Source organism: Tachypleus tridentatus, chromosome 13 (genome assembly GCF_004210375.1).
Source record: "Tachypleus tridentatus isolate NWPU-2018 chromosome 13, ASM421037v1, whole genome shotgun sequence".
NCBI classification, from domain to species: domain Eukaryota; kingdom Metazoa; phylum Arthropoda; class Merostomata; order Xiphosura; family Limulidae; genus Tachypleus; species Tachypleus tridentatus.
The window spans coordinates 184,094,070-184,324,361 of record NC_134837.1 but is presented as its reverse complement, the minus strand read 5'-3'; the positions used below and the strand labels follow the sequence as shown (position 1 = coordinate 184,324,361).

The 230,292-nt window shown below is 34.2% G+C and overlaps 5 protein-coding genes across 8 annotated transcripts; 3 read left to right on the top strand and 2 right to left on the bottom strand.

Moving 5' to 3' along the window:
* The first annotated feature begins 12,112 nt into the window (after window positions 1-12,112).
* On the top strand, window positions 12,113-83,359 carry LOC143236012 (dual serine/threonine and tyrosine protein kinase-like). Its single transcript, XM_076474204.1, has 17 exons — window positions 12,113-12,291; window positions 52,308-52,507; window positions 55,179-55,301; window positions 58,609-58,809; window positions 61,428-61,807; window positions 65,022-65,320; window positions 65,622-65,774; window positions 68,139-68,245; window positions 70,156-70,218; window positions 71,442-71,672; window positions 72,138-72,213; window positions 75,056-75,212; window positions 76,797-76,959; window positions 77,945-78,028; window positions 78,311-78,560; window positions 79,691-79,846; window positions 81,095-83,359. The coding sequence occupies exons 1-17, from the start codon at window positions 12,168-12,170 to the stop codon at window positions 81,175-81,177; spliced, it is 2,850 nt and encodes a 949-aa protein (XP_076330319.1). The 5' UTR covers window positions 12,113-12,167; the 3' UTR covers window positions 81,178-83,359.
* A 13,565-nt stretch (window positions 83,360-96,924) lies between these two features.
* On the top strand, window positions 96,925-114,139 carry LOC143238331 (dnaJ homolog subfamily B member 9-like). The gene is made up of 4 exons (XM_076478472.1): window positions 96,925-97,238; window positions 101,801-102,033; window positions 107,148-107,522; window positions 113,104-114,139. Exons 2-4 carry the CDS (start codon window positions 101,817-101,819, stop codon window positions 113,172-113,174), a joined length of 663 nt encoding a protein of 220 aa, XP_076334587.1. The 5' UTR covers window positions 96,925-97,238; window positions 101,801-101,816; the 3' UTR covers window positions 113,175-114,139.
* A 13,188-nt stretch (window positions 114,140-127,327) lies between these two features.
* LOC143239150 (guanine nucleotide-binding protein G(i) subunit alpha-like) lies at window positions 127,328-167,494 on the top strand. 4 transcript variants are annotated; one of them, XM_076480001.1, is made up of 8 exons: window positions 127,328-127,755; window positions 136,936-136,978; window positions 137,759-137,929; window positions 161,506-161,663; window positions 162,831-162,959; window positions 163,295-163,424; window positions 164,217-164,370; window positions 164,859-167,494. In XM_076480001.1, the coding sequence occupies exons 3-8, from the start codon at window positions 137,801-137,803 to the stop codon at window positions 165,047-165,049; spliced, it is 891 nt and encodes a 296-aa protein (XP_076336116.1). In that variant the 5' UTR covers window positions 127,328-127,755; window positions 136,936-136,978; window positions 137,759-137,800; the 3' UTR covers window positions 165,050-167,494. The 4 variants fall into 4 exon arrangements, with proteins under 4 accessions (XP_076336116.1, XP_076336114.1, XP_076336113.1 ...); XM_076479999.1 differs by having other exon boundaries at window positions 164,217-164,373; window positions 164,859-165,198; XM_076479998.1 differs by having other exon boundaries at window positions 127,341-127,755; window positions 137,788-137,929.
* Window positions 167,495-174,612: 7,118 nt separating this feature from the next.
* Window positions 174,613-197,312, bottom strand: LOC143239147 (uncharacterized). Its single transcript, XM_076479995.1, has 12 exons — window positions 197,217-197,312; window positions 195,888-195,929; window positions 194,949-194,988; window positions 194,497-194,543; window positions 185,297-185,413; window positions 182,826-182,894; window positions 181,523-181,549; window positions 180,709-180,745; window positions 180,425-180,471; window positions 178,351-178,443; window positions 177,277-177,324; window positions 174,613-174,803 (listed from the first exon to the last, which is right to left on the bottom strand). The coding sequence occupies exons 1-12, from the start codon at window positions 197,295-197,297 to the stop codon at window positions 174,792-174,794; spliced, it is 660 nt and encodes a 219-aa protein (XP_076336110.1). The 5' UTR covers window positions 197,298-197,312; the 3' UTR covers window positions 174,613-174,791.
* An 8,357-nt stretch (window positions 197,313-205,669) lies between these two features.
* On the bottom strand, window positions 205,670-226,781 carry LOC143239149 (uncharacterized). Its single transcript, XM_076479996.1, has 10 exons — window positions 226,460-226,781; window positions 221,332-221,420; window positions 220,085-220,137; window positions 217,792-217,893; window positions 216,507-216,533; window positions 213,344-213,373; window positions 212,069-212,095; window positions 209,777-209,810; window positions 208,803-208,849; window positions 205,670-206,186 (listed from the first exon to the last, which is right to left on the bottom strand). Exons 2-10 carry the CDS (start codon window positions 221,411-221,413, stop codon window positions 206,163-206,165), a joined length of 426 nt encoding a protein of 141 aa, XP_076336111.1. The 5' UTR covers window positions 221,414-221,420; window positions 226,460-226,781; the 3' UTR covers window positions 205,670-206,162.
* Window positions 226,782-230,292: the final 3,511 nt, after the last annotated feature.

The following is a 230,292-nucleotide window of genomic DNA, read 5'->3' as shown; positions in this document are numbered from 1 at the left end:
ATCAAACAAGAATGAAATCCAAACTTCACCATACCGTCTACAATGGTGGATGTTCAATTATTTCTATGCACAATGTTTACTCTAACAGTCCTGAAATAGGCTGACTGTAATTTGTTACGCATACCATATATTCCTGATATCAGCGAAAAAATATTCAACATTTGGAAAAACCTTATAACAAACACAATATTCCAGTAAACACCAAATTTATTCAAAAACCAGGTACAAAACTAAAGTCCATACTATGTAAAAACTACACTGAGAAACACAACACCCACATAATTAATAAAATACAATGCAAGAACTGCCACGACTTCTATATTGGAGAAACAAGCAGAATAATGGAAACTAGATTTTGTTTGTTTGTTTTGGAATTTCGCACAAAGCTACTCGAGGGCTATCTGTGCTAGCCGTCCCTAATTTAGCAGTGTAGAGGGAAGGCAGCTAGTCATCACCACCCACCGCCAACTCTTGGGCTACTCTTTTACCAATGAATAGTGGGATTGACCGTAACATTATAACGCCCCCACGGCTGGGAGGGCGAGCATGTTTTGGCGCGACGCGGGCGCGAACTCGCGACCCTCGGATCACGAGTCAAATAAACACATCATACACAACATAACCATAGAAAATACCCAAATATTAAGTAGGGAAATAAATATAAACAAATGTAAAATCGAAGAAGCCATATGTATACAGCAACTAAAACCAAAATTAAACTAATATAAAGGAACACCTTTATACTTATACTAATTAATAACCTAACATCCAACTGCAACGCCCCCCTACAATTCCATACTCTTTTATACTCTCGTCCCTAAGACATGTGTCTGTCAACGGTCAGTAGCAAGCTCTCTCTTCGTTAACTTAAGGATGACCTAGGAAGGTCGAAGCATTGTTCTTTGCATTATTAGTAAAATTGTGAATACCAATACCAGTGGTCCTGAGATATAGAAATCCATTATAATTTTATAGTTTAGTAACTAAGCTGTATTTGAGTCTAAAAAAATATGAACTTTCGAACAAACTAAAGACTCAACTTACCAGCACGAAGTTTTGTCTCGAAAAAAAGAGAGGACGCTGTTGTATTTAAAAATGGCATAGAAACCCACTAGGGGACATTCTGAGCTTTCTATTGGTTATTCGCACGTCATAAATTGGAAAGAGGTGAGCTGGGCCACTGAATCTCATTCAGTTCATGAGTGATATTTCAGCAAATAAAAAAGATAGGAGGTTCTTATTTTATATTCTAGTTTGTCCATATCAGTAAGTCGAGTTCCTAATTCGTACAAAAATATATACTTTGTACTTTGACACCACACATATCTATTTGAACTAGTACTACATTAGCATACCACATGGCATACAAAAATTAATATTCAGGTGTTCTTTTAATATTTACTTTTAAATTAAAAATAAATAACGTATAATATGACAATTTGAATCATAATCTGCAGTTTTATATTAAACTTACTAACATACTCACCCCCCTGCTAGTACAGCGGTATGTCTCTGGTTTTATAACGCTAAAATCAGCGGTTCGATTCCCTCGATGGACTGAGAAATTGTCCTCCATATAGATTGAGAGTTGTGCAATAGGCTAACAACCTACTCACTTAAAAACCAACCTGTTCAAAAAACCGCAGTGTATGCGGTCCTATGTTCCTTCAGGAATTTAGTGGCATTATTACTGACATAATCTCATAAAATAGAACTTAATACAATTTTGAATGCGAGTCAGTAAACGTGGTGTCATATCGTCACTTATGTCTCCCTTGGTTACCCTAGAACTTCAAATAATTGTATCGTTTTCACACAGAGAAGTTTAATTACATTATAATAATATTTGAAAAGACAAATTATTCTCCTTATCTCTGTTAAACCAACTCTGGTAACCCAGGGAGTAACATAATTGAATCTATCACAGATTATACAGTAAGAAAAATCCCTTTCAAATGGGTCATGGATCAAAGACCATGTCATCGCATTTGTTGAGTCGCATTCAAAATTTTATGAATTCTGTTTTTTGAATTTAGTTTGGAATAAAGCTACAGATTATAATTAAGTTTTTCATAAGTGAATTTGTCGCAGATTGTTCATTAAAAACAAACTAGAGAAAAACAACTCGTCTTGTCAATTTGATTCCAAAATAATTGAATCAGCCAGAATGAACGTTTGACAAGAAAATAAGAATTATTTAGAGTATTAGATACAACTGTGATATCTTATCGTGTAAAGAGTTTTTTCTACATTCACTTGACTTGATTTGAATATATTATTTTAAAACAAGAGGTTTATGTGCTGTCTGGTTATTGTGCGAATTTATCGCCAACAAGCTACAGACACCTACTGTAGAAGAATCCAAGCCAATATACATAATAAATCCCCGACATACAGCAAATTACAAAGGTCACAAACAATGCGGTAGATAATTTATTTCTAATATAAAAACAATTTTTATTGTTGAGTGGTGAGACTGGTCACAAAATCGGTGACAGATTTCACAAACACGGACGACACATTTTATATATCAAAACACTTTTCTGACGACAACATGACAAGAAATTTACTTTTGACATCCTCTGACTTATCCCACTATTATCCATCATATATCGACTCTACATTTTTAGTAAAACATTTCTTCCTTGTTTTTCGTTTACTTACGTCATTTATTTACAACAATTGGCTCACCAGTATTGTTGCATCACACTTAGAACTAAGTTTCATACGATCTCCAATTATTACCTTATTCAGCAATATTCGAATGTGCTCTGTATATATGACTTTAACAGACATAACTTGAACAAGAACTTTGGCCTAAAACATTGCGTCTAATTAAAGTTTTCGGAACGTTGCGTTAAATTAAAAATTTCCTAGGTTTTATTGCTAACGCATCTAGTATTTTTTTTCATTCTTTCTTAAACTTTGTCCTAGGTCATGCGATTACATATATATTTATGTCTGATGAGGGATTAGCTTCATACAAATTATTAACGCCATCTAGGTTATAATTTTATATCCATTAAATTCTTCGTTTCTCCTCCTTTTTTTTAGTGTTTTATACAGTGGAGCGCCGTTAAGCCGCGGTATTTGGGGGTCAACCTGCTTAACCGCGGCTTAAGTGGTCCGCGGCTTAAACCTTTGTGACTGAAAAGCTGAAGTCGCCAACAGCTCCGCCGAGGAGCCTCATCCGAACCATTGCGTGATCATTATATCGGATTATCGAATTAAAAATAATACTTTAATTATTGATCACTTTTTTCACGGATTTACCGCGGATTAACTTTAATGTATGGAGATGTGTGATTCGGTAACAATGGCGGCCTCCATGAAGCTGACATAGAGAGCGGATAAGGTAGATTAACGGTCGATTTCTATTGTAATATATTTTATTTATTTCCCAAATTAAAGCAAATCCTTTTTAAATATCCCCTTGAAGTTATAAAGCCAGGATTAAATTCGTAAGCCACGTTTTTACACGTTATTAAATTAGCGGTGAGCCGCGATAATCCTCGCTCACATCGCTTACAAGACTTGCTACAGCGGCTTAAGCGATTTCGCGGTTTACTGGTCCGCGGCTTAATGGCGCTCCACTGTAGTTTGTATTTCCAATGTGAACAGAACTTCGAGTGACATATATAACCAATATTTCAAACATAGCCAACGTTAATTCAAAACCTCTCGTCAGACGATTTTAATTATGTTTAGAATTTCGAGTAAAGTTACACAAGAGCTATCATCTAAGACTAGATGAAAGGCAGCTAGCCATTATCACCCACTGCATACTCTTAGACTACTATTTTACCAACGAATTGACTGTCGTATTTAACTTCCCCACTGCTGAACGGGCGAGCATGTTTGATGGGAGGGGGATTCGAGTCCGTCTTCCTCAGGTTGCTATACCATGGTCAGAGGGAAGGCGACCATTTAGAAGTACGCATCACTTATACATTTACTTTTACCTGTACAGCAGAATTGTCTGTCCGCATTATAACTCATTATTAAGTGAAAGTGCAAAGCGTGCTTAGCAGCATTTCGCCACTCAAACCTTAGATCTTCTCATCTACATCCCGACACACTTTCTCTTTTTAGTTCCAGTTCTGTTTATAAATGTTTGAATGAGAATCTCAAACAGAAAAGCAGCCACTATCTTACTAAAAATTACCAAAGAAATATGCCACTTTAGGGATTGGGTAAAAATACAGTTCAAAGATACATGTAGAACAAAAATAATTTATTTAAACAAGTTAATAACTCACGATACCATTGCAGTCATTTGCTGATACGTCAACATCAGTTAATAGATTGAAAAAAACAACAACTAAATTATCATAAAACAATTTCTTGACAAACAGCCTCTGAAAAAGAAAGAAATATTGTTCAATGGAAATTTCAAGAATCATTGAAGGACTGGATTGAGTTTTGGCTGCAATAGGCTTATTGAGAAATACTTAATACCATGTTCTGACCGAAGACCTTAAGTCAAAATCAACTATCTACTAAGTACATTTGATATTTGTATTGCTCTTACAGTGATTGGCATTGTTTCGTACTAAAGGTTTGAATATTCAAAAATTTTCCTACTGTTTATTTCACTCACGTTGTTTGTGAATGGAACGTGAATGGTTTGTAACACAAACAACGACAATTAGAGGAGGTTAATGAAAGTGTTTTTTTTACTGACTTCACACTGAAATATCTCGTGAACAAACATTTTTTCTTCCAGCAAAATACTGTTCAAATTACAAGTGCAAAGTACATCAGTTAGGTACAAGTGATCGATAAAGGTCGCTTACTTTATATTTTGTGGATACTAGGTTTCGTGGTTCGTGCCTTGTCATCACCACTGTTTTATAAGAGTGATAGTGAAATTGTACTATTCAATAAGGGTTATTACTAGTTGACGATGAGTAGTGTTAACTAGCTGCCTTTCTTCTTGAATATAACCTCAAAATCAATAACGACTAGAGCAGCTAGCTCTCGTGGAGCTTTGCGTGAAAATCAACAAACGAGAAACAAACAATTTTTATAAGTTGATGTGACTAACCTAAACAAAAAAACCAAAAAATCTAGAAATCTAAAAGCTACAATTTTTGAAAGTAACCGTAGTAAATTAAGGAATGTGAACTAAATATATTAGCTTTAAGAACTTGAAATTATCTTTGCTTACTTTGAGGTATAAAATAAAAAGTATTATTTTTTATTACTAGATGCCAGCACACTCTCATGTTAGCTTACAAAATTGCATTGTGATTTGTTTTGCTGATTGTAGGTGTCCATGTATTACACCTTATTGAGTAATTATTTTCATAGTTTTGCTTGTCACAGTGCTTAATGTAAGGAACTAACCAAATAAATAGCTGAAATGAATAAGTGTCAGCGTAAAATGTACAGAGGACGCTGCAGTATTTACTTTAAGAACTTGCAAAACGGATGATTTTTTGTTAACGTTATGTGTACGATTCATATGTTGTTAAGGGGGGGGTATTTAATCATCAAATCGGTATGTAAAAACGTCTTTGAAACATGGGCCTACTTGATAATTTTAAAATTAGTTAGTTTATTAGAACAATTCACACATGCTAATACAGTAGCAAGCTATGGAGCCTTGGATGTTTAGCAACATAGCCTTAGATAGACAATACAATGCCACTCATGTCAGTATATGGCTGGAAAACACCGTCACAGCCTTTTTCTCAATGAGGAATATTCATATAACGAGACTATTACACGAAATTTTGGAGAAAGGATATTTCAATGCTGTCAGTGGAAGCGTAAAAATGCACACATCAGAATTTCGGAATAACATCACCTTCAAAATGAAGCCTCAACTGAAACAAGCCAGTATTTTAATACTAAATGGAATGTTTTTAACATGATGATTGATACTAGATGGCATGTTTCTAACATGATTAGTGGTATTAGGTAATGTGTTTTCAACATAATTATTGATACTAGATAGTGTGTTTTCAACGTGATTAGTGGTATTAGGTAATGTGTTTTCAACATAATTATTGATACTAATGTGTTTTTCATGATTATTGATACATCAACGTGATTAGTGGTATTAGGTAATGTGTTTTCAACATAATTATTGATACTAGATAGTGTGTTTTCAACGTGATTAGTGGTATTAGGTAATGTGTTTTCAACATAATTATTGATTGATAGTGTGTTTTCAACGTGATTAGTGGTATTAGGTAATGTGTTTTCAACATAATTATTGATACTAGATAGTGTGTTTTCAACATGATTAGTGGTATTAGGTAATGTGTTTTCAATATAATTATTGATACTAGATAGTGTGTTTTCAACGTGATTAGTGGTATTAGGTAATGTGTTTTCAACATAATTATTGATACTAGATAGTGTGTTTTCAACATGATTAGTGGTATTAGGTAATGTGTTTTCAACATAATTATTGATACTAGATAATGTGTTTTCAACGTGATCACTGGTTACACCCTCCATAAATTGACAATGTGTCTCACTTTTTCCCACCAGTAGCACAACGGTATGTCCACGGACTTACAACGCTAGAAACTGCGCTTCGATACCCGTGGTGGGCAAAGCACAGATAGCCCATTGTGTATCTTTGTGATTAACTTCAAACAACCAAACCTTCACTCTTACTGAGAATGAGTGGGTGGATAATAGGGTCTGCCAGCTAATAGCGTGTTCCCAGTGTTAACTTTTTCTTTTTCAATACTGTTATTATTCCAACATATATAAATATCTATTGAGATGGGGAAGTGGGTTATCATTGATCCCTTGTCAAAGTGTGGCCATCTTTACACAAAGTATCGGTGAGGTGACGTTGTTTACATACTTTCTGTAGTAATGTGAGCGTGTTTTTTGTTTATGACTTTTAGTTTCATTTTATAACTTTTGATAGTTTTATTGTGAGATGTACAATACTGCAAGTAGATGAATGTTTATAAACGTATTCAGGTTTTGTGTATTGGTAAGCTGCGTGTATTTGAAGAACCTGTCACTGGTATTTTTATGTATTTCGTAATGATGAAAAACACCTCAAATTTATATTTTTAATTTGTTTAGGACTTTTATTAGATCGTTGTGTTCATCCAGAATTAAACCCAAAAACTCTACAAAAATGTTCCTTAATAGCACTTTTGAAATCAATTACCTAGGTCTGCAATGGTTTTATTGTCTTTACCTAGGTCTGCAATGGTTTTATTGTCTTGAAATGTTGACGTTGAATTTCAAAATGATATTCATTTTTCTCCACAACCAGCAGATTTTTCACAAAATGTCATATGTACTCTTACATTAGTTGATCATTTTAATTGAAATTGGGTCATTTTTGTGCTTAAAACGTTGACAACCATTGGCAATAGATTTCTCTAGACCAATGTTAACGTGAGAATCTTATCGATTGTTCCTGAACCCACGAGAAACACACCACTAATATATAAACGGGTTAACAGACCACATGACTTTTCATTTCTGGATATAATTTGTTTATGCGTGCACTTTTCTTTTCAATATTACATATTCGTTACATTTGTCCTGTAAGCACATTCTCTTATATTTATTGTAAATAAACAAAGGCTGAACATTACAGAGTTCGCCAAAAAAAGCGTATTTTGGAATAAAATATAGGGTCCAAGACAAATCATGAACTCCATTCAAAGTATACATGTTTATGTCAAAAGACAATGGGCTAAAGGTAAGAAGACGTTTTATATCTTGAAATGTCAATGGTCTGGCATGAGCCTAGACACCACAAAGAAGTACTCATCTTCGTGGATTCTAGGTTCTTGCCAGACAACACTTGAATTGAAAAGGAAATTTGTTATCCGAACTTTTAATCTTCTATAAGACCACAAGTACCTGTACCCACTCCACTATGAACCTGAAGTACCTGTACCTACTCCACCATGGGCCTGACGTACGTGTACCTACTACACTATGGACCTAATGTCCATACTTCAGGTCCATGATGAAGTACTTGTACTTATTTCACCATGGACCTGATGTACCTGTACCTATTACACTATGGACCTGATGTACCTGTACCTACTCCACCATGGACCTGTTGTACCTGTACCTACTCTACCAGTGACTCTTAATACAGTTTCATTTGACTGTGAATCTGATGTCAATGGAAATGATGATAGTGATTGTTTTCAACCTGAAACACCTGGTGAATCATAACTTTTCACACAAGATTAACTCAATGATTCAGTGAGAGATTTGGACCTCCACAGGATTCTTCAGAGATTTTAGGGTCCGGACTTCGATGTAAGAATTTACTTTTTCCAGAGACATCATTTTACTGGTAGAGAAGTTGTGAGAAAGAGTTTATACCATACTTTTAGCAAGAAGGTTCACTGGTTTATCGCTAGGAACTGCAACTATGAACCAAGTGACTTAAGATTGTTCATTAATTCTTCCAAAACAAGTCTAAAAGATGTTCTGCTTCACAATGGAGACATACACGTATCTGTTTCTATTGCTCTAAAAGATGTTCTGCTTCACAATGGAGACATACACGTATCTGTTTCTATTGCTCATTTGGTTCGCTTGAAGGAAACGTACGAAATTTTATTAAGGTCAAATACAAAGAATATGGTTGGCTATTTTATGGAGACTTAAAAGTCATTTCAATGTTAGTGGGTCAATAATTCAGTTACACAAAGTTTCCATGTTTTTTGTGTGAATGAGACAGCAGAGTATGAAATCGTCACTTGATGAAGACAGAATGGTAACCCAGAATAAACATGGTACCAAGATAGATAAACACTTAACATGAATGTTTGGTTGACACAAAGTCCTATTACCTTCACTTCACATAAATTTGGTCTTGATGAAACAGTTTGTAAAGGCCTTAGACAAAGATGGCGACTGTTTCAAGTATCTATGTGGACAATTCCCAGCTCTTTTAGAAGTGAAACTTAAAGGAGGGACTTTTGTTGGGCCTCAGATTAGGAAATTGACTTCAGACGAACAGTTCGAAAGGACAATAAGGAAAGCTGAAAAAAGAAGTATGGATTGCCTTTAAATATGTTATTGACAAACTTATAGAATTTTAGGAAACAACAAGGATTCAAATTACGAAAATATTGTTAATAACATGCTCGCTAAATTTAAATAGTTGGTTTGTAATATGAGCTTGAAATTTAATTTTTTTTATACGCACATATTGACTGTTTCCCTGAAAATCTTGGGGCCGTCAGCAAAGAATAAGTTTCATCAAGACATCAGGAAAATGGACAGGACGTGTTAGAGAAAGTGGAACATCAACATGATGGCTGATTACTGATGGTTTGTTTGCTTTTCGTCTTTGAATTTCGCACAAAGCAACAAGAGGGTTATATGCGTTAGCCGTCCCTAATTTAGCAGTACAAGACTAGAGGGAAGATAGCTAGTCATCACCACCCACCGCCAACTCTTGGGCTACTCTTTTACCAAGGAATAGTAGGATTGACTGAAACATTATAACGCCTTCATGGTTGAAAGGGCGAGCATGTTTGGTGCAACGGGGATTCGAACCCGCGACCCTCAGATTGCGAGTCGAGCGTCTTAACCATCTGGCCATGCCGGGCCATTTCTGATGGTCAATGAAACAAAGTGCTCCTGACATAATACACAAAATAAAGGCCGCAACACGTAGTTTTGAGAGTGAACAACGTAGATTTCACAAACATACATAAAATCAGGATGCATATTCGTTTGACATCAATGTTCACCCTCTTTCTTCAATTTGTATTTTTGTTAAATAACTTAATAATAAAATTCATTGTAGTAGTGGAAATAATAATGTAATCTAAGTAAGAGTTTTCCGGGTACGATTTGTAAAAAAAAAACAACACAAAAACAAGCGTGATAGAAAATATATATATAGTATTTATGAAAGCTGCAAAGCTGAATTGTGGAAAAATTAGTTATTAAAACCAAAACAACCTATGAAGTTGAAGTTCGCAAGCCTGTGCTATAAACCAATATTTTTTAAACTTATATTAATAAACAAATAAAAGCGCGAGAAACTAGATTTATTGCAGACGTAAAATCCGCAAGCCTTAAGCGCAAGAACTCTCACTTAATATATCTATTCAGGATGAGTGAAATTTTAGCTTTTTACATCGGGTCAAGGTAGGAGTGCTTATCGCTTAATCTCCAGTCTAATCACTGCCCTCACATGCCATGATCTTCAAGATACATGAAATGCTACATATAACTGATTGAGCTAAACTTAGCAGTGTGTATATTAGGAATATTATGTTCGAAGGAATAGATAGACCTTTAAAGCTCTATGATAAAAAGGTATAAATAATGAATTTCAATTTAATAAAGCTCATTAGAAATGTAAGGTGCTGATAGGTCTAGAGTCCTGGCCAGGTTGTTAAGGCATTCGACTCGTAATCCTAGGGCCGTGGGTTCGAATCCCCATCACACCAAACATACTAGCCCTTTCAGCCGTGGAGGACGTTATAATGTGACGGTCAAATCCCACTATTCATTGGTAAAAGAGTAGCCCAAGAGTTGACGGTGGGTGGTGATGACTAGCTACCTTCCCTCTAATTTTGCACTGCTACATTAGGGACAGCTAACGCAGATAGCCCTCATGTAGCTTTGTGTGAAATTAAAAAAACAAACAATCCTACAGTCCTTAGCTGAATACAGTTTATCACAACTAGGGGTTGTGCTGTTTGAAGTTAAGCACAAGGCAACACAATGGTCTATCTGTGCTCTGATCACCACCAGTATCAAAAGCCGGTTTTTAGCGTTTTAAAACTACAGACATACTGTAACATGTGGGGAAGTCCCCTCGCTGGTACAGCGGTACATCTGCGGATTTACAACGCTAAAATAAAGGGTTTGATAGGTCTACAGTCCGAGGGTCGCGGGTTCGGATTCCCATCACACCAAACATACTCGCCCTTTCAGCCGTGGGGGGTATTATAATGTGACGGTCAATCCCACTATTTGTTGATAAAAGAGTAGCTCAAGAGTTGGCGGTAGGTGGTGATGACTAACCCTCCTTCTAGTCTTGCACTGCTAAATTAGAAACGGCTAGTGCAGATAGCCCTCGTGTAGCTTTGCGCGAAATTAAAACAAACAAACAAACAAACAAGTTGTTATTTTGAATTTCGGATTAAGAGTCGAACGCCTTAACCCACCTGGCCATGCCTGGCCAGACAAACCTACAGTTCTTAGCTGAACACAGTTTATCATAGCTACAGGTTGTGTTGTTTGAAGATTAAGCACAAGGCTACACCAAGAGTATCGAAAGCCGGTTTTTAGCGTTTTAAGGCTACAGGTTTGTTTAGAATTAATCACAAAGCTACTCAATGGGCTATCTGTGCTCTGCCCACCACGGGTATCGAAACCCGGTTTTTAGTGTGTAAGTCCGCAGACATACCACTGTGCCACTGGGGGGCTAAGGCTACAGACATACTGCTAAAATCAGGGGTTTGAATTCCCTCGGTGGACTCAGCAGATAGCCCTATGCGGCTTTGCTATAAAAAACACACACTCCATTGCAGAAAATGGCAGGATTATTTTTAGGGGAATACACTAGTGCAACTAAGTTTTTGAATTTTTGTATTATAGTTATTTAGTAAGAGGGTTTTTTGTTGTTTTTTAATTATCTGACTAAAATTCGAAACGTGTGGCCGAAAAGGGTTGAGTGTGCAACTTAAAGAGATGAAATCAAAATCGGTGGACAAACTGGTATTAACAGTTACAGCATTAATATTTTCACAGCCAAGCCGCGTTTTTAGTTTAACTTGGGGTATAATGGTGAGTGAAACAAAATACATGGCCTTGGTTACTACGACTGCGCAACTGACCCAGGAAAACACAAACCTAGTTGTCACATTTACCACAATAATTGAATAAAGTATAGTTTGAGAGAAAAAAAAAGATAATATTATTCAAAAATTAGAAACTGGAAAGTTTTCTGGTTCATTGAGTGTGTTCCTTACTTCATAAATGATTCAGTTTTATTTTTTATTATGTTTGCCATATCACGATAATACAAAAAGCAGACACATGCGAAATATAGTCAAACCTGCTTTATCACTTCGAGGAAATTGGGAGCACGCGCATGGTGAAAGTGACGTAACGGAAATGACGTTTAAAATGATGAATACTGATAGAAAAACACAAATCGACGTAATCTTTGATTAGAATACGAAAAGATGGCAAGGAAGTTGTCTTATGAGTTTAGCAAGTTTAATACTGTTTGTAAACATTTGAAGCAATTGTTCAAAGAAACGAAGCAGTCTGTAGAAGAAATAGAAGACAGTGGCTATTTCGATAATAGTAAGTTTGTGTAATATAAATTCAAAAGTAATGTATACGCTCTTAGTCTTAGTAATTATTATAATACTAATAATTATTGTTAATTTATACTGATAATACTATATTAATAATTACCTAACGTTATTGTAGCTAAGAATATAACCTTGTAAGGAAAGTTACACCAACTGAAAAGTAAATGAGAAAAGTGCTTAATTAGCCAAAGTGATAGAATAAAGAAGAGAAAAATATAAACACATATACATTTTTTTTATTAAGTTTATAAATTATGAGTTGTAAACCTTTATAATGTTATATGATGGAAACAGCAGATTTATAAGCAGTGAAGTGGTTACGAGTATCAGCTTAAGAGCCACGGTGAAGAAAGAGGAATTGTGAAATGGATTAATTTTATTAATTTTTACATGAGATGCTCTACACGTGTATGGCTAATGGAGGGCTCAAGCCTCACTTTGGTAGAGTACGTGCCCTTAATTCCTGATTCAAAAACACTAACTTGTACATTTGAAGTTTAAACGTCTTTAGCCGCAAGTTATTATACATATAGTAGCCTGTCTCTACACTTTTTCAAGACATACTTATTTCTTTCCAGTATTAAGGGTATCAAAGCTATACACAGTGCTCTAACTGGGACCTCGCCAGTCTTGTACTGGGCTACGGTAAATGTTATTAATATCATCTTCATAATTAACGGAAACAAAAACCTTTTTTTTTGCTCTTTTTCTCAACAGTTAACTCTAAACGGATAATTACGGAATTTATCAACAATTCCATCAAAGTTTTTCTATTCTGATAACCACCATTGTATCTTTCATACAAGAAGCAAGTCTTATTTTGCAAACTTCGATACCCCCACGTGCATGACTTCATCTATCACAATATTTGAACTTATCTGCCACATTCTGGAACATTTACTATGACTGTCAAGGCCTTTTTGTCTTTCTTAACAGAATGAGTTCCTCACTATACTGTAATAGCCTTAGCAAATTACCAAACTATTCAAAACATTCACCTGAGTAATAAATAACAAAAGTTCTAAAAGAGGCTTTTGAGCAAGCCCTCTAGTTGTATTGTCCCTATTAGAAAAGTTATCAGTTATTACTTTTGTTATGTACCATAAATGTATATCCACTTCAGTACATTTTCCATTAAATCTATGATCATCCAATTAACTTGCTCTTTAAAGGTCAGCTGTACCTGACATGACATTTAGGCTAAAATCCAATTCTGTTTCCAGGTGCTTTTACAAATAAATCTATTTCAATGGTACAGTGATTTTAATTTACTTTAATTTTCCAATGGGTTGTAACTATACAAACTAAGTTATAAAATGCAACTACAATAGGATGGGAGGAATTATTATATGGGTATCTTGGTTATCATGACCACTTTATTCTTTGGTTTATAAGATTATATTTACACAGGAGGGGGTGGTATTGGAATTTATGGTGGGGAAAGAGTCACAAAAGTTTATAATAAAACTAAATGTAGCTCACTATCCAGTTGAATTTACTACACACACACACACACACACACACACACATGGCCAAAAGTATGTGGACACCTGACTGTCACACCATATGTGCTTGTTAAAATCTCATTCCAAAACTGTGGGCATTAATATGGAGTTGGTCCCTCCTTTGCTGCTTTAACAGCCTCAACTTTTTTGGAAAAGATTTTCACTAGATTTTAGAACATGACTGTGGGATTTGCTCCTATTCAGCCATAAGAGCATTAGTGAAGTCAAGTGAGAAGGCCCAGCTCGCAGTTGGTGTTTCAATTCCTCCCAGAGGTGTTTGATAGGGTTGAGGTAAGGGCTTTGTGCAGGCCAGTCAAATTCTTCCACACCAACCACGGCAAACCATGTCTTTATGAACCTCACTTTGTGCATGGGGGCATTGTTATGCTGAAACAAAAAAGAGCCTTCCCCAAACTGTTGTTACAAAGTTGGAAGCACACAATTCTCTAAAATGTCATTGTATGCTGTAGCATTAAGATTTCCCTTAACTGAAACTAAAGAGCCTAGCCCAAACCATGAAAAACAACCCCACACCATTATTCCTCCTCTTCAAACAGTTGGCACCACACATACAGACAGGAAGCATTCTCCTGGCATCCACCAAACCCAGATTTGTCCATCAGACTGTCAGATAGTGAAGCGTGATTTATCACTCCAAAGAACACATTTCCACTGCTCCAGAGTCCAATGGTGGTGTGCTTTACACCACTCCAGCTAATGCTTGGCATTGTGCATGGTGAACTTAGACTTGTGTGCAGTTGCTCGGCCCTGGAAACCCACTTCATGAAGCTCTCTCCCGAAGAACAGTTCTTGTGCTGATGTTGCTTCCAGAAGCAGTTTGGAACTCGGTAGTGAGTGTTGCAACCGTGGACAGACTATTTTTTACGTGCTATGCACTTTGTCACTTGGCCGCCCCATTCTGTGAGCTTGTGTGGCCTACCACTTTGTGGCTGAGCTGTTGCTGCTCCTATTTGATAAACTGACTTGTTGGAAAGGTGGCATCCTGTGACAGTGCCACATTGAAAGTCACTGAGCTCTTCAGTACAACCCATTTTACTGCCAGTGTTTGTCTTTGGAGCCTGCATGGCTCTAAGCTTGATTTTATGCACCTGTTAGCAATGGATATGGATGAAATAGCCAAACCCAGTAATTAGAAGGGTTCTCAACATACTTCTGGCCATGTAGTGTGTGTGTGTGTGTGTGTGTGTGTATACACTGAAAAAATGTAATTGAGTTGGCAGTGTATGAGTGACTAAGAGATATGATTCATAAATCAAGATGAAGTCTTATGCCAAATTCAGTTTTGTTTTTTAGGTCTCTGATTTTGTAACTTAATACTGTAGAAGCCCATGTAATGTGCTGAAACAAAAACAATATTTTATAGATCCACAAACTAAAATGTTTTCACACCATGGTTTTCTTTTCTTTATAAATATAAAGAGATTGGATGTTTAGAAATAGGTTTTTAACCAATTATCTCAAATGTACTTCTATCAGGTTTATGGATGCTATAATTTTTTTCTTTGTGTATTAATTTGCTTAGTGATTCATCTACTGAGACAAATATAGCACGTATGTACTGAGATAGGAAAATTTCTAAAAACAATATTTATAGAAAATGGGTAATACTTTAATTAATGAGGGAAGATAAATCATGTAAAACTGATCATGTGATGGAGTTGTAACAATGTTTTTCTCTTTAAATTAGCTGGTTAAAAAGAAAATTTTAATGTTAGTTTTTGGCTAAGGGTTTGTAGCTTTGTTACATTGGTGAGCTCTCTTTACTTCAGACATGGAGATTACTGTCATGTTTATTTATTTATTGGAAAATGTTTGTTGTAAGGAATTTTGGTGATAATGCTTTAATATTATATAACCATGAGATTCTGTTTGGAGAATGTATGTAATTTAGGGAACCAGTTATTGGTAAAATTGTGCTGTAACCTCTGTGGTTATAACCTATAATGTATTTTAAGAGTTGGGTTTCATGTGGCCTATTTTCTTTTCGGCTTGTGTGAAAAAAACCCAAAAAAACAAACTTTAAATATGTCTTCCATGGTGAACTTGTAAGAACTGATAAACTAATGTTTTTAATTAATAATATTTATTTAACTTCAATTAGATGTTGATTTACAAATGAATTTAATGTATTTATTTATTTAATCTAAATTTTAACAAAATTACATTCTTATGAGGAAACTTGAGAGTTTTTCCTTCTGGTTAATTTTTTAAGTATTTGAAAAACAAATTTCGTAACTGGAATAAATTTTATTACAAATATCCTATTTTATCTTCCATTTAGAATTCTTAGGTCAAGGTCACTTTGCTGACTTAGGATTTATTTAATACCTCTGTGAAAAGCAAGTATTCAAATGAAATGTATTTTAGTAGCAACACTTATCAGTATTTTTTTTAAATTGTAAAAGTTTTTATTTTGACTAAATGTCACAAGTAATGTTTTAAGTCCAGCTGTTAAAATTGACTTATTTTTGTAAGTTTTTTTATTGTTAGTTGTTGTGTTTTTGGACAAAATGTATTATATCAGCTGGCAGAGGATAAGGTTTTTATCTTTTTTCAATGCTGTCTAATGGCTATAACTTGTTATTCTAATTTGACCAAAGTTCAACCACCAGATGTACATTGGAATAACTCGTAACTACCTGACATTGTGTACTGTAACAATATGATGCTGTTTTATTATTTTACAATTAAAGCTGTGAAACGGTCACATTATTTAACATTTAATAATGAAATTAAAATTACCAAACAATACAGAAATAATACCACACTTCAGTTTCTGATATTACATGAGTCTAGTAAGACATTACAAAGTATAATCCAGATCTATTTTGCAGAGTAAATTACTCTTGCCAATAGTTTAGCCATTTGTAAAAAGCTTAACTAAATTCTAATATAGTGGCACTGAATGTTTAATTTGTGCTGAGTATCAATGTTCTTTATATCAATTACTTTTACATGGCTTACATTATATAGATATAGAATTCCTGCAAAGTAACATCACTCATAGTGACATCATACAGTTGTTAGTGAACTGAAACTTTATTTAACACACACACACACACACACACACACACACACACACACACACACACACACACACACACACACACAATTATGAGCATAAGAAACAAAATTTAAACTGTTATCATTAACTTCTAATCAAAGCAAGGTATCTACATTGATCAGAACTAACAATTAACCTAGAGTAATTACTATAGGTAATGTAATATATCATTCTAACTGGGTGTATGCAAAATCATAAAAAAAAACTTATAATTTTTAGAATTATATGCAGGACCCCAAATTACCACAGCCACATCAGTGTGCATATCTTGATGTGGTAATTTGTATGTTTTTTTAATGCAAATAAGTGTTTTTGTCAATATTTTTAAAGTCATAGATGCAAGATATTTAAATGATTGAACTATTTGAGAATTTTTTTTAACGGCCCTCTTTCTCCAGCATTTGATGTGACAGTATGTACATGGTATTTGCAGACGAGACAGATTTCTTATCATTAAGAAAAGCTAAAGTAGTATATGTTTCTGCTGTGAATGAGTAGATGGTCCTTTCTTAGTTGTTGTTTAGCTTTGCTACTTTCTCTCTCAGAACTGAATGACAAAATCAAAGCAGATTCTTCTTGTAGGTTGGGTAATGGAGAACTGAACTAAAAAAGCACATAGGACTTTAGAATCTTAACTCTCTTTTTCTAGTGGACAGTATCACTGTATGACCTGTGTTCCCTGCCAGCATTAGTAAGCTGTTACTTTCTGTCAATGTCATAATGAGCCACAAAAGGATATTGTAGTTATAACCAATTCAGACAGGATACTTTATCTAATGCAAAAGTATCCTTGTGGAGTATCACCTCCTAATGAGAATGAATACTTCTATCTTCTATGGCACTTCTATCTTCTCACAAGATTAGCTATTCCAGTTGTTGCTCATCCTACTATTGGAATTGGATGATTTCAACATGTTTTTTGTGCAAATCATTATGCATCACTTTTTAATCGGAAGTCATGTGGCACATGTGAAATCCCTTTGCATGCTTATACTGAACTTTCACTTCTTGTTTGGTTGCATTTTCACTTGGATATCTTTCATTTTTGTCTTTTATTAGTGCTTTATATTGATTCAGTCATTGAAACGGCTTCAGTTTAATAACCTCAGCAACTTGAAATCAGTCAGGTACACTTACCTTTATTCTGGTTTCATATACTTTTACTTTAAATGCCTTTATTGAGTGCTACAACATGAATTCCAAAGTTAATTTCATCACTTTACATGTCTCACATTCAACAGGCACTTTACCTCAGGTTTCAGGTGTTAGTGATCTGTTGAGAGATTTGTCTATGTTTATTCACAGAGATTGTATGTTTTATGGGTTGCTTTTATCTCCAGATACTCCCCACTTCTTCCTGAATATGTGGAACCTGGGTGGGCTGGTAAGGACATTAATCAACTGTTTCCTCATCCTGAATTTGTCGTGCAGCACCATACTGTCCTGAGAATTCTGTTTGGCCTTCCATGTTTTTTTTTTACTTTATTTCTCAAATATGTGATGTTTTGTCTCATGCTTCTATATTTTATGACTTGTGTTTTTCATTATTATGTGACTGTACTTCCCAATATTTGGGTTTTACTCATCCATTTCCTGACATCTGGATTCAGGCTGAACAATTTGCCTCTCAGTTGGGTGATGGTGTTAGTATGTCTCGTTCCCTGTGGGCTTCAGATAAGTATGTCCTCACATATCATATAACTAACTCTCCATATCTCAACAACTATTGGGTTTGGTTTTATCCATTTAGTCTGTTAGTCTTATCCATGCTCAATGTTTCTACTTCTGACCTCTGTTTTACCCTCACAGCACTTTTGCAGTATTTTTCCACAATCCATCTCTTGTCTGATGCTCTTTCACAGATCTTGAGGGTTTGTTTGGGGACATTCTCTCTCTCCTTACCTCCACATTTTGTCCTTTTTAGCTCCCCCTCGGTGTGGATTCCTGTACGTGGTGAGGGGACCTCCCAGGGAAGGTTCTGTTCTATCTGGTTACCTTCTCTGGGATCTAAACATCCACCCACGTATTTGCCGTGCGTGGCGACCCATGAAGAGGAGGAGAGGATCCTGGTGGTTGAGGGGTCCAATCCTAACACACCACTTTGGCCTCGAATTCCTGTAGACGGGCGGCCTTTGGGTGGCCCCCCTTGGGTCAATCGGCTGGTCCACTTGGGCTAGAGTCAACCAAGTACCAGTGTTGGAAGTTCACAATGGGTGCTGTGGACATTGTGCCTGATGCTGGTGTTTGGGTATAGTGCTCACGAAACCCTGGCATTGCTGCATTGTCCTTGCATGACTTTGTAGTGCGTCCCCTTGTAGGGCTCCATGGTGGGTGGGGTCAGTGGGTACCGAACTTTTTTCCTTTTCCTATGGATTCTCCAAAAATTTTAAATAAAATTGTAAAAAAACAGTCAATGGGTGGCGACCACGTCTTGAATACTCAGAACAGCAATCTTCAAGATCAGTAACACACGCACCTCATTTTCTTATATTACATTCTCTTTCGGAAAAACCTTTAGGGCAAATGTCCCCTTTTTTTATTCAAAAGGGACTAGAGGGACTTGCTGGCTCTCCAAAGTCAGTAAAGAAACTTTGATCTGGTAACATATTGGTTGAAACATCCACATCCCAACACAGTGAACTCCTCTTGAATTCAAAGGCAATTGGGGATATACCTATTGAGGTTACACCCCATGTTATCTTGAATTCTTCACGAGGAGTTATTGTTGAAAGGGATTTGAAGAACGTTCCTGAGTCAGAGATTCTCGCTGGTCTCTCCGCTCAAGGAGTTTCTGCAGTGAGGAGCATCTCCACTTGCAAAGATGGAGTTACACTGCCAACAAATACCCTCGTTTTAACATTTACTTCACCACGTGCACCTGCCACCATCAAGGCAGGTTATCTCATTTGCAAGGTTCGCCATACATACCAAACCCTCTTGATGTTTCCAATGTCAGAGATTCGGCCACTCAAAGACATCTTGTCATGGTTCCCTGACATGTGCTCGTTGTGGAGGCAAGGACCATGATGCCCATGACTATGACATGAACCCACATTGCATAAACTGCAATGGTTCTCACCCCTCTTACTTTCATTCTTGCCCAAAATGGTTGGAGGAAAAAGAGGTGCAGCGTTTGAAAACGACACATAACATTAGTTATCCTGAGGCTCGGAAATTGCTGTCTACAACTCCATCTCGGACATATGCTGCTGCACTTCATTCCACAACTACAGTGGGAGTGCAGACAGATCTCTCTGTGCCTCCAAGAGAATCGTTTTCAAAACAAATGAAAAGCCTTTTGATCTCCGTGGTTAAAAAGGTTGATGAATCGACTTCCACACCCATCTCTGTTCCTCCCATACCTTCCAACAAACCTCAAGATCCACGTCCTTCAGTTTTAAATACAGGCATTTCTTCTGATACATCTTTTTTCTCCCACCACAAGAGACAAAACAATTATTCGTTCGTGTCTTCAGTCACTGGATTCCCCTTCCAATAACAAAAACCTGCCCACCCGACCCAGAGCAGGATCCATGGAGGTTGATAGACCTCCTCCGACTAAAGACAGTAAAGAAAAAAGACGTGGTCGTAAACTGAAGGGTTCTCCAGCCACTTCACCTACCCGTTCTTAAAAATGGCCACCTTGATACAATGGAACTGTCGAGGTTTACGTTCTAATCTGGATGATATCAAAACGCTGATTGCTTCCTACCATCCTGTTTGTCTTTCTCTACAAGAAACATTTCTCAAAACTGCTGATACTGTCTCCATTCGGCAGTTTTCTCTGTACAGAAATGACAGGTTGTGTGATGGTTGAGTACATGGAGGGGTGGCACTGTTTGTTGATCAACATATGCCCACCCTGTCTTTGTCACTCAACACACCCTTGGAGGCTGTAGCCATCGGTGTTACCTTGGGTCATACCATCACTGTTTGTTCTTTGTACCTGTCCCCTGGAGAGACATATGATCAATCAGATCTTGATGCTCTCGTTGAACAGTTGCCGTCTCCATATCTAATCCTAGGGGATTTTAATGAACATCATCCCCTCTGGGGAAGTGCTATTATTGATGGGAGGGGCCGATCTGTAGAGCGGATGCTCTCTGATCACAATCTTTCTCTTTTCAATACTGGTTCTTCCACTTACTTTCATGCACCTAGTCAGTCCTTTACCGCTATTGATCTCTCAGTTTGCTCCCCTTCATTATTCTCCCATTTTTTCATGGAGGGTTGACAGTAATCTACTAGGCAGTGATCATTTTCCGATCCTTTTGAGAGAGACTGGCCGTGGTCGATGCCACCCTACCTGCGTGCCCCGGTGAAAGCTGGATCAGGCAGACTGGTCCACTTTCACTGCTCTCACAGAACTTGATTCTGCCATCGTAAATCAGCCATCAATAGACTGTGTAGCAGCGGTAACTGACTGTATTACGCATGCTCAGTGTATTCCTAAAACCTCGACACGTTTTCCACAATATCCTCGTCCGTGGTGGAATCCTGCTTGCCACTTAGCATGGAAGGCTCAAAAGCGGGCCTGGGATACTTTTCGTAGATATCCCACACTTTCAAACCGGGTTGCTTTCTAACAGGCCCGTGCACATGCTAGCTGGGTAAGACGTCAAAGCCAGAAGGAATCTTGGATTAAGTTCACAACCAGCATATCTTCTACCACCAGTTCCAAGATCATATGGGACAGGATTCGAAAGGTTAATGGGCACCACAATTCTGTCCCCCTCTCGATCTTACTCTCTGATGGTCAGGAGGTGACTGATGTTCGGAACATCGCTAACACTCTATGTGAAAGCTTTTGCCGGGTATCTAGCACTTCTGCTTGTTCCTCCACCTTCCTGGCCATCAAGACTCGGGCAGAGCGATCACCTCTTTCCTTTCGAACTGACTGTTTCTTTGACTATAATTGTCCCTTTACCCTGGTGGAACTGAAAATGGCCCTTCATCGGTCCTCCAGTATGTCTGTTGGACCTGATGATATTCATTATGACATGCTGCACCATCTATCTCCTGCTTCTCTTGATGTCCTTCTGATTGTTTTTAACCGGATCTGGCAGGATAATGTTTTTCCTGATGCCTGGCGCCAGGCTATTATTTTACCTTTCTCTAAGCCAGGGAAAGATCCCAAGATTCCTTCAAACTACCGTCCAATTGCTTTGACAAGCTGTCTCTGTAAGACATTAGAAAGGATGGTTAATGCTCATTTAGTTTGGTTCCTTGAATCAAACAACCTCCTCTCGCCCACCCAGTGTGGGTTCCGTCAACAGCACTCCACCACAGACCACCTAATTTGTCTTGAAACATCTATCAGAGAAGCCTTTCTCAACCGCCCACATCTTGTATCAATATTCTTTGACATAGAGAAGGCTTACGACACAACATGGAGGTATGGCGTTTTGCGAGACCTCCAAACATATGGGTTACGTGGCCATCTACCCATGTTTATTAAAAATTTTTAATGGACAGGAGATTCCAAGTTTGTGTGGGTTCGACACTTTCCCGTTCTTTTGTACAGGAACTTGGAGTCCCTCAAGGCTGTGTATTGAGTGTTACACTCTTCAGTATAAAGATAAATGCCATCACTGAACAACTCCCTCTCACTGTTGCGAATGGGCTGTATGTTGACGACTTTCACATCTCATGTCAGTTGTCAAACATGAGATATATTGAGCGGCAACTACAAACTGCCCTCAATTGTGTACGGAAGTGGACTCTGGCGAACGGCTTTAATTTCTCTCTCTCCAAAACTGTATGCATGCACTTTTGCCGTCGATGGGGAATTCACCCTGATCCTGAACTTCATATCAGTGAAGTTTTGCTGCCAGTGGTCCCGGAGACCAAGTTCTTGGGGCTTATCTTTGATCGTAAACTGACCTTTATACCACACTTACACCAGCTTCGGGTCAAATACACAAGAGCACTGAACATCCTCCGTGTTCTCTCTTCTACCAATTGGGGGGCAGATCACTGTTCAATGTTAAAGGTATATTGTGCTCTTATTAGATTGAAACTCGATTATGTATCAATGGTCTATGGCTCTGCCAGACCCTCGGCCTTAAAGATGCTGGACCCCATTCATCACCAAGGACTTCGACTCTGCACTGGGGCTTTCCGTACCTCTCCAGTTCAAAGTATATGCATTGAATCTCATGAACCTTCTCTACACCTTTGCCGTTTGCAACTAACTTTACAATATACTTCAAAACTTCATTCCTTACCAAAGCATCCCACCTGGACATGTGTTTTCCTTCCTCGGTGGGCAGTACTTTTTCAGAACAGACGATCTGTCATTGCTCCATTTGGCCTTCACATCCGGGCGCAATTGGATGAATTGGGTCTGTCCTTGGATAACCTTGCAGATTCCACAGGTTGGCCCATCCCACCATGGCTTATTACAGCCCCCAAATGTGACCTTTCTTTCAGTCACCTAAAAAAGGCAGATACTCCAGATTGGAAGTACCGTCTTTTATTCAATGAATATCTTTTAAACAATCATTCAATTCCCATTTATACAGATGGTTCCAAATCAGGTAATTCAGTGGGCTCTGCTATGGTTTGCTATGGGTCAGTAGTTGCGTGCAGAATCCCTTCTACAGCTTCTGTGTTCACTGCTGAACTGTATGCCATATCTCTTGCTCTGGATCATATTGCAGCTGAGCAGTACTCCAACTGCACTATTTATACTGATTCGCTTAGTTCTATACTTGCCTTGAAATCGATACACGTTAGCTCACATCCTATTCTCGCTGATATTCGAAACCGACTGGCCCATTTCTCATTAGCAGCTACTTCAATCCAGTTTTCTGGATACCAGGCCATGTTGGTATTGGCGGGAGCGAGCTTGCAGACATGGCAGCTAAATATGTCTGCTTCAGCACCATCACTCCTATGCCTATTCCGTTACATGGACTGTGGTGTTGTCTTCAAGGCTCGGCTCCGTGCCAGCTGGCAGTCCACTTGGAGTGAGCAACGTGACAACAAATTTTTTCAAATCAAACCCAAAATTGGACTTTGGCCATCTAGCTTCCGTAAAGTTCGGAAGGAGGAAGTTGTTCTCACTAGGCTACGCATTGGTCACAGTTTTTAACTCATCATTTTCTTTTATCTGGAACTGATGCACCAATGTGTAGTTTGTGTAACACTCAAATCACTATCAGCCACGTTTTACTTTCTTGCCATCGTTACAATTCTCAATGATGGCAATATTTTAAACATATTTTTTCCCAGGGTCAGTCTGTAACATTGGACAGAGTTATTGGTGATGGTGACTCTGTCCACCTTATGTTTTTAATTTTTTAATGGCCGTTAATCTTTTTAATCTCATTTAAGTGTTGCATATTTATTCATTACACCTTTTTAATTGTGGTTCCTTTTTTACAGTTTTAATCTCTCTCCTTCAATTTGACATTAGACAATGGCCAGAACATTAAATAACTCAACACCAGGACTGGAAAGGCCAACTTCAGGTGACTAATGCTACTGTTTGAACTACTCATTAGTCGTCCTGGCGAGTTGTTATTATACTTTTGCTGCATATCATTTCACACTTTTACTACTTTACTTTTTAGTACTGGCTATATTGACTCATAACCCGGAACCAGGACTGGAAAGACCAACTTCAGGTGACTGACGGTGGTTCTTGAACTTACCTGTTAGTCTTCCTGGCGGGTTATGATCATTACCATTTTGCTAGAGTAAATATTTTACAACTTTGAAGACTGGATGTCACCATTGGTTTTTACACCATTTTCTGTTTTAATTGCTATTTTGTTTTTACCTTCATTTACTTTTACAAATTTTACTCCATTTACTTGACTTTATCTTTTCACTGGACATTTGGCTACTCGTTGTTACAATTTTGCTATGTATCTTTTAAAACTTCTATTCTTTTACATTTTGATACTGGTTGCTATGACACATAACCCGGAACCAGGACTGGAAAGACCAACTTCAGGTGACTGACGGTGGTTCTTGAACTTACCTGTTAGTTTTCCTGGCGGGTTATGATCATTACCTTTTTGCTAGAGTAAATACCTTACAACTTCTTATACTCTGCCTTCTATCTTAACATTGTAGACTAGGTGTCAACATTGGTTTTATACTTTTTTGTTTTACCTTCATTTCCATTTATGTCTATTACTACAATTATTTTTTTATTTTTTTTATTTTTTTTTTACATTTTTATCGAATGTCTGGCGCAGATAGCCTCGCTTCTTTGTGCCATAAAACATTAAATCAATCAATCAATCAACCTTTTTAGCTCTGGCTTTGTGAATGTGGTTTATCTGTTATTGAAACCTTTTATGTTGTGATGCTATCTTATCTCCAACTCATTTACATGCTCCATATATCTGGGATTTGCATATAGCTCCACTTTTGAAGCTTCATTTTTGATACAGTACTGGAATCATTGGCATCTCGGGTGGCACCCAACTGACAACAATCTACCCTTGGAGATTTGGAATTCCATTTATCTCAGTTAGAGCCAAGTGTGATGCTGATTCTGGTTTCCTGTCATTCCTTTTCCCAGCCTTTACCTTTTTCTCATCATCATGGTATCATGGTTTGTTGTTTTTTTAATGATGCATAATTTGCTGCCAACAGTACTGGTGACTGCCTGGAGGTGCTCAACTTAGGCTAATGAGGAAAGAACTGTATCAGATATAATTTTCCTGTACTGAAATGTATTTTGGATAGATACTTCCCTTTTTCTCACACATCCCACCCTTCATCCCCACTCATTTGTGGTGCTTCTGTCCTCTATCAAAGTGATAGTTTGGTAGAGGTGCATAAAAGGAGTCATGTGAGTGTACTATGTTTCTATTGGTTGAGAAGTGATGTATCATGATTTTCATGAGAGGACACTTTGGAATTATTTAGTTCCAATAAGGGGTGTAGCATGTGTAGTATAAAAGACCATATGTAGAGGGTGGAAGCAAACTAGGCTAAGGAAAGTATAGAAAAATCAATGTGAGTAACTTTCTCAACCTCATGTTGCCATCATAACAGTGTGGAAACCAGATAATAAGAAATTCTGATAATTTCTTTATTACTATAGAAGGTATAAAACCAATGATGTGTCTGAATATCACATGGGAAACTTCAACAGAGCAACTTAGAAATTTTCCTTGTTGTTTGAAGAAAGGAAGAATTGATAAGTGATAACAACAACAAAAGGAACTTCTTTCTGATTGAATGTGATGTGGTAATTATTTTGAATTTAAGAATTTGAGCAGAAATGTAGTAACTTTTGAAACATTGAATAGAATAGTATGTGTTGTTTCAGTCCATTTTATTATGGACTGTGCAAAGCAGTGGATTGCATGTATTGGATTATCGGAAGGATTTTAAGGTACCACACTAGTGACATTTAGAAAAGTTGCAACTTTTGGAATACAGAAAATAAACTAGTTAAATGAATTGAGGTTTGGTTGGGTGATAAGAGGTTAGTTTTATTATTAATAGTGAAATTACACTAATATTATAAATGGTTCTCTGCTATTTCTCATTTTCATTAATGACATTGGTTAAGGAATAATCAGTAATTTAGTTAAATTCACAGAAGATAAAATAATAAAGTTTTGTAATTGTCTTTTAATCTCAATTAAATTTAGGTTATACATATTAATTATTCCAACTGGTGTTAACAAGAGGATAAGGAGAGGGGAGACAACTTTACTGGGGCCTTGAGTTTAGGGGTAACCTCAAAAATCTTAATAAATATTTTATTTACATTATAATTTGTTGAGTAAAATAATTGCAATAATGTCCACATAATTAAATTACTGAAGTCTCCAGAAACTGATTTCCAAACTTATAAATTTACTGAGGAAAAGAATCTTCAATATAAAGAGAACTCTATCAGACTTTGATAATAAATAATGTAGTAAAGAAAACACAGAACATTAAATAACTTCAATATGATTCTAAGTTGTGCAGAATCATAAAGAAAAGAAACAAATTACTGCTATATTTTCCTAATTCATGGCTACACTGTGTAGCAAGACAATTTTTTTTTTGTTGTTCTTGCTCATTTTATGTGCACAGTTAGCCAAGACAAAAGCTGTTATAGCATCATGCTGTCTGGCTTGTTAAGAAACATCATATGTTATAATTCTGTGGGACTTTAACTACTAGGTGACAGCCAAGGAGGGGGGTCAGAATGGGGGAAACATGGTGTGAAACTGATGAGGAAAAAGGTCTGAGCATAGCCTTTACAAACAATAAAGCCTTCTGGTCAATGTGCATTATCTAGTAATAAAGCAAACAGGATTTTAGGTTATGTACACAGAAATATTGAGTACAATTTGAAAGAGCTCATCTGTTCTTTTATCAGTTGTTGGTTAGACCTTGTTTGAAATATTCTAAGTTTTACTTACTATATATAAAAAATGCTAACTTGTTGGATGCAGTTACAGGTGATTTCAGGTTTGGGGAGTAGAAATTAAAATTTCTTGACCTGTGGGAGGGGGAAATGAATTTTTTTAGATAAAAATTAGGTAGTATTTTTACAACTTTTACAGGTCTTAAGATCATAAAACATAAATTTAAAATGTAGAAATCTTAGAGATTGCTCAATTTAAGGTAGTTACTTTTACTTTTCTCACAGAGTAGTTAATGTATGGAATAGTTTGCCTTTAAACTTGCTTGAAGCTGCAACATTGATGGAGTTCAAGAGACGGTTGGATATAAGAAAGATATTTCTTTATGTAGTTTGAAACTGTATAGTAAAGTAAAATAGGGCAACCTACACTTCATTCACTAATGACCCTTTATAAGAAAAGTAGGTAGACAAACAGTTGTTTATAAGCATAAAGAAGAGTTTATGTTCAAACATGTAGTATGTTCCACCAGCAATAAAACTTTTCCTTATATTTATAAATAGCTATTTGCTAAGCTATTATTATATTAGCATAATGTGCTTCCTCATTTAAATAAAACTATTTTTTTATCTTCATCAAAATGCATTAAATTTATCAACAACCTGGAGATGTTGCTGAAATGCTTTGTGAATATTATTGAGGCTTAAAGAATTGAACTAGCTTTCATTGGTGTTATGGTAACTTCAATGACATGTTTAAAATCTATAGGTGTTGGACAATTTCAACACTAGTGACCTATTTGAGCATTAAAATTTACAAATTTGAAAATACTGTTTTGAATATCAGAGACAATAGGTTTGTCTTAGAAGACAAGATGTGGACTTCAAAAAATTTTTTTGTTTAGAATTATAAATTTATGGGTGAATTTCTGTTTTGGTTTTGCACTGATTTGAAATGCTTAAAATTATTTTAGCATGTGTATGTGGCTGTGAAAGGCCATGTTTGATTTGGATTTTAAAATTTGTGTAATTGTTTTGTTTGTTGGACAGAAGACTTCCATTGACACTCGTGTTCTTGTCATGCCTATAACTATCTTTTGGTTTTGAATAAATATTATGTAGTTTTGTGGTTATTAGTTTATTCCATACAAAATGATACACTACTGAATTTCAACTTTTCATGGATATCAAAAACAATTCTAAACTTCTGTAAGAATTAATTTGATTTTTGAAACATTAGTTGCTAAGATCTTGTACTGATAAAACACTACACTGTTAACAGACTGACAATCATACAAGTTAGCTAATCTTTCCGATTATCCTACACATTATAGTTCGTCAACTGTCTATATCAGTCTTGAAAACATCAGAAGACTACATTTTAGCAAATGTCATTTATAAAGCAGATCATATGATTACATCAATACAGTCTCTAATATGTAACAACAAAATATAAATTATGGATACTCACAATGAAAAAAACAATAAAAAGTGCCTGAAATAATTTACAATGTGTTTTGATTATGCATTTTACACAAAATTCAGTGTTGGAGAAAATTATTTCACGGTTGAAATTACTTCATAAGATGGAACATGAAAAATGTATGTTACTACATATTACAATTTTTGTTTATGTACATACCTATACAGATATTTCTAAAATACCTAAATACCTAGTGGAACTTTATGTTGTCAAAATATTGATTTACTCTGGGAGTGATTTACAATTTTTGCTGCAGTGGAAGTGATTTTTGTGTAGTCTCTTAAAATGTAAGATCTATGTAATATGGTTCTTTGGAGAACTGTCAATAATGCATTGTGTTGCAAGATAAGTATATCTGTTTAAATCAGTAATGACTGTGTCTGTATAGTTTTTGTTTAAACTTTATTTTGGAATCTCTCATGGTTTATGAGTTGCATATTTGCTGAATAAGAAGAAAGCAACAATACAACTACAGCATGTTCTGTAGAAGCTAGTGAATAGTTTCAAATTTGTTAACTAAGAGTGTGATAATTTTTTATCAGTAAACGTTACATATCACTTTCAGCTGAAATTGAGATAAAATAAATTGTCAAATGTGGAATTCAGTTTGACTTGTGGCAAAATTGACTCATCGTAAATATCATTTATCTTGATGAAACTTTGTAGAATGGACATCAATGGGACACAGAATAAACTGGGAGAAAACTAGTATCATTGACATGCACAAATTCTGGAAGACAAGAAGAATCAAAGAATAATTTTATATTAACACTATTAAACCTTCACTAAACAGAAATTCTGGATAAGAGGTGAGTAACCTGTGGCTGCCATTGGTTGAATCTGCAGGAAATTTCTCCTCCAATCAGAAACAGTGATAATACAACCAATCATAATGCACTCTTCTCAATCAACCAGAACACTATAAAAGACCAACAACACACACACACACACACACACACACACACACACACACACACACACACACACTGGAAGACAAAAGGTGGAAGACTTTTGAAACGTCGTCCTCAACACGTCTCTTCACAACAGGCAGTTGCCATGCATTCTACAAAGTTTCACCATGAATACTTTGCCTAAATAATCTGTCAAAGAATCACTTATCTTCTCTGTACAACAAATAACTATTAACTTGCACACTGCTGTGAAGAATAGAAATGGATGATTTTCAGTGGAGGGCTCATTTTGAATAATAATTTGAGGTCTCTAATACCCTCTCCACATTTTAATTTTTTGCCCACCTTTTGCTTTGTTTGGTTCATCTACAGTTGCTTCCCCAATTCCAAGCATTTTAGAGGGCAGTCAGTATTGTGTGGTCTCTAACATGATGTAATTTCACTGGTATAAGACCAAATGATGTAGGACTGGTGAGTTCATAGAAGTTTGATACAGGTTATTCCACTATGTTTTGAACCAAACCATCCCCAGTATTTAGTCCAACCTGAAGGTTCTGTCATTCTTCTTTAGAAACAGATCTGTAATGTTTTTCACTGCACCTGGTTATTTTAATAAGTATTTTGTCTTTCTCCAATATAGAATGACCTGACTTGTTGCCCTAAACTTGTGCCAAGTTGACTGAGATAATGGCCAGTTGAATAACCTTATATTCCAATCACCCATATAACACTTATATAACCCATATAGCACCAGGAAAAAGGTTCTTACCTTTTGCTCTATCATTTTTCTTTTGTGAGGAGTACTTCTGGTTTGAACTCTATCCACTCTTACCCCTAGTGGATAACATGCTCCAAAAGCTTTCCTCTTTTATTAAGTTTTCAGAAATGGATTCATCTTTGTCATTTGTGGCTTCTCTGTCATCTTCCATGTGGAATTGTAGCTAGTTCTTGTATAGAGGTCAGTAGCTATTTCACATCCTCTTCACCTGAAAATGTGTTTCAGATGGATACTCATCTTTCTGCTCAATCTTTCCTTCCATTTTCAGTACATTTAATTTGCTGTATCAAATATTACTTCCCATGGGGATTACTGATGATAGAGGATATGCTGCCCTGTTGTTGATAGAGAGCTTTAGTCTGATGATGGTTACATCATAGGCTGCTGAATCACCTGTTAACATGTTTAGGAGTAGGTGCTTCATTTGAGGCTTGTAGCATGTGAAAACAAAACAAAACAACCTACACACTAAAGTAATAACTATTAACCATGCAGAGACATATCTATTAGGTAAGGAATATGTTAACATCCTAGGCTGTTATCTTAGTGGTTTGTTTCTTTAAGTTCAAAGCTATGTAATAGACTATTTGTGTTGTACCCATTACTGGTACCATAAGTCCAAAGACTTGCTACTAAGCTTCTTACACAAACTGCACATGAAACAAAAGAAATTGCATAGAGTGATGAAAGTAGGAAAAACAAAACCTTTTTTGCAAGAAAGTGTAAAGAAAATGGAGAGGTAAAATACTAGTGTAAGCTGGTGATTCCAGGAGATTAGCATTTGATGCTGAAAAATAATCTTTTGTTTCCTCTCAAAGTCAAATGCATTATGTTAATCAGTATCAGAAAGGTAATGTGAGAGCAGAAACCTATCAGGAAGAATATGAGAACTGGAAGAGAGCTGATGAACAATGTAGTTTGTGAAGTTACATAAACTTGTGATCAACTGTGCTGGAATGGGTGTTGTGATCTTGGAGATGTTAAGAACTTTAATATGTATAGTTGTGTATTCCTTTTGCTAATGGTGCATAAAGTGTAATTACTGTACACATTAATTGTGATGGTCATGTTTTATTACTTGAATTTTTAATTTGATATCTAGTAGCTGACACTATCCAACTGTATATGAGTGTGAATTGGACAGTTCTGAAGGAGGGGGAGCTTGAAAGGCTTAAGAAAATGTAGTTAAATGATGAAGGATACCATAATTCTTTAACATATTCCAATGATGTGGGGACTGTGTTTATATGCATGTGTTTTGGTTGGCTTAAATTAATTTAGAATTAATTATTTTGTCAGCTTAAGTTGTGTATTCATATGGAACAGTACTTAATGGATTATGTTATTCCTTCAACATTTTGCAAGAGAAAAACGATTAAACTATTGACAAATATTTTGGATAATGTGGTTTTGAATTATAAATAACTTATGATTACATGTTATATCTTGTGGGTGGGGTGTCTGCCAAAGAAGTTTGCTAATTTGGCTCCTAAATGGTTAGATTTGTTAGTAAAGAAGTGGTAACGATATTGACCAATTTACCTATAAATGAAGATGTGTGCTTTCATAAATCATGCAAGGTTCAAATCTCTTTTACACTGACCTATTAATTTGTCATCATTGATACACGTGGAAAGCACGTGCATGTAACGGATACCTTTAAATTTGGATCAGCATTCTTTTTTTTTATTTAGAGGAATGGTACAGCGATCGTATTTATGTGCTACACGTGACAACCGCTAATGTGAGAGAAGTTTTAATCAATAAGGAAAGGCAAAGTGTAAAGTAGATAAAAACTTTCGCTAGGAATTTGTGGTAGCGCGTCGTGGGCACAAAGTACTTGTCAAAAACTGTATCACCGAAGTATCAAATTATGACACGTTTTTCCCCACACGTATTTACTGGCCATGGAATATCAATATCGTTGTATCAGGTCATTTAGTCGAAACACGTTTCGTCCGACTTTAATTTGTTATCTTACAACTTTACCAGGTGTCCAAGTTTTTAGCCGTATTTTTTTGCCCCTGGACTAAGTTCTTTGTATTTTAGTGTGAGTTTGATATATATGATTTGTCATTATATACAGCACCTTTTAACTTTTGTTTGTAGAGTCACCTAACTGAGATATTGCATGGTCTAGTGTTCCTCCCTCTCTGCTGTGTTCCCCCTAGTGGTTCATCCATAATACCGAAGACTTAAAATATTAAAAACTGGTTTCGAAATTCGAGAATAGAGCCCATTGTGTTTCTGTGCGCTTAATAACAAACGTTTTCTTAACCTAGCCAGCTGAAGGACTTAAGATTGGAAGGCCTTCTTAGTCGCGAAAAAATAATACTGTGAATTTGGTTTGTTTTGGATTTCGCACAAAGCTACACGAGGGCTATTTGCGCTACTTATGTGGACAGATTGCGGATAAGTTAAGCCTGTCCGTTTATTTTCATATTTTTTTAACCAAGGAAACTTTTAGCAATTTCATCAATGAATTTTTAACTGTCGTGTAATGAACTCCATTTTTTAGCAAATGATAAATAAATCATGTCATTGTAATTTAAATTGTTTCAAAGCTGTTACAGCGTCACTGCTTATGTTAAAAGAAAAACAAAAAAGTCCCAGATTAACCCAGGAAGTCTTGAGGTCACAGTTATATTGAAACTTGCAAGCGAGGGAGGGTGGTGGTCATGACCTCAGTGGCCTGAATAACCAGTTAACTGGGCTGATTTTTACAGGATGAAAGAAAGTATGAAAAACTAAATGTGACAACATAAATTATGAAGTAAGAAACGTAAAATACAATTTTTTTTCTATATTTACTTGTGTTTTATGTTTCTTTTTACAAAAAAAAAACGTTGCATATGAGAATTACTTAAGCACCAATTTCAACTACTAAATTAGTATTTCATATAAAAGTTCAGATAATGTTTTTCTGGTGAGAACTAATTCATGAAAAAAGGCGCAATTAACGTTTTAACGTTTTTTAATCAAATTTTGTATTACGAATGATTTAATGATATAAAAAATTAACGATTAGTACAGAAGAGGTTTGGTTAGAAATGTATCAGACTCTTAAAGGAAATAAAAATATTGTTAACGGAATTCAAATAATTTTTTCGACACGTTTACCTTTCGAAGGAAACAAATTTTAGTATAAACATTACAAACGTAAGATCATAAGAAACGTTAAATAAGAGTCTAATGGAGCTTCAGTTGAACATTCTCAGCTGAATACTTGTATCAAATCGGATGTTATTATCTTAAACAGATATAAATTATGATATATGGATAATTAATGTGGTAATACTGTGTTTTCTTACAGCAAAGCCACATTGGGCTATCTGTTGAGTCTACCGATGGGAATCGGACCCCTGATTTTAGCGTTGTAAATCCAAAGACTTACCGCTGTACTACTGGGAAACAACTACAGAACTATCTTACTGTCCCCTATTATGGACTTAGAACGCTATAAACCGGGTTTCGATACCCGTAATAACCAGAGCACAGATAGCCCATTGTGTAAGTTTGTGCTTGCTTTTACACAAACAGTTCTGTAGTTCCCGACCTTTTCCTATCGAAAATATTTATTTGTTCAGAAATAACTAAATATTTTAGTTACCGTTATAATAATCCCCCCCCCATTAAATAGTTCTGTGGACCATACGGTGAAAAGGGTCCTCCCTAGACTATCCTTCTAGTTCATTCCCATCCTACATTTTGCTATCAAGAAATAAAGTGCTTCCACTACTATGTCGTGGCCAGGTGGTTAGTGCGCTTGACTCGCAATCTGAGGGTCGCGGGTTCGAATCACCATCACACCAAATATGTTTGCCATTTCAGCCGTGGAGACGTTAAAATAAGACAGTAAATTCGTTAGCAAAAGAGTAACCCAAGAGTTGGCGATAGGTGTTGGTGTCTAGCTGGATTCCTTCTAGTCTTTCACTGTTAAATTAGGGACGGCTGGCGCTGATAGCCCTCGTGTAGCTTTGAATGAAATTCAAAACAAATGAAATCAGTCCCCCTCCATATGACAACGATAAACTTATGGACTTACAACGTTAAAATCTGGGGTTCTGATCCCTTTGGTGGACAAGGCAGATAGCCAAAAGTGGCTTTACTCTGAAATAACCACCCAATTTCTTCTGCTCGACTGTTCATTTCATACAGTTTACGCATTTCGTGAATGGTTAATCTGAAGGTTAATTATAACGATATCAGTTAGGTTTCGATACCTTTTGAGTACATCAATAATATCCCATTTCTTAATAAAAATCAGATATAGCTCACATTTTCCTTGTGTTATCGCTTTTTTTCGAACCCCTCTCACACTAAATCTACTGTCCCTCTTAGCTGTGGGGGCGTTATAATGTGACGGTCAATCGCACTATTTCGTTGGTAAAAGAATAGTCCAACAGTTGGTGGATGATGATGACTGGCAGCTGCCTTTCATCTAGTCTTACACTGCTAAATTAGAAACAACTAACAGATCGAAGAATCACGTTTTAGTTTTAGCTTATAATGTTGTAGACAGTTTATAGTCTTCTTCTCGTTATTAGTCATCTTATTTTTGTGTAGGTTTAAGTCTCGAGTTTAATTGATGTTTAAGTTGATTATTTCGCAACAAAAACTATGTTATACTTTAAAATCACAGTGTTAGACTCGGGGAAAGGTTGCAGCAAACAGTCCGGAAAAAAAATTGTAAACGTCGCATGCCCTCCCTTATATGGTGCATTAAATTTTTCAATTTTTTTTTATGCGAGTATAATTAAGCATTCGCGCTCCGTTGCAGTCAGTTAGTCCTCAGTAGATCATTCAAGTTCCTCCATTACACCCATTTAGTTTTACAGTTACTTCAGGAGTCTGTACCTAAAAAAATGTTAGGTCACACGTCCATGGTACCTACCACAGTTAATCAGCTGTCGTTCGTTAATGGCTGTACAATCCTGGCTAGTTGGCACTTTGCTAATAACTAGGAATGTAAGCAAATATGTGAATAAAAAAATGTATTTAAAGTAGACGAATTCATTTTCATCTCGCGTCGATATATATAAAGGGAGTTTATATAATGTGTCATGACTTGGTGGTTAGGGCTGTCCAGGCGCAATCTGAGGATCGCGGGTTCGAACCCCCTCAACGAGCGTTCTTGAACTTTCTGCCTTGGGAGCGTTGTAATGTGACGGTGAGTCCCACTATTTATCAAGAAAAGAGTAGCTCAAGAGTTGGCGGTAGTTGGTGTTTACTAAATATCTCCAAAATTAGGAACCGTTAGAACAAACAGTGTTCGAGTACCGTTGCACGATATTCTAAACAAACTGTTTCTTTAGTAATTGTTAATGATATCACAGTGTTTTTAAGTTTAGAAGTCAAAATGTTTTAACCTTTGTATTAGAGAAGAGTGCTGGTGTAAACTATAGGATATGTCAATAACAGCTAATAGAAAATCAACTATTAAATTCAAAAGACGTCTGCGTGACGTCAATTTTTGTCCTGTAGGTTATAACATAGTGCTCTAAGCTTGAATGGCTCTGTCTGCGCACGAGCCGGCAAGTGCCGTACGTTAACTCCCTATTTACGAAGCAACTTAACCTGGGGATCACTTAACTGTTATCGTTGTATGCACGTGCAAGTCCTGTTGACCGAGAGATTAAAATTTAAGCACAATTTACTTAACTTACTTTTCTATAAAAAATATTTCAAGAAGTAGCGTTTGAACATTAACTCTCGCGATGATGAAATCGTAGCTCTGAAAACTGAGAAAGGTGACCTTCGTAGCGTAGGATATCAACACGTGCAAAGTGTAATCTGGCGTTTATTATTAATTTCATTGTAATGAGTTTTTATCGAATAGGGTTTAAAATAGCTGTTAAAATTCCAGGCATTAGAGAGGGATATAAGTTGCGTTAAAACTGGTTTTCATATTAATAGTGATGTTCGACCTGCAGTCTGAAGGTCGCAGGTTCGAATCCCGATCCCATCAAACATTTTTGCTTTTCACCTTTAGAAGCATTATTATGTGACGGTCAATGCGTGATGAACGAAACACCCACTTTAAGTATAAATATATATATCTTAAGGTTGCTGGTATGGGTTTTAAAATTTCTATTGAAATGTAGTAGAGAACAACGTTTCGACCTTCTTAGGTCATTTTAGGTTAACTTTTGTTTTCTACACTTAAAGTACGTTTTGACGGTCAGTTCATTGGTAAAAGTGTAGTCGAAGAGTTGGCGGTGGGTGGTGATGACTAGCTGCCTTCACTCTAGTTTTTTACTGCTAAATTAGGGACGGCTAACAAAATTTTAAAACAATCATTAATAATTAGTGCATATTCTCACTGTTCTGTCGAATCAACATATGTATGCACGAGGAATATAAAATGTGCCGTTGGTAGATTTCATTGGCTGGTGTAAACTTTAAAAAGAGAATGTTTAGATGCTATAAACTGATTAAATTACTGGAACTGATACAAGCCAATAAAGAAAAGAAATAAATTACGTTCTCAAGAAGTAATTGCGAAAACTAGACATTTATAGCCACAAAGTAGAGACATCTCACACTGTTCTTGTCAGCATATGTAGCTCTGTTTAATGTTTGGATGTATAATAATTACATTACTCTGATTTAGTGTATGGTAATTAGCATGTTAAACATAATAGTGATCAGTGTATTAGAGTTGATTTTATCAGAACACGTATAATGTTCCAGGTTTCTGTTAATCCTTTTAAAGGCCACTTTCTCTCGTGGAAAGTATCTCGGTTGCACAGGGGGTCCAAAAATTAGATCTTTCAAAACTTAACCTTGGTGAGTCTGTGTTTCGGTGTCCTTCGACGAAATCTTACGGGAATTAACAAATGTCTCAGTTTTAATCTTTAACCCCCTTTGTTATTATTATTATTATTATTGGGTTGTATATTACTGTAGTAACTAGAGACGAAAATAGAAAATCTAACCAGTATTAATATAAAGTTTGATTTTAATACTGAACGATAAAACATCGCACCTTTAAGCATGTTAAATCATCAGTCACGTGATCAGTAAGGAATGAGACATTCTCAGACTGTGTTTGCTTGTTGCGACTCTCAGCGGCGAGCCAATTTGGCCACTAGACATCTATGGCGACCTTGCGCTTGTCATTGTCTGTTTATATGACACCTGGCCAAAATTTGATGTCCATTATGTGTTCCATGGGTTTCCCCTTGTCCAGTATGTGTTCTATGATTATGTACTGTCCACATTTACTGTTACATTTGGTCTTAACGAATGAAAATAAAACTGGTATTAGTTAAAAAAATAAAAACAAACATGCATCGTAAGGAAAATTAACTTTTTTATTTATTAATACATCTTGAATGTTACAATGTCTCAAAGTACAAGGATTTCAAAAACTTGGTTAATTTTGTTTTAGGTAACAGTAGCACTTCGTAGCGTATTTTTGGATTTGAACTCGTCAGAATTGACACGAAACTCGGTAGTTACGATGAAGTGCTTATATAGGGATCAAGTGTCTCAAATGTTTCAACGTTGTTTTTTTTTTCTCTTTACATTTGGTTTTGCTCTTTATATGTTATCGTAATTAGAGGACACGCAGCCAATGTTCGATTTATTAACCTCTACGTATCAGTTCTGTTGCTAGGTTTAGGTAATTTAAGTCTTGTTTTCGTATACACACGCGCGCACATATATTTTTTTCGAATATTAGTGCTAAAGAATTAAGTTAGAGTAAATACAGTCAAAAAGAAGAACTACGTTGGAAACATCAAATACAAACTTCTGACTAATGTTAGTTTGTTATTACGAAAAACAAGCACTAACAAAAATAAATAAAACCAACAACGCTGCATTAATTGAAAAGATCCCAGGGTACAAGTTGTAATGTGGGATATAAAATGTACCCTAGGTTTTGAAGATATACACATGTATATATCTCTGTACATATGTTTTGGGGGCTATCATCGCAGCATACATAACAACGACATCTACGGATATTAAAAGCTAGGTGAAGTTTAAAAGGTCCAATAGTTAATTCATAAACTTAAGTTTTTGCATTATTTTCTTTCAAATTCTTACAAGTTGATTATTAGAAGTAATAAAAGTTTTGTTGTCTTCTCTGTCCGGCGATATGTATTCATGATTATTAATTGTTGACTTCCACTATGTATGTTTGTACGTAATAGTTACATGCAACATTTTAGAATTTGACAGCGGTGTTGTAAGGCATTTCCCAGAAAGGGGGGCCACCTGTTTAAACCACTTGAACCAATGTACAGTAGTGTGTTGTCTGTAATTCAGAAGCCACTAAAATGATATCGCATAAAGGATGCTTAAAGTTGTTACTTGTGCTATTGTGACGTCAGTAACCTTGCGCATGCCATAAATCAGGAGAAGAATTATGTACTCTGTAGGCTACAACACAGCAAGGCATATGAAGTTGGAAAGCAAGAAATAAAACATTATTGGTTATTCTAAATTTTAGTTTTATTTACTCTTGAAATAAACTAGAAAAAAGCTAGCACTACCTAACCATCCATAATAAGTATGTGACTGTCATTGTTGTAACGCACTCGTAGCTCAAAGTATAAGGAGTATTTAAAATATCGCTCGGATTAGAAACCGCCTTGCCAGCTCCAAAATCCAGCCTCTCCGCAGTGATACAGAGGTATTGTTGTGGACTTACAACGCTTGAAATTGTTTCGATACCCGTGGTGGACAGATTACAGATAGCCCGTTGTGAGGCTTTGTGCCTAACTTCTAAAACAAAGTGTACTTAATATAATTGCTGCTAAGGTATTGGTGGGACAGCCGTTAAGTCAACAAATTTACAACCCCCAAATCAATCAGGGCTCCATTTCCCTTGGTGGACAAAGTAGATAGCCCAATGTGGCTGTGCTATGAAGAAATAACTCAAAGCTTACAGTATTACTGAAGTTATGTAAGGACATTAGGTATAGTGATTTATTTGCTGTAATGGTTGACACATAAAATAACTGCTTATTGCTTGATTATGTTGGTCTTCGTCGAATTAAAAGTGATTGTCTTTCTTGATGACGAGAAACTCACTTGAAGTAAAATTATATCTCAGAACGGCTGGTATGGGTATTAACACTTTTACTAAAAAGCCGAGAACAATGTTTCGACCTTCCTAGGTCAAAAAGAGAGAGTTTGCAACTGACCGTTGCCGGAGATGTCTTAGGGACGAGATTATAAACGGGGACGATACAGTTGGATGTTAGGTTATTAATAAGTATAGGAAAAAGGTGTTCCTTTATATTGGTTTATTTTTGTTTTAGTTGTATAAGTAGGGCTTCTTTGATTTTGCATTTGTTTATATTTATTTCCCTACTTAGTATCTGGATGTTTTCTTTGGTTATATCGTGCTTATTTGATTTGCATCGTTTAAGAACGTGTGAAGGTGTTTTTTGAAACTGGTTTCCATTATTCTGCTTGTTTCTACGATATAGAAGTTATGACAGTTGTTGCACTGTATTTTATAAATATTGTTGGTGTTGTGTTTGTAAGGTTAGTTTTTACATAACATGGACTTTAGTTTTGTACCTGGTTTTTGAATAAATTTGGTGTTTACTGAAATGTTGTGTTTTGTTATAAGTTTCTTCCAAATGTTGGTTGTTTTGTTGCTGGTGTCAGGAACATATGTTATGCAACAGTATATGGTTTTTGTAGTTTGTTGTATCTTGGGATTTGTTGTCTGTTGTTGATTGTCTTGCTGATGTAGATATATGCATATAATTTTTTCCACTGTTTTTTGAGGAAATCTGTTGATGTTGATGAAGTGTTGTTTTATTTTGTTGATTTCATCGTTAATGTTATCGGTTGGACATAGTTTTGTGGCTGTGTTTATTTGGTTTCTTAATATGTTGAGTTTTCGTTTTGTTTAATGTGCTAAGTCCCAGGGAATGTATAATCCAGTATGGGTAATGTTTCTATGGATTTCTGTTTTGAATTGTGTATCGGTTTTTGTGATCTTGATGTTGAGAAATGCTGTTTGGTTAGTTTTTCTCCTGTTCACAGATAAACTTAATGTTGGAGTGTTCAAAGTTAACGTGGTTGAAAAAACTAAATGTGTGTTCTGTAGATGTGGATCCAGCAATTGTATCTTCAACATACCTGCACCAGTATAGTTGTGGGTGTAAGGCTGAATTGATCGCTTGAGTTTCAATCTGTTTTGAACACTGCAAATCAAATATATATAACCATAGAAAACATCCAGGATAAGTAGGGAAACAAATATAAACAAATGCAAGATCAAAGAAGCCCTACTTATACAACAACTAAAACCAAATTAAACCAACATGAAGGAACACCTTTATATTTGTACTAATTAATAACCTGACATCTAACTGCAACGCCCCTATAGTCACGTATCCGTTTATACTCTCGTCCCTAAGACATGTGCCCGGCATTGGTCAGTTGCAAACTCATTGTTAACCTGAAAATGATCTAGGAAGGTCGAAACATTCTCCGCTTTACTAGTGAAAGTATTAATATCCATACCAGCCGTTCTGAGATACATAGTAGGTCTTTACCAGATAGATTTTATTGTGTCTCATGTAATAGATTTTCAACGTTTTTAAGAATGTTTCATCTCTATCTGCCTAGTTAGCATTGGTAGACGTGTCGTTGATATAATTGCGGAAGTGCATTCCAGAAGAATCGTGGGGAAGTGCCTGCAGGACAAAGAACAAGCAACCCCATTCAGCTGTACATACATCTGGCTCGTGCCGACAACGTGAAGTAAATTAATGTATAGGGGACTCTGTGGATGAAACAAGTGAGACGAACAAACAAACTAAAGATACCATATATGGAAATTCAATTTCAAATGCTACATAAATGTATATTTGCCTATTCTGGTAATGAAATACCAGAACTTTACAGGCTTGTATGCAGAATGTTTGAAAGGGGGGGGGGAGAGTATAATGTTTGAGATTATAAGCCAAAACGTTTTGAGCGAAGTACAGTCAGTGTGCTAATGCTGCGGGGTTTTGGGTGCATGTTAGTATTTCAGGCCAAAAAATTAATCTTTCATCAGAAGAATGCAGAAAACGTTAAATACCATAAGCGGCGCAGCTATAATTAAATAAGCCCAAATTTTTTTATACATCACAAAAATAGAGGGGTTCGGGCAACACCCTTTGAATCCTCCCCCACACCCACGTACGTGCGTGACCTGTATCTAACAGGGTGAACCACGAAAAACGGATTAAAGTATGGAGCTATGGCGTTTGTGGGCTACATTTTATTGTGCTGGTGTCCTGCTAAAACGTTTCACTTGTGACCTCACCATAACGAAAACATCTCGGAGGCTATTTTTTTTATTTTTGTTTGAGTTTATTTTGAATAAAGAAAATTGATTTAGCACTGAATATTTAATGTTACTTACATTAAAGCCAAACGGAATAGCAGCGAGAGAAAACCCGAAACTCAACTTGCTATAAATTAAGCAGCAAGACAAATAATAGTGTACCAACTAAAACTAACCAACACCAAAAGTTTTAGAATCGCTTATTTTATTAATCGTCTATTTTTCAAACTGCACTCTAGTGTTAATAACTTGATTTCCAACAAACCTTGCATACCTTCTACTGTAGCTATAAACTAGTAAAAAAAAAAAAGACAATTTAAGACTCAAATTCAATAACCTTTTTCATGTGCACATTTTTAGTTTTTGAAATTTCGGACTAAGCAAGAATTTTCATGTGTCCAGCGGCATTATTTTAGCCTGAATTTTCCAACGATTTTTCAGATGATGAAGAAATGTAATGAATCATTGAACGCAGTGAAAATATATAAATTTTAGTAGAAAGGAAAGTCGATCGGAAAGCTTGTCATTTGTACAACTTGAACAAGTAATTTTAATGATCGTGAAATGTGAAAATGAGCCCTTGAACTCCAGAATTTCACTCCCAAAATTTTCATGTCCTGATGGAAATATATTCTGTGAACCTGGGTAGAAATTTAGGTAAAAAGAACGGGAAAAAATATTGTTTGCATCAGATGCCTTTTGTAAACTTTGACTGGAAAGTACACACACGAGGTATTTCTTGTGAATTTTAGCAACCATTTCGTAACAAATCCTAGCTTTAATTGTTTCCATCATCAAACTCCACCAGTTATTTTCAACTTTGTTCTTGTCTTCACGGATTGCAGGAAGTAAAATTTCTTTGTTCTTACCTACAACTCTGTAGAATAACTTATTTCAGCCCGCCATGACCAATTGGTTGGGGCGCTCGACTTATCTGAGAGTCGCGAGTTCAAATCTGTCACACCAAACATGCTCGCCCTTTCAGCCGTGGAGGCGTTATATTATGACGGTCAATCGCAGTATTCGTTGGTAAAAGTGTAACCCAAGAGTTTGCGGTGGATAGTGTTTAGTAGCTTCCTTTCTTCTAGTGTGTGACTGCGCAGATAGCCCTCTAGTAACTACGCGAAAAATTCCACAAGCAAATAATAGGATACTAAGTGAATTCCTTCAAGTTGTTATGTTACAATGTTTATATATTTTCTGTGATTTCTACATGTTTGTTCCCCGCTGATACAGCGGTAAGTCTACGGATTTACAACGCTAAAATCAGGGGCCGATTCCCCTCGATGGACTCAGTAGATAGCCCGATGTGGCTTTGCTATAAGAACACACACACACACACACACACACACACAGAGTTGTATACAAAGGTAATGGACATCGAGCTTTGTTGTTCGAACTGTGAATCTAGGGGTTAGCTGTTCGCGGTGTGTTCATGGAAAGGCCTGGGGTGTGTGGAGTAGAATGAATGTCTAATTCCACCATTCGTTCAGTAGCTCAAGAGTTAGCGGTGGGTGATTTTTCACTAGTTGCCTATCCTATATCATAATAAATATGACTATGAGCAGAAAACTTTGTGCAACCTTGCACAAAACTCTTGAAACAAAAGTAAATGAAATGCACCCAAATTTAATCCAATGATTATTAACGACCAGGCTTTGATTATGTTTGTTGAGATAAACATTTTTAGAAACGGTGACTGATAGACACGTTTTCCAAGCAAACGTTTCGAAACACGAACAAGCGTTTTTCTGTTTAGGCCAACTTTTATTGGAGCATTTATGTTATGATACCGAAGCCTTTTCAGACTCTTATCATATCTCTCTCTTCAAGGCCTATCTTGTCCTCTTCTAATGATGAAAGGTTTTAATATCTTCTGACTGGAAGTGTAGAAAACTATAAACTTCAAGAAGTTCGATCAAAATGTAATAAACGTTAATAAAGCGGAAGTTATTTGTTCATTAATTGAACGCTTAAAAGTTTTTTATTTCGCGCAAAGCTACACGAGGGCTATCTGTGATATCCGCCCCTAATTTAGCAGTGTAAGACTAGAGGGAAGGCAGCTAGTCATCACCACCCACCGCCAACTCTTGGGCTCCTCTTTTACTAACGAACAGTGAGATTGATCGTAACATTATAACGCCCCCACGGCTGAAAGGGAGAGCATGTTTTAGTGCGACGGAGATTCGAACCGTCGCACCATCAGATTGAGTCGAACGCCTTAACCCACCTGACCAATGCCGGGCCTGAACGCTTAAAAGAGATAAATTCATATTTTATTTCACCACATATGAACTATAAAAAGTAACAATCTGTTACCTACATTTAACTCTCTGTAAATAGCTTAGCTGTTGTTCTTAAACTAAAATGTTATTTTTCTTAAAAATAAAATAACGAATACTCTTATTTTATTCAATTTCTGTAGTGCATGTTTGTGTATAAAAGGCATTTTAATACTACAAATAAACGACTTTATAACACCATACTTGTTTTTATTTAATTATGTACTCAACGTTTCGCTTTACAACTTCTTTAGTAGCGTTCCGGATTGTTTGTTTTAGTGAAACGCTCCTGTAAAGTGAAACCTTGAGTGACTAACTTGAATAAAAAAGTTTGTTATAAGGTTGTTTGTATGTATTATTAAAATACGCTGCTCGTGTTGTTTTTTAATATTTATTCTCAACTGTTTGAGTCTTCCTTTAATAGAAAGTGCCATTCCGGTGACCATACACTCACGATTCCTCGATTAAAAAACAAGTCACTGATCCCCAGTTATACTCAGAACCCTAAATTGCTTATTCTGATGCTTTTTATGTTCTTTTAATATACAAGTTTTTCGCTATAAAAACTGGTTATTTTTATTTTATGAGATTGCCACTCTGTACTTATTTTCAAACTTTTAAAATCCATTTAAACGACAGAACGTGTTTCAGCCGCTGCGTTTGTCATTAGTTCCTTTAATTACTTTAATATACATCAAGGAGATGATAAAAGTGTTAAAGGACAAATTTAACATGAATTAAAAAAAACAACAAACGTTTGAACGATTCTTGCAAACTGGCCTTCAGTGAAGTACCAGGATTTGATGTTAAAATAAACATTAGGAAGTTCTCGTGAAAAGGAAAGAAAATATAGCAAGGGCGATGAATTGAGGTAAACAGTACCAGAGGTCACCTTCGTAAATATTGGACTCGGACCTAAACTTGGCTGAGAACGTCATTAATGCTTCATGATGGTTTGTAAACACGAGTTCATCGTTGGCGCTGTTAAAATTAATATCTAGGTCGAAAATATAGAAAATAAACATATTAAGTTTTAGTACCTGACATCAGCTTATGGTAGCAACTTATAATGTAGAACGAACAAATATTACGTGCGTAGAAACGTTTCGTTTTGCTGTAAACAGAAGTTGAATAACTTCAGTCTTGTGATCTTCTGTGAGATCAGAGTTTACCAACTTTAAACGCTTGTTTACCGATGTCAGTTTATACATGCAGGTGCACAACAGAACTTGGTGTATAAATTAATTGTTTAGTACCTTTTCAAATCATCCTTTGTATTATCAGTTGAATACTTTAGTGTCCTGTTAAATTAGTTCTACACATTGTCAAATTGTTTAGTACCACATGAAATTGGTTTTGTTACAAATTGACTGATTGCTTTACTATAATGTCAAATCGGTTGTTGGTTTTGCAGATTGTTGAGTGCTCGGTACGCTTTCAAATCAGTTGTGTTACAGATTTGTTCATATTTCTTTGAAAAGATAACTGCTTATATGGATGAGGGTAAAGGTGTAGATTTGGTGTATTTGAATTTTCATATAGTGTTTCACAAGATGCTACATAAAAGGCTTATAAAAGAACTATCTCTGTAGGTTTGGAAGACAAGTTAAATTGGATCAAAGAGCAGCTGGATGGAAAAAACCAGAAGGCTATTACAAATAAATATGTAAAACTGGATTAATGTCATAAGTGGGGTACCTCAGGACTCTGTGTTAGGGCCGTTAATGTTTTTCATTTACATCAGTGACATAGAAGAAATGGTCAATGAATTAAGTAAAATTACTGAGGATGTTAAAGTTGTGGATGTTTCTAGCTGTGACAAGGATTCTGGTACTTCACAAAATGATTTGAATCATTTGATGAGTTGAGTCAATTAATGAGAGATGGCTTTTGATTATAATAAATATAATTTGGATGGGTATAACTTTAATGGTGTTATGAAAGAAAGGGATCTTGGTATAGTGGTTAATTAGTTGCTTAAGCCATCCAAGCAGTGTGCTGTTGCTGGTGGTATGGAAAATAGGATTTTAGGTTATATCAATAGAAATGTTGTACAAGTCTGAAGAGGTTATAATGTCATTGTGTAGGTTGCATTTGGATTGCTGTATTCAGTTTTGGACTACTTACCTTAGAAAGAACATTGAGTTTTTAGATATGGTTCAGAGGAGGGTTCCTAGAATGGTGCCTGGCATGGAAGTGTTGTCGTTAGAAGATAGTTAAGATCTGTGAAATTGTTTTCACTTGAAAAAGAATTAAAGGGGATCTGATTAAGATGTTTAAGATTGATAGTGTTGATGTATCCTAATTTTTTTTTTTATTTAATGGTGAAAATGGTATGACTTGGGGATAGAAATATAAATTCAGGAAAGGTGGGATTGATGTTTTGTTAAAACAACTTTTTTCTTTTAAAAGGGTGGTTAGCCTCTGGAGTAAGTTACTTTTAGATGTGGTGGATGCAGTTAAATTAAGCAAGGAAGATTGAAGGGCTGGCTTTGAGTGTTTCATTGTTGAGGATTAGGACAGCTTAGATGGACTACTGGGCCCTTGTTGTCCTTGCATTATATTTAATTCACAAGCCACTATATTATTCACTGGTATGTCATGAACTCACAAAAACAACATGGAGCAATACTGAACTAAGTTTTTTTTTTTTTTAGAAGTGACACAATCTGAAAGTTATAACTTGTATTTAATTCAGATTATTAATTTCTTAAATGCCTTTGTTTTTATTTATTTTTTGCTAAATTTTTAAAATAAAAGGATGAAAGCATGTAAGTTCAATATTTGCAAAAGGCAATATTCCCAAATTGAAGTTTTTCTTGAAGCACCGTATTATATTCAATGAATTGCCTTGGTAGTTGTGAAGACAACACTTTACAGGAGTTTAAGAGGGAATTTGGTTATTTCTAGAATGTAAAGAGTGAATTGTAATTTTCTCAAGGGTGAATGAACAAGGTCAGCCTTAAAGAACCAGCTTGGACTGGGACCCCCATATTATGTTTGTTTCTGATTTTTTCTTGGGTAGTGTTATGTGCTCTTGCAATACACAGTATTTCTTATGTTCATAGTGCAGTTTAGACTCCACTGAATTATGTCAGATGTGAGCAACATGTGTAATATTTCATATGAAGTCATTAACTGTTACAAGCTAATAGAACCATTTTGTAATTGTTACATTGGTAGTTTGTTTTTTGTACCAGGATTGATACCATTGTAGTTGTGATTTTCTAACCTCTTATTATCAAGTACAGAGTGAAATGGAATTCAAATATTTTCTAGTCAAAGTCCTGTAAAGATAAGTGATGATCTTAGTATTTGGACTTAGGATAATCTAAATTAAATAAGTTAACCCAAATTTCCAGAGTTACTTTTTGAGATTATAGCTGCAAATATTGTTAGCATTGACAGAACTGAATTGATGCTTAAAATAATGTAATCATTTTAAGTTTCAGGTGTACTTATGACTTCTGATATTTTTGTTAATATTTCTTTTATGGGACAGTGGGATGTTTACAGACTTGAAACTAACATTCATGCTCCAAATACTACTATCAAACAATGTGTTCCTTAGCCAATAATAGGTGTCACTTTAGCATTTTTATTTTGTAAGCTGGCAATAAATTTACCTTCATACTAAGAATACATAAAATTAAGGGTAAAAAAACTGCAAAATATACCAGTGGATACTTCAGCTATAAAGGAATTTTTGGTTTGTGTTTCTGTATTTCATTTACTACAGTATTGTCTCTCTCAATGTGCCATCTCTGGTGAGATTGGGCATATTAAAACTGCTGTTGCAAATGTCTTAAAAGACCCTGAGGGATACGGAATGAGAATTTCAAGTGGTCGGCCCAAGAAAATTTTGACACCAGCCAATCGTCGAACCATATTAAGGCCTTTACAGACACAGAATGCAGCTCAAGAACAATAAGACTGTATCCACAAGAGAAAGGCTTTAAAAACCATGAACATCTTCAAAGGCCATGCCTCATTCCACACCACAAAACAGCTCTGTTAATCTGTGCTGAGAAGCACTAAACATGGGACGTAGAAAAGTGGAAGAAGGTTTTGTTCTCTGATGAGAAAAAACTTTAACCTGGATGGTCCAGATGGCTTCCAATGTTACTGCCATGATAAGGATATTCCACCTGAGACATTTTCTACAGGACACAGTGGAGGAGGTTCCATCATGATCTGGGGTGCTTTCTTCTTCCATGGAACAATGGAGCTTTAGGTTATATATAGGTGTCAAACAGCAGCGGGCTACATTGGCATGCTGGAGAGAGCATCCTTATTGACTGAAAGCCCTCGCTTGTGTGGAAATGACTGGATCTTTCAGCAGGACAATGCTGCAATCCACAATGCCCACAGGACAAAGAACTTTTACATGGCAAATAATGGGATTCTTTTGGACCATCCAGAGTGTTTGCCTGAAATGAACCCCATTGAAAATGTTTGGGGGTGGATGGCAAGGGAAGTCTATAGAAATGGGCATCAATTCCAAACAGTGCATGATCTTTGTGAAGCCATCTTCACCACTTGGAATAACATTTCAGCCAGCCTTCTGCAAACGCTTATTGAATGTTTGTAGTTATTCATAATGACAACTGTGCAGCTTACTGCTGAGACCTCTTGTTGGGAATTTCTTACCCTGTTTAGGACTTCTTTTTGGTATGGTCTTAAACTTTTGACCAGCTAGTATTTAGGCTAATTTCATAGTATTCACATTTTCCATATTAAATGCTAAAAACGTTTTTTATTTTTATTTTCCCTTTACTTATTTTCATCTTTTGAAGCTCTACTCAAATAAGTAGATGAGTCCAACAATGCAAAATGCATATTTATTCTTTATGTTCATTGGCCTTACGATTTTGGCCAGCAGTGTGTGTGTGTGTGTGTGTGATTACAAGATGGGTCAAATTAACCAACCTTGTACAGATTTAGGTTAGAGAAAATAACAGATACAATATAAAGTTTTACTGCAAAACATTATTAAAATGTATATATAAAGTTTTAGAGGTTGTACAAGAGAGATGAGATCTTTTAAGATGAAGATAAGTATTTTTAATATGAAAATTATTTTGCACTTGGTTTAATAAAAAAGAAACTTGATATATTCACAGACAATTTTAGTAAAAGTACTTCATTAAAAGTTTTTTTCTTTTTTGGGTGTTTACTGATAGTCTGCCATATTTAAGGATACATGTATACAAAACAAAATGGTCATATGATCAGTCCATGTGACTGAACCCACATTGAGAGAGTTTGTAACCAGCTTAGTGCTAAATGTCTGTGAATTTACTAGATATACATAATGTATTCTAGTTAGCTAGGCTGCTTGCATGACTGGGCACATTCTAAATCTCTTGAACATGCTACAATAAAATGTGTGTGTATGCAATACGTGCATGAGAAAGTGTGAAAATACTGTGTGCTGTTTCATGAGAATTTTGGAAAATAAACATTGGCTTTGACATTATCAAACTGAAACATTACAACAAGTTCACTGTTTTGTGGGAGGTGTCTGAGACAACATATAAGAGAAAGAAATTATTTGGATGTTGTGAAAAGCAAAGGTGAAAGCAACTTACAGCTGGAGTTGTTTGGATCCATTAATTGTGATGTCAGTGGACAAAATGTATCAGGTTTAGTTAATGCTTATTAAAGCTAATAGGATACAGTGCTAATTTAATATTTCATATTTTATCAATAACTTTGAATAATCATTAGATGTTTTTTTTTTTTTTTGGTGTTGGTAATCATAGAAAAGTTTTCTTTATTTTGTTTGAAACATTTCTTTACCATGTTATGTGCACCTGGAGCCATTGTTTACTGTACATTGTGCATCTGGAGTTATTCTATAGCATGCTCCATGCATCTGGAATTTTCTTTTTACCATGCTCCGTACATCAGGAGCTTTACTGTACTATAGTACATATGTTTCTAGTAAGAACATTTTTTTCATTTACATTGCTTTTTACATGTTTTTGTAGATAAGTTATCATTATTATTGTTGTTTAAGAAAAAGAATATAAAAGAGAAAACTTGACTTTATCTTTCATCTGGTGTTGACATTATTTTAATTGATTGTGAAGAATTGTTATCCCAAGTGGGATGTTTTTGAAATTTTATCAAACTAGAGTGTGTTTAGTCAAGTACTGTACTTGGACTCTTCAACCATGATTTAATAGCAGCAACTTTTTGTATAGAAATATTCTGTCACAAACAAAAGCTCATAAATTTAACATAGCTTTTATTTGGTAAACAAAATTTGTTTACCACAGAAAACAGGCCACAGAAAACAATGCTTGTATCTAAGAGTGTCTGTTAAAAAACTAAGCCCTCTTCAGAGTGATAAGTTACATTTCAGTAGAGTAGATACCCTAGATTAATGGATGTAACATTTAAAGCAGGCTAACCTAAGAATAAACAGAATGCAATAAGTTTTGTGGAAAAATGAAATAAATTAAAAAATCATATTTCAGAGGATATATGTATTATGGTGATTAATTCTTAATCAACATTGTGATTGCAAAAGTCAAATACAACTTTCAGTAAAAAGCTGAAGGTAGGAGTTAAGTTGAGCAATTCCTCATGCATGTATGTAAATAAGGAATTTTTTTTTTGAAGTATCTTAGTTATGGGTTTATTTCTGAAGTATTAGTGTTTTAAGATATTTAATAGTTGTTTTCATTGAAATCTGTCAAGGTTAAAAACTGTACCTGCAATAAACTGGCTAATAATTAAATGCTTTAATATTTCTATACTACAAACTCTAGTGTAATGTTAAAAAATTTGGTATACATGTGTGTTTGTAAGATCATTTTTTGTTTATGTATAAACATGTGGAATAAGTTTTTGATATAACTTTAGAGTAGAGTCTTTAATAACAATTGTGCTTTTTACACAAACTTTCATGACCATAGTTTTGTATGTAAATACTTCATCAGAAGGAGACTGAAAATATTTTTTTAAATATCTTTTAATGTGAATTTTGAAATGAAGCCTTGAATAATGTTTGATATTATCTTGTGGAATAAAGCTTTGAATAATCATTGAAACGACTTTGTGGTGTAAGACTTGGAATAATGTGGTACTTGTTAGGGTATATGTAGTATAATTCTGTGTAGTTCACAGAAGTTTTATCTTTATTTGTAGCTGATATTTTTGATTTATCAACAACCAGGATATTTACCAGACATCCATGATTTTCCACATTTGTATTCTTGAACTTCAGGTTTCTGGTGTCAGGTATCATTATCTGATCTTTACACTCCCCTGGGATGGGTCATTGGCCTCAAGTCAGTGTTAATGTTTGAGTAAATAAATCATTGCTTCAATGAATCTTAGATAACCTTGAACCAGAATTACTTTGTACTGTTGTTTTTCTAATGTGCAGAACCACAATAAGTATGAACACTTATCAGTAGTGTTGTGTGTCACTGTGTAAAACTACAATAAGTACAAACATGTTTGTAGGGTAGGACTGTGGATCACTGAACCTTAATATGCAAAACTATAATAAGTATGAACACTAGTTGGTGGGATTGTGGTCATTGTACCCTAATGTTCAAAATGATAAGTACAAACATGTTTATGGGGTGGGATTGTGTGTCACGTGTCTTTGTGTTATATTTTACTCTGTACAATAGGACATTATGTTTATACATTGCGATAGATTAAAAGTATACTCCTCTTCCCACAATTACTGTAATTTTTATTAAAACAGACTATCTTTAGGGTCTAGCTAGTTCTGTGTTTAATAATGATGCACTGACTTCTCGAAGTAAGTAGAACATTTGGTTTGTCAGAAGCACAAAAGCTGAAGTCGTAAGTTTTATTCTAGACTGAGAAGTTCAAAGTGAAGAAAGTCAGAAAATGGAAAAAAAATCACCAAAAGTTTAGAAATGTTAAATAAAATTCTTTAATTAATAATTGGTTCACCAGAGTCAGAGTGAATTTCTGTTAGACAATATGTTTATAATTGCCTAGATCAATATTATTATCTTACTGAGGGTAAATGACACTTTTCTTAGAGAAACCAAAGAAAAATGGAATTTTGGTTTTTGTAATCATCATGTTGTGAACTTAGAGCCCTCTATATTAATTATTTGTTCTTTTCCACTAACTGTGTATATCTTTCTGAAAGAAGAACTATTAAGATAAACACATGTGTAAATGTGTGTGTGTGTGTGTACACACGAAGCTTGAATATGTTCTGAGTAAATATCCCTCCACTGTAGATCATTTTATTATAAGTTTGAATGGATATTTGATATATTTCACATTAAAATGCTTTAATTTTTGTTGTTTGTATTTTCAGGCCAATTATTCAATGTTAAAATTCCAAGTGTAGACGAAGATTTTGTTCAGAACATCATCAACCAACCTGTAGGTATCATCATCCTTGGACAGAACTGTTGGGCTAAAGCAAGTGTTGTGAATGAACTGTTTGGACAGCCTCTTCTGCCAACATTCTCGCCAGGTCATGACGTTGAAGATGAATGTTATGGCTGGAGGATGGTAAGCAAAGTATTATATTTTGATACTGTAAAAGAAGAAAAATATTTATTTATGGGGTACAGGGTTAGTTAGATAAGTTATCTAATTAAAGAGTAGGAAAGGTTCTACACCTACAAAAACAAGTGTAACCAGCAGGAATGTATCCAGTAACTATGCAACAGTTTTCAGTGAAGGGCCATTATTTACATTCATCTGCAAGTTACGACACATACATGTATAATATTATATGATTCTAAAAGCTTCTTTTTTTTTTTCAGGCAGAGTTGGGCATATTATAGGACTTTTGGAAACAATCACCAAACTTAACAAAACTGAAATGCTATTACCCAAGTGTTTATTTTCTGCATGCTTCCTAAGAACAGAGAATTGAGTATTTGTGATGATAAAGGATGCACTATTAGAATATATGTGATGTTTACAACTTAAGATCTGTGGTGTACCAAGTAATTAGATTATAAACTGATTGCAACCCTCTTAAAGATACCTGATATGTCATTTCAAAATTCCTCTATATTGGTCATTACTACCTATAAATGTGTCCCTTAAAAGGTGAATAAAAATGAAAACATGAGTTTTATCAACAGAAATAAGATAAAATACAATGGTGACAAGAGTAATAAATTTAAGGTTAAAGAAGTTGTGAAACCATTTTTTGATGGTGGAAATAGTTACACTGTAATGTGTTGGGGATTTTCAAGCTGTGGACTTCAAGCGTACTTCTAAGAGTAAATCTGAATTTGATTAATCTAGTTCTAATAAAGGGAATATTGTGAGCAGGAAATGTCAATAATGTCTAGAATGTAACCAGTCCTAAACTCTACTTCAGTTAACTGGGAAAGTCAATGTTGGTATTCTGTCTACAGCACATACAACTGTTTTTAGGTAATACTGACAGTAATCAGAAACTTTATGAGGTTTAAGCTCATGATTGATGTCAGAAGTAAAATGATTACTTAAGAGTTTGAAGTAAAACGTTACTGAAGCTAGAACAGAAGGGATTTTATTATAGATTTTAAAATGGTTTTGGATGGTAATAAGATGAGTCTTAACATCAAGAATACTATGACATCAACATAGCAACAAGATAACTCTTGATTAGGGATGCTAAGACCTCTTCAGCTTAGCTGGAGATTAACCATTACTTCTCTGAAGACTTCAAATGTTTAGATAAATATTCATACTTTATAACAATAGTAAACTGGCAGTAGTTGTCGGAGAAATGTCATGCTTGAATTTGTTTTAAGTTTTGAGTATATAGGCTTGTATATAGGTAGAAGGTCTGATGTCATAGTATTTGAACAAGATGCCAAAATATCATAACCAGACAGTGTAATTTAAACTGTAAGGTTTGGACTCACAAAACCAAAAGGTTTGGGTTTCTTTCCAGTTTTTTACTCCCAGTAACTGTTGTACAATACTCTTCAAGTCAAGACTTTCATGCATAGCATTATCCATCATCTTTGGCCATGACTTCTTCTGCTTGTTAGAGTTACTTATAGATACAGACAACCTGATTGCATTGGCTTTAGTTAATGAGATAAAGAAGACACCTTTGTTTAGAATCACTATACACAATACAGTTGGTGTAGTTTGTTAATCTCTAACAGTATTAAATAAGTGTTTATATGGATGTTTTATTTAATTATACATTTACTTAGGATTATACTATGTAACAGAAAATTTGTTCCTGGATAGTATGTGTTATTTCTTAATTGGTTATGTTGTAAAAGTACAAAAAATGGCCACTATTCCCTTCAAACTTTGCATTTGTGACCTGGATAATGAAACTTAGAAATTAACCTATTTTCTGTGTAAAAATGGGCCAATTTGCACATTTTCATTTACATAATGTCTGAATAAAATGACGTATGAATTGAGATTTACATGTATATATGCTAACATTATACAAAAATGTTTAAAAGTGAGTAGTTTTTCGAGATTTGTGACTGTAATGTAAATCACTTTCGTGTATCAACCTCCAAATATAATCTCCCATCTTGTTTTTGTTATACGCTCCCAGGTCACAAAAGCAAGTTTGAAGAAAAAAATAGGTCTTTTCCATTTACTTTAGGCTTAAGTAATTGGGAAATAACACTTTCTGCCCAGGAACAAGAAAAAGTAAAAATCTTGTTACATAGTGTTAGTGATGTAATTACAAATCAGAAAGAAAGAGTTTGTTGGTTATGCTTGTGGAAAATATTTCTTGATTACTTAGTTTTAGAAAAAGGTTTTGAAATGTTAACATTTCTTGTATTGTAGAGAATAGTGTCTTTCTAGAGCATCATTACCACACCAGCTTTTCTATTTAGCACTCTTTAATATCACTGGTATGATCAGGTATCAAGTGACATAAATTTGATAATTTATTAACTTTGTGTTTTATTGTCTTTTAGTTTATGCAAATAGGAGAAGGAAATATAACCTGTTTTGTTTCTAAGGATAATTGTAAACATTCGGAACATGAGGTGTCTTTTGAGAGATGGCTTCACTTAATATGCAATATTATAGTGAACATATTTTATTTTTTATGTCGGAATTATGAATGTATGCATGTGCTGTTTGTTCAACAGGTGATTTTTTTTTTGTTATTACACAAAACATTGGACTATTGATAGTTGTATTGAACTGTCTCAAGTTTGGCTAAATTTTTATTTGTTTATTACACTTCTAGGTTCGATTTTCTTTTGGTAATCATACTGAAATTAGCCTTGCTTTAACAAACAGTTATGAACTTCTGGAACATCTAGTGGAACAACCTTGGCATAGTATTCCTCGAGCTGATCTTGAAGTTGGGGTGAGTGAGTTTTTCTGTACATTAAAGTAAGGTAAATAATTATGAGATACATATTTTAGTAAGATTATGTATATTTATTATAACGAGTCTAACATTGTTAAGGTTTAGTTGGTTTTTTTTAGCAGTTGTTTAACTTCCATTGTCAGGTATTATTAGCAGTTAATCCAAGAAATTAAAACATTCATGAAGTAAGTGTATTGGAAGCAATAAATTTATATATTCATCCACTCAGTATCAACACTCAGTTGACCACTGAATAAGCCACATTTGAGTTTACTGATTACATAGTATCTTTAAGAGTTTGAATCAACATGACTCAAGGAATACTCCAGCCATCTTTGGTATTGCAAGCCCTGGAGTTGTCTTCTTACAATTCAGCCTTTTACATCTATTGTCAAAGATGTCTTTTCTGCTTTGGGAGATGATGTTTTCTCTTCACCTTGTCATTTCCTTTGAGCATGTTCAATTGTGACATTGCCAATGGGACCCTTTTTCACAGTGATATCAGGTTTAGACCCATTGCCATGCAGCATAGTTATTTCACTCTCCCTTACTTTATTTTCCTATACACCTTCCTCTTTTCACAAATTCCTCCATCACAGATTGGAGAACTGTGCTGGGGAGCCAGAAATATTCTGGTTTCTGTACTTGCTAAGAAACAGCATCTCAGATCAAGCATGTTTAACTATCAGCTGTTCAACTTGCTTAGCTGCACCTTCTTTGGCTTTATTCTCAAGCATGTTTACCTTCACGTCTGGCATGTTCCCATTATGATGATTATTTTGGCAGATGGTTTTTCTTGTTATTGTTGGATTATCCTTAAATGGGCTTTCCACCCTTTTCTATTTTCTAGCAGTTGTGCAAGTGTTATCTGGTTCATCTGATGATTGGTGCCTTTGCTATATTGAACAACCATCTTCTTTCACTACTTGCCTCCAGTTCTAAATCAGAACTGTAGATGTTCTGAGTCAGTTGTGAGAGAACCTCTGCCTTTTTCTTTATATGCTTGTCAAGATTGGTTATGCAAGATGCCAGGTTTTCCTCATTCCTCTACTTTGGGCAGCTAATTTTATTTTATCTTTTATGTCAGTTTTTTTCACAGGGTGTTTGTCTTCTTTGACAAACTTAGACTGTCAGTTTGCCAGCTGATGTGTGACATTTTTAGCTTCATGACAGGCTGTCGTTAGGTTCCTTACTGAAAATTTTAGCTTTTTTTTTTTTTTTAGAGTGGCTCATATGTTAACCCACATATTTTAACTATCAATAAAAACCATACAAATCATACATAAATATGTGGTGTTACAGATTTCAAAAGGGGTGTTTGTATACTTTTTTCATCAAAGTATTTAAGACCATCAAAGTAAATTTTTTTTATAAAGTTTCACGTTTCATGCTCGGAAGAGTTCAAGAGTGCAATCAACGTGTGTACTTGCTGATTTCTTATCTGTTGCCATAAGAACTGAACTTAGCATAACTTTGAATTGTACGGATTTTGACTGAAGGCTTTTCCAGGTCGTGGATAGCATTTGATGAGGTTAGTTGCAGCTCCTCTGAGCTCATTTGTTGGTAGATTGAGCACATGTGATAGAAATTCAAACCTTCATTGAAAAATTTCATATGTTTCAAGACGTTGCTTCAATTTAGCATAAAGTTTACTGATGACAGGAAGGTAGATAGATGCTCACTCTAAACTTACTTCTAGGTGGCAGATGAATATCCTCTTGTGCCTTTTTCACTTATGAACACATTGCTTATCATTCTTATAGTTATACTCACTATGACCACACTTTTTTTACATCTCCCATTCATATTCATCAAACCAAAAGTCTTCATCAAATGTTTTTGAGATCCAAGTAATTGTATAGCTGTGTTGAGTGACTTGCCATGCAATTTGATGCAATTCCTGGCATGCTTCTGGTCATTGAAGCTAGTTGTAAAGAAATTCCCAGCATTTGACATTGGCTTGCACACAAAACTAAACTTGATCAGTAGTCTTTGAGTAATGTAGCCACATAAGATAAGTCCTTATTTCAGGTAATGAAAGTGTATGGGTATTCAATGATTTTGTGCAATGATGTGCTCTGCCCATCTCCTTCACAGATGACTCCTTGAAGTTTCCACCACAATGATGACATTCTCAGCACCATTTTCTAACCACAAGCTGTGCACTTTCTTCAATTTCTGCTTTTTCACCATGGACTTCGGTAACTTTATCTGATGCACCAATGTTAGTGTGCTGTTGATTTGTATTGGTACAGGTGCTTACCTAGTTGGCTTCATCTGATGCATCAGTGCTAATGTGCTGTTGATTCATATCAGTACTGGTGCTTTACTGGGTGACTTCATCTGATGCACTGGTGTTAGTGTGCTGTTGATTCATATTGGTATAGGTCCTTCCTCTCCAAAACCATGGCTTACAATGAGAGTGAAATTCTACAGGTACAGAAACACCTTGATCTTGTAATCATGTGATTTGTGCTATTTTTCTGATTTATCCTGGAGAATGACAGTTTCTAGTTTGTTTCCCTTCTTTTACCACAATAACAGCTTGTTCTATCCATTTCAGATTACTGACAAGTAAAAAGTACAAGTTTTAAATATTTTAAACAATTAAATTTAAATTCAGGGTTAAAAGAAATATACTGGTATCAATGATTACAACTTTTTCTGGTGGTGTTAGTACTCTGTCTTTGTTACTGCATCTATATATTATTGTTTTGTTAGTGTTGGTTAATGGTGGTCAATGTTAAACTGTCCTTCATTCTAAATAAACAAAAATTTATTTTTTATTTATTTATTTTTACCCTTAAAGAATTTTCTTTTCATTAGACCTGCAGGGATCTGTGGTATTTGGCTTTGGGCCATGACCCAGTTGACATGCCCCCCAACCCCCATGAATATGGTCCTGCTGTATATTCATTTTCAGTATTAATGACTTAATATTTAAATGTTTGTGTTAACAGGGTGTATATGGTCAGGGAAAATATGAAAAGTAAACAAAGAAATGCTTTAAGTCAGGGATTTTTTTTTTTTCAGCCAGTAATCATAAACAGAAATATGTTTACTAGCTCTTATGTCTAATATATAACATTAATAATTAATTTAAAGTAGTTAACGTAGTGATTCCTAAGCATAATTTCTCTCTCTTTCCACATATGTATGCATGTGTAAATGGACAGAGATAAGGTGGGAAAAGTCAGGACATTTATCTTTAAAGTTCTGTATACTCCCTAGTTAAGTGAATTTAAAAAAGAAAATGTGATAGATAAATAATCAATGTTACAATTGAGTTGTCTTTGTTATATAGAAAGACATTACAAATGACCCTGACTTGAGTACAGCTGTGTTAGAAATTCGTCTGAATCATTCTCTTTTACGATATGAAGTCCAAGTTGTGGTTGCTTCATCCAATCAGGACAACCAGTTCAGTCAGGTGTATAGTCGGTGCATTGAAGGACTGACTCCAATTGTGATTTACTGTTTCAAAGATGAAACATTAACAGATAAGGTAGAGTCCTAATTTTATTGTAGATGTTTTGGTAACTATTTATTAAGAGAATTTCACATGTTTACACAGATTTGCTGTCAATTGAAATATACTTTTAGAATAGTTACTACCCTTTTTGAGATCTTTCTTTTTTTGTCTGATCACCTTTGAAAGCAGGAAAAGCTTTATACATCTATGAAAGTCGATATTTAACCCTCTCACTACAGACTTGGTTCATGTGATCACCATCTTAACCCCCAGATGACCATCAGGTTTTCCATGTTATAACTTGTAATATGTTTTATGTATCTTTACATAATTTTGCAAACTATCATTGAACATTATATGTCTTTCAAATAAAAATTAAGATTTTTTATTGAGTATTTTTATTCATATTTTGTCTGTGAATATATAGTGAGAGTGTTAACTGCTCCGAGTACAAAGTGATTTTCGTGCTAAGATGAGAATTAGTTTTCTTAATTTGAAACTTATAAAATTTAATTTTTGTAATATCTGAAACTTTCAAAATAATTATCAAATTTTTTGTTCAGTAAGTATTTATTTCCTGTTATTCTCTGTACCATAACTCTGTCTGCATTCAAACAGTTTGACTAACCTAGTGACTGTCAAAAAAAATACAAAATAACTTTAAATTACTTTTTATTTATATTATAACTGCAGATTTGTAATGGAATGCTACAGTTGTTTAACAAATTTTATGCTCTTTAAGATATTGTCAACTTTGGTTTATATTTATTTTTATCTTTTTGTCATTCTTTGGACCACATCTAACTAATAATTCTGTCACACAAGATGTAAACTGCTCTGCAGAAGTGTAGCTCATGTTACCCTCACTGAACTACCTAACACATTGGCTGCTCAAGAGTGTAATTCATGAAAAATATCTGATGTGATGGGTGGATGCAATTTGCTAGATTATGGCTGTAGCAAATAAGTTTTAAGGATATAAAAATCATGTTTTATCTTACTTAATATTTAACATGATTTATTAACTAAATATCATGCCAAATGTTTTTGTATACAACAATGATAAAACAGTTTAATTAAATTTCTTTTGTAACTTAAGTTTTGACGTGAGTTTTGACCTTCTTATAGTGAGAGGGTTAATTACTTTTAAGATTATTTTGTTTAAGTACACTTTCTATATGTTTAAATCACTGCTTTTTGTTTATTAAGTTATTCTGTTCAGTTTACTAAAGAACATGTGTATTAAACCACACAAGTACACGTGCAGCGAATGTGAATAAGGTAGTTAAAAAGATTAATAAAGATAAACTGATTATTTTTGTTCTTATTTTCTTGTAGGCTAGTAGAATTTAATGGAGAACATACTAATTTTGGTGCTTTAGTATACTTGTGGATTTAGTATACTTGTATGGTAGTTGTTAGTGATGACTCCAGACATGAACTAGTGTCATCCATTATAAAAATGTTTTACTGGTACTTATTTCAATTTTAAAAGACATGAAAATTGCTCAACATTGAAATTAATTTCAAAGTAACACAATGTGTATTCCCAAAGTAATGTGTGTATACATGTATAAAATAGCCAACCTAATGTCTATCACATTGTACCTCCATGTATGATTAATCATAGAAAAATAGGAAAACATGCTTGCTTTCAAGAATACATTATAAGAAAGTTGCTAATTTTTTGTAATTTATAACATTTCATGTCAGTATCAACATTTATGTCAGTCTTTGTGTGTGCTGAATGGACAACGAGAAAACGTCAGAACAAAACTTTCTTTTTTTGAAGAAATGAAATAAACTGAACTTCCTGTGTTGACTGATTGAAAAATATTTTAAAGATAAAAACACAAACAGAAAAATGCTGAAGGAGAGTATCATGTTTGAGTATATATGTTATTGTTCAGTTTAGATTTTTTTTTTTTTTTTCTTCCCATGATTTTGTTATACCATTTAAATTGATTTGAATCTTTCTCCTTTGACATTTTATATAGAAATGACTGCTGTTAAAGTGCTCACTTCAGTAGTGGCATTTTTCTTGTGCTCAGTAAATTGACAAGGAATGGTACCATCCAGTGGAAAAATCTTTGAAATTGTTTAATGTACCTAAATGCTTTATTGTGCTGAATGTACCCATTGCATCAAAATGTGAATGTTTTTGTCAACCATGCATCACAATCAATTTTCTTTGCTTAAATACAAAAGCAATACAATTTTCTTTATTTCAGTAATACATGGAATGAAAACAGATGGTTATAATTGGCCCACTAGACAATCATGTTGCGTATATGCAATCCAAGGGATTGGGTTATCTACATACTTTTTATATTTATTTACCACTATTTTTAGGAAACTTACCATTAAACTGTTTCAGTGGACATCTTGCTAGTAGTCCATAATTGAGTGGTCCTATTTTGGCAAAAGGATAAAACATAAATTATTATCCACTTTAGTTTCACAAATTATCTTATATTTCTAAGTTCAATATTTTTTAACAAGTTACTTCATGAATCACCTTATACAAATGAAAGCCAGTGTTTGGTACAACTGGTTATTTAGGTTATGATGAAATGTGTTTATTAAACTAAACTAGTTATTGGCAGCTAAGGTGAATAATAGTTTTAAAGATTTTTTTTTTCAATTTTCAGGAACTAGGGGATCTGATAGCACTCAAAAAGATTGCTCCAACGCAACCGGTGTTTTTTGTTTGTTCTCGACCTTTGCCAACTTGTGAGTTAACTGAATCAGAGCAACATGCTCGTAGTGCTTTTGTTTCTTATGGCTCGCATGCTTTCAGGCCTCATTCTTTTCAGGAATTTTCCCCTCTGAAGAAATATCAACCATCTCGTAAGAGGAGAGAGTCTGAATCTCTGCTTACGGTTACATCATTTTCAGTGTTTCATCAGCTCTGCGGACTAGGATTTCTGAGTTTTCTGTCCAACCAATCTAAACCTAAGATTCAGAAGCAGAGAAATGAGCCTATTGAGGTTGAAAGTGAATTAATTGAAAATTTTGAAAACTTTTCAAGGTGAATTTTACTCAATTATCAATATTTTACTTTTTGGAAAAGTGTTATTTAATTGGTGAGAACACAGCAGAGAAATACGAGTGTTTTAACATTTAAAGATTTACTGAAATATCAAACTTATCTTGTAGCTAAAGTTTCTTGATAATATGTTGTATATTTAGTAGCACTTGTATGCTGGGTCATTATATTTACTGTTAATCTCCCAATCATTTCGAGAAATGTCTTCCAACTTTATGTAAGTAACAATGTAAAGTAAACAGAAATACTTAGCAAAGTATTCATAAATAATCTGTAGAAACCATGCAATTTAATTATAAAAGTGTTAATTGATTTGCAATGGATTTAAAAATTTTCAGCTAATTATTAATACATTAAATGTTCAGATGACAAAACATCTTAATTACTTTTGACTGAAACAACAAAAGCTACTTGAGAAATTTGTTTTTATTAGGGATTTTATTTCAGTCAGGTTGTTTACTTGTCCTTGCAACAATTCACAAAAAATAATTTCATAAAAAAAAAATCAATTCAATGTGGTGTTGTAACAATGTTTTAACTGATAGCAGGGTTGTAGGATAAGTAGGACAAGTTTTGTTTTAAGATGTACATTGTTGATCAAAAAGTATATAATGAACTGATTTGTTAATTTATCACTGTTTCAAAAGTTTTTTTCTAGATCCATCTGCAACTAGAGCTGGATAATTAACTCAATCAGTATAATCATTTGATATTACACTGATTAGTATTACGTATCATAAATATTTAATCAGAATTACAGTGAAATTGATCAATGCCATAATTATCAAGTGTAGTTTAAATGAATATTTACAACTATTAATGTTTTTAATTATTTCAAGTGTCTAAGTAATTCAGATATTTTATTTATGATTTCTGATTATTGTTTTTCAGTCATTAATGTGTAGTTTTTTACTTTACTCTTATCAAATTCAACCAACTAATCAATATTAGTGCTTTTGAATATTACGGACATTCAAGCCTCATGTAAACAGAATCAGTTATTGAATTCAATTAATTAACAAACCCACTGATTAATTGAATAGTAAATTCTACTAATTGTATGTAACCAGAACTAACTTGTCAGTCTCTATTGCTGCTGAAGCCTGACAAAATTGTTAGTGTCCAAAACTGATTTGAATGATCTCTATTTTTGGACTTTTTAAATTCCCCATATGGAAGATATTCACATGACATCCAAAGTAATGAAGTGTAAATATATTTAAGGTGTGTCTTAATAATTCGTAATTTCTGAGTTGTTCATACACCAAAATAGTGGACAAAAAACGCTTTAATGCACAATTTATTCAATGCCTGTCTTTAACAAAAATTTAAATCATTAATTCCCTATTAAAAGTAATTTGCATAATGAATATTTGTTTTTAAATAACTAAATTCTCAATCTAGTAATTTCAGTTACTTCATTATTATATTTGTTAAGTTTCAGGTGTTAAAGATTTCATTTATTCTTTGGCACCCATTGTCTGAACACAGAAGTTAACCATTAAATTAAAACTTTATAGAAAATCAACTTTTTGTTATTCTTTCTCACAATTTATTTATATTTAAGAGTCAAAACTTCACAAAACGTTTTATTTATTAAATGTTATACATACAGATTTTTTTTTTTTTTGAGTTGATTTTAGCATGTTCTCAATGAAAGCAGTACAAAATTTAAAATATTTTGTAGGGCTCAAAATAGCAAGTTTCTGTTGTAGTTTTGCTTGCAAAACATAGAAGGCATTAGAAACAAAAACTGCTAGTGTACATTTCTGAAAGAACATTCATATAGTGTTGTGTCAATACACCTGTTATGCATGCAGTTCAGTCATTTTTATTGCAAGATTCTAAGTATAGAAGCTAACTATAATTGTAATAACAACATTCTTTTATTGTCAAATGTCATGTTTGCAATTCCCATTTGAGTTATGGGGCATATCCAGGCTATTGGGATATGAGGCTAGTGAGAGAGGAGTGTCAACTTTTTTGACTGATTGCCAGGGCTAACTGGCTAGTCTTCTATCATCTGTGGCTTCAGCAGCTAAATATAGTTTTCCTAACAGTGTGGTTAGAAATAATGTTCAAGTAGTTTCTCATTGGATGTGAAAAGAAAACTGAAATAATGTGAAATGTAGAGGTTTTTTTTTTTCATCATTACTCTTAATTTGGCTATGATTATCGCAAATTTTAGGCTTATTGGCTTCTAATGTTTTCCCAGCTTTCAGCATTTAAAACAAAACTTGAAATGATTGTTAGTTAGATAAATATCAGGAATTGGCTTCAAACATATTGGTTCAATCCCTTCAACTTATAAGGTGACTATTTCAAGGAGTGTGTTTCCTACTTTACATTGTAATGCAAATGCAGAACATGCACTGTAATGGGGAATAGACTCTAAGTGCTGAAACACAGACATGAATACTGAAAGTTTCAGTAAAGCTAGAACTACTTCCAATTGACTTCAGATTAACTGCTCATTAACTATTAATCTGAAAACAATACTGATTTAGAAACATGTCATATAAAAGTGACGTTGAAGTATGTGAAAAATGTTTTCTCTCGTAAGGTAAAATTATTTTTTAATATACCACTACATCAAAAGGGGGAATAAAATATTGAAGAGGAAAATTATTTTTTTTATCAATCAAATTTTGGAGGAAAATATACAACTTTGTATTCTCAAGATGGCTGGTATGGATATTAAAACTTAATTGAAATGAAGGTTAACATCTTCAGGTTAGCATCTTTGTATTTTGTTTGTTTATTAAATACACATTTCTCAATCCCATAAAACATTGGTGTTTTGTTTGTTCATTATGTCCACATTTCTCTATCCCATTAAACACTGGTGTTTCGTTTGCTCATCATGTACAGATATTTCTCTATCTCATAAAACACTGGTGTTTCGTTTGCTCATCATGTACAGATATTTCTCAATCCCATAAAACATTGGTGTTTCGTTTGTTCATTATGTCCACATTTCTCTATCCCATTAAACACTGGTGTTTCGTTTGCTCATCATGTACAGATATTTCTCTATCCCATTAAACACTGGTGTTTCGTTTGCTCATCATGTACAGATATTTCTCTATCCCATTAAACACTGGTGTTTCGTTTGCTCATCATGTACAGATATTTCTCTATCCAATTAAACACTGGTTACATGATTACATAATTTTGTTTCTTCTGTTTTCTTTAGCATTTTTATGTTTGTCCAGCATGTGTTGAAGTCGCACTTAGTCAGGGCTTCTACAATTTTGAATGAGACCCACAACAGGTGTCTACGGATGTTTATCCTTACAGCATTTGACATGACGAGAGATATGATGGTAACCCCCAAACGTCTGGAATACATTAGTCAGAGAGAAACAGAACTCTACTTATCCTTGATGGCTATAGCTAACAAGAAGCAAGAAGAGATACGTCAACTAATTGTGTCTACCATTCAAGGAATGAAGGAAGATTTGGTAAAGGAAGCTGCTAACCACCAGTTTCAAGGTTTGACTGAATTACAGATTTTTGTGTTCTTTATAGAAAGTTGTGTAAGACTTGTACACATTTTAGTCTTATTGTGGTCATTTTAGGGAAGCAAGAAATGTGAAAGCCCAAAAACCAATTAGGGAAAATGGTGTGGTGGTGTTTGTTACCTTGTATATTTCTTAAATTAATAAGGAAATTGCACACATTAGTTTTATTGTTTGTTTTCAAGGTACTAAATTTTAATCTGATATTACAAAAAGAATAAGCACTGTGTAAGATGTAAGTTGAGAGTAACAATGAGCCACAATCTCTTCTATAGGCTTAAAAATGTCTAAAAATGGAGAGCCACTGTCTGTGCGGGACCTTCAGATCTGCACTGTAGAGATTCAAAACCTTATGCTCGGTAGGATCAACAGTGCTGTTGCTGAGAAGCTGATAGGATCTGTAGATTGTTTGCGGGAGAGTTTTATAGGTATATAAACTTTTTTTGATATGTTTCTTTAGTTCAGTTGAGTATTGAAAACATTTGGCCATGGACAAAAATTGTTACTGGTGTTTTTGTGACATTGTAAGTTATAACAATCATTAGGATAGTGAAAACTGTATGATATTATAAGTTGTAAACAGTCATTAAGATAGTGGAAACTGTTAATTACTCAAAATAAGTATCAAAATGGGTATCAGATTGTTTTGAATTTAATATAAAACTTACATTTTTCTGATTAAAAAAACTTTATAATACTTCTATGTATAATACTACATCATAAGTGAGATGATCCACTGGATAAAATTGTGAAAGTTGTGTAAATGAAAACAGTTGTTTTCAAAATTCTCTGCACACATCTTAGGCTTTTTTGTAACACTGACATGTCTGCACTCACGATAACTGGATTGTAACAATGTCATGGCTGTAGTTACAAGAACTTGAATTGTAACACTGACATGACTGACTTTATGGCTGCAACAAATGATGTATTTTGACTTTCAAATGCTTGAAATACATTATCAAATGAAGGTTTGGCCCTTTGATAGTAGTAGTTTGGGTAATTTACTAACTGAATCACCATAACTAGTAGTTTATATTTGACTGAAAACACTTTCATTTTATATATGTAAGTGAACTAAAACATCTACATGTTTAAATATATTTTAAATACAAATAAAATTACACATTGTTTACATACATATTTGTATGCAATACTTGTATAGATAGGTACGTACACAAAATGTGCTTTGAAAGGAAACCACATTGCAGCTAATTAAAAGAAGTACAGCTAACTTAAACAAAACTCTATTTAACAGTTATTCTTCCAAGCAGGTCAACATTCATTGTCTTTTCAGTATAAAATTGTTGTTTGATTAAACATATGTGATAAAAATAAATAACGGTTTGATTACAAAGATAAAAAATGGCCTTCAAATATAATAAAAAGAAACAATATAGAGGGTGTTATTATTTGTTGTTTTTTCTTGATTAATTAAATGTGTGCCTTGAATAAAGGCATAAGCTGAATGAATAAATAAGTTAATATTAGAGATATTTGTAAACAGTAAGTATAATAAATGTAGTAGACACATATAATACTTGTGTCTGATCTAATTAATTATAATCATACTCTGCCAGCTTATAAAAGATTGACATGCTATAACAATTGTTTTTGTAGCAAATATGTACATAATGTTCTAAACACTATTGTGTTTCAGCCAACCTGAAGAGCTGAGTGAAACTTGTTATTGGCAGTAGATATGGTGTACAGTAGTTGGAAAACTATCATTTTACACTCTTCTAATTCTTGTATCCCCAGGGGATTAGATGAAGAATGTAGTTTTAAAACATAAAAGGCTTAATACTAATGTCTTATGACAAGTAAATGTAATTATAACCATACTTTGCCAACTTGTAAAAGTCATTCACGCCATTAATAACTGTTGCCATATCAAGTTTTAAGTTGCCAGCACTTGTCACAAGGCTTGGAACAGATTTTGTTTGGTTTTCTAATGAATGTTTTACCCATTAAAAAAAACAAAAAACAACTACTTTTTCCTAGATTATTATTATTTTTTTCTAAATGTAATTTTCAACAGTATAGAACCTCTTCAATTCCCTGTAGAACTTGCCAACTTTATGACATTAATTTGTGGAAAGGTGAGCTTACACGTTAACAGTGATAGAGCAACAGAGTTGAGAACAGATGGAAGTGGATCGAGAAACAACATAAAATCACTATTTCTGAATTGATTTTCAGGTCTAGAAATTAAGTTTATTAATTGCATTTAAATGATTAAGAGATTATGAAAACTGTAACAACCACACCATTTCTTTACTGAGTTTCGAATCATATGATTAATTCAGGACATTTTCAGTGATGAAGTTGGTGAGCTGCAGAAAATTGAAGAGGATATAGATTGTTGAAAACTGCATTCAGAGAAAGATATTTACTGTAGGAGGAAAAATTTGTTTTATTCATTTAAAAACAAAATGATTGTATTATTTAATATTTTTTTGGAAATATTGTGCAATTAAAGGTCTTGATTTTGTGCTTGTGGGAATGTTAAGGAAATTAAGTTTTTGTTTAATGATGAAGATTTGTTTAATAAATATGCATGAATATGAAAATACCATTTGTATATAAGTAACTGGTAAGGACAGAATTTCCCAATAACTAGTATTAAGTCGTAGCATTGATATAAATAATGTATTAGTTGATTGCACTTAGAAAACATTTTACTAATTTGAAATAAATAATTTACTAATTGAAATAAATGTAATTAGGGCTCAAAGAAATCTTTCTTCAGTTGATGTTTTGAGACAACATTGTATGTATTTATTTGTCAGGTACCTTAGAACGATGCTTATCTAGTTTGGAGAAGGATTGCTATGAAGGAGACAAATCGGTTCCAGCCAGTAATGCTCTTAAACAAATTCTGAATTCAGCTTATCAGGTGAATGCCATTTTTAATAAATTCTGCAATGTAACTATCTACTTTCAAATAATAAAATGATTCTAAAATTGATTGTTAAATATCCAGACTAACTGCTTGGTATTATTTGCCCTTTTTTTTTTGCATTGTGTTCAGTGGTGGTAAACTCGTACCCAGATGAGCTACATATATTTAAACAGATGTTTCATGAATTACCTGATCAATAAGTAATTAATCAATGTAAGAACAAGTATGTTGTTACCTGTATGGTAAAGAGCAGAAAAATGAGATGCTAACAGTGTTTTATGATGGAGGCAACAGTAGAGAAGAGATGCTAACAATGTTTCATGATGGAGGCAGCAGTACACAAAACATGCAAGCAATGTTTCATGATGGAGGCAGCAGTACACAAGACATGCAAGCAATGTTTCATGATGGAGGCAGCAGTACACAAGACATGCAAGCAATGTTTCATGATGGAGGCAGCAGTACACAAGACATGCAAGCAAGATTTTACGATGAAGACAACAATACACAAGACATGCAAGCAATGTTTCACGATGGAGACAACAGTGGAGAGGAGACATCAGCAGTGTTTCATGATGGGAGGCAACAGTATTTCTATCAGCAGATGTAAATAAAGATCACACATGATAGAAATTAACGACTAATAAAGTAGAAATAATGGGATATACTGAGTCTTGGTCCCTAGAAGCCTGACTTTGACTTCTCACTTCATTTGTGTGAGGGATCCAGTGGGGTTTGTCTCACATTCATATAACTTTCTGATGGACTACCAAACAAAGGTCAGTTTAAAGACTTGACACAAACTGTTTTAAGGTCTGTACTTTAGACCATGTGTTGACACAAAACTGGACTAGACTCTGTACTTGACTGACTTTACTACTAAATGTTGAAAGTGATATATATTCCAAGTACACTTAAAGTGAAATGTCAGAATATACTTATTCCAGTCCAATATTGTGGTGATGATGTAAGCATCACTTTCATATTCACTGAGATCCAACATCCATGTGAGAAAACCTAAACAATCTACAATACACCGTAAATCAACAGAGAAGTGACTTACCTAAGAAATAGGTTAATAAAGGCCAAGAGTGAACTACATAGAGGAAATATATCCAGAATTCAGATTATATATTAAAGTTTTAGAATGGTATAATTCATAATAAGAATGTAATACAATCACTTTTGGAATGAAATCTTTAGTGGTTAACATGGAACCAATTCAAAGATATTATTAGTAATCGTTAGTTTTAATTTTGCAACTAATCACTGGATTTGTTTCCATTTTCCACAGTGTTTCGTATTTTAAAACAATTGTTACAGCTTTCCGTTAAAATTGTTAAATCATTGTATAGTATATTATATGACTTACATATTTATTGATGGTAGTTTATTGTGTAGTTTTAGTAGGGCATTGTTCTGTATTTCATACAGTGCTGTAGAAAGTTCTATGAATTTATTAACTTAGTAAAGAATATATTTTTAATAACCTTTACGACTACTAAGAACTTATATTTCTGGAATAAACTAATATTAAACAGCAGTAAAAGAGATTTTGCTGTATTTTTGTAGTATAATTTGACATTTTCATTCTAACTATTAATACATAAAAATTGATTAAAATGAATAGTTTGTTATCTAGTTATAAAAGTCATTAGTATTCATGTTGGTTGTTAAACATTTTGAGACAATTTGGGCATTTTGTTATCAGAGATTTCACTCATTTTCTCATGGATATGTATCAGTACCCTCATGAGTATGAGTTCATGTATGATGAGAAATCTTCAGGTTATGTTTGTTCAGCTAGAATTTTCTTTGTGCATGATGAATATTAAAGTTGATGCTTCAGATCTGAAAGTCTCATGTTGATAGTTTAAATAATATAACTTTCATTTTACCCCTAGGTTGAGCTGACAATTAAAACAAGTGCGTCTGTTCTTAGAGTTCTTCTTGAAAAAATGAAGCAGGTATTGTGTAAATTTCATTATCTACAGTTATTATAAGAGTGATTTAATTATCTTTCATTTAATCTCGGTGAACTCGGCAGGTGGCCCAATGTAGCTTTGCAATAAAAAAAACACATTTAATCTCTTGTTTTTCCTATTGTAGTTGGCATGTTTTAAATAAATACTGTTAATGTTTACAGTTTACCTTTTGGAATGGGCATCCTTTTGTGCATGTGTCACGAGATTTTAGTGAGTAACAGTGAACATTTGATTAAACTGATTTTTTATCATGTTATACAAATAACTTGGTATAAATGCATAACTAATAACCTAAGTTTTAACATTATGTAAATTTAAATTTTTAATATTGTAAAGCAATATTAAAATAAAATCCTAACTTTCCTGTAGTGTGAGAACTGTGACATTTGTTCTCTTTTCTCCACAAAGTATGAAATTTAATGTAAATTACTTTTTATAATGTTGTCGTGTCTCCCAGGCAAAGGATAATTTTTTATAGTGTTTGATTTTATTTTGATACAGAGCCATAAAATACAGAATCAGACCCATCTTGCCAGGCCTCTTTTCAAAAATTTCTAATTATTCTCTCTGGCATTTAATGATATATTATAACTAACAAAAAAAAACTATCAAATTACATACTATACTACATTGTTTTTGTGCACAGAGAATTGTCTGTTTCATTTCCAGTTCAAACTTTATTTCCATAGGAAACACATCGATTACTGCTTGTTGCAATTTTTAATGATTATCATTACATTGTTTAAATGCCATAACAATTGTGGTAGTTATGAAACATTGTGTACTTTTTGTGTGTTATTGTTCTGTGTTATTTGGTGCATTATTTAGTTTTTAAGAAATTAAATGTGAGAGTACCATTAAAGGAAAAACAACTTATGTGGAAAGTGTTTGTTTTTTATGTACAAATTAAATTAAAATATTCTTATGAATTAATGTCATGTTGAGTTTGATTATTTACAAATGGCTTTATATCTTCAATAATTACAGAAATTGTTCTTGTTATAAATGTAACATGATAGTTGTGTTTATTGATTAAAATTTATTGTGTATCAATTTTTCCCATCATTGATTAGTCAGTATCTCTCTCATCATGTGTTATTTTTTAATACTGCTTTACAATATAGATAAAATTTTACACCACAATATTTGTTTAGATTATTCATGAAGTAAAACATTCAGCTGAATATGAAAATTGTTTTTTTTAGTTGGTTCAAAGTCTTTTGTGGAAAACACCCCCTATAATAGACACAGATTGGAAGCAGAAAGTAGCAGCTGATATGTTAGTTAGTCTAAGTGAATCTCGTCTTGCTCGTTCCATCTGTGCACAGTTCCAAGATCGATTGAAGGCTTCACACGAGCAGTTTGCAGCATCCCTTCGACAGTTAGAATCTATACACTCGGGACGACTTCAACGCACAGAAGAGCTACGGCTGAAGGTTTCTTCAATTCTTTTGTTTGCAGAATTATTCTGACATTATTAAAATTACTTTAGCTTTCCTGGGAATAAAATTGAACACTTTGTTATATCAGCACTCTACTTTACACTCCATAAACATAGACCGTAGACTCTGTTTATCATTACACTATTTACACAGACTTAAAAATGTTATTAATAACTTAGTAGAAAGAATGTAAGTTCTTATGCTTATTCTGTCACAGCTGATTATTATAAGAAAGAAAAGTTTCGTTTTTTAAACTCTCTCCATTGGTTAGGAAAAGTGATGGAAATAAAAAAATAATTCTATGAAAATAATAATTTTATGCTGGTTGTCCAGAAGTCCTTATGTCATCTGTAATCTCATAATGTTATTTATATTAATCAATGATTCATCCTTCCTAATACTTAGAGTTCTTTTACAGAAAGATTGCTACTACAAATGGTTTTCTAATATTGTGTACAGGTTAGAAAACTGTATGCTCCCAAAATTGCAAAGTTTGCTTTGGAATCTACTTCACTGAGAGACTTGGTTCTTTTTGGTAAGTTTACTGCTGGTACAGACATTCTGACTTTGAAAAGAAACCTAGATGTGTAATTTATAACTACTTTATGAAACTGATACATGCTGGTTCTATGGCAATATGTATTTCATGAATAATTCTGTTTATCAGAATTTGTATGCTATTTCGGACTTTACTGTATTGTGATACTAAGGATTCCTAGAATAATTGTGTATGTGATGCTGGTGTATATTAGTTCTAATGTTACAGTAAACATTTACACATTAATATTTTGCTATAACTCAATTACGGACAGTATGGCAGGTGTGATGTATCTCATTTTGTTGTAATAAGTATAAATCTCTTAACTCAATTGCCACTGGTATCCTTTACTGCATATCACAAGGTTTGTGTCTTTCATTCAAAATGTTATTAAAGTACTTTTTGTTTACGTTATACCAATTAATATAGCATAAAGTCTTAGCTAATTATCAACATTTTAATATTACATAAGTTGTATGTAATTATTCTACAAGAAAACATTTTTTAAAATCCTGAAATTTCCCTGGTGTCACACATGAACATTTTCTCTAAGCATGTTATTTTTTTATCCACTTCCATTCCAAAAATGTGAAATTATGTGTAAATTACTCACTATAAAATCGTAATTTAAAAAAAAAAAAAACTTTTATAGCCTTCAATTTTTTAGGTCACAGAGCTATCAAAATACAGACCCAAACCATTCATGCCACACCCACCTTTCACATCCTCTCTTTCAGGATTTGTTAATAATTCTCTCTTACATTTAATTATGTATTACCTATAACCATTAGAAAGCAAAGGTTTTCATATCAAAGGATATGTTGTATAAGGTTGTATTCTGAACTAATGATTAGCTTGGATGAATTTGTTGCTTAGTTGGAAAACCACAAATTTTTAGATATGTAGGGGAAAATGTATCTTAAGGCAGCTGGTGTTGGTATTGAAACTTTTATTAAAATAAAGTACAGAACAATGGTTCGACCTTCTTTGTTAACTTGCAGATGATATGAGAAGGTTGAAATGTTGTTCTCTACTTTATTTTAATAAAAGTTTTAATACCCATACCAGTTGTCTTGAGATACATTTTTACTTTAAGTTGGTTTCTCGTCATCATAATATAGAAGATATCTACTTTTGTACAGTGTTAGTCTATTTTATTTGATACATTATTTAATTAAATAAAAATTTATTGTATTACTACCAGTAGCATAAAATGTAGGGTTAAGTCTTGTCAACAGCAGTTAAGAAGAAGATTGAATAAATATTTTATTCCTTGTCTTTTCATGTCTGTTCTTTATTTATTATTATAAAAGTAACTAAAATGTGAAAATGGGGTCTTCTTATGTTAGTTGAGATAAAATAAATAATGTATTAAAAATGTTTCATGCAACATGCAAGTGAGCAGCTTGTAGTAGCTTGAGGGTAATGTAATTTGATAACATTACGTAAACTGCATGTTCTCCAGTGATTTAGAATTTATGATGGCACAGATAGTAAGTAGTTAGACAGTTCAAAGGGCAATAAAATAGTGGCATTAAATTTTAAATGTATGTATAATATTACCAGCTTACAATTACTTAGGATAAACAAATGTTATTTCATGTTACTAATTGAAGTTATTTTAGAAAGAAAAAGGGTAATTTAGATTTATTGAGATTTTATTGGTGGTGGTTACAAGATCGGTTAAATTGACTAAATTTTATAGAGATATGGTAGAGAAAATAATAGCTAAAATATAAAGTGTTACTGAAAACAAACATTTGGAATGTATTTAAGAGGTTTTAGAGATTGCACAAAGGACACTTGATTTTTGAAATAAGAAACAGTAATTTTAATTGTAACATGAAAAATCATTTTACACATGGACTATTCAAAACAAATATTTGATATATTCGTAGACAAATCTTTATTTTGATTTTTTAAAATACTTCATTAAAAATATGATTTTTTTTGTATGTGAAAGACTGTCAAATTTAATAAAGGTATACACTGTATTGAAAGTTATGTGGTCAGTCAAACTGACCAAGCCCGTGTTTAGAGAGTTAATAATATTGATGTCTCTGGTTCTATGGTAGTAAGAATAATTTTCTTTATGATATTAATATAGGAATGTGTTGGTTGAAGGTTATTGACAGAGCATTCGTGTGCAATACTTGCTGTATATTACAAATAACTTGCATATTTTAGAAGTAATCTGCTTAAAAGGTAAATAAACTGCCACACTGGTCAGGATGACCCTCTTGTGTTCTGTAAAGTAAATGTCTTAATGATACCTGCAGTCTAGACTAATGCTAAGATTGATAGTGTACTTCAAGTAGTTAGCATTTTACTTGTTTGGAAAGACTGATATGTAAGCAGTGCTTCACTTATTGCTACTACAAGATTTCTATTGAATCCATGTGGAAGTAAAGAATCACTACATTACAAATACATTAGTGAAATGTACCAACAAAAAACTTTTAAACTGTTTTTATTAAAGAAAAAAAAGTAACATAATTGTTTTAATTTGAAGCTGTAACATCACTGTAATGCCAGTAAAAAAATTAAACAATTACTTTAATAGACATAGCTATAGTTAATGAAAAGGTGAAGGGATCTTTACCTGACATCGGAGAATAAAAAACCAAAACCTATAAAAACTTGATTCTTTTATTTTGGTCTGATTTAAAGTAGTCTTTTTGTATATCTTGCCATTATGTAGTGTAATGTGGAAAATAGGATATTTCTCTTTGAAATATCATATTCACTGAATGCTCTTGAAAATTGTAAACATATGAACTTTTTGATATTTTTAAATACAATTGAGTATGTTGACAGTGATGTCAGTCTCTTTATCCAGACATGCCTCGTCTTGGTAGAGAGATTGGTCGAGGACAATACGGAGTTGTGTACGCTTGTGAATCTTGGGCTGGGTTCTCTCCATGTGCTGTGAAGTCTGTGGTTCCTCCTGATGATAAGCACTGGAATGATCTAGCTATGGAATTCTATTACACTAGGTAAGGTTAGTGAAAAATGGTTACACTCTAGAGCAGCTGAAGAACAGATTTTCCTCCTCCTAATTGAACAGTCTATTGAGGACCATATTTATCAGTGCTAACTTCAGATAGTGTGATGCTGTCCTTAATGTCAAACCACTGACCATAGGGAAGTAACTATTTAGCAGATGTTAAAAGTTTGTTCACCAGTTGTCGATTAAAGGCTTATGTTCATAGATCTCAACAGTATAAATATATATTGTATTGTTGTTGGGCTTAGGATTCTTCTACAGGAGATACCTGTAACTTGTTGGTGGTAAATTCAAAGATAAATGATAAGCAAACTCTGTTTGCTTTGAGAATTATATATACGTGTGTGTGTGTGTGTGTGTGTGTGTGTGTGTGTAAACTAGTTAAACATATGTACAACAAATTCTTTACATTATAGAGATTGTAGGTATATCATAAACACTATACAGTTCTCTTCTTTTTGTCAAAAGTCCACTTAAACCGATCCAGTTAATTTAGAATTTCAGTTGACAAATCAAACTATCTTTCTCTGTTTCTGTGACACTAATATTCCTTGTATAATTCACTTACAATCTTTGTGCAAGTTGCTAATCCAATAATTGTTTGGCCTTGTCTGTTTTAAATATTTTCTATTCCTTTTGCCAAAGCACTTTCAGGCAAGTTTATTTGTGTTAGAACTGCATTGATGGAATAAATTATTCATCTTGCCTCCTTTCCTACTGTTAGTCTTACTCTAACATATTAATTGTTAGGCCTATTACTTCTACTGTAGTTAACTTCACATGAAATAACAAAAAAAAAACCCCAAACAATCACAAAATATTCATTCCCAAAATAAACTAATTAATACATACACAAAACAGTTTTATTAAATGAAAGTAGTAATCAACTGTATAAAAATGGTGTCAGCTGCAAACTTTTTTTTTCTGCATTTATGTTAATTTATGTTAATTTGCACATTTTGGTTTCAAATTTGGAGAGGTGTAAAAATAATACTTGAAATGTATATTTTTGTCTCCCACAAGTTACTGCTCAAACAAGCCCTTCATTGTGTTACAAGAACTTGTCGGTTGTGCTGGATGATTAGAGACAAAAAATTCTCTGGAGCACTATTTATGTGCGCAGTATAATACTTTAAAAATGCTGATCACAAAATTTTTAATGTAACAAATTACATCCTCGTTTTAAATATCATGCACTTATTAGCTAGAACAAAAACTAGTTGTGAAGAAAACTGAATAAGTTGCACAAAGATAGGAGTTAATGTAAACTAGTGTTTTTTATTAACTATTCAAATATGTTTCGGTCTTTAACTTTGACCAAATGTTTTTTATTTTTTTATATCAACTTCATTAGTTAATGACGTGAACTGAAGCATTCTAGGCTGGTTAAAGACCTTTTAAAAGCTGCCCTGCATGCGTATCGTGTTTTCTACTGTATTTTGAGATCTCGAAGTCACACAGGAAAAATATTTATGAAGCACTTCCATAATGTAAGATTAAGTAATTGATTTTTGCATTTTTTGTTCTGTGGGTGAAAAGCTTTAAGTAGTTTAAGACATCTGTACTTTTATAGGTGTATCGCAGAACACGAGCGTGTTGTCCAGATTCAAGGCTCCGTGATAGACCACTCGTACGGTGGAGGGAACACTCCGGCTGTTCTCCTTATTATGGAAAGATTAGAGCGAGATCTTCACTCTGCTTTAAAAGCAAAACTAGACATCATTGCAAGATTACAGGTAAGGAAATGAGAAACTGCTATAAAGAAAAATAAAAGTGTGAAGTACCCAAACTGTGGGTTTCAAGCCACTAGTGGGTAACTATCAGGGGTGTTGCAAAACAAAACACACACAAAAAAATGTTTAAATCACTTTTAGGAAAAAGAAAAATAGTATTATTTGCCTGTGTCAAAATATATTAAAATTGTAAATCCATCCCCTCAGTTGATCATGGTTAAATAACAAATTGCTTAGCTACTCGGGTGAGTTACAAGTTTTTGAATCTCTGTACACTCTTGCACTGTTGCTCGTTACAGATTCATAAGTTGAACTTTTGTCTTGCTAAGATAGAATAGTGAGGTAAATCAGTTTCATCTTCTACCTTTAGTTCTTGTGACTTGTTTCATATTTCTGTTGGAAGATATTTCATTTTTTATTGTAAAACTTCATTATCACAACCACAAGTTTGAATTTTCATACAAAAGTCTAGGAACAAAGTTCTTTTCTTATTGAATTTAAAATTAAACTGAAACATTGTAAGTCTTGGTACTCAAACAAAGTTTTTATAAAGTGTTCCAGTAGTCAGTTTTCCATATAAATGTTTCTAGCTTATTTTCTGGCTCTGTATTATAATTCAAGTGGTTTCAAATAAATAGTAAATTATTTTGTTGGTAGATTTTTTGTTTAAAACAAAAAGTATATAAATCAAAGTTCACTATTATGTGTGGTAAATGGTAGTAAAGAGTGTAAGGTTGTATTACAGCCCATTTGAAATACATTCATGTGAAACCTTCAGTGATCTTGTACTGAATTTGACACTGTTAACAACCTGAAGATTCAGAACTTGAAGTTGGTTATACACATTTGTTTTATATGGACTTGGGTATAATTGCATTCTGTTCACATTACCATTTCCTGTGACAAGAAAGCTTTATGAATATATTTGATTGTTACTGATTTGTTGATAAGTAGACAGCATATGTTACATATTTAGGTACTTTTTTAGATTGCACTGGATGTGATACAGGGTATTAGATTCCTTCACAGTCAAGGTCTTGTTCACCGAGATATCAAACTGAAAAACGTGTTGGTAAGTATTACCGTGGTATTACACTATACATGTTCATTGTCGAGTAGTAATTAATTCTTTGGGTATTAAGTCAATACTAAAGACAGTATGTCCAAATTTTATTAAAATAACATTTAATCATTTTCTAACATATTTTTGAACAAGTAAAATTACCTTTTATTTATTTTGTATTTTATTTGTATACTTTTATTTTATTAGTGTTTATTCTAAACAGTAGTTAAATTATGATGGAATGCTGTATTTGTTTCTCTTCAGTGACTGGGTTATAATTTTTTTCTATAGCTTGACAAGAAGAATAGAGCTAAAATCACGGATCTCGGATTTTGCAAACCTGAAGCCATGATGTCTGGAAGTATTGTTGGTACTCCGATTCACATGGCTCCAGAATTGTTTAGTGGTCACTATGACAACAGTGTTGATGTGTATGCATTTGGAATTCTCTTCTGGTATCTGTGTGCTGGTCATGTGAGACTTCCTTATGTCTTCGAGCAGTGTCAAACTAAAGATCAACTTTGGAATTGTGTGAAGAAAGGTGAGACCAAGAAACTGTTATGAGTTTATTATACCTGTTAAGTTTGATTGCAGGAAGTATTTAATTTTATTTTGGTCACTGAGTAGTTGACCACGTTTCATTTCATAAAAGCAGCTGCTAATGTGAGATTTTATCATGACTATCATAAAACATTTGTGCTCTTATGCAGGAATCAAACTCATGGTTCTAATGTACCAGTCAAACTCATCCAATATCTGTAATTACATCTATACCAACTTCAAGGGGAATTTTTTATAAAAAGCAAACCCTGTTAGGACATTATCTGAGCATGTGGAGTGTTTGGACTCCTAGGATTGTGTGGTTAGGCAGGAGAGCATAGTGTTGATGCCAGATTCAGTGATCCTAAAATCCTACTTTTAGACCCTCATCATGTCCAGATGACTTTCTAGGGATGTTTTAACCCCTCTTATTTAGGTGGCACAGTCATGAAAATACTAACCATTCGTTGGCTATTCCAGTTCAGTCTGCCAAAACTGTGGGAGATGTTCACAGACAGACAAATATACAACAAGAATAAACTTATAGTAATATCACTGATATAAACTATGAAATGATCACATTTCTTCAGCTTTAATATCAACTTAAATACTATTCTCTTGAACACTTTTTTCTACCTATTTCTCATTAGAGCATGATTAATCCTCCAGTTAAGGAAATTTGGTTCATGGTAAAGCTTGACTCATACCTTGAACTTTCTAAGTGTTCATACATTTGTTGTTTTTTTCAGTAATCATTTAAGATTAAGGTACTTTACTGAGTTAGAGAATGTCTTGACTGTTTTAACTACTTGTACAAGATTTCATTAATACTGTATTTGTAGTTTAAAATATTTATTTCATTCGTAAAATTCTTTTAAAGAAACACAAGGTTAAAGTTGCAGGTTTGAATTTCAAGTTCTATTTTGTGTAAACAGTTTAGTGAAGTAGTGATTTCTTTTTGTTGTTGTTTTGCTAATAATTTTTTGCATTTCCAACTGAAAGACTTTTGTTTTCAAGTTCCTCTTGGGGAGGATGTTATTTTAGAAATACTTTCACCACCAGTAACAGTCTGTGTGATTGAAACCGTGTGAAGTTAGAAACTGTTTCTAAAGGTCATTAGTTTTTCTGTAGGTGCTCGTCCAGAACGTTTGCCTCAGTTTGATGACGAATGTTGGCAGCTAATGGAAGAGTGCTGGGCCAGTGATTCTTTGAAACGACCTCTTCTTGGTGACGTGGAGCCGAGGTTGATGGCTATCACGGAACGCTACATCACTAGTTCTGTAAAATGTAAGTATCATGTCCAACACAGATGGTCACATTTACACAGATGTAGGCCTGTCTCATTCACTTACCCTTACTTGTATGTACATCAACTTGTAACTAGCTTATTAAGCTTGAACTTTGAAAATGACTGTTTTCTAAACATGAATTATTCTTAGATTGCATATGACACTGAGTGTGCAAAATAGCATATGGTAGGGTCATAGTCTTTGATTCTTACAAGCCAAATTGACTCTTAGCCATGTTGGTTCTTCCTGTGGACAATAGTTTACTAGATAGTTGTACACCTGGATCTGTGCCAATTTCTGTTCATTCATTCTGCAGAGATAAAGAAATAAATTGTTGTTTTCTTTTAAATCAAATTATGATCAGTTTGAAAGACCTAATATTGTGTAAAAATATTGTAAAAAAAGATTGTTACAGTTGTGTTGTGGTAAGAATAGCCATGTTGGTGTTGATGACCACAACTGTTGCACTAAAAAGAAATTTTATATTGTGCAGAACTGGGCATGTTTATATTAGTTTTTAGTGATTGTTTTAAACCAAGTTATAACAAAGAGAAAGGTAGAGTATTATGTTTTTAAAGACTTTCTATTTCATTTATTGTTATTGCATATGTACATATATATAATTATTACAGTAAAGAGAAGTGCTATTTTTATATTTTGTTTTCATAAGGAATAAACTGTCAGAAGTATAAGGGAAACAAGTTTGGGCATGTTCATACATCCTCTACAGCCTCAAGAATATGCTGAAACTGGTTTTGTTATCAGACTTCTGACGGCTTGTTCTGTTTACTGTGGTTTTTCACTAACTTTTACACACAATACTGTTTTTTTTTTTATTGTTATTTTTATAACTTCTTTCTGGTGTTGGAGTTACATCACTCATTATCAGTAAGCTTCTGGAGAAATTATATTAAAATAATGGCAATGGTAGCATACTGTTAAGTTAGTTTTAGTTGACAAAAATCAACTTTCAAAAATATGTTGTAGTAACTGATATTTATATATTCCAGAGATTTTTGTATCACTTAAAATAAGTTCTATTTAAAAATTTGGGTTTGATCTCAAAGAAATAAAAATTCAAAATCTTTATAAGAAGGATATTCTAAAAAATATTTATTTTGTAAAATGTAACTCTGTAAATATAAATTAAGAAATTTATATTATAACTATAGGAATGCATCATATTTCATTTAATGGCCACTTGTAAATTTATTGTGAATGATAGCTGTCTCTTCTACATCCAAAGGTTCTGATGTGAAACAAGAGGAAAAGGTGGTACACCAATTGCCTTCTAGTCCCTTCACCATGCTGGAATTTCATTCTGGGTAGAGATAAAAATACCATCAACATGGTTGATTCAATTGAAATTAAACAAATGGAAAACTCATCTGTAACTTGGAGGATAATAATCTGTTAACAATCAGGAAAGGGTGTGCAACACTAGGAAAAAAAAATACCCTTCATATCCATGCAGATGCTAACAAATGACCAATCAGAACAGTGACTGAATGAAGATTGTGTGTTGAAATGGAGATCATAGAATTTGGTGCAAATTATATTTTTGTTAAAATGTTAGAACATTAAAGTACTTTATCATTAAAAGATAAACAAAAACAAAGGGAAAAATTCTATATAGATTTTTTCTTTCTTATGCTACCTGTGATTTATGACTGTATTTGAGTTACAGATATCATCAAAATTAGAATGTTTTAAGTGAACTCTAGACCAGGGTGATTTTTTTTTCAGAAATTTCTTAGAATTTCTTATGACACTTTTTGGCTTCAACACAGTGTTAAGCCACAAAAAGGTTTCTTTTTCTCAAGGAACTTTCCTGCAGCCAAGTAAATTTTGTGGGAAGTTCCACTTGCCCAGTTTTTTGTCAAAACCTTGACTTCTTGTTACCAAGGTAACAGTAAAAGAATATTGCCCTACTCTAGATTGTTATAAACAATTACGTTTAAAATTACTACTGAATTTAACTTTGTCTTCCATGGTAAAAATGATGAAACATTGGTTTGATTGCTACTTCATATGATGACTTTTAGCATGAGTCTTTCACACACGTCCACTTAAGTAATTTCTCAGTAAGCTGAACATTTGAAGTGTGACTTTTCTATATACAAGTGTGTGTGCATGTTCATCTGGTTAGCTGTGTATATGTTATGTGTTTACACCTTAAACCAGTTGTTGTATGAGTATCACATCTGTAAGATTTGGGGTGAAACTTAACCTGAAACTTTTTTTTTGCTATGAATATTTTTGTCATAATATACATGAAACTGAACTATCCAACAGTCTTTAAGTTAAGAAAATGCTTATTTTCACAGTAGAAATCTATATGGATAGAATGCTTTACTGTTAACACACTGACAACATGATAGGTACAGTGTCTTGCTGTTAATACACTGTCAACATGATAGGTACAGTGTCTTGCTGTTAATACACTGTCAACATGATAGGTACAGTGTCTTGCTGTTAATACACTGTCAACACGATATGTACAGTGTCTTGCTGTTAATACACTGTCAACACAATATGTACAGTGTCTTACTGTTAACACACTGGCATAAAAGTTAGCATCTTGCTGTCAACACACTGACAACACAATAGGTACAGTGTCTTGCTTTCAACACACGGACAACACGATAGGTCACAGCATCTTGCTTTTAACACACGGACCACACGATAGGTTGCGGCATCTTGCTCTTAACACACGGACCACACGATAGGTTGCGGCATCTTACTCTTAACACACTGACCACACGATAGGTAACGGCATCTTGCTCTTAACACACGGACCACACGATAGGTAACGGCGTCTTGCTCTTAACACACGGACCACACGATAGGTAACGGCATCTTGCTCTTAACACACGGACCATACGATAGGTAACGGCTTCTTGCTCTTAACACACTGACCACACGATAGGTAACGGCGTCTTGCTCTTAACACACGGACCACACGATAGGTAACGGCGCCTTGCTCTTAACACGCGATAGGTAACGGCGCCTTGCTCTTAACACGCGATAGGTAACGGCGCCTTGCTCTTAACACGCGATAGGTAACGGCGCCTTGCTCTTAACACACGATAGGTATCGGCGTCTTACTCTTAACACACTGACAGCATTATATTTTGAAAATCTTGAACAATATTAGATATAAAATAAAAATGTGTATGAACACTAAAAACTCTGCCAAGAAGACATGAAATAAAAAAATGTTTTTATAAAAACATCTAATAATTAGACAAACTTGGTTTTACAGTTTGGATACCATGAGAGTTTGGTAGGTAAACTGAAGTTTACTAAACTACTTCGAGTTGTGGTAACTCCAAAGTAAATTAATCTAAATATTTACAAGCATTGTGAATTTCTATAACAGTTATTTTTCGTCTTATTGTACATGCAGGCATGTATTGTATTCATTGTTTTGGCTATGCAGTAGTCTAAAGAACGATTTTAATTTTTGTTACTGTATTTTTGCACTATTAAAAACATCACTGTATTGGTATTTTTTTCAATGTCTTATTATATTTAAATAAGTACACTAACCTCACTTGAAGTGTATTCAGTGTACTGAATTACTTTTTGAGTAATTAATAATCTACTAAGTGCTTTGTATTCTCAATGGCATCAGAACCCAGTAGCCCAACACGTTATTGTTACAAAATGATCAACCAATAAAAAAATTACGAAAGCATTGTATCTTTACACATAGAAATAACTGAGTAGATGCAGTAAGCTGTACTATTTTATTTCTGGACATATTTACTATGAAGGTTTGTTTTAGTTCTGTATTTTATATTTTAAGCCTATGTTCTATCTATTGCACCTTGTTTTCAATAATAGTGATAAACTGAAATGTGATTCTTTGTAAGCTCCTGTTTCTCAGTTAGCTATAAAGTAATTGTAAACAAAATCATATCCTACACTATTTAAAATTATATTTGCGTATTCTTAGATTTTTGTTGTAGTGTCAGCGTGAAAGAGAGGAAAAAACAACAGTATAATGAAAGACGACGTTTTACCTTTGTTCACCAGTGGGACAGGGATAAGTTCACGGACTTACAACACTAAAATCCAAGGTTTCATTCTCCGCAGTGGATACAGTAGCTAGCCAAGTGTGGATTTTCTCTATAGCAAACAAACCAAACGGTCATTTTATATTTTCATGAATAGATCTAATGATGGCCACATTCACCGAATCTTTCAGTGCATGTGTGTGTGCTAACAGTTTTCCAATATACATAAATATTAAAAACTTGTGCACAATTTAAAACTTAATGTTCCCATCTTAATCAATTTAGGAAGTGACGTCATTTCCGTTATCTTTTTAACTTTCTTCGGAATATTTGAGACGGATTACGGTAGTATGTAAGTTTGTAAATATCTGCTAAGAAACGACCCCTAAAGCGGATTGTATTCTAACCCTATTTAGCCAGCAGACGAACAAAACACCTTTGCCATCTAGTCCTAAATGCCGCAGTTTTTAGACAAACATTTACAACAGATTAATAAGCTAATTTTTTTCGACACAACCCCAATTACTGGTAGAATACAAAAGTGTCGAACTGGAGAAACAAATACACATTCACAAACTTCTATTCAGAATTAACATAGACGGTCAAACAAGGGGTCCTTCCTCCCATTTTGTCCCAGTAGTAACGTGTTACATTTAATGTGGATAATAAACTTGTGTAAAACTATCATGGAAAGTCATAGTTTCAGATTTGAAGTCAATGATCACAGTTAACGGAATAACGTTCCTCCAGTCGTTAATACTCCCTCACCAACAAATTCAAATATTTTGTCGCCTATGAGTATTGAAACTATAGTAAGAAGACTGGCTTACTACAGAAGCTGTAGAGACAATTCTTATAAGCGTATGGAATCATCTCCTCAAGATGATAACATAAGGACAATGTTTTACACATTATATTTTTTCCAGGGTTTAACGTCGCCTAATGGATAAAAAGTGTTTGAACTTAAAAAATGAGATTCATGGCGAATTACATGTTACTGTCAATCGGGAATGATGAAACAATACTCAGGAAGGTAATATAACAAGACACCCAATAATAACACTATGTAACACAAATTTTGTTCCTGGATAGTATGTGTTATTTCTTAATTGCTTATGTTGTAAAAGTACAGAAAATGGCAATTATCCCCTTCAAATTTTGCTTTTGTGACCTGGATAATGAAATTTAGAAATTAACCTATTTTCTGTGTAAAAACGGGCAAATTTGCACATTTTCATTTACACAAGGCCTGAATAAAACAACATAGGAATCAAGATTTACATGTATTTATACTAAAGTTTTATAAAAATGTTTAGAAGTGAGTAGTTTGTCGAGATTTGCAACTATAATGTAAATCACTTTCATGAATCAGCCACCAAATAGTCTCCTATCATGTTTTCGTTATACCTTCCTTGATAGCGGCGTTCAAAGTTATATATATCTTGGTAAAAGTGCTCGTTTTGTTCCTCTGAGTATGCTCGCATGTTCTCTTTGGATTTATCAAGATGGATGTCTAGGATATGGACTTTCAGGGACATCCTGCAGCCCATTTTCCCGTAGTTCTTCACCAGAGCCTTAATCAGTTCCAAGTAATTTTCGGCCTTGCGATTGTCCAAGAAGCCCCGAACTGCTGTGAGAAAGCTGCCCCAAGCTTTCTTTTCCTTCCGACTGAGCTTGTTGGGGAATTCTGTGTACTCCAGGATCTTCTTTATTTGTAGTCCAACAAAGACACCAGCTCTGACCTTTGCCTCAGCTTAGGTAAGAAGTATCGAAGGTACTTGAACGCTGCAGACTCCTTATCAAGAATTGTGACAAATTGTTTCATAAGACCCAGTTTTATGTGCAGTGGTGAGAACAACACCTTCTGGAGGTCCATTAGTGACTCGCTCTTGACGTTGTGCCTCCCCAGAGAGAATTCGGTCAGTTATGGCCAGTGCTTCCTGTTGTAATGCACTGCAGTGCCCCTGCTGTTCCAAAGGCAAAGATAACAGGGAAACTTGGTAAAACCTCATTGGAGACCTATCAGGAATGCCACCATTTTAAAGTCCCTAATAACCTCCCAGTCATACTCATACTTCAAGACTTCTAGCAAGGTCTTGACGCTGTTGTATTTCTCTTTGAGGGGCACTGAAAGATAATTAAATTTTAAAAGATCTAAAATGTGTATAATATAGAATCTTACGGACAAGCAAAATTGTCCGTCTTACCTTCTAGAGTTTTTTTTCAGTGCTCCCAGGTAAAACGAGGTGCCCAGGGTTTGTTTTGATCCTCGACAAGCATGCCAAAATATGCCTTATAGGCTTTACATATTTTAGCAGATGCTGTCAGAGTACGTTTTCGCTCTTGTCTTGATAAATTGACCACATGCATAGCAGAATGCGTCTGGAGAATGTTTGCAGCTTCTTGATGCCATCTCTGATAAAATCAGATAGGTTTATGTGTTCATTTAGGCAGCTAGAACTAAACTGAAGTGGTGAGCCCCTGTATATATATAATATTATGGAAAGTTCTACAAAATTCTAAAAGGATCTTGAAAATTATCGTAAGTTTTACAACATTCTAGAAAGGTCTTGAAAATTATAAGTTCGAGAAAATTCTCTATCAGCTATTTAGCACTGAATCTTCCTGTAATGTTCTGGAAAATGGGTAAATTTGAAAATTTCATTACCCAGATCACAAAAGCAAAGTTTGAAGAGAAAAATTGGTCTCTTTCCACTTACTTTAGGCATAAGCCATTGGGAAATAACACTTTCTGCTCAGGAACAAGAAAAAGTAAAAATTTTGTTACATGGTGTAATAATAATGACCAATTGTGTGTCTAGCTACCAACTTTTCCCTAATCACTGAAAATTATAACGCCAGTAGGCTATGATTAACCTTCTGTTTTCGTTTCGTCATTTTGATGTATTGATATACAAAGTTTTAAAGATACAGATAACTAGACGCTTGGTGGCACAAATCTGAATTTCAGAGATGGTGACGTAATTCGAATCTGTCCATGGACTGCAAAATATTCCTCGCACTTTAAGCTGTTGATGCGTTATAAGAATGGCAGTTATTCTCTCTGCAAGGATGACAAATTCTCCTTTGCGAGGTGTCTTTTCTGTGATTGGGTATTCAAAAGTAGAGACTGTGACAACTAGCCTTAAATTTAAGCTTTGTCATAATTGCAAGTACTCTTCATAGTAATTGATTTATAAATAATGATTGTTTCAGGTTTAGTAATTAAATTATTAATTTAAGTATTTGGCAAGATGAAAAATATTTTCATTTTTTTTTTTGTCTTATGTGATCCATGAAGTGTAACATGGATTTGATATAGAAGTTAAAAGACAGTATATCCTTGGTTAGGACACTAGAGCAATGTGTTGTAATGTGACGGTCATTCACTCTATTCGTTGGTTAAGAGTAGTCCAAACTTCAGCGGTGGGTGATATTGACCACTTGACTTCACTCTAGTCTGTCATTTCTAGATTTAATACTGAAAATAATGTAAAGATGATCTGTGTATAATCATATGTTATCGTTTCCATTCTTTCTTATGCTGCCGTCTCTACGTCATTTCACACTTAAATCTTTTTACAAAGAGATCCAACTCTTAGCACGTCCTCAAGAGCCACGTACTAACCCAACCATAAATATTAAGCCTAGTTTTGAGTGTTGCAATCCTATAATGAATTACTTTACTACAGCTAAAACTAACACACGCACAATCAATAGAAATGTATATTAACTGCTTCTGTGTTGGAATTGGGATTAAACACTTATAGTTACTGCTAAAGAAACATTTTTATTTTATAAATTTCTCCAAAACAATTAAAATTACACTTTATACTTTCTCTTATGTAGGTCAGAAAGAGAGGCTTAAAGCAGTTTTGTTTATTAATGTTAACAATTTACACAGTTAGTGTTAAACGTCAAAAGATGGTGACGCAATGGAATAATTTTATTTTTTTATTTTAGAACTTTAGCACAAAGCTATCTGAACGGACATCTATGCTTTGTTGTCCTCAGTTTTTAGTACCGTCAGTTTAAGATCTCGTTTTGTATAGCCGATTGCTAAAACAGTAGGACTTAAACAATACCATCTTTTGTAACACACACGGTCTCAAAGCTAGGATTGCGTTTTTGTGATAGTGGTCTGTGAACCACTTACCTTGGGATATACAGTCCTAGTATACGAGGGCTGTTCAAAAAATACGCGAACTGTTTGAATTGCGCGGCTCCAGTTGGTTCCAAGGGAATCCGCTTGGTGTCGCTAGGTTTGCACAGATCAGCTGATTACGACGCCATTTCCCGATTGCGATATCTTCATTTGTGTATTAGCTACGCGGTTTTAAGTGAAGTGTGATTTTTTTCGTTTGGCGGATTTCAGAATGAATGACCTGAAGGAGCAACGACTTGCTGTGAAATTTTGTGTTAAACTTGGAAAATCTGCGACTGAAACTTTTGCTATGCTTAACACGGCTTACGGTGATGTTGCTATGAAGCGTACGGCATGTTTCAAGTGGCATGAACGTTTTAAGGATGGTCGACAGTCCATTGAAGATGATGAGCGTCCTGGACGTCCTTCCACGTCAACTGACGACCCACACGTCGGCAAAATCAACATCCTGGTGCGGGCACATCGACATCTGACTGTCATGGAGCTTGCTGAAGAGTGTGGGATATCAGTTGGATCTTGTTACGAGATTTTGACCGAAAAATTGAAGATGCACCGCGTTGCTGCGAAATTCAGCCCTCAGAACTTGTGAGTTTTTGGCCAAACACTCGATCACTGTTCTTCCCCCTACTCATCTGACCTTGCTCCTTGCGATTTTTCCTTGTTCACCAAACTCAAAAGACCCTTGAAAGGAAGAAGATTTGAGACGATTCCTGAGATTAAGGCAAATGCGACGAAGGAGCTGGAGGACATTACAAAAGAAGCGTACCAGGACTGTTTCAACAAGTGGAAACACCGTTGGGATAAGTGTGTGCGTTGGGGAGGAGAGTTTTTTGAAGGGGTCCCAGACCTGTAACTTCTAAATAAAGTACATTTTGTTTTATAACGTCAGTCCGCGTATTTTTTGAACAGACCTCGTACAATCCACTAGGCCGGCTACAGTGAAATTACTAAGGTTAATAAAATTAGCAATAAAACGAATAGCATTCCGTGAAAAAAGGGGCAAGCCAGTACATAACTGCGTACATTTACAAATAAAAATGATGCTAAGTGCGAGGTATACACTGTATGCTTGTATTGTAAAGGTACCCTACTGAAAGAACTGAAACTGTGTCAAACAAAACGATCGCAGTGGTTCAGCCATAAGCCTAATAATGCTAAGAACAATTTCAATAATCGTGATGGCCACAGCACAGAGAAGTCATCGTGTAGTTTTGCGCTTAACGACAAAATAAAGACTTAAGGGAGAGGCGTAAATATTGAAACATAATTTAAAACTAAATTAGACTGATAGTTAAACAATACAGTTATAAATGGAATTAGACACAGAAAAGTTGAAAAGAAAATAATAAATTACCTTTCTTTGTTCCGAAATAAAAGATGTGCTACAGCTGAGTGAAACTGTAGTTTATAATTCCGCCTTAGGACAATTTAATTGAACTTAATTGGGTTGAACTAATTAATTGAACTTTACGTATGGATTGAAAACACAATTTAAATAGAAATTCACTTACTTTATGATACTTCACGAAAAGTATTCGAGAATAAATGAGTCAAATTTCAAGGGACTTGATTATATACAAATGGAAATCAATCATATTAGACCCTTCGTCCGTTAAAGTAAATACTGTTTCAAAGATGGCTAAAGAACGTCGAACATTAACAACAGAAGCAATTCGATGCCAGTCACACTAGCTGAAATGCCAGCCATCAGTAGACAGCTTACCATTATGACGAGATGAATTGAAAAAATCTGTATTTCACAGTGTCAGGAACTTACTATTTTGTATTATATATAGTAAGTTAAAATATGCGAGTGTCTTGAGCTAGGATAGTTCTACAGCAGGTGTTTGTGACTTGTTGGTGATAAATTCAAAAATAAAGGAACAACACGAACTCCGCTTGTTTTCTGTACCCACATATATTCATATGCGGAACAAGTTGAAAGTATGTATAGAAATTCCTTACATCATGAAGATCATAATTATAACAAAAATGCTGTGTAGTTCTCTTCTTCTTCTCAACTTCCACTTAGGCCCATTCAATTGCTTTATAATTCAGTTGAAAAGCCGAACTATTTCTCTATAGTTTTGCTCCCCAATGGCACAGTGGTATGTCTGTGGACTTGTACTGTTAAAATCAGGTTTCGATACTCGCGATAGGCAGAGCACAGACAGCCAACTTTTGTGAAGCTTTTTGCATAAAAAAGTAACAAATAAATTCAATATTTCTATCGCCAAACTATCCCCTCTTACGTTGTTGTTCAGGTATCGTGGTTGTATCCAATACTTCAAAAATCGTTTGTTCCATTTTTGTATTTCCAAGAAACGTCTACCTTTGGTCAAAGTCTACTCAGGATGATTCAATTACTTTCGAACACCTTTTGACGAGACAACTTATTCTCCTTATTTCTTCGAAATTGTTAATCTCTCTATCATATCGCCGTTAGTCCTTTTACTCCCGGACGATTAGTTTTACGTTTTACTTTTTCCTAACTGAACTCTCTTTTCCGTGAATATACTTTATTCTCTTGTGCTGTTTTTCGTCTGCTTTCTGCTATTTATTCGTCTATCATTTAGATCTTCTAGAAATCTATGTATCCTCGACATCGGTGTATTGAACGCGACGTTCGATAACCTCCATATCAATGAATTATAAACACAAGGTACGATTTTTAATGAGTTACCTAACCAAATTTTTCATAACTATCGCCTTTAAAATAATTGCTTTTAATTCTCTTATTATGAAAAAAAACACAATCACTAAATCATGAAATATTCACTCAGAAAATAAATTAATAATTACACTAAACAATCTTTTGTATCTGGCACACAGTTATAATTCGAAGCAGGTTAACTGTCATAATATTTTAAACATTTGAGAAGAGTAAATTCTCAATATACGCGGCATTTAAAATACTTTTAGGCAGGATTATAGTAAATTAATCTATAATACATTTATTTTCGTTTTTATTAGCTATATTTCTGTGCTCCAGCAATACTAAGCGTGAAGCACGCTTATATCCAATTCGATTATACTACTCATCAGGATCTTTAGAGGTCTACTCTCAAAATAAAATTCTTTTAGGAACGATGATAGTAAATTAATATATGAAATCTTGAGCGTGGTCAAATACGAGGGCTGTTCAAAAAATACGCGGACTGACGTCATAAAACAAAATGTACTTTATTTAGAAGTTACAGGTCGGGGACACACTTATCCCAACGGTGTTTCCACTTGTTGAAACAGTCCTGGTACGCTTCTTTTGTAATGTCCTCCAGCTCCTTCGTCGCATTTGCCTTAATCTCGGGAATCGTCTCAAATCGTCTTCCTTTCAAGGGTCTTTTGAGTTTGGGGAACAAGAAAAAATCGCAAGGAACAAGGTCAGATGAGTAGGGGGGGTGAGGAAGAACAGTGGTCGAGTGTTTGGCCAAAAACTCACGAGTTCTGAGGCACAAATTTCGCAGCAACGCGGTGCATCTTCATTTTTTCGGTCAAAATCTCGTAACAAGATCCAACTGATATCCCACACTCTTCAGCAAGCTTCCTGACAGTCAGACGTCGATGTGCCCGCACCAGGGTGTGATTTTGTCGACGTGTGGGTCTTCATTTGACGTGGAAGGACGTCCAGGACGCTCATCATCTTCAATGGACTGTCGACCATCCTTAAAACGTTCATGCCACTTGAAACATGCCGTACGCTTCATAGCAACATCACCGTAAGTCGTATTAAACATAGTAAAAGTTTCAGTCGCAGATTTTCCAAGTTTAACACAAAATTTCACAGCAAGTCGTTGCTCCTTCAGGTCATTCATTCTGAAATCCGCCAAATGGAAAAATCGCACTTCACTTAAAACCGAGTAGCTAATACACAAATGAAGATATCTGCAATCGGGAAATGGCGTCGTAATGAGATGATCTGTGCAAACCTAGCGACACCAAGCGGATTCCCCTGAAACCAACTGGAGCCGCGCAATTCAAACAGTCCGCGTATTTTTGAACAGACCTCGTACATCAGTGGAAAGGGTTTGATCGCGTCATCCAAAAATGTATTTAGATCTAAAGTTGGTCAAGAAATGACGGAGCTATGAGCTAAAAGTTTGTACTTGAAGAAATAAAATTTATTGTATGAGCCGCTGTTAAAATTCGTTAAAAGTATTTAATAAATATAAGAATAAATAAACAACAGAAAAAAGAAGATAAAATGAAACTAACACCCAAATTAAAAAATAAGTATAGACCTTCAACTATAAGAAAAATTTAAAAGATAAAATGTTATTATCAGTAACAACATTGTTGATTAATTAATACGCATTGGGAAGGGGGTAGGTACTTACACACTCGTATTCCATTTACAGTATTTGAATAATTAATGCTAACATATATTTTAAGCTTAACACTTACTTGTATACTACGTATTCGGCCCGGCATGGCCAGGTAGTTAGGGCGCTTGACTCGCAATCTGAGGGTCTCAGATTCAAATCCCCGTCACACCAAACATGCTCACTGTTCAACTGTAAGGGTTTTATAATGTGACAGTCAATCTCGCTATCTGTTGGTAAAAGAGTAGCTCAAGAGTTTGCGGTGAGTGGTGATGACTAGATGTCTTCCTTCTAGACTTACGCTGCTAAATTCGGGACGGCTAGCGCATATATCTCTCGTGTAGTTTTGCGCGAAATTCAAAACAAACGAGCACCAGATATTCACTACATTTTATAAAAGCAATACTGCTGTTAAACGTAACCTCGTTCTCCCCCATAATAGTATGCCCCAGTTCACAGGAGCTGTCACGTTTAGAGTTTTATGGTGTGTTTTTTTGTTTAAGTGATGGCTGTTATAAGAAACAAGACATGGAATTTTCCACCCGGATGGCAATAAATGTGATTTCTGCTAAAATACTATCAAATAGTTTCTGTTACCAAAAGTAGTACCCTTGTGGAACAGTGGGTATGTCTAAGGACTTGAAACGTTACAATCCGGAGTTCGATTCCCCTCGGTGGACATAGCAAATAACCCAATGCGGCTTTGCTTTGAAACAAGCACAGACACATCAAGATAAATCTAAAAATGCTTGAATACTGCATGATTTGAATTCTTGGCTAACAAGCAAACCTTTATCACAACTCTAATTTACAACACGGTAAGCCTAGATGAGGAATGCAGATGACAGTTAAGAGGAAAGCACTTTGTGATATTGCGCATGTGTTGAATATCTTCTCAACCAAATCTGTTTCTACTACATGATTAAGTTTCAACCTATACACATTATTACAACATAGATTATTCATTTACACACTTAGAAAATCTGGGACCTATATTCATGGCTGTGGCTAGAGTAAACATTTATTCGAGGCCCAGATACTGGCACATAGGGTCAGCCTCACTTATTGCGTACTTTTTTTTTTTTTTTTATAGGGGTATCAACTTAAATCGTAAGTTAGATTTAATTTCAAATTTTAGCCGAGATTCGGGCCTGGTGACCTCATAGACAACTAAGGTCATGGCCATATTTACCTGGGGAATAAACATTTGGCCCAGCATGGCCAAGCGTGTTAAAGCGTGCGACTCGTTATCTGAGGGTCGCGAGTTCGTATCGCCGTCGCACCAAACATGTTCGCCCTTTCAGCCGTAGGGGCGTTATAATGTCACGGTCAATCCCACTATTCGTTGGTAAAAGAGTAGCCCAAGAGTTGGCAGTGGGTGGTGATGACTAGCTGCCTTCCCTCTATCTAGTCTTACACTGCTAAATTAGGGACGGCTAGCACAGATAGCTCTCGAGTAGCTTTGTGCGAAATTCAAAAAACAAACAAACAAATTTACCATTTTACTGAAAATTACGTGTGACGTTGATGATAATCAAGATGGCGTTATCCGGTGAAAATTTTTATATGTGGGTATATCACGGGCTTTCTAATCACCTTTGCTTCTAAGTGATTTTTTCAGTGTTGCAGATATATTTTTAGTATGCAACATTGCTCAAAGAAACTACTATGTTCCTTTAGTCTTGGTTATTCATGGTGTCATTTGGATCACTAAGGCCTTCACAAGCTCATTTTCCTTTAGAAGAGATCACTGTATCATGAATCATGCTATGAATAGATGCAAGGTTCTGTTACAGCGGTGAACCACACCTTGTTGACATTAAAGTAGCCCTCAGTCACGTGAATAGCATATGAGCCAGGGAGAGAGAGAGAGCACTATGCATAATGCAGTGTTCTCATATGTTTTGTAAACATAAACATATCTTAGATGAGACAATTTCCACCAGATTTGAGACATTTCTGAAATTAATATAGATTCCATTGTGACTTTTTTTTTAAAACACATATTGTGCTAGACTTGAGTTTGATTTTAGCATGACTCAAGCAAGCTAGAATAGTTAGATTGGTAGGAAAACATCAATAATAACTTCCATCCAGAGCAAGCGAAGGACTCAGAACAAAACTCAACATAAACCTGGAAGATCAGTATGACATATTGGATATACTTTTCTTATCTGTCAACTTAAAACTATTAGAATACATTATTTTATCAGTTGTGTACCCTTGCTGTTAACGTATTCGCGGTCTTAATCCTAATAATATGTTACGAGGTTTGGGTTCCTTCACCAGTTCTAAATACATATTTTAATTAAACTATTGATGTAAAGATCGTGATTGTTTGCAAATCTGTATCAAATCACCTTTTGTGAATGATTCAGCCAAAGTAAGAGAAGACACGATCCTTATCTGTGATGTAGTATCAGAAGTATTCTTGTATCTCCTACCATTTTGAATAAAATCATGAAAATTACACAGATGCTCTTTTCAAACGAAGGTTTTTCAACTGTCTAAATGTATATTTGTTACTGTAAAATAGCTTTATTTCAAAACTAACGAATAATAATAACTTATGAAAAAAATCCATGACTAAAAGTTATCTTATTTTCTTATTACAGTGTTTTTATTTTTACACTTTTAGTATTTAACTTTTCTTTTTAAATTCTTGATTTATTTTCCTTTTTTACCATAATATATGTTCGCCGCTGGCACAGGGGTAAGTCTAAGGATTTACAACGCTAAAATCAAGGGCTCGATTCCTCTCGGTGGACTCAACAGATAACCTAATGTGGCTTTGCTATAAGGAAAACACAAAAAACATACACCATAATATATTTGTCATATTTATTTATTTATCTTGTCGTAGGAGAGACAGTTTGAGAACATAAGAAGCTAAAACCTAGGTTTCAATTTTCTATAATGAACAAAACAAATAAACCAAAGTGGCTTTGTTCTAAAACAAACAAACAAAATACTTTATTTAATATTTAATTGTGTTTTTGTTTCTTTTTCAATATTGATTATTTTCATTTATTTATACATCTGAAATTGGATTGGCTGTGTGATAGTCTGAAATTTAGGTTTGAGTCTGCTTATTGTGCTATAATCTACAGAAACCATGTGGGGAAAATATATATATTGCTCTGGTTAATAGATTGATATATTCTACATGACTATGTCAGTGTGTGTATTCTGAACACGTTTTAGCATAAAGTATAGCCTATAGTATTTTCCTTGTTAAGCAACATGACGTACAAACCATAGTTATCAAAGTGCACTGGCTTTTCTCTGCATTAAAGTTGTTATATAACGAATTACTTCTTTGTGGGTTTTTGCTAGTCTTTCTCATAGAAGTATTAACTCAGTTGCACATCTTGCAAAATTTCAGGATTTTTTAGTTCTTTTCTTTCAAAGCTCTGGTAGTTAGACACATATAAACATGGATGTGTGCAAACGCGCACGAATGTGTCTCTCGCACAATGATTCACAGACGCGCGTTTTTATTATTATAGATGGATTACTTTCCCTCAATGCTTATAAACTCAAATTCATTGAGCAAATAGATGTATTTTTAAAAATAATGAGTTATTTTTGTTCTACAATAGAAGTATTTTTAAACAAATACCAAATAAAATGAATCAATAAATGTATCTTACAATATATAACACTGTGAACATTACACAACACATTTGCCATATATATGCGAACGTAATATTATACAACATATACTGTTACTATGAAACACTGTAAAGATGTTACATGTAAGAGGAAATCCTCAGTAGCCGCGGAATTTGAAATTGGTTTAGGTAGGATTAAAATAAATTATCTACAATACCTTAATTTTTCTTTTAATTAGCCTGTTTCCTTTTTTCTTTTTACCATCAATACCACGTGATGCGTGCGTATACCCGATTCGGTCTTTTTATTTATCAGGATGTATACTAGTACCAGCCTACCCTAAAACTGAAATTCTGTTAGGCACAATTAGAGTCAGTGGCGGATTTAAGGTTGTGTGGGCCCAGGTGCTAATAATTTTTGTGGGTCCTACATCTCATGCAATTTTACATAGAATAAAATTATCAATGGGCCTCCATTAAAACCATGGGCCCTGGGGCTGAGCTCCTACCTAAATACGTCATTGATTAGAGTAAATATGAGACCTTAGGTGTGATCAAATACATCAATCAAAAGCATTTGATCTCCTGAGTAGGAAACTGTAATTAGATCTCAAATCGGTCAAGAGATGATGGAGCTATGAACTAAACGTTTATACTTGAAATAAAAAACTCAGAGTTATTGTATGAGCTTCTCTACAGCGGTTAAAAACCACAAATTTATGTAATTACGATTAACCTCCAAATACAACCTAAAACTCACGAGCTTCCATGTTTTTTGTTTTTTCTTGATCTAAGATTATCAGATGTAATAAATGTTGTCACAGTATTAGCACTATTTTTTCTGGTATTACCGAATCATAATAGTTGATTTACGATAAAAAGCTTAATCATCCAACCTACTATTAGTTTTTCGTCGTATTAAATTGGTATATGAGAAATTTATTTTCCAAGTTTTCCTTGCTTCGTCGTATGGTTTGATTTCAGGCAAAGGCAGATAGTAATGTACTTTGCACGGTGAACGCTCGGATTTTAATGTTGTAAATTAACCCTTTGAACTTGCAATTACAACCAATCTTCCGGTTGTGTGGGACGTTTGTCTTGTTGAAGAATTAGAATATTTAGTTTAATTATTATCAAAACTTCAGTTGCGGCTTATATTTTGGCCTTAAATTGTTAAAACATTGTTATATACCGCTATAGTTACACACACAGTTACAGTATAAGTGTAGTATTAGTTGATTATGAATTAAACTCGAAAGCCTGAGATAACGTAAGTATGTTTATAAAATATGTATTACCCATTCAAGAGTAATTTTAAAGCTATGCTTATACTACTAATAGTACTAGTTATACTTTGTAGGCTGAAGAAAAGGCGTTATTGGTGAGTTTTGATGAAACGATGAGAATTTAAAGAAATGGTTTAGAACATTTTTGAGGAAACCAAAACATTTTTCCCTGAAATGCTAGCAATCATAGTCTAAACAATAATGATTAATTTGTCTTATACATTTTAATTAACAACATCAGAAAGTTCTAATATTAATACGTAGGCATCTACAGGGTGGCCTGTAAGTCCCTACCATCCATATATCTTATGTATCCAGGGTGTCACCAGTATTCTTACGCTCACGTACCCACGTGCTTGTCACAATACGTTCTTCACGTGTAAATGGGCTTACATCGGCCATATTTCTCTTAAAAAACAACAACAAATTTATAATACATGTGGAATTGAATATAATATAATAACATATGGATGGGTAGGGAATTACGGGCCACCCTGTATTAGTCACTTAAAAAAATCACAACTGGTATATTTACATCTGCACGGCGTAAATTTAACTTTCAAAGAAATGCGAGATATGATTTTGCTCTTGATCATGTGGCAAAAAATTTAACATTTTAACATATTCTTTGACATGAACTTTGCCTCTATGCCTTAACATTTATGCAAATATTTATAGAATGTTGTGGATGATGCTTGCTGTTTTAGCAAACTGTATGTATAATAATATTTCTTTTCTTTTTTTGTGCACTTATTAAAGTTAATAAGTTTCTCATGATTATTCACATTGATAGCAATACTGTATTGTATATATAATAATGTGATACAGTATGCCATATATTCTTGTACAGAAATAATGAATTGTTCAAATAAATGAACTGAAGTGACTTGCTAAAATATAAGCTAAATAATAGATTAATATGTGGACAATTTAACCCTTTAAGTCTGTCCCTGTACCACACACCAACTTTAAGAAAAGTAAACTCTTAAACCCCACTTTTAATGTTTTTTTGGGGGAAGTTATCAATTTATCTATTAAATAGTTGTAAAGTGCTGACTTCTACCATTGCTGACAACAACTTATTATACAAGCCAATCACCCTTTTTAAAAATAAAACTGTCTTAATTAGAACTGCCAGCATTTCCTTTTTCAAAATCTTAGACTCGGGTCCTCTGATGCTGTTGTCTTCAGACTATAGCAAAAAAACATTGGAGGTCTTTATTCTCTTGACTCCATTGTTAATCTTATGAACTCCAATAAGATGACCTCTTACTTTTACTTTGTTAAGAGAAAATAAAATATTTTAAAATATGCCCGTAACAAACATAATTAACTGGTAGTCCTACTCAGAACCCTGTTCAATAAGTTAGAGGTTCTCCATCCTTGGTCCATGGACTCCTTTCAGGAAGTCTGGAAAGTTGTAGAATTATGGATAGGAAGTGACATCAAAGATCATGTTCTGAACCACAGAAATGAGACCTCAAAAAGTCTACTGTAGAAATAAGTAGAAGTTGTATTTATGTCTATTAACATGAAAAATATATTGGGTGGAAAACATCAACTAATTGTCATGGAGTTTTGATGTTAAAAGAAGTGTTTAGAATGAAATACATTCCTAAATTTATTAGATGGTGCAGATATGTTTAAAAAAAATAAGTGTTTTATTGGTCAAAAATGTTTCAGAACCACTGCAGTAAGTCAGTATCCTATTTAGTTAGGAAACCAAACCTGTACACAATATTTTAAGAGAGATCTAATTAGTGATTTGTATAAAAAGGTAATTACCTATTTTGACTTGTAATCAGTAAGTGTATAAATACATCAAAAAGCCTCTTAGCTTCACTACTATCAACAAAGCATTCCCATGATGGATTGAGTAACTTATTCACCACAAGGCAAATGTCTAGATTCTAGACTCATTCTGTTGAGTGGGTTCCCTTCCATATTAAACACAGTACAAGTTATGAGATTATAAATATATTACCTTCTACTTGCAACATTTAAGGAATTAAAGATTACTTGTTAAATATTTGACCAACTAATCAGAGATTCAAGTCATTTTGTGGTACTACATCCTCTTCCATAATATAGCTAGAAATACCCAATAATTTAATATGAACAACAGACTTTACTAATTTGAAATATTATTTCAACTATAAGATGAAGTAGAATAAACAATTTCTGTTGTTTATCTGAGTATTTTCATGTGGAAACAGTAATCAAAATGTTTAAAAGAAGTTGGAGTTGAGATGTTCATTAAGCTAAGTAAATGTTAAATATGTGTAGTAATGACATAAAAACAAAATTTGGGCACGAGTATTGTAAATATCTTTAGATTGAGTGTGAAAAGCATAGAGTTAATTAATCACACAATATGAGCCATTACATGATGGTTTGTGTAACTGGGTAATTAATCACACCATATGGACTATCATATGATTGTTTGTGTAACTGGGTAATTAATCACACCATATGGACCATTACATGATGGTTTGTATAACTGGGTAATTAATTAATCACACAGTATGGATCTTTACATGATACTTTATATAACTGGGTAATTAATCACACCATATGGACCATTACATGATGGTTTGTATAACTGGGTAATTAATTAATCACACAGTATGGACCTTTACATGATACTTTATATAACTGGGTAATTAATCACACCATATGGACCATTACATGATGGTTTGTATAACTGGGTAATTAATTAATCACACAGTATGGACCTTTACATGATACTTTATATAACTGGGTAATTAATCACACCATATGGACCATTACATGATGGTTTGTATAACTGGGTAATTAATTAATCACACAGTATGGACCTTTACATGATACTTTATATAACTGGGTAATTAATCACACCATATGGACCATTACATGATGGTTTGTATAACTGGGTAATTAATTAATCACACAGTATGGACCTTTACATGATACTTTATATAACTGGGTAATTAATCACACCATATGGACCATTACATGATGGTTTGTATAACTGGGTAATTAATTAATCACACAGTATGGACCTTTACATGATACTTTATATAATTGGGTAATTAATCACACCATATGGACCATTACATGATGGTTTGTATAACTGGGTAATTAATTAATCACACAGTATGGACCTTTACATGATACTTTATATAACTGGGTAATTAATCACACCATATGGACCATTACATGATGGTTTGTATAACTGGGTAATTAATTAATCACACAGTATGGACCTTTACATGATACTTTATATAACTGGGTAATTAATCACACCATATGGACCATTACATGATGGTTTGTATAACTGGGTAATTAATTAATCACACAGTATGGACCTTTACATGATACTTTATATAAGTGGGTAATTAATCACACTATATGGACCATTACATGATGGTTTGTATAACTGGGTAGTTAATTAATCACACAGTATGGACCTTTACTTGATGGTATGTAGAACGTGGTAATTAATCACACCATATGGACCATTACATGATGGTATGTATAACTTGGTAATTAATCACACCATATGGACCTTTACATGATGGTATGTATAACGTGGTAATTAATCACACCATATGGACCTTTACTTGATGGTATGTAGAACTTGATAGTTAGTTGTAGTTTCTAATTGATTACCACCTAGTTACTGTCCTTTAGTTATTAATTCAAATTTATTGTTTGTTTGTTTTTTGAATTTTGCACAAAGCTGCTCGAGGGCTATCTGTGCTAGCTGTCCCTAATTTAGCAGTGTAAGACTAGAGGGAAGGCAGCTAGTCATCACCACCCACCGCCAACTCTTGGGCTACTCTTTTACCAATGAATATTGGGATTGACCGTTACATTATAATGCCTCCAGGGCTGAAAAGGTGGGCATGTTTGGTGCAACCGGGATGCAAATTCGCGACCCTCAGATTATGAGTCACACATCTTAACACGCTTGGCCATAATTCAAATTTAATAGCAAATTATATGTGTTATTAGGTTTGTTATACTAAGAACAGATTTTGTAAGAAGGGGTTTGAATATTACAGGCTGTTAGACTGTAAAATAAAAATGGATAATTAATCATCTTGAATTTAAAGGATAAGAAAATATTTAAATTAAACCTTGAATTTTATCTGTGATAGGTTTAAGCTTCTGAAATATCATTGAACATAAAGTTATCTGAATAATAAAAAATATTATCCTATTATCTGTATGGTGAAAGTTTGAGTTCTTTCACCTTAAGTTCGTTTCTTGTCCACTTCTTTTATAATTGTCATTATTATAATGATAATTTTAGTTTCAAACTTATTTTGAAGAATCTTGTGTTCCATCAGTAATTATTATACCTTGACAAGTTTTTACTCATGAGAAACGTTATAGTATTCTTTATCGTACAATTGCTTGTTGTAAAATCACAAGAGTTGAATTGTTTTAAAGAAACAAGGAGGTTTAGGTGTTTATATTTAAGGGATAATGTAAGAATACAGTTCATGTATTTTTATATTTCTTGCTAATAATTGTGACTTCATTTCTTTTTATTTTATAGCTGAAATCTACATATCATGTATTTTGAAAAATTGCTAGTACTAACAACATTGTTTGGATTGGTTATGTTATTTGGAGGAGTGTCTGGGAAAGATTATTATGAAATTTTAGGTGTAACAAGAAAGGCTACGAATAAAGAGATTAAGCGAGCTTTTAGAAAATTAGCTGTCAAGTATCACCCGGACAAAAACAGAGAGAAAGGTGTAGAAGAAAAATTTAGAGAAATTGCTGAAGGTAAGTGTTTTACAGACACGTGTGATGTGTTTTGAACTAAATATAAAATTTTACATCCGAAGTACCAGAAATCATTAAGAAAACTATCTTCAAATGAGGGATGGTCAATGATCAGCTTAGCCAATCACTAATTAATTTTATAGTCTAGCCTTAAGTTACTTGGTAGGCTGTGTTTCTGGAGAATCAGTGACACAACTTTTGTAAAGAAAATATGATCATTTACTGTTTTTAGACATTAATATGGACTTCTATTTGTGTACTGAGTTTATTGAATTATGTATTGAACAGATTTTATCCTTCTGTAGTCCTTTTTTGCCATTATTTAACTATAACAAGGTCTCGAATGATTGAAACAAAATAACGTAGTACAGAACACTATTTCAGCAGCCAAATATTTTCTTTTACCAATCTATCTGTTAAAGAATTCAAGCCATCTAGACATTAAAATTTTCTGAGGATTATTACAATTCTGTTGTGAATTTAACACAAAGATACAATACCCTTTAATCTTTGCACTTCCAAAAGAGGCACCTTTCTTTTTCAGGGGGCAAATTGAAAAGAAATAATCACCTATGAAAGGTGCTTGGGTTGTGATTTTTTTGTGTTAAATTGATTTCTTGAACCTATGTATTTTCTTAACATCAAGAATATTTAAAATTAAAAATATCAATAAATATTTTAACTTGTAGGTTGTGAACTGGTTTAATGGATAAAGAGAGATATTTGATCCTTGAAGTTTGTTCTTACCACCCATCGCTTAATTTTCAGGAATTCTTTAATCTTTCTTTTCAAGATTTATAAGATGTCAGTTTCCACTATTTCCAGTAAAATCCATACCATAAACTAATTACCCTATGAGAACAATAAAACTATCTTAACTGGTGCCTAGTTTGTCGTTTCTAGATCGTGTGTTGTTTTGTCCTTTTGTTTTCAGATATCAGAGGCATCTTATTGACTTCTAAGGTGATCTATTAAACTTTAATAACATCATATTTTACTTTTTTTTTTATCTAAAAACAGTTAAGACATCCTAATCTATCTTTATAAATCAATTTACCATCCCTGGAAACATGTTACTTAGCCTTTCTCTCAACCCTTTCTGACTAGTCAGTAATTCTTTCTTAGACAAATAAACTGAAATTGTACACAATACTGTAGCTAAAAAAAATCCAAAAAGAAAAATTTAAAGCTTAACCATTTAGTAGCTTAAAAAACAAACTTGTTATTATGTCTAAATTATTTTCCCAAGTTTGTTCTATCAGGTTCTCTTAAACTGTCCTCACTACACAAATATAACTTGCCTATAATATCCAGATTAGAAAATAGGAATACAATTAGCAACTCTCCAATTCTCTGTTACTGATGTAAGAAAAGAGAGGCATGTATGTGTGATCTTTGACCTCTTTTTAAAACAGGAAAAACATTACATTATACTGGTGAATTATCTGTTTTTAATTTTGTAAAGCTTTTACCAACAGTAATATCTGCATTGTTTCATTAATATTATTTTTGCCTGAATTATACTTTATTAATTAATTTTAGGTTTCGTAAACATAATCAACTAATTTCTTATCTTTTGCTTTCATAGTACCATATTTTACACCTTGTAAGATGCACTTTTTTCTTTAAAAATACCTTGAAAAATCCTCATGCATCTTTCAAGACAAGAAATTCATTTTGGGTCTACTCCAAATGGCCTCTCATACAGATTGTAACATCATTACTTACTAATTAGAAGTATTTTCACTAATATAAAACATTCAATTTAACTAATATTGTCAATATACTGTGAGGAATATGATGTATTTGACTGCATTTACTCAGTAGATTGAGAAAAAGTCAAGGTTACATCAAGGTGTTGGTTGCTAAGTCAAAATATTGTTTTTTAGTATTATCTTTCCAAGATTAGGGTGCATCTTACAAGGCATAAAATACGGTAATTGGTAACAATTACTTTTTTTGGTAATATGTATTGTGGCTCATAACAGATTAGTTGCTAATTAATTGGCACAAATCTAATCCATAGCTAATAAATGATCGTAAGAGAAACAACTGTTTGGTTTGAAAAAGCAGGCTTAGATTTCCAGAACATGTACATGGCTCAAGTATACAAGTCTCGAAAAAGCCCAAAATCATTTCTAATAAGTTATCTAACAGTTTTACAAATATGAATCATATCAACTGTAGTTCTAAAGTTTTTTAGAAAAACAAAGACATCAGTGAAAAATCTCTTTTATTTCTAAATGCTAATATGTTAGATGAGAAAATTAGTTTATTTTACTTGAATATCTCTGCAGTAAGTTTTGAGAATTAGAGGCTTTTGTGACTCTAAACATCTCAAACATTGTTTGCATTTTAGTCTTAGTTAAGGTAATTGATGTACTATTTTAAAAATTTAAGTACAGTAAGAATTAAAAAAAAAAAAGAGATGGGTTACTCTTTCCATAAGGCATGTGCTAAAGTGAAGTGTTGACAGAATTGTATTTGTGTTAAGATCTGTGAAATGAAGAGATATATTTTTGTGGTATAAATAAGATTTTTGAAACTGATAGGAATGCATGTAAAGACAGATTAGTTACACTACTTATAAACACAGGTTGTTATTACCACTGGAGACTTAATTTTAGAGAAAGTGTCTTAGAATGCCCTTATTGTTTATGGATACTAACAAATATGTTGAAATTGATTTCAAAATTCCTATTAGTGAAGATAATTTTGTACACCTTCCACTTTGTGTTGAGTAAAATATGATTAGAAATGTTGACTCAAGTAATAGGCTACTAACAGTCATTATGCTCTTAATTTTTGCACTTGTATTGAAAGCTTTTGTGAATCTATTAGCAGGCATGTCTGTTACAAGGACAGGACTTAATAAAAATTACGTACATTACTAGGGCAGCTTTCAAAAGCTATTTACAATTATTGGGAGATAAATTTAAATAAGAGAAATATGAATAAAACAGATGCTCAGGTTTATATTCATAAATGAGAAAAAGGTAAGGTTAAAATAAAGCTGTGGAGATTTGTTAGCTTCAGTTTAAAATTTGATATGAAGGATTATACCTTGGCAAATTGTTAAAAAAACACCAACACAATAACAGCAAATGAAATTATTTTATGCAGGAAAAAAACAGCTGAAATTCATATAAGTTTTTGTATTTTATTGATTAACAAAGAGAAAAATATGTTTAATGTAATAAATTTTGTAAAAAGTGATAACAGTTATTGTGTCTTCATAAAAAAATACTTGATGATTTGGAATATTTTGTTTAGTTTTCATCTGTTTGCTTGCTTTGATTCAAAGCCATTAAACACTAAGTAGTTGTGGTTGACGTTTTGACTGCTAATCTGCTTTCATCTTTGATAAAATCTCGAGAAAGGCAGTGTGTGTATTTGGTGGCATGAAATGATGTTTGATACTGGATTTTCTTGTTGGAAAGGCAGGTTGCAGGTGTGCTTGTATATATTCTCAACCTATTGGAACTTAAATAAACTAACTGAATAGTTTTAGTTGACTGAGTTTATTATCAGTTAGATGGATATAGAACCCTTTATTTTATGGTCTTCTCTTGTATGATGAGCTATGGCAGATTAGGTCAGTAGTATGGAAACTTGTATGTCTGTTATTTTCATAAAACTGACATTTGTTAGTTTGTTTCTCATTTTTGTAGGATCCACACCTCATTTATTGTAAGTGATGTTTTTTGCTTTCTTTTTCATTAAATATTCCATTTTGTATGGTCCTTTTCAGGACTTAGGTGAAAATGGCAGCAGATTAGCAGTTGAAACTTAGGAGATAAACTAGTTATCAATCAGTATGTAATAATAAATAGTAATAAAATGTAGGTGGCTGATCATAAAAACTACTTGTCATTACAACAATATTAAACAGTTATTTAAAATAACTTTAAAGAAGTGTACATAACTTTAAAGAAGTGTACATACGCATACATTACCATTTTACCTCTGTATAACACCAACAGAGATAACTTTAAAGAAGTGTACATACGCAGACATTACCATTTTACCTCTGTATAACACCAACAGAGATAACTTTAAAGAAGTACATGTACATACACATACATTACCATTTTACCTCTGTATAACACCAACAGAGAAACACTTCTTTCAAATATAAAACTTTTGCTAAGTTTATTATTATAAATAAATAAGGATTTATCTTCAACCTTCTTATTCCTGCATTCAAACAGGCCACCTCACATAAGTAGTTTATCCAGGTTTTCATTCAAAGTGCCAAAGTAACTATTAACCCTAGAATGTCAGCATTGAAATTTCATTTGTTGACACCAAGTGGTATGGATTCATAGTGTCCCTGTGTTGGTATTATAGGTTTAAGGGCTAAAATGTTTTCTGTTTTTTTTTTAATTTGTTGTGTTTTACTTTAAAGACATCAAATAAACATAAAAACATATAATTAAATATATTTAATTAAACATACATTAAATATATTTTCAAAAATATATTTTTTTCCAGTCCTCTTAGATTTTGTTAATATTTGTGTAGCTGACTTGTTTTGTAACCAGTTCTTTAAGTGTGAAGTAGTTAATGAATTCATAAATAATTCTCAACTTGTCTATATTTCTATGTAAAACAATGCAGTCACCATGATCTGAAAAGTTTAAAACTATTCACCTATAAATTTTTAATTTATAATTTAAACTTACATTCTTAAATTATGACATTGAACCCTTTTTTTGATTAAGTAGGATTAGAAATAAAAATGTAACCTGCAAACAGGTTAAAAATTGTGTTGACAAGTTTGTAAAATTTTGCTATGTTTCAGTAAGTTAGACCAGTATCAACATACACTAGTTGATTTTAGTGTTATTCATCTGTTATCATTTGTTAAATGTTCCTTTCTCTTAAAGATCATGACTGGATCAGTTTGACTCTTGTTTTAAATAAAAACATTCCATACTTAAGAGATCAGCAGTCACACTGTTTTGTTTTACACAACAAAACTTACATTATACAAAATGAAAATATTTTTATTATGCAGAAGAACAAAGTAAAATTCTGTGTTAGTGACACGTGCTCTGATATACACCATTGAGTATTTTTTCTTCACGTAAAATATCATATCTCTTTTGCAGCATATGAAATGCTTTCTGATCCAGATAAAAGAAAAAAATATGACCAGTTTGGAGAGACAGCATTTGAAAATGGTGGTGGGGAAGAAGACGGTGGATCACACTTTAACTTTGACAAATTCTTTCATCATTTTGACGATGTCTTTGCATTTCATAGGGGTCATCATCAAGGACAAAATTTTGATAATCATAAAGAGCATGGGTTTAAATTTCACTTTGGTGGTCCACATGGGGCACTTTTTAACTTTGAAGACCTGTTTGAGGACGTAGAGCCAGATGAAGGGCTATTTGGAGAAGAGTTTGACTTTGGGTTTCACTTTGGTGATCATCGACATTTGTCTAATCACGAGTTCAAAGTTCAAGAAACCCACCATTCAGGTAAGAACAAGATTGAAGGAAAGTTGGAATTAATCAATTTCCATTTGGTTTTATTACTTATTGTGTGTCTTGAGTGAAGATATGTAAAATATGGAATACATTTGGATATGAATTTGTGATGTAACAGTTGATATATGTGCACATTCAGGCCTAATTGAAACTATTATTAATGTACAGAATCGATAAAGAAATTTGTAATTGATATAAGGCAGTAATAGAACAAATGTTCAATCTAAATGATAATTGTCTTTTAGTTAACTAACAAAAAATTTGATGTTTAAAGAAATATGAAATACAATGCTCAAGTTAAATGTACATAAACACCCCAAAAAGGTGGCTTTAAAACACAAACACAAAATCAAAACAAACTAAATCCAAATTCAACCATCAACTAGAATGATAAAAAGTGAAACAGTTAATAATAGTTCAAAATGTTTCTTGAAAACTTTTGGTTTGTATTGAATAGGGGTAGGGCAGTACCAAAGAACATTAATATCATAAAGTAAGTTCTCATACTGAAATTTAATTTTTCTATAATATATTTATATGGTTCAATGTGACTTAAATATTGAATGCTAATATTTCATGGTTTAATATGACTTGCATGTAGTGCTGAATGCTAATATTTCATGGTTTAATATGACTTGCATGTAGTGCTGAATGCTTATATTTCATGGTTTAATATGACTTGCATGTAGTGCTGAATGCTAATATTCCATGGTTTAATATGACTTGCATGTAGTGCTGAATGCTTATATTTCATGGTTTAATATGACTTGCATGTAGTGCTGAATGCTAATATTCCATGGTTTAATATGACTTGCATGTAGTGCTGAATGCTTATATTTCATGGTTTAATATGATTTGCATGTAGTGCTGAATGCTAATATTCCATGGTTTAATATGACTTGCATGTAGTGCTGAATGCTTATATTTCATGGTTTAATATGACTTGCATGTAGTGCTGAATGCTTATATTTCATGGTTTAATATGACTTGCATGTAGTGCTGAATGCTAATATTCCGTGGTTTAATATGACTTGCATGTAGTGCTGAATGCTTATATTTTATGGTTTAATATGACTTGCATGTAGTGCTGAATGCTAATATTCTATGGTTTAATATGACTTGCATGTAGTGCTGAATGCTTATATTTCATGGTTTAATATGACTTGCATGTAGTGCTGAATGCTAATATTCCATGGTTTAATATAACTTGCATGTAGTGCTGAATGCTTATATTTCATGGTTTAATATGACTTGCATGTAGTGCTGAATGCTAATATTCCATGGTTTAATATGACTTGCATGTAGTGCTGAATGCTAATATTCCATGGTTTAATATGACTTGCATGTAGTGCTGAATGCTTATATTTCATGGTTTAATATGACTTGCATGTAGTGCTGAATGCTAATATTCCATGGTTTAATATGACTTGCATGTAGTGCTGAATGCTTATATTTCATGGTTTAATATGACTTGCATTTAGTGCTGAATGCTAATATTTCATGGCTAAATATGACTTGCATGTAGTGCTGAATGCTTATATTTCATGGTTTAATATGACTTGCATGTAGTGCTGTATGCTTATATTTCATGGTTTAATATGACTTGCATGTAGTGCTGAATGCTTATATTTCATGGTTTAATATGACTTGCATGTAGTGCTGAATGCTTATATTTTATGGTTTAATATGACTTGCATGTAGTGCTGAATGCTTATATTTCATGGTTTAATATGACTTGCATTTAGTGCTGAATGCTTATATTTCATGGTTTAATATGACTTGCATTTAGTGCTGAATGCTAATATTCCATGGTTTAATATGACTTGCATTTAATGCTGAATGCTTATATTTCATGGTTTAATATGACTTGCATGTAGTGCTGAATGCTAATATTCCATGGTTTAATATGACTTGCATGTAGTGCTGAATGCTAATATTCCATGGTTTAATATGACTTGCATGCAGTGCTGAATGCTTATATTTCATGGTTTAATATGACTTGCATGCAGTGCTGAATGCTTATATTTCACTTGTAAAGGAGGGTTATAGTCAGTTGTCTGTGCTTTAAAGCAAATATAATTATCTCATCTTCTGACCAAGATCACACTTTGTGGCAGATAGTATCTGTCCACATATACTTTAATCACTTAGAATTATACTAAAACCTACACTGTAAAACCATGTTTACTTTAATGATTCCATGGCTACAGAATGCACACTGTTCATTATAATCACATAAACTAGATTATAAACTAACCACATAATCTTGTATTCCATAAGATTGCTTCTAGGTTATTCCGTGCAATATCTTTGCCTCATAACCATGTCTGTTCTTGATCATAGTATTCCATGGACTTCTTGAGTAAACCAGAAGGGGAGTGCTGCCCATCTCTGTCATTCTTTAGATTGAATAAATCAGGTTTGATCTGCTTTTCAAAATATGGTTTTGTGGTCATCCATTGCACTGTCTTCAGTATGATCATTCATCTGAACTCTTCACCACATCCCCATTTTAAAGTTGAGTAAGAGAACCCTTACCACTTTCCAATTCCAAGTTGCTGGGATGGTGGACCATGAAGGTTTCCTCCTGAATTAAAGGTATACAGTACAAATAGTAGACTACAATCAGTTTGAGAGTAAAGTGGTGGTTTTCTGCTGGTGCAAATGACAAAATGTCCTCCATCACTGCATGGTTTTGTCTATGGGGATATTATGACTTTGGAATGTTCTGTCATAACGATTAGGATCTCTCATCCTACTCCCCTCATGAAAGTCAGTTTGTGGCTCTAGTGGTATGGATTTAGAGCTAAAACAGTCAACATAAGTTTTCACATGTGTTAAGGTTGTTCCTGGTCTCTCACTCAGTTTGTCTCGCATGCATTACCCCCTGTTGTGGGTCACAGTGGGTGCACTTGTTAGTTACTGCACTTCTTTTCTTTTGCTTACCTCCTGACATCTTTATGCCGAGGATGTTACTGCATTTGATGTGTTTCAAGCTTATTTGATTTGAATGTGATATGTGTGTGTAATTTCATTTTTCTCACATGCACTGTTCACAAAACAGATAACTAGTGGGAACTTGAGGTGAAGATGCTACAATTCTTTTTTCCACCACTGCATGGATGTTGTTTGTTGGCAGTCAAGTGTTGAATGCTGTTCACTTACCGTGTACAGTCTGTCATGCCATAGTCACTCTACACCTTGGGGCACATCCCTTATTCTATCTATATTCTGTTCATCAAAGATATTGAAATCATAATGTATTGTGATTAGGATTACTGTCCACCTATTTTCTCTCCCACTGAGATGTGCTTCTTAAAATTTTCATCCTGGATCTGTCACATCCGGGTGAAGAATAGACCTGATACAGAAGTAGTAAGGTAGCTAACCCTTTCGTTAGAGGGTCTTCTCATCAGGGTGTCATTCAGACACTTTCAAAGGATGCATCTGTTTTCTGTCTTGTGCCAGTCCCTCCACCTAATCAATATAGGATTTTAGCTATGTATGTGAGTGCAAGTAAGTTACCTTGTTGGAAGTTATAATTCATACACTGAAGACACTTCTCTTCACACTTCCTACCCTTTCTTAACATTGCTCACTGGTGCTTATGTTTTTGTCTAAAAGTGAAATGATAGTTAGGAAGAAGATCATAAAATACAAGAAATGCAAACTACAAAACACACTGTTACATACTATATGTTACAAAATTTTACACTGTTACATACCTTGTGTTACAAAACCTTACACTGTTACATACCTTGTGTTACAAGACCGTACACTGTTATGTACCACATGTTACAAAACCTTACACTGTTACGTACCATATGTTACAAGAACTTACATTGCTACATACCATATCTTCATCCTAGAAAAATAGAAACCAGATTCAAATAACATAAAAAAAATATCTTCAAACATTTTTGAACACTGCAAATCAATTAAACACAACATAACCATAGAAAACACTCGGATATTAAGTAGGGAAACAAATATAAACAAATGTAAAATCAAAGAAGCCCTACTTATACAACTACTCAAGCCCAAAATAAACCAATATAAAGATATAAAGGAACACCTTTATACCCATACTAACTAATAACCTAAAATCTAACTGCAACACCCTCTACAATCCTGTACCCTTTTATATTCTCATCCCTAAGATGTGCCTGGCAATGGTCAGTTGCAAACTCTTTTTGTTAACCTGAAGATGACCTAAGAAGGTTGAAACATTGTTCTCTGCTTTATTTTAGTAAAAGTGTTAATATCCATACCAGCTGTTCTTAGATAAATTTTTGAGTTGAAATACATTTCAGTGTAGAGTAATTATAACTTTTGGTAGAGAGATTTAAATGATAAATTATTGGCATATATTTTGTTTAAATTGCTTTGTTTACAAATTGTTTTTGGCTGTAAAGTTATTTGTTGTAAGATTTTACCCAAAAATCTGATTTATTAAATTTATTCTGTAAAATAATGACAGGAGTAAAAGTTGCAATGTGCAGGTTAACAAGGTGACTCACACGACACTTTAACAGGCCTTATTACACTGCTTAATGATTAAATAGATAGGTCACGTTTTAAAATGTATAGATTTATTTCAGCTTTATTAATTTTTATTTTGCCTTTTTTATGTGTATAATCTTTACAGATCAGTAAAATAGGTACATTCAGATAAGTAAGAAGAGACACAGGGAGAGTTTCTTTATCTTTTATACTTGTTGCAGCAAAATTAGGTTTTATTGTTTCCATAGAATAAGTACATTAACATACATAGTTATGAAGATATATCTATCAAACATTGTTTGTTGAAGTAAACTTAGTGTAAACATACTAAGCCTAGCAACTACTTATCAAATTCTGTTGTTGTTTTTTTTTGGTATGAGTCATTTTGACCAGTAATGTCTGTTGTTTTCTGATATCTGTTATCTGTAAGTCCTTGCTTGTAGCTGTCATTGTTCAAATATCACACAGAAATTCATGCAAGTTAAATTCATGAACTGTAGCTGTTTTCGTGGTGATTGTGAAGATTTATTGGCCCTTAACAAACCATTTTGAGAGAAAACTATGGTGTAGTTTAAGAAGTATGATGAATTTAAGATGTCCATTCAGTAAAGATTGTAACATTAAACTCACTAAAACATAATTTTAATTGGTAGTTAATTTCCAGATACTCAGTTAACACCAGCTGTAAGACAAATAACCAAAGGCTTACTCAGTATTACTGTTTACTTTTTGGTGAATAACAGTTATGTCTTAGAAAAAATTAAATGATTTTCTATTAACTACATTGTAAGCCTCAATCCTTCATGGGATGTTTGTACTTATATTTCAATAAACTTTTAGTTTTTTACATTTGTATAGAGTTACCTCATTGATACATTTAATGCTGTTATTGATTCTCTTACTTTTTTTTTTTTTTTAACAAAGATTAACATTTAATCTAAACTGTATGGCTTATGGATTAAGTGTACTGTTTCCAAATCTATCTGATATTGTTTTATGAAACACATAAGGATTTAAAATATTTACTAAAAACAGAAAAATTGGTTAATACTTTTGTTTACATATGTAGGTGGATCTCAATGCAAAACTGTTACTGAGAGAAGAGGAAATATGGTCATAACCAACACACAATGCTTTTGATCTTCAAGAGCTAAATAAGAAAGATATTTAAATATTTTTGTTGGCATGCTTCAGAGCTGAAGGGCTGTATATATCAAAGAGCTTAATATAATGAAATATGTAGATAATCGCACAAGCATGTTTAAAAGCTGAAATATTGCAACAACATGAAAATTACACTTAACAGTCAAATTAATTTATAGTAGCTTTCATTCATGTACAATATGTTTAATTAATGTATGTAATTACGTATAACAACCAAATTAATTCACAGCAGCTTTCATTCATGTACAAGATGTTTAATTAATGTATGTTATTATATATAACAACCAAATTAATTTAAAGCAGTTTTCATTAATGTATAAGATGTTTAATTGATGTATGTAATTACATATAACAACCAAATTAATTTACAGCAGCTTTCATTAATATACAAGATGTTTAATTAATGTATGTAATTACATATAACAACCAAATTCATTTATAGTAAGTTTCATTAATGTACAAGATGTTTAATTAATGTGTGTAATTACATATAACAACCAAATTCATTTATAGTAAGTTTCATTAATGTACAAGATGTTTAATTAATGTGTGTAATTACATATAACAACCAAATTAATTTAAAGCAGTTTTCATTAATGTGTAAGATGTTTAATTGATGTATGTAATTACATATAACAACCAAATTAATTTACAGCAGCTTTCATTAATATACAAGATGTTTAATTGATGTATGTAATTACGTATAACAACCAAATTAATCCACAGCAGCTTTCATTCATGTACAAGATGTTTAATTAATGTATGTTATTATATATAACAACCAAATTAATTTGCAGCAGCTTTCATTAATGTACAAGATGTTTAATTAATGTGTGTAATTACATATAACAACCAAATTAATTTGCAGCAGCTTTCATTAATGTACAAGATGTTTAATTAATGTATGTAATTACATATAACAACCAAATTAATTTAAAGCAGCTTTCATTAATGCATAAGATGTTTAATTGATGTATGTAATTACATATAACAACCAAATTAATTTACAGCAGCTTTCATTAATATACAAGATGTTTAATTAATGTATGTAATTACATATAACAACCAAATTCATTTATAGTAAGTTTCATTAATGTACAAGATGTTTAATTAATGTGTAATTACATATAACAACCAAATTAATTTAAAGCAGTTTTCATTAATGTATAAGATGTTTAATTGATGTATGTAATTACATATAACAACCAAATTAATTTACAGCAGCTTTCATTAATATACAAGATGTTTAATTAATGTATGTAATTACATATAACAACCAAATTCATTTATAGTAAGTTTCATTCATGTACAAGATGTTTAATTGATGTATGCATTTTGTATTTTTGCATGTTCTTGTTCAGTTTGTATAGTTTTGGACAAGAGTGTTAGTTGAGAAATTATGGTTAAATAACAGCTAATGACAAAAGTCCATTATAATTTATCTGTCATAAAGAAGTTTTTATCAGCACATAAAAATAGAATGTGTAGATATGTTGTTGACTGAACAATATTTTAATAAGGTGTAAACTGTTAGTAACTTTGTATACTCAGCTAAGGTATATTTTATGAAAAGACCAGACATAACAATTGTAAAAAAATTTCAATTCCACTTGTAAAAAGAATTCTTAGCTTAATAAGTTCAGACTTCCCATTGTAAATAATAGGATGTATTTATCACAACTTATAATAATGGGATTCAAATTTTTAACATGGGTGTTTATAAAATGAAAAGGTAATAAGTAATATATAGTTAAAAATATTTATAAAGCCTGTACACTACAGTTTTTTTCCTTAACTAAGAATAGTCAGTGGTGAACATCTAACCGATTCTCCTATGAACCATTGGTAAGAATATTTCCACACTGAAATGTAGGTTAGTAATGTAATCTAACTCTTTGAATGAGGGCTTGGTTAATTTACCTGTTTTTTTATGTGTTATCCATTAAATATTAAATGTTTTAAGATTTTTTTTAGTGTTTCAATCTGTGATAAAGCTATAATATATTAAGAATTGTGCATAATGTGAAATAGTTCGGTGTGCCAACTGTAAGAGTGTAGTTCTTAAAAGATTATAGATTTTGTCATGAGTCAGATAGGATAAGTATCACTTTTTTTTTTTTTTTTAATTTAGATTTTGAGAAGCTTTGCATAATTTATCTTTCATATGTTTGTGTATATATAACTTTTTCAACAGAAATGCAGTTTTTGACTGTAAAGTTTTTTTTGAACCTGATTATTAAAAAAAAAAAAATTGTTAAATTACACGTAGAAACACTTACACCAGAAATAATTATCCATTTCTCTTCAACTTTGTGTCAGCTTGAATAATGGTGGAAGTTTTTTTTTTGTGTGTGAATTATTTGTACAGATGTAGACCCACACTTTATGAAACTGTGAAAAGGCTTACCTTTATATAACTGTGTTATTTACATTTATATTAAAACGTGATTTATTTAGGACTGGAAGAAGGTTCGAGCATAATGTTTAATTTTCTGATTTTTCCAATAATCGGTATCGATTTACTCTAGTATTTCCTTGAAATTTCATACAATTTTTATTGTTCTGCTGGGAAATTTTTCTTTTTGCGTAAATCTTTTAAATTTTTTTATTACATTCAGTCAAGCAGTATTGTTATAGTGGTCTAGTCATTTTGTGAGTTATTTACAGTCAAATGTGTAACCTGTGTACCATTATTGCACATGAGTAATTCGCTTTTGTAAATTTATTGAAACAGCACATTGATCTTTCAGCCATTATCTCAATCCATATTTTATTTTGTTTTTAATATCTGGAAGACCTGAGTTTGTTTTATTTATGCAATGAAAATAAAATATATTTAATATCCGACTGTTTGATCAAACTTTTGATTTATTGATGAACTGTAATCAGTTTATTTTGTGCAGTATCTTTGTTAATTGTTTCCTCTTTTATAAAACTAGTATTTTAATATATTCATCATGTTCACGACGTTTCAATGAATTACATTCAAAATTTAATTAAACTACTCAATTATTATGGCATAAGAATTAACTTGTTATCCATACATAGATAATAAATCAACTTTTAATTTATAATTTTAAATTATTTATTTCATTTTAATTTTACCTCGCGTGAGAATTGTGACATTTGTTCTATAGGCATCCTTTCTTCTCGAATCCATTTACCACCCCTCGTAGAAGTCGGAAATTTAATATAAATCACTACATACATTGCTGGCCAAAGTCTTAAGGCCAATGAACATAAAGAAAAAATATGCATTTTGCGTTGTTAGACTCAACCACTTATTTGAGTAGAGCTTCGAAAGATGAAAATAAAAAAAGGGAAAATAAAAAACATTTTCAGCATTTAATAGGGAAAATGTGAACACAATGAAATTAACCTAAATACTAGCTGATCAAACGTTTGGACCATACCAAAAAGAAGTCCTAACAGGGTAGGAAATACCCAACAAGAGGTCTCGGTAGTGTGTTGCACGACCGTCATTGCGAATAACTGCAAACATTCGCTTTGGAATGGTCGATATAAGTGTTTGCAGAAGGCTGGCTGGAATGTTATTCCAAGTGGAGAAGATGGCCTCACGAAGATCATGAACTGTTTGGAATTGACGTTCATTTCTATAGACATCCCTTGCCATCCACCCCAAACATTTTCAATGGGGTTCAGTTCGGGCGAATACGCTGGATGGTCTAAAAGAATCACGTTATTCGCCATGAAAAATTCCTTTGTCCTGTGAGAATTGTGGATTGCAGCATTCCCCTGCTGGAAGATCCAGTCATTTTCACACAAGCGAGGGCCTTCAATCAATAAGGATGCTCTCTCCAACATGTCAATGTAGCCAGTTGTTGTTTGACGTCCCTGTATAACCTGAAGCTCCATTGTTCCATGGAAGGAGAAAACACCCCAGGTCATGATACAACCTCTTCCACTCTGTCGTGTAGAAAATGGCTCTGGTTTGATATCCTTATCGTGCCAGTAACGTTGGAAGCCATCTGGACCATCCAGGCTACATTTTTTCTCATCATCAGCATTCTTCCACTTTTCTATGTCCCATGTTTGGTGCTTCTCAGCAAATTTAACCGAGCTGTTTCGTGGTGTGAAAAGAGGCGTGGCCTTTGAAGACGTTTACGGTTCTCGTAGATGCTGTCTTATTGTTCTTGAGCTGCATTTTGCGGCCATAAGGTCCTTAATCTGGTTCGACGATCGGCTGGTGTCCTGCCGGACAATTCGTCAAATCCTCCTGCTCAACGCCGGCGAAATTATCTTGGGCCGACCACTTGAAGTTCTCGTTCCGTATCCCTCAGGGTCTTTTAGGAAATTTGCAACAGCAGTTTTACTACGCCCAATCTCACCAGCGATGGCACGTTGAGAGAGACTTTGCTTTTGCAGCTCGACAATTCTGCCACGTTCAAACTCTTCAACTTTTTAGCCTTTGTCATGTTTTTACCCAATGTAACACAGGAGATGTCAGTGGGAGATGTTGACAACGCTAATGCTTGAACACAAATGACTAAATTTCGTACGTGTTTACTGATTACCCCCTCATTTCAAGTTGGTCTTAAAATTTTGACCAGCTAGTAGTTCGGCTAATTTCATAGTATTCACATTTTCCCTATTAATTACTAAAAAGGTTTTTATTTTTATTTTCATCTTTCGAAGCTCTACTCAAATAAGTGGTTGAGTCTAACAATGCAAAATGCATATTTTTTTTCTGTTCATTGGCCTTAAGATTTTGGCCAGAAGTGTATAATGTCGTCTTCGATCAGGCGAAGCCCAATTTTGATATTCTTCAATCTTATTCGTTTAATTCCAAGAAACAATAAAATAGAAAATTATTCCCCTATTGCCACGTCCTCTCTTTCACAATTTGCCAAGTTTTTCTCTGACGTTTAACGTTGCTGTGTTTAGAACCCATAGCTTTTGTTGCATACTAAGAAAGCTAGACAAACCCGTAAGAGTAACCAATGTAAGCGAGGCGTGGTGAAATATTTGAAAGATCTACCAGGGAGCAGTAGCTTTGGGAAACACTGATTTAAGCTATATCAGGAAATACATTCAAAATAACTCGGTCATGCGAATTAAGATGGATAATTTATATAAAATTTTTCTGCGGACTGTCCTCTTCACTTGATTATGATGAACATTTTATTTGTTTATTAAAGTTACTATTAGTTACCTATCCTTTAGAACTGCCAAATTACTCAAAATTTGTATTCAAATACCGAATAACGATTATTTTTGACAAAGCGTTTGTAAGTTACATTATCTCGGACTTACTAAATATAATTATTTTTGTACTAATTGTCCCGAATCCAAAACATTTTGCCTGCGGAGTGTTCAAAGTCAATAAAAAAATCCATAATGAATGTATGCAATCGTAACCCTAATTCAACTTTATCTGTGACATTTCCCAGAAAAAGTATTCGTTCCTGACGGTGGGTTTCTTTTTGAGTTTCTTGAAATTTGTTTAATGAAAGGCCATTCATGTTATTGAGATAGAAAACTTAAAGAAAGTGATTTATAATTTTAGTTTCGACTTCTTTTAAGTTACTTGCACAAAAGAAAAGTTACTAGATGAAAATGGGAAACAGACGAAGCGTTTGGAGATAAGAAAAAACGATACTAATAATAGACGGAAAGGATGTTTAAATATAAGAAAACTGAGTTCGTGGTGTAATCTTTACCAGTATTGGGTCCATAGATCACGGTTACCATAAAACAGAATATGAACCTGGGGATCTTTCCCAAGGTCATAGGTAGTAATAAAATAACAAAAAAAGTATATGTATTAAAGACGTATTTTTGGCGATACGTAAAGGTGATTGACAAATATTAATATTTAAAAAGAAAATTATTTTTTCTGTCAGGCGTATCGCATGACATCAAGTTTGAGCCAGTTCATCCACATTGACCAATAACCTGAAGATAATGTGGCTAGCTCACGCTGTTCTAAAGTGTACAATACTACTTCTTACAGATAAATATGCATATAACATTTTAAACACTGCCACAAATACAAAACTTGTTACACTGCTGCCTTCTCCTACAATACTATTAAAAATTAGTTCCACAGTTTCTTTTTAAAGTGTGAATATTAATTCAAACAATTACAGAATGTGGTATAAAAATTTGTCAACGATTATCATCAATTTTATTGTGTTGTAACAAAAATGACATGAAAATGATCTAACATGCAAAGGGCATTGACGAAAAAAGGAATATTTTTAAGCATCATAAAGCATGGCTTCTTGGTTAGGGTGTTCGACTCATAATTTTAAGACATCGAGTTCGCATCGATGTCACACTAAATATGCTCGCTGTCAGGTTTCTAGGTATGGATGTGTGTGCAGAATTTTTTACAGTAGGCGACAGTGACTTTTTGATGATAAATTTCAACAATAAACGGGCAGGATATAATTCACGTATTTTAAAATAACATATTCAAAACAAGTCTACGTGTATACAAATATTCGTTATACAGTTTATCACCACAATTATATCCACTTTTACTTTTTCTAACTTGCAATTATTTGGTCATATACAGGGGCTTAGATTTTTACACCCGATGGGAGGATGGTTTTTGCAACCACTTATGTGGACTGTTCAATTTACAAATTGGTAATCTCTGATCACGTGAACGTGAAATCTGTGAACATGCACTCACAGAGTAATCTTGTTGCCACGATACTTCAAGGTTTCCATGTAGGTTTGTATAAGTGAGGTGTTGTGAACGGTTTCCAAAATGTTAATAGAATAAAGACAAATGTGTCACAAATTAACTGCCACATGAATTTATTTCTTCACACTGCACAGTATAAAAGATGGCCATTATACTTGATAAGGTTACTAATAACTTTCATTGCATGAATTACGTTTTTAAATATTAAAAAATTAGCCCTTGATAAGTTTATACCTACTGAAAAACTGTTCATATTGTTTGATAAAAATAATTAAAATGTCTTTGCGAACTCTTGAAAATTATACATCAATACAATGTAGCACATAATTACTCATACTTTTCATTGAAGTAAAATTCATTTAGTCCTCTAGTCTACATGTTCCCAAACGTAGACCTCCTTTGTGATGATTTGTTTATGAATTCTTTCATAAGCTCTTCTATATTTATCTTGTCGACCTCATCTTTGTGAGTGTGACAAACTGCCATATGGTTGAGGCGGCACTGAGACATAGTTGGCCTTAACCACGTCTTCAACCGTCTTGATAGAGAAAAGCTGCGTTCACATTCGCAGCTAGATACTGGACATACAAGCAAATTTTTCATGAGAAGAAACACTTCACTAAACATCTGCTGGCTTGGTTTTAATGCATTTTACAGTAAGCATCCTTCGCACCTTTCAGAGATACTGCTTTTGTTGTTTCTTTGAACATGGGCAACTGAAACTCGAGCCGTTGTGCAGAGATTTCTCGATAGAAGATTATAACCGAGTTGTCAATCTTGCCAGATGTGATCATGTTCTCAAGTGCCAGAGATTGCCTCAAGTCATTATTGTCTGCATTGAATCTAGTGGTCAGATGTTCTATGACTGTGTCCACAAATTCAAAATATTGGCTTCTGTAGTAATCTCTAGCTGTTGCAGAATGGTCTGCTGAGCCATCACCTGTGATCCTTCTGGGGGGTCTGCGAATGCGTGGTAGTTCGATAGACACCAGATCTAGGGAAGTTACCTTTTTCTCAGCTTCATCAAATATCTTGTTGTAATTTTCCTCTGTTTGAAATACCCGAAATTGTTCAACTGTCATTGCAGATGCTTCAATCATGCCAGATACTGTTGATGATTTTGCTTGGAAAGCGCGGTTTAGTTCCTCTAATGCAGCTAATGGATGCTGAGTCATCAACAATCCTAAAACTGTCTTTCCTTTGTCAAATCTGTCCAGCAGACCTCGTGCTTTCACTACTACATCTGATTTTTCATTTGCTAATTCAGACAAAGAATCAACAATGTCACTGTAGTGATCATTAGCACATGTAACTGCAGATAGGCGGCACAACCAGCGTGTTGGACACAGTGGGCGGATGTATTTAATTGGACCATTGTGGCTGTCTGACGATATATTATTTTGAAAGATTGTCTTGTATTTGCCTGACCTCTGAAGCAAGACACCAAGTTCATGTACCAACTGGATAGAATCTCGAACACATTCACAAGGTTCAACCGCATGTTGCATTATTAAATTAGTCTTGTGTGCTCCGCAGTGAAAAAACAAAGCTGACGGTTGTTTCTCTTTTATTTTTGCCTGGCATCCACTGTACACACCACTCATGTTAGCGGCTCCATCATAAGTTTGTGCTCTTAATCCTGACAGTGGTAAATTGAGTCTAGTCAGTACATCAAGTATAGTCGAGGATATTGTTTCACCAGTTGTATTGGAAACACTGTAAAAACCAAGAAATGTCTCATGGACGTCAAGGTTCTAATCTACGTATCGTACACATATTGCTTCCTGTTCGGCACCTGTAACATCTTGAGTGCCATCAACCATTAATGCAAAGATTTTACTTTGCTGCACTTCGTGTGTATGTTCCTCAGTATTTGATGGCTGAACATCTCCATTATTTCATTTTGAGCCTAGGGTGATGTGAATGTGGTTTCCTTTCACAAGTAGGCCGTCAACTCAGGATCTTTCTCTTCCAGGAGCTTCATTAACAGCAGGAAGTTCCCCTTCCGTATCATTATGTCCACGTGATGCTAAACCTTGACGCAGTAAGAAACGTAAACTTCTGAATATTTTGGCTAGACTTCTTTTGCATTCCTCCTGCTGCTTCTTTTTTCCATCATGTAGCTGGACAGTCACTGGAGTTACATCAAGTGAACCTTCTGGAGATATAGCGAATCTGTGCTGAGAGGAGGATTGGTGTTCGTTAAATTTCTGGTGTGCCTTTTTCCAGTTGCAAAAACCGGTGGATATGAAGGTATACTCCACTGGCCTCTCCAATTTCCCCCTAAAAAGGCCTCAATTTTCCTCCTTGGCACAATGAAAGCATATGATTTTTTGAGTCTGATTGTCGAAGTGCAAGCATGGGAACTCATCAAACCACTTGCCCTGGAAGTTGATATTTTGAAATTTTGCTTTCTGTTGTGGTATAAGTTGTGCGTCTGGATGATATGGCTTTCCACCCTGTATCTGTGGAGTGTCAGATTTTTCATTACTGCACAAACTTGTTTCCCAACTATTTGGTGGTTCATGATGTGCAATAGTTGCACAAGCATTTTCAGGCTCGTTCTCTGATGAAAATGGTATTTCCTCTGTATGGCAAGTTTCTATTCTTTTGCTTAAGGTTGTTGGATTATCTACATTGTCACTTGTAGTACAAGTAACTGGCTTGCAGAACTGTCTAATATCGGAAAGTTTCAGACGCTTGCTTGTCATGATTGGAATATGTTTCCCAGATGACTCAACAGGCTAAAATACAGTCTTTATTGAAAAACTCTAACGTACAACGAACGGAGATAGAACAAAATGTAAGTAGGACTGAACTGTACAATGTATTTAGGTCGAACGCACGAACCTCACAGTGACTACCGAGCCGACTGACCACCTGGGCATCGCTGGGACAATAATGTGTGCGAGTTACAACACAAGTAATTGCAAGTTTCTCGAAAAATACTTAAACAATCACAAATATATTATATTCCTGTTAAATCTCATCAAAAGGCAAACATGTTGTGATATAATGTCTACAAGCACGTCTATTAAATAAAAACACCTAAACAAATACTAGCAATACAATTCGAGTAGAGGCTTCAGGCCATTGAAATAGCTCCTTTTGTGTTCTAATTATACAAGAAAATACAATATTTTTACTATCTATGATAAGAGAATATATTGTTCTTTTACCATAAAGCACCAGCACTTTATTAGAGAGCGGTGATAATCTGAACTTTCATGGATTAATGAGGGCCACAAACACAGGTCTAATTAGCCCTGTTGTAAAATCGAGGCTCAGACTAAAGGGAGCGGAGGGGGATGATGTGGAGAGCGTCTGGATCCGAGCAGCCCGAACCTGTCGTTAACTGTACACTAAACGTACACTATGGTCATCGGCTTTGGCAGCTAAGGAGAGTAAGGCGTTCGACAACAAAACCGGCTAGACATGCATATGAATAAATTGCGTAGTTTGTTTGTTTGTTTGTTTTGGAATTTCGCACAAAGCTACTCGAGGGCTATCTGTGCTAGCCGTCCCTAATCTAGCAGTGTAAGACTAGAGGGAAGGCAGCTAGTCATCACCACCCACCGCCAACTCTTGGGCTACTCTTTTATCAACGAATAGTGGGATTGACCGTCACATTATAACGCCCCCACGGCTGAAAGGGCGAGCATGTTTGGCGCGACGGGGATGCGAACCCGCGATCCTCAGATTACGACTCGCACGCCTTATCACGCTTGGCCATGTCGGGCCTCAAGAAATAACTCACTCGCGCAATACGAACTCAATTATACTCTGGTGTTACAAATATATCAACAGTCTTGTACATCTAACACTCGCTCTTTCACCTGCGAGAGCGTTATAATGTCATAATAAATCCAATTATTCATTAGTAAAAAGAGTAGCTCAAGAATTAGCGGTGGATGCTATTTACTAGCTGCTTTCTCTCTATTCTATCACCACTAAGTAAGGGATAGCTAGTGCAGATAATCATTTTGTAGTTTTCACGAACTTTAAATCAAATCGTAAGTTAAAGGTTTTATTTTGGGGGGGGGGAGGAAGGACTGTAGGAACTGTATGTTACCTCTGGTACTCGTAGAATATATCCTAGTTCATTCTTATTTAATCGGTCTTATAAAAGACTTGTGAATTCTAAAACTGAACAGTGAATTATTGGGCATTAACACTTGATGGCATATCACAATTATTATCATATATACTGTAATGATTTAGAAATCCCCGTGTGCCATTCGTTTTCAAGCACAAATTCACTAATCCACCCTAAACCAGCTGTGGAATCTGGTGTGTCTTTTAGTAGTCGTGGACATTTTTTATGACTGAGAAAAAGGGTACTTTTAGGAGTTAAAAGGAGGAAGGCAAGGGCTTCACTTCGCTTCCCACTGTGTACGTCACAGATAAATTGTTTTGTTTGTTTATTTTAAAGCAAAGCTACATTAGGGGATTTGGCCCCCAAATTTTAGCGTTGTAAGTCCGAGACTTACCGCTATACCATCGGGAGGACTTGATAGATTGTATACCATAATAATTAAATTTAGCATACTTTTAACATAAGAAGGTAGGTTATACGTCTTTCTAACCACAAACCTACTATTTAATTAGTCCTGAAAACACATTTAAAACATATTTTGAACTAAAAAATTATAAAATTTAATATAAATAAACATAGAATTAAAAACCAGTGTAACCCGGCACTTATCGACCACATTAACAAATTAAAGCTTTGAAACTCTTTCAACTATTTAAAAAAACCCATTGAGATTATATGAGAAGAACTGGAATCAGGGATAGGCATTAGAGGTTAAAAACAATAACTAGCGAAGTCGTTTGTCTACGGCCTGTATTTATAGGGCCACTGTAATACAAACGTAATGCTTGAACCACTATATTTACGTGCTACAATGTAAATCAATGCCAAATTTTCTTTGGGGTTCACTTTCGAGGATTTATCCTAAAAATGTTTTCGTAAAATATCCGGGTTCCCTGAGTAATTACACTTATGCAAATCTCTGAGCCAATACGATTCTTTTTGGCTTCACTTAGATGTTGGTGAGTCCAGCAGTTTAGAAGAAGGGGATTTCGCGAAATATTCGCGTTCCTCAAAGGGTGGAGTGAAAAATAAACACAAAACGAAATCTTTATGCAAACCTCAGAACAGAGATGATTCGTTTGGTACTATTAAGAAGCCGGTGCGACCAACAGTTTAGTAGGAGTTACACGACCCACAGACATTGAATCCTATTACATGATAGACATTTCAAGATAGTTGCCACAGTAACTACTTTGTGTGACCGATTGTTAAACTAGCAAACATGGTTCTGTATCAACTAAGAAAATAAACGCGTAAAAGCGGATTTATTAGTTAGTATTGCTACTAGAAAGCAGAACGAAAATTAGAGTAATTTCATCTAACAATTAAGTCTAGTTTGAATAAAATCTAAATTTGTAACAATAAGGCTTCCATGCACAACGCACGATCTGGCCTAACTAAATTTCCTTTTTAAAAAAGCATTTCGCAAATGTTTCCGTGCCCCCAAAAAAAAGGGTGGGTGGGTGTAGAATAAGTCCAAATTCGTAGTTGAAAAAAAGCACACTTAAAAGATTTATCAGAAATTAATCAGTATTTAATTTAATGCAGCAGATCGCACACGCAAAAAACACCAACTACAAATTACAATAACATATTCCAGGACTGTATGATTAGCATTTTACCAGCCTACAATATTCTTTATCAAACAACGAAGTACGTTTAATCCATCCCTTCATACGATGCGCCCGGCATGGCCAGGTGAGTTAAGGCGTTCGATTCCTAATCTGAGGGTCGCGGTTTTGCATCTCCGTCGTACCAAACATGCTTGCCCTTTCAGCCGTGGGGGCCTTATAATGTGACGGTCAATCCCACTATTTCCTGGTAAAAGAGTAGCCCAAGAGTTGTCGGTGGGTGGTGATGACTAGCTGCCTTCCCTCTAGTCTTACACTGCTAAATTAGGGACGACTAGCGCAAATAGCCCTCGAGTAGCTTTGCGCGAAATTCAAAAACAACCCCTTCATACCAAATAGTAAGAATTTTATATTATCAATTATAGCTAACCTTACGACTTAAAACTTTCAATACACAGCCTTATAACTTTAATCATAACAAATTTGTGTATTTTAGTGTCTTAATTATATAAAAAATAGTCATTTAGAACATTATTGTAAATATTAATATCAACATGAACCTATCACAATGAGAGTCATAGTCAGATACATACAGACTAGAATTTTAAAGAACACAAACATGTTTATGATCTCGCCTATTGGCCAGAGTGCTGGTCTATGGATTGTAAAATTATAACTGAAAATGGGCCAAGTTCTAATAACCAGTTGTCTTTATTCTGGTTTGCACTTCTATGTTACAGTGGTTATATCTAAATCTGAATAATATTCTTCTTAACCACTCAGCAGGTGTCGCTTAAGATGGTGGCTCAAAAGTGTACTTAACAAAAGAAAATAGGTATACGTCAAGTACAAGAAAATAGGTTGTCATTCTGATAAAATTAGGCTTACAAATAGGTTGTTACTATATGTACGCAATGTGTGTTTAAACAACAAATCAGCTGCGCAATCTAATATTTCTCATATCAGTCAAAGTTAAGCAGACTACTTCTACTAACATGCTGGAGATATGATTAACTTGCAGCAATCAGCAGAGAAGATTAAAACTTGTAAACGAATGAACTTTATTATTTTGTATCAATTATGTCTTGTACTACCTGTGATCGAATGAACAGGTTAATGGTATATGTTACTCTTTGCTTTTCACTGCCCATATAAAATTGTAAAATATATCTTATAAATAAAACTTTGTTACCAAGTGAAATACATAGAGAAATATTTCTTAAAATTTAATTTAAACACGAGAGATTTTATGTTCTTTTTACACTGTAGTAATAAAAAAAACCTTTAAGAGATCTTGAAACATCAATTTTATAAATTACAACAAAATACAACGGCAGAAAAATATAGTCCAATTTTAAAGTAATCCGGAATTATCTAAAGTAAGTAGATTACACATTTGGTACACTGTTTGCTTTTTTGAATCCTATTTGTAGTTCCTCGTGATAGACGCGGACTACGAGTTCGTTAATAACTTCTAATACTTTTTATTTAATTAATTACAATGTTCAGAAAGAGTTAGTTGTCTTGTTGTTTAAAAATGTACTATAATACAGCTCTAACTTGTCATTAATAGCCACAATAAAAAGCATATATTATTCTATCATGTACACATAAGTTATTATGGACTTATTTTTCAAACAAAATTTCAGAAGAGTTGGGGTAAGAGCAGTGTTGATAAATGGCAAAACTTTCGTTAGTTTACCAGTTATTAATTTGGCCACTGGAGGACGCTTTCAAATTGTTAGCATTGCACAGTTGTATTTGAATGTGATGTTACAAAGGCTTATTTTATCCGGTAGCAGCAGCATTTGGCCACTACCTTGACGTTTCTTGAAGTAGAAGCTATTCCAAAGCGCTTTCCAACTCTAATATTTTTCTTGGTTTGTCACATATTTTTTAAATGGAATACTTGACTTAACTTTAACAAATTTCATTTGGCGACAAGAAAGGACACATGTTCATGATACAAGTGGGAAACACTTGTATTTTCCCGCAAATATTTTAAGGGGCAACTTTAAGCTCCTGCCATATTTTGATATAGCACGTGTGGTTAACATCTATTGGTTTAAACTGCAAGGTTCTTGAGACACATTATGGGATGTACCGTGAGTACTGTTGCCGAAAAGGAAGCTGCTCAGAGATCGAAAAAGATCGACAAAAGCTTACAAGAAGAAGAAGAAAAGCGAGCTAAGGAAGTGAAATTACTACTTCTCGGTAAAGTTTTCTTTCTCTCTAAAGTTTCCAACATTTTTGTTGTTATTTAAGATTATTTAAACAATATTTATTTATTTTTTTGTACGTGTGTTATTTTGCTGTTTCTATTACATCACTGCTTTGGTCCTATTTCTATGGAAAAATGGTATGTTTATTCTAATGCTATTTATTTTTATAGTAAGTTATCGAGTGATTATAAGTTGATAAACTTGTGGATCAGATAATATTAATACTAATGAAAATAAATACGGATTATTGTTATTATAGTACTGTCTGTATGAATTCAAATACGCTTGTTTGTTTGTTTGAATTTCGCGCAAATCTACACAAGGGCTACCTGCGCTAACAGTCCCTCATTTAGGGAAGGCTAGTCATCACCACCCACCGCCAACTCTTTTATCAACGAATAGTGGGATTGACCGTCACATTATAACGCCCCCACAGCTAAAAGGACGAGCATGTTTGGTGCAACGGGGACCCTCAGATTACGAGTTTAACACCTTAACCCACCTGGCCATGCGAGGCCTTCCGAATATACACATCCAATCTTACATTGACGTTATAATTTATAAGTTGTCTATTAGAAACTTGTTTCAGTAAATCTAATTAATTTTAGAACAGCACAAAGTGCAACTTAGTGGTTTCACATGACTGAATTATTTTCAGTTGATTCAATTCTCAAACTTTTATAGAACGTTTTTGGTTTTTGTTATTTGCAAGTAGTATTGCATTTGTAGTCCTTTGGGTGTAATTATCAAATCTAACGTTTTGACAAAATTATATTTCTGTAACAGCAGCCCAAAAGGAAAATGTTTGGAAGCACTCTTTCAAATACCTGGATTGTGTACCATCACTTTTCTTGCATTGAAGCGTTATTTTTCCACAGTTAATATTATGTGATGACTAATATTAGGTATAAGAAGATTTAGCAAAAATGAAGAGATAACCGATATGTAACTATTAGGTAAATCCTTGTAACTCAGCAACACACTCTCACATTGTACATACACTGCTGGCCAAAATCTTAAGGCCAATGAACATAAAGAAAAAATATGCATTTTGCGTTGTTAGACTCAACCACTTATTTGAGTAGAGCTTCGAAAGATGAAAATAAGAAAAGGAAAAATAAAAAATAAAAAACTTTTTTAGCATTTAATAGGGAAAATGTGAACACTATGAAATGAGCCTAAACACTAGCTGGTCAAAAGTTTAAGACCATACCAAAAAGAAGTCCTAAACAGGGTAGAAAATGCCCAACAAGAGGTCTCAGTAGTGTGTTGCACGGCCGTCATTGTGAATAACTGCAAACATTCGCTTTGGAATGGTCGATATAAGCGTTTGCAGAAGGCTGGCTGGAATGTTATTTCAAATGGTGAAGATGGCCTCACGAAGATCAAACACTGTTTGGAATTGACGTCCATATCTATAGACTTCCATTGCCATCCACGCCCAAACATTTTCAATGGGGTTCAGTTCGGGCGAACACGCTGGATGGTCCAAAAGAATCACGTTATTCGCCATGAAAAAGTCCTTTGTCCTGCGGGAATTGTGGATTGCAGCGTTCCCCTGCTGGAAGATCCAGTTATTTCCACACAAGTGAGGGCCTTCAGTCAATAAGGATGCTCTCTCCAACATGTCAATGTAGCCAGTTGTTGTTCGTCGCCCCTGTATAACCTGAAGCTCCATTGTTCTATGGAAGGAGAAAACACCCCAGGTCATGATGGAACCTCTTCCACTCTGTCGTGTAGAATATGTCTCTGGTGTGATATCCTTATCGTGCCAGTAACATTGGAAGCCATCTGGACCATCTAGGCAAAATTTTTTCTCATCAGAGAACAAAGCATTCTTCCACTTTTCTGCGTCCCATGTTTGGTGCTTCTCAGCAAACTATAACCGAGCTGTTTCGTGGTGTGGAAGGAGGCGTGGCCTTTGAAGACGTTTATGATTTTAAAGCATTTCTTTCGTAGATGCCGTCTTATTGTTCTTGAGCTGCATTCTGCGTCCGTAAGGTCCTTAATCTGGTTCGACGATCGGCTGGTGTCTTGCCGGACAATTCGTCAAATCCTCCTGCTCAACGCCGGCGAAATTATCTTGGGCCGACCACTTGAAGTTCTCGTTCCGTATTCCTCAGGGTCTTTTAAGAAATTTGCAACAGCAGTTTTACTACGCCCAATCTCACCAGCGATAGCACGTTGAGAGAGACCTTGCTTTTGCAGCTCGACAATTCTGCCACGTTCAAACTCTGTCAACTTTTTAGCCTTTGTCATGTTTTTACCCAATGCAACACAGAAGATGTCAGTGGGAGATGTTGACAACGCTAATGCTTGAACACAAATGACTAAATTTCGTTACGTGTTTACCGATTAACGCTTCGTTTCAATTTGGTCTTAAACTTTTGACCAGCTAGTATGTAGGATAATTTCATAGTGTTCACATTTTCCCTATTAAAGGCGAATTTTCAACAAATTTAATAATTGCCCTAGAAACTGTACTTTGGTTAGGTATAATTCCTGTATGGTTGCCATATTTTTAAACACTTTAGTTTTTGAGTAAAAAATGAAACAAAATATGCGGGTTTTCGAACTCAAGTTCCTTTCGTTCGTTTGGCTGTTTCCGACACAAAACATGAGCGTCCAAAGTGATCTTGACAAAGCTTTGCATGGTGTGAAGGAGTCCAGTTCTTCCTATTGACCAACCGCATCTACTGTCGCCACCTTGCCGGTTCCTTCTCCTTGTACGGAAACGAAAAGAAGCTTTTGCCCGATGCCGAACCGTTTTACAACATAAGCAACGCAGTAAACCATGTTATCATGAAACAAACATAAAGTAGCAATATCAAGACAAAAAATAGTCTCACAAAGTATGTAATCCGAAAGAAGCATCGATAGATTTACATAAAACACCAGCACTGAAAGGAACACAATGGTCGGCGCGCAACGAAGCGTGTTTGGCAACTTTTACAACTATGACGTAATAGTTTTGTGTCGGATCCCACTGTTTTTGATTCCGTGGTTTTCAAGCTAGGCAGGTTGAGACTGAAAAAACATCGGCAGTAGACAGGCTCGTCCCCACCATTTTTCCTCGTGTAGAGCTGAAGACTGATTTCAGCCTGCAGCGTACAGGTTCCACCCCTCTGAAGCCATCCCTTGCCATCACGAAAAGAACAAACTTAAAGGTATTTGTGCAGTATAAAGCAATAAACAATAACTAATATAATATAATAATTTAAAAAGTACAAGTTTTTGAAGAATGTAACTAGACATACACATTTCACATTTGTGGCACCTGAAAGTTAGTGAAACCTTGATTTACTAGTCTAGACAGTGGACAAATCTATCCCAAATAGAGTATATTCCAAGTTTAAATGCTGGTAGATCATTCTGTAGATGTTTTTGTATCATTTTTACATGTGGAAAAGTTTGAAGAATTCCATTTTTCAAATTTAACATTTCAAGATAAAATGAAATAAGACTATGTCTTGAACATGTTGAAGTAATCAAGTACATGTTATGTATTAAAAAAACAAAAAAACATTGTAGATTTGTAAACAATCACATATAAACTCCATAACATATTTCCATAACTCATCATAATAAAATTAATCTTAATACAGTACTTTGATATTGTCATATTAAATGTAAATCTCATAAACCTCATAAAGCATGTTGTTTTAATATATAATCTTATTTATTCAGTATCACTCACAGTTCTGCTACTCTCGCTCGTGGAACTGTCCTCATCACTAGAACTTGTCTAGTGTTAAAAGTAACTGTTATAGGTTCGTTCAGAGTAGGTTCGAATTGATATGGTGCTACTCGACACTGTTCAGAACACAAAGTTAAAACAGACTCCGCCTCTGTTTCTCCGTATGCACTGGCCATGTTTATTTACATTCAACGCGCTGGCGTTGGCGGTATGTTTGGCAACTATTACGTCACAGTACTTTTCCTAGGGGGAAACGTAAAAACTAAAACGTTCGGATTGCCGCTCTGAAAGGGCTCTTTCTGCACCAAGTTCTATGTTTCTTTTATTAGCTGTTGTTGTTGTTTGAATTTCGCACAAAGCTACTCGAGGGCTATCTATGCTAGCCGTCCCTACTTTAGTAGTGTAAGACTAGAGGGAAGGCAGCTAGTCATCACCACCCACCGACAACTCTTGGGCTACTCTTTTACCAACGAATAGTGGGATTGATAGTTACATTATAACGCCTCCACGGCTGGGAGGGCGATCATGTTTGGCGCGACGGGGATGCGAACCCGCGACCCTCAGAGTAGGAGTCGCACGCCTTAACACGCTTGGCCATGCCGGGCCATTCATTTATTAGCACATATGTTTTATAAAAAATTAATGCAAAATTAATCAGCATGAGTCGTTCTTTTGACTGCAAGGTTTTCTTTTTTTTCTGTAAAATTCACCTTTAAATGCTACAAAAGTTTTTTCTTTTTTTTTCCCTTTCCTTATCTTCATCTTTAGAAGCTCTATTCAAATAAGTGGTTGAGTCCAACAACGCAAAATGCATATTTTTTATGTTTTTTGTGTGTTTAGAATTATGCACAGTGGTATGCACTTACACCCTAAAAATCGGGTTGCGATGCCCGTGGTGGGCGTTTTCTTTATGTTCATTGACCTTAAGAATTTGTCCAGCAGTGTATTTATATATAAATTCTAACATGATGTATGAACATGTAGTTTTATGTCTTTCCATATGAGTGAAACAATGACATTTCACACTTGTGCTGTTACTTGATTTATGTATCTCCCTTAGATAAACGTTTAAATGATTTATTTCTGTCATTAATGGTAAAAGTTAAGTTTTATGACTTGGCGTTTGGATAATGTTTATCTTTATTGGCTTAAAAAAATTGTTTGTTTGTTTGTTTTGGAATTTCGCACAAAGCTACTCGAGGGCTATCTGTGCTAGCCGTCCCTAATTTAGCAGTGTAAGACTAGAGGGAAGGCAGCTAGTCATCACGACCCACCGCCAACTCTTGGGCTACTCTTTTACCAACGAATAGTGTGATTGACCGTCACATTTTACACCCCCACGGCTGGGAGGGCGAGCATGTTTTAACGCGACGCGGGCGCGAACCCGCGACCCTCGGATTACGAGTCGCGCGCCTTACGCGCTTGGCCATGTCAGCCCATTAAATAAATTGAAAAAAAAAAAAGTTGCAAAAGTGCCAAGAAATTTGTTAATCAATGAAATGAATATGTTTAGTATAAACTAGTGATTTCTTTCTACCAGTGACTTTTATACAGTTGGTTTATTTATTAAATTTGTGTTTAAATAATTAATTATAACTCTGAAGCTATGTTTAATTTTCATGTTAATCAGAAATTCTAACGTAATAATCACATTGACCCCAAGTATATCTGCGAACTTATAACACTAAAATCTAAGTTTCGATACCCGTGGTGGGCAGAGCACAGATAGGTTTGTGCTTACTTGAAAACAATAACAATAATCACATTATAGACTTCTATATTGATCATTAATAACAGTCTTAAGATATAAATTTTTGAAACTGACAAATTTAAACGTAGTTTTGAAATCACTCTTTACTCGAATCTATTACATCTCCATACCTACACATGATACTCGAACCCAATATATTGTCCATATGGTTGTTTGTACATCATGGTATTTTAATATACTATATTGTCATGTAAACACAATAAGGTAGATGGCGTGATTATTATGCTGTTATCAAACATAATAACAATTAGACTGATGTTAGTTGTGAAAAACATACTGTTCATTCAGCTTCTGCAGAACTCTTTGTTCAAAGTTGGTTATAGCCAGAATGGTTATTTGGAACATTCTGTAACATACAGATGGAAAATGATTTTGCACATAAGTAACAATGGAAAGTTCATTCTTACTGTTTTGTTTAATGACTGTAAACAAACGTTATTGTTCCGCTAATAGTGGGAGGTACAGTACATTGTTAAAATTGGCACACGATGGTAGAGATGTAGTAACAAAGTGGTTGAAGTATTGAGACAAGAACTGAAATGCTGCCAACAAGTTGTTAGAAAATCCTCAGAGACAGAGAGGGTACCCAAAAGAAAATTGATTCTACAAACATTTGTAGAAGTGCTACGTCCCTTTCTGTTAGATTCATCCACGTGGAAGCACAGTGGCTTATTGTACTGGTTTACCATGGTCACTTTGAATAGAGCTTTATAACCATCTGTATTTTTTGCACGTTATCACACGTGTTCATGACTTGAAAGTCTGTCATTATGGATCTCGTAGAACTTTCGGATTGGGATTCATGCTGCACGTTGTAGTTGCTAAAAACTTGCCAAGTCTCTCCATATGGATGAGGAGGGACTCCATGATGATTGGTAACTAGACAATGTTTTCACGTGAATGTGTTCATAACATCCGGTTTATAACGTTTGGTACCATAGCTTATGTCTACAACTGACTAAAAAGTTGATACTTCCACCCTGCTCCCCTCTTCCTGACAGCTGTTTCTCTGAAGACGTAGGTCCATTGATAACCTAGCAACCGCACACCAACTTAAGGATGCTACTTCCACAGAGATTGGGCAGTTCATGATGATATGACAATATATAGAACTTTAGTATAGTTCCTTTGCACCACAAGAAGGCCCTACACACTATTAAGAAATATCATAGCGACATTATAACCACCGTGTATTTGGACGCAAGTCAAAACACATGTTCCTAATATGTTTCATGGAAAGTACAGAATCAACACTTACACGCATGCTCGAAAATTTTTACCGGGAAAGCAAAGGCGAAATTATAGACACGCGGAATTAGAGCGTCTTATCCCACAAACACACTCTTGTTACGTGTTTTTGTTCGGCATAAAATTACACCATAGATAAAATACGTTGACAGACTGCTCAGTGTTTTAGTTGAAGTACTGGTTTAAACGTTAAATGTTTTTAATATTTTAACAGTGCAAAAACAATACAGCACGCAAAGGAAATCGTTGGTGTGCATCGATTACTGATAAACACGTTATTAAATATTTTCCCATTCAATAAAAGTGATATGTGATAATGACTGATGAGGGCAACAAATATCAATGCAAAAATGTATATCAGAACGGCTGGTATGGGTATTAACACTTGATAAGCAGAGAACAACGTTTTGACCTTCCAAGGTCATCTTCAGGTTAACAAGTGGCTCTCTCGTCATCAAGAAATATCAACGCAGTACGTACATGTATGTTTGTTAAATGGGGTAATACGATAAACCAAGATAGTTTTATTGAAAATGAAAGAAGGGAACTGTAAGGTTGCTATTTCTTCTAGGAAACATTAATTACTTCTAACAGAGAGAACATTGTTAGGTTTTCTTTATTGTTTATGTAAACTCCAAGTCAGAAAATCTAATTTTAGTCCTACACTAACTATATTGACCTAAATATTTACCATATTTAGTGTTCGTGGCGGGTTTATTAACCTGTATTCTCTACCCCTTCCCTCCTTAAAATTACAATTGCGTATATGTAAACATTATTTCGGAGTGGCTTTATGAGAAAAAGGCATTTTTGTTCAGTTTATAATGTATTTGCTATTATGTATCCTATAGTTTGGCCGTCTATTCTACAATTTAGTTGATCTATTCTTCTTTAAGGGTTCGGCATGGTCAGGTGGGTAGGGGGCGCTCCACTTGTAATCTTAGGATCACGGATTCGAATCATTGCTAAGCCTCGAGTAGCTTTGAGCGAAATTTAAAAGCAAACAAACAAACCTTATGTAGCTACGCTCGAATCAATTTAAAATTGGGGACAACTCAGGCAAATAATTATTTTGTAACTCCACTCGAATAAGATAAAACTTAGAGACAACCAAGGCAGATAGCTCTTATGTAGCTTTGGTAATATCAGAAGCAAAAAAGCAAAGAGTCCGTAAACCGGGGTCACCTTACTACAGTGTATTATTAAGTGGAAACTATTCCGCAAGACTGTTGTAAAGAAACCAGGTCGTTAGATAGAGTATGACTGGACATGGGAATATGGACTTTAGTGACTCGGCAAGGCTTCAACAACATTTTAATATAACGTACTCAACGTCTGTAAGTATAAAGAACTCCACGATTGTTTGTTTGTTTGTTTTTGAATTTCGCACAAAGCTACTCGAGGGCTATCTGTGCTAGCCGTCCCTAATTTAGCAGTGTAAGACTAGAGGGAAGGCAGCTAATCATCACTACCCACCGCCAACTCTTGGGCTACTCTTTTACTAACGAATATTGGGATTGACCGTCACATTATAACGCCCCCACGGCTGAAAGGGCGAGCATGCTTGGCGCGACGGGGATGCGAACCCGCGACCCTCAGATTACGAATCGCACGCCTTAACACGCTTGGCCATGCCGGGCCAGAACTCCACGAACTGGTGGCATAATCATGCACAAATTTTTTTTGGACTTGAAGTTACGATGCACTGTAAGGAATGTACAAGCTCTTGGACACAAGTTACAGGGAGGCAAAAAATGGCGTAAGAACTCTAATTGGGTAGGCCTAAGTGCTCAGCGGACAGACCGTGGCCCAACCAGACCCATCTGTGGTCACGCTTGTGTCATGAAATCCTTGTCACAGTTTAGAGTCTTGGACAATTTCGGATTTTGTTTATTTATGAAATTAGTTTTGTTTGGTCCATGCCTCCTTAGGCTTAAACAATGCGCCATTCGTTCAGAATTCTAAGTTTAGAGAAAAATACAATCCCTAATCTGTCTTGACTATATCAGGATTCTACTTGGATTTAATTTAACTGTTCTGAGGAACCAAACTCTGGATATGAATGATGTTTTCCAGGAGGATGGAGGTCTAAACAATTAGATGTAGGCCAGCATTTGATGATATCAGCAGTATAGTCCGTAATTAATACAAACACTGTTGTAGGCGACAAAACTTATTTTTTCCTATTAGTATAGTGTCTAAATATACAATTTTGACAATACAGTGTGTGGTACAACATTATATATACTTGAACTAGTAAACATCAAAATAATTAACCTCTGAACAAAGCAGCTACTTACTTGTATCAGAAGTTAAAAACTTCCCACTCGTTAGCACGACCTACGAAAGTCAAGTAACTGGTACTCGAATTGTGGACGAAGATATCTAAGTCGCACAGCAATAGGTTTATCACTCGTTTGTTTTTTTATTCGTCATATTTTTATCTCCTTCTGTAGGAGCAGGAGAATCCGGGAAGAGTACTATCGTCAAACAGATGAAGTGAGTATCGTCCTATATGAATCATGTGCATGATGTTAGCTTAAATACAGAATGGTGTATGCTAGATACAAGTTACGTAGCTTTTTTTGGCGTACAAAATGTTTTATGTAGACATTAACAATTCAGCTCCTCAGTGAATTGTAAATCGATCTTTGAACGGTGGTTTGTATGGTAATGATGCTTTAAGATACATAAATATGGTATATTATAATATGGTTCTGTAGTTTGATTTTTTTTTTATCTGTCAATGATATAAAATTTTGATTCAGACTGGAAAAAGAAACGCGCCACCTTGTGCTACGTGTTTCTTAAACAGTTATTCATATATAATTAAAACCTGAAACCGTCGATACCCGGTAGAACTCTAAAATTACAGAATTAACTGAGACAAAGGCAATTGTACGCCCCACAAATATTTCATTTATAACGACCATGGTGTCTCTAGTGAAGGCATCATAAGGTGAAAACTGAAATACCTTGTACACACTTGTTTAACTTAAGAACCGGAAGTTAATCTTGGGGTGAGAGTAGCTCAAGCTTATTTGGTCTTCAAAACGAGGCCGTGGTTGCAATCAGTGAAATATTTGTTAAACGTGCGATTGTCTTTGTTTTCATCAGTTGTTTTGTTATTCATAGCTTATAAGCTCATTAAGTAGTCTACTTTAATGTTGATATGCACTATTAAGAATACTGTAATAATGGATTACTAGCTGTTATAAGGGAAGAATTTCCGATACCGTAAATAACAATAAAATTGTATATGTATTTTCTGACATTAAGATTTCGATCTTCAATACCTTTCCACTCAGAATCATTCATGAGATGGGTTATTCGGATGAAGAATGTCTTCAGTACAAACCAGTGGTTCACAGTAATACCATTCAAAGTCTGATGGCCATCATCAGGGCAATGGGTCAGTTAGGAATTAACTTTGGAGATAAACACAGAGCGGTAAGTGGAACTACTGGTCACTGATATGGTATCTGAAAATTTATATTTAATCACGCTATAAAAATAACGAGAGGAAATCTTCAATAGCCGCGGCATTTGAAATTATCTAAGGTAGAATTAGAGTATATTTATTAGCTATAGTTTTGTGCACTAGTATTATCAAGCGTGGAGCGCTAGTAGACCTGATTCGATTTTATTACTCATCCAGATCTCTACCAGATACCCTTAAAGTGAAATTCATTTAGGCATGATTAGAGTAAATTAATTTATGAGACTTTTGGTGTGGTAAATACAATAATCGAAAGGGTTTGACCTTGCGAATCCAGAGCTGTTATTAGATCTAAAATCGGTCAAGAGATGACGGAGCTATGAGCTAAAAGTTTGTACTTGAAGAAACAACAAAAACTAATAGCCGTTCAATGAGCTGATATGCCGCGGCTACAAATAATTAAGGATACAAGGTCAACTTTTACTGACACAAGTAGTATGGATATTTGTGTTTGTTCTAAAGTTTTGGTTGGATTGCTTGTTTTGAATTTCACGCAAATCTACACGAGGGTTATCTGCATTAGCCATCCATAATTTAGCAGTGCAGACTGAAGGGAAGACAGTTAGTCATCACCATTCACTACTAACTCTTGAGCTACTCTATTACCAACGAATAGTGGGACTGAACGTCATATTATAACACCCCCATAACTGAAAGGACGAGCATGTTTTGTGCGGCGGGGATTTAAACCCACGACCCTCAGATTACGAGTCTAACGCCTTAACCATCTGGCTAAGCCGGGTCCGTTCTGGTTCGAGAGGACCTATTGATTCATGAAAACAGGAATAGAAATTTGCGATCTTAATTGCACCTCATGTGCACGTGACTTAAACGTTTAGGTCTGAGACCCAAAGGCTTCAGGTATAGACATGCATATTTCTAAACTACTAACCAGATAGAGGGGTGTTTAAAGAGGTTTACCCATATTTATGAAACAGACAACTGGATTGGTTCTTACTTTTATAGGCCCGGCATGGCCAGGTGGTTAAAGCACTCGACTCGTAATCTGCTGGTTCGAAACCCCCTCACACCAAACATGCTTGCCTTTTCAGCCATAGGGACGTTATAATGTTAGGGTCAATCCCACTATTCGTTAGTAAAAGAGTAGCTCAAGAGTTGGCGGTGGGTGGTGATGACTAGCTGCCTTGTCTCTAGCCTTACACTGCTAAATTAGGGACGGCTAGTACAGATAGCCCTCGTGTAGCTTTGCGGGAAATTGAAAAAAAAACTTTTATAAAGCTTTCGCAACTAAAGATGCGAAACTTGTTCAGTGGCAAGAAATATCGAATATTGAACCATCCAATACGCTAATCACTAGTTCGTGCCTAGTTCTAGTCTTTGTGAGAGAAAGTAATGTCGTCATACAGTCTTTACTGTTCGTAGCTTAGCTACCTCCTTCGTGACTTTCTTTGACAAAATATATTTTTTCTTCTGTGAATCATTAAAGAAACTCTTAATTTACTATACGCTGTATGTTATATAACGAGGAACCTGATATCAGTAAACCCTTTTGTATAAAGAAATATGAGACCAGTATTGTTGTAAATAAACTTCCTATTCAAAACTGGTCCAAAAAACAAGCGCTAAACAGCAACATTAGATAATATAAATATTCAATTATACATTTTGTTGTCGTTACTAATGGTGCTTGTTACTCGACGCTGGGACAGATGGAATTCAACCATATAAGGTGGTGACGCCTCATTAAAGAAAGGATTCTTGGAAGATAAGGCTAAAAAGTGAAGTCCATATTCAAACTGAGTAACGAACGTTGTGATTCTTGCGTGTATTGAGGACAGACAGCAACTAAGTTAAACTGACGTATGTTGAAGCGTGAAAATCGACTTCTGAAGTATCTGATTTTAACTTTTAAAGAAATAATCAGTAAATAAGGACTAAATATCGTGACTACGTTTTATAAAAGCGGCTAGCTAAGCCTAAAAATATGGTGAGCTTAGACGGGTATATATAAATAATATAATTGTTACACAGATAAAGATTTATTAGAAATAATGCACAGAGAATTTTTTCCTGCTAAAGAACGGCATGAACTTCAGTTCAGTTATCAGTGTGAGGTTTTTTATGCGTTCAATAAAGACTAAACAGAAATATACAAAAGTTGTATGATCTTGAGTTATGCCTGAAATAATGTTAGTGAATATCACCACTAGGGCTTTGAAAATCTTCACGTGTGCTATTTCCATGTACTTTTTTTATATTTTAGTAAAGATTGTTTGTTTTTTGAATTTCGCGCAAAGCTACACGAGGGCTATCTGCGCTAGCCGTTCCTAATTTTACAGTGTAAGACTAGAGGGAAGGTAGCTAGTCATCACCACCCACCGCCAACTCTTGGGCTACTCTTTTACCAACAAATAGTGGGATTGATCGCCACAATATAACGTACTCACGGCTGAAAGGGCGAGCATGTTTGGTGTGACGGAAATTTAGTAAAGAACTATAACGATTATATATTACATGTTTATTGTCAAGAAACTTTTCTGTTTCGTTGTTTGTTTCTTGTTCCAATAAGTATATTTAATTTATTACCAGTGTTTATCTGGGTTTCTTGTATCTCTTAAACTAATGTTTTTGGATCATTTAAATGTTACTAGAAGGTTTATAAGCCACACAGAAACTGTAAGATTTGTTTTGTATGTTTGTTTGGTATTAAACACGCACACTTACACGACGTGCCATTTGTGCTCTGCTCACCGCGGGTATCTAAAACTGAATTTTAGATGTAAGACTCACCGATGAGCTAAAGGAGGACTAAAATGACAGTAAAAAAAAACTGTTTAACTTCCGTTTACGGAAGAACACCAGTTTCGTAAATAAAGTGATACCTTTTATTTATAATAATTTCGTAAAATATACTAGTAATTTACATAATTCAAAGGGCCCTGACATGACCAGGTGGTTAAGGCACTCGACTCGTAATCTGAGAGTCGCGGGTTTGAATTCTCGTCTTTCCAAACATGCTCGCCCTTTCAGCCGTAGGGGGCGTTATAATGTGACAGTCAATCCCACTATTTGTTGGTGAAAGAGTTGGCAGTGGGTGGTGATGACTAGCTGCTAGCCATCTCTAATTTAGTAGTGTAAGACTAGAGGGAAAGCAGAAAAATAAACCCCAACAGCTACAAAAACAAAATAATGTCTCTCAAGGTTAGTTCAACACCATACATTAATTTAAAAATTTGAGAACTTCGTGGAACACAGAATTTTAAAATTAATGTATGGTGTTGAACTAACCTTGAAAGATATTATTTTGTTTTTGTAGCTGTTGGGGTTTATTTTTTGGGTTCCATTAAACGTTTGTTTTCTTTTATACGTCTACGTAATTGAAAATTTAACACAAGTGTAGTCGCGGTACGTCTACAGACTTACAACGCTATAAACCGGGTTTCGATACCTGTGGTGGGCAGAGCATAGATAGCTCATTGTGTAGCTTTGTGCTTAACTTGAAATAAATAAACTTCACAAATATTTTAGAAAATTAATCCGTTCTCAGTCTTAAAATAACATTTTCTATTTAATAATTTATTACACACGGATAAAATACCATGAGATTTAGAACAGTTTCATACATTGAACATATTTCGACGTCTAACTGCGTCATCATCAGAAATGGGAAAGGGCGAGAGTGTTCAGTGACGGGTTTGGATCCTGCTGCTCGCAGATCGCCCTAACCACCAATCTGGCCAACAAGTGTTTCATCTTAATTTACTGTTATACCTTGCGTGACGTAATAGTTGTTTAACTCGAGAAAATTGAGGACATCAATAATAATAAAACAAAAACGAACTGAAAAGTTTTAACATAGTTGTACCAGGAAGATAAAAAGGCACTGAGAGATGGTTCAGTCCTTCCCGCAACGTTGTTTGCTTTTGAAGTAACCAATCTTAAACACACACCAAACAATTCCCCACTTTCAAAGTTATAGTTTTCTTTATATCATGTATAAAATCCTCATTTGCTACTTTATAATAAAATGAAAAAAGACCTTCAGTGTGACCTTGACCTATATTCACACACCTTGGATTAAACGTTTTCAAATTATTTAGTTTACTGTCAATGTAACCTTGACCTATGATTTTCATTGACCTTGAGGACACTCAACCTCTGTACTAGAGTTTAGAGTTACACAGTCCATGTACTGTTACTAACACAAACGGAAATGTAAGCTATAATTCTCTGCCCTTTGATAAGATTATCTTCATCGGGATTCAGACCATGTTTTCGATCAGGGATGGTCAGGTTCGGCATTGACCTTTTCCAGACTCTGGAAAAATGATATTATTATCTTTACATCATTGCTGAATCCTAAGTAATAACCATTATTACACTGTTGTATCACTTACAGTATGTTACATTTTGTTCATTGTCCGCAGTTTTAATTAACATTACCTTTTCGTGCCACGTTCAATTCATGGGGTAATATTTAACTCATGTATTTTCACTAGTTTCACTTATGTATCAACGCATTATTAGTCGATGTTCACAATACAGTTCATCCCGGCATGACCAGGTGGTCAGAACGCTCGACTCGTATTCTCAGACTCGCAGGTTGGAATCCCCGTCATACCAAACACGTTCGTCGTTTCAGCTGTGGGGTGCTATAACGGCCATACCCATTATTCATTAGTGAAAGAGTAGCCCGAGAGTTGACGGTGGGTGGTGATAACTAGCTGCCTTCCCTCTAGTCTTACAGTGCAAAATTAGGGACAGCTAGCGCAGGCAGCCCTCGTGTAACTTTGAAGGAAATTAAAAAAAAAAAAAAACAAGAGCAAAAAACACAACAAATACAGTTTCACTTCGTAGTCATATTACACACACATAATCCTATTTTTACATACAAAATCCCTTTAAAATAGAGCTACGTTTGTGTCTATGATTCAGCAAATCTAACACTATTTGGCCTGTAAGTTTCTTATTTATGATGCTTAGAGGGTTAAGGTACTTAGGACTTGGTTCATCATGTATTATGTAACTCTCTAGTTTGTTCATCTTTTCATTTTTATTAATATTTTTCTTATAATATTGAATCTAGTTATCTAGGAGTCCAGTTAACCTTATTAAAAAGGTTACATGGTATAGAAAATTGGGCCAATCTATCAACAATATCTTGCACGAAAGAATTTAGTGACGACGGAGGGAAAGACAACGTGTAACTAGCGTTACAGCAGTTCAGCCACATTCCACAGTCGGTTCTACATTAGTAAACCTATACACGCATGCCAGAACAAGTGCACGTGGGAAAATGTTTTGAAAATTCTAGGCGAAAAAGAAGCGTTCACCTATCTAAACGAAAAAGGAAAAGAAACAAAGGGTATAACTATGGACAAGTCGAAGTTGCAGTTTAGCTGATAGAAGGAGTCGTTAAGGGTTATAAATGGGAGGCTGGTGATTGCTAGAGAACTGGAGGAATACCATCCTGTCCAAAGTTGCCCCCACTTTGCTGAGAATACAATCCCAAAAAGTCGTTATGGAGTCAAAACGCTTACTGTATTAAACCTAATGTGTCTATTGTAAGAGACCATTGAGAACTACCAGACATTATAGTATCGGACAAAGACAGAAGTAAGGAAATAGTGTTATAAACAAGCAAGAGAGAAAATGTTAATGTATTATGTTCTAGTAGAAAATATAAACAACCTTTCTGTTAGTTAGGCCAGTTCTAAGTTCTAAATTTTCTCTAAGGTGCCAATGATTAAAAAAAAACACTCCAAATGAAACAACAAGATTTTACAATGCCAAATTAAAAATATTCCAAAATCAATTGAATAATTAATAACACTGCACAACAAAGTTTTTGCTTTGGATGGTCCTTATAGATTTTTGGCTGCTGATAACGAAAATCACATTCAAATTTGCCCATCACGTACCGTTTCATCGAAATCTTTAGTTTCACCAGGACATTGCTACAATGGAAAAACGATATTAGGGCAACTGGAATTCGTCAATGCTTGCTGACTACTGTTGGACACTGCAACGTGAAGCACCGGACATTGAATACAAACGAAAATCAGGAGCAAAACACTTTTAATTATGTTGAACTTAATAGCGTATTAGAAACATAAACGTTATTGCCGGTAAACAGTTAACTGTCTATTTCTTAGAGTTCCTACGTGATGAAGCAAAACCAAAATTATATTTATGCATACCCACCAGGTACCTGTCACAATCAGCAAAAACTTTTCAGAAAGCAAAACTTTTTCAAAAAATTGTTGTACAATGTAATGTGACGTGTACATAATGTACATACATGTACATAAATTCCAAACCCAATTGGTGTCACGTGCAACAACATTGATATTTTCGTGATGAGAGATGCGCCGCATGTTTTTACAGATCGGACTCCTCTTGACTATTCCCAATAGATCTGTTACAGAACAACGTTAGTTGGTTAAACATCTGGTGCTGCTCGTGTACTATGTATTCTCACGGGAATGTATTCTCACGCTGTTAAATTTTTATAGAACCCTCCAATACCACACCACTAACATGTTTGATGCATCTGATCACCTGGGATTCTGGTTATGTAATAACTAGGGGTTCCATTGCTACCAGTACCAGGACACAGCCATATCTCTTCCAACACCACCAACATGCTTGATGCATCTGATCATCTAAGATTCTGGTTCTATAGTAACTAGTGGTTCCATTGTTACCATGACAGAGCCATGTTCATTTCAAAACGATACCACCAACATGCTTGACGCATCTGATCATCTGAGATTCTGGTTCTATAGTAACTAGGGGTTCCATTGCTACCGTGAAAGAGCCATGCCCTTTCCAACGTGACACCATCAACATGCTTGATACACCTGATCACCTGAGATTCTGATTCTATAGCAACTAGGGGTTCCATTGCTACGAGGGCACAGCTATATCCTTCCAACACCTCACCACCAACAAGCTTGATGCATCTGATCATCTGAGATTCTGGCTCTATAGTAACTAGGGGTTCCATTGTTACAATGACAGAGCCATGCCCATTCCATAACGACACCATCAACACCCTTGATGCATCTGATCACCTGGGATTCTGGTTCTGTAGTAACTAGAGGATTCATTGTTACCATTACATAGCCATATCTCTTCCAACACCATACTTCCAACATGCTTGATGCATCTGAGATTCTACTGATGAGAGTAAGGCAGGTGAAGAAGTGACAGTAGTGCGTAAATAACAGAAAAAAAAGATCAGTTTCAAATGGTTATCTTATTGTGCACAAACAACAACTGCTAACACTTTATCTGCCAAGTTATTCGTTTATATGTATACAAATTATTGTTATAATTAAGCGTGATTACAAATCCCTTCATTATAAACAAAACACAAAACCTGAATTTAGATATAACCATCTTAACATAATGTTTCATTTCAAAATGTTATGCCCCCCAGTGGCTCAGCGGTATGTTTGCGGACTTACAACGCTAAAAACCGGGTTTCGATACTCGTGGTGGGCAGAGCACAGATAGCTATGTAGCTTTGTGCTTAATTCAAAACAACAACAACAACATCAAAGTGTTATAAAATAAAGGTTATTAATTATATTCAGGTCTGGGATAATTTTTAGTTCTAATCTATCAATTGCTTTGATTGGAAGTTATTCACAAAAGGCAAATGTCTCTATATGTCTGATGTACAATGTTGAACATGTAAATAAATATGGTACTTTATTTGTGACAATATCGGAAGTGATTAGGCGGAAGATATACTCTAGCCACTACATGCTAGTGGTCGCCACTTTGGAAATTATGACCTAACTTGCCTTAACCGATCTATCTATTTGTCACTATATTTGTGTGAATTGCGATCCATTTTCGACAAGAAGTACTTCAACCTCTTACATCAGGCTTAGCAATATGATCCTTGTGATCAAAATTTGAATGGGTTTTCCAAGTTGCATGTGTTCACCCTGACGCCTGTCAGATTCGACTGAAACTTAGTTAATGAATAATGAGCTGCTTTATGAAAGTTTTAAAGCGGTTATTGCTAGAATGACCTTGAACCAGTAAAGTGTGTACGTGAGTTTCTTGATATGCTTCGCATTGTATGATGTGTGAAGTATTTCTAAAAATAAATAAAAATAACGATTGTCTTGTAAAAGTTATATAACCCATTAGTGTTGGGTGGCTTTGTATTTCTTTATGACGATAAGTTAGTTGTAACCAGTTAATAATTTATTCATCTGTTTATTTCTTATATTTCTAAGTAAATAGACAACTCACCTACATCTAGAGATAACGACCACCCCTACGATCAAAATACACAGTAAGGTTTCACGTAACAAACTACCAGCAAGGGACCCCAGTGGCTCAGCGGTATGTCTGCGGACTTATAACGCTAAAAACCGGGTTTCGATACCCGTGGTGAGCAGAGCACAGATAGTCCATTGTAGCTTTGTGCTTAATTCAAAACAACAACAAAAACAACCAGCAAGGCCACTTACAGATTTAGATGTCGTCTAAAGTTTTGGATTGTTCAGAAGTGGTTTTGGTTTACAAGTTCAACATAAGATAAAGTTTTGGATTGTTCTGAAGTGGTTTTGGTTTACAAGTTCAACAATAAAATAAAATTCAGGGTTATTGGTTACAAAGACCCTTAATGATTTTGTGCGTCTATTTTGGGGCCGCGCAAGGCCAAGCGTGTTAAGGCGTGCGACTCGTAATCCGAGGGTCGCGGGTTCGCGCCCGCGTCGCGCTAAACATGCTCGCCCTCCCAGCCGTGGGGGTGTATAATGTTACGGTCAATCCCACTATTCGTTGGTAAAAGAGTAGCCCAAGAGTTGGCGGTGGGTGGTGATGACTAGCTGTCTTCCCTCTAGTCTTACACTGCTAATTTAGGGACGGCTAGCGCAGATAGCCCTCGACTAGCTTTGCGCGAAATTCAAAACAAACAAACAAATCTTCTATTCTGAATAAAAACTGTAAAACCGAAATCTTTATAATATTAAAAAGATAAATTATAATCAAAATATTTTTTTTGCGATCGAAGAATCAAACGGACGTTATGATTGCACGATCTAGATAGAACTTGAATCGATTTTCTATAGTGGAATGCTTGTAGTTTTATCGCTGCAACTGTAAATATTTAAATAGTTTGACACGATTTTTTATTGGATCTTGTTTGCCTAAAACTAGTTCTAATCTCCTCACAGTAACCATAACACTAGTTGCTCTGTAATTAGGTGACTGTCAGTGTGTAAATCAGTGAGTGAAATACAACATAACAATTAATGAAGTGAAGGAGTCACATTATGGATCCATGTCTATGACTTTTTGCTGTTTCTGTTCAACAGAGTGAATGTATATACGTAATATTACACGACTCTAGGTTCGTTAACCCTAAAGTTGCCGATGCATGTATGTGGACCTTATAGACTTTTAAAACTCATTATTAATGTAACAAAATTATTGTGTGTTCGTGGTGTTTTTTGTTACAAAGTCATTAAAACGTGAGTTATACGTAAAAGTGTAAACAAAGATACTATATATGTTGCAAACGATTAAAATAATCACTCCTGTATTACACATAACAAGGATACCGATACCGTAAACGTTGTAAACAACCCGTTAATTACTGCTTTGTCCGGGTGTGTAAATTTATACAGAAAAATATATTTTTTTGTGAGTTCTGTACATTGATTATTGTAAAAGGCAGAAACTTGAACTATTTGATATTATTCAATATGTGGGCCCCTACGGGTAGAAAACGGTATAAAAAGTTCCGTAATTCCAGAATTAATGAAGAAAAACAAAACACAAAAACATAAGTTCAGAATATCGTATACAGTTCAGTAATCTCCCGGGTTTCTACGACGATACATGTAATTCACCATGGTAACTTAGTAAGCTTGTTTATTATGTTATTAGTCGCAAAGCTACACAAAGAGCTATTTGTGCCCTGCTCATTACGGGTATCGAAATCCGGTTTTTAGTGGTATGAGTCTGCAGACACACCATTGTGCCATTTGGGGGGCAGCTTTATAATTAGATTATGTTTGTTATTGACAGCATATGACTTTCTTTCTTCACCCCGATCTCAGTTTATTCATTCTCGCTCACATTTCCTCATCCTTTTCATTGAACTACTACTGGGGTAGGTATTTAATAAGCAGTTTACAGTATTTAAACTAGAGCATCGGGTATAAACAACATAACGGAAACGTCTCAAAAGTACTTTATTTTTAGTTTTCAAGAATGATGAAACGTAATGTTGACAAAAGCACGTATTTTTACCTTTATAATCAAGTAATGACAGTAGAAAACTCGTCAGAATGTAGATGTGTTACGACTATAGGTTTGAGTGGTTTTATGTAGGAGAGTATATTTCCCTAACATAGTTATGTGTATTGTATATGTCCCTAACGTAGCTGTACATTACAGATCTTGTTTAAAGAAAGAAGGACGACTCCTATTTCATGGAAAAGTGATGGCCGTTACAAACTGACTCGTCACGACTAGTGACACAGTGATAATAAACCAGCTTGTTGAAGAAACTGTTTAAAAACTGGTATTTTCACACTATTATACAAAGTTACAATCAAGGAAAGAATAATAGTTTACGCAGTTAAAAAAAGGTGATATTCTAGAACCTTCCATCTTGTTTTATAGCTACTTTATCAGAATCAGTATCTTACATCCTTCAGAAATACAGTTATTAACTTAATAATAAAACAAATATTCACCTTTATACACTGGTGTCGTTGCTATTTGCCATAATTAAAGCTGTAAGCCTCTGCTTTTGGTTGTCCCCCACAATGGAGGATTCACACCGCTAGAAACTGGGTTTCGATACCCGTGGTGTGCAGAGCACGGATAGTCCATTGTGTAGCTTTGTGCTTAATTTCGAAACCAAACTGCTGTCGGTAAGTTGGAAATGTCGATCGAACAATAGTTACCAAATGTATTCTGTTTATGTCTTCACGCACGAGTAATGACACAACCAAACTTGTCTACTGTACGTACATACGACTTGTCACATTTCACTGGATTTATCTTGATCGGGGTCTAGATGGGTCACATATGAAGATTCCACCTCATCCTCCCTCCTGCACGTTGTACGAATCAAATGGAGAACGTGACAGAAGACAAGGTGTTGACATCGCTTAAAGGGACATGACCATTCATGTTGGACGTTCGTCATTTGCACTGGTATACACTTTGCTGTATGAATTCCTTGTACTCCAGTACTTGTTCATTTTGTAACATATCTTGTATGTATTCACACGTATACACTAAATAAATGATATATTAAATAAGTCTAGCAGTACGTTGCTGACTGCTACACTTATAACACATATTTAGCGATAAGAGGTACTTAGGCTCATTTCCATGTTGTTTTACATAGCAATCATGCTAGTTCATTTTTACGTTGGTTTTCCTGGATTTAAGTGCACGACCTTTTGTCATAAAGTGGTTGTACGTCAGCAGAGTTGTGTATGGCGTTAATCTCACTAGCAGTTTTCATCAGTTTGTTTCGAATATTCGCGCAGAGCAACGTAAAGACTTCTACGAATAGCCATCCCTAATTCCGAACTGAAAGACTAGAAAAAAGGAAGTTAGTGAACAACACCTTCCGCCTACTCGAATCTAATTATGGAATTTCGCCAGCACTCTTATAACGCTCCAAAATAGGCAGAGCTGGTCTACGACAAGTATATTATGAAGCGTTAACCCTTAAGTTATAGTAGGACATGTTAAACAGCCAGGTCACGCATGGCTTTTTTTTATCAGACTCAGAAAAGTCCATACTCAAGCCACGCGCTGACACTATTGTAACACAACCATTCTGTTCAAACATGTGTTTATCTCTGTGCACTAACATGCATTGTTTGTTTGTGCGTATGACAACGTTTTTTGGTTTTTCCCAGCTGACATCAATATTTGGTTTTGTGCTGTCAAGTGGTCAGCGTGCAGGACTGTGGATCAGAGGTTCCGTGGTTCGTGACCTGTTATTTAGAATATACCATAATTTCTTGGTTATAACCTATATAGTTTTATTTCTGTTACTAAACAGTCTCTTCTTCGGGATGTCCTGATAACTGGTCAAAATTACAAAAAATTGAAAGAAGGAACAAAGATAGTCAACGTATCTACACTTTAGTCCCCGTAATTCCAAATCGTCAAGTAGAACAGTGTGTTTGAAAGTTATTATGGTTGTGTGCTTGAGCAGAAAACCTTCGGTGTGTTTCTTCAGTGAAGTACTTCGAGACAGTGTTATGTTTATCTTTTATTCGAATCTTATTCAGTATATAAATCAGTGTATGTTTTTAGTAGGTTAGCAAATAATAAAAAACATTATCTTCTGGAGGTTTTTGTTTGGACTGTTTGTGCTGTGCCCGCTACGGGTATCGAAACCTGGTGTTTAACTCTTCTTGAAAAAAGGGGTCATATTTTAATTTGATAAACATTTTTAAGTGTCATCGTAATGGTCCAGATCAAATTCAAGCCCTCTTACGAAACTGGCTTTTAAAAATATATATATAACGTTTCAGATACATATAATTATCTAACGTACCAAGTGGTAAGCACTTAATACATTTAGTGACATTATCACTAACCCTCCCTTTTCTAATTCTAAGGCATCGCAAACACATTATTGTTTTGTATATTAACATAACATATAACATTGTGGGACAACATGGGATTTACTGGTCCATCTAGGCTGTTCCATCCTCTAAACTAAAATATTTTTAAACAGTCTTAAAGTCAGCCGTTATAAAAAAAACTATCAAGTTTTTTCTTAAATTCATTTAAATTTGCTGCCTATACAATATATGAAAGTAGCCCATTCCAAAGGCCAACAATCCTGTTAGAAAAGTAGAACTGTCTCAGCTTAATATGACTCGAACCCTGTCAAAATTTATATTTGTGTCCCCTTGTCCAACTGTTGTCACTATTAAATACAAAAAAAACGATGATGCATCAACACCATCAATTCCTTTTATGATCTTAAACACCTCAATTTCTGCCTCTTCTTTTTTCAAGTGAAAATAATTTGAGATATTTCAGCCTGTCCTCGTATAACAACCCTAACATCTCGGACACCATTCAAGCAATACTTTTCTAACGATTCAATGTCCTTCCTAAGGTAAGGAGCCCAAGGCTGAACACAATACTCCAAATGTGGCATAACAAGTGACATATGCAATGACATTATAACTTCTTTTGAGATGTATTTGATATTTCTGTTGACACCATCTAAACTCCTGTTTGTCTCCTTCACACTGTTTGGATGGATTTAAAGACTGATCAACTATAACACCAAGATCCCTTTCATTCATGAAACTGTCAAAGTTATTCCCATCCAAATTATACTTATAATTCAAATTATGATAACTTACATCATATAATATATTATAATTAATATCTATCTGTCACTTATCTGTCCAACTCACTAAATGATCTAAATCCCTTTGTAAACCTGTAGCATCCTCTTTACGATTAGCAACACCCAATACCTTAATATCATCTGTAAATTTAAGCAATTTATTAACCACTCCTCGATCTATGTCACTGATGTAAATCAAAAGGAGCAAAGGTCCTAAGACTGAGCCCTGACATATCCCACGTGTGACATTAATCCAGTTTGACTGAATTCCATTCCTTTGGTTCTGAGACTTCCAAGTACTAACTTTAACTCATAACTCTGTCATTTCTTAAAAGACTGGTGATTTAATTAAAGTTTTGGAGGTCGCAGCCTTTCAATTATATTAATTTACTCTAATTCTGCATAAACGGATTTCGAATTGTGGGTAGGCTTGTAGAAAGTTTGACGAGTAATCAAATCGAATCGGGTGTAAGTAGGCCCAACGCTTATTGCTGGCGCCCAAAAAATATAGCAAATAAAAAGTTGGGAAAAGGTCTCGTGGATTAATTTATTCCAATTCTACCTAAAGGAATTTTAAGTGCCGCGGCTGCTCAGGATTCCCTCCTGTTACAACTTGAATTTAACTTTTGGTTCCAAAAGGGGTAATTAGTCTGAGTTGTAAAGCCTGGTATAAGGATTAAGGTAGAAAATACAATTTTATTTGCCTGAAGTTTAGCACAAATCTACAGTGGGCTGGCTATCTGTGATATGCCAACCACGGGTATCGAAACTCGGTTTCTAGCGTTGTAAGTCCGCAGATATACCGTTATGCCAATAGAGGGGCACATAAAATTGTAGATCGTTTAACAAACTAATGTGAGTATCTTAATTTACGTCGTGTCATGTTCAGAGCAGTTTAAAACATTTTCTGGAGTTATATACTTCCGACCCTCCCCATGATTATCGAACTTTTGACTGTGGTGATTCTCCTTTGACTTTGACCTTTTTCAGATCTGTATTTCGAGCTTGCGGACCGTTTCTTAACTCATACGTTACTACAGAACTATTCGCGCAATTTATGCTGTGACGCCTAACAACAGTAACAGATGGTGGGCGTTAGGGTATTAGTGATTGGCTGTCTTCGCTATGGTTAGTTTGGTTTGTTTTGAATTTCGCGCAAAGCTACACGAGGGCTATCTGCGCTAGCAATCCCTAATTTAGCAGTGTAAGGCTCTTAGGCTACTCTTTTACCAACGAATAGTGGGATTGACTGTCACGATATAAAGCGAACATGTTTGGTGTGACGGGGATTCGAAACCGCGACTCTCGGATTACGAGTCCAGTGCCTTAACCACCTGGCCATGCCGCGCCTCTCTGGTTAGTAGTAATACAAAGGTAGGGTGGTGACACATAGTCACTGTAGAAATTTTTGTCCTATACACACGCGTGGTGTTTTCTACACCTAAGGAGTTCAGCCTCAGAAAAACAAACAAACTTCCATACAGTAAATCAACTCAAGACTTCTCTACATCTATTAGTGATCTAATTAATACCTTTAATTTTCTCTTTGTGATTTAAACACTGGTAGTCAAACATCCATCATGATAATTTATACGGACAGGCTAACTTGGCTGGAGTTAGAGCTAGAATACAGACTTTTGTTTCTTAATGTAACAAATTCGAAAATTTTCTACGTGAAACTTTTATATACTTCACTTTGGTACGTTACTTATTAGGAACATTTCACACTAGTCTGTTTAAAAATCGTTAACTAATGTATGTTCTTTTTCTGTTGATGCGTTGTTAGGTACATGCATACTAGTTTGATTTTATATTATCAGAATATTTGAGCTCATGCACTCATGAACCTATTAGAATTTGTTTCCATAGTGATAAGGTTATGTGAGACGTCAGAAGTGTAACTTAACCACTTAAGTTAGAGAACTATGCACCCGGTAATGTGGGAATTAAAAGAAAGGGAACATAATTGTGAGATCTATTACACTTTATGTCACAATGTTGTTACGAGTTCACTCGCACAAAAACACTTGTGATTCTCGGGTTTTGACACTACATACACACGTTTTTATTTCACTACTACTTGCGTATGATACTTAGAGTAAGAATAAAAGATGTTTTATGCTAGGGGTGGCCAAACCTGCTTAACATAAGAGCCACATACGATAAACTTCAGATGTTTGAGAGCCGCAAGACAGAAGCAAATATTACACACGTTTTTTATTGTTACATGTACATTTTGTTACATAAATTTTATATAAATATTAATAAATACATGTACGTAATAATATTTATTAATGTATGTAGTTTTTAAACTGTTAATTTGTATTAGTTTTAATAATCACAAAGTACACATATATACTAAATGTTTTCAAAATCCTGGCTGATTGTTGTTTTAACTATATTGAGAGTATTTAATACGGTAATGAACTACGGAAACATCTAAGTAAAATATCCAAATCTGCATTTTATTAGCATTAAATGAGACTGTCAAAAATAAAGATAAAAGGGGTAAAACAGATATTTTAATGATATTTATTTGTCTTAGTAAATATCTGGTCAAAACATGGAAGAAAATGTGAAAAACAATAAAATTAGAGATATTTTAATCAGATACCAACTTATAAAATTTTAGTCTTATAATATTTTTCTGACACAAACAGACATTGATACAATTATCAGGCTATTTACTGCTAGTAGATGTCTTGTGAGTTTCCTTATTGGTTGTGAGTCGTTGAAATTCCGGATGATATGCTGTCAGGGCTGTACGAATTAGTTTCGCCAGGTGTTGATTTGTAAGGATTGCAGGATGCTTCGACTTCACAAACTTCATTACAGAGTACAGCGATTCACAGCAGTATGTTGTGCTGAAAGTTGAGATGTCACACACTGGTTTTCTTCAGTTCAGGATATTTTATTTCTGGATCTTGCTTCCAGAACTCAATTGTAGAATGGGATTTATGGATCATCTTTAGACCCAGTTCTGTTAGTTCCATTTTTACAGCAAGTGATTCTGTAACCAGAAGTTCGAGAATTGGACAACTATCATTGATCACATCAACCACGAATGAATTTACAAGAAAGGCGAAGCAGGGCTTCAGCTTCTGCAAGTCCTCAAACCTGTTTAGGAAATTATAAAGCAATTCTTGTAATTTATCTTTCTATTCTTCCAGTTTGTGGTCTTTCATTTCAATATCAGGGAATGTATTTACTCTCCTCTTGAGATTGGGAAAGTAACTGAAGTTTCTTGACAATATGTCTCTTTGAAAGTAATATTTTATTCTGAAAGCTGAAAACTGTTTGAGTAAGATCATAAATAATCTTATCCTTCTCCTGGAGTGCCAAGTTGAGAATTTATAGATGACTCATTATATCAGTAAGGAACATTAGATCTTGCATCCATTCATCATTTCCCAGTTGAGGATAGAATCTTTTCTTCAAGAAAAGTAATAATGGGCTCCAACAGATCCACAAACCTATTTAAGACATTGCTGGTCGACAGCCACTTCACAATGCAGCATAAAAAGACATTACTGGGTTTATCTTTAAGCTCCAGTTCTTCAATAAAAGTTTTTAACTCTCGGCGAGTCTTTCCATTTAAGCGTATGGAATTGACAGTTTCACGAACAAGTTTCATAATATCTTCATACTTAAAGTATCTGGCAACCAAATGTTCACGATGAATAATGCAATGAACAGGAAGAAACTCTGGAAAGCTGGGATCACTTTTCATAAGTGCAATTAATCCTGGATTTTTCTTCACCATTGCAGGTGCTCCATCTGTTGCAACACTGACGAGTTTATCCAGTGGAATATCAGCATTTGTTAAGGCTCTAGGAAGAGCATTTTTAATGTCAACACCATAAGTTATTTCTTTTAGTGCCACAGTTTCATAAGAGGAAACATAACGAACAAATACCGCCAGTTGTGGGTTGTCTTGTATGTCTGTAGATTCGTCAAGGGCTAAGCTGAATGAAAGGGAATTCTTTAAATCATTTTGCCTGCAACATCAGCACTGATCTTGGAGATACGTATCTCTATAGTGTGGCGTGAAGCTGGTGTTTGTGCTATTAGTCGCTGAAATTTTGTGTTATTTGGATCTAACACTGCAACAACTTCAGCTATGTTCTTCTTAACAAATTCACCATCAGAATATAGGCGTTTGGCACGAGCAATATTCCATGATATAACAAAACTAGCTTCAGTCGTTGTATCAACTTCCTTACTGAACGTTGCCAACAGTGTCTGCTGTCTAGTTAGTGATGATTTTAACACAGTTAACTTGTTTTTTCGTAATTCTAATTTAGGTGGATAATCAGACGAAAAGTTTTTGTGATTTATTTCGTAGTGACGTTTCAAGTTACTAGCTTTATAATGACTGAGTAAGTCATTAGATACTTTTGTATCTAATTGTAGATAAGGCACAAACTTTTATCTCCTTTAACGGTGAATGTAAAATCTTTCTTCCACTCTGACTTTCATTTTCATACTTTCGCTTCTGACATTTTAATTATGTCATTTCTCTTCACAAAAATTTTACAGACACTTGTAAAAAATTAAAGTGAAAAGAAACAATAAGCTCGAATACGAGCAACGCAACCAAACTCTACAGTATCACACTAACACCCTACTAAAGTCACTGTCCGCAACGATCACGCCATCGCAAGCCACGCCCACTAAAAAATAACATTTCAGTACCGGCTTGTACGATTACCGATTCTCCAGCACAATTCCTCTGTAATCCTTGCTGATCCGAAGTTTCTTTAATCCCTAACTTAAATGTAGCATTAAAATTAGGATTAAATTTTTTCAATATATTACTCACCATGAACATTAAACTTACATTTTAATTCAGTTGACTCTTAGTTTATACCCGGTAAATAATTATCAAGCTTGAAAATTTTTATTTACCTTTTATGTAAATTGTAATGCAAGAAGGAGCTCAGCCAACATATTTCCGAGAGTCGCACATTACATGTCAAAGAGCCGCGGTTTGGCCACCCCTTTTTTTTAAGACACTGCAAAACTTGTTTCGGTGACTTTTTCCACAGCCAGAGAGCGCCACCCTTAGGCTTCAGCAATGTTCATTATTTTGAAGAAACATCTAAAAAACGAACAAGATCGTTGTTTAAATGAATAGAGAAATTATTAAGCTGCTGACATTGCTGTAAAAATAACTTTATTTTAAGTTTTATTTATTATTAATAGTTATTACGTTTGTGGCATTAATTAAAGAATTATAAATTTTGTAAGTTGAGGTTTTGAGGAATTATGAAATGATGCTGGGATTATATTTCTATATAAAAACCAAAACCGAGATGTCTTTCATGACATTCAAACCTAAAACAACAACAAAATTGTCCATTGTTAAGCGTTTTCATTATTTGTTAACTCATAATAGAAAATGTACGCAATAATAGGACTCAAAAGCGTTTGGAATATTACATCTACCACGTGAGATCCAAACGTTTTTGTTTTTTTTTTAATTTCGCACAAAGCTACACGAAGGCTATCTGTGCTAGCCGTCCCTAATTTAGCAGTGTAAGACTAGAGGGAAGGCAGCTAGTCATCACCACCCACCGCCAACTCTTGGGCTACTCTTTTACCAACGAATATTGGGATTGACCGTCACATTATAACGCTCCCAAGGCTGAAAGGGTGAGCATGTTTGGCGCGACGGGGTGCGAACCCGCGAGCCTCAGATTACGAGTCGCACGTCTTAACACGCTTGCCCATGCCGGGCCTACATCCAAACGTAAATGAAAAACTAGGTAATTGCTACTGAAGATAAAATTAAGGGTTAGAAACTAAGTACTTTGGTCTTTAAAGTCTCAACTCCTTCTGCCTTTCGCTGTGTGATTTCGAAAGACATGTATTCTTACTATTTTGACATAAATTGTCCCAATAACCTTGTACCTCTACATGAACCTCTACCCTTTAAATAACTATTACGATGTTTTATTTCTCAATTTGTATATCAGTTATTTTTAAAATTTATCTGCAATTGTTGTTACAAATATCTTTATAATTAAAGAGAATACCTATTTCACAATTAAAAAGGTATTTGGCTGTTCATAACAACAGTAATTATTGTTAATTACTGGCAAATAAATTAAAACAAATGAGAAATAAAAATACAATTTTATAATAAATATTGCAATATGTTAAAATTAGTTTTATATAACGGAAATAATTACCTTTTCTTGAGGTTACTAGTTATTCTATGTCATTCAAATGTTACAAATGACTAGCCTTAAAATGTTATTATTTAATGACTTGTTAAGTTTACCAGATAAGAATCGCCAAATTCAAGTAGGTGATTAGACTTGAAAAAGTTTTGTCAATGGGGGAAAGTAAAGGTTAGTAGTTCGAATTACCATTACTTTTTTGAATAATTATTTTAACACAAATTTACCAATATTGGGTGGTTTCTTTTTACCATTAGGCAATTTTAGCAACCATCTCTCATGTCAAAATATCACAGATATCCGCCTTTCTATTACTGGCTCCAGACAGCAAAAACGAGCAAGATTTGAAACCCTTAATTTTATCTTCTTCAGTGACTACTTAATTCGATATTTGCGTTTGGATCATGTCTGATAGACGATGTACTTAATTTGATATTTACGTTTGGATCATGTCTGATAGACGATGTACTTAATTTGATATTTACGTTTGGATCATGTCTGATAGACGATGTACTTAATTTGATATTTACGTTTGGATCATGTCTGATAGACGATGTACTTAATTTGATATTTACGTTTGGATCATGTCTGATAGACGATGTACTTAATTTGATATTTACGTTTGGATCATGTCTGATAGACGATGTACTTAATTTGATATTTACGTTTGAATCATGTCTGATAGACGATGTACTAAGTTTGGTATTTACATTTGGATTATGTCTGATAGATAATGTATCCCATACTTTTGACACTATAACCACAGATGATTTCCATCAATGATAAAGACTGATAACGGACAGTTTTTCTTTTGTTTAGAATATCATAATAGATATCTTGTATTTATTCTGACTTCCACTATACTATATATCCAATCAATGTTATATAGTGCTGAACTGATTGCCCATATGAAACTGATGTAATTTATAGTGTTATAACTAGTTACTTACACACACATACATATATATATATATATATGCAAGAGAAAAAATATCCAAAATAATTTTACAAATCCTTATCAAATATTAAGTTCAGATATCTGTACCCTGTGTATTATGAAAAAATCCCAAATTATAGTTTTGGACGAAGATTAAACATACGTATATGACGAACACGTTTCTTCTTATATTACATGTATTTAACAAATACGTTTCCTATTGTGACATGAATCTCACTAATATGTTTCTTACTATATTACATGAATTTGACTAAGAAAAATATTTCCTGGTGTTTTACGTGTACAGTCATGTGAAAAAGTTAGGACACCCTATGAAAGCCTGTGTATTTTTGTAACATTTTTGGATATATAGATATTTAATCTCAATTTCAACAATACTGAGAGATTATAGAAATATAACTAAACAATTAAAACTGAAGAAAAGACTCTTCAAGATCTTCTTAAAGTAATTCTACAAAAATGCATATTCTAACTGAGGAAAAAGTTAGAACACCCCCACATTTATTCCCACCTAAAATGGCTCAACTCACACACAGGTGTATCACACCAGATGCACATGATTAGAAGATCGTTACTCAGCGTTTTGAATGAGGCTTGCCCTATTTAAACCTCAGACATTTAGTTTGGTGTGCTCCTGACTGTTGAAGTGAGAGTGAGTACCATGGTGAGAGCAAAAGACCTGTCTGAGACCTTCAGAAAGAAAACTGTAGTAGCTTAAGCTTATGAGTCTGGTAAGGGATTTAAAAAGATCCAAAAAGATTTTGAAATCAGCTATACCACTGTCCAGAAAATAGTCAACAAGTGGAGAGCTTTCAAAACAACTGCCAACATGCCCAGGTCTGGTCGTCCAAGCATGTTCACCCCGAGAGCAGACTGCAAGATGCTAAAAGAGGTCTCCAAACAACCTAACATCTTATCACGGGACCTACAGCAGGCTCTGGCTACTGTTGATGTGAAAGTGCATGCCTCCATGGGAGGTGTGCAAGGAGGAAACCTTTGCTCTCTAAGAGAAACATCTAGGCCAGACTGAGGTTTGCCAGAAAGAATATAGACAAAGACCAGGACTTCTGGAATAATGTTCTTTGGACAGATGAGTCCAAATTATTTGGACACCAGAACAGAGGACATGTTTGGCGTAAACCAAATACAGCATTCCAGAAAAAGAACCTCATACCAACTGTGAAGCATGGAGGTAGAAGTGTCATGGTTTGGAGCTGCTTTGCTGCAGCAGGACCTGGACAGCTTACAATCATAAAATCCACCACGAATTCTACCGTGCATTGCAGGGTCCAGGTCCGCTTCAGCTTTACTTTTCTTACAGATGGTCTCACATGATCCTCAAGCACCCTCTGATACACGGTAGGTTTGAGGGGTTTCTTGCATGTACAACCCGTTTCAAGTCAACCCACAGCATCGCAATGGGATTAAGAGCTGAACTTTGACCCGACCATTCCAGGACTCTCTATTTCTTAGTTTTCAGCCAGTCCTTGGTGGATTTAGTGAGTCCTGGAATGGCCGGGTCAAAGTTCAGCTCTTAATCCCATTGCGATGCTGTGGGTTGACTTGAAACGGGTTGTACATGCAAGAAACCCCTCAAACATCTCACAGCTGAAAGGATTCTGCATTGAGGAGTGGGGCAAACTTTCTTCAGACCGATGTCAGAAACTGGTAGATGGCTACAAGAAGCATCTCACTGCAGTTATTTCAGCCAAAGGGGGTAACACTAGCTATTAGCGGTAGGGTGTCCTAACTTTTTCTCAGTTAGAATATGCATTTTTGTAGAATTACATTTACAGAAGATCTTGAAAAGTCTTTTCTTCAGTTTTAATTGTTGAGTTATATTCCTATAATCGCTCAGTATTGTTAAAATTGAGATTAAATATCTATATATCCAAAAATGTTACAAAAATACATAGGCTTTCATAGGGTGTCCTAACTTTTTCACATGACTGTATATGACGAAGACGTTTACTACTGTACTACATGTATTTCTTGTAGAAAATGTTTACTGTATTACGTGTATTTGACGAAGATAAATGTGTACTACTAAATCTCATGATGAAATGTTTTCTACTGCCTTACATGAGCTCGGTGGAGATAAATGTTTCCTGCTCTTTTTTGCTATGGATTGCCACTTTGTTACGATTGTGCTATACTAGCATTTCACTTGCCTTCTTATACCAATCAACTTTATTTGGGTTGTAACTATTCCTAACGGGTGTTGATGAATATCATATCAAATTGCTGTTTGTTACTATAATCAATAACATATAGCTTCATAATTAGGTTATGTTTGCTATTGATAACATATTTCTTTCTTCGCCTCTCTCTCAGTTTATTCATGCTCTCTCACTTTTCTTAGTCCTTTTCTCAAAACCATGTCTTGCTACAGTACAAGTATTTGATCAAAATGTTTGTTAATGACAAAACTGTATCAGCACTTATATATGTATAACGTATTTCCTTATCCTCTTTCGTTTGGTAATTTTTAAGGACTTACTGTTGATTTGTGAAATGTATGTTAACAAAACGAGTGTATCTGTTCAGTTTAGGATTAAAAGATTAAATCTCCTTACAAATTTTATTTTTCGTGATTTATCATGAAAATTTCTAAAGTTATCAGAAACAAATACGCCTTTTGATTGCATCTTATGTGCTATAAATTTACCTGCAGGTGTTTCACTTATATGTTGATGAAAACACAGGACAGTGACCTTCACCAATTCTTAATTATAAAAATAAAGCAACATAAAATTATTGAATACAATTTCTTTCAACAAACAGATTTTTCGTGTGTTTTTTTTATGGAAATGATGAATGATATTCAACATACAAGTAGTCACCATAGACAGGAAAAGTTCCAAACATTAAGTCAACCTATTTTCTAAAATGTTTTTAAAAACACGAATTTATCTCATCAGAATGATGCTAAACTATTCTTCTCAATGACTGATACAACTCGTGAGGTTCTATCTTCTTTCAGGATGATACTCAACTATTCTTCCCCATGGCTAATACAACTCATGAAGTTCTATCTTCTTACAGGATGATGCACAACAGTTCTTAGCAATAGCTGATGCGAAGTATGATGGAGAAATCACTCAAAACCTATCAGAGGTTATGAAAAAATTGTGGCAAGATTCGGGAGTACAGAAGTGTTACAATCGCTCAAGAGAATACCAGCTGAATGACTCAGCGTCTTAGTAAGATAAAATGATTATTTTGTTAAGATGTGTGTTAAACATGTATCTACTATCAGTGCTTAAGCTAACTGTACACAAAGCTCTCCAGTTCTGAAGTGTTATAAGAAGTATTTGAAGTTTTTATTATCTTGTGATTGTGTTTAGCAGTATTGTTTACAGAAAGTCACAATACTAACGAAGTTCATGGATTTGGTGCTTATTAAAGACAGGGCAAATAGGACAGCTGCCCAAGGCACCCAAGAAATAACAAATAAAATTAGATATTGTGAAACATAAAAAAAACTATCTTTTTTTTTAAATAAGCAGCTTAAAAATTTTCAAGTTCATGAATGTCATTGTTTTTTAGTCTAATATTTTTAATAATACTACATATTGATTCTTAGTGTTACTGTTTTTTATTCCACTTAGATCTCTTGAGAAAAAAATTATGAAATTTGTGCGAAGTTGATCACATGGGTGGTAGAAGGATACCATGCGAAAAATATAAAAGTACCAAAAAAGCCCCTGAAATAAACCTTTGTCCTGGATCCCGTTTTTCCCAACTTTGGCCTCGTGCTTGTAACCGTGAATAAGTAAAAACAATATAATTATACACAGAAAACCTTTAACTTAAATAATTATAATAATGATAATCTATTATACCTGTCCTAAGACATTAGTATTAAGCCTACTGTAATTTGTAACATTTTTATTCTAACAAAAAAACAAGTAGTGTTAAAAATATAACAGGCCTAATAACACGTCTTATTATATTATCATTAGGCCTATTATATATTTTTTATTCTAACTAAAGAACGTTCTGTTAAAATTATAATAAGCCTAATAATATGCCTTATGACAAGTATAATTAATTATAATAATTCTTTGACATATTAGAAAAGGCGTTCTCATAATATAATAATAATAAACTTACAAACACTAGGCGCATTGATATCAATCATTTGAGTATAAAACGTACTTTTGGTATAAAAACTATCCATGAGATATTTCGAAAACAAAAAAACCGACATTAATTGTTCTGTACTCTTGAAAGTGCATTATTATTTTATTATTATATAATAATTATTATTAGTATTATTTTATAATTGTTATTAAGACTAATTTAAAATTACTCAACAATCTAAGTATTTCTGGGTGTTAAGTCTTTTCTACCTTTTTTTATTTCAGTTATTTAAATTCCCTGGATAGGATATGTGATCCAAACTATATTCCCACTCAACAGGATGTTCTCAGAACTCGCGTAAAAACTACAGGAATCGTGGAAACTCAGTTTTATTTCAAAGGCCTGCATTTTAAGTGAGAAAAAGTTTTGTTTTGATAATAATTATATTTTTTCCACAAAACCATATTAAAACTTTTATTTTTACAGAGGTTTGCTACAAAACATAATATAGTATGAATGCATTTATGATTATTATCTGTAGCTAAGGAAGCTTAGAAGAGAGTGATATTATTTTTAATAATTTAATAAAAATGATTAATCCTTAAACAATTATCCAGATTTAATAAATTCAGAATTTGTGGTAATAAACTAATGAGGTTTGTCAAGTAGACATACATTGGTTAAACTATTTAAAAATACTTTTATGTAAATTAAAATTTAGAAATTTATTAGAGTTTTGTATACTTAGAATGTTTGATGTCGGAGGTCAGCGCTCTGAAAGAAAGAAATGGATTCACTGTTTCGAAGGAGTCACAGCCATTATATTCTGTGTGTCACTTAGTGAGTATGACCAGGTTCTGGCCGAAGATGAAGAAATGGTACACTTTCTTGTTTTTAATCATGATAAACTCAGTCACTTTTTATAATAGAAAAGCCAAGTATAGTAATATTTCTTGAAACGCAAGAATATAACGTTTGTTGGTTTAGTTGACATTATCGAAGGTTTTTCTCCTTATTGTTGTTTTTTTTTTTGTAGTGGGAACTTTGTTTTTATATTAGTAAAATCTAATAATGCGTATCCTCTTCCTCTTTAGAATTAAAACTGAGTAAAACATTATTCATTTGTGGGTTTGTGAGGAAAAAGTATTTTTTGTGCAGTTTATAATGTATTTGCTGATATTTATCCTATAGTTTGACCACCTACTCTACACCTTAGTTGATCTATTCTTTATATTGACATCTAAGTAATAACAAAAGCTTTAAGGAGCTGCAATGTTGTAAACCAACAAGTTGAACTCACAATCAAACTGTTTACTGTCTGAGAATTGGTGTGTTGTAAACCAACAACTTCAACTCACAATCAAACTGTTCACTGTCTGAGAACTGGTGTGTTGTAAACCAACAAGTTAAGTTTACAATCAAACTGTTTATTGTCTAAGAACAAGTTTAACACCACCCTGGGTTTCAATACCCATGGTGTGCTTAATTCCAAACAAACCAAACCAAATCTTCTGATTTTTGTGTAATTTTATTAACATTAGTCTTAACTAATACATACATGATGGAAAATGTAATAAAACAGTACAGAAAGTAGTTTTTGTTTACTTGTCTCATTTATTTTTTTGATGAACTTGGTTGATTTACAGATTTGTATGTTTAAAATTTTTCAGAATCGCATGGTTGAGTCTATGAAACTTTTTGTCTCCATATGTAATAACCAGTGGTTTGTAGAAACATCGATTATCTTGTTTCTCAATAAGAAGGATATATTTGAAGAGAAAATAACCAAATCTCCTTTAAGCATATGTTTTCCAGAATACCAAGGTGGTATGATTTTTTATGTTTCTAGTTTCCAATAAATCACTGTTATATGTAACTATGCAAGGCTTGCAAAACACAACTAAAGTTTCCTTTAATTACAAACACAACATATCAATATTTATTCAGTTATTTTCACCCAGATATTTTCATTCTTAAAATCTGTATTCTACCATTGATTTTTTTATGATAACATTAAACATGTATTTCTGTTGTTTTATTTCAGCTCAGTCTCTCTATTTTTCCTGTAACAGAGTCATTACAAGCCAACCCAATATAAATATTTCAAAAACTGTCCTTCTAGTTTATTTCTCATTAGTAAAAGGAATTTCTTCTGTTAGTCTGTTATTATTTTACCTTCCTAGGCAGGTCTGTGTTGTAATTTTACCTTTTCGGCACTTCCTTTGTGATTCTTAAAAGACGTTCTAAATTTTTCTTTTTGTATTTGAAATAACAATAATTAACATACTGATAAAAAAATGTTACCGTTGCAGGGGCAAACAGCTATGAAGATGCTGGATCCTACATTCAGATGAAGTTTGAAATGTTGAACAGACAGAAGGGCACAAAAGAAATCTACACTCACTTTACTTGTGCCACTGACACAGAAAATATACAGTTTGTGTTCGACGCTGTGACTGATGTCATAATTAAGATGAATCTCAAAGACTGTGGGTTATTCTAAACACGGAAACTGTCAGTGGCACACATAACTCCAGAATTACAACTGTTTCTTATTATGAAACAAAAAAATGTACATAGATAATGAGTAATATATCTTAAAGGGACAAATGCAAGGCCATGAGGCATCATGGGAGGTATCTTGAGATATTCCTGTGCGATCTCCTGCGTTATTTTAGAGTTATTACTATTTACATAAGTGAACTCAAGTGTTGGAGAATAGAGGGACACTGTTATTATTCAATCACTTCAGTGCACTTCTACCCTAGGCCTTAAAGAACTAATCCTTTTTTTACAGAAATGCATATTTTTATAGGTAGAAAAGAAGTAGAAAGTCAGATAACCCAAGTAATAAAATAAGTGGAACTCCTACCTTTCAAGCAGCGTAGTTTCCATAAACATTATAGAGCCAAACTCTCTCAGAAAACTATATGTAGGTTATTAGTTTTTATAGACTACAGTGTTTCTGGATAGTGTAGGTAAAGCTTCACTTCATTCGCGATTACCAAGTTCTATAGTTTTGTAGTTAATTTTGTTCAAAAAGGATAAAAGTTGAATTGAAACTAAGAATTTATTATACAGTTAAGAGTAACTGCCATTAAGATAGCATTTTGTTTCTCTTAGTATGTTGAATACCTATTTTATATCACAGCTATGTGTTGTTTATTTTAAAACTTTGTGTATAGTTTTATAAACGTGCCCAAGTTAGAAGGTTTTCTAAAAAGTGGTATACATTAGAATGATATATTAAAGATTTAACTTGAAGAGTGTCCTCATTGAAATCAGTACTGATTTGAAACCGTGCCACAACGTTCATGTCACTGGAGTATAACAACATTTCCTCATTGAAATCAAGAGTGATTTAAAACAATGCTACAAGATTCATTTCACTAGAGACTAACAACATTTTCTCATTTAAATCAGTACTGATTTAAGAATAATTCCAGAGTTAAGATGCATGCCTGAAAATGGTGCATTATGTTATCCTGTAACGTATTAGTGATTAGTTTCATGTATTTTTCCTGTCACTGACACCTAAAGTTGCTTGCAAAAAAATTTAAGGATTTGTGGATCAGAAAGTGCACTGTTTAGTCATTTTATTCTAGTCTTGGTTAATATGTTAAACCTGAATGACAGGATTAAAAACCCAGTAATTGGTTCCCTTCTTGTAGGGGAACTTTTAGCTCTCTCTATAAAATGATGTAAGTTACATCTTTTTATTATGAAGTACAGGATACTGTGAACATTTGTTCAAGCTTTTCTATTCATCGCTTCATCCATAGTTAGAAATAATTATCTAGAACTCTTGCTCTTATTTAAAATAGTGATCTAGAACTCTTGGCTTTTATTTTAAGCAGGTATATTTGTGGATAAATGAAAGCTTATTGTCTTAATCTAGAGAAATGTTACATTAAATATCTTTAAATATCACTTAATAGGAACAAAAATACCCGTTAATCTGTGTTTTAACAACTTTGCTTTTGGAATATCTTATCTGACAACTCACACACATGTACTAGTTTTCCACACTGATATTTCCCAACTTATGGGGAATTTAGAATTAAACTTGTTCTTCTTTCAGGTTTGCAGTTTACTTTCTGTTTAGCATTTGATGTTTTACCTTATACAGTTATCAAGGATATCGGCATTCTATATTGGCCTGGAATGGCTAGGTGGTTAGGGTGCTTGATTCATAATCTGAGGGTCGCAGCTTCGAATCCCCGTTACACCAAATATGCTCGCTCTTTCAGCTGTTGGGGCATTACAATGCAATGATCAACCCCATTATTCATCAATTAAAATGTAGCCCAAGAGTAAGCAGTAGGTGGTAATGATAAACTGTCCCCCTCTAGCTAAATTAGGGATGGCTAATGCAGATTGCCATCGTGTAGCTTTGCGTGAAATTTAAAACAAACAAGCATTCTATACGTGCCAACACATCATTATGATACATGTACCATTTTGTATTATTTACTGAGTCTAGTAAATAGTTCAGTGAAATATCATTTTGAGCATTGGTCACTTTATAACATAGTAGTTTTATCAAAACAGAGATATACCTTTGTTTAAATAAAGACGTTCCTTATCAAAACAGAGATATCACATTTAATAAAAACCACAAAATATACTGGTTCTCGCCCTCTGTGTTTCATATTAGATCAGATATATCAAGTTAGTGTTGCTTAAAACACAAAAATCGATTGATTCTCACCCACCGTGTTTCATATCAGATTAGAGTAATTAACTTTGTTTTATCGCCTGTGTTATATAAGCTGGTTTTATTAATTGTTCAACACGCTCTTTATTTCTAATGTATCTTCACTACGATTTCATAGGGTAGTAAACTAAAACTTCCAGTTCCAAAGGTTTTCTGTAACATTTATTTACTGCCGTCTGGTGTGAAGTTGAAAAAGAAAAAGAAATAAAAGTGAAATACTGTTTTGATTCATGTTGATGATGTTTGAATGCCTTAATCGATATATACATAAGTATTTTTACAGTAGCACTTCCAGGTGTCGCTACTTCAGATTCAATACATAATTTGTTAATTAGTTACAGTTTACGTAAGCGATTTAATTTGACGTGGTAAATAAGTGAAAATAGTAGTTTATCTCTCAAGAGTAACTTTTTATTGGGTTATAACACAATACAGTTGAATACAAGTTTTTGAAGTGACTTTCTATTGGCTTGTAACATAATACAGTTGAATACAAGTTTTTGGAGTAACTTTTTATTGGTTTTTAACATAATACAGTTGAATATACGTTTTTGGAGTAAGTTTTTATTGGTTTATAATACAGTTAAATACACGTGTCTGAACGTATGTGTGTATATTTAAAAGTTTAAACTATTGATTCTCTTTCATTAACCCTATTAGACTTTTACTGTATAATATTTGTCATAACAGAAATCTCTAGTGAAAACGTGAGGATGTTTGGCTGGTTAACGCCGTCATATGTTGACAGAAAGTCATCCAATCCAAACATGCTATAGGGACAGCAGCAATACTTACTTTATAGATTCAATAATAATGGGGCCCTGCATGGCCAGGTAGGCTATTAAAGCGTTCGACTCGTAATCAGAGGGTCGCGGGTTCGAATTCTCTTCGCACCAAACATGCTCGCCCTTTCAGCCGTGGTGGCGTTATTATATACGGTCGATCCCACTATTCGTTGGTAAAAGAGCAGCCCAAGAGTTGGTGGTGGGTGGTGATGACTAGCTGCCTTCCCTCTAGTCTTACACTGCTAAATTAGGGACGGCTAGCACAGATAGCCCTCGAATAGCTTTGTGCGAAATTCCAAAAACAAACAAACAATCAAAGGACAACCACCGTTTCCAACAGTCTGCGCAGCCTGGTGGTTAAGGTGTTCCACTCACAATGAGAGGGTTGCGGGTTCGAATCCCATCACCAAGCATGCTCGCCCTTTCAGTTTGGGAACATTGTAATGTGGTCGTCGATTCCATTATTTGCCAGTAAAAGAGTAGCCCAAGAGTTGGCGGTGCGTGGTGTTGACTTGCTGTATTCTCTTTAATCTATTACTGCAAAATTCGTGACAGTTAGTGCAGATAACTGTCATAACTGTTCAAAATATAAATATTTATTCATTTTTTTCACAAGTCTGTTTTACTACATGGAAAGGTCTTGGGCTAATACTTTATTTTTATTTCGTGCAAAACTAAACGACAGTTATCTGAACTAACTGTAGATTAAATCACCTATGTTATCACTTTATGTTTAGCCATGTGTTGTCAGTTATACAATTTGAAGAGTAAGTAAACATTTATGAAATAGTACGTTTTTGAAGATATTGTTTAAACATGGCGTAATTTCCCTACATCAAACACACCGGCACTATTTTATAAATAATTTTGGCGTCTACTTTGTCAGCCTTAGCAGCTTTAGTTAATGCATTTAGTGCGATTAGAAGTATTTGAAAGTAATAAAAAAACGGTTATGTTGAAACGCACGACACATTTAGAGATATGAAGTAACTGTGATATTATATCCTGAGAATAAAACTGTTTCTCTGTCAGTATGTACCACGAATAATTTTACAGTAACTGTCCACTTTGTGTATAGTTGTACCATTGGTGGGTTTGATCAGTTTCTGTATAATGTTATCAGTAACTGTCCACTTTGTGTATAGTTGTACCATTGGTGGGTTTGATCAGTTTCTGTATAATGTTATCAGTAACTGTCCACTTTGTGTATAGTTGTACCATTGGTGGGTTTGATCAGTTTCTGTATAATGTTATCAGTAACTGTCCACTTTGTGTATAGTTGTACCATTAGTGGGTTTGATCAGTTTCTGTATAATGTTATCAGTAACTGTCCACTTTGTGTATAGTTGTACCATTAGTGGGTTTGATCAGTTTCTGTATAATGTTATCAGTAACTGTCCACTTTGTGTATAGTTGTACCATTGGTGGGTTTGATCAGTTTCTGTATAATGTTATCAGTAACTGTCCACTTTGTGTATAGTTGTACCATTGGTGGGTTTGATCAGTTTCTGTATAATTCATCAGTAACTGTTCACTTTGTGTATAACTGTGCCATTGATGGGTTTGATCAAGTTCTCATATCACACACGCGGTTCCAAAGTTGGGGACCGATTTGCAGTAACGAGACACGAACCAGAGATAATCAGAACACTTGATTAATTGGAAGGTTATGACATTAACTAAATGACATAAGCATTGTGTTTTACATAAGTCTTCATGTAACGCAATTGAAATTTTACTTCCTTGTGTAAATTATCCTAGTATTAGCAACTAGAGCGGGTTGAGTATTATATATTTAAATGATCTTGAAAATCTACAAGTAACACGACAGCCGACATAATGTTTGGGAACCGACACATCAGAACTGACATTGTTTGGTATTTCATAACTAGTATGATGCAACCGAAAATTGACTGCTTTTGAAAATGCATGTAACAGTGTTTTCTGATGGAATATGTTCACACATGCACACCAAATGGATGTGTTCAGATCTGTGATTTTGAACTGTCAAAATGAGGATATACTTTCGTCTTAATGGCATTGAATATAAAATAATATGGACTAACTTGGAGTACCAAAATCATCCAGAAAGAGACCTACAATAAGTCGAGTATCTTTATGGTAAAAAAAGTGATACACCTTGCAATATGTGAGAATTCACAGACTCAAAGGTCAGTAGTAAAAGTCGTCCACTTGATCCAGGTAAGACTATGCAAAATATTGAAGTTTCCTGGAAAAGCGACGCAAGATACATGCACACAGGTTGCTTCTACAACATATCTGTTCTGACGTTGCATAAAGGCCCCCGCTAGTACAGCGGTATGTCTCCGGATTTACAACGCTAAAATCAGGGGTTCGATTCCCCTCGGTGGACTGAGCAGATAGCCCTTTGTGGCTTTGCTATATGAAAAACACACAAACACACACACACACCTTGCATAATAAAATCAACCGTAGAATAAAATGGGTATTCATTCTATTCCATTGGAACATACAGCAGTGAAATCGCTAAACTCAACGTTTATAGATTTATTTGCAATGGGGCTTTTGAAACAATAGCTGGGACCCATCCTCTTCGTACCTTAATGGATTATAGAAAGTGTCAGGGAGAAGTGGTGTGATTTGGAATTAACAACCTTATGATGGAACCTTTTGCAATGGAAATTCGAAGTGCTTACGAGTGAAATCAAGTAATAGTATGCAATTATATGTTAACCGCAATATATCTATTAATCCAGTTCCGACTAGTTTTCATCCAATAACATGGTTTATCATGCCGATGGAATACGACAGATAGAGGTCTAGACGTTAACTGTATCATCAACTGCATGAGACAACAACCATGATGGTGTGAAGTATATTAATATTGACTGATTGATTGATTCAGTGTTTTATGGCACAAAGCAGCGAGGCTATCTGCGTCAGACATTCGGTAACATTGTAAAAAAAATAAAAATAAAAAATAAATGTAGTAATAGACATAAATGGAAATGAAGGTAAAACAAAAAAGTATAAAACCAATGTTGACACCTAGTCTACAATGTTAAGATAGAAGGCAGAGTATAAGAAGTTGTAAGGTATTTACTCTAGCAAAAAGGTAATGATCATAATCCGCCAGGAAGACTAACAGGTAAGTTCAAGAACCACTGTCAATCTCCTGAAGTTGGCCTTTCCAGTCCTGGTTCCGGGTTATGTGTCATAGCAACCAGTATCAAAATGTAAAAGAATAGAAGTTTTAAAAGATACATAGCAAAATTGTAACAATGAGTAGCCAAATATCCAGTAAAAAGATAAGGTCAAGTAAATGGAGTAGAATTTGTAAAAGTAAATGAAGGTAAAAACAAAACAGCAATTAAAACAGAAAATGGTGTAAAAACCAATGGTGACATCCAGTCTTCAAAGTTGTAAAATATTTACTCTAGCAAAATGGTAATGATCATAACCCGCCAGAAAGACTAACAGGTAAGTTCAAAAACCACCGTCAATCACCTGAAGTTGGCCTTTCCAGTCCTGGTTCCGGGTTATGTGTCATAGCAGCTATTAACAAAATGTAAAAGAATAAAAGTTTTAAAAGACACATCGCAAAATTGTAACAATGAGTAGCCAAATGTCCAGTAAAAAGATAAAAGTCAAGTAAATGGAGTAAAATTTGTAAAAGTAATTGAAGACAAAAGCAAAACGGCAATTAAAACAGAAAATGGCGTAAAAACCAATGTTGACATCCAGTCAACAAAGTTGTAAAGAACTACCTGTAGCAGAATGGTAATGATCTTAACCCGTCAGGAAGACTAACAGGTAAGTATAAAAACCACCGTCAGTCACCTGAAGTTGGTCTTTCCAGTACTGGTTCCGGGTTATGAGTCAATATGGCCAGTACTAAAAAGTAAAGTAGTAAAAGTGTGAAATGATATGCAGCAAAAATATAATAACAACTCGCCAGGATGACTAACGAGTAGTTCAAACAGTAGCGTTAGTCACCTGAAGTTGGCCTTTCCAGTCCTGGTGTCGAGTTATTTAATGTTCTGGCCATTGTCCAATGTCAAATTGAAGGAGAGAGATTAAAACTGTAAAAAAGGAACCACAATTAAAAAGGTGTAATGAATAAATATGCAACACTTAAATGAGATTAAAAAGATTAACGGCCATTAAAAAATTAAAAACATAAGGTGGACAGAGTCACCATCACCAATAACTCTGTCCAATGTTACAGACTGACCCTGGGAAAAAATATGTTTAAAATATTGTCATCATTGAGAATTGTAACGATGGCAAGAAAGTAAAACGTGGCTGATAGTGATTTGAGTGTTACACAGACTACACATTGGTGCATCAGTTCCAGATAAAAGAAAATGATGAGTTAAAAAACTGTGACCAATGTGTAGCCTAGTGAGAACAACTTCCTCCTTCCGAACTTTACGGAAGCTAGATGGCCAAAGTCCAATTTGTCAGTATCTGAAACAACTAAAGAGTTCTTAAGAATTAATTTGTCAGTATCTGAAACGACAAACGAGTTCTTAAGAACTAATTTGTTAGCATCTGAAACAACTAAATAATTCTCAAGAACTAATTTGTCAGTATCTGAAACAACTTCCTTGTCCTCCTTCAAAGTTCGTTTCTGGTTTTTGATTGGTTGGTTAAACTATTATCACTTGTAACAATTACGTAGTTTTCATTAGTAAAAACTGAGTTACTTGTTACCATTTTGTATTTATCTTAGGTTAAGACTCATTGTATTTAAACCTATATACTATCTACTTAGTTTCGACACCCCGAACAACTGGGTCGTTAACATTAGTAACAATAGAGTAGTTTGTTACTATTTTGTATTTATTATTGTTTAAGACTTACTGTATTTAAACCTAGATATTATCTGCTTAGTTTAAAACTTTATTTTATATACATAACACTGAGAGTAAAATTTTTTCTTTTGTAGCACCGAATTATATCTTATTAAATTACAGTTACGAAATCGAGGGAGCGCTGCATGCACATCATGTATTTTGGTATGTTATAAAAACAAAATGTTATCTTGAAATTAATAAATTTAAGTGGCAGTATAATTATTTTTAAAAGGTTGCGAAACGTTTGAAACATTTTATTGTACTAATACATTAATATAATTGCAATATTATTAAAAAGTGAAATACACAACATGTTACAAAAATAGTGCAGTGGGGAATGGGGTCTTCTAGGTTTTTAATTAATTGGGGTGAAGAAGTGTGCTTCGCGCATGAAACAAATTTATTTGTTTTCGATATTTTGTATTTACCTAAATCTACAAGGTTTATACGAAATAAAACAGTGCTGTTTACTTGAACCTGTCAAGTACAATTCTGAATGAATCTGATACCGTTGCGGGACGTCCCAATAACTATGAGGTCAAACCTATTCAGTAACACGTGATACCCATCAAATACCTCCACTAGAAAACACATTTTGAGTCAAATGGTCTGATCAAAAATGACAAACCAATCGATTTACCTGGTAAGAGACACCAAATATAGGTACAGTTTTAAAACCAGTGTATAAGGCACAAGTATTAAACCTGAACACGATTACAGTACAGGCACTATAAATATATAAAAACAAACGAAGAAACTGACACAGAAAACCTTAACACATAAACACTGATAGGGGGATGAAAGTCTAAGATGGGGATCTGAGGAATGACAGGTCCATTTCCCAAATACCTTACCCCCTTTGTAAGGCATAGAACTATCTCTATTCACTTCTCTCTTGCACACATGGAAACACTGTACATACTTTCCTGGCCCTAATTTCAGTTTTACATAGTTTAATGAAGTTTTAAAAATGGTCCACGTTGGCACGCACACACACACGCTACAACTTTAATTATATATATTTGTATTATGTTGATAATTAGTTAAGTTCATAGTCACATATTTAAAACACAAGAACTTATTAATAAAATACTGTTAAGACATGATTCTAAAAACTAATCAGCAGAGGACACAGCAGATAGCCAAATGCATCTGTGCTCTGACACAAATAAAGAAATCTGCAGTAACTTGAACATTTGTTGTTGAAGAAATAAGTAGTCCTGAGTAAAAATCTCAAAAACAGGCCTATAAAAAACAAGAAATAAGCTGGATTTATTGATTTAGTTCGTGGGAAATCGACTCCCTAATGGAACTGTTTACCAAAAAATGTGCTTGGAAAATTGAAAATAAATTCGATTTAAAATGGTTAAGAATAATTGCAGACTTTTAACACAATATTTTAAAATTAGACTAGTGCTACTGTTAAGTGTTTATAGTTTACTCAAATGATAGATAAAAACTGTAATGATGCACTTAATACGTGATACTATATTCCAACAAAATAAGCGCATTAGTAATTTTATAGTACCGAGTCTGATCCAGGGCTTTCAATACGTCGTAAAATTTACAGTTTCTACATCAAGATATTTTACAGTCACAGCTAAAGCCACCCAATAACTTCTGTTTTAGTATGGTGGACAACACGAACAGTCAGAGCTGAGATCACCTATAATGACACTTGTTTACTTTTTACATAAAGACATATTAAGTTACTACAATATCATTATCATGATAACGTTAAAACATTTATTTCAGTAATAGTTGAACCAATTATACAAATGTGCACGTTCGTTAGTAACAGTTAAGGAAGTGATATGTGATATTATTTTGTACTATTGTACCACATGCAGTACATATCTTCTGTTGTTTTCCACAGCTTTCCATCCATCTCTTCAGGTTGTGCTACAGACAGAGCTACACAAAGAAAATACACTTTAGTAAGTAGATTAAAAAACTACACTAAAAATAAACGTAGAAGTTTTGTTACCAAGTAGTATCATCACAGTTGGTGTTTTTATCTAGTAACAAAAGTAGTAACATCGCAGTCGGTGTTTTCATGTAGTAACTAAAGTAGTAACATTGCAGTCAGTGTTTTCATGTAGTAACTAAAGTAGTAACATCACAGTCGGTGTTTTCATGTAGTAACTAAACTAGTATAATCACAGTCAGTGTTTTTATGTAGTAACTAAAGTAGTATCATCACAGTCAGTGTTTTCATGTAGTAACTAAACTAGTATAACCACAGTCAGTGTTTTCATGTAGTAACTAAACTAGTATAATCACAGTCAGTGTTTTCATGTAGTAACTAAACTAGTATAATCACAGTCAGTGTTTTCATGTAGTAACTAAACTAGTATAATCACAGTCAGTGTTTTCATGTAGTAACTAAACTAGTATAATCACAGTCAGTGTTTTCATGTAGTAACTAAAGTAGTATAATCACAGTCAGTGTTTTTATGTAGTAACATCACAGTCAGTGTTTTCATGTAGTAACTAAACTAGTATAATCACAGTCAGTGTTTTCATGTAGTAACTAAACTAGTATAATCACAGTCAGTGTTTTCATGTAGTAACTAAAGTAGTATAATCACAGTCAGTGTTTTTATGTAGTAACTAAACTAGTAACATCACAGTCAGTGTTTTCATGTAGTAACTAAACTAGTATAATCACAGTCAGTGTTTTTATGAAGTAACTAAAGTAGTATCATCACAGTCAGTGTTTTTATGTAGTAACATCACAGTCAGTGTTTTCATGTAGTAACTAAACTAGTATAATCACAGTCAGTGTTTTCATGTAGTAACTAAACTAGTATAATCACAGTCAGTGTTTTCATGTAGTAACTAAACTAGTATAATCACAGTCAGTGTTTTCATGTAGTAACTAAAGTAGTATAATCACAGTCAGTGTTTTCATGTAGTAACTAAACTAGTATAATCACAGTCAGTGTTTTCATGTAGTAACTAAACTAGTATAATCACAGTCAGTGTTTTCATGTAGTAACTAAAGTAGTATAATCACAGTCAGTGTTTTTATGAAGTAACTAAAGTAGTATAATCACAGTCAGTGTTTTTATGTAGTAACTAAACTAGTATAATCACAGTCAGTGTTCTCATGTAGTAACTAAACTAGTATAATCACAGTCAGTGTTTTCATGTAGTAACTAAACTAGTATAATCACAGTCGGTGTTTTCATGTAGTAACTAAACTAGTATAATCACAGTCAGTGTTTTCATGTAGTAACTAAACTAGTATCACATCACAGTCAGTGTTTTTATGTAGTAACTAAAGTAGTATAATCACAGTCAGTGTTTTTATGTAGTAACTAAACTAGTATAATCACAGTCAGTGTTTTTATGTAGTAACTAAACTAGTATAATCACAGTCAGTGTTTTCATGTAGTAACTAAACTAGTATAATCACAGTCAGTGTTTTCATGTAGTAACTAAACTAGTATAATCACAGTCAGTGTTTTCATGTAGTAACTAAACTAGTATAATCACAGTCAGTGTTTTCATGTAGTAACTAAACTAGTATAATCACAGTCAGTGTTTTCATGAAGTAACTAAAGTAGTATCATCACAGTCAGTGTTTTCATGTAGTAACTAAACTAGTATAATCACAGTCAGTGTTTTCATGAAGTAACTAAAGTAGTATCATCACAGTCAGTGTTTTTATGTAGTAACATCACAGTCAGTGTTTTCATGTAGTAACTAAACTAGTATAATCACAGTCAGTGTTTTCATGTAGTAACTAAAGTAGTATAATCACAGTCAGTGTTTTCATGTAGTAACTAAACTAGTATCATCACAGTCACTGTTTTCGTGTAGTAACTAAACTAGTATCATCACAGTCACTGTTTTCGTGTAGTAACTAAACTAGTATCATCACAGTCAGTGTTTTCGTGTAGTAACTAAACTAGTATCATCACAGTCACTGTTTTCGTGTAGTAACTAAACTAGTATCATCACAGTCAGTGTTTTCGTGTAGTAACTAAACTAGTATCATCACAGTCAGTGTTTTCGTGTAGTAACTAAACTAGTATCATCACAGTCAGTGTTTTCGTGTAGTAACTAAACTAGTATCATCACAGTCAGTGTTTTCGTGTAGTAACTAAACTAGTATAATCATATCCATAGTTTGTGGTAACTGGTAGTGATATTATTGTGTTTTGAATGTTAAGGTTTTATGTGGGAAATATTTTTATATTTACTGGTTTTTGTGTAGTGATGGTACAAGTGTCTTCTCTTAACTGGTCTGTATATAAATCAATTTCATGTAATTGTTAAATATATAGTTAGATGTTTGCTGATAATACCTATACAGTTAAGTTATATTCATTTTGTTACTCATGTTTATTATTACTGAAAAGAAAAGATTAACACTCACCATTTTCAAGTCAATATCTTGTGTGGCAATAGTTATACATTCAGTCCACTGAAAAACAACAACAATTGCATTGTATAAAACTAGTGACTTTACAAGTACACATGCACGTATTTAAATGTGTATTTTACACATTCACGTGTGAGTTAGGCCATTCTTAATTTTATACTGCTCATGTACACAAGTTGCAAGTGTGTAATTTATTTACATTGTAATTTACTTAAAGAAATGTAATTTGTAACATGTTTATAGCTAAACATTCCTGAGGACAAATGTAACGATTTTTATTTATCGTAAAATAATTATATCTTAAAACGTGAAAGCTGTTACTGTTTCATTGCAATTAACTACACAGTGGGCTATTCTGGTTCTGCTGAATGCAAGTATTGAAACCCAATTTTTAGTGTTATAAGCCTAAAGGCTTACCACTTCACCACCTATAGGCAAAATGTAAACGTCAAATCACTAAATATTTATAAATTACTCTGTCACTGTAAACAGCCTCTGTTTTTCAGGGGAAATACACTCGTTGCAAACAAAGTTTTATGGTACAACTCTTAACCAGGTGTTTGTTAACAATTAAATAATTCCATACAAACCAAGAGTGTTAGGGTTAGAAGTGGATGTTGCCTATTAAGAGGTTCATCACATTTAAATTACAGATAAATTTATGTGAAGGAAAAACAAGTAAAACTAGACAAAAAGATCATTAAGAAATGACCAAAATAAAATACTGATAAAACATTACTAGAATTAATCTTTGATTGTTCATATTTCTTTAAGATGTGTCTTCTTTTTTCACCAGAGATGAAATTAAAAACATAATCTATGATGTGTTGGTCTGACTCATTCTTTTTTAGCCATATCCTTTGCTGATAAAACAGAAAAGAAGTCTTTGATGCATATACACAATGAAACAGTTGGTCTGCTGTGTGATACTGAATAATGAATTTGAGAACATTTCACAACATTATTTATGCACGTAAACTAATTTACGTTTCTACTACAGGGGGAAGTAAAAGAGGTTCAAGTAGTACATATATATAATTATGTTATTTCTTGTTGTGTTTAGCATACCTTGTTCACCCATTCACTTGTTCCAGTGGAACACAGCTTTGAGAGAATCATCTCTTCCGTCAGATCACTGCATTCAGCCATTTTTATCAGGGTCTGTAGCAGAAAGAAAATGTTTAACTTGTTAATTTGTAAATAACCACAAGGGAAATACCTTGCTACCAGGACAGGCTGTGGGGATCCTACAACAAGACTCTAACAAAATACCTTGTTATCAGGACATATTGTGGGCATCCTTCAACAAGAGTTTAACAAAATACCTTGTTATCAGGACATGTTGTGGGGATCCTTCAACAAGACTTTAACAAAATACCTTGTTATCAGGACATGTTGTGGGGATCCTTCAACAAGACTTTAACAAAATACCTTGTTATCAGGACATGTTGTGGGGATCCTTCAACAAGACTTTAACAAAATATCTAGTTATCAGGACATGTTGTGGGGATCATTCAACAAGACTTTAACAAAATACCAAAGCCACATTGGGTTATTTGCTGTGTACACCAGGAAGAAATGGACCCTGTCTTTTAGAATTGTAATTGTGTAGATTTACTGCTGTCTCACCAGGGAACTCTATAATAATATTTTGTTTGTTTGCTTTTGAATTTTCGTACAAAGCTACATAAGGACAACCTGTGCTAGCCATGCCTAATTTAGCAGAGTGAAGGCAGCTATGTACGAAGTCTGTTAAAAAATACGCGGACTGACGTCATAAAACAAAATGTACTTCATTTAGAAGTTACAGGTCTGGGACCCATTCAAAGTACTCTCATCCCCAAAGGCACACACTTATCCCAACGGTGTTTCCACTTGTTGAAACAGTCCTGGTACGCTTCTTTTGTAATGTCCTCCAGCTCCTTCGTCGCATTTGCCTTAATCTCGGGAATCGTCTCAAATCTTCTTCATTTCAAGGGTCTTTTGAGTTTGGGGAACAAGAAAAAATCGCAAGGAGCAAGGTCAGATGAGTAGGGGGGGTGGGGAAGAACATTGATCGAGTGTTTGGCCAAAAACTCACGAGTTTTGAGGGCTGAATTTCGCAGCAACGCGGTGCATCTTCAATTTTTCGGTCAAAATCTTGTAACAAGATCCAACTGATATCCCACACTCTTCAGCAAGCTCCCTGACAGTCAGACGTCGATTTGCTCGCACCAGGGTGTTGATTTTGTCGACGTGTGGGTCTTCAGTTGACGTGGAAGGACGTCCAGGACGCTCATCATCTTCAATGGACTGTCGACCATCCTTAAAACGTTCATGCCACTTGAAACATGTCGTACGCTTCATAGCAACATCACCGTAAGTCGTATTAAGCATAGCAAAAGTTTCAGTCGCAGATTTTCCAAGTTTAACACAAAATTTCACAGCAAGTCGTTGCTCCTTCAGGTCATTCATTCTGAAATCCGCCAAACGAAAAAATCGCACTTCACTTAAAACCGCGTAGCTAATACACAAATGAAGATATCTGCAATCGGGAAATGGCGTCGTAGTCAGCTGATCTGTGCGAACCTAGCGACACCAAGCGGATTCCCTTGGAACCAACTGGAGCCGCGCAATTCAAACAGTCCGCGTATTTTTTGAACAGCTCTCGTATGACCACCCACTTCCAACTCTTGGGCTACTATTTTACCAATGTATACTGGGATTAACCATAACATTATAATTCCACCTGGCTGAAGGGACAAGCATGTTTGATGTCACGGGGATTCGAATCCAGAACCCTGATTCGAAAGCCTTAACAACCTAGCCATGCTGGGCCTTCTATAATAAGTCAGTGACTTCTTTTTTTCTCTCAAACTAATCGAGCTTAGCCTGAAGCATACAAATTTTTAAAACTATCTGTATATATTTTAATAAAATATAAAATTCACTTTAAGTTTTACAGTCAAATATTTTTTCTTTAAAATGATATTGTGTTTATAAACAAACACAGATATACGAGAAAAATAAAAACGTTTATACTCACTTTAATTGTTTGAAATATTTTGTATTAATATCTGTCACAAGTCACAAGTGGTCTAAAATTCTGCAAGATGCATTTTAGTTATAATTTAAATAAGGAAAAACGTAACACACTTCTTACCGCTTGAGAGACCGCCCTCTGTATACACTGATATCTGACTGGTTGTTCTGTAGAAAGAAACAGATACGTGTGACCGAAGTTTTTGTAAGTTATATACCATTACTGTGAAACAATATTGAAATTGTAAACACAAGTAAAGACGATTCTTATTACATTATTACAGAAAACAGCAACAACAATTCATTACATTATTGTAGATCGAACTTGCAATATTAATATTAACGAATACAAATAAATCACAGCACTACAGGGAAACAGAAATAAGTAAAAGTGAATAAACTTACCACAGAAAAAGTCTTTAACTGCTTGAGATACTGGTGTCTATAAGAATAACAAAAATCACAATATGTACAACACTCAATATAACAACACGTAACCTTATATCATAAACACTGGAATACGTAAATACTACATACATGAGAAATGTGTATACCATTCTACTAAAAATAACATTAACATAAAAGCAAAATTTATCAAATCTTGTTTAATTTTTCTTACGCTTGATTATAAACCAAATAGTCTTTTGCCGGGAATTTATAAAATCTTTTGTCGCCAGGTTACGCTGTAATGATTTTAATATTATTTTTTAAATCGTACAATATTGACAAAAAATCAGAAAACATAAAATGGCGTTCAAAGTAATAATATTCAACTATGAAAGGCCCATTAAAACAGTTGCGGTCAAGACAGTGTCTTCATTTTGACAGTACTCCTTTAAATACAAGATTTCTAGATTAATACGAAAAAAAACAAAACGCAATTGCAAACACCGAAATTTGCAAGTACACTTGTCTTAGGCCTAAAATTAGTTAAGCCTTAACATAAAAGTGCGGCCTAAACATTACTGTATCTAATACTATCAATAAATAAACAGTTATTCTACGACCTAACGTTAAACCTTTTTGAAAACTCTGATAACCTTTTAATTTGTTGTACAAAATCAAGAAAATGTGTTCTAAAGCATATTTAAATATGTCTTCTGTCTACATCCGTTGAGTGGTCGCACTGTATTTAAATAAGGTGCTCGTACGTTTTCAGAACAAACAATAACTAAATATTATTATAACATATTTATGTTTCATAAAGTTCGATGCTTACCAAACTTTGACCCAGATTTGTGCATTCCTAAGAGTGGAAAAGAAAAATACGTCAAAACTAGTTTTTATTGTTTAAAACAATTATTTACATATTAAGTATTTATATGTATTCTTATGTCTAAGTGAGGAAAAATTGTAACACCGTAACTTCAAAATGTTTGAATAACTATGTTAATCAATGTCATTTTTTACGCCTTCATCTAATTACCCGAAACTTGTTATTCTAATATATAAAACCCTATTGTTTAATACCAGAAAGCTGGTAACAGTAATTTAAATATAAGGTTAGGTTTCAATATATAAATGTTTCTAACAATCAGGTCAAAGATCATTCTTGGAATGTTCAACAGTTAGGTCAAACAGTAATTAAAAATACAATATATACAACTGTTGTTCTTAACGTAATATTCTTTAGAACAACAGTTAGGTCAAACAGTAATTAAAAATACAATATACACAACTTTTGTTCTTAACGTAATATTCTTTTGAACAACAGTTAGGTCAAACAGTAATTAAAAATACAATATACACAACTGTTGTTCTTAACGTAATATTCTTTAGAACAACAGTTAGGTCAAACAGTAATTAAAAAATACAATATACACAACTGTTGTTCTTAACGTAATATTCTTTAGAAAATCGACTTGAAATGAATTTTTTCTTCCAACTCTGACGATCTTTTTTACACTTTATCAGTTATTCCATGAAATACAATAGCTACTTGGACAAAAGACAAAATAAAATATAGTTTAAAGTTTCGGTATACGGCCATTTCCTGAAATGTTTAATGAACCAGTAGAGGGTAAATCTAAAATAATAGAGGAAGTAAAAAAACTGTACTTTTGTTTCCTGATGACGCGCAGAAGTTACCGATGTTAAACTTCTGTTGAAGAAGTATTCAACCAATGATTTTTTTTATAAAATTTAAAAATGAAAAGTCAAAGATTCGGTTTGTGTTTTAGTGAACACTCCTGAAGAAGTTGTAAAGCGAAATTTTGAGTGTCTAATTAAATATTTTTATTTTTCTACTATTAATATGTCTTCTGTATGCACTACGGACATTAAATAATTACTTAATGAAAAATGTGTGTTCCAATATATCCTGTTTTTATTTGTATAGTTTAGATTTAACAAACGAAAATTAGGTTTTACAATACATAACTTTTCACATTACCAGTTCTTGAGACACCAATACAGGTTTATATATATTTTTATATGTGCTTAAGCTTCAGACTGATTAACACTGTGTCCAATTTAGAAGTCTAGATGGTTAATTAAATGGAAAGTATCGAAATATTCCTCACCATTAAATAACCAGGAATTCCTTTCACAATCCGAGAAACCTTGCTGTTTTCTGCCACACACTCAGCCCACTATAGGTTGAAAAATTGATAAAAAAACACAATTTAAAAGTTTTGTTTTAATATAAATATCACCGTTTTCTAAGCCTCGATAATGGCACGAAACAGTATTTATTAACATATTAGTTTATTTCGACACGTTACAAAACAACAACAAAACCCTTGTCTTTCCCTCAGAAAGATTTATTCACCTAAAACTTCCCCCTGCATCGTAAAAGAAAAATAAACACACCTTGAGGAAATGAAAATAATTTTCAACCAAACTCTAATAAAACTCAACAAGAATTGTACAACTTGATCAAAAACGATTCGTGTAATATGAGCGTTACTTACAAACAAAATGACAACTGTCTTTTATACATTAGACAAGTTATTTGAGGTGTTAATAAACAACTACAGGCAGAAGGCCTCACTCACATTGCCTTATCACACAAATCCTGAGCCCTAACATCTAGCAGAAATTATTGAAATACATCTAATTTATTTATTTTAAGAAGTTATTAAAGTGACTCTGTGGTAAATGTAAGATTCAACAGCCCATAACAGTATGTCTGCAGACCCATGATGCCAGAAACCGGGTTTCGACACCAGTGACGGGTTAGAACATACAATCCTTTGCGTAGCCTTGCGCCTAACTACGAACAAACACAGAACCACAAAAACGTTTTGACCTACACGGTTAAGTTAGTTTTTGCACCATATAACCTGATGTGACCTGTATGGTTATTTTCATGATAAAAATTATTAAACAATATTTTATTAAATATACCTTCCCTCTAGCGGTTATGAACAAAAGTATTTTTGAATATACCAATAAGGTGTACAACCCTAAAATTCCTGACCTCAACGTTCCTAAAAATGTCCTTTCACCTTTCATTGGTGAAAAAAAAGGTAAAATCAAAAACATTCTACAATCAACTTATCCACAACTCAGTCTACGAGTAATCTTCACACCGAACAAACAGATATGTAATTTTTTTCCCATTTAAAAACAGAATACCTCCTACTTTCGCAGGTAAGCCTATATGTTTAAACAACTCGAACGTTAGCTACTAGAATAAGCGAGCATGCACATAATAACCCTTTCAATAACTCTTGAATTTATAACCACTTGGGCAAAGACTGTAGCCAAAAACCAAGCAGAGAAAGTTTCAGAGTAATAGATTTAGCGAAAGATGAATAAACGCTAAAAACAAGGTCTGATTTGTTTTTCGAATTTCGCGCAAAGATACTCGAGAGCTATCTGCGCTAGCCGTCCCTAATTTAGCAGTGTAAGACTAGAGGGAAGTTAGCTAGTCATTATCACCCACCGCCAACTCTTGGGCTACTCTTTTACCAACGGACAATGGGATTGACCGTCACATTATTAAGCCATGGGGGCATTAAGGGCGAGTATGTTTGGTATGACGTGGATTTGAACCCGCGACCCCTCATATTACGAGTTGAACGCCTTAACCCACCTGGCCATGCCGGACCGAAAAAAAGTTTACATAAATGGTGGATACAATTCCTGAAGGTCCAGCATGGCCAAGTGGGTTAAGACGTTCAACTCGTAATATGAGGGGTCGCGGGTTCGAATCCACATCATACCAAACATACTCGCCCTTTAAGCCGTGGAGGCATTGACGCTCAATCCCATTATCCGTTGGTAAAAGAGTAGCCCAAAAGTTGGCGGGGAGTGGTAATGACTAGCTGCCTTACCTCTAGTCTTACACACCTAAATTAGGAACGGCTAGCGCAGATAGCCCTCGTGTAGCTTTGCGCGAATTTCAAAACAAACCAAACCTAAAAATTCATAGTTTCAGGTCAGATAACCATGGTAATAATTTAAAGAAGAGTTGCTAAACGTGAGATTTGAGCGTTCCTACAGTTGAAAATGAAACGTGAAACTAAAATAACTTAATTTTGTATGTAAAGAGACTGAATACTGAAATGTTCAAATAAGTGTTCACAGCAAACGTAAATAATAAAACTAAACAACTGTGCTTATCAGATAAAACATCATGTCTCACAAACATGTACCTTCAACAAAAGATACGAAACTCTGTAACCCGAGGGTTTTCGAAAGATGGATGTTTGTTATGAGTTTGGCCCTGAAAAACAAAGACCAATCTGTCGAAATAGCTAGGCTTATAGAGATTTGTAATTTTGTGTTGAGTTGATTTCTTTAACCTACGTATTTTTTCTAATACCACAAACCCTTATTTTCAACAGACGTGCATCTGTAACTAGCAACTTACTGACATAAAAAGCCAGTTACTAAGCTGATTTTACTTTCCTTAACCAACAGAATCGTTTCTGGTTACTCTTCAGGGACGATCCCTCTTTCAAGATGCAACCACCAGCTATTTATCCACTCGTGAGTACATTATACATAATGATATATCTCTACATGTCAATATAGATGTTCTAACCTGTTCTGTCTGACGTTCAACAGATTCACTTGTGAAGTCACAGATGAAGTTGAAGAAATGTTCAATAGTGACGTCAGGAAATGTTTTATCTTGACACTGTTTTAGCACTGACAGCTCCTAGAAGGAAACAAATAATAATAATGACCAGTGGTTCAACTATACACAAAGTGGACAGTGACTGAACCATTTTAATTTTCAAGATTTACTTACTTAAGACCTGGATATATCGTATGTTTCCATGTGAGGAATTTAATGACTATAAAATATTATAAAACTATTCTAACTGATAGAATATGAAGAATTATTTATATGAAGAACATCTCAAACAGCTAAAATGGAAAGTTTCAAACAATATTTATTGACAGTTGTACATTATACAAGTATTAATATTTTGAAATGGAAAGGTTCAAACTGTATTTATTAATAGATGTATATTACACAAATAAATATATTTTGTGAGGGAAGTATCACTGTTAAACCTCACAGATTTATTTTAATCAAAATATTCGATCAAATAACGTATACAACACAAAGATTTACCTAATGTTTCATATTTACTTCACTGTTACACTAAGCACGTAGAAGGAAACTGTTTAATCTCCGAAAGATATTATTAGTGCAAATGCGTCATTTCAACATATTTATAAACAAACCATATCAACAAAACATTTCTAAAAAGGTACCATTTTGGAGCTCGAGTAGACACCTAGATCAATAGAAGATTTTTAATGAGGTACCACTTTGGAGCTCCAATAGACAACCAAATCCAAAACAAAAGTTCTAGAGAAAAACATCCGTTTGGAGCTCCATCACCAACCTAATCCAAGAAGAGATTTCTAGAAAGGTACCATATTTAGCGATCAGCAACGTGAAACGCACGTACAGATAGAAAGAAGACCTGATTGGACAGTATAATGGCAAGTAAGAAGATCAAAGATCCAAGAATTACCAAAAACAAAACTGTCCTTTACAAATCAAAAATTCATTATTACTCACATTACATAGAATGAATCCACGATGACAAAATATAGATTAGAACGTAGTCACGATAGGGAATAAAACAACCTATTCCAAACACGTGTAAAATGTGACGTTTTCATAGTCTATAGACACCTCGTATAAATTATTAATAGTTATTACGTTTAGAGTTCACATATAGTGGAACAAAATAAACGACCATATATCTACTAATTTAATTCAACGAATTTTCAGCCATTCTAGTCTATTTCATTGTGAGCTGCTGTCTCTTCCGAGACTTCCAACATTTATTATATAAATATAATTAAAGTGTTAATAATTTCAATGCTTATTTTCATCAATAACAAAATGGACGAAACTGTAAAAATAACAACTGTAAAAGATTTTACCGAGTTAGAGCAGAAAATAATACCTTATCTGAATAACAACGTTCTGAGAATTCTGAAGATTTAAAACGTGTTTGCTAAATCACCTCCACACATAACTGCACTATTAACAACGCCCCCTGCTAGTATAGCGATAAGTCTACGGATTTACAACGCTAAAATCAGGGGTTCAATTCCCCTCGGTAGGCTCAGTAGATAGCCCAATGTGGCTTTGCTATAACAGAAAAGCACAAAAAGCACTATTAACAGCATCGAGAGCTTTTGAAAACACAACGTCAATTACGTGATTTGTAAAAATGAATTTGATTGGCGGATGTGTTATCCAAACAAACATTTTAATATAGACAAAAATTAAAGGGTAGAAACGCAATAGACAAATAAATATGTGACCTAAAAACAGTATCCTTGAACATTAAAGGTCAAAGGTCATGTCAAACGTGTTACATCACTGAAATCTTATGGCGTGCTATATCTTCCTTCCCAACTACCTTTCATTAAACGCTGTTTCTTCCATCGATCTTATAGCATTGTTTTTTGACCTCATATTTTATATACCCAGTAAGACGGAGGTAAATTTGCAAAATTAAACGCTAATATTTGGGGTCCGACTCCCCAAGATAGAACACAGCACATAACACAATGTAGCTTTGCTCTAAAATCAACCCACAAATACTAACCAATCTCTAAGTTTGCTTCTATAATTGATAGAGTGGCACCGTCCTCAGGTGGCGTGCACATATCCATAAACGATACACGTACCGTATCTGTATCATTGATTAATCATTTTTCTGTGTATGTGTTTCGGATCATTTCGCTGAGCTATACAAGGGCTGTCTGTATTAGTCGTCCCTAACTTTAAAGCCCTAGGTTAAAGGAACGCAGCTGGTCAACAACACCCATCGTTAATTCTTGAGGTACTCCAATCAAATAATTGTATTTTATATTTACTGTTATAACACACTCCAACGACGACAAAGTGCGAAGCGTGATTTTGAGGCAACGGCACATGAGACACGGATCCTCAGATTCACAGTCTGGTAACTATGTCACACCCGAACCACCTATTTGTAAAAAAGAAAAAAATCCTAATGTTCCAATACAGCATTTCTTTGGAGAAATATTCGACAATTTATACCACATGACTCTACAAGCACGCATTAATAAGCACAAACTCCTTTAAAACTTGTTACAAGTTTCATCGACAGATGGAAGCAATGCATAACTACAATGCAAATCACATGATTCGCTGTGCTGCCAAGGAAGGGTTTTGTTTTTAGTGCGTTTTTTTTTTTTTTAATTTTGTGCAAAGCTATACGAGGGATACCTGCACTAGCCGTCCCTAATTTAGCACTGTAAGACTAGAGGGAAGTCAGCTAGCCTATTACATCTAACAATTCCCTGTGTCAATTGGAGACAGACTGACTGACCACTAGTGTCCTTTGGACAATAACACAACCTCATCGATGAAAATTATTACCTCAAGAAAATATGAGACTTCAGTAGGTAACTACATAATAAAGTTATTATTATAGTACACTATTCATGAACATTGGAACTGTGTACATTTAATCTTCATAACTTCAATTAACAAACATATAACTTTATGTTAGTGTATTTCGCATCTCATACACCGTAACAACTGTTTAATTTTATATGTTAGACTAAGTGAGCATACTTTCATATTTTCTAAAATAGCTTAAGACAACGTACGTTAATTACATTTATTGTTATCGTCTCATGTCAGTACAAAACAGTACTAAGAGTGATGTTAAAATTAACAGTTTCTGTCAGTACTACACAGTACTAAGAGTGATGTTAAAATTAACAGTTTCTGTCAGTACTACACAGTACTAAGAGTGATGTTAAAATTAACAGTTTCTGTCAGTACTACACAGTACTAAGAGTGATGTTAAAGTTAACAGTTTCTGTCAGTACTACACAATACTAAGAGTGATATTAAAATTAACAGTTTCTGTCAGTACTACACAGTACTAAGAGTGATGTTAAAATTAACAGTTTCTGTCAGTACTACACAGTACTAAGAGTGATGTTAAAATTAACAGTTTCTGTCAGTACTACACAGTACTAACAGTGATGTTAAAATTAACAGTTTCTGTCAGTACTACACAGTACTAAGAGTGATATTAAAATTAACAGTTTCTGTCAGTACTACACAGTACTAACAGTGATGTTAAAATTAACAGTTTCTGTCAGTACTACACAATACTAAGAGTGATATTAAAATTAACAGTTTCTGTCAGTACTACACAGTACTAAGAGTGATATTAAAATTAACAGTTTCTGTCAGTACTACACAATACTAAGAGTGATGTTAAAATTAACAGTTTCTGTCAGTACTACACAGTACTAAGAGTGATATTAAAATTAACAGTTTCTGTCAGTACTACACAGTACTAACAGTGATGTTACAATTAACAGTTTCTGTCAGTACTACACAGTACTAACAGTGATGTTACAATTAACAGTTTCTGTCAGTACTACACAGTACTAAGAGTGATGTTAAAATTAACAGTTTCTGTCAGTACTACACAGTACTAACAGTGATGTTACAATTAACAGTTTCTGTCAGTACTACACAGTACTAAGAGTGATGTTAAAATTAACTAACAGTTTTATGGCAGTTGTTACCTATCATAGTTTTTTTTCCCAAAGCTGTATGTAACAACTTATATTGATACCTTACAATAGTGTACTGACATAAGGAACTATTATGGTTCATACGGTTTACTTTGGTGTGGTTTTCTAATGTACCGTAATGTAAATAAGTAATTATTTATAGTAAAATAACATCTATTAAGTTGAATTATCTAAACATACTGAACTTGTATGAACGTATAATAGAAAAGCACGTTTGATCACTTACATATTACAGAACTACATTACAATTTATAAATGTCTTAGTTGTTTTATAACAGTTCCATAAACATACTATCAGATTGGTTTGTTTTGAATTTCGCGCAAATCTACACGAGGGCTATCAGCGCTAACCGTCTCTAATTTAGTAGTGCAAGACTAGAGGAAAGGCAGCTAATCACCACTACCCACCGCCAACTCTGGGGCTACTCTTTTACCAACGAATAGAGGGATTGACAGTAATATTATGACGCCTCCACGGCTGAAACGGCAAGCATGTTTGGTGTGACGGGGATTCGAACCTGGGACCCTCAGATTACTAGTCGAGTGCCTTAACCACCTGGCCATGCTGTACCTCGTTTGTAGAGAAGAGGCAAGGTTATGACTGAAATATTGAACAGTAACGCAGGAGAATAAGGTTATGTTGGACATCTTCAAGAGTAATATATATATAAAAAAAAACAGTATCCAATAAATTTGAAGAGAGCCACATAGGCTATGTTGGACATTTTCCAGAATGGTATAGCAAAACGAGATTACATTCTTTCCAACCTGTTACGCCCCTGTAACTGATAGTAATCACCATTTCAACTTACTTTAGAGTTTTCAGCTTGTTTTCTAATGAAACAACATTATTTTAAAGAAGGAGCTAGTACAACAAGTATCGTATCGTCAATAGAGTTGGTATACATTTTACTTCTAATAATCATCCTCGTCTGTTAGGACATCATAGATAGTTGCTTAGAAGCCAAGTTTCTAATCAAGAAATACATGACATCGTAAGACACGTATATATATACCTCGTACTTAGCTGTATCGATATGGTCTTCTGTATCATAAATAAGGTGTTTAGCTAAAGTTTTTCAAGAAGTTGTCTCTGTCATTTTTTACATAGTGACAATATTGGACGCTTTAAGCTGCTGACGTTTTCGTTCCATCCCTATCTGGCTGTCTTCAAGTTTATTTAATTTAGTTGAATTGATTACACTCAGCCTCTGTTATGACAATTAGAAATCCATATTTTTGCCTCTTTGTAAATCTGACTGTTGTGTCCTAGAGCCACAATGTTTATAATTGTCTGCTGATCAACATTGAAATGCAAGATAGTCAGATTATTCTTTCCTACAAGCCAACCTTCCAATGCAAAACAAGAAAGTCATCTTTGTCCACAAAGCTAACTTCTAATGCCAAACAAGAAAGTCATCTCTATCCACTAAGCCAACTTCCGATGCAAAACAAGAAAGTCATCTTTGTCCACTAAACCAACTTCCAATACAAAACAAGAAAGCCATTCTTGTCCAATAAGCCAACTTCCACCTGCATGCGTTTGTTACCTCTCACGCTGACAACAGAAACATTAACTCATCAAGTTGAAGTGTCTTTCAACTTGTTTGTCATCCCTCAAAGAGTTGAGTACTATACGTATATCGAGCTATTAAAGAAGATTTTGAAAATCAGTAATTCGGATTGTTCTGATAAAATTAGGATGTGCTGTTATGCACTTTACTTTGTGACAGATGTGACACTTGAAGTAAAGGAAAGTCTGTAAACCGTAAACCTTTTATGTAATATCAGAAACGGAGAAAAAAATCATTTTCTTCTCAACGTCACATATAAGAACCTATTTGTAAAATGGTAAATAACTGTTAACACAGTGAACAACAGAATACATAATCCACACTTAAGCATCACATCATAAATTGTATCTACCTACGCTTGTCTCGGCCACGACTTTCTTGAACAAGTTGACTGTTTTGTTGTTTAGCACACAGATCACAACGAGCTATTAGTGCTCTGACCATTACTGATATCGATACCAGAATTTAGTGTTGTAACTGGAGAGGGGGTAGACAAAGTGTTGAGTTTTAACTACTCTCCTTCCGCTCCAGGATTCTAAGTCAGGGCTATTGGTGAGATTTCCTTGTTTATGTACCATCCAGAAGAAAATTCTTATTTTCCACAATTCCAGGTGTGTCACAACATCTCTTGAATAAGTGAATTGTTCCTGAATTGCCATACAAAGAAAGAATTTTCCGTTAAAACAGTATTTTCTTCATCTTGTGTCGTTCCGTAGCAGTAATAGTCGATTGTCTGGGGTCCAAGTTCTGTTCAGAATAGAATGGTAAACTAATATTTAATTAATTACTTGTGTCTAAACATAGATCTTCTGTACTTTCTATTGTCTTGCTGATTTGGTTTGTTTTGAATTTGGCGCAAAGCTACACGAGAGCTATTTGCGTTAGCCGTCTCTAATTTAGCTAATCTTCACCATCCACCGCTAACTCTTGGATTACTTTTATCAACGATTAGTGGGACTGACCGTCACATTATAACGCCCCATGGATGTAAGAACGACCATTTTTGGTGGGACGGGGATTCGAACCTACGATATTTACAATGTGAGTCAAATATCCTGTTGGAAAATCCAGCTTTTTCCCACGATTCAAGTTTGTTCAATCATAATAGTCAACGTATGTTATGTCTGCCCACTGCTGTTCCCGTACTTAGGAAACTGCAAGGGTCACCATCTTGCAAGAAATTCTAGTATATGAAAGTGGAAGGAAAATAGTCTTATGCTTAACATTGACACTGATGCAGTTATAACACATGGACAACATATTTCAAACAACGTAATTCAAATCAGAAGACTCTGAATTTGTCAGTCTCGACACAGAACACGGTATGTTTCGGCCATTCACTTACTCGTAATTGCTAACAAGCACAGTTTGTGTTAGTATAAATACTGTTTTGTTTTCGACCGCCAAACCCATACCTTTCGGTGATCAGCCACTAGCGATACGTGTACAATTAAGTAAGTTAACTATATGCAATTACTTATTCCAGTATATGTTACTTCTACTGTTCCTTTTCTAGATGCCAAAACAGAAGAAGTACAACAGTGAAGTATTAGACTCGTGTGTGCTACTGTCCTTTGAAATTCAGTTGTGCAAGTGGTTTTAATTCTTAGAAAATTAAAATATAATATTGTGGAATGTACTACAATAAACATTTTCAGTATTATATATTTTAGTTATAGTCCTACCCTTACACTGCCGTACACTAGCGTTCAGTACAAACGTTTTTATTTGGATTTGGAATTATTTTGGGTGCTCTAAAGCCAGTTTTTAACATTTATGTGGTTTTCTAAAATAAGCTAGTACTTTAACACTTCGTTGGTTTCTTGGAATAGGTGTTGTTGACCTTTAAAAATGACCTCTGGTGGGACAGCAGACTTACAACGCAAAATAATCTGGGTTCGATTTCCTGCAGTGGACACAGCAGAAAACTCAATATGGCTTTGCTCTAAGACAAACAAATTTTGAGAACTCTCTTTTAGTTTATGTTCAAACGACTGGCGTTTACAATCGATAAGTTCTTATGAAGTGGTCGACATAGACAGTGGTCTCTAAACAAATATATAGACGTGTTTTAACTTGGCCTTATCTAATATCGCATAACAATTGTGTACGAACGGTTTATCAACTGCAGAAAGCCAGTTTTTTTGTGTTCTCTGTTATTCAGATACGAAATAATGTATTTCTTTTACAATATTCTAAAACATCATTACTGTGGTGATTTTCTATCTTATTCCATACTGCAATGACCAATGTTGTAATCATATTATACAACCAATAAACTTTCATTCTTCGAAACTATACAAAGTTGGTGATACTTGTAATGGTAAGGTTCGCTCATGGAACGTATATTATATTGTTCTTACGATTACTGTACATTAAGGGGGGAGTAGACTACTCTCGTGTTGTAAGAAGATTATAGAATCGTTTGTTGGATTTTTTAATTAGCACGTGATACGTTACATCTGTAATGATATAACTCATGGAAAGGAAAGCGTGACTCAACAATTTTCGATGAACCCATCAGTAAATATGAGACGAGAAATAAATGTTATATTGACATCCATTATGAGAATTATTTAGAAACATAACACAGTACCAAAATAACATCCGAATTGATAAATGGGTAAAAACACTTTTCAGGAAAATCTTAAAGAAAAGTTAATCTAATTCTTTTATTTCTTCGCAGAAAAAAATATTTATTTAGGTTTACATAGTAAGATTAGTAAGGTTTAGCTTTGTATAAAAATGAGGGATCCTATAGTGGAGCGAATAAATAAACTTAAAGAACGGCTATACAAGAATAATAATAAACAGGACAAATTAGAAGACTTTGACAAGTTTACTTACAACCACCAGGTACAACATAATTTCTTCCAATTCTGTATTCTATCTTGTATGGTCATTTTATAAATTTATCTTAGGCTTAGCAATACTTCGTAATTTTGCCATCATCTATTTACAATTAGTGAAACAATAATTGATTCTGTTGTCGTTACTATGGTTTTCATAATAACGCTTGATCTCACTGAAAGAAGATGTTATGAACGATCACTACCACGAGAAGAGAGCCTGTTAACTCCTTTCTACAGTATAAATGCGATTCTTTAAATGTAGTCCACAGGTTTTAATGTTGTTAATGCATCGTAATTGAAAACTCAAACTAACGTACATACAACAGGAATCCATATAGATAATGAAGAGTTCTACGTAAAAACGTTATATCTGAAATTAGTTTTAAAACTGAATACAGTTTATCATTATCCGTTTTGATAAAAATTTATATATAAAAAATATTCACGGGCTACTGTTAAGATTACAACGTATTCCCTTAATAAAAATAAATGTTAAAAGACTGAGGCAATATATGCTTGATTTTACTGTCACTAGTGAAGCAAGGCAGTGAGCGACATTAGAACAGAATTAAGCGATGTAGTCTTACTTACCCTTGCTGTCCATCTTTACCAAGATAGGTTATGTAACTATGCGACATTAGAACAGAATTAAGCGATGTAGTCTTACTTACCTTTGCTGTCCATCTTTACCAAGGTAGGTTATGTAACTATGCGATATTAGAACACAATGGAGTGATGTAGTCTTTGCTTACCCTTGGTGATGCCTTATTTTCTATACATTCATAACGGATGTTGTTCCCTGAATAAACAAAACAAAGAAAACTGAATACATAACAAAAACAAACACACAGCCACTCAACTAATGCAACAAAAGAAACACAAGATATTCAATTCGTCACAAATTTCATCAAAAGACTAAAAATATATATTAAAGAAATGTCTTGGTTTAGGATCTCAACAGCAACATTTTGATAGAATTTTATGATCAAATCTATTTTATAGGTGGCGGTTCTCATTATTCACCAGTTAAACACAATATTTACTCAAAAATATTAAACCTAAATGTGTAACTTTATAAAAAATAATATATAAAAAGACTAATTCGGTTTTAATATCATCTTATATTGCGAATTTTTCTTGTTAGCACTAAAATGATATTCGTTTCTGAAATGTATAGTTTAATAAGACGCATAGAAAAACTTACCACATATAAATTCCAAGATATTTTTCTCTTGCAGTGCAAACTAACGACAATAAATACATAAATAAATGCTATAGGTCAAAAATGCAAACAAATTTATTTAGAACTGTATTTCTAAAGTTTTAATTATATAATTACAGTTCGCTAAAATAATTCTCAATGCTATACAGACTTTCAAAATCTCACGAATTTATCGCCTATTTTTTGCTTTCTGAAATAATGTTCTGTTTCTAAACTTTCTTCTCCTTTTGAATTTCATTTAAAAATAATTCTATAATTAATATCGTTAGTATTGTTTGAGTAAACATAATTTAATATTTAGAAACAATATGTAATATAGTTTATAAAAGTACAACCGTATGGAACATTCAGGTGGTCAAACAAAAATTAAATAAATACGTTACACAAGATAAAATGAGTTTTCTGATTTTACATCAAAAGGAAAAAAAACCTTTTAAAAGTTCAGGTAACTAAAAAGCTAAAAATGCAGTAACCGCAGTAATTCACGAGTTCAATGTATGCTGTGATTCAATTTACAAGGTGAAGTATTATTATATTACATCACAGTCTAAACTAAAAAAAAAAAGAAAACCATAGACATTTGATCTTCATTTTGATAACTTCCATATTAGTAGAGTTTAAGAAAGAAATGTAAACAAGCGAAGAAAGCAAACTTATGTGATATTTCTAGATCTAACCCTACTTGTACTACATGTTGTAGGCTTAGTAAAGGCCTACTATGCAAATAAGAACAGTTTTCGTACAACAACCAAGAAAAAGCGCATAAAATACAGTAATGCCTAAATACACAAGTCTACACAAGCACGATACAGGTTTGAAATACAGATATCGACTTCAATAATCCCGAATTTAATATAGTTTTAATCGTATACCTACATCACGCGAGAGAACAATATTCAAATACATATATAGACTACTCACCTTATGACCTTTCACTTTCTCGTCTCCAGCATCTCGACATTCCTAAAATAAAAAGTTTTTAAATTTATTTTATTAGTGAAAACCACAAAAGAAAAAGTAGGCTAATAAAGGTATCCGAATTTCATTTGGTTTTGAAATTTATACATTATTCCAAGATTTAGGGCACTGATTTTCGAAAGCATACATTAGGAAACCTCAGTGGGAAAAAAACGGATATTTACCCTGACACCAGGACAAAAGTACGAGAAATAACATCTAAATTCGTAAAATACAAAATGTCGAAAAATAGTTTATTTAATTAATTTTAGTTTTTGTCCACGTCATATTACAATAAGGAAATGATTAAACAGTTTCGTAGTCAAAAAGTCACAATGGACAATAAAACTGGCCTACGAGCTTCAGAATTCAAAATTGTGTAAAAATATATACCAATATGAAGTGTTAGGTGTCGAGATAAATGGTTTGGAACAAAAAGTTTGCTGTCAGATAATTTCGCCGAACTTAAACATTGATACAGAGGGAGACAATCTTGTTTTGTTATTTTTTGTGTACGTTTCACTTCTTTCACGGCCCGGCATGGCCAAGCGTGTTAAGGCGTGCGACTCGTAATCTTAGGGTCGCGGGTTCGCATCCCCGTCGCGCCAAACTTGCTCACCCTTTCAGCCGTGGGGGCGTTATAATGTGACGGTCAATCCCACTATTCGTTGGTAAAAGAGTAGCCCAAGAGTTGGCGGTGGGTGGTGATGACTAGCTGCCTTCCCTCTAGTCTTACACTGCTAAATTAGGGACGGCTAGCACAGATAGCCCTCGAGTAGCTTTGTGCGAAATTAAAAAAACAAACAAACAAAAGAAACACATCTTTCACATTTCTTTCTTTCGTAATATTTGAATACACATTTTAGAAATAGCATTATATGCAGTGAGTAAAAACGTCCCCAATAAACGAAAAACTAGTATAATCTTTATAAATTTAAAATAATTAACAAAATAGAAGTACAAAATCAAAAATTAGTTGTTTTCAAGTCTGACCTAGAATAATGTAAACTGATGTCTTGGGTAAGTTGATTGTATTTGTTACAACGTGTTCTATTGTTGGACGTATTCTTTCAGGTTATTTGATCAAAATAACGCCAAATCTGGTCCATATAACGATAATTAATTTATTTATTTCTTCAATAACGTTTGATACAGTATATGCTACGTCCATTTGTATTCCCAACTTCACCGAGACTTTGAGACTAATGGTGCGTGCGCTTAAACTACGTCTCAGCTTGAAACATTTCTCTCGCTTAACTAACTAGTCAATAACATATACTATCACTGACCAACCTGTTGACGAACAGAAGCACTAACTCTCATTCTCCAACCCACTACTAACACCGAACTAAACATTGCACTGAGCCGGGGCATAGCATGGCGTGATAGTTACTGTTGTTGTCTCGTAACTTACGAGTCGAATCCCCCTCTCCGAGCATGCTCGCCTTTTCAGCTGTAGAGGCGTTATATTGTAATAATTAATCCCAGTATTGATTAGTAAAGACTTTGTGGTGGGTGGTGTTGACTAACTATCTTCCCTCTAGTCTAGGCCAGACATGATCAGGTGGATAGGGTGCTTGTCTCTTGATCTGAAGGTCGTGGGTTCGAATCCCTGCCCCAACGAACATGCCTTTTCTACCGTGGGGGCGTTATAATATTACGACCAATATCACTATTCGTTGGTTAAGGAGTAGCCCAAGTGTTGATGACTAGTTGGCTTCCTTCTAGTCTTCCACTGCTAAATGAAGAACGGCTAATGAAGATAGCCCCAGTGTAGCTTTGCGCGAAATTGAACGAACAAACTGGTTGGTTCAGTTTCACTATATCATTACTTGTTTTCTGTTAATTACAAATAACTTCTAAACGTCGACTTAATTGCCAGCTTCCTCTAAAGAAACATTAAAATTAAAAAATTGAAAATTTATCTTACAGCAACATCGATAATATTACAAGGAAAGATAGAATAGAAAGGTTATTGTCAGAATAATTCTATTTTATTTCAAGCCTTATACGTTAGATTGTGAATTGTCAGTAACGAAACTGTTTCAGATTACTAGGCCTACTGAAACTGTCTTCTGCTGTAGTAAATAACTTTTAACGTTCGATCCAACTAAGCCTAATTAACTTAAAGAATAGACGTAAAAACCAACCTACCTTAATATACGTAGGAGGGTATATGCCTTGGTTGTCTGTGACTGTATTTTTATCATGCACAGTCCGAACTGTTCAAAATAATTCATAATATTAAAACGCTTACTGAGGATGATGAGTTTATAAAAATAATCATTCGTTTTTGTCATAAACAAACAAAATAATCTAAATTAATTTAATCGTCAAGTTTCTATAAATCAGATGCGTTTCTTAATTAAAAACTTAGTTTCTCTTGATGACGAGAAACCCAATAAAAGTGTTAATACCCATACAAGCCGTTCTGAGATACAAAAGCTTAGGTTGCAGTTCTTCACAGTAAATGAAAATCACATGAAAAAATGTTTTTATCCTTATTTGACAAAATGTTTATTTTGCTAGTTAACAAGCAATTTCATAATTCAAACTCGATAAATAAAAAAAGCTAATTTCAAAGTTGGAAAGTTAAATATCGTAAGTTTGTCACGTGATGTTGGAGATGCAGCTTTTAGTTTTTTGTCTTAAAATATTTCAAGGCACTACTTACGTATTAGATGAGTAATCCAAACACACACACACACACACACACACAGGAAATGACAGAACATTAAAACTAATTACCGTTAATAATGAAGTATAAATCATATATGTATGAACATGAGCTTTAGTTACGTTATAATATAATTAAGTAATACAATAAATCATTGACCCTTGGTGAAACTAGAATATGTTCTGCATATGTTATATAATAATATCTTTGCCATGTAAATTTTTACAAGCTTTCTACGTCATGACAAAAAATATATTCTTGGCAATATTTACTTTACGTATATAACTATTTATATTTTGATATAGTACGAGCTCTGTTCAAAAAATACGCGGACTGTTTGAATTGCGCGGCTCCAGTTGGTTCCAGGGGAATCCGCTTGGTGTCGCTAGGTTTGCACAGATCAGCTAATTACGACGCCATTTCCCGATTGCAGATATCTTCATTTGTGTATTAGCTACGCGGTTTTAAGTGAAGTGTGATTTTTCCATTTGGCGGATTTCAGAATGAATGACCTGAAGGAGCAACGACTTGCTGTGAAATTTTGTGTTAAACTTGGAAAATCTGCGACTGAAACTTTTGCTATGCTTAACGCGGCTTACGGTGATGTTGCTATGAAGCGTACGGCATGTTTCAAGTGGCATGAACGTTTTAAGAATGGTCGACAGTCCATTGAAGATGATGAGCGTCCTGGACGTCCTTCCACGTCAACTAACGACCCACACGTCTGACTGTCAGGGAGCTTGCTGAAGAGTGTGGGATATCAGTTGGATCTTGTTAAGAGATTTTGACCGAAAAATTGAAGATGCACCGCGTTGCTGCGAAATTTGTGCCTCAGAACTCGTGAGTTTTTGGCCAAACACTCGATCACTGTTCTTCCCCACCCTCCCTACTCACCTAACTTTGCTCCTTGCGATTTTTTCTTGTTCCCCAAACTCAAAAGACCCTTGAAAGGAAGAAGATTTGAGACGATTCCCGAGATTAAGGCAAATGCGACGAAGGAGCTGGAGGACATTACAAAAGAAGCGTACCAGGACTGTTTCAACAAGTGGAAACACCGTTGGGATAAGTGTGTCCCCGACCTGTAACTTCTAAATAAAGTACATTTTGTTTTATGACGTCAGTCCGCGTATTTTTTGAACAGCCCTCGTATATCAAATATTGTTCCAAATGACGTAAATGTGGAATACATTTTGTGGGAATTAGTTTGAGGTTAAGATAATTTTTGGTCACATCCGCTGTACTATATATATATATATATATAACGTGACGTTTTGGGACAACATGGGACATACTGGTTCATCTCGGCTGTATCATCCTCTGAACTGAATTAAAACTATTAATCATTATTTAAAAAAAAATCTTACAGCCAGCCTTCATCATTAATATACTTATCAAGCATTTTATTAAACACACTTAAATGTACTGTCTTCACAACATCCAAATGCACCCATTTCATTGGTCAACCACCCAGTTAAAATAATTGTCTTAGATGACTCCTAGCCTACCAACATTTATACTCTGCTCCCCTAGTCCTAATGTTGTCACTGTTAAGTACGAAAAAGAAAGACGATGTAGCACTATCAATCAGATTTTCCTATCTCCCTATTTTCAAGAAAAAACAATTTGAAAGATTTCAACCTCTCTTCATATGACAACCCCTCCATCTCAGGCATCATTCTAGTTACCCCTCTCTGAAATTTTTCCAATGATTCAATAATATTCCTAAGGTGGTCTAACTAGTGACCTATACAATGAAATTAAGATCTCTTTATACTTGTATTCAATATTTCTATGGATACAACCTAAAATCCTATTTGACTTACCACTAGCAACAGCACACTGCTTGGATGGTTTTAAAAACTGATCAACTATTACACTAAACTCCTCTTCTTACATGACACTGTTAAGGTTATTCCCATCCAAACTATTCTTATAATTCAAATTTTGATAGTACATGTGCATTATCTTTCATTTATTATAATTAAATCCATCTAACATTTATTTGTTTGTTCAACTCACTAAATGATCTAAATCCTTTTGTAAAGCAGTGGTGTCCTCTTCACAGCCAGCAAAACCCAAGACCTAAATAATATCTGTAAATTTAAGTAATTTATTAACCATTCTTTCATCTATGTCACTAAGGTAAATCAGTAACAGCAAAGGTCCAAAGACTGAGCCTTGAGGTACCTCATTTGTGACATTAATCCATTTTCATTGAACTCCATTTGTAACAACCCTCTGTGCTCTTCCCTCTAACTGCTCTTCTATACAATTTGCTATCGTATATTCCACATCCATAGAGATAACATTTTTACATACCTTTTATGTGGTACCTTATCAAATGTTTTCTGAAATACAGATGCATCAAATTGATACTCTTATCATAATTTATCTAAAATGCAACATTTTCAAATAATGTCAATATATTTGTAAGGCAAGATTTTCCCTTTGTGAAACCATTTTGACTATTCAGTAAAATTCTAAACTTTGCTAAATTACTTTGTTAAGCAACATTTATTAGTCTAAAACCTTTCCCACAACTGATGTAAGACTAATGGATCTAAATTTGATCCCTTCAAAATTTGTTGTTTTTTAAAATTTAACCAAAATATTATTATTCCTGACTTTCATAAGTAGTAAAACTTGAAACCTAATAGGGTAATGATCACTTGCACCTGGACATTTTCCACTTTCCATTCTTTAATTGTTTCTGTACTTGAAATTAACAATAAACCTAATATAGACAGCTCTGTTTTCAGAAATCTTTCTTTCTCATGGTATGACACTAGCACTTCTCAATTTACATGTCTGAAATTAAAATCACTCATAATTATTATTTCATTAGCAGCTAAAATCTGAACTGCATTGTAAAGTTTCTCACTAATTTTATCAGTATCATCTGATGGTCTCTAACAAATTCACACTAAAAGCCTTTTCTCTTTGTATTAACTTATACACACCCAATGGATTCAATCTCCTTGCTATTATCTTTGATATCCCCAACTTCAATAGGATGTAACTCACTATTTACATATAAAGCTACTCCATCCTATCTTTAATACTCTATCCCTATTAAATAACCTGTAAATTTCTATCATCAAAATTATTTACGTTTAACTATGTTTCAGTTGTTCCCATTATATCAAATCATCCCTTCCTACTAGTGTTATAAAGTCATATGTTGATTTCTTATACTTCTAACATTACAATAGTAACAATTAAGTTTACACCATAACTACTTCTGTATTCATTTCCTATGTTAAACTTTGTTCCACATCTTAAATGTTTTGTATTTAGTTTATTCTAGCCCTCACCACTGTCTAGTCCTAGTTTTAAACTTCCCTTACAGCTGAGTCAATAGATGTTACAAACATGTCAGCTCCTACCATATTTAAATGTAAACCAACTATTCTAAAAAAAAAAATCCCTTCTCACGTTTAACTGATCCTACAAGTCCAACCAGCCTATCTACTCATCTTTAAATACAAACCTAAACCTACCATTAATCTCCACAGTTAATTCTGGACAGTATCCCTGACAAAAGTCTTTTTCCTTTGAAGGCCTTTATCAACCTTTTGTACTTATTAATTAGCTCCTCTAACCTTTCTGTCACAACATCATTAGCTCAAACATGAACCACAAAAACTACATTTTTGCAAGCTCCTTTATTATATTTCCTACTCTGTCATTTATACCCTTCATCTGTGTTCCTGGATAGCATAATCTGATTCTTTTAACCCTATTTACCCCACAGACTATTCTATGTATATGTCTTGTCAAGGAAACAACTATGATTATAACCTCTCTATCTTTCACATCCTTCTCTAACCCTTTTATTTTTCTTCCCTCCAATATTTCCTCATCTACATAAGCCAAGGGCTGAAATCTGTTGTTCAACAGAACAGGCTCATTATCCACCACTTTTAGCCCTAATAATAGTTTGTAACTTCCTGAAAGTTATTGTTAGCTGATGTATCAATTAACGTATCTCTATACATCCTGCTACCATTTCCCAGTCTACACTTCTCTAATCTTTTGCATCTTACGTATGTGTGTTTGCAAATGATTTATAAGACATATAACTGTTTGCAGGTGGGTTAGTGTTAAGTAAAAAATCCAGGATTAGATTCTCCACGGCGAATACAAAAAAAAAACTGCGAAACGAAACAAACAGAAGACACACAACATAAGGCTCTACCTTACCTCCTCAGCCGAGTCGACCACACTTGGATCGTTGTTACTACACACCACACTAAGAAACTGCTCTGTGGGGACATCAGGAAAAGCTTTCTTCTGACAGTTATCCATTACTATCAGATCCTAAACATGCGATACAAAATATTAGATAGAGGTTATAGCAGTCTGTATCTCCGAAATATAGTATATTTTGTTTTCTGTAACACAGGCCTGTTTCTAATTTCGTGACGTGAGCTTAATATAATTGAAAGTCACACGCTGAAGACAGTCGTAATCTCAAAACTATTACGACCAATAGAACGAAATGTTTCTGTCATTACGTTATGCGTTGCAACGGCCAATAAAAATGTCGTCGGGTTCGTTTGCTGATTTTCATTATTTGCTAACTCTTGATTTTAATTGAAAAAACTATTACTTCAACTATCATTTATAAAGATTCCATGATTTTACGAAATGATTTAGCGATTTTATTTAAACGACATCATAGATGTGAAGTTCAAATTACCAATCACACTGGTTTCATGTAGTCATGTGTGATTTTAATGCAGGATTTAGTTTACTTTAAGGACCGAGCATGGCTTGTTATCTATCGTGTCCAGTTGTGAACCCAAGGGTTTGTAAATTGCGATCTTTCTAATTTCTAAAAACACGATATGTGCACTCGCAATAAAAGTGACAGTCATATCCCACTGTTTGGTACATAAGAGTAGCCAAAAAACTGGTGGTAGACGTTGCTGACCAGTTGCCTTTCTTTAATCAATTAATTGAAAATTAAGGATGACTATGTCCAGATATCCTGTTGTACAGCATGTATGGAAATTTTGGTGTACTGGAGATTTATTATTACAATACTCACAGTTTGATATATGCAAGTTTTGTGAATAGTGACTTTATGTTTTCATGAAGAATTATATATATGAGAAGCTGTCATAAGTACAGCAGTGTTATTTATTATGTAAGACAAATCACTTGGTTGAATAATAGATAATTGTGTGAAATTTGGGAAAGGATTATGACAACAATATTGAGGAAGTATTGAAGGATTATAACAATAACACTGAATAATGTTTTTGTTTGTTTAGAATTTCGCGCAAAGCTACACGAGGGCTACCTATGCTAGGCATTCCTAATTTAGCAGTGTGAGACTAGAGTGAAGGAAGCCAACAAATAGTGAGATTGACTGTCACATTATAACGCCACCTCGAGTGAAAGGGCGAGCATGTGATGAGGATTCGAACCCACGACCCTCACATGGTGAATCGAGCACCCTTAACCACCTGGCCATGCGGGGCCATTATTGAAGAAGTACTGAAGAATTATAACAACAATATTAATGAGTTACTGAATGATTATAACAACAATATTGATGAATTACTGAAGGATTATAACAATAATATTAATGAGTTACTGAAGGATTATAAGAACAATATTAATGAATTACTGAAGGATTATAACAACAATATTAAGGAATTACTGAAGAATTATAACAGCATTATTAAGGAGTTACTGGAGGATTATAAAACATTATTAAGGAGTTACTGAAGGATTATAAAAACAATATTAATGAATTACTGAAGGATTATAACAATAATATTAATGAGTTACTGAAGGATTATAAGAACAATATTAATGAATTACTGAAGGATTATAACAACAATATTAAGGAATTACTGAAGAATTATAACAACATTATTAAGAAGTTACTGAAGGTTCATAACAACATTATTAAGGAGTTATTGAAGGATTATAACAACAATATTAATATTATAAGAACAATATTGAGGAGTTACTGAAGGATTATAACAATATTAAGGAATTACTGAAGGATTGTAACAATATTAAGGAATTAATGAAGGATTGTAACAATATTAAGGAATTACTGAAGGATTATAACAACAGTATGAAGAATTATAGAATGGTTATGAAAACAACTTTGAAAAAGAGCTTGTTGTTGTTAAACACAAAGATACACAAATGGCTATCTTTGTTACGCCATTTGGAGTGTTAGAAAAATCAGTAAATGAAGTGGACTAAAGAAGCAGTATAAAACGTATTGAAGGATATCAATGCCAGGATAGAATATCTAGTAACTAAAGTAGTAAACGGAAAAATCAAACTCTACCTACTGCCCTCTACATCCGTTAAAGAATTCCAGTCTCAAAACAAAACTAACTATGCAATATGAAATGAGCTAAATCATTTCGTCTTCATCTGTTAACACCACTATTTTTCATATCCAGTTACGGAAACTTCATGGACTAATCCAGCCATACCACTATTTAATCAAATTATGCAATTTATCAAGCAGTATCAACATCTACCTGACAAACCAAAATATTTCTATGTAAATATACCATAAGAAGCATCTAACATAGCGTTTAACATAAGTCAGATTATTAATTGTTATTCATTTTGTCAGCCTTAATAAAGCATTGAGTAACATTCTAATTGAGAGTCTCAATGGTTACAAGACTTTGGTGGCAGTCTTATCCGACAATGTTGTAACGTTATGTTAGAAGAAAGTTTTACAAGCAGAATAGGAAGACGAAATATTAGCGGACTTTCCGATGATCTGAAATACATTCCCAATTATCTTATGCAATTGTTTTCAACTTCCTATTTTAATTGGTCACCATGTCAGAAACAACTGTGCATTTGAAGTAATATGTAAATATGATTTTATTACACACAGAAATGAATGATGAAGAAGTCAGAAGCGGGCAGTATTAAACTGCTCAACTATAAATAAATGTTATCTGCACGAGGTTTAGTTCTCTTTTTGTTGTATTAAATACTGTTTTAATAGTTTTTATTCTTAGCGAGGTTCTTTCAGAATAATCTATAAAAAGAATAATGAAACGTACAGTCCACATAAACATAACAACAACGTTTTATCATTTCCACTTCAAGTTACCTATTTAGAACAACCAACATTCACTGATAAGACTGACTGACTTCACAACTAAATTTCATATCAACGTAAAATTTCATATAATTGTCTAACTTTATAACTGTTTCCTCTGCGAAACATAAACTCAGTGTTCAAAGTACTGATCTAAACGGCCGACAGTAACAAACAAATAAACCAAATCATGCACTTATTCTTTGATAGATTGTTTAGACAGAGTATTAATGAAGAAACTTTGTAAAATGAGCAGCAACTGCTTGTTGTGGAGACAGAAGTTTAGAGGACGACGTTTTGAAAGTCTTCAGCCTTTCGTCTTCAGGTCAGTGTGTGTGTAGGTGTTGTCGGTCTTTTATAATGTCCTGGTGGATTGTGGAGAGCATGTTATGATTGGTTTGATTATTACTGTTTTTGATTGGAAGGGAGATTTCCTGAAGATTCAACCAATGGCAGCCACAAGTTACTCACCTCTAATCTGGAATCTCTGTTTAATGAAGGTTTAATAGTGTCAACATAAAATGATCCTTTCATTTTACTTGTCTTCACGAATTTGTCTGTGTTGATGATTCTAGTTTTCTCCCAGTTCATTCAGTGTCCAATGTATCGTATTTCGATAAGATATTATCCAGTTAATACTGATATACTTACCACTTTCTGGTCATATATTAAAACTTACACTTTATTTGCTTTGACTACTGTAACAATATATAAAAATAAGTGTCAATGTATATATGTGTGTGTATCTATCTGGTCCTTATACATTTCCACATTTGTTTTGATCAAACACCATCAAAATCATAAAATATGACACGAGAAATGTTATGACATGTGTGTGAGAAGAGGGACACTTCATCTAATTTCAGAAAAACTACCAAATCAGCACAAGATACCATGAAGAAGTTTGTGGAGGTTAGTAGATCCTCATCTAATTTTATATTGATATAATTCTTGGAAACAACATGACTTTCTTTTCAGTTTTAATATTTTTATGTATTTCTATTGCAACTTTAACGTTTATAATGTTAAGAAAAAATAGAAGCACAATTTTCCATCTATTGTTACAATCCAGTTTTTATTTCTTCCGTCTAACGGATGGTTACTTCAGCTAGTGAGTTATAAATTACATTGTGATTTCAGGGCTTTGTTTCGATTACTGTAATTATTTGTGTTATCTAAAGAAGTATTGTTATTTCCGATTAGTAAAAATAATTACAAAATTCGTTTTGTAATTTGTATGAACAGATAATGCCAGAAACAATCAATAGAGGGCACTTCTTTAAAATTACATTTTATTTAGAATTTCGCACAAAGCTACATGGGGCTATCTACGCTAGCCGTCCCTAACTTAGCAGTGTAAGACTGGAAGAAAGGCAGCTAGTCGTCACCACCCACCGCCAACTTTTGGGCTACTCTTTTACTAACGAATAATGAGATTGACCGTAATATTATACGCCCCCGCGGCTGAAAGGACGAGCATATTTGGTGTGACGGGGAACCGGACGAGGAGCAAAATCGAATTGAGTACACGTGCGTTTCACGCTTGGTCTTCTGGACGCAAATAAAAATACAGCTAATAAATAGTGGAACCAAGGCCTCATAGATTAGGCTCGGCATGGACAGGTGGTTAAGGCACTCGACTCATAATTTGAGGGTCGCGGGTTTCAACCTCCATCACCCCTCTCCAACATGCTCGCCCATTCAGCGGTGGGAAGCGTTATAATGTGACGGCCAGTCTCGCTATTCATTGGTAAAAGAGTAGCCCAAGAGTTGGTGGTGGGTGGTGATGACTAGATGCTTTCCCTCTAGTCTTACACTGCTAAATTAGGGATGGCTAGCGCAGATAGCTCTCGTGTAGCTTTGCGCGAAATTCGAACCAAACTCATAAATTAATTTACTCTATTTCTGTCTAAAAGAATTCAAGTGCAATGGCAACTGAGAGTTTCCTCTTTTATTTTGTATTTACCACCGTCTATTTTAAAGAGTCTGCGTAGAGGTTATTGTATTATAGATATTTTTGTAATAAAAAATAAGCTGTCTTTAATTAAACGTCCCTCAATATATTTTAATGATGCACTAGTTTAGTTTATATTTCACACACACATTAGCCTTCGCACTTTTTAATTAATATAGTTTTCACTAGATGTCGCAACAAAGAATTTATCATCACTGGTTTGAAAACGGAATAACGGGACTTAAGTAAACTGTACAGCTTTTAAAACTTTAGTGTTACTTTAAATGTTTTGATAAGTTAAGTCGATTCATCATAGTTCTTGGCTTACTTTTTAATATATTTTTATTATTATGGTTTCATTTTGAATTTTCAGAATGTACTGAACGCCCAACAGCTCCTTAAATCATTATTATTCTTGAATGGTTCCATGGTTTTGTCTTGCTGCATAGATGTAATTCAGATTGTTAATACCGTGTGCCTAAAAGTGCTTGTTTCAGAATTGTCGAGCAGGGTTACACAAGTCTTTCTGTGCATAGCTACTTCTAATTCAGACACTCGTATAACGCACCTATAGCTGGAGCACGTTTTTGCGGCAATCTGGATGTTCAAGCACTAAGTCATGTCCAGCCCCATACATACCTAAGTAAATAAATCACGCAACGCGGCTCATCAGCAAGGTTCGAAGAAACGTTCAAGGCTTAAGAAAGACGTTCCTGTCTAATGACTCAGTAAAGAAATATTTTTATCCGTCAGATTTTATCCATAAAGATTAAGATTGTATTTGTTTGTTTGTTTTTGAATTTCACGCAAAGCTGCACGAAGGCTATCTGCGTTAGCCCGTCACTAATTAAGCAGTGTAAAACTAGCGGTAAGGCATATAGTCATCATCACCCATCGGTAACCCTTGGGATACTCTTTTAACAACGAAGAATAGGATTGACCGTTACGTTATAACGCTCCCATGGCTGAAAGGGCGAACATGTTTGGTTTGACAGGTATTCGAACCTGTGACCATAAAGTTATGAGTCAAGCGTCCTTAAGATTGTAACCAACCACAAATGATTTATCAGTTACAGCTGTACGCTATAAACCGTTTACAGCTATAACCATTACCTCCACAACTAACACAATAAATATTCAGTCACTTACCTCGGCTGGTGCCTTTACTTTCATACACTCGTAGCGTTCCTTGTTCGCTAAGGAAAATAAATTACAATCAAATATCTTTTGTACTCTAGATTTAAACCTAATCACACCTACGTAAAAGTACTTATTAATCTACATATAACAAACACATGTAACTGAAATACAAATACTAAAATTTATTTTATTTAAAATTGCTGTTTCGGTTGTTGTTAAGCACAAAGTTACACAATTGGCTATATGTGCTCTGTCCACCACGGGTATCGAAACCCAAGTTTTAGCGTCGTGCGTCTGGGATTGGCTACTGAGTCACTAGGAGATGTTCAAAGTTGTAGTAGCTATTTTATTGGAAAACTCTGTAGTTTTTAGTATTTCGTCGAAAAAGAAAGAAAATTACAGTAGAGTTCCATAGGATATAACAGCCACACTTACTGAACTGGCAAACAAGTTACAGTTGATAGTTATTTATATCTTTAAATGTCGGTCAGTTTTGTTTGTTGAATTTAACTTACAGCTATTCGAGGGCTACCTGCGCTGGGTGTTCCTAATTTAGAAGTTATGATAGACTAGACAGACTACCCATCACCTACTCTTGGGCTACACTTTACCAACGAATAGTGGGATTGACAGTTACTTTATTACGGTTCGACTCTGAAAGTGTGAACTTGTTCGACGAGGGGATTCGAACCTTTTACTAAGACTATTAGTACCTTAACCACCAGGTACGAAGCCAGTCAAACTAATCGATGAATGATATTTCAGATGTAGTTTAGATGTCTGATAAGACATTCGTCTAATGGTGGGTTATTCACAGCTGTCTGTTCAGTTAGTCACAAATCGTAACACTTTTCAAGAAGCCTACGGTGGTAAGGAAAGTTTCATACATTTGTTGTTTTTGTTAAATAAAATACTAGAATATTTTCTGAGAAGTTTCTGTGAATGGTACATGTTAGAAAATGATGAAATTAAATATTACTTACCACACAGGTATCGACGAACTCCTTTACCGAGACTCTGGAAGAAAGAAAGAATTATTCTGTTTGTCTATACTTAAGTACAAAGTTATACAATGGGTTATTTGTTTTGGGCTCGCCACAGATATCGAAACCAAATTCCCAGCATTATAAGCCCATCGGCTTATCTCTGTGCCACTGAGGAACAACAGTGAATTAAGAAACTTACCTTGTATTGTGGTTTATCAAGTCATGTCTGTGGTTCCTTTAAAATATTTCCTTGATGTACAAGATATGTATTGGATTTCCTGTAATGCTCAGAAGCTTAGTGTTAACCAACGGATAAGATTCTCTAAAGGAAAATGTTGATTTCAGACTTCAGTTTCTTGTGACTTTGTTGTTTTTAGGCACTGAATTAGATTCTTAGTTAACCATTACCAATACAACAACTTGTTTCTGTATGTTCTCTGTAAACTTAGTTTTTATGAAGCGAAAACGCGGAATGGTCCTAGCAAGCCCCCCTCCACCTCCTGCGGACTCACATCGCTAAAAACCGGGTTTCGATATCCGTGGTGGGCAGAGCACAGATAGTCCATTGCGTAGCTTTGTACTTAATTCTAAACAAAAAAAAACAGAAATCGTCCTAGTATACCCTTCCTGTACCAAATAATTTTTAAAAATTTAACCACATGTATTCACATTTTTAACTTTTGGTAGAACTAATTCAAGTACTTAAGAGTTATCGTATTTGTGATATATTGAACTGAATTTATATAAATATTTTAAATTTAATTTCAATATTTTTATGTTTTTCTTTGTTTATAAACACGTGTCTGTCGAGACCAACAAGGACGCAAGCACACATGTTTTTCTAATTAGAGAAAACACATAAGGGTTTCTAACGCTAAAGTTTGAAGTTTGGATGATTAGGGAAACTTAACTCACCACACAACTCGCGACAAGTACACATCACCTGGCAATATGAATCATAGTTTTCACACTTTTCTTTAAACGTAGTGAAACAAATTAACTTTGTTAAGTTTAAAGGTCCCGAGTACACAGTTGGAATTGTTTGAGATGTTATGTCTGAAGAAATTGCATTTTATGCTATAAGATCGGTGTGATCTTGTTTATGGATCAACTGAATTCACTGCCTTGATTATGATTCGATCAGTCGGTTTAATTTCTTAATAATGAAAATGATTGCACTAAATTTCAATACTTTAAAACAAATTTACTGAGTTTGTTGTAAAATTACGCGCAAAGCTACACGAGGTCTCTCTGTGCTAACCGTCTCTAAATGTAACAGTAAAAAGATTAGATGGAAGAAAACTAGTCATCACTACTAACCGCTAACTCTTGGGCTACTATTTTTACCAACGAATAGTGAAATTGACAGTAACATGTAACGGCCTCACGGCTGAAAGGGCAAGCAAGTTTGATTGAACGGGGATTCGAATCCGTAGATTGCGAATCGAACGCTCATAACCACTTGGCCATACCATGCCCAAACGTACTTAAACATACACATTACTGATAAGTAAATAGAGATCCATTAATAAATATGAAGACGGTTGGCTAAGATAGAGGCGGCTGCGTAGGTAACCAGTTGCGTAAAATCCAAACAAACAGATACTGTGGACAGCGGTATTACATTGTGGTCTCTATATTTTGTGGTCTTTATTTATATTAGTTATTTCTCGGAGTTGGTCGAATTTTGTTATTCTTGATATGTCTATTTATATATTTCCCCAAAAGGGGGCCTGAGGGCGACAGGAGGGGTCATCTGTTTTAACCACTATAGAGTATTGTGTTGCCTGTCGCTCAGTTAGTAGACATTAACACTCCTACGAAAAGTGGGGCCTAATAGGCCCCAGAGCAACTTGAAAGGTTATTAATATTAGGCTAGTAATTTTGTATTTAAATGAAATTGCCATTTAAATCCATTAATGAATGGATTAACGAGATTCCCACTGTCCCTATCTACTATCTAGCGAATCCACAGCCAGGGGAACGGGCTTGGAGAAATCAGGACTAGAAACGTCTTTCGTAGGAGTGTTAAAATGACGTCACATAAGGGGCGTTTAACGTTGCAATTGGCGCTTTCGTGACATCAGTAAAACGTAAACAAGTGATGAATCACGAGAATAATTATGTATTCCATAGTCTACAACAAAACATGACATATGAGCTTCAAAAATCAAGGAATAAAAATATTCGTTATTCTTAATTTTAGATTTATTTTTTATTGAAACAGAACACTTCAGGAAAAGTACATATAGTTGGTAGACTGTATATATTACCAATATGAACACTTACCCGTTGCCCGAGGATTTTTTTACACACCTGAAAAGGAAAAAAAAAGAGAATATTATGTTGTTTTTTTACACATATTCAGAAAACTTCTACACAGATTAAAAACAGTTAATTGGGCAGAATACACAAACAATATTTAGTATATATATATACATTTGGGTAGTAATCGCCAACGTGAACAACATCAAACCGACAACGTTAGTACAGGTGTAGGATGATTCGATGAATCTCAACCAAGTGAGCTGATATTTCTTGATAACGAGAAACTCACTTGAAATAAAAATGTATCTCAGAACGGCGGGTATGGGTGTTAACACTTTTATTGTTAACCTGACTATCACCTAAGAAGGTCGAAACGTTGTTCTCTCCTTATTAATAGAAGTGTTAATACCCATACCAGCCGTTCTGAGATATATGAGCTGCTATTTATGCTACAATTTCCTGAGATTTGGAATTGTTTGTAACAAACAAGACATTTTCTTCCTTTGGCCTGAGTAATTTTGTATACGTTCATTCTATTTTATTTATTTTCAGTGGTAATATTACTAATGCTGTTACAATTCTCAATTTACATTTCTAGCTCCGTAACTAATACACTTGATATGACATTAGAATCGTAACTTGCATTACACTAGTAACAACAGTGACAATTACACGTACTGTAAGCGTACAACAGAACAAATGCTTTATGCTATGTTGGAAAAACTGCGTGACAATTAAAATTAATTACACAGTTTATAAATAGCCTTTTCAAAATGTTGCTACGTCTTTTCGATATTAGGGAAATATCTTAGCTAAGTACTGGCTTATTATTGTTTAAATAATTTTTAGAACCAAAAAGTCTGCTACGTTTAGTTAGCCATCAACACCAAGGGTTCAGATCGTTTAAAAATGCTAAAATCAGGGGTTCGATTTCCCTCGGTGGACTCAGCAGATAGCCCGATTTGACTTTGCTATAAGAAAACATACTCACTCGTTTAAGAATATTTCTTAATATAATAATAATGACAGCAAGTTAAAACCACATATTAATTTTGTGTCTTAGTTCTGTAGTTAACCGACCAGTAATCATGGACTGTTAACATATAAAAATAACAAAACGTAACTACAGATTAAGAAACGATTAATATATAGAAATAACAAAATATAGTTACAAATGAATAAGTAATTAGTTCTCGAACTTCCCTGGTACATAAAAGAAAAGAGCTACGAAAATACTGAACAATTTGATGCTAGTATATAATTAATTACAATGAGTTATCGACGAACAAAACTTACCGTTGGAACAGGAGGGACAGTGCCGTTCAACTGTAACAAAATAACAAGTTATAGATTATTGAAATTGTTATAATTCTTGCTTTGTTCAACTCGCTTTGTGTTAAAGTTACCTTCTGAACAAAATCAGCTCTACCATCTTAATCAAAACAAACGTATACACTGCTAGCCAAAATCTTAAGGCCAATGAACATAAAAACAAAATATGCATTTTGCATTGTTAGACTCAACCACTTATTTGAGTAGAGCTTCGAAAGATGAAAACAAGTAAAGGGAAAATAAAAATAAAAAACCTTTTTAGCATTTAATGTGGAATTTTCCATTTCACATGGAAAATGTGAACACTATGAAATTAGTTTAAAGATTAGCTGGTCAAAAGATTAAGACCAAACTGAAACGAAGCATTAATCGGTAAAAACGTTACGAAATTTAGTCATTTGTGTTCAAGCATTAGTGTTGTAAACATCTTCCACTGACATCTCCTGTGTTACATTGGGTAAAAACATGGCAAAGGCTAAAAAGTTGACAGAGTTTGAGGGATACGGAATATAAATTTCAAGTGATCGGCCCAAGAAACTTTCGCCAGCGTTGAGCAGGAGAATTCTACGGGTTGTCCGGGAAGACACCAGCCGATCGTTGAAGTTGAATAAGACCCTTACGGACGCAGAATGCAGCTCAAGAACAATAAGACGGCATCTACGAAAGAAAGGATTTAAAAATCATAAACGTCTTCAAAGGCCACGCCTCCTTCCACACCACGAAACAGCTCGGTTATAGTTTGCTGAGAAGCACCAAACATGGGACGTAGAAAAGTGGAAGAATGTTTTGTTCTCTGATGAGAAAAAATTAGCCTGGATGGTCCAGGTGGCTTCCAACGTTACTGGCACGATAAGGATATCCCACCAGAGACATTTTCTACACGACACAGTTGAGGAGGTTCCATCACGATCTGGGGTGCTTTCTCCTTCCATGGAACAATAGAGCTTCAGGTTATACAGGGGCGTCAAACAGCAGCTGGCTACATTGTCATGTTGGAGAGAGCATCCTTATTGACTGAAGGCCCTCGCTTATGTGGAAATGACTGGATCTTTCAGCAGGGCAACGCTGCAATCCACAATGCCGCAGGATAAAGGACTTTTTCATGGCGAATAACGTGATTCTTTTGGACCATCCAGCGTATTCGCCCAAACTGAACCCCATTGCAAATGTTTGGGGATGGATGGCAAGGGAAGTCTGTAGAAATGGACGTCAATTCCAAAAAGTCCATGATCTTTGTGAAGCCATCTTCACCACTTGGAATACCATTCCAGCCAGCCTTCTGTAAACGCCTATATCGACCATGCCAGAGCGAATTTTTGAATTTTTGAATTTTTGAAGTTATTCGCAATGACGGTCGTGCAACTCACTATTGATACCTCTTTTTGGGCATTTCCTACCCTGTTTAGGATTTCTTTTTTGTATGGTCTTAAAATTTTGACCAGCTAGTATTTAGGCTAATTTCATAGTGTTCACATTTTACCCCATTAAATGCTAAAAAAAGGTTTTTATTTTCATTTTCCCTTTTCTTGTTTTCATTTTTCGAAGCTCTAATCAAATAAGTGGTTGAGTCTAACAACGCAAAATGCATATTTTTTTCTTTATGTTCATTGGCTTCAAGACTTTGGCCAGCAGTATGTAACACACTTTCAGTTAACTATCGTAAAATGTTTTGAACATCTATCCAACAAAGTTGAAAACAGTTAAGCCGAGGTCATGTCGTTGTTTACAACAGAGTATTAACACGTCAGGTTTTTTTTTTACATCAGTTGGATACTCACACTTTAAACAATATTTTGGTTATTTCACGCCTCTCATATTTGGTTATTTTTCCCACAATTTTATTTACATGTTTTAGGAAATGATAAATAAAAATACACATCAAGAAACATAAATTGATTTCTCATAATCTAACAAAATCACAATCATGACCATAAAACGTATTGTCTTTAGAAACCACGACTTTCTTCTAATAACTATAAACACATCCACACATCTGTTTGTTTGTTTTTGAATTTCGCACAAAGCTACTAGAGGGTTATCTGTGCTAGCCGTTCCTAATTTAGCAGTGTAAGACTAGAGGGAAGGCAGCTAGTCATCACCACCCACCGCCAACTCTTGGGCTACTCTTTTACCAACGTATAGTGGGATTGACCGTCAAATTATAACGCCTCCACGGTTGAAAGGGCGAGCGTGTTTGGCGCGACGGGGATGCGAACCCGCGACCCTCGGATTACGAGTCGCACGCCTTAACACGCTTGGCCATGTCAATCCCACTATTCGTTGGTAAAAGAGTAGCCCAAGAGTTGGCGGTGGGTGGTGATGACTAGCTGTCTTCCCTCTAGTCTTACACTGCTAAATTAGGGTCGGCTAGCACAGATAGCCCTCGAGTAGCTTTGTGCGAAATTAAAAACAAACAAACAAACAAACACTCCACACATGTCGGCTAAGCCTAACGTTTGTCATAGGCCAATATTATTAAACTTACAATACTTCTTAACACTACTTTCTTTTTTGTGGTTTTCCTGAGAGTATATAACTATTATTTTAATCACGTTACATCCGCCACGTACAAAAATATAATTTTGTTGTTGTTATACACAGGCGTTAACAATCGAAACAAGATCATAAATATATATCTATTATCATCATATCATTTTATCATAACTGTTTTTGATATCATAAAACTTCTTCGAAAAGCTGAGATATAACGCTAATGAATTTTACCACAACGTACTAAACAATTTGAAAGCCTTGTTAAACCTTCAAAATTACTAATACAATAAATCCTAATGTTATGATTGTTTAAAAAAAATACCTCGGTTTCTCCATTTTATTTGTTTTAAGGTAAGCCTTACAATATCCTTTTACTTGACTTTAGTATGTTATTTGCTGGTTTAAGCCTCACAATACATTTTTCCCGTTATTGGTACGATTCTGATTTGGGGAACTGCCCCCTTTCGGCTTCAGTTGTACACTATTTCTACAATCTAATGTTTGCTTTTCTTTCAGGTTCATGATAAATGACTAAATTTATAGCTACTAATGATACAAACTCTGCAAGCAAAGGAAAGACCAATCTTCAGTGAAATCACTTATTTACACGCAAATAAATCAAAATGTGTCTTACCTTGTGTTTGTGGATACAATCCGCAAACTGTAAGATAATAAAAAAAATAATGAAATTACCAAAAGTATCACGATGAAAAATAAGATAAAGAATTACCACAAAAAAGATCTATATAATGGAACATTATGTTTGTAAATAAGTAAGTGATAAAGTCATGTTATGGCTTATTTTATTAGCTATAAGAGTATAAAATATCCTTTTTACAGATTTTTTCACAATTTGATATTGTATTAAACACTTACCAGTACGTATCATATGTGATGTCAAGCATCGGATCAGTTAACGTGTTATTGTTTAATAAAAACGTTTTTGTACAATATAAATGCATAAGCTGAAATATCCGTCAACTGACGGAGAATGCTTAAAAATGTAGTTTTAACATCAATAATATATTTCAAAGTAATAACTTGAACATAAGCTTTATCTCAAATTTTTAAAATTATAGCAAAGTTTCTCCATAAACAACATTTGTTGTTTGATTTCTATTTACCAATAAAGATTTTGAATTGATTCAAACATTGAACAACCTAAATCTCGCTGACCATGAGAAAAGAATGGTTGTTTGAGAAACAATCCAGTAATTTTCATACTTTGACCTTAACTCACTCAAGAATATTAAACAATGTCTAAAGAGTCAACTTGCCAAGATTGTTTACGATTGACTCAATGGACTAGGAGTACTTAACCAACAGGCTTTACAATACAGAAATAGAGTTAAGTTCAGTCTTGACCTCTTAAGACATTCCCCGTAGCTCATAATGTTTACGTACAAATTTTGATTGAGATTGACCCAATACTTTGGAGGAGTTAGGACGCAAAGAAGCACACATTTCATCATATGCAGACTAAGATTATTTTTTCTTCCATCGTTTCGCTTCTCAAAATCATAGAACAAAATGATGGATTCGTCATCATTTTATCCATCTTTACTGAAACTATTTTCAGTAAAAATTTGCCATTTATGTGGTTCAGTTCGTGCCAATTCCAACCTTCACTTCATTATTAAATGCCTGTTGTTTGTAACTAATTTAATAGACTTAGCCAAAAATCAAAACAAAACATCTATGCATGTGTTGTTTTCTTCTTCTGAGTATCAGTTTAAGAACACGCACACATTTATATTATGTAGTTATCAATAGCTATTACTTTCATTTCTGTATGAAAAATATACCCAGAATAATTCGTTATATTCGCTAACTCTATTTCTTTTAAAAAAACACTTATTTATATAAAGCATATTTTATAATACAAACCTTAGTTTTTTTAACATATAATCCAACCATACCTCATGTCTGACGTTATCATCTCGACATACTTCTTTGAAGAAAACGTCATCGGTAACAGATGGTTTTGCTGTTTCTCGACATTCCCAATAAGTTTTGATATGCTAAATAATACACCAAAAAACTAGCTTTAGGTTTTAACAGTCCACATGAACAAACCTGTATATTTTTAGCAGCTTTAACCCTAAATTTTTTAATAGCTTAACCCTTAAATTTTATGTTTAGAATTTCATTTATATTTAATAGCTTTAACCATACAGCTTATGTGGATATTTCTGAGCTTCTACTATGACAGACTGTAAGGTATTCTAATAAAATTATAAGTGTAACACCCCGTCATACGAAGTTCCTAGGACTAAGTGCGAATCTTAAAATTAATGTTGTTAAACCACTTAACATCAGCATTTCCCACAAAACATAACAACAATCGAATTCTAAGTTTCATGTGCCTTGAAAATAGAGCTAAGCTATATACGAAATTTCCTTTAAACCTAGTTTTTATCAATAGTATTGGTTAAAAAAATTAACATATATAATTATATTGTATCATTAAGAGGATTTATTTGCATTGCTAACTTAGTAGGTGGGCTCAGAACTAATATTCGTATCCTAAGTTGGCTGAATCTCATGAAATATTATTGGAATTACAGCCGAAAACGTAGATAACGGTGAAGGTATTCAACTGAAAAAATAAATATGTTATAATACGTATTTGTTATGGCATTGAGTTCATCTACTTAGCCTGGCATATTACACTAGCTGCATTATTTATTGGATTAAAGATTAATCTAATATTTGTAGGTGGACTACGGCTGAAAGGGCGAGCAAGCGGGATTCGAACCCACGACCCTCACATTATGAGTCGAAAGCTTTAACCCACCTGGCCATGCCGGTCCTCTATTTCAAACAAAGGATAGTAAATAGTAAATTGTGCTTCTATTTTATTTTATTGGCATAATAAACGTTAAAAGTGTAATAAAAATATATACTATATAATAAAACTAAATACATCCTGTTTTCAAAAAGTTTATCAATGTAAAATTAGGAGGGGATCTTTCCCCTGATAATCTTACTCCATGTCATCATGTATTAGTGTGTCAAGTTGTGTTAATTTTTCAGTATTTCTGAAATCATATACGAAATTAAATGGAGACTAACCCCCACTTCTTCAGACCTTCCTCGTGTCATCCTGTATCACTGTGTCAAGTTTGGTGCTGATTGATCGAGTAACGTAGAAACGTATAAGGAACAGATCCGAGATAATAAGTGTACAACTGTGTTTGTACCCGGACACAAAATTTACTTTATATAGTAAATTATCTCTTATATACTGGTAAATAATTCTTATTACCGACCGGTTGCTCATCAGCGGGTCAGCTCCAAGTTTTCAGATTTACAACACTGAAGTTCCCGAACTCTCGATTCTCCGCGGTGGACAGAGCACAGAGAACCTTTGTGCATCTTGTCGGTAACTTAGACGTTTATGTTAAGATTTTTAATTTTTACGATGGCAGTGTCAATTTAAAGCTATTCCTAAAGTCTCTCATAAAAAAGATTAAACAATTATCATTAGTAAGAAACATAATCTATGACCTCTGCAACCTGATATAAGATGTCCAGGTATGATATTAACATTATGATGGAGTCGGTACATGTACATAGTCTGTAAGCTTAGCCAATTCATGGACCTTATTCAGGATTGTTCCATTAAAGTTCACCTTAAAAAAACCTAGTATTAATTTCTAAATCATTTTCTACTCTTAATAAGTGAATATATAAAAAATTAAAGACAACTCTTTCAAAGTTACGCTTTCTTATATCAAATCTCAACATAGAATTTTGTATTTCAAACTGAAGGTTATCTGAGTTGTCTGACCAGTAACCCTAAGGGAAGTCAAGCCAATATGCGGCCTCATTCTACTAAAATAACTTTGTCCGTAACTTGTACCTTTATTCTCTATCTTCAGACAAAATATGTTGATTAAGAAATTATTCTAATGTCTAGCTTATTTCTAAACCATTACATCAGTTTTTTAATTGTTTTACGAACTTTATAACATCACCTTAAGAAGGGATAAAACATTTTGACAGATCCTTGATGACGAGCAAGCCACTTGAAATAAAAGTGTAACTCAAAACGTATGATATGGTATTAACACTTTTACTGATAAGTAGAGAACAACATTTTAACCATTCTAGGCCATCTTCAGGTTAATATTTAACATTAATTTTGACAGACCGATAACTGAGCTGTCCATGACCTAAATGGCCAAGAGAGATTTATTATTTTCTTACCTCAGGTAATCCTTCTTTTGTGAGACAGTCCACGTATATTGGAAAATCAGCGTCTAAAACACATTCACAAAACCACGTGAGTATAATAAATTTTTATACCTTTTGTTTCATTCAAGTGTGTGTACTTCCAGTCAGTTATTATTCATACAATTAATTATTCAGATGAACCTGAAAGGTTAGATCATTCTATGTATTTCTTCAGCCGTCCGTTCTCGTCTTCTCTATAAATATCTTGCTCTGATCTCACTGATATTAATAAAATAGAACCAGACTACAGGGGTGACAAACGTTGAGTAAGGCTCTAATATATACACCTTCACCCTAATGGCGATTCTTTGTATGAAGACGGAATATTTATTTATTAATCTTCCTTGCAAGAAGATCATGTTACACAGAGAACATAGTACAACAGTACGTAAACAACATATTTGTATTTATAATAGCACAAAATGTAGCAACAGAAATAATACAATATTTATTTACTATGTGTACAGAAGGTAGAACTTAATAACATATAATACAATATTTATCTACCATGTGTACAAAAGGTAGTACGTAATAACAGTGATAATACAATATTTAACTACAATGTGTACAAAAAGTAGAACGTAATAACAACAATAATACAATATTTATCTACTATGTGTACAAAAGGTAGAACTTAATAACAGATACAATACAATATTTATCTACAAAGTGTACAAAAGGTAGAACGTAATAACAGGGGTAATAAATATTTATTTACTATGTGTAAAAGAGATAGAAGGTAATAACAGTGATAATACAATACTTATCAAATATGTGTACAAAAGGTTGAATGTAGCAACAATGATTATACAATATTTGTCTACTATGTGTACAACAGATATAACGTAACAACAACAATAATACAATATTTATCTACTATGTGTACAAAAAGTAGAACGTAGTAGCAATGATAATACAATATTTATCTACTATGTATAGAAACATAGAACGTAATAACAATGATTATACAATATTTATCTATTATGTGTACAACAGATATAACGTAACAACAACAATAATACAATATTTATCTACTATGTGTACAAAAAGTAGAACGTAGTAGCAATGATAATACAATATTTATCTACTATGTATAGAAACATAGAACGTAATAACAATAATAATACAATATTTATCTTTTAAGTGTACATAAGGTAAAACACAAGTATCTGGCGTGTTTTCAGAGAGAGGACATGGTAATAAAACAATACTATACTCACTACATAACATACGTCGTCCTGGACCCCGTGCCTGGACCACAGTCAAAACCAAAACACATATCACTCCGATTGTGGTCTTCATGGAAAATCTATAAAAGTTTTAGGAATAAAACGCTCATGAAACATCCGGGTTTTATAGTATTTACACTGTAGTATTCATATCCGGGTTGTATAATACTGACACCATTATAATGCAGTGCTGTTGTTAAAGAAAGTGAGGGGAACGTTGATGTTACCATCTTACCGTTGATTCAGTGTGTAGAAGTTGTCATCCATAAGAGTTAATGAGTGTTACCTCTGGATATAGAAGGTAAGACACGTGTATATCAGTGTTGATTCTATGTTGAGTTGCTAACCATAATTATTTATTCGTATAACATCTGGATTGTGAGAACAAGACACATGATGATTCTACACTGTGTTGTCAACCATAATTATTGATGTTAAATATAGATTATTTATAAACCGTCATACTTTTTACAGTTAATAGCTCTGTATGCATACGAAAGTATATACTGTGTTAAAACTACCTAAAACATTTGAATCAGACATAACTTACGATTGTTTTGAACAACAGTAAAATAAACTGTAAAAAAAATAAATAAATAAAAAGGGCAAAAAATCAGTGAAGGTAAAAATCAAAACGTTGTTCAGGGCAAACAAGTAAACACAGTGCATAAGCCCCGGTAAATAATAGGACTCATACGTGTGTGTGTTTTCTTATAGCAAAGCCTCATCACGAACGGGGAACGACTAATACAAATAGTAAGTATACCATTGATCAAAATATGTGTAGTAACGGATGTGACACAGGGGTTGAGCAAGTTATGTTAGAATGACTTAGAATCTCCAACACGTCATCACAGTCCATATCGTTATGTTAAGTCATAATCTATTTGAAGATGGTACATCCTGAAAATAAACATCTCTATAATGTAGTTTCTATTGTAAAAGTCTCAATCATAAGACTTTCATGTTGAAAAGCGCACTACTCTTTCTTGCATACTTTCCATAATCCGTTTAGTGTGCGAAGACATCTTCCTAGAACTTATTTTATTACTCTGATTGCACAGAAATCTACAAGCGCTGAATTTGTTTGCTTTTTACCAGTATATCACCACATGAATTAGCACAGATTCATTTCATTCTTCAGTTGCTTGAACTATCTGTTGGTTGAATGGATATGTCGTGGAAGTAACTTGTATAAACTTGGCTTATGTATCTTCTTCAGAAGTACATCCCTCTTGTTGAACTTGTGTTCTGCTGGATGCAACATATGGAAGGATTTTAACCCTGGCCTTTATGTTTGTGGATTAACAAATGCGAAAAATGCCACATTTTATTGACTACAAATAGGTCACGACTTGTTGCGGGACTCTTTCTTGAAGATCCAGGCGCCTCAAGCTGATTCATATTCCTTTGTTTTCCAGTACCATTAAGTATAAGGGGTATTTCTGTCTTAAAAATTGTAAATTTTCGTTTTGAATATTTTGCATCGGAAAGTGCAATTACATACCCTTCCCGAAATCGTTCAATTTTTGGTGGGGATTATCACTACCTATTTAAGCCAAAAAATGGAGATTTGATATACGTCGTACCCAGCGGGCCCGACATGGCCAGGTGATTAAGGCACTCGACTCGTAACCTGAGGGTCGCGGGTTTGTATACTTGTCACACCGAACATGCTCGTCCTCTCAGCGGAGTGGGCGTTATAATGTTACGTTCAATCCCACTATTCGTTGGTAAAAGAGTAGACCAAGAGTTGGTGGTGGGTGGTGATGACTAGCTGCCTTCCCTTTAGTCTAACACTGATAAATTAGGGACGGCTAGCGCAGATAGCCCTCGTGTGGCTCTGCGCGAAATTCAAGACAAACAAACAAAACGACCCAGCGCGACTTGATATTGACTATACATGTCATGTGACTTGTTAGTTTGCATATTCAAAATATAATATGATAATAAATAATAAACTTACTCAACCTTCTGTAAAATATGATAAACTATGACGCTGCTATCTGAAAATAAATAAAGGGTATATACCGGTTATTTAATTTAACGTATAAAGGTTAAGAACTTTAAAAGAGAAATGTTTGTGAGTCTGTGATAAAATTCAGTGGGAAAAATAACGAACATTTTAAAGTTACGTTTACTAAAAAGTTGGAGAAGTAAATACGAATGACGTCTCTCTGAAAAAATGATAACGTCAAATATAAGTTGCTTTCCCAGTTTTAGTGCTTACGTCACTATACCATAGCTGATAAAGGTAGACTAATTCACATGAAAGTTAAAAAGAGTTAATTATTTTATGTTTCTTAATTACGCTGGTCTTCCAACAGAGTCGTGCAGGAAAACTGGCTGTACATTTCACTTACAGGCCTTCAAAAATCGAGAATTTGAATTTGTTTTAAATTCTGCGCAAAGCTACACGAGGGCTATCTGCGCTAGCCGTTCCTAATGTAGCCAACTCTTGGGTTACTTTTTTTACTATAGAATAGTGGGATTGACTGTCGCATTATAACGCTCCCACAGCTGAAAGGGCGAGCATGTTCGGTGTGATACGTATACGAACCCGCGACCCTCGGATTACGAGTCGCACACCTTACGCGCTAGGCCATGCCTTTACACATGGATAAATGTTTGGAAATTGGATATAGTATGTGGTAGAGCAACAAAGTGAATGTTTGTTATTTTTTATTTCATAAATCACGAAGGGAAATTACTAGCAATATATGTCGCTGTACTACTTTGTTTTAGGGGGTAATCAGGAAATTTTGTGAGCTTTCTCTGTTCAAGGTTACATCTAATTTTTAAAGTGTTGTTGTTTTGTAATCACTTCACTCGCTGTTGGCTGCTGAGATATATCAGAAAACCATCTCGGGATTTTGAATTTATTTTTAAGAGGTTTTCAAAGCATCTGATGTGGTTTTCATGCCCTTCGATTAGATTTTCCTTATTCTGTCATTTTTCGCATGCCAGTTAAACTACGTTTTTTATGGTCTATTTGAAAATATTTTGCGGGCTCAGACAAAGAAATACATGCATACGTTACTTTATTTAATAAAACTACACGTAAAGCAAACAATAAAGTAAAACAATGGTACATATAATAGTGTACAAAGTATGAAACAATTGTGAGCGTTTCGTGTATGGCACGGTTTTACAAGTTGAAACAAGAAACACAAATAATAATGTATTAAACCCGTAATAAATGAGAAATAGCTTAAAGGTGTTTCTAGCAGTTTATGCAAGGAACTGAAGTTAAATTCTTGGAAAGTAAAGCAAATGTAAAGTTTTAATTAAGGCAAACTTAGCTGGGTACAAAAAAACGTCTGAATACACATTCACAAAGTGATGAGTATATGGTATGGGTATTTAGGCTCAAATAAGTCGAGAAAGCCCATAGAAGTGATATTTAGTGTAATGTTAATTTCTATAGGAAACTACGCGGAGGTTAAGTGTTGTTTGTATGGAACACTTTGCAGACATAAAAACTAAAGCCAGACGTCATATGAAAACAACGACATTGTGCCATCGTGTACCATACTCGTTGAATTGAAACGTTTGACTAGGCAAATAAAATAACAGTTAAGGTGATTTGGAGTGTAAAATAAAATATACAATCCGAACTTTTCGGACAAAGGCCTTTCTGACAACATGAGCTTTGCAACGTTTGGTCGAGAAAAGTTCCGGACAGACAAACGCCAGTGTATTATTTATATCATATCGATTGTATATTGTCATCGAAATATAGTGTACTGTTCCGTTGCATAAATAACTGACGATTATTTTTCTATTTCCCTCAACAAGTTTAGCCACTAGAAGTCACTACTGTATTTTATTTTACACAGAATTATTTAAGTCCGGGTTATTCTGTACTAATATCTCTCTCTAGCCTAATAAAGAATGTGGAAAATAATTTGGTTACATACATTAATAATTGTAATCCAGCTGGCAACACTTGCATCGGGTGTAAGCTACGAGCTTAGTAAGGTTGCGCTGGTGTAAAACCAACTTCACACCAACATCAGTGAATTACAGTTGTTAATTAATTTATATCAAAAACAGAACTAAACTTCAACCTGGTAATACGTATAGGTAATTAAATATATTGTAAACACATTCGTTAATTATATACGAGTATACGGGCAAATTGGGCAGTAAGCCGGGGCCCCACACATGGAAGGGGCCCCGACACTATTACTTTTAATCTACTTTGGAGTTTTCTTATCATTTACTGAATTCTGTCGGGGGCTCCAGAGTCACTTTAAGTTCGGTACCCTTTCTGTTAATGATACTTCATGCTATAAACCCAACAATAACCAGGTTTGATCAGTTTGTTTGTTTAGAGCAAGCCACATTGAGTTGTCTGCTGTATAAACCGCGGGGAATCGAACCCCAGATTTTAGCGTTTCAACTCCGTAAATTTACCGCTTCTCCACAAGGGAATGGTTCAATTAGGCTTAAAAGATTAAACATAAATTCATATAGTAGGCTAACAATGTACAATAATATTTACAACGAAAATATAGAATGATTAAAACATGATTATTAAATGTTTTAACCAATGCTACTAATTAAATTAACGATGTCATCTTGAAATTCTAGTTTGTTTTATCTTTAAGCATTGTACTTCTTTTTTGCTGTTGTTGCTAAATTTGATTTAAATAAATTACTTTTGAAATAAAATAAGTATTTGCTACAAATAAATCTGGAAGAAATACCCTTGGTGAGCAACTTTCATACAATAAATCTGGAAGAAATACCCTTGGTGAGCAACTTTCATACAATGAATCTGGAAGAAATACCCTTGGTGAGCAACTTTCATACAATGAATCTGGAAGAAATACCCTTGGTGAGCAACTTTCATACAATAAATCTGGAAGAAATACCCTTGATGAGCAACTTTCATACAATGAATCTGGAAGAAATACCCTTGGTGAGCAACTTTCATACAATGACACAACACCAGGCACTGGAAATAGCTGGTAAAGTTAAAAAAACAAAATAGTAGGCTAATTTTAATTGTATTGGGAAAAAAAAACATAAACTGGAAACAAATTACAATTCTTTAGGCTAGGTATGACGTATACTTGACAAAAAAGTATTCAAATATCATAAGATCACTTACGTTCGTATAAAAGTCAATCGATTATATTTAGTCTCAGTTGGCAGTTCAAATCAAAACTCTCTTAGGATTTTTTCTTTCACTAGCGTTCTTCAAGGCTACAAAGTCTGGCTAAGAACGAATGTGATATCGAGAGAATATGCGGATACTAGCTGCAGTAAGTTTCAGCGAAAGTTTTTATATTTCCTCTTACATCCGTGCACAGATTAAAAAAGGATTGCGCCGTACAATTAAACAATCGCCCATTACATGAGTATATTCCTCCCACACGCCCTCTAAAGTATAGCAGCATCTATCCTTGCAACACATGCGCAGGATGTAGCAACAAGTGACGAGGCAAGTATACACTGCTAGCCCTTGTTTGTATCGTAATTTAATCTCAATTGATCTGTCCAGGATTTTTACATTTGTACACTATGTGTATCTGTTATGGCTCTGCAGAGAAAAACACTGTAAAAACGTAGGTAAATTAATATGTAGAGTTATACACGAAACTTAAGCTCAAATAGCTTTATTTGCGACCTTTCGACCAAATTCTGCATCCTTCATCAGGTTCCAATGTACTGAACGGTAGAAATTTGTTTAAGTGTGGAGCAGTGCTTTAAAACAGGTATCTAGACAACAGTCGTAACAATAAGTGACATCTAGTATTAAAGATATAAAACATATAGAATTATGGTCTGAAGAACTTGGAGAGAGAAAAAATAGAATAACTTTAATATTCAAACTATGTCCAAGAGTCCAACTAGCTTACGCAATACGTCAATTAAGGGTAAAACCCAAAATTTAACTTCCACGCAAAAAAATAACAACAAAATTGTCTAGAATGTACGAAGTTCTGTTAATATCAGGATGAAAGAACATCAAAGAGACATCACACATATTTCTGAAAATACTTAAGCCATTGCATTACACGCCAAAGAGGAAAACAACGACGTTAACCTCAATAAAATAGATATATATAATTACTGAGGGCTGCAATATAAAAAAGATAAAAATTAAAGAAGTTATTCCAATAGCAGCCTATGATTGTGGTCTTCCCACAGCCATTAACCAAGATCATGGATTCCCCCTTTATACTTGCTGGTTACCTTTTGTTAAAAAATCAAACCCCGCTTTGACTCTAGTGCTGTCATAAAAGTAACCTAAGTTTTTCTTCGTTTCTCCATTTTATATATCTTTATTTATCTATTTTTATTATTGATTTTATCTTTCTAACATTATGTTAACAAATCATAATAATAATATGACTTGCTATGTATCTTGACCTTATAACATTTTTTTTTCTTCAGATTACTGGGTTTCAAACTCACTGTGGTAAAGTAACGTAGAGGACCTTCTTGTTTTTCGTTGTTGTTGGGCGATTCGTGATTCGAATTGTTATGTTAGATCCTGTTATTTACTGAACGTCTTGCACCTGTAGAAAGAAGGCTTAAGTAATTGAGCCGAAACTCTGTGCATTAAAAACAACAAACTATAAGAACGTGGTGAGAGTTCAAACAAATTACTTAATACAAATATAGAATTATGAAGAATATAAAAGATAAATCTATTGCTTCAATATAATAAGCACAAAAAATTACAATTATAGGTATTATTTGAAGAAATATGTATAACGGAAACTTTTGTACTTCAAATAAGATTATGAATCTTTTTTCAGAAATGTCAGATTATTTGTTTGTTTTGGATTTTGCGTAAAGCAGTGAAAGACTCAAGGGAAGGCAGCTAGTTATCATCACCAACCGCTAACTCTATAGCTACTCTTACCAACTGAAAGTAGGATTGACTCTCACGTTATAACGCACCTACGGCTGAAAGTGCGAGCATGTTTGGTGGGATGGGGATAAGAACCCGTGACCCTCAAATCAGGAGCCGGGCCAAGAAATATGTAAAAGCTCAAGAAAGAGCATGTAATTTAGGGTTACTTACTCGGCTATATTTCGACCAATTTGCAAGGAATTTAGTACAAAAATACTTTCTACAGGTTCCACACATATACATACGTAAATGTGAGATGTGTACATTATTTTTTATCTTTTCAAGGGAACTCAAAACATTAAATAAACCAATAATTTTATTAAGAAAAATATTGGGTAAGGTCAAACAACAATTGTTGGGTAGCTTATCAAAGCATTAGTGATTTAAATTACTGTCCAACAAGAAATAAATTTTAAGAGGAAATTCATTTGTAACTATTAAGAACGAAAAGCTTCATACGTTTTATTTGGTACGTATTAGTTTTTATAATTTTCCTCTTTTTCCTTAATTTAAAATTTTGTGAATCTTCACATGAATGTCAAGAAACCACGTAACAAGATCAACTTTACGAACACAGAATACAGTGAGATATTGTATTAATAAGTTTACTTGTGCATTTATTGTTAAGCAAAATTTTCCACAATGGGTTATCTGTAGTATGCCACCAAGGTTCTTGAAAAACCGATTTATTTGCGTTATAAGCCTTCTGACTTCTGACTAAGTCTAGGTGGGATGAGGTAGGGCTATATTGAAAAGAATCTTCAGTATTCGCAATGAAAGTGGATATAAGCTGTTAAAAACACACATTTCTATTTAAGTCGAAGCAATGTCCTATTTCGCACATTGAAGGCGAAAGAGAACCCTCTGACCCAGGTAGCCATAGCAGTGAAACTGGTTGAATCTCTTGGTGCTGTTAGCAAAATAAATAACTGGGATTGGAAATTAATGGATGCTCACAAGCTAGAAGTACGCAAGTTTCATGCCACACCTCCAAATCAATATCTGTTGTATTGAGAACTAAAAGAAAGAAACTAGAAACACGCTAATAATGGCAACTAAATTACCTATCAAGTTACCCGATACACCATCCATTTTGAGACTTTAGTCCTCGTAAATGTTGTCTTGGACTGACTTCACGTACAGGATCTGAGTCTATGAAATATTGTTCAATATGCCTGATCTTTAAATTGATCTCAGAATCTTCTTTGAAAAATATTACAGTAGAAACTGCAATATTAAGAAGTAGTGTATTATGAAAGCCATTAGGCTGAACACGACCGACGGGCAGGACAGGATACGAAACATCGTTCTTACAAAGTGCAACTAACTTCAAAACTCGTTATTAATATTTAAACAAATGGTATACTTTGAACTAAGCATAATGGGTTCTATTGTGACGTATCTGTTTGGCATTAGGGTGCGAATCGTGATTCACAATTTTGTCACTGAATAGATTTAACGTTCACAGCATCTTGAGAAGTAAAACGTTTTAAAATGAAATCAAATTTTGTTTCAGAAACTTATTTCTCGAGAATGTATTGACACGCTCATCATAAAGCCAATTATAATTTGTTATTTATATGGTTACAATGCGAGTTGAAATGTTAACCAGAGGCGTTATCCTAAATTGCTAAAGGTACGGGTCAAGGTTTTCAACCCCATGAATAAAGTATTTTGTGATTTTGATTTTGAATATAACCATTCATAACACTTCAGGTACTTGTCTACTACAAACACAGAGAACCTTGGTTTTGTTGTTAGTACGCAAAAAGAGATTGTATTTGAAGAAAAACGCGCTTTGCAAACCATCTGATGAAGGATATCCTGTATCCTGCTCGTTCATAGGAAGATTTGAAAGACTACAAATACGCTTGTACAATCGACAAGTTCCGGTGAAAGGAAAAAGTTATATTATATATATAGATAAAGAGTAAATTTACATTTTCGCTGAGGGAAATTTCATACTTGTACTTGTATTTATAGATAACAGGACTGGTGTGAAATCACATATAACTACTACTGCAGGACTGGTGTGAAATCACATATAACTACTACTGCAGGACTGGTGTGAAATCACA

What these genes read in the sequence shown, in the direction of transcription:
- LOC143238331 (XM_076478472.1), top strand. Translation starts at nt 101,817, where the DNA reads ATGTATTTTGAAAAATTGCTAGTACTAACAACATTGTTTGGATTGGTT. An exon ending in ATTTAGAGAAATTGCTGAAG is followed by an intron (nt 102,034 to 107,147) that starts GTAAGTGTTTTA and finishes TCTCTTTTGCAG; the next exon opens with CATATGAAATGCTTTCTGAT. An exon ending in TCAAGAAACCCACCATTCAG is followed by an intron (nt 107,523 to 113,103) that starts GTAAGAACAAGA and finishes TTACATATGTAG; the next exon opens with GTGGATCTCAATGCAAAACT.
- LOC143239149 (XM_076479996.1), bottom strand. Translation starts at nt 221,413, where the DNA reads ATGAAGACCACAATCGGAGTGATATGTGTTTTGGTTTTGACTGTGGTC. An exon ending in CAAAAGAAGGATTACCTGAG is followed by an intron (nt 217,894 to 220,084) that starts GTAAGAAAATAA and finishes TGTATTATTTAG; the next exon opens with CATATCAAAACTTATTGGGA. An exon ending in CTGTCCCTCCTGTTCCAACG is followed by an intron (nt 212,096 to 213,343) that starts GTAAGTTTTGTT and finishes TTTCCTTTTCAG; the next exon opens with GTGTGTAAAAAAATCCTCGG.
- LOC143239147 (XM_076479995.1), bottom strand. Translation starts at nt 197,297, where the DNA reads ATGCCCCGGCTCAGTGCAATGTTTAGTTCGGTGTTAGTAGTGGGTTGG. An exon ending in GTGCTTCTGTTCGTCAACAG is followed by an intron (nt 195,930 to 197,216) that starts GTTGGTCAGTGA and finishes TTTTTATTTTAG; the next exon opens with GAATGTCGAGATGCTGGAGA. An exon ending in CAAGTGAATGGGTGAACAAG is followed by an intron (nt 177,325 to 178,350) that starts GTATGCTAAACA and finishes GTTGTTTTTCAG; the next exon opens with TGGACTGAATGTATAACTAT.
- LOC143239150 (XM_076479997.1), top strand. Translation starts at nt 127,635, where the DNA reads ATGGGATGTACCGTGAGTACTGTTGCCGAAAAGGAAGCTGCTCAGAGA. An exon ending in ACTATCGTCAAACAGATGAA is followed by an intron (nt 136,979 to 137,787) that starts GTGAGTATCGTC and finishes CTTTCCACTCAG; the next exon opens with AATCATTCATGAGATGGGTT. An exon ending in TGGCCGAAGATGAAGAAATG is followed by an intron (nt 163,425 to 164,216) that starts GTACACTTTCTT and finishes AAAATTTTTCAG; the next exon opens with AATCGCATGGTTGAGTCTAT.
- LOC143236012 (XM_076474204.1), top strand. Translation starts at nt 12,168, where the DNA reads ATGGCAAGGAAGTTGTCTTATGAGTTTAGCAAGTTTAATACTGTTTGT. An exon ending in TGCTAACCACCAGTTTCAAG is followed by an intron (nt 65,321 to 65,621) that starts GTTTGACTGAAT and finishes TCTCTTCTATAG; the next exon opens with GCTTAAAAATGTCTAAAAAT. An exon ending in TTCTGAATTCAGCTTATCAG is followed by an intron (nt 68,246 to 70,155) that starts GTGAATGCCATT and finishes TTTTACCCCTAG; the next exon opens with GTTGAGCTGACAATTAAAAC.